This window comes from Heterocephalus glaber, unplaced genomic scaffold (assembly GCF_053883595.1).
Source record: "Heterocephalus glaber isolate CG9 unplaced genomic scaffold, H.glaber_assembly_v1.0 deba00001446, whole genome shotgun sequence".
In the NCBI taxonomy this organism is placed as follows: Eukaryota; Metazoa; Chordata; class Mammalia; order Rodentia; family Bathyergidae; genus Heterocephalus; species Heterocephalus glaber.
The window spans coordinates 5,014,670-5,303,027 of NW_028258298.1; the positions used below are offsets into that span (position 1 = coordinate 5,014,670).

The window sequence follows — 288,358 nt, forward strand, 5'->3', positions numbered from 1 at the left end:
GCAATTGGTTATTTATTAACTGTGTGACTAAATGTCTGTAAGTGTATTCTCCAGAGAACTCCAGTGCATAGAAGCGCTTTCTTGTGACAGGGAGAGTTTACAGTGCATGCTAATCCCTCCTGGAAAGCCTTTTGGTCTCTGAATTATGATCTTTGCCTACATTGTCTCACATTGCCTCTCTTTTATTAAAATTCCTTTCTGCACAATTCATATGAACATAAATCCTTCCTTTAAAGTCTAACCAATAAGACTTCCAGAAAATTAGATTCTCCATTTTAAAAATTGTTATTTAAAAACAATGTGGTTATGTTCAATCACACCTTCTTTTCTCTCTCTTTCTATCTCTCTCTCTCTGAAAATCTCAAGATAGGTAGAGCCAGAGAAACGTATGAAATAACCTTCAGGAGACCATCTCATGGGCACATCTACACTATACTCTTCGCGCCTAATTGGTATTTCCCTGCTGTAGCTTGTCTGCTAGTCACAGGACCCAGAATTATTTCTTAAAATGTGATTTGTATGTGGTATAAATATGGCAAATATTTGTTTTTGTTTTTGTTTTCTTCCCTGGTGGAAATAGGAAAAAAAACAAGGGAAGAAAAGCTACAGGATGTGGAGGCTCAGAGCCAGAACAAAGTGCTCCAGACAAGTTCTCAGGCTATATCGCTCCTCCTCCCTTCACTGGCTCACTCTTTTTCCAAAGCATGTGTGGCTAAGTCCTATCCAGGCAAATTTAGGTCAAGATGGCAAACATCTAAGACCTCTGAAGGTCACACCTACTCACTCACTGCCCTGGGGGAGGATGATGTCAGGTCAAGGGGAGAAACTTGCTTAGCCTTTCACTTGAGGCAGAGTGGGCAGGGCCAACTTCTTAGTGGTTGAAGGTTTGATGTTGAAAAAATAGTGGTTCTCTGAAAAATACCAGTGATTTTGTTACAGTGGAATGGGCTAATGATAGTCCAGGTTCTTGTGTACAACAAGGAAAAATCTGACAAGTTACACTCAGTAGTAAGCAGCAAGCAGCTACATTTATTGAAGATCACAGGAAACTGTACTCAGGGCAAGTCCATGCAAACAAAAGGTATAGCACAAACCAAGAAAGATGCCAGGGTAACAGAAAAGTACTGCCCACAGGTCAAAAACACACGAAAGTATCCACAGCAAAACAAGGGGCAGATAAGCCAGACTTTCAGAATTTAAAGGCCAGACACACCTCTGCTTTAGGTGCCTCCACTGAATCTCTAGGTGTGATGACAGGAATGATTGACAAGGTACTAAGTCATTTTAGGGGCTCTCAGCAAGCATGCCTATCCCAGGATTCATGCTGATCTTAATTATATTTATGGCATGTAGTGCATATTTATGAACCTGTAATGAGGTGGGAATAGGGTAAAGGTGATTGGAAGATCAGGCTAGGAGAACCACACACATGTGCTCTCACCTAGAGTACATCTCCTAAGCTTTTGTTATTTTCCACCTCTCTTAGGACAATGGAAGCAGGAATAACCATAGGGTGATGTTTAAAATTAAGGGGAGAGAAGAGAGTGGCTTGCTCAGCTCCATTGTTTCTAACTGTAATAATTTGAGAACATGATTTTGAATGTTCCACAGAGTTTCTGTTCCATTCCCTCATAGCTGTTACTTCTAAGAAAACATTAAAGACGTTTAAACTAAGATGGTATTTTAGAAGCTGATGTACATGAAATAAGTTTGACATATGTACATGGAGGAGGGAGAGCCATGGTGAGAAGCAACAGTATCTGATCGCCACATAACAGTAAAAATTTTAAAGGACACTCATAATATAGATAGTACAACTGGGGCTATTGTCTCTTCCTTCACTCACTGCTGACTCCCCTCCACTCATCTGAACCTGGGCAAAGCCCCAGGGCCAACCTTCCAACCTTTGTCGGAAGGCTTACTACCTGGAGCCAGAGATAAGGAAAACAAAGACCCCTGAGCCTGCTCTGGAAAATTCCAAAATTCCAAACTGGGTTGTATGCTTGCCAAGTCCTCCAGCATGACCTAAAGTAATTGTTCTTCGCCTGGAGCTCATTGAAGGATCATGCATATGGACAGCATCTCATATATCCAATCACAAGAGTGAATTATGGGAAAGGACACGCACAGCAGACACAGCTGACATGACTCAGCACCTTGTCAATCGTGTCAGACAAAGGCCAATGAGAGGCACCCTAGATGCAGCAACATTTTAAATTCCTAAACCTAATGTCCTAAGCATTCGTGCCACTTTCCTTTCCACCAACAGGAGCCTGCTCGCTCTGAGCATACCTAATTAAACTTTGCTGTTTTTTCCCTACCACTGTGTGCCATATCCAATTCTTTGTTCATCACACACAAGAACCTAGGAACTCATCCAGGACCCCGTCACCCATGGAAACATTCACATCACCAGACTTTGAAAGGCAAGGTGCTCTGTGGCCAGGTTTCCTCTGGGGGCAGCAGGAGGAGGCCTCTCTGAATGTCTGCAGAGCCCTGGAGGACCAAGCACTTGCACACAGGCAGGAGCAGCACAGTGTGAGGAGGGGGAGAATGATGCACTGGTATTTGGGGTGGAACCTGGACTTGATGGATCCCTCCTCTCTGAGCACATGGCAAATTCTCAGTTCCTCAGAGAGAAATTTGATTGGTTTATTTCACCACTTCTGTTGTCCCTGGTGTCGAGCAGAACTTGCTTCTTAATGCAAGTGATCCAGAAAGCAGGTTTGCCCTCACCCAACACCCCTCTCCCCACCCCCTAGCCACTTTCTACAGGAAGAACTGCCTGAGCCACTTTCCTGCAGGATTAGCCAAGAGTGGGCTAAGGTAGGGTCCAGTTTAGGGTTTTACCTCTCAAGCCCCTTGCTGTCAGCCTGAACTGCTGTCACCCTCATACAACAAACACTCTGTGGCTTGGGTCTCAGAGAACAGAGTCCAACTGTTACAGAGGGGACCTGCTTGCCTTTCCCTGGAAGCCTGTCAGCCACTGAGTGGCACAAAGGCTTGGAGGCCTGAGCTGGCCTTTCTGTTGAGGAAAGCTAGTAAATCCATACCGATGTTTTTCTGGAAGCTGTTCTGACCAGGGCTCAGAGATTTAGCCCTGCCTGGTATCACAGAGCATGGGAAGGCAGGGAATGCTCTTTGGGGATCAGGAAATATATTACATGAAGTCACAATATAGGTGTGTTCTTTTTGGATTAGACAATGTTTTCCCCTTCTATTTTTCTTTATATAACCTTATCACTCTGTGGCCTTTATTTCTTTCCCCTCTGCCTTCCTTGGCTCCCAAGGCCTGCTGTGGTTCTTCAGGACAGGCTCAGCTCACCAGGGGCTGTAAGTCATAGGGTTTTTAGCCTCTCCACTCCAATCTCAGCTGATAAGTCTTATTAAAGGGCTTTATGACCTCATTTTCCTATCCAATGCAGAAATTCTACTGAAGCTAGATTTTCAGAACTTAGAAAACTTACAGTCCAATGGGGCCAGCGGGGAGAGATTGTATTAGTCAGAGTTCTCCAGAGAGATACAATTGATACTGTGAATGGGGAGAGAGCTAGAGGGGACTTACTAAGGAATTGGTTCACATGATCATGAAGGCTGAGGAATCCCACAGTATGCCATCTGCAAACTGGCAAACCAGTGAAGTCAGTATCCTGCTTCAGTCCAAGTCTAGAGCCAGGAAATTGATAGAAGTAAAGCTTAGTCCAAAGTCAGAGGCCCAAGAACACAGGAAGCTGCTGGTGCCAAGCCCTGGAGTCTGAAAGCCAGAAAACCTGGGGTTCTAATGTCCAAGGGTAGGAAAAGGAGGGAGTCCCAGCTTGAGAAGAGAGAGAGGAAAAGCAAATTCAGCTTTCCTCTGCCTAAAAATGAACAGAAGTCCTATCCAGGCCTGTAGCCAATTGGCTGGTCCCCCCAACATTGATGAACACAGACCTTCCTTACTCAGCTCACTGATTCCAACACTAGTCTCTTCTGAAGTGGGAGTCCCTTCCCAAATGCACAAAGAAATGGTGCTTCACTTGCTCTCTGAGTGTCCCTTAATTCAGCTAACTTGACAACAAAAATAACCACCACAAATGCATAGGTCATAAGCCATGGAGCACAACTTTCCTTTCTGCCTGACTCCCTGACCCTGTGATGATGGCTAGCACTGGCCTCTCTGTCACTGTGTCCCACCATGCTCAAAGGAACTCTGTCAGGACCAGAGCCTGCCCCATAGATAAGCACAGAAGTATCTTATATGCTTTGAGATGCAGAATAGACTCCTCATCTCTAATATTTTAATAATAGAGATGAAACTTTAAAAGGCAAGTTCCTCTGAGAAAGGGAGACCAAATTAATCTGTACTTAGGTACAAGAGGCTTAAGTGTCTCATGGTCTTTCTCAAGCAGAGATTGTGTGTGTGTGTGTGTGTGTGTGTGTGTGTGTGTCTGTGCATGCATGTGCACATGCACCCATTTGATTCCCATCTCTGAGCTTCTCTTAGGGAAGGAATTAGAAGGGTAGAGAGCAAGTGTAGGAAAACCAAGAAGCACTGGACACCTAGAAAAGAAAGGCAGAGGGAAGCAGAGGGTCTTCTTCACAATTTTGATAGCACCTCTCATGCTTAGCCCTCCTTTCTTGCTGCCTTTACCTGTTCATCTCTGGGTCAGCCTCCCCTGGGCCAGGAGCAACTTGTGGGCAGGTGAATGCAGGCTCTCTGAAGGGACAGAAACTCCTCTCATTCCCACCTCAGATTCATCCCCGTGACTGTCTTCTGAAACTGAGAAATGAGCCTGTGTCCCATAACATGAAGAAGGATTTTACTTCTTCATGGGTCAAGAAATCCTGAAAGAACAAGTTGAAGGAAAAGAAGATAAGGAGGAGACAAGCCCCAGGAAAGAGGAACTGAAAGACACATAATAATCTATTGAAATCCAAAATTAGTTAAACTATGTTAAGTCAGATCATATAACAATACTGTGTATCTGGGGGCCCGTTGTTGGCCTGTCTGCCAGCCCCTCCATTCCTCCTCACCGTGGATGTGCCCTGCCTCACAGTTCTCAAACTCCAGGGGCTGCTGGTTGGCCCAGTCTGGGACACAGGATAGCAGAAAGCGGTAGTGGCATAAGAGGTGAGACCTCTCCTCCCTGTCTGCCTCAGCAGCATCTCTGGTAGAGGTCAGATTCCATCTTGGCTTTAGGTCCACTGTGGTTCCAGATTTGATGTTGCCCTGAGATCTAAGAATGCTACCTCTTCTCTTTGCACTGCTGCCTCAGAGCTGGCAGTGGTTTCTTGCTTCTATTAATCTCTGGGTTACTAGTGTGACCACAATTTAGCTTTTCAGTTCATCCAGTCCCATGCTAGCCCATCCCTGCAATAGATTCCCTATAAATCATGCAGTGACTGCTGCTATCTCACACTCACCTACATTAGAAATTTGTGCATCAGGGCAGAGGATTTAGCTCAGTGGTTCTGGCACCTGCCTAGCAAGCACAATGTCCCGAGTTTGATCCCTGGTATCAAAAAAGGAAAAAAGAAAAAAATTTGTGCATCCTAATTTATTAATATTGGCACACATATACAAAGACTACACCATACAGGGAGTCTTTAGGCTTCTTTGTGACTTGAATGTGTATGTGTTACTAGGGATCAAATCGTCAAACCCAGAAGCACTCTACCATTGAGCTGTCCCCTTTACAGATGATTTCTAAAAATTTCTCCTAATCCTAGTATTTTTAGATTCTAGATAATTAAGTTTCATCTTCATTTAAATTTTTATCTTTCTACAAAGTTGGTTGAATTTAATTTGAAAGACATTTATAGCATTTCTAAAATGAAGAGATGCAATTACCCAACAAATTCAGGAAATGAGCTTGCTAATTTGGATGTTAAAACTGTTTCTGATTACACTTATGGTCTTTCTAAAGTCATGAGTTATTCATTTCTCTACTTTATTTGAGCTCTATACATTTGCTTCCTTCATGGAGACTCAGTTTGAGATCTATCACTATGTTGACTTTGCAGACATATCTGCAAATCATATGACTTACAGGATTGTGTAAGACAAAGGAGTTGGAAGTGATGGTTTCCAGGCATGAGACGAAGGGTCCTCCCTATCTCTGAAGTCTGCTCAGCATGATTTGAACATCTGTGTCCTTCCCTCAAAGTCACGTTGGAAATTAAGCCCCAGTGTGACAGTATTAAGAAATAAGTTCTTTAGAAAGTAATTCTATTGTGATGGCTGTGTTATTAATGATTTTATAAAAGGCCTGAAGCGAAATAGCTGGGCTCCTTTGCCCTTCTGCCTTCTGCCATGTGAAGAGGCAGCAACAAGGCCCCATCTTGGAAACAGAGACTAGGTCCTCACCAGGGTCTGAACCTGCCAGTGCCTTGATATTGAGCTTCACAGCCTCCATAACTGAGCAATAAATTTATGATGTGTATAAATTATCTGGTTTAAGGTCTTTCATTACACCACCCTGAATGGACTGAAACTACAGGTAATTAGATTGGCCTTACCCAGAATCATGGAAGGTGGTTTCACATCTGACTCAAGAACAGCTGACTGGGTCTTTAATTGGGATGTGTTCATGGATGGTCTGTTCTGATCCTGTGGAATTTCTAGCAGGTGCAAAGTGAGGAATGAGCAGCCAAGTGTGAATTAAATATGAAAATTCCCAGAAATGAAACCAACTTTGCTCAAAATTTTTGTTTGGAAGCACCTTCAATTCAGAATAATTAGAAGCTCTGTCTAGGCCATGTCCTGTTGTAGTGGCCTTGGGGTACTTAAGGGGTGATTAAGATTCTGAAAAACTTATTTTTAAGAAAGTCATAGTAAAAAAAATCTTCTAGTCATCTCTAGCTGTGTTTCCTCCAAAAATCCTTCTGAAGTATAAGACCATCTGGCTTTCCAGATACTTAAATCATAACTGTGTCTAAAAGACACTGGGGCAGCTAGGTGAAAAGTGGAAAGCATAGCTCATTCCTTTTCTCTGTGTGATGCCAAATAATGTTGCACTTATGCAAAAGTAGCCTTAGTTTGGGGCATCAGAAGTCTTGACTCTCAGCTCTAGTTCTGCCATTTATAGGCTGTAAAATTTGGGGACTATCAATCACTCCTTTCTCTGGCTTCAGTTTCTGTACCTATAAAATAAGTGTTAGATAAGTTGAAAGTCTTTCAGCCGAAGCGAAGCTATGATTCTAGGAAATACAACATTTGTTTTGTTGTCAAGGAGACAGCCTGAAGCTCAATTAACCTTACTAACTCCCCCGAGGACTGACCTTGAGGCCAAATTCCCCTTGTTCGGAAGTCTTCGATTCAGGTGAGGGAAGCAGCGTGGGAAATGGGAATGCTGCCTGTGGCTCTGGCACCATGGCCTTGGGCTGCTCTTTAGGCTCATTGTGTGAGCCTTTCTGAAAGGAGAGAAGAGAAGTCTGCAAACTTGGAGGATAAATGAACTCTGCTGTCTACTGAATGAGTTAAGTGCTCAGTGACTGAGTTTGCAAATGAGTGTGTTTTTAGATCAGTATTATTTAAACAAAGGTACACAAAAATAGCTTCCAGGGGCTGTTCACACTTTGACAGTTTTGAAGGAGTTAATTTTCAGATTCTCAGCTTACATGTATATTCTTTCTGCCTAAAAATATACCTGCCTCTATAGTTCACATTTCTCAACTCATTTTTTCCCAGCGAACTTTTTTCTTTGTAGAACAAATGCTGGGATGCTGCTAGCCATTCTGAATCTTTATAGGGTGCACACTTCTACTATAACACCCTGGACACCCTATGTAGGGACAGCTCTGGAACACAATTCTCCTAAGGGAGACCCACTGACAAAGACTTAAGGGAAGAGTCCTTGGAAAACACTGGAGTGGAGACAAACCTTTATCTGGGACAAGCACAGACAAGGTCTGTTTCCTCATCTAGAATCTGAATTCAGAAGTGAGACCATTGTTGCAGGGATGCAAGGGCACATTTTTTAGTTCAAAGTGAGGTCAGATATTTTTCTAACGGGAATTGTCTGATGAGGCTGAGGATCTGAGGAAGCTGTGCTATTTGTTCATTGTCTTAGTTATTTTTCTCATTACTGAAACAAAATACCCAACACCCAAAGTTAAAGGAGGAAAGTTTTATTTCAATTCACAGTTTGTAGAGGTTGCAGCCCAGAGTTGGCTGGTTCCAAGGCAGGGCAGCATGGCAGAGGTGCATCACAAAGGAGAAACAGTCCATGGCAGATCAGGCAGGGAACAGCAAACAGCAGCAGCAGTCTGCCTTCCCTCTCTGGATATTCTATCCAGGCTATAAGCCTATTAATTGGTGCCACCCATACCCAGGGTAGAGCTTCCATTTTCCACACCCAGAACTATGTTAAACCCATTTAGTTATCATACACCCTAGATCAAGTCATCTCTGAAAAGCCCCACCTATGAGCACATGGGTCTTGGTGGAGGGCATCTAGATACAAGCCACAGCTATTATGTGATAAATCTTGTCTGTAATGAGCTAAATCTGCAGAAGAAAAATTCTGACAGATATATATTAAACCACATGATAAAAATAATCACCTCAGTTTGCAATTGTGTTGAAATTAGCAATATTTTTTCTTCCCTAATCTTTTCCAGAGTGATTCTGTGTAAAAAAGAGGGCAAAGTTAAAAAAGAGTATGAACACTTATCATTCCAATTAGCCTTCATAAAGACTTTTCTGGTATAGTTCCCCAAATTGAGAAAGTAACTCTATGAGTGGGAAGCAAATCTTTTGTGAAGTCAGTTAGTGTTATGGCTTGTGTCTTGATGTCCTTCAAAATCTCATGCTGTCATAGGTGGGGCTTTTTCAGAGGGGGATAGATCTAGAGTGTGTGATGCTGGAATTGATTCATGGTGCAATGCTAGGATCAGGGGCACTAGGATTAAGGGTGTGAGTGCTTCCCACCCTAAGTAGTCTAGATAAGATACAAGGGATGAAAAGACTTTGGTCATTCCTTGTTGCTTTGGTACCTTCTGCCTGCCATGAACTCTTTCTCCTTTGCAATCCCTGTCTGCCATGCCACCCTGCCTTAGGGCCAGGAAATTATAGACTGAAACCTCTACAAACTGTAAGCCAAATAAACTTTTCTCTCTTTAATTTGAGGTGTCAGTATTTTGTCTCAGCAATGAGAGAAAAGTAAGACAGTTGATTCCCAGGCCTGTCTAACCTTAGACCTGTGTTGACTTCATCAAAATCACAGCAAGGCCTTTTGATTACAGATTACTGTCATTTTTGCACAACATGTCAGATGGACTTCAAAGTACTGAAAAACTCCTCCCATTTTATCTCCTTATTTATATGAACAAGATTTCTCAAAACTTACATTGGAAAAATGAAAAATAACAAAAGAATTGGGGTGACTGACTTCTTTATCAATAAATAGTATTCATATATAATCAAAGTATTTTTTAAACACAGTAATGGGAATATTAGTCACATTAAATGTTACATTTCCATTAACATTTTATGTTAATATATTTAGATTGTTTTGATAAATTAAGTACTGCTCCTACCAACTGTTGTAATAACTGCATAAGAATTGTTTTAAAGATTGAATCTTATAATCTCAGGCAACTTTGAAAGCAAATTTGAATTTATGCATATATTTTTGTTGCAGAAATATATGAAAGTATGATGAATGAAAGAATTTCAGGACAAAAAATATATATGTTAGAATAAAATTATGCATGGAGAGTGTAATGGAAACCCCCATTACAGAACAAAATAGAATGTAGTGAAATTCCCAAATGTTAAAGAAGAGTTTGTTCATGGCCCATGATAAATTCCAAAATGTAGGGAACAAGGAAAGAGGATGTTACCAGAACCCCTGCCGTGAGTCCTGGTCTCCTGTGAGCCATGACAGCACAAGCCAAATTAATAAATAAAGATAAGAAATGGACTTAGAGAAGAAGCTGAGCTTTGGGCCTGATCAGTGCTGCTCTGGGCAGCAAAGATGAAAACACCTCAAGCTTGCTATACCTTTATTCAGTTCATTGAGAGTAACAGATGACTCAGAGGGCAGCAATAATCCTAGGATGTTGAGGAACTTATGCTGATAAAGATCTTAAATTGATGAGGAATTTATGTTGATTAGGAATTTGCCCCTCCCCAGGTGAAACCTTTTTCTTACTACTCAGTTCTCAAGGAACCAGGATGTCTTTGGCTGGTGTAATCCTGCCCTGGAGTGTCACAGCATCATGGGACCGTTGAGGTTTTAGCTGTGATCAGAGGCAAAAATTGAATTATGTCTTGACATGCCATGGCCAGCCTATAGGCAGGAAAATTAGGTCTAATATAATTTAATTGTGAAATGATTTTCCCCAAAATTATGTAGAATTGCTCCTGACATAGCTCCCTTTCTTTTTGTTTTATGTAAGTGAGTTTTTAGGGAAAAGTGAGCACACCCAACAATGGCCTTTCCCTATGGGTTATAAGGACCTGTAATGTATTTAGTTGGATTAGCTGTCTATAATAAGCTCTTTTTAGAGGGCTAGCCCCAATTACAGTTAGGGGAGAAGGAGCACAGGTTTCATCTAACTGCTTTGAACTGAGAAGGGTTGATGCAGGGAAGACCACAGTTAGGGTCTCCTTCTAGGGAACTGGTTTAACAGGCCTTAAACAAAAGTCATGTTATAACTTAGCAATAAAAAAACTCTCTTTATAAAGTATATCTGGTGGTTGTTGGTAAAAAACATGTCTAGCACATTTGTTGTTGATATTATCTGTATGATCACTTGGAGTATGGCAGCCTATAGGCAAGAATAAGCAAAATTTTTAAAGAATTAAAGAATTAAAGCATGTAGAGTCAAGATATAAGCACTAAAAAGAATTAAAGGGGCAGTTTGAGGAAAGAGGCATGTTTTGAAACTGTTTTTAAGAGATTAAAATAGTGAATATAACTTATTGACTCATAGACTTTCCACTAATGAACATTATCTATAAATCAGATGTTTTTCATAATTTCTCTCAATTCTGGCTGTAAAAAGATTAAAAATTTAATAATTATTAAAAACAATTTAGGCTAAAAATTTAAAAATTCTTGTTGAGCTCATATAAGTTTTATCTTTAGTTATACTTTTCTACTGGGTGTTGAAGACGAAGTTACAATGAGACCTATAATAAATAAAATTAGCTTCTGGCTATCTATCAAGGTCAATTAAGTCTTCTCAGACATTATCTTGGAACCATGCAGAGAGCCTCTTAGCTCCTCTGTCAGTGTCAGCCACCAGGATATGTCCCAGCCTTGCTTGACCATGGTGCTTTCTGTGAAAGCATGGGAGATTGTTTCCTCCAGGTAATATGACTTTGGCACACTGTATTATTGAATCTTACTGTTCTGGTGTCCAGAAATCTCCCTGCTTAGGAGGTTGGGTGACTTACCAAAGATGTAGGATCTTGTAGAAAACATTCCCTCATGTCTTGGATGTTTTTGTTGACCTTGGAGGGGCAGGGCAAAAATACTGGCTGTCTTCTTAGCCCAGTTACCTTTCTAGTTCTTGTCTCTAAACTTTAGTTGTTGAATACCCAGAAGAGTAGATCAATAACATTAGCATTGTAATAGGAGTAGTAACTCAACTATTATAATTTTACCTGGATATTAAGCATTTTGAAATAAAAATATAATTAGGAAGCTCTTATTGGCAGTAATGGTTGTTCTAGTGTCTGAATCCCTGTAGAATGTTAACAGAAAAATATTTTAAATCAAGGACTACACATAATATTTTAGCATGACAATTGTGATATTATTTTTGTAATACACTTGAATGTGTACCTTGGTATAGAAAGGCCATTGTTAAATGCACTCACTTCTCAAAAAAATGCATAAAGGCTCTTACCTAAGTAGCTATCTTTTGACAGGATGTCATCTAAGGAAAATATATAAGCCTACAAATGTACCTGTTATCATAAATAGCTGGAGTGTAAGAGAAAGGCAAATATCTAAATCAAAAGGAGGTTATTGCCATAAACAATATGTCGGAAGACCTGTACAGTTAGAAGGCATGAATACATTTTGTACACCAAAAAAGTAGCAATAAGTATCACAATTATATGAAACTTCATGTCCTTCAATGTAGCATGGTACCCAAAAGCATCTTTCTAATAACACCTTTTTGTTTATCCACAGAAATTAATATTTTGAAGATGACCAATGTAAACATATCACAATAACATATTTAGAACTTAATTGATGTAAATATTTTATAATAACATATTTAGAGCTTAACCCTTCAGTGATAATCAGTGTAACCAATTTATAATAGAATATTGAGACAGTGTTTGTTGGGGTGTGTTTCCCATAAAGTTATGAAAATTGTTGGAGGTTCCATTAGTGAACAAAGACCAAAATAATTATTTTTCTGGGCAGCTGATCCTTTATTCACCAAGGGGAGTCCCATTTAACAGTCTCCTCAAACCTAAGGGTCTCTATTTAATTACTTTGACAAACAAAAACTTTTTGGTTTTTGTAACTTGAAAAAACCAGATTGTAACAATTAATACATTATTCTTAGCTAATAAATATCCTTTGAGTTAGTGTATGTAAGTGACAGTACACATTACTTTGGTAAAATAAATCTTGACATCACTTTGATCAGCTAGCAACCTGAGTGGGGGAAGGCATACCTTTAACTAAATAACATTTATTTATAAGCCAATTTAATTATAGGCAAATATCTTTTAAGAAAAAAAATTTCAAAAGGCCAAAAACAAAAAAAAAAAAAAAAAAAAAAATGAGGGAAAAATTGTTGAGCTCAAACAAAATAGATGTGGAAATTGGACAGACAAACAGATAAACAAACATATAAGATAATGAATTTATAAAGCTAGAATGCAGTCAAATGATTTGGCCAAATTGTACATAAGACTGGTTAAAACTTTTTGTAGGCCAATTAACAGAGATTTCTTGTAATTAGAATCAGAAGGAATAGAAGTGCTTTATACCTATAAATGTAAAAACATTTTTAAATTGGCCTCCTCCCTTTTTTTTCCATAAGTCTATTTTTATTGTCCCTCTGGGGGCAACATCTCAGTCCCAGACCTTGCAATGGATTTTTCTAGAACACAGGTGAGGTGAGTTGCTCAGGCTCAGTTGGCTCATCACTGTCAACAGGGTTGCTCTCTCCTGTTCTCCATGATGTTGGCAGTTCCTCCAGTGTGACCCATGGTCCCACATTTGAACAGGGTAGCCACAAGGTTTCATCATTGTCTGTCAGCACACAACCAAAACTTCTCCCCAAGTTATCAAGACAGTGGGGCCACTCCATTTACCCATTTAGACATCTTTCCAAAGGACTTGTGGTTTATGAGTCTTAGCCATGGCATCTGTATGCCAATGGAGCATAGCAGGTGGTTGTGTGAAACCTGATGCAGGATTTAGAAAATTAAGTACAAAAACAGCTAGAAATAAATGGACTTTAAGAGGCAGCCAATTTTCCCCTTTTGATTGTTTAAGCAGCTGATGTTTGAGAGTGGCATGGGCTCTTTCTACTTTGGCATCCTTGCGGATTGTATGGGATACCAGTACTACACTTAATATGCCAAATAAGAAAAAAGTTTTGGATAAATTTATTAACATATGATGGACCATTGTCAGTCTTACTATTTTTGAGCACTCCCATGGCAGCAAAGGTGGAAAAGCAGTGTTGTTGAACATGATGCTCTTTCTCACCAGAGTGGCACTTGGCATGAATCATGTGTGAAAATGTATCTATAGAAAAATGTACAAATTGTGACTTCCCAAAAGAGGGGACATGAGTCACATCCATCTGACAGAGCATATTACTGGCTAGGCCTTGAGGGTTAGTTCCCTCAGGTGAAATGGGCCATGGAATTTGCTAGCAACTATGACAGGCCATAAATATCTGTTGTGCCTGAGTTTGAGATAGTTGAAAATCATATTGTAGTGCCTTGAAGTTCTGATGGAAATAGCTATGTGACTTCTTAGGCTGACCAAAAGTAGTAAGAAGCTGGACTTCCATAGCACTGCTGCCAGTGCAGAGGGGGCTTCTGGGATGCCCTACCACTGCTCCCAGCACAGAGAGGGCTTCCAGGCTACCATACAACTGCTCCCAGTGCAGAGGAGAAGTCTGGACCACTGTACCACTGCTCCAGGCCCAGAGAAGGTTTCAGGGCCACTGAACCATTGCTCCCAGCATAAAGGAGGTGAGCCGTGTGGGGCCCAGCAGCACACACACACCTCCCTCCCCACACCCTCCCCAAACTCCCTTCCCCTCAAAATGAGAAGACAGGCAAACAAGTCCTGAAAACAGACTTGGTTTTGCAAACCCAAAGGGAAACAGGATGAAACACTCTGATACTCAACAACCTGGACTCCCTGAACTGGCAACAAAAGAGGATCTGGAAAAAATGAAATCAGAAATAATTTCTCACATAACAGTAAAGATTGCGCCCAGAGTGCAAGACATGATTAATAATATAGAGAGAAGTGGAGGAACATGATGGAATCTCAACATAGGAAACAAATGGAATCCATAAAACAGATGTAAACAGATTTCCAGGAGATTAAAAATTTCATTAAAAGGCTACACAGCAGAATGAGGCCATGTGAAGACAGAATTTCAGATAAAGAAATTAGTGAACAGCAAAAAAATTGTTTTAAAATTGTAAGAGACCACGAGAAATCAATCCAGCAGCTGCTAGACTGTGCAAAGAAGAATAACATAAGGCTGATCAGAGTCAATGAAGAAACAGGAGAGAGTGCAGATGACATAAAAAAACTATTCACAGAAGTGATGGCAGAAAACTTCCCAAGCAGGGGAAAAAAACTTGACATACAGATAAGTGAAGCATATAGGATTCCAGCCAGACTTGATAAAAAAAATGTACACATAGGCATATAATAGTTAAGATTCCAGAAACGCAACAGAAGAACAAAGTTCTATAAGCAGTTAGAGAAAAGAAACAAATCACGTACACTGGAAAGCCCATCAGAATCACAGCAGACTTCTCAGTACAAACCTTTAAGGCAAGAAGAGCTTGGAGTGAAGTATTGCAAGCCCTAAAGGAAAACAGCCTCCAAGCCAGATTAATGTACCCTGCAAAACTATCTTTCAAAATTGATGGTGAAATAAAATACTTTTATGAGAAAGAGCACCTTAGAACTTCATGAATACCAAACCAGCACTCCAAAACTATTAGATAATATCCTAGGAAAAGACAATGAGGATCACAACCCCAGGAAGCCCAACAGAATGAATCCACCAGGCAAGAAAATAAATTAAAAGCAAAGGGGGAGAATCCAACAAAAACAAAAAGTCATGACAAGGATAAGTCAGTAGGTATCAGTTATAACCATCAATGTTAATGGTCTCAACTCATTAATCAAAAGAAATAGACTGGCTGAATGAGTGAAGAAGCAAGATCCAACAATATGCTACATACAAGAAACACACTTAATTCAAAAAGAAACTCATAGACTGAAAGTTAAAGGGTGGAAAATAATACTCCATGTGAGAGGAACTCCCCAAAAAAGCAGGAGTAGGTATCCTCTTTGAAGATCAAGTGGATTTCAAACCAACACTGATTAAGGGAGACAAACAAGGACACTACATCCTTGTAAAGGGAACAATCCAAGAGGAAGAGGTGACAATCATAAATTTCTATGCACCAAACACTAGTTCACCCACCTATATAAAACAAATACTAATGGACATGAAAAATCATATATGCACTAATACAATAATAGTGGGGGAACTTAATACCCCACTGTCACAAATACATAGATCAACTAGACAAAAAACAAGTAACAAAATACTAGAACTCAATTGAACTTTTGAACAAATGAATTTAACAGATGTTTACAGAGTTTCCAACCCACAAAATCAGAATATACATTCTTTTCAGGTACACATGGGTCGTTCTCCAAAGTAGACCATGTACTCCCTCATAGAACATGATTAAGCAAGTGCAAAGGAATTGATGTTATCCCCTGTATATGATCAGACCATAGTGTGATGAAATTGAAGGTCCATAAGCAAAAGAAACCGCAGAAATTTCATAAACACATGGAAATAGAACCACAAACTCTCAATAACCAATGGGTCACAGAAGAAATTAAAGAAGAAATCAGACAGTTCTTTCAATTAAATGACAATGACAATACAACATTATTGGAATCTATGGGACACAATGAAAACAGTCTTATGAGGGAAATTCATAGCAGTGAATACTCATATTAGGAAAATAGAGCAAGCCCAATTAAACAGCCTGATGCTGAATCTCAAGCTTCTAGAAAAAGAAGAACAGGACAACCCCAAAGCTCATACAAGGGAGGAAATTATAAAGATCACAGCAGAAATCAATGCAATGGAGACTCAGAGAACAATGCAAAACAAAAAAATCAATGAAGCAAAGAGTTGGTTCTTCAAAAGAATAAACAAAATTGACAAACCCTTAGCCAACCTTATCAGAAAAAGGAAAGAAAAGGCCCAAATCCATGCAACTAGGAATGAAAAGGGTGAAATTACAATGGACTCAGGAGAAATCCAGAGGATCATCAATACCTACTTCAAGAACCTATATGCAAATAAGATGGAAAACACAGAAGAAATGGACAGATTCCTAGATATGTATGAATTACCAAAGTTGAACAAAGAAGACCTAAAAATTCTAAACAACCCAACATCAATCAATGAAATTGAAAATGTAAGTAAAAACGTACCCACTAAGAAAAGCCCAGGTCCTGATGGCTTCACTACTGAATTCTCCAAGACATTTAGAGAGGAACTACTACCACTACTGTTTAAACTCTTCAAGGAAATTGAAAGGAAAGCAATACTCCCAACTTCATTCATGGAGGCAAGCATCACCTTGATCCCCAAAGCAGAGAAAGACCCAACCAAAAAAGAGAACTAAAGGCCAATCTCACTAATGAACATAGATGCAAAAGTCCTTAATAAGATACTGGCAAATACAGTGCAGAAGATCATCAAGAAGATCATACACCCTGATCAAGTGGGATTCATCCCAGGGATGCAGGGATGGTTCAACATATGCAAATCAATCAATGTAATACACTATGTCACTAGAGCCAAGGACAAAATCCATAAGATCACCTCAATAGATGCAGAAAAGGCATTTGATAAAATTCAACATGCATTTATGATAAAAACCCTACAAAAATTGGAATAGATGGTCTCTACCTCAATCTGATAAAAGCCATCTATGAAAACCAATAGCCAGTATCATACTAAATGGTCAAAAATTGAAATCCTTCACACTAAAATCAGGAACAAGACAAGGATGTCCACTATCACCACTCCTTTTCAATATAGTTTTGGAAACATTAGCCATGGCAATTAGACAAGAGAAAGAAATAAAAGGAATGAAAATAGGAAATGAAGCAGTCAAATTGTCATTATTTGCAGATGATATGATACTCTATATAGAAGACCCCAAGAATTCCACCAAAAGTCTTCTAGACTTAATAACCAAATTCAGTCAAGTAGCTGGATACAAGGTCAACACACAAAAATCAATAGCTTTCCTCTACACAAACAACAGACTCACTGAGAGACAAATAGGGCAAACAATTCCTTTCACAATAGCATCCAAAAAACTGAAATACCTGGGAATCAACCTAACAAAAGAAATCAAAGACCTCTTCTCTGAAAACTATGGCACTCTGAAAAGGGAGATTGAAGATGATATCAGAAAATGGACAGACATCCACTGCTCCTGGGTAGGAAGGATCAACATAGTGAAAATGGCCATACTTCCAAAACTGCTGTATAGATTCAATGCAATCCCAGTTGAAATCCCAGTAGCATACTTCCTGGACCTTGAGAAAACAATCCAAAAATTCATTTGGAACAAGAAGAGATCCAGAATAGCAAAAGCAATTCTTGGCAAAAGAGACATGGCTGGGGGTATCACAGCCCCCAACTTGAAACCATACTAGAAAGCTACTGTGATAAAAACAGCATGGTACTGGCAAAGAAACAGATCTGAGGACCAGTGGAACAGATTAGAAGATTCAGAAACAACTCCAGACACACTCAGCCACCTCATCTTCGATAAAGGAGCCAAACACCCTCACTGGAGGAAAGATAGCCTCTTTAATAAATGGTGCTGGAAAAAATGGGTTTCAACTTGCCAAAGACTAAAACTACACCTATATCTCTCACTGTGCACTCAACTAAAATCAAAATGGATTAAAGATCTAAATATTAAAACAAAAACACTAAACCAGCTGGAAGAGAGTTTAGGAAGAACTCTTGAAGACATTGGTATAGGAAAAGATTTTATGAAGAAATCCTCAGTTGCCCATGAACTAGCACAAACAATCAACAAGTGGGATCTCTTCTTATTAAAAGGCTTCTGCACAGCAAGAGAAATCACCAACGGTGTGAAGAGACAACCCACAATGTGAGAAAAAATTTTCATCTGCTATTCCTCAGACAAAGGTCTACTATCTAGAATCTATAAAGGACTTAAAAAAAATCAGATCTCCCAAATTTAAAGACCCAATTCAAAATTGGACATCTGAAATAAACAGACATTTCTCACACAAAGAAGTAGAAATGGCAAATAAATATATGAAAAAATGTTTAACATCACTGGTCATTTGAGAGATCCAAATGAAACAATGCTAACATTCCACCTCACTCCTGAAAGAATGGCTGCTATCATGAAATCAACCAATAACAAATGCTGGCAGGGCTGTGGGGAAAGAGGAACCCTGTTCCACTGCTGGTGGGAGTGTAGACTGGTGCAAGCACTGTGGAAATCAGTATGGAGATACCTCAAAGAACTAGGACTGGAAGTCCCATTTGACCCAGCTATTCCCTTGCTGGGTGTCTTCCCCAAAGAATTAAAAGAATCATACCACAGTGATATATGTGCACTCATGTTCATAGCAGCACAATTTGCAATAGCTAAAACTTGGAAGCAGCCCAATTGCCCATCAACTGGAGACTGGATAAAGAAAATGTGTTTTTTTTTTATATAAAATGGAGTACTGCTCAGCCATAAAAAATGAGAAATTAGAGACATTTATAGCTAAATGGATGCACATTGAGGCAATACCCTTAAGTGAAATAAATAAGACACACGTGTAAATACTGAATAGTTTCTCTAGTGTGAGAAACTGAAAGTGTAAATAAGGCTAAAAGGTATAATAGATAATGTGAAATAGGAAGAAAAGGGGCAAAGTGGAAGGGGATGAAGGAGGGGTAGGGGAAAGGAAAGAAGGGAATGGAATTAATATGAGAAAATGTAAAACTAGAAGCAAAGTCTTTGTAAATAGGGAGGGATGGAGGGGTTGAAGGGAGGGCAGGGTACAGGGGAAAAATAAGAACCAAGAGAGATTATGTAAAGGTGCAAAATTCCAATGATGAATGTAATTATATTGTATACCTAAAATGTACCAATAAAATAAATTTTTTTAAAAAGCAGCAAGAAATCCTTTAAGTAGTTATGCTTTTGCATTGCCATAGGCAAGTGGTGCAGGAAGATTGATATGCAATCAAACATGTCCAATATAAAAGCAATTGGTTCCTTGATATATTTATATATAAATATATATTTAAATATATTGATATATTTATATATAAATATATATTTAAATATATTGATATATTTATATATACATTTGTAATCTTAAAAACAAGTTTAATAGCTGGGGATTTAGCTCAGTTGTTCCAGCACCTGCCTTGCAAGCACAAGTCCTGAGTTTGATCCCTGGTACCAAAAAAAAAAAACAAGTTTAATAATTTAGGTTCTAAGGTAGAGCCATCCATAGCCCTTCCAGGCTTTGAGTCAATCAAACTGCAGGAGAGAAATCCCTTAAAATATTAAGAGGTTGGGAAAAGAAGTTTTCAATCAGAAATAAAATGGCTAGCAACTCTGACCTCTGAGCAGAGAGACCAGGTGTAGGCAACACATAGCTAAAGGAAGAGCTCCAAAATGCTGTTTGGCCCTTAGAGGAGCCATCAATGAAATAAGTTGAGCACCTTGCAATGGCTGAAATTGAGTAACCTTGGGAAAAATAAATTCATGTCATGCAAAACCCTGAAACAGAAGATCACTAAGGTAATGATTATCTATCTGTCCAGTGAAATCTGCAAAGGCTACTTGCCAATACAAAGCAGTTTGCAGCAGCATCTGCATTTGAGCCTTATCAACTAGGATAATGATGAAATGAGGATAAGCACCAAATAGTTGTCAGATACAATTACATCCCAAGGAAACTATTTTTGCAATTTGCTCTAGATATAATTGTAGAGATTTCACGTTAACCGGTTAGATAAAAACAACCATTCAATGGGAAAGACCTGTTTCTCATACCACTGTCCTATTAAACCTGTATGTGAATGGGGAGTGTTAAGCACAAACAAATGAACCAGATATTAGAGTTTATATGAAAAACCTGATAGTAACGTATGCTTTGTTCTATGAATTATAACTCCTTTGGGGCCTCAGGAGTTAATTTTTGAGGGGAATTAAGGTAAGAATCTTCCTGTAATATTTCATACAAATTTTGTAATTGAATAGTTACTCTCCTTCTTTTAGGCCTGTGATAGCCAACCTGATTCCATCTTGTGCCTCAATGCCATTTTGTACCTGTGCTTGATCAAAGTGCTTATGCTTGAACAAAGCACCCCAAACCCCACATCCTGCTTGGCAGTAAACTTGCTGCAGTTGCAGCATGTTTTGTAGCTCACCTAGTGTGTGTGAAACTTCCTTGTACACCCCCCGACACATTAACCTGGAATGATTCTGCTTCTGTAAGACTCCACTTGCTCTCCTCTGAGCCCTCCCCAACTAAAAGCATGATTTAAAAGGAGAAATAAAATTGCTTCCCATTCCTGAGGAAACTTTCTGGGCGCTAGACATTCCTCAGCTGACGGCTATAATAAATTTGGCAGAGTATGGTGCATCTCTATTGTTTGAACTTGCTCATCCATAACAGCCCTAATCCAATTAATATCACCTTTGAAAATCATTTAGCATTTTTAATTTGCCTGTCCCAAATTGTATCTTTTGTGGCTTAACAGATCACTCTGCTAACAAGGTACCCAGGTAAGTATAAGGCTCAGATAGTTGAACTTTTTCAGGTGCAATGCACAATCCAAAAAGCACTAAATCCTTCTTTGCAACAGCAAAGGCCTGTAAGAGTAGCTGTTGTGTATTTGTAGAGATTAATATGTCATCCATATAATGAGCTAAATATGCTGTAGGAAACCATTTATGAGTAGCTTGAAAGGCCCGCACTACAAAAAGCTGACACAATGTGGGGAAACACAGTCCACTGAAAGTGCTTCACTGGTTCTTTAAAATTCGAACTAGGTACTGAAAAGGCAACTTGAGGTTGGTCAGTCAGCCACAAAAGAATGTTGAAGAAGCAGTCTTTTAAACCTATAAGTGGTCACTTCTGGGGAATTGCTACTGTATTGGGTAAACCAGGTTGCAGTGCCCCCATTGGAATGAGGTATTAACTGTCCATAAGTCCTGAAGCAAATGTCATTTGCCTGACCTTTCAGGAATAACAAAGATGGATGTGTTCCAAGGGCTCATGGGTGGTTCTAAATGCCCTTTGGTAAGTTGTTCTAATAAAAATTGCTCTAAAGTGGTTAGTTTCTCCTATGTTAGGAGTCATTGATCAACCCAAATGGGATCATTTGATTTCTACTGTAAAGGCAAAGCTGTTTTGAGTGGAGAAACATCTTCAATAGCCCCAACTAAAATTCTTTTTATCATATACAATTCCAAAGCAATTATTTTTCTGTTGCTGTTCTATAGGCTGCATTCTGCCCTGAAGTTGCTTGCCTAGTCCTTTTCCCAGTTCATATCCCATGTTAGACACTATTTGTTGAACTAGTGAGGTTTCAGGGGGCAAAGTAGTCACTATGACTCTCCATTATTCCAATAAATCTCTGCCCCATAAATTTACAGGTATGGGAGCTATGTAAGGACAAATATGTTCCATACTGACCATCAGGCCCTTCATAAGCAGGGGAATGGAGCTTTGCAAAACTTGCTGGGGGGTGCCAAGGCCTACGAGAGATGTTTTAGCTGGTTTTGTTCCCCAAAATGAGGACCAAAACCACGTGGTGATGATGGGCACATCCACACCTGTGTCTATCAGCCCTGTAAAGAATTTGCCATTTAATTTAATTTTGCACATTGGCTGGTTTTTGGAAATCTCTTGGGTGAAATAAACCTCTTCTGAGGAATTTCTGGCTGAGGATCCTCTTGGGAATTTTTAAAGCTAAATTTATTTAATTTTGGTGTAGGCAAGAGCAACAATTGTGAAATATAATCTCATTGGTGAATTACCCGGAGTCCTGTGGAGCTAATAGGAACACACAATTCAGAGTTAAGATCAGAATCAATAGTAGCCAGAATAACACTAATGCCTTTCAAAGTTAGAGAGAATTTCCCAAGTATTAAACCAATTGCTCTAGGTGGTGTGTATCCATAAATTCCTGTGGGGACAGATACAGGATTCTCACTTCCCAGCAGGTAAACTTTCTGAGCAGCAGGAAGATCTAATCCTGAGGTCCTGAGTGTTCCCCTGATGTGGGAAGAAATGTCCCCCCACACACCCAAGTTGTCTGATTTTGTACTTGTGCGTGGGTCTGAACTGGATATAGCTGACTCAGAAAGTGGAGTCCCTTGGCTCTGATCCCCTATTGTTTCCTGGGCCTGGGGAAAGGCCCAATTTCCATTTTCCCAGCAGCAATGTACCATCCTTATCATATTTGGAGTGGCAGGCTTTCGCCCAGTGAATGCCTTTTCGGCAGTGAGAGCAAGGGCCAGACAGTAACTTATTTTCTTTGAATGCCTGACCTAGTGGCTTCAGGTCAGCTTGTAAAGCCATTTTCATTTTACAGTTTTTTTCAGAGATGCTCCATTTTTCCACAATTAAAACATTTTAAGTCATTGTGTCCAAACATAAATGTTGGGAGATGGCTTGAGCCATCAGAGCTGCATTGTATGAAGGAGACCCAATATTTTAATATCCTTTAATATATGCTCCAAGATTGTTAGAGGAACAAATAGGATTTATTGCCTGTTTGCAATCCAGATTAGTATTTTCATAGGCTAGCTGTAAAATCAAGGTGTCTGCTGCCTGGGAATAAGAAATCTGCCTTCTAATTATTTGTTTCAACCTTGCTACAAATTGCATGTAAGATTCTACTGGCCCTTGCATTATTTGAGTAAAAGATTGCATCTGTGTACTGTCAACTTGCACAGAAGCCTAAGCCCTCCATAGGAGGTCTTTCAGCTGGTGAAAAACTAGTGCTGGACAATAGACTTGTACATTTAAATGTGAAAAGTCACCTGGGCCAGATAACATGTCAAGAGTAACTTCTCTCAACTGAGCATCTCCCTAGGCATTCTTATGAGTCTGTTCCCTAATTAAGAAACACAGTTCCACCTTGAAGTGGAGATACTGAGTGGGGAACAAACACTTTTTTCACAAGATGAAAAACATGTGGTGCCAAAGAATAAGTCTGAAGTACATTGTCCAACAAACCCACTGTATAGGTGTAAGGATGTCATTTGTTACCACATTTTGCATGAGGTCCTTCAGGATATTAAAATCAAATGAGGCATGAATATACATGCCTACCTCTGGGTTGTTAGGGTCAGGCAAAACTGAGATAGGAAAGCACAAAGATGCTCCAACCACTTTGCCCAATTTCACAGCCTTTTACAGAGTATGGCAGTACAGAGTGGCCTCAGAAGTGGGCTTTAGAAGAGATGCAATAAGACCTTTGCATGGCACCTGAGGAATTAATGTACTCCTTAGATGGGGCTGAAATAGCCTGCTGCAGTGGTGAATCAGAAGCTGTGGTGAGATGAAAGCAAATGAGGTAAGAAGCTGAACAAGGGGAAGTGTCACCAGAAGGACAAGTAGAGGGAGGGGTAGCCCTGGTACCCTGAACTGACTGAGAGAATTTAAGCATCAAATGAACTAGAGACCAAGTGTTTGAGGCTAAAGATGATCACCTCTTTGCTGGGCCTCATGGAGAATGGTTCCCACATGTTCCCATGCTTGTGTATTAATTGTTCCTGCCTTGGGGAAAGATGGAATGTACATTTCTATATCTTTTAGCAATTTTACCTCAGTGTTTTTTCGATGCCAGATACATAGCTTGCTTTAAGAGTGACTTAAGCAACTTGACAAAGTTGTGCTGATCTGATACAGAGACTGGCCCATATTTTCAACCCAGCAAGAATAGAAGATTGCCCCAGTTGAACACACTTACCACCTGTATCCCTCATCCATGTCCGGAAATCGTTCTGGGAGATCCGTGTGCTGTCTCTTTTACTCCGAGTCTGTCTCACAGGCAAGTTTGCCTATGGATCCAATTCACATCAATGTTGAGCACCAAATGTAGGGAACAGGAAAAGGGATGTTACCAGAAGCCCTGCAGTGAGTCCTGGTCTCCAATGAACCATGACAGCACAAGCCGAATCAATGAATAAAGACAGGAAATGAGACTGAGAGAAGAAGCTGAGCTTTGGGCCTGATCAATGCTATTCTGGGCAGAAAAAATGAAAACACTCAAGCTTGCCATACCTTTATTCAGTTCATTGAGAGTAACAGATGACTCAGAGGGCAGTGATAATCCTAGGCCTATGAGGAACTTATGCTGATAAAGATCTTTGGTTGATGAGGAACTTATGTTGATTAGGAATTGGTCCCTCCCCAGGTGAAACCTTTTTCTTACTACTCAGTTCTCAAGGAACCAGGATGTCTTCAGCTGATGTAATCAGCTGCCCTGGAGTGTCACAGCATCATGGGACCATTGAGATTTTAGCTGTGATCAGAGGCAAAAATGGAGTTATGTCTTGACATGCCATAGCCAGGCTGTAGGCTGGAAAATTAGGCCTAATATAATTTAATTATGAAATGATTTTTCCCAGAAATTATGTAGAATTGCACCTGACACCAAAAGTCACCTTAAAATATATTTTAAAACATTAAATATTTAAGAATTATCTTATGAATACATTAGCAAAGATATTTAAGATGATTTCTCTTGATGCTCTTATTTTATTTAATATTTAATTTTATTTTATTTAATATTTAAGATATGAAAATATGTTTTTCAATCTTTACACTTCAGATGGGTAGCTGAAAGCTAGAGAGTTTACATGCCTGCCTAAGGTCACACAGCAATATATTCATATAGGCAGCCCCTGATTTCAGACCTCAGGGTCTATGCACATGCTTGCTATCTGTGCCTCACCACTTTGTCCAACTCCTCCTATTATCCTTGAGGGTCATTGCTTTAGGCTTTCTCTTACTACCCATCCCATCAGTCCCCAGTTGAGAGTCAAATGCTCTTCTGATGAGTTCCTAACATACGTGCTAAATAGGGCCTTCAAATGCCATTGCTATTGTCTATTGACTTGTGTGCAGCTCCTGAGATGGTAGGACTCTTAAATTGGAAACTGCTCTCTTACTATCCACTGCTGTACTCGTGGACCTCATTCATAGTTGGCCACTTAGGACACATAAAATGATTAAAATGAGTGACCGAACCAATGACTGAATCACTGATGTTAAATGAATCAATCCATAGGTTTTCTTTAAAATTAAAGATCTTATAATGAAAGCCCAACTATGGAGGACAGCTGTCTTGGAACTTGGAAGACTTTCCACAATATCCAGAAATGATAACCACAGCATGTTTAAGATGATGGCATCTAATCCTTCCTTGAATGCCACATGTGCTTAGACATGAAGAAGAGACAGAGAAGAGGCCATGAAAGGGACATGAGGATGTTCAGGTGGCAGATGAACCTGCTCTCAGTCTGTCTATCTCCTCACTCCTCCTTTCTTCACCTCACCTAGCAGCCCAGCCCAGTGTCAGCTTAGACCTCAGTTGGGGATTCTAAGAGCTCTTGGTTCTATTCAGTCTGTTAGTAACATCTCTATCAGCATTCTGAGCTTTGGAGTGGTGATCTACATATGTCAAAAGCAGAGGCCCTGCTAACTCTGATGTGCCTCAGGAAAAGCTCCCAACAGGCTTTCAGCCTACTCCCTAGTCTCCAAAGGAGAATCAGCAAGAATCTTAAAAGGGGCTGACAGTTCTAAAACAATTGAGAAAAATATCGGTGTCCTTCATTATTTACTCTGTTTTCATTTTTATTACATTTTAATTTTATTCAGTTTTTTTCTGCACTGATCTACGTATCAACTTCAACTGACCTGAAGAATTAAAACCAACATTTCTCACACTTTTGCTAAACAATTCTCACACTAAACAATTCTGGAACTAAATATGCTTTCCTGCTTGTTAACAAAAATACTGTGTCTAGACAAAAATATCTTAATGACTAATTCCAGAGGAGAATTGTTCCTGGAAGATAAGATTATGAACCAATAACATAGCTTGTTCATCCAGGTTAAGTTATTAATCATGAAGACCTACTTCAAGCTTTCTCCTCACTGATCTCATCAACCCATAGTTAACATGCATTATCTCTCTCCACACTCAACTCTCCTGCTTTTCCAGATGTTGTCATAAAGTCACTTTGTCCAGGTCCTAACATATGTAGCACTCTACCATGACTCCACCATCTAAGGGGCTACTAGGACTCCTTAACGAGTGTGTCTCCGTTACAGGAGTAAGTTCAATGAGCTTAGCTTTTCCTGGTCAGAAGTCATTATACTTTATATCTAGTTTTCTCCCAAAAGCCTCATGTGATCATACTGGGGCTTTGGAGAGGTAATTGGATCATGAGTGCATGATCTTCATCTGTGAATTGATCCAGTATAAGTTTACAGCTAAATGTGATATTGCAAGACAAAGCCTGGTTGGAGGAGGTGGGACTATGAACTGAAACCTCTACAAACTGAGCCCAAATAAATCTTTCCACCTAGAGTTGTGGGTATTAGGTTTTGTGTCTCAGCAATGAGAAAGTAACTAAGACAGGGGTGTTTCTGGAGGTCCTTTGGAAGAGCAGTGGTCAAGCATGGAAGCCTTAAGTAGACTCTAAAATGATCATTAAATTGCAGGTAAGAGGAAGGGAATGATGGGGCAGAACACAGGAGTAGTTAAAGCAACACTATCAGGCCAAAGCAAATTCTATGATCACAGCAAGTACTCTTGAAAATGTTTTCCACTGTTGAGTCAAGCTAAGCAATGAAAAGTAAATCCATTTGAATCAGGATTTGAAAATGAGAAGTTAACAAAAATGCAAACCCAAATCTAGGTACTTGGAACAATCCTTCCTTGAACACACATCTATAAAACTACCAGTATTGTAAGTTGCTAGGGGTATAATCTGTTAAAGTCACTTTATTTTTATTTTTTAATTTTATTAATACATTTTAGATACACATAATGATAATATTCATAATAGGTAATTTGTACCTGTATATGATATATCTTGCTTCTTCATTCTTTCCCATCCTACTCCCCTCCCCTCAACCCACCTTTCTCTCCTTATTTACAAAAGCTTTGTTTCCATTTTTTCCTTCTATTCTCTTTTTTTGTCCCTGCCTTCCTTCCCCCTCCTCCCTTGTTCCCTTTCTCATTTGAACATTATCTTTCCAATTCCCAATATCTATTATACATTTTGATCCTTATTTACACTTCTGGCTTCTCACACCAGAGAAACAATGCAGAATTTAAACATGTGTGTCTGATTCATTTCACTTTTAGCTAGAAATGTCTCAAGCTTATCCTTCTCTATGTCAGAGTAGTACTCCATCGTATAAAAAAAATACTTATCCATTCATCAGTTGATGGGCATTTGGGCTACTTTCAAGATTTAGCTATTACATGTCTCCTAGATATTAATATTATAATTTTAAAAATGTATAACTGATATTGTGTAACAGGAAGAAAAGGTCTAAAAAAGCAGGGGAATTGGGAGGGGTAGGGGAAGGGAAAAAAGGGAAAGGAAAAAATATGAGAAGAGGAAAAAATGGAAACAAGGTCTTTGCAAATAGGGAAGGGTGGAGGGGGTGAAGGGAGGGCAAGGGAAGGGGAAAAAAAATAAGCACCAAGAGACTCATGTAATGGTACAAGATCCCAATGATTAATGTAACTGTATTTTATACCTAAAATGTACCAATAAAGTTAATGGGGGGAAAAAAAGAAAAATAAAAAAATAAACAAAAAATAAAAAACAAAAAAAAAGATTTAGCTATTACAGTCTGTGCCGCTATAAACATGGGTGTGCATATATTGCTGTGGTATGATGCTTTTAATTCTTTGGGGGAAATATCAAGAAGAGGAATAGCTGGGTCAAATGGAACCTCTAGTTTTAGTTTTTTGAACAATCTCCACACTGATTTCCATAGTTTCACCAGTCCACACTCTCACCAACAGTGGAGAAGAGGTTCTTTTTCTCCCAGAGCCCCTCCAGCATTTGTTATTGGTTGATTTCTTGATAATATCCATTCTTTCTTGAGTGAGATGGAATCTCAGGGTTGTTTTAATTTGCATCTCTTGAATGACCAGTGATGTTGAACATTTTTTCATATATTTATTTGCCATTTCTACTTCTTCATCTGAGAAGTGTCTATTCATTTCAGATGCTCATTTTTGGATTAAGTCTTTAAATTAGGGGCATCTGGGTTTTTTGTGTTCTTTATATATTTTAGATAGTAGTCCTGTGTCTGAGGAACAGCTGGAAAAATTTTTTCCCCACACACTGGGTTGTGTCTTCATTCTGTTGGTGGTTTCTTTTACTGTTAAAAAGCTTTTTAATAAAATGAAATCCCAGATGTTGATTCTTTGCAACACTTCCTGTGTGATCCAGGTTTTGTTCGACCCATGTCTTCAAGAGTTCTACCTACTCTATCTTCCAACATATTTAGTGTTTCTGTTTTAATATTTAGATCTTTGATTCATTTTTATTTAGTTTAGTGCATAGTGAAAGATGTGGGTCTAATGTTCAGCATGTAGAAAGCCAGTTTTTCCAGTACCATTTATTAAAGAAGCCATCTTTCTTCCACGGAAGGTGTTTAGCTTCTTTTTCAAAGATAAGGTGGCTGAGTATGTTTGAAGTTGTTATGGGTCTTCTAATCTGTTCCACTGATCCTTGGGTCTCTTTTTTTTTTTTCTTCAGAGTAGTTTTGCAGTATAATTTCAAGCCAGGGATTGTAAGTTGCCTTTGTTGCCCAGAAATGCTTTTGCTATTCTAGGTCTCTTCTGGTTCCAAATGAATTTTAAGATTTTTTTCTCTAGTGCTGTGAGATATGCTATTGGTATTTTGATCACAATTGTATTAAATCTGTATAACAATTTTGGAAGTATGGCCATTTTCACCATATTGGTTCTTCCTACCCAAGAACAAGGGATATCTTTCCATTTTCTGATATTCTCTTCAATCTCCTTTTTCAGAGTACTGTAGTTTTCAATGTAAAGATCTTTTACTTCCTTCATTAGACTGATTCGTAGGTCTTTCTTTCTTTTTTCTTTCTTTTTTTTTTTTTTGGATGCTATTGAGAAAGGCACTGTTCCCCTAATTTCTCTCTCCGTGAATTTGTTACTTATGTACAGAAATGCTGTTGATTTTTGAATGTTGACTTTGTATCCAGCTACACTACTGAATTTGGTTATTAAATTTAGAAGTTTTTGGTGGAGTTTTGGGAGTCTTCTATGTAGAGTACCATGTCATTCACAAATAATGATAATTTAACTTCTTTCTTTAATATCCTATTTCTTTTATTCTTTCTCTTACCTAATTGCTCTGCCTAATGTTTCTAGAATTATATTGAATAAGAGTGGTAATAGTGGACATCCTTGTCTTCTTCCTGAATTTAGAATGAAAGTTTTCAGTTTTTTGTTCATTTAGTATGATGTTGGCTATTGGTATGTCATAGATGGCTTTTTATCAGATTGAGATAAAATTTTCTGTAGTTTTTATTATGAATGAGTGTTGGACTTTGTTAAGTGCTTTTTCTGCATCTATCAAGATGGTCATATAGTTTTTGTCCTTGGATCTGTTAATATGATATATTACATTTATTGATTTACATATGTTGAACCATCCCTGCATCCCTTAGATAAATCCTACTTGGTCGTGGTGTATAATCTTGATGATTTGCTGCATTCTATTTGCCAGGATCTTATTGAGGATTTTTACATCTATGTTTATTAGGGAGACTGGCCTATAGTTCTCATTTTTGGTTGTATCCTTCTCTGTGTTTGGTATCAGGGTAATGCTTGCTTTCAGGAATGAATTTGAAAGTATCGCTTCTCTTTCAATTTCATTAAAGCGTTTGAGAAGTAGCAGCATTAGGTCTTCTCCAAATTTCTTGTAGAATTCAGCAGTGAATCCATCAGGGCCTGGGCTTTTCTTTGTTGGCAGGTTTTTAACTACACCTTCAATTTCATTGACTGATATTGGTTTATTTAGAATTTTTATACCTTCTTGATTCAGCTTTAATAATTCATATATATCTAGGAATCTGTCCATTTCTTCTATGTTTTTCATCTTATTAGAATACAGGTACTGAAAGTTCATCTTCTGGACTTCTGCAGGATCTGTTGTGATTTCACACTTTTCATTCCTAATTGCATGGATTTGAGTCTTTTCTTTCCTTTTATTGATAAGGTTGGTTAATTGTTTATCAATTTTATTTAATCTTTCAAGGGGCCAACTCTTTGATTCATTGATTCTTTGTATTGTTTTCTTAGTCTTCATTGGATTAATCTCTGCTCTGATCTTTATAATTTCCTCCCTTATACTAGCTTTGGGCTTGCCTTGCTCTTCTTTTTTCTAGAAACTTGAGATTCAACCTTAGGTTGTTTATTTGCTCTGTTTTTCTGATATGGGAATTCACTAGTATAAATTTTCCTCATAGGACTGTTTTCACTGCATCCCATAAGTTCCAGTATGTTGTATTGGCATTATTGTTTAATTGTAGAAGTTATCTAATTTCTTCTTTAATTTCATCTGTGACCTATTGGTTATTCAGGAGGGTGTTATTTAATTTCCATGTATCTATGAAGTTCTTGTGATTTTTTTGCCATTGATTTCCAATTTTATTGCTCTGTGCTCTGAAAATATGCATGGGATAATTTTAATTTCTTTGCGTTTACTTAAGCTTGTTCTATTTTGGAGAATATCTATTGTGCAGCTGAGAAGAATGTGTATTCTGATGTTGTGGGGTGGAACACTCTGTAAACATCTACTAAGTCCATTTTACAAAAGTTTAGTTCAGTTCTGATATTTCTTTGTTGATTTTGTCTAATTGATGTCTATTTGTGACAGTGAGGTATTGAAGTCCCCCATTACAATAGTATTAGTACTTATTTGATTTTTCATGTCTACTAATATTTGTTTATATAGTTGGGTATGCTGGTATTTAATGCACATATATTTATTATTGTTATCTCTCCCTCTTGGATTGTTCCCTTTACAAGGATGTAGTGACCTTTTTCTCTCTTAATCAGTCTTGGCTTGAAATCCACTTTTTCTGCAAATAGAACAGCTACCCCTGCTTTTTTCTGGGTTCCTATCTAAAGTCATTTTACAATTAGTGACTCCTTAGTAGAATATCTTCACCCAAGTCACTTAGTAATTTGGTTAAATATTAAAACCCAACTTCTTAGTGGGTAGGAAAGTGAGTGTCAGAACCCCTAAAAATATGATTACATCTCTTTGGACTACTAAATCTGAGAGAGGCAAAAGCTGCTCCATTGGCCTCCTATAGGATCTTTTCATGTGCTAATTTCTTTCTTGAGTTCTCTACAATCTGTATCTTATTCTGATTAATTCCATCTTGCTGAGAGGATTCAGGCTAAACCCTGTCCTTGCCCTGCAGACCAAATCAGGTACTCAGTTACTTCCTCTCTTGGTGGATTTTGCTCCTTAGGAGGACCTCCCAGAATTGTAACTAGATTAATTTGGTATTTATTTTTAAGGATCTGCTTTCCTTCTTTGGAATAAAAATTCCAGGAAAGGAACTATCAACTACATAGGCTGAACACTGTATTTAAAGCATACTATACCACAGTAGACCCTTAACAAATATTTCTGGAATAAATGCAGGTTTTTTTCCTTTCACCTCCCTTTTACAAATATTTTCAAAATGTGTATGCTCCCTTTAGACCAAAGCTAAATCCCATCTCCTCAGGAAAGCCTGAATGATAATATCCAACCTTTAAACTGACACTTTCTGCTCTATGTTCCCAAAGCATGTTATATTTAAGATGCAATAGCACTTGGTTGTACCACATGAAGTTGTTGGTTCTTGACCGCTAAAGTGGTTGAGTATCTGCAATGCCCTAGTAGTTTATGCTTTCATCACTCTTGTTAATATATGAATTCCTAAGAACCAGAGCTGTTCATTTCCAGTATCCAAAACATCTAGTACAGGGCCTGGTACACAGCAGATGCTTAATAAGTGTTGGTTATAAGAATCTCTGACTGGCTGACTCATACTCCTGTGGCTCATGTTGCTGTCCAAAGTGACCTTTATCCATGGACTCTCCCAAATTTTAGCCACTCCCTAATGACAAAATTCCTTATGGACTAATTCTTTTTTCCTGCTTCCAATTGGACACCTTAACTCACAGTGAAGGAATTTATTCCCAGCTTACAGAAACCACAGGCCATGGAAAGCTGAGCTTATTGCTTACTGGGAGAAATAACACCAAGATGGATGAGATCAGTCTAATAGCTCCAGTTATGCCTGTCAAGGGGACTGTGAAATTCCATGAAACACCCCCACCTTCCTCCACCCACCCAGACAGCCAGACCCCTCTACTGTCCACCTCCCCCTTCTGTGGCCAGCTGCTCAAAAGGGGCTGGGATAATCAAACACACTTAAGGATTTTGCACTGCCTAATTGGTCTTGCCCACCTACATAGGATGACATTGAAGCCCCCACATCTGTTGCTGGCCCAACTTCACAACAAATAGCTTTACATCACAAGAGAGATGACAGGTGTCACTAAACCAGCCCTAGAATTTTAGTTCTTCAAGAAATAAAAACTAATTGTCCAGCAACAAAACTTTCTCTGAGGCACTTAACATACTATCCACTCATTATCTTTCCTAAACCCCAGCAAATTCTTCTAATGAGCCCCAAGTTCAGAAAACATTTGTTCCTGAAATTAAAAACTTGCATAAAATTTTCAGACAGATGAGAAGTCTTCAGAAATAGAGAATTAAATTGTTCAATCTCCTTGTTAGCCATTTAGGCTAAGTAGAGGTGTAGTTCATAACAACTCAATCTAAAGTAAAAAGAAAGGAGTTGTGGTTCACCGTCTAATGCTGTTAGTTACTTTTCTCTCATTGCTGAGACAAAACACCCGACACCCAAAGGTAGAGGGAAAGGGGTTTATTTGGCTTACAGTTCGTAGAGGTTTCAGTCCATAATCAACTGGCTCCAAGGCAGGGATGGCAACCAGGCATCAGAGAGGACAAACAACATGGTGTGCACAAGGTAGCAATGGCAACAAGGGACCTTAACAGTGTCTTTCTGCCCCATTTATCTTATTCAGACTACTTAGGGCAGGTAGCACTCACACCCTTAATCCTAGTGCTCTTGAGCCTAGCCTTGCACAGTGAATCAATTCCAGTTTCACATACTCTAGATCCAGCCTATGATCACATGTGGCTTTGTAGGGACATCTAGACCAAACCATAGCAAACACCTAGAAGGGGCTCAAGGCATTCAAGTTCAATGCCTCATTGTCCACTTGAATAAATTCCAGAAAATGAAGTCTCACCTGAAAACATGCATTTTGTTAGTTAGATGAAACTAGAACACTGATCTTGTCACTTTGTCTCTTCACCTTGATTGGGCCATGATGTTTGGAGATGATTGCATTTGAATTCTCCCCAGAATTAACTGCAATAGTCCTATGTCTTGTGTACTTATAATAAAATGTCACGTGCTGGGTGGCTTTAAAAATAGACATTTATTTTTCATACCCTGTAGGCTAGAAGTCCAAGATCAAGGTGCTGGTAGATTCAGTTTGTGGTGAGGGCCAGCTTTCTGGCTTGCATATGGCTGGTTATCATTGTTTCCTCCCATGATAGAGAGAGTAAGCAAACTCTGGTGCCTCTTCTTATGAATATACCAATCCCATCACCAGGGCCCTTTCCTGATCACCTGTTATCTCCTAAAAGCCTCATATCCAGATACCATCACACTGGAAGTTAAGACTTCAACATAAATTTGAGGGAGACACCACCAACATTCAAGCCATAACATTTTGTCTTAGGTTAATAAATCAGATTACATTTCTTGGTCTTCTTGAGAAAAATATAAATTTATCTTTTGGGAAGTAAAGAATTCCTTTTGGGGCCATAATATCACACTTTCAATAAGTTAAATATATTTGTAATTTGTAGCAATCATAAAATGCTATAATTGAGGTATTCTATTTTGGCCCTACATGACTAATTTCACCCTACATCTCTGGAATTATCCATTGTGGGTAAGCATCCATAATCTGAGTGGTAATTATGCTACAACCACAATATCCACAAAGTTTTCTTCCCAAGGTATTATTCAGCATGTCTAGGGAAATTCCAAGGAACATGAACTGATTTCCCCTCCTATCCTCCCACTCTGCCTATTGCTTCACAGTGTTAGAAGCCATTCCTAACTTAGTGTATATGTTGTTGTATTAGTAATTTGTCTTCCATATAGGTGGATACCACTCCACAGTGGTACCAACAACTTGCCAGTTTACCTACTAGTGAATATGGGTTTAGCACAGTTCTGGGATTGGAAGCCCCTGCCTGGGTGTGGGTGGCACCAACCAATAAGTTTGTAGCCTGGATAGAATACAAAGGGGAAGATGGAAGACAGGCTGCTGCTGGTCACTGTTTATTGCTTGCCCTGCTATGGACTGTTTCTCCTCTGCAATGCCCCTCTGCCATGCTACTGTACCCGAGGCAGCCAACTAGGAACTAAAACCTGTACAAACTGTGAGCTGAACTAAACCTTCCTCCTTTAACTTGTGAGTGTCGGGTATGTTGTCTCAGCAATGAGAAAAGTAACTAAGGCAGACCTCAGATGCAGAGACTCAACCTTATTAAACTTTGCAGTTAATGTCAGGTAACTTTGGCATATGTAAAGGTGTTTTCCTGTTTTAATTTTCCATTGTTTCTTTTGATCCTTAATCCCATTTCTTTCCTCCATTCCAATGGGTTGATTTGTATATTTTTGTTTTAGTTTTATAAATATGCATCATTGAACTATTTGTTACATTTTAAATTAATATAAATGATATAAGGATGTAAGTTAACCCATCCTATCACCAAATAATGCTGTGGTGTGTATCTTTGCACATTTTCCCTTGTAGACCTGTGTGAGAAAATTGCCAGTTTTTCCTGTTGGAATGTAAGTATTCCTGTGTTTTCTTTTCCTACACACAGAGCAAAACTCTTCTCTAATAACTCAGAGTTCCAGACAGTTAATGCACTTTTTTCACAACACAGGTTGTCTAGGTTATGCCTATTCCTCTCTATCAGGTTTTATTGTATCTTCTTGTAATGTACTATTAAAAAGTACACTAAAAGGCAAAGTAACTTCATCCTCATATCTCACATTCAATATGAAATAATAGACTAATATGACTGTTAATTGTTTCAAGGAATTCATTCTCCTTCTGTTCCTTTTAGTAGCAAAATTTTAGATAGGCACATGGCTGCTAAGATACAGACCACATTCTCCAAACTTCCTTGCAGTGAGGTGTGGAGATGATGTGAAGTTTAGGTCAATAAGATGTCTGTAAAAGTGATGTGTGCACAGCCTGTGTTACTCCCTAGAGACAGGATTCTCACCCTGGATTTCCAAGCTAGCAAAATGTTGACAACAACCCAGATGTAGAAAGAGTAGCCACAGTCATGTGTTAAAGGTAGAAGCTCTAATTAGCTTTCATGAGACAATGAGGTGGCCCCTTAGAGTATAAATTCTTGGGAATTTAGCTCAGAGAAAGATAAGCTTCTTTTTTGTCATCATAGTTTAGCTGATATCTTTCCTTATTCAAATATTTATATATATAAATATATATACATTTGAAATATATATATAAAAATATGAAATATATACATCTCCAAGTTTCTAATCATTTCCTAAAAGTAAACAGGTTCAATGCTCTCTTCAGGTTGTAATTTTTACATCTGTCAAAACTTTTTTACTTACTGCCTTTTGTACTCAGCTCATGACTGTCAGTTTCACAGTAACTATGCTGAGGCTATTTGCAAAGAAAATGTGGGTGGGAAAGCATCATCTTTAAACTGACTTTTGCCTCTGGATTATCTCCCCAAGTCTGGCTAGTGGGAATAGTTAATGAAACATTGTTGAGAAAGGCTTTGAGTGGCAACACCATTGCCTGTTGTTTGGAGTTGTAAAACCGAATGGGTTTTCCAACACTTCCAGGTTCTCAATCTTAGTCTCAGTTAGATTTTGCTGCAGCTTTAACTTTCTGATCTGGAAGATGCATTTATGATTTCTGATCACCGCCTATTGTTCTCAACTTAATCATTTGGTCATACCTAGCTTCAAGGTAGCAATGATGCCAGCTAAAATTCATAGTGTTCTATTACTCGGAAGAAGAGCTAATATCTATTGAGCATACTTAGCAGCTTCTGTCACACAGGTGGATTGTAAATAAGAAACAAAATGCGGCTTTTTCAGATACAGTGAATTTCTCGATAAGTTACTACAAACAATGAGTATTTAAGTGGCTGGCTCAAGAATAATAGAAACAACTTACTTATATTTATCTATATTATCAACCAAACTTTAGAAATAAGACTTATAATGGCAAAAAATATTTACTTAGGTGTTAATCTAACTAAACATGTAAGAACTTTGTGGAGAAGCTTGTATAATTTTATTAAAAAATACTAATGTTCAATTTTCATGTAAAGGAAAGCTCAGTACTATAAAGATATCAGTTTTTCTGGAATTGATTTCTAATGCAATTCTAACAAAAACCCCAACAGTGTTTTGAGTGGAACATGACACATGATTGTATAATTTATATGGAAATTAAGCAGGCCAAGAATCACCAAAAGATTAAAAGAAAAAAGTAAAATGGAAGGACTTGCACATACTAAGATTTATCATAAAGTTGTAGTGATTAAAACTATTTGGTATCGGTGCTAGTGTAGACAATTTGTCCAGTGATGTGACACAGAGAACCCAGAAACAGGCTGATGAATATATGTGAGCCAAGAGGCTTTCAGATTAACTGGAGGAAAGAAAGGACTGAATTGATTTTTCTGTACCAGAAAAAAAGACATTAGATTCCTCCTGTACGAAGAGCATAAAAATCAATTCCAGATGGATTAAGGACATAAATGAGAAAGCAAATCTTTAAAATTGTTAGAAGAAAACATAGAAGAATATATTTCAGACCTCAGAGCAAAAAAAAGTCTCTTTAGAAAAGATAAAACTCACTAACCAAAATAGAAAGATTGGTGAATTTTATGATAGTGGAATTTAAAATTTCCATTTATCATTAGTCACCATAAAGAAAATGAAAAGACATATAAATTAGCAGAAGTTATTTTCAACATGTGCAATTAATAATACAATTATCTCTATAAATATAAAAAGCTGTAAACCAATTATAAAAAATCAAAATAACCCATTTCAAAACTGCCAAAATAAATGAATAGGGATTCCATAGTGTAGAAGACATAAGTGATGAATAAGCATTTAAAATTATTTTCAAACTCATTAATAAATTCTAAAATATAAATCAAGACTTCAATAAGTATATCCATTAAATAATCACAAACCAAGAAGTTTGACAATATTTAATATTAGAAAAGATGTGAATTAATAGAAATTTTTTCACAATACTGGGTATATAAAACCTAAAGTACTATAGACAATAAGATGGCACTGTAATATTCAATATTTATGTAATTTATTGCCCAACAGTACCACTCTTCATTATGTATCTTACTTCACTTATGTACTAGGAGACATGGTAAGAGTGTTCATAATGTAACTCTTGTCATTAAAAAAACTGGAAACATTTTAAGTACTCATTCATGGAACTACACCTATATGGAACAACTTGGATAAATCTTAGTTATAAGACATACTTCTCAAAGTTTAATATAAGGCTATGTAAGGTTAGAATGAAGATTCTCATTTTCTGCTTCCAATCTAGTGTGCCAGATTCTGCATATCTAACAAGCTTTCTGGTAACACTTCTCTTCTTGACCATCATCATATTCTGGGTAGCAAAGTCCTAGGATTACATATGGTAGATATATTCTTTATGGGCACAAAATCAAGTTAATCTGGGGAGTATTATTTAGGTACACTGGGAATACATACAAGATAAATTAATAAAAATTGTGGTCATAAAATTTAGGATAGTAATTACTACTCATGGGAACAGGACCAGGAAGGAGGAATGTATTATATCAGGTGTGTGCACAGTATTGATATTGTTATACTTCATAAATCATAGGCTGGACCATGGATTTTTTTTTTGCTAAGTCACTCTGCAATCTTGCCTGTCCTTTTGACACTGATTCATAATAGGTAAAAAGACAGGATTGAATTAGTGGGCATCTTCTGTCCACATTATAAACCCAAATCACCTATAGAGATTTTAAAAAACCCACTGCCTACTTCCAGTCTCCAGATACTCTGATTTAATCAGTTTGGGTTGAAACCTTGGTGCTGATGTTTAATAAAAGGTTGCCATGCTGTGATAATGTGCAACTATATTTGAGAACAACTGTGGCAGGCATTTCTAATGTTCCTCCAAATGCCAAATAGTCTGTGATTTGAGTGTACAAAATTGTTTGTTTCCTTATTAATTGAACTTCTTGGGAAAAGTGACCTGGTTTAGATTAAATATCATGTTCTTTAATAATAGGACCTTTCAAACTGTAATCTTTGTGACCCCCAAGCCTGTCTCATACAACTCACCATTGATTCCCTGGTATCTGCTGCCATGCCCAGCAGAGTTGTCAAAGTACCCAAGAATGGTGGATAATTGAGCTCTGGTTCACTGAGCAGTAACCGGAAGTCTCCAGAAGGCCAAGTTTCATCTCTTTGCTGGACTTCCCAGCAACTTATATTCACTCCATTGAGTTGCTACTGCTTCTCAGTGGAATCATTTGTTGGCAATGTCTCCCTACTATGCTGTGAGCTCCTCACTGCGAGGGTCATCTTGTATTATTCTTAAACTCTCAGAGCTCAGCCCAGTGCCTTAATAACTGTTTAGTGAAGATATAGATAAATGAGTTTTGAAAACTTTCTATCATGTGTTATGACCTTTTGCTGCTTTGGTTCTGGTTATAATTTAATTTCTTAAGGGTCAGGAGCATCTGTCTGAAGAGAGGTTCTTGCTATTTAAATTCTGCAGAGATTTATAGAGTAGGAGACAGACCTAATCTTATTTTAAGTGCAAGATGCATTATAGAAATATTCATGTTTTAAATAGACCTTTAAGGAACATTTCAGTTTCACAGCAAAACTAAGTAGAAAATACAGAGTTTCACTATACCTCCTGCTTTAACACATGTACAACCTCCCCAGTTATTGACATCTCCTACCAGGGTGGTAGATTTTTTACAAACAATTAACCTAAATGAATATATCATCATCAACTATTGCCCATGGTTTACAAAAACATTCACCCTTGGTATTGCACATTCTAGATTTTGACCAAGAAACAGATCCACTGGTAAAATACCATATGGGAGAGTTTCATGGTCCTAAAAATCCTCTGTCCTCCATTTATTTATCCTTTTTCATCCCTCAACACCTAACAACCACTTTTTTTTAACTATCTCCATATTTTTGTCTTCTAGAATGTCATACAGTTGGAATCATACAGTTTGTAGCCTTTTCAGATTGCTTTCTTTCATTTAGTAATACATATTTAAGATTCCTTCATGTCTTTTCATGGCTGGATAACATATTTCTTTTTAGTTCTGAATAATATTTCATTGTCTTAATGTACCACTGTTAATGAAAGAAATCATGGCTCTTTAAGGACAGTAATAAAAGTGTTATGGTTTAGATGTGGAAATTCCCCCCAAAATCTTATGCACTCAGAGGTGTGGCTTTTGGAAGGTGATTAGATCCTGGGGGTGCTCTACTCATCAACAGATTCATTAGTAGTTGAGTGTGCTGATAGGAGGTGGGATCTGCTGACAAGAGGCGAGTCACCTGGAAGGAAATGTCTCTCAGCTCCTCACTGTTCTCTCTCTGCTTCTTAGACTATATGATATGAGCAATTATTTTCCAGCCAGGCCCTTTTACCATGCTGTTTCTGCCTTGGAGCCAGCTGGCTATGGACTAAAACGTCTGAAAACCATAAGCCCAGATAAGCCTCTTCCTGTTTAAACTGCAGGTGTTCCAGTGATAAGGAAAGTGACTAAGAGAGTAAGAGTATGCTTATTTTGGTAAGAAACTGCCAAACTCTTCCAAAGTGACTGTACATTTTGCATTTCTACTAGCAATGAATCAAGAGATTCTATTGCTCTACATCCTCAACAGTATTTGTTGTTGCCAGTGTTTGGATTCTGACCATTCTAATAGGTGCATAGTGGTGTCTCATTGTGCTGATTTGCTTTCCCCCCTTATGAAGTTTGATATAGATTCCTTCCATATGCTTATTGCTGTGTGGATACTACTTTCATTTGAGTTCTTTTTCTATATAATTGGGGAGTTAGTTTTCTTCCTGTTGAATTTTAAGAGTTCCTTGTGTATTTCGGAGAACAGTCCATCAGATTTATGTTTTGCATATATTTTTTTCCCAGACTGTAGCCTCCTTTCTCATTCTCTTGATACAGTTTTTTAAAAGTGGTAGCTATAAATATAAAATCATATTGTCTTTTTATGTTAGAAGTGGATAAAAAGAAAAAATCTAGTTAATTGAGGATTTGGGTCAATTTAGGTCCATTGAAGAGTTGTGTATCTTCGGCATTGGCAGACAGTGAAATGTTCATTAGTTCCCATCCCTTACGTGCAGGTGTGAAAAGACTCATCTTCCCTCAGTTTCCCTAGCTTAGTGCCTGGTTCTACCCTATCCTTTTAGTTGGCCAATTCACCAATGGTCAATACGCTGAGTAATGAGTGACAGGCTACCTCCTCTCTTCCATAGTCCCCTAGCCTTTCATGACACTTGGTAACCACTGAAAAGTGTTGAATACATGTACAGATACAGAATGTAGACTGAATTCACCAAAGAGAAAAGTTGCATTGGATATGCTCCCTTAGCAATCTTGTAACTAATCATCCCACGGATGAAAGACTGTGGATTAGTGGGAGAGGAGGGGTAAGGGGAGAGGGCGGGAGAGAGAGAGAGAAGAAACAAATAAGCCTTGTGAAAGTATTTAAAGTTTGCGGTAGTGAGAGGAGACCTACAGAGGCAAATTGTTTAGGTAGGAGGACAAAAGTCTTTGATAGACAGGCACAAGGAGGCTGTGATCTCAGCTCTGTGTCTGTACTCTGGCTGAGTTTAGGCAAACAGCTCTAAGGAATTTCCTTGTTCTCTGCCTGGGCTTGTAAGAAAGGAGTCTGAAAACCTAGGGCATGTTTTTGAGTACTTTGGGGAGAATATGAAATGACCACACCCATGAAAGGGCCTGGGGAGGCTGGGTTCAGAATGTCAGGGAAAGAAGACTGAATGTTGCCCTCATGAGGATTCTGTTTTAGTTACCTTTCTAGTTGCTGAGACACAGTACCTAACAGCCACAAGTTGAAGAAGGGAAGGTTTATTTTCACAGTTAGAAAAGTCCATAGTCAGCTGTCTCCAAAACAGGGTGACATGGCAGAGGGACATCACAGAGGAGAAACACTTCACGGCAGGGTAGTCCGGAAGCAGCAAGGCAAGGCTTTTTCCTTTAATTCCATCCAGGCTACAAGCTTTTTGGGTGGTGTCACTCATACCCAGGGTGGGCCTTCCCATTATCCACACCCAGAACTATGATAAACCAGGACCACATGCCCTTAATCCCAGTATCACAAACCTTAGATCCAGACACATCTGAAAAGCTCCACCTGTGAGTACAGGGACATCTAGATATAAACCACAACACTGTCCCTTGCTCCTACCTGTCCAATGGTCCCACAAATAAACTATGACTTTTAACTCTTTCTTCTGAAGTCCAAGGCCCAGCACATCTTGTTTCAGTTCTATTTCCACCTACCCATACCTCCTTATATTTCCCTACATGACACCTACCTTGCAGAGATTTCCCTCCTCACTGTCTTCCTATCATACATTATTCCTTCCCTTTCTGGCTCCTTTCTTCTGTCTTGGTCTTTAACCTTCATGACTTCTCATGCTCTCTAGTAATTTCACCACAAGGGAATTAAAGAACAAAAACACACTACCAAAAGAAGGTCACATCTCTTATTCCTTTGCAGTATTTGGAAAAGAGCTTTAAACATGTATAGGTCAAAGATGGAAGAGGTATTGTGAATTAATTGTCTTTTACCTTTAGGCAAAAATTCAATGAAACCAGGAATACCCAGTTCTTAGAAAATGTTCTCTAAGAATTTCAATAATATGTGGTTTTCAAAAAGTATACTTAGTATTTGTTAAGAACAGAGCCTCGGGGACAGATCCCTGACATCTAATTCCAGTGCCAGCATTTGCAAAACTGTATGTCTTCAGATAGGCCAGCTGAACATTCTCTGCCTCAGTTTCCTCATATGAGAATACTGGCAATATTTAATTCTTTTTTTAAAAATTAGTTTTATTGGTACATTTTATTGGTGCAGTTTAGGTATACAATTTGTTTACATTTATCGTTAGGTGTTTGTACCTGTACATGATATATCTTGGTTCTTATTTTTTTCCCCATTACCTGTGCACCCTTCACCCCCTCCACCCTTCCCTATTTACATAGATTTCATTTCCATTTTTTTTTTCTTTTCTCATAGTTTTTCCTTTCCCCTTCTCCTCCCTTCACTCCTTCACCTTTGGACCTTTTTTCCTATTTCAAATTATCAAATATTCATTTTAATCATTTTAACTCTTTTTTACACTATCAGTTTCTGACACTAGTGAAACTATTTGGTAGTTACACATGTATGTCCTATTTATTTCACTTAAGAGTATGGCCTTGATATGCATCCATTTAGCTATAAATGACTCTAGCTTTTCGTTCTTTATGGCTGAGTAGTACTCCATTTAAAAAAAAAACACATTTTCTTTATTCAGTTTCCAGTTGATGGGCACTTGGGCTGCTTCCAAGCTTTAGCTATTACAAACTGTGCCGCTATGAATATGGGTGCACATATATCACTGTGGTATGATTCTTTTAATTCTTTGGGGAAGATGCCCAGCAGGGGAATAGCTGGGTCAAATGGGACCTCTAGTCCTAGTTCTTTGAGGTATCTCCTTACTGACTTCCACAGTGGTTGCACCAGTCTACACCCCCACCAGCAACGGAGAAGGGTTCCTTTCTCCCCACAACCCCACCAGCATTTGTTATTTGTTGATTTCTTGATAGCAGCCATTCTTTGTGGGGTGAGGTGGAATCTCAGTGTTGTTTTCATCTGCATCTCTCAAATGACCAGTGATGTTGAACATTTTTTCATATATTTGTTTGCTGCTTTTACTTCCTTGTCTGAGAAATGTCTGTTCATTTCAGATGCCCATTTTTGAATTGGGTCTTTGAATTTGGGAGGTTTGATTTGTTTCAATTCTTTATATATTCTAGATAGTAGCCCTTTGTCTGAGGTACAGATGCTAAAAATTTTTCCCCATATTGTAGGTTGTCTGTAAGCTCTCTTGGTGGTTTCTTTTGCAGTGCAGAAACTTTTTATAAGATGAGATCCCAGTTGTTGATTCTTTCTGCGAGTTCCCATGATGCTGAAGTTTTGTTCATGAAGTCTTTTCCTATGCCAATGTCATCAAGAGTTCTACCTAACTTATCTTCCAGCAAGTTTAGTGTTACTGTCTTAATATTTATATCTTTAATCCACTTTGATCTTAGTTTAGTGCACGGTGATAGGTATGTGTTTAGTTTCAATCTTTGGCAGGTTGAAATTCAGTTTTTCCAACACCATTTATTAAATAGGCTATCTTTCCTCCAATGATGGTGGTTGGCTCCTTTGTCAAAGATGGGGTGGCTGAGCATGTCTGGAGTTGTTTCTGCATCTTCTAATCTATTCCACTCATCCTCAGGTCTCTTCCTTTGCCAGTACCATGCTGATTTTATCACAGTAGCTTTGTAATATAGTTTCAAGTTGGGGATTGTGATACCCCCAGCCATGTCTCTGTTGCTTAGAATTGCTTTAGCTATTCTAGGTCTCTTCTGGTTCCAAATGAATTTTTGGATTGTTTTCTCTAGTTCTGTGAAGTATATTGTTGGAATTTTAATTGGCATTGCATTGAATCTATATACTAGTTTTGGAATTATGGCCATTTTCACTATATTGGTCCTTCCTACCCAGTAGCAAGGGATGTCTTTCCATTTTCTTGTATCCTCTTCGATCTCTTTTTTCAGAGTGCTGTAGTTTTCAGTGTAGAGGTCTTTTGCTTCCTTTGTTAGATTGATTCCTTTATATTTCATTTTTTTTGGATGCTACTGTAAAAGGAATTGTTTCCCTAATTTCTCTCTCAGTGAGTCTGTTATTCGTGTACAAGAAGGCTATTGTTTTTTGAGTGTTGACCTTGTATCCAGCTACTCTACTGAATCTGTCAATTAAGTCTAGAAGTCTTTTGCCAGAGTTTCTTGGGTCTTCTGTGTAAAGTATCATATTGTCAGCAAATAATGACAGTTTAAATTCTTCCTTTCCTATCTTTATTCCTTTCATTTCTTTCTCTTTTCTAATTGTTGTGGCTAATGTTTCCAGAACTATTTTGAACAGGAGTGGTGATAGTGGGCATCCTTGTCTTGTCCTGATTTAACATGAAAGTTTTCAGTTTTTGACCATTTAGTATGATGTTGGCTGTTGGTTTTTCACAGATAGCCTTAATCAGGTTGAGATAAAGGCCTTCTATTCCATTTTTCTGTAGGGTTTTTATCATGAATGGATGTTGGATTTTGTCGAACGCCTTTTCTGCATCTATTGAGATGATCATATGGTTTTTGTCCTTGATTCTGTTAATGTAGTGTATTACATTTATTGATTTACCAATGTTGAACCATCCTTGTATCCTTCGGATAAATCCAACTTGGTCAGGGTGTATGATCTTCTTGATGACCCTCTGTATTGTTTGCCAGTATCTTGTTGAGAATTTTTGCATCTATGTTCATTAGGGAGATTGGCCTGTTTTGGGGTTGTGTCTTTCTCTGGTTTTGGAATCAAAGTAACACTTGCTTCCAGGAATGAATTTGGAAGTATTGCTTCCCTTTCAATTTTCTTGTTGAGTTTAAAGAGTAATGGCAATAGTTAAATGTCTTTAAATGTCTTGTAGAATTCAGCAGTGAAGCCATCAGGACCTGGGCTTTTCTTTGTTGGTAATTTTTTTATTACATTTTCAATTTCACTCATTGTAATTGGGGTATTTAGAATTTCTATATCTTCTTCATTTAACTTTGGCAATTTGTATGCATCTAGGAATCTGCCCATTTCTTCTGTGTTTTCCATTTTATTGGAATACAGGTTCTCAAAGTAGGTATTGATGATCCTCTGGATTTATGTTGGATCTGTTGTGACCTTCACCTTTTTCATTCTTAATTGCATATATTTGTGCCTTTTCTTTCCTTTTTTTGATAAGGTTGGCTAAAGGTTTATTGATTTTACTTGTTCTTTCAAAAAACCAACTCTTTGATTCATTGATTTTTTTGTATTGTTCTCTTAGTCTCCATTGCATTGATTTCTGCTCTGATCTTTATAATTTCCTCTCTTGTATGAGCTTTGGATTTGTTATACTCTTCTTTTTCCAGCAGCTTGGGGTTCTGCATTAGGTTGTTTATGTGAGTTTTTTCTGTTTTCCTGATATGGGTGTTCACTGCTATGAATTTCCCACATAGAACTGCTTTCATTGTGCCCCACAGATTCCTGTATGTTGTAGTTGCGTTTTCATTTACTTGTAGAAACTGTTTAATTTCTTCTTTAATTTCTTCTGTGACCCATTGGTTGTTCAAGAGGGTGTTATTCAGTTACCATGTGTTTGTAGGGTTTTGCAGTTTCTTATGTTATTGATCTCCAATTTTATAGCACTATGGTCTGATAAAATACAGGGGGTAACTTCAATTCTTTTACATTTACTTAGACATGTCCTATGAGGTAGCATGTGGTCTATTCTGGAGAATGATCCATGTACAGCCGAAAAGAATATGTATTCTGATTTTGTGGGGTGGAACACTCTGTAAACATCTATTAAGTCCATTTGCTCAATAACTTGGTTCAGTTCTAGAATTTCCTTGTTAACTTTTTGTCTAGATGATCTGTCTATTTGTGATAATGGGGTATTGAGTTCCCCCACTACAATTGTGTTAGTGTTTATTTGGTTTTTCATGTCTATTAATATTTGTTTTGTATAATTGGGGCATTTGAATTTGGTGCATATATATTTAGGATTGTCATCTCTTCCTCTTGGATTGTTCCCTTCACAAGGATGTAGTGACCATCTTTGTCTCTCTTAATTAGTTTTGGTTTGAAATCTACTTTGTCTGCAAATAAGATTGCTACCCCTGCTTTTTTCTGGGTTCCTGTGCCATGGAGAACTGTTTTCCATCCTTTTACTTTCAGTCTATGAGTTTCTTTTTGAGTTAGGTGTGTTTCTTGTATACAGCATATTGTTGGATTTTGCTTCTTAATCCATTCTGCCAGTCTATTTCTTTTGATTGGTGAATTGAGGCCATTAACATTGATGGTTATAATTGATAGATATTGATTCATCCTTGTCATGATGTTTTATTTTTGTTGGCTCTTTTATTTCTTTTTTTTTTCCCCCTTTCCCTTTAGTGTCTTACCTTGCCTGGTGGGCCTCATGGAGTTGTGACCTTCATTGTCTTTTTCTAGGATATTGTTTAGAATTGCTTGTAGTGCTGGTTTGGTGTTCATGAAATTTCTCAGGTGTTCTTTGTCATGGAAGTATCTAATTTCCCCATCAACTTTGAAAGATAATTTTGCAGGATACCACAGTCTAGGTTGGAAGTTATTTTCTTTTAGGGCTTGAAATACTTCACTCCAGGCTCTCCTTGACTTGAGGGTTTGTGTTGAGAAGTCTGCCGTGATTCTGATGGGCTTTCCTTTGTAGGTGATTTGTTTCTTTTCTCTAACTGCTTGTAGGATTTTGTTTTTCTGTTGGGTTTCTGGGATCTTGACTATTTTATGTCTAGATGTAGATTTTTTTGATCATGGGTAGTTGGAGTTTTATATGCCTCACCTATCTGTATGTCCGATTCTCTACCTCTGTCTGGAAAGTTTTCCACTATTACTTCTGTGAACAGTTTTTTATGTCAATTTTGCTTTCTCCTGTTTTTTCATGGACTCCTATCAGTCTTATATTATTCTTCTTTGTATCATCTAGCAGCTGTTCAATTGATTTGTCGTGGTCTCTTACTATTTTTAAGAAATTTCTGTTTTCATGGTCTTTAACCACGATCCTGTCTTCTATATCTGATATCCTATCTTCAGATTCCCTTAATCTGCTGTGGATACTTTCAATGGAGTTTTTAATCTCCTGAATATCTGTTTGAATCTGTTTCATGGATTCCATTGCTTTCTTATGTTGAGCAATCATGGTTTCCATTTCTTATGTTGGGTATTCATGGCTTCCAGCATGTTTCTGAGCTCATCTATTTTTTTAATCTGTTTCTGTTCTAGAGTGTCTAATCATGTCTTTCACTCTGCTCACCACCTCTGCAGATATCTGGGAGATTATTTCTGCTTTGAATTTTTCTAGAGCCTCATTCATCTGTTTTGTTACTTCCTGTGCTATCAGTTCAGGGTGTCTAGGTGGTTGGTTACCAGACTTTTCCACCTCATTTCCCCTTGGTGGGATTTACCCTTGGTGGGGTGGAAGTCTGAGTTTGTGCCTTGCTTAAATGTCTTCTCATTTTTGTTTTTGGTACTGTCCTTGGTTTAACTCCTGTGTTGATACTTTGAAATTGCTTATTGTAAGTACTTTTGTTGCTTGTAATTAGAACCCTTATGGAATGATTACTTCACAGAGGTGACTTCCAGATATAGCTGGTCTTTAAGTTTTGAGTCTCTAATGACTCTGAGGCTATCTCATTATCATTATACTAGGAAGGATCACTGACTAGATCAATAACAACACCTTAGCCCAAGTGATACAATCAGCAACACCATTGTATCAATTACATCTTAGAAAATGACATTTTGAGGTAGTTATTAATCTATCACCTTTAACTGTGTGAATTAAATCAAGGTTGAGGACCTACCAAACATATGCTTATGGTGAGTAAACTCTTCAATATAACAACTTTACCCTTTGGGATAGGGAGTTAGAAGGAGTTGGGGAGGGAGGGACAGATAGGTAGAAGGATAGGGGAAGGTTAGCAGTGAGGCCAGAGGACACAGGCAAGAAGGAAAAAGAGAATAATGGAAAAATAAAGAACTCTGAGTGAGGGCCAGAACAGGGGCAAAAAGAGAGATAAACAATATGGGACAGCAAGAGAGTGAGTGTAAAAGAGAGAGTAAGGAAAGAGAAAAGAAAGAAGAAAAAAAGGAGAGAAAAAAATTTGCAAAGAGTAGGAGAAAAAAATTAAAGATAAGAGGAAAAAAAGAAAAGAGGAAAAAGAAACAAACCAATAATACTAATTTTGGAAATAAAAAATAAAAATAAAAATGAAGGGCCTCCTTCGGGGTATGTCTCTGTTGTCACAATAGACAATGTGGGTAGCAGTGTGCAGATATAAATGAATGAGTCTCATCAAGCCAGTCACAGACCCATGAGATTCGGGCAGATTTCTGGCTGCAAGTCCCAAGTTGAGCTCCCTGCCCTCCTGTAGGGTTGAACTCTGCAGGGTTGTACTGCAGGCTCTAGCTGCCCTTCCCCCGAAGATAGTCCCAATTCCGATGGGAGGTGATGATCGCTCCAACTTACCCAGTACAGTGGTCTAGTGGTCCAGTGTCCTCTGTGTCCTTGTAGTGTGGAACCAGATGTCAGTACAGCCAAGAGGCCAGAGGAGCGGTGCAGGGTGGGGGGGATCCCGTGGATCAGCACATTCCGCGTGGGCGGGGACCCTCCAACTGTGTCAGGAGAGGTGCCTGTCTGAAGCGGGCTGGATCGGCGCGTTGGTTGGGACTCTCTGACTGCATCCAGAGAGGTCTTCTCAATATTCTTAACTTAAATACTATTATGTAAAGTTAGCAATACTCAGGTATTATGACCTAAAAGTATATCTTGTGCTACGTGATAAGGAGATGAGAGAAGAAAAATACACACACACATATTCAAAACAAAATACAGAAAAAATACTCATGACAATTACAATCCTCATTTCTGTAACTGGCAATGAGGTCATAGCTTATGCTGTAAGTTCCAGCACCTCAGCTGGCCCCAGTTCTTTATGAGGTAGGGTGACAACACTATCATTTCTGAAGGGGCTGAGTCATTAATAGTCCTTCTTGGATTTGGGTTATTGCAGTTTTCCCTGGACCTTAATCACAGGCATGCTGACATTAAGAGACCCCCGGGCATCTCCTACATTCTAGACATATTCTTCTTTACCTGTCTTGTGGAGCAGTAGTCAGGATTAGTCAGTCAGCCAACACAGTAATTTCTTTCTTTGCCTGTTGATTAAAAAGAATGAGGAGTTCAAAGCGGCCTGGAGGCAGTGTTCTAGTTCAAAGGAGTCATCATTGTGTCTCCTGGTAGAAGCATCCCTCTCTCTGGAATTGAGATGCCTGGGCCAGCAGAGTGCAAAGTCATTGGAATAGAAAATAAACATTCTGCTGGTCAGTGACTAGGGATTAGTGGGAGTGGTGCTGCTCCCACTTCCATCCCTTGATCTCTGGACCTGTGAGTACTTGCAATAGGAGAAGGAGCACTTTATACTGGACACTGACTCAGAAGATACACAGTTTTCTTCTGGCCCCAGGCCTGCCAGATTCGCCACCTGTCACCATAACTGAGTCTCCAAAGGGCCATTCTACTGTTCTACAAATCCAGTATTGCAGGAGGGCCAGGAACACAGCAATAAGAGTTAATGTCATAAGCATAGACCTGTTGCAGCACTTCATTCCTGTGAATTGAGTTTCTTTATCAGAAGCAGTGCAGTGTAGACATGATAGAGTATGAAGCATCCTATAAGACCATGGATGGTAGTTTGGGCAGAAGCATTGTGTTCAGGGAAGGCAAATCCATACTCAGGATAAGTTCCTATTCTAAAATAACAACAAAATGCTCTATCCATGATATAAGTGTAACAAGGACTGAGAGGCTTCTTTTGCTAAAAACACTGGTTCTTCACTTGGACCTGTGAATATTTAATTGAGAAACTAAAAGCAAGATAAAACTCTGGCATCTCTGCTTCCATTCTGCATCTGTCTCCTGTCCCCTGGCTATTACCTTGGGTTCTAAGAACAACAAGTATAACTGATAAACATTTGATGAGTCAAAAGTACCTCCACAGGCAATAGCAACTTTCCTGTCACAGATATGGACAAGGCCCTCCCTGAGCAATCTTGAGATAATAATCTTCAACCAGACCACTGTTTGAGCCAAACTACTTGACCATGCATGCTGCTAGTACCTTCATCTATGTGATCTGGGAGCTCATGTCAGTTCCCCTGAAGACAGGACTTGGGATACTTGTCCCTTGATCTTCCCAGTGCAGCTACACTGATTAAAAGTTCCTTCCTGCCTTTCAACATTACTTTCTGTTTAATTTCTTTGGGATGAGTGGCCAGATCATATCTGTTGGGACCCCCAGAGTCATGCCTCTGTAGGAACCTAGTAACATAAGCAGCCAATGTAATCAACCTGTCGCTGTGAGAATGGTGTCATACAAGGGAATAAGTGTTGCTGGTCTTGGTCAATAGATAGTTACTCAGAAGTGGCTATAGCCAGACTGGCATGAGTGAGTGGAAGTGCACATTGATGAGACCCTGTGTAACTTCCATCCCTGTCACCAGCGCCACTTAGTTCATGAACCCACTGGACAACAGAGATTGGGAAAGGGACTGTTTAGTATTCACAAATAGGTCATCCTATGTCCTTGATTACAGAAACTTTCCTCTGCTGAGGCCACCCTGAACACTGACATCAGACAAAAATATTGTCATGTTTTATGGCCTTTCATTAAAGTCTCAGGAGTTTGAGGTAGGAGGATCATGAGTTCAAGGCCAGCCTGAAATACGTGGTGAGAGCCTGGCTCAGAAAAGAACAAAGGAAGGAAGAAAGGAAGAAAGGAAGAAAGGAAGGAAGGAAGGAAGGAAGGAAAGGAGGGAGGGAGGAAAGAAAGAGTCTATTCACATACCTGCCTCTCTGTCACCAATTTTTTGATACTGGTCCTTCCCTAATCCTGACAATCCAGCCAAACTGTTGGCCACAGTCCTTAAACTGATGTATAATTTCACATCTGACTAATTTCTTCTTCAAAGCAAGATGAACAGCCAGGTACAATGCTCAAGTTTCTGCCCACTGAGAGGACTCTCCTTCCCCATTCAGTAGGCTCTGGTGCTACTGCTATTCACTTCTCAGTGGTGCCTACATACGCAGAAGTACCTGCAAACCAGGATTGAGTTTTCTCTTCTTCTATCTGGTGAGCATAGGGATCTTGCCATGATGCTATTTGAGGGCCTGTTCAGCCCTACTTTCTTTTGATGCTGGCAGGCTTCAGTGTAGGCCTAACGTTATAGCTTGGTGGGTCAGACAATACCCAATTTATGATGGAAAGCTCAGTTCTCAGGATAACATTGGTGCCCATGGTTAAATGTTGGGTCTCTACTAAGGCCAAATATCTTTTTTTTGTTTCTCACAAAAAAACCCAGTAGTGATCTACAGAGGATGACAGACCTTCCACACAAAATCCTCAGGGTTTATGTTGTGACTCATATGTAAGTGCCTGCCAAAGTCTCCAACAGCATTCTTATCTATCACTAGGACCTCAAGTAGATAGATAGCATCTGGACTTGTTGACCCTTATCTTGTTCTGGGCTCTACTCAAAACTAGCAGCTGTTTGAGTCACTGGATAAATAGGATGAAGTAACACATCCAAATGAGAGCTGTATCATTTCCAAAAGACAAAGAAGTACACTAGACATTGTGCCTTTTTGTATATTCAGTTGTCTTTTATCTTAGAAAGTAACAAATGAAACAATTTGCCTGTCACCTTAGAAGGAATATGCCAACATGCCCTATATCACTGAGACCATAGAAAAGTCACTAAAGTATAATGCTCTTAAATTTTTGTCAAATTTGTTTTCTACCCTTTACAAAGAAGAGCAGAGTAGGTCTCATCAGTACAATATCATCATGTCATGGACTAGTGTGATATTTTGTGGAAGGGAGAAGTGATCAAGGTCCCTGTGAGCTAAATTATGACACAGGGCTGGAGACTCAATATACCCTTGAAGCAGGACAGAGAAGGCATTGCAGTTCAAGCCTAAAGTCTAGCCACTGGCAGAATTCCTTTTTGCTCCAAAAAGGAAAGTCAGTCTTTTGTTCTAACCAGACCCACAACTGACTGGATAAGATTCAACCACACTATGGACAGCGGTCATCTTAATTTGAAGTCCACCATTTTAAATGTAATTTAATCCAAAACACTCTTAAAGAAATATCTAGAATAATATTTCTTTAACTATCTTGGCACTGAGGCCCAGCCAAGTCGCCATATAAAATTAACCATCACAGTGACTGCATTCCAAACAGTACTACATTAGTTTCAGTTGTTCCCCATCTTTACCAATGCTTGGAATGGTCAATTGTTTGGCTCTTAGCCATTCTAATAGGCAATTGTATCTCATTACAGTTTTTACATAGCCTTCAGATCTAATGATATTGAGTGTCTTTTATTATGCTTATTTACCATCATTTTTATGAAGCATCTGTTCAAGTTTTCTGTCCATATGCTATCAGCTTCTTATTAATGAGTTGTAAGGAATCTTTAAATGTTCTAGAGCTACATTTGGATGTATGCCTTCCAAATATTGTCTCCCTGCCTGCAACATACTTTTTGTATCGTAACAGTGTATTTTGAAAAATATAAACTAATTCTGATAAAGCCCAACAAATTTATTGATTTCTTAAGTTTATGATTCTTATGTTTTATTACAGAAATCTTTGTTAACTCTAATGCAAGTGATTTCTTCTAAGAGTTTTAGAGTTTTAACTTTAGCATTAAGATCTATGACCCATCTTGAGTTACTTTTTGTGTATAGTGGTATCAATGGTTACTTTTTCATATGTTCACTGTATTAATATTCTATTGCTGCCATGACAAATCACAATAAACTTCAACACTCATTTAATATCTCAAAGTTTCTGTGAGTCAGAGTTTAGTCACTCTTTAGTCTTACCGGGCCAAAATCAAATAGAATCCTCAGGGAGAGGGTCTCTTCCCATGACCATTCACATTGTTTGAAAAATTCTGTCCCATGAGTTGTAGGAGTAGGGTTTCTCTTTCCTTGCTCATTGTTAGAAATTGTCTTAGACCATACAGACTACTATAACAGAATACCATAGACTGTTATAAGCAGGAGAAGTTTATTCCCCACACTTCTGGAAGCTAGAAAGTCCAAGATCAATGTACCTCCAAGCTTCTCTGCTGGAAATCAGCTTGGTGTTGCATAGGTGGTCATCTTTCCACTGTATCCTCATATAAAAGAAGAGGTGAGGGAGGTCTCTGAGGTATTTCCTATAAAAATATTAGCACCATTATAAAATTATAAATTACTTATAAAGCCCAACCTTTTAATACTTTCCCATTTAGGATTGGGATTTCAACATATGAGTTTAAGAGGATAGGGCACAACATTCAGTCTCTAGCAAGGGTTGCCATCAGGTACCAGAAGCCACCTTTATATCCTTAGTCATGGTTTCTTCAAAGCCAGAATCCTCTGTACACTTTGAGTTTTTCTGATCTCCCATTATTGCCTTGGTCTATCATCTCACCTAACTCCAACAAGAGAAATTTCTTTGGTTTTAAGTTCTCAAATCATTAGAATTAGCTTATGTGAATAATCTTAGATAATTTCTCTCCCTTAATGTCTATAACCTTAATTGTATCTAAAAAGTCTACTCTGCAATAGTAACTATATTACTGCTTGATTGAATAACAAGAATATAGAATGTAGGGGAGGCATCTTTAAAATTTTGCCTACCAAAGATGACCATTTTTTCCAGTACTATTTGTCAAGTACATTAACCATTCATCATTAAATTATTTTGGCCCCTTTGTCCAATATCAGTGGACAATATATGTACTGGCCTATTTTTGAATCTTCATGTCTTTTCCCTTCGTTTAGTTTTCTGTTTTTTCACAATTCTACATTATTAATTAGTGTGGTTTTGTAATGTCTTGAAATTCAGCAGTTTATAATGCTTGGATTTTTTCTTTCTTAAAGATGGTCATTCTGTTTCATATACTGTTTATTTTGCCTATATACCATGATAGATTATCCTTTTTTTTAGGAAAGGGATTTAATCTGAATGATTTTGCTTTAATTGCAAAATAAAATATTCTGCCACCAATGCTCACTGATTGGCAATTCATAATAAACCTTCCACAATTATCAACTAGAAAAATTTTTTAAAAAGTAGAAACATACACTAAAAGGTACTAGAGAGCTAAAATATACACAGAAGAGTTACCAGTCAGTGAACAGGAAAGAACCGAAATTAATAAAAGTGTGATCCCCTAATAGGTACCAATGAACATTTCCCATTCCCAAGAAAACAGGTAAGAGTCTTCAATATTCTATTGAAGGTTTCACCAGGCTTGGAGGAAAAGGATCGGTGTGCAGTGGTTGATCCGTGGTGAATCATTGGTGAGCCTCAACTTAGAAGTAATAATTAAGCAGAAGAATAAAGAATGAAGAATTAAACCATCTTAGAATATTGGATTCAAGTAATAAAATAGTGCTAATGACCCTGATCAAGGGACAAAAGCAGAAGTAATTTCACTCTTAAGGAAAATCAACACTATTCTTTCAGTAATAGAAAAAAAAATAAGCAGATAAGAATTGAGCAACATAATTGACCAACTGGATCTAATTGATATTTATAGAACACCCCACCCAATAATAGCAGAATGTTCATTATTTTCAAATTTACATGGACTATTCACAATAATAGATCATATTCTGGATCATAAACCAAAAATAACAAATTTTAAATAATTGAAATCATACAAAGAATGTCCTCACATGATAATGGTATTAACTAAAATCAATAATACCAGGACAACAGGAAAATATTTTAAAATTAAGCAACATACTTCCAAATAATCCATGAGTCAAAAGAGAACATTTTTGAACGATGTTAGTAATATAGCAGATAAAGAGGTTCCATCTCTCCTTCCCCCACAGAAAGAAATGAGTAAGTAACTATCTATTGACTAAAATATTTCTGAGAATGCTCTGCAATACAATGAAAAAGTTTTACCAACAGACTGGAGCACAAAAACTGGGGATGGAAATATTTTACATGTGTCACCCCATCCCAAATTCCAGTACTGCTCAGTACCCAGAGGAATCTTTTCAGACAGGACTGCACCACATGAGGGTAAAGGAGAAGAGAATGAATTAAGCAACTTTTCCCACCAAGGGCTGCAGAAGCCCTTGTCACCACCACAGAGAGCTGTTATGAACAGAGTACTCCCACTGCCTTGGTGATGTAAGCCCACTGTAAGCCTCCACAGCAGTTGCTGTTGCTCTACCCTTTCTCCCAGGGCCAGATTTACTCCTACTGCAACACAAGTACACACACAAACACACACACACACACACACACACACACACACCTGATCGTGGGAGGCAAAAGGGGTAAGCTATGATTTCTTCCATGGCAAATAGAGAATAGGAGCTCCCCAGCATCCCTCAACACCACTGGGAACATCTTCTGTCTTAGCTACCAATGACTCCCAGACTCTTCATTGATACTGACCTCAGGTAACAGAGCCGACTAGAGTCTATGCCACTGCAACCTAAGAGAAGAAGCTGCCACTGTGCCCAGAGACAGAGCTGCCATATCCCACTAGCTATTGCTCTCATACCCACACAAAGAGGAAGATTCTTCTCCACCAAAGCCATTCTATCCATTCTTGGAGAAATGATTGCTTGTTCAAATATGTACACATCTAAATAATGTTGTAAAGAAATTTTAAAAAGAAATGAGGAAATATGACACAACCAAAGGAATATACTTCTAGTAACAAACCATAGAGAAATGGAAATCAACAAATTGCCTAAAAAAAGAATCTAAAATAATTATTTTAAAGAAATTCAGCAAGATAGAAAGGTATGAAAATAGACAACAAAATCAGAAAAAAATACTTGAACAAAATGAAAATTTTAACAAAAAGATATAAATCCTAAAACACAGAAATTATGGAGGTAAAGAATATATTGAGTGAAATAAAAATGCCATGGAGAGCCTCAGTAGCAAACTAAATCAAGTAGATGCAAGAATTTGTGAGTTCAAAGACAGGTCATTTGAAATTATTCAATTAGAGGGGAATAAAAGAAAGAATGAAAAAGAATTGAGAAAGCTTGAGGGATATTTAGAATACCATCAAGCAAGCCAATATCCACATACACTTATAGGAACCTGAGAGGGAGTAAAGAACAAGGTAGTTTATTAAAAGAAATAATGGCAAAAACCTTCCTAAGTCTTGAACAGAATATGAACATCCATATTTATGAATAGTAAAGGTCTTTCAAGAAGATCAACTAAAAGACTATGCCAAAAGACACTAAAACCAAAGTAGCAAAAGTCAAAGACAGAGAATTTTGAAAGCAACAAGAGAAAAGAGACTCATCACATGCAAGGAAACCTCATAACCTTATAGACTAGAACAGAGTGTTATAATATACTCAAACACTAAAAAAAAAAACCCTGCCAACTAAGAATACTCTACCAAGCTGGGAGTACAGCTCATGGATAAATATACACTCAACCTGTACAAAGCCTGGAATCAATTCCCAGCATGAAGAGGGAGAAGGAGGAGAAATAATCCCCAAAATTATCTTTTAAAAAATAAGAGTAAAATATTTCCCAGACAAACAAATACAGAGACAGTTTGTAACTATTAGACCTGTCTTACAAGGAACACTTAAAGGAGTCCTCCAAACTAGAATGAAAAACACCAAACAACAACACAAAAGCATATGAAATCATACATCTCACAAGTAAAGGTATTTAAACAGACAAACATAGATTGATATAACACTGTAATGGTGGTAGATAAGTTATACTAACTTTAATATTAAAATTAAAACATAAAATTGTTAATGGGTACACAATATAAAAAGAAGTGATCTCTAAGTGAAAAAACACAAAGAACAGAAGAGAAAAAGGTAGAAATATTGTATGCAGTTGAAGTTGAGTTGTTAACTTAAAATAGATTGTTATAATAATAAGATATTTATGCAGAAATCATAGATACCTATTATGCATACCCAAAAGGTAAAGGGAAAAGAGTAAAAGTAGATACAAAAATTATGAAATAACAGAAGAAGATGAGAGCAAAAGAGTAACAAAATGGCAGTAGTTGATTTTCACATATAAATAATTACTTTAAATATAAATGGATTGAATTCATCAATCAAAGGCATAGAGAGCCTAATGAATTAAATAAATTAAAGAAGACCAGATAAATGGAAGGGCATCACATGTTCTTGAAAATTTCTCTCTTGCAGATTTCTGCCTATTTTGAGACACATCTGCTCATAGTGGACAATCTCAAGAAAAGTAATACAGCCAAGCTGGTGAAACAATTGATCAAAATTAAGAAGGAAGAGCTTCAGAATTCACTCTCAGTTCTTGACAGTGTTTCGGGGGGTGTTGTCTGCTCCAGAGCAGTACCAAGCTCACTGACAAAGAAAAGAAAATGTCAACAAAAGGAAAAAGGCACATCCCTCATCCTTAATAAATGAAGGCTGGGCTCAGGAGGTAGGTCCCAGATTAAAAAGAAGCCTACTCTCTTTGAACCATAGCATACAGGCATGTCAAGCTCTATTCCACTAGACCAGAGCCAGAAATATCATCTTTGTGGCCTTGGAAGAAAAATTTAGCAAAGTGGTAATTTCTGACAAATATGAGCATCAACCCATTCCCCTCAAGTATTAACACTCCACAGCTGCTTCATGATACACTGCTTCCCTTTGCAAAGAAGGAATACAAGTCACTCAACACAGTGTCCAACACCACCAAAGAGATCACAATGAAAATCACTCCATCATAAACTATGGAAGAGGGCCTGGGATTTCTAGATGCTCCAATACAGCATAAGTGGTGCAGGCACAAATAAAGATTAAGAAAAAGTAGTGTCATTACCAGTCATAACCAGCTAAGTTAAGCCTCATTTGAAGAAAAAGTACATATAGAACCAAACACAACCAAACCTTCTTCTCAAGGACTAGCATCTCCTTTTGAGGGTGTGGACCCAGACCATTCAGGACTATAAAAGCCTTTGTTAAAGTCACGGAATTCATTATATATCCTCCTTGAAGTGAGATGCTCTGGATGCAAAGCAAATGGAGAATCCTGGATACCCTAGAAAGCTGATTGACAAAGGCATGAAGAAGACAGTGGTCATATGTTATAGGGGACAAACTGAGAGAATGCTTATATTTTTAATCAGATGATACTGAACAAGTAGATGTGAACAAGATCAAGTACTTTGAGCAGGAAACTATGAGATGCTGTCATACTGCCACACATCAATAATAGATCAGGGTCTGAGCCCTGCCAACATGGAGAAGAAGGCACCTGAATGGCATCAGCCTCTGGTTCTGCCTTCACCTCTTATCAATCCTACATTCAAGCTGTGGGAAAAGAGATCCTTCAGAAGCTCTTGCTTTACAAAGAAGGCCTCAAGAGCTGATCCCAAGCCTTATAATCCCATACCCAAAGCTCATCCCACTGGATGAGGAGTGTTCCATGGATAAGACCCTATCTGTTAAGATGCTGGAGCCTGAGAGATCAGGCATTTACCTGATAAAGTAGACAGCTGTAGGAGGCCTTTTCTTGAGGATAATCTTATGCAGAGGATGGGTACTAGGAAGAGGGCACAGGGCCCCAGAGAAAGAGGCATCAGTGTTCAGGAGATTCTCATTTCCATCATGGACACCCCAAATAATCATCCCTCAAAAGAAATGATAAAACAATCAGACTATTCAGACAAAATCAAGCAAATGGTTGCCACTTTGACTCCTCATTCCTCATCCAATTATCTATCTTTTCCTACCAGGAGACTCTAGGAACCCCCAGAGAACCCCTGGCAACCTTTGGAAACCTTGGCCCTAAAGGAGCTATGTCAGGTTTCCATGAAGACCCTAGGAGTCCTGGTAAGCAGTTGATCTATAGCACCTACCCTCCCTGCCCTCAAAGAAAGAGTGGTCTAATGTTGGGGGATGAGTAGTCAAGGACGGAGTCCTGAGTTACACATAAAAGTTATGATAGCCAAGGAGGAAATGAATTTCTTCCTGCTAGTCCATTCTGATGACCTGGAAGAAGTTACTCTGGAGCTTTGTCAAGTGTTGGAGAGGATATCCAGCCAATGAAAGTCTCAGCACTGGGAATGCAAAATGACACTCTGAACTAGAGCTTGGAAATTTATTGTAAAATTATACATATACTTATGTGACTCAGCAATTCCACTCCTGGACATTTACCATAGAACATTGATCTCAGCTGAAGGTACCCCTGCTCCCCTTGTCTGGAAGTAGTTTTCCTTATCACATACAGGAGAGGGAATGCTATTGGCATCTAGTGGGTGGAAATGAGAGATGCTGCTAAAACTCCCCAAATACACAGGGTAACCCACTCTCAACAAAGATTATCTGCCCCAAAATATCAGTGGTGCTACAGTTTGGAAACCCTTTCCTAGAAAAATGAAAATCCATGTAACATAAAACCTGGACAATAATGTTTATAGTAGCTCTATTCAGAATTGTCGAAACTGCATTAACCCAATGTCCTTCAACAAATGAATGGAAAAATAAACAGTGCTACATTGATACCATGACATATTATACAGAAATAAGAAGAATCAAATTGTACATGCAATAACCCAAACAAATCTCAAAAACACTATAGCCAATGAAAGAAGCCATTTTTAAAAAATTATCTACTGTATGATTCCTTTTTTTTTGACATTCTAAATGCTTTTATTTTTTGACATTCTAATGCTTTTATGCTTTTCCTCTGGTAGAACAATCCATGGTGACATCACTTACAGTACAAAATTAGGTGAAAAGATTTGCCCCCAGTTCGGGTAACAAGGATGGGAGGGTTTTTATTGGTGAATTTTAGGGTGGGGGTTGTTTTTATTTTTTGCTTTATATCTTTTATGTCTCTTTATATATTGGGCAGCTGGTTCCCTAACATTTTCACAGCAGTCCTGAGTCAGGTACTCCAGCAAGAGGTTGGAAAGTGTCACTCTTATGATGCAAGGACTACCTTGGTGATGCTGGATACCCATTCCACATGCTCCCAGCTGTGACAAGCATCAACAGGAGAAATTTGGCATCAAGAGGCAGAAGCCTGGGTATCACCTCTCCATGCCACCTAGAAAGCTTTGCTCATAGGTAAGGAATGTGGCAGCCTGCCCTCTGAGGGATTGGACCGCCCAAACATCTTCATGCAGATCATTTAGTATATTGCATGGGATTTGCACAGTATGTCTAAGAAAAACATCTACATTTTCCTGGAAGGCATTAAAATTCTCTCATTTGAAAAGTAATCATTTGAGAGTCTTAGGGGACTTTGATGATGTGTCATAAGACAGGCTGCAGCATCCAGGGCACAAAGAACGTAAAAGCCTAGTGTGGACTTTGAGAAGGGTATGACGTGAGAAGACATTCGCTGCACTCTGGTACTGCTGAGACATCCTGACAAGAGTTACAGGGTTCCAAACAGACTTGGATGGTGACATCAGAAGTGGCAACATGTTTCTTCAATGATGGACTTCAATGACTATTAATTGCAGCCTGCCAGTAAGTATTGCTCATAGCTAAAAAAAAAAAAAAAAAAAAAGCTTTAAAATTTAAACCTTAAAAGTTAAAGAAACAAAAAACTGAGTTTTGTGACTCAGCCTTCATATATTCCTCATCTTGTGATACCTGTATGAGATTGGCTGAGTCCACTGAGGAGCTCTGAGAATGGGAAATGCACAGCCCCAGGACACCCCAGGGGTCTGGAATGATTTTAGATGGGCTTCTTTGTCTTGTGTCCTGGATCCAAGAGGCACTGAGTTGCATATGATGGAAAAGCTGAGGGTGGAAGAGCTGCGGAATGCTTTGCAGTTCCACCAATGGTTTTCCTTTGACTGAGGGGTCTGCAAAGAAGATAGCAAGCCTTGGGTTAGATAAAAAAGACTATAAGGGGCACCACTGGTCCACAGGAGAAAGAGTTGGCATTGGGATGTCTATTGCACAGAAGGCACCAACCTAGAGGATCCATAGTCCCAGCCAAGTAAGACCTGAGCATTTCTCTACCTTTTTCCCTTTCAGGAAGCCTGTAGCTGTGGGGTAAAATGAAAGAGAAAGTAGAAAAAAGAACAGAGAAAACTGGGCTTGCTGCCTTGCAGAGCCAGGTTTCTGAGTCAGGTTGGAGCTGGGAGAAATTTGCATCAGAGATTGCATTTTGATTTAAATTTGATGGAGTATAATGGTATGCTTGAAAGTGCCTAGGAAAGCAAAGGGGACTGGTGAGAATTTATACAGACTTGGGGAAGGAAGATTGGATGGAGAAAGTCCAAAGGGCAGCAATATACAAATAAAATTAAGTTACTTCCTAGCCCTAGGCCTGACCAAGGTGTATTAAGGATGTGCTAATAATACTTCATCTCTCTAAGTAACTGCAGGACCTGGAGAAGGCAGACCCCTGTGGGTTAACATATCTGCATCACTTTGGCTACAATACAGTTACAGCTTTCTACATATGCCATGACCTGAACAGTATTGGGAGACTTGCCTGTTATTCTTTCAGCAAACCAGTTACAACTGGAATTTATAAAATGGAATTGGATTGGCTAAGACAATGACATTTCTTATCTATTGCCTCAGAAAAGCAAGTCATCACTTCTCTTGTTTAACTAGGTGTTTCACAAAGCCACAAGGAATATAGTTCTTTAGTTGGAAATGGTATTTTCTCCATCTACAAGATGTGGAAAATAGTATACACATAGTATGTTTGACTCTGTAAAACTGACGTCAGAATTCCAGAAGATCCTTCGTCCTCTAGAGAAATGAGTCAACAAAGGGAATTTGAGGAAGGGGGTAGTGCTGGAAAACTGAAGCAGGAGAGACTTGATAAGTGATTGAGCAAAGGAGCTGTCAATTATTTCTGTTCAGCAAATCAGTTCCCAGCAAATTAGCCCACAACAAATTAGACCACAAGAAACAAGACCCCCAAAGGGTGGTTCTAAAGGAAGCCCAAGGCTTGAAAGGAGGGAATGTAAGGCAAGCAGACCCTAGTGAAAGATGTGGCTGTCGTGGAGGCCAGACCCAACTGCCATGTTAGGCTGATGGATGAGGACCAAAGGCTTTGGAGAAAGGTAGAGTCAGTTTTCATTTCTGGCTGGTTGTCGGTTCCTCAGCCAAACAAAAACTGCAAGAAAGTAAAACAAGCAGAGAGAAAAGGATCAAGACCAGAGGTAGAATTTGGAACCATGCAAAATACCAGGAGAGATGTAAAAGGAGAGGCTTGCCCCAAAGCCCAGAGATAGAAAGTGTCCCTCTCACCTAAAGGACCAGAAGAAGGTGGGCCTGGCAGGCCCAGTCCAGAGGAAATGGACGAGAGCCCCCTTGCTGGTGCAAAGGATGTGGAGAAGGTTCCCGGCAGGATGGAATTCTTACCTGACTTGCAGCTGGACCAACCCAAGCCTGTGGTGGGTTTTAAGCCTTTGCCATTTATCCAGGTCATAACGAGGATAAAAGGTAAGGACCCAGTACTTTCTAATGAGAGGTGACTGTAATCTAAGAAACATGAACTGCTTTTCCCCAACCATTTTTGTGTGTTTGTTTCTTTTGAAAATGTTCTTGGATTCTCTGCTAAACTTAGATTAAAAAATCAAGAAACTTTTTCATGCACTGATCAGCAGAGAAATCTGGGAGTTCATAGCAATTAGGAAAGGAAAAGACATAGTTATGACATACCTGCCCAATCTCTTTCCAAAATATGAGACCAAACTAGAGTTGGACGGACAACTGCTGATTAAAGAGTGTAAAATTGGCCCCAATAATTTGAAATATGAAGATAAGCCAACATTCTTTTTTTTTTTTTGTACTGGGGATCAAACTCGGGTCCTTGAGCTTGCTAGGCAGACGGCGAAACCACTGAGCTAAATCCCCAGCCCGAGCCAACATTCTTAAAGATAAGAACAGACTGGGAGGTCACTAGCAAAAACTTAGTTTCCTCATTTTTCTGTTTAATTTTTAGTTTGGTTATCAAAGGAATGATATCTAGCATTTACTATGTACCAGTCTTCTCAAACTCATTAATAGATTATCTCATTAGATTTTCATTTATCTTTTGTTATCCTAACAGTAGGCACTGTTTGACAGATGAGGAAATTGAGACCTGATACATAATTTGTTCATGGTTGAGAGCCATCTGACTCCAACCTATATTGCTCATCATTACTGGAAAGAGGAAGACCTGGGGTGACTTTCACATAGTGCCAAAGTGGGTCACTCAGTCTCCATTTGGAGAACAGCAAGCATAGACAAATTGTTTTGGAGGAGTCATTTGTGATACATCAACTCATCAACAATGGATATTGCGTTCTACTCTATGGCCTATGGTTTTTTCATCTATGTACAGTTCTTCTCTGAGGAAGGGGAAAAATGGGGTAACGAGGGGAGCATGCTTAAATGGGAACAGGGGTGGGTGGATTTGGCACTAGTGTTGCCAGGAGACTTTTCATTTTGATCTGGAATTATAGTGGCTTATATTTTCAACTAAAATTAATAAAAATAAGAAACCTTGAAAGTATAAATTAAAGGAACTTGGACAATTTTGCAATGGGCCAGTGAGGCTATCACATTGGGACCATTTCCCAAGACGGGATATATTTTATTTTTCTCATAGAAGAATCCTAAAATAAAATGTCTGGTTTGTGTATTCTCCAGGTCAAGGAAGGGTCCAGTGGGATGAAGAATGAGAGGAGGAGGACAGAAAGCAGTCACATACTCCTGGCTGCACTTTCCCTTCCATAAAACAAACTTATATCATCTCCACCTCATAGGGGTAAAATCCTATGACTCTCAAACAAGTTTCTTGCAAAGAACATGTAAAATAAGTATTTTTGTAGGTAGCAATAGTTATAGAAAATTTTTTCATGTTCAACTTTTGCCTAAGTGTAGGCTCTGGCTCCCTTCTCGCTGGCTGCTACAGCCACCTGCAGAAGCCCAGAGCAGGAGCCTACCTTCCTATTAAATGACAAATGGAACTGCTCCTTTTGGCGACCAGCAACCAGGAGATACCAGGGATGGGTGAGTGCATCTACCTAGTTGTTCACCTCTCCTAGCACAAACAGAGGATGTGGGGAAACAGTGGGAGAGTGAACACTTTGACAAGAAAGGGAGCATTTTGGAGGAATATTTACTGGGGAAATTTCTCTCTTTACCTAAGTACAGTGTTCAGGAATCTCTGTGTTGCAAATAGGGACAGCAGCTGAGATTCATGTGCCTCCTGGGTATGTGGCCACCAGTGACCACCTCAGAAGGCCTCAGGTGCCGCCTAGGATCAGCCCTGCCTGTGCAGTCCACAGCCTGTTACTCCAGTTCATGAACCGAACTCATCTTGGCCAGGGCTATCCACCAACTCCTAAGGTTTGAAATGCAATGCTGAGCTTTTTGGGTAAAAACAAGCCCTTTCTTTTTCTCACACGTCATTTGCTTTGGTAGGGCTCCCAGGATTGAATGTTTTGTATCTGCCATTTCTCTGCAGCTCAGCTATTCCCTGCTGTTATCTTTGGCTCTGTTGCTATGGGCGGGAATATTTTTTTGTCCTGGCTTAATAACTCCTTGGCTGCCAGCAGTGCTCATTTCTCATTGTATTGGTGGAGGATTAGTGTAGATGTTTGGGAGATATTTCCTGTATTAAGCAGCAGGGGAGAGCTTGCTGGACCTGGGCCTTCTTTTGACATTGAATCACACTTTTTTTCCCTCACTTTAACTCTTGGAATGTGCTGAGGCCAGTCGTTTGCACTCAGAGCAGCTACTCCTCCCTGGCATTTTGCAGCTCTGCAGCTCTTCTCCAGGTGCCCTTCCATCGATGCTTCTTGGGGAGGCTGCAGTGAGTCTCAAGCAATCACCTTGGCTGGGTTTTTGTCTTTGTCTTTTCTCTTTTTTTACATTTGGGGCTTAATAGTATACTGCATCACCAATTCACTTTCCAGGGTTAATTGACTTTAAGCCCATTTCATACTTCAAATTCTTTGACCATTAACTCACCACCTTTCTCTTGGAGCTACCAGCCTCTCCACAGCTAACTTGAACCAAGTAATCTGTGATGCCTAAGGATCCTGGGATATATGTTTGCACTCTGTTTGCAACTATAAATTAACTGCTTATAGAGTTTTAGTACCCTCGTGTCTGCCTAAAACAATTCTCAAACAATAGAAAGAAGCTATTAATAAAAGTTGCCAAAGGAGAATAAAAATCAATGACATTTTAGTCCATACTGGATTGAGATAAAGAAGAATGAATGCTGAAACTGGCTGGAAATCTTTGTTAGAGTCGGGTGGCATCACAGTGAAAATTACATAGGGTTTGGAGTTTGAGGCCACTGCTTAAAGCTCTGGGAACCTGGGTGAGTCACTTCCCTTCTCTTTTTCATAATTTATTTCTCTGTGCTATGGAGATGATTGACTCATAAAGTTGTGGTAAGGGATATTTATGAGAATACCTCAAAAACTATAAACACCAGAGTATTAACATTAGATAAGAATGTATGTGAAAATATTTGCAAACTGCAAAGAACTACACAAGTGCAAAGAGCTATAGATCACAGCAAAGCTTAATAAAAACTTTAACATACTTCAGAGTGTTGAGACAACCATTTTCTCCTTGCATAACTATTTATCCTTCTTTTACAGTCTGACTTAAATCCCTTTCCTAGGTAGAAGGAATTCATTACCACATAGAGCTCACCTCCTGCCTTCCAGACATCCTGTCCCAGCCCAGAGAACCCAGTGAGGTCACTTTGACCCAGACTCAGCCAACTAGATACAGTACTCCTGTCCCTGTCATGAGGAAGAGACTGCACTACATCCCTCTGGCTGCAAGAGGACAGAGGGACCACTAGGTCTGGTTTCAGGACTCAGCCATGATAGCAGCTACAGAGGCTGTTTCCCCTGCTGCCTATGACTGGTGTGGCCGATACAAGTGCTGGGTAGCAGTCATGCCTTCCATCTACAGACGATGTGGGGTGTTATTCCTGACTATCTTACCTCATAGATTCCCTAAGCTACCCAATATCCCACAGAGAATTTTCTAAGGGAAAATTCAAACATACAGAACACTGAAAGGAATAGCATCAGGAATGTCTAGTGACCTATCCCAACCCACTTGAAAAACTGTCAACATTTGGCCAATCAGTGCACTGTTTTTTGCTCCTACCCTCATACCTTATTTTTATTTTTTTAGTGTTTGCTCATTTGTTTGTTTTAGTTGAAGTATTTTAAAGTACAAGTTATGTTATTTGACCTATAAATATCTTACTGTGCACTTCTAACCAATAAGGACTATTTTTTAATGTAAGTATAATTCTATTTTCCACCCAGTGGATCAACAATAATGCCAAGATCATTTTTGCTCAGATCAGCAAGAAATGTTTTGTGTTTCTTATGAGACCCTGTCTAACACACTTGCTCTCTTTCTCAGTTCCACCATCTTGGTCCATAAAGTGGAAACTGAAACCTGTGAAAGTATTGAGAAAATGGCTGCCATTCCTATCCCTGCCCTTACTTTGTGGAGGAACAACATACCTGATCGGTGAATTGGAAATAAAGAGATTCCTTGTGTGGTACTCCGTCTCTCAGGGGTCTGTCTTCAGACCAGCTGTATTCCACCCAGCCCCAACTTCCATTGCTGAGGCCATGGCCAGGCCCAGGCCCACCTTGCTTTTCTTGGAGAAAGTGATAGTGATTCCAGACAAATATATGTGCTTTACAAATACAAATTGTCCTCACCTGACACATTCCAATATGTGGTATTCGACAAAGTTGCAGAAAACCTGGATTGGTCATTCATTTATACTGTACTCTCTACATTTATCAGCAATGACATGATATTTTTATCTCTTCCCTTGTTTGATTTCAGCATTGGTCTCTATTGTTCAAAATGTAGTAGCAAGGGAAGAAAAGGCAGTATTATTTATAAGCTGCCAACTCTAACATACTCAAATTAATTCAGTAATCATTAGTAAAAACCAAACATACTGCTAAGGAACAATGACGAATACAGCAATGTTCCTGCTCCAGGGAGTCACTGCTGACAGGGGTTGACAGGCCTGAGTAATCATCTAAAGTGGAGGCCGCTCCCTGGGGTTCTCTGAGCACAATCCAAGCAGGGTCCACAGGGGGCACATCTGGACAAGCAGAGCAAGACAGAGAAGAAGTTGAGTATAAAAGCCAAGAGAAAGTTCAGGAACACAAAGGGCCTTGGTGGAGTCCAGGGAGCTGCGAGGCAACGTCAGGTGCTAAAGAGGCACACGTCCGACAAAGAAACCTGGACACCATTTTGAAAGCAAGCGAGGGTTACTTCAGGGTGGTTAGGGTTTTGCTTAGGGTTTATAAACAGTGGTGATTTTTAAAAGATCTGTTTTAGCAGAAATATGCGAGATGAATGTGTTGAGACATGAGTCTGGAAAGAATATTGAAGAGCCTACAACAAGCCACAGAGGTCACAAGAAGACTTGAGAGAAGGGGGAAGAGGACACTCAAGAGTTGTTCTGGAGGTTTCATTTATCTTCTACTTATTCAAAAAACAAGAATTTTAATGTAAATTTATGTAGAATATATCAAATTTTTTAAAAGAAAAAATTAGAAGCAGAAGACGAGGTACAAACAAGGGTAGGATGGGGTCAAAATGAAGGCAAGAATGAGATCACACTAAATAACTGCATGTGCATGTGTGTGTACATGTGAGTGTTTGTGTGCATGCAAGCTTGTGTGTGTGTGTGTGTTTGTGTGTGTGTGTATTCGTAATGACAAGGCAGGAATCACAGATTTGGCTCTCAGCTTTCCAGGAATCAACACCAAGAGAGAACAATCCTTTTCATACATCACAATGCCTAGAAGATAAAAGTAACTCAGTTGTTTGGGAAATCAGTGATTGCTGATTCTAAAGCCAAAACAAACTCCTGAGAGGCCTCACCACTATGACACATATAATGTAAATAATAAAAACCTCCGCCTAGATAGTCAAACTTTAAACAATGTGATTTCAAAGGGGTGTTTCTCTTAGTCATTGTGACTAACCAGCCAAAAAGGTATGAAACTGAAGAGAAAGTCAGGGTGAAGCAGTGGCAGCACTTTGAGGATTGGAAGAAGGTCCATGCACTGCGTTCTCTATTGTCCTCACAGGTTCTCTCTCATCTGAGCAGTGGAGGATGGAGGAAACACACTGCCCAAGTGAGGGCATTTTTAAATAATTGCTTTATTGACATCACATAAAAATCACCTATTTCAGGTGTACAGTTCAATGCTTTCTAACGCATCCACAGAGTTGTGAATTATCACCACCCTGGATTTTAGAACATTTCATCACCTGAACCTCTTACCCATTAGCAGTCACACCCACTTCCCCTCATTCCTCTGCCCCCAGCCTATTTTCTGTCTCTATAAACTTGCTATTCTGGACATTTCATACAAATGGGCACATATCATCTGTGGATTTTAATGACTGGCTTCTTTGACATAGCATGTTTTCAAGGTTTTTTAGGCTATAGCACCAATTCTTCATTCCTTTTATTGTTGTAGTTAGGGATGCCTTGTCTCTTCTGGTTCTAGCAGTCTCCATGGGATAATTCAGACTTTCAGGTAAAGGTGCAGCTTTTCAAGTTTCTTATTCTTTGCTGTCCTTCTCTCTCAGAGATGTCTAGGTGTATGTAATGTCTCTAGCATTACTCGCAGGTCTCTTGTGGGCTCTGGGCTCATTGGGTGCCCGGTAGCCTTCCTTATCTACCAGGTCCCTGGGCACTCAACTACCATTTTCTCTATCCTCTGTTCTGCTCATTTGACTCAAGGAGAGCCTGAGAGTACCCTGTAGGATCAGCCCATGAGTGGCTTCTGCTGATCCCTCTCAGTTGTTCTCACATCATTCATCTTTCTACCCTGCTAACCCTGCATTTCAGCCCATTTTCTGTTGCTATATAGAATACCTGACACCTGGTAATTTATAAAGAAAAGAGGTTTATTTAACTCACAGCTCAGGAGGCAAGGAAGTTCAAGATCTAGTAGCTGCCTCTGACAAGGGCCTCTGGCTGTGGGAGATGGCACCACTAGCAGGAGCACATGTGAGGGTTAAAACAAGGAGGTTGGACTCCCTTGATAGCCAACCCATTCCGATGAGAAAAACACCAATCCATCCTCAAGGATAAATTCTTCATGATCCCCAAGCACCTTCTAAAGGCCCCCCTCACTTCTCAGCATTGTCACATTGGTAACCACACCTCCAGTTGGGTTTTGGTGAGGAAGGACCATATTCACATTGTAGCACCCACATCCCACACAGCAGGGAGGGAGTCTGGATCACTGAATGTTCCACTGAAGCACTACCATTGTTGCTCTGTGCTGCTGGGAGGCCATTCAGTACAGCCACCTCCACCTAGGGCTCTGAATGACGCATAGGCCATGTCCTTTACCCTGCACAGCTCCCTGAGCCCCTAATGTCCATGGACTCTGGGGAGCCAGGTGGGACGAATAAGGACATGTGGGTCCAAGGGGCCCATCCCACCTCACTCCTTGCTGGACCACAGGTTTGGTCCTTTTCTCCTGGGTTAGGTCCTTTTCTTCTGGGTTAGGTCTTCCTCTAGGGCATGAGACCTCTTTGGACTTCAGTTATCATAAACTCAATATTTTTAATATATTATACTTCCTTTAGCCAGTCATTTGTTGGCAGAAATTTAGATTGTTTCTATATCTTGACTACTATAAATAGTGCTGCAGTGAACACGAGGGTGCAAGTGTCTCTTAAAATCTTCATCTGGTTTCCTTTGGGTCTATATCCAGAAGTGGATTTTACTGAGCATTTAAAAGGGAAGTCCTGCCACTTGCAGTATCACTGATGAACCCAAAGAACATTATGCTAAGTGAAATAGGCCAGACATAGAAAAATACTGCATTATCTCATTTACATGTAGGATCGAGAACAGTGACTGCTTAGAAGTGAGGGGAGGAGAAATGAGATGTTTGTCAATGAGTATGAGGTTTTAGCCTTGCATAATAAGACATTCTAGTGACTCAATGCATGGCATGGTGACTACTGTCAATAATACTGATCTGTAAACTTGGAAGTGCTAAGGGAGTAAATCTGAAGTGCTCTAACAGTAACAGAAAAATTAAAGAAAGAAAACTGTGATTGCAATGATTGTGAAATTAACTTGCTTAGTGTGATCATTTCACAATGTATATGTGTATCAAAACATTAATTCGTATTCCTTAAATATACATAATTTTCCCATTATTGCCACAATAAGACAAAAAAATCAATATTTATTCCCAAAAGGACCAGTTCCTGGTATGTTGCTGATATTTTAAGGAACATACAAAGAATTTCTCTCGATAAAGTCCTTACCTGAATAGTAATCTTATTTAGAACCCTGAATTCCTATTTTTGTATCAGCTCATAAAAACTGAGCCCCTTTCCTCCATTTTCCTATTATGATAAAAATTCCCTTTCCATCACCATCCTTTTGGATATAGATGATTATAGCTGGCTGAATTGGGAGAAATCATGTGCATGGAAATGTGAAAAAATAAAAATTATCCTTTTTATTTCTAACTTCCTAGTGGTAAGAAAAGGGGCAATATCTAAAAAATGGGATACTCAAGGCTCTTTGTTCATATGCATAAGGGTGAAAGATGAGTCAAAAAAGATTTTGGTGTCATACCTAAGTGAATAGGCAAATACCCTAAACCAGGATTGGAAAGACAGAAAAAAGGTTGGCATATAGGCTGGGTCTGCATGGCTGGCAGTGACATTTGAGGTGCGTGAAGCACGTCTGGGGAGAGAATTCAGGCAGCACTTGAGATCATGAACTCCAAAGATGCTGGCTGGAGATGAAGATTTAGGAGCCAGAACCCTTCAGGTGCTAACTGAAGTGGGATTAGGTCTCCTCCCCCAGAGGATGGCTGCAGATTACAGCCTAGGAAATGTCAAGGCTTTAGGAATTGTTTTGAGTTTGCTCACACAAAAGCCTTGCAAATTGCTTTGTTCTGGCATTAAGATGGTGGTGTACTAGTGTGGAAATAAACCCCAGCTGACACTGCACTTGTCTACCTTGCACTCCCAATGCATAGAATAGATGTGGCTACTCAGCATTTCCCACTGCTCTGAACTGGCTAAATCCCTGAGTTCAAGGTCCTCCACAATGTGATCTGAAATTATTTTTGTGATCATATCTCTAATACTTCCCAACATGTATTCTATATGCCAATCAAATAATAAGACTTTTCCAGTCCCTGGAAAGACTCATGTCCATGGCTTTGACCTTGTTTAAACAGAGCTGCTCAGATGCCTTCCCCTGGCCACTAAACTTTGTTATCATTGGTCAAGAACATAATATGTGCAAAGCAAAATGCTATGCTTTGGTAAAGACACTGATATAAATGGGACTCAGTTTCCACCCTCAAACATCACAATCCAGAAATTTGTGTAACTTACCAACTCTATTACTAAGGGATTGGCATTTCTCAAAAGTTCACCCACCCATTCCTACATAATTTTGAAAATTCAGATTCAAGGCCACACCTCAAATGCATTGCATAAGAATCTGTAGTGTGAAGAAATGTGCGTTTTTAACAAGTTTCTTGGTGACTTTTACATCACAGGTAGAATTTTTGCCTTCCTTCTTGATAGGATAGTTGTTAAGATGAAGTTAAGATGAATATGCAACAGTGCTTTGAAGGCAGCAGGAAACCATTTCAAAGGATTGTGCTGGGTATTATTTCAATGAAAGCCACTATTCATTTCTGCTCAAAGGCCAATACCTTTTGTCCCTGCCCCATCTTTGAAGAGGCACACATGGTTGTCAGGAGATTCATGTTCTCTGTGGGACAGAGGCACATGGAAGCTTCAGGTACTACTCATCTTTACTGTAAACTTCACCCTGAATCTGAAAGTCTGACGTTACTCCAATTTTGATTCAGAGCCACAAAAAATAAGGAAGCATCTGGAGTTCAAGGTCACAGTTGGCTTTGGGCAAAATGGTGCAATGAGCAGGTTTGGTCTGTAGTGACTCCTGCCTCTCCTTTCTCTGCCTTTGGCTGTTCCTTATCCCCACCCTGAGGGGGCTTCTTTAGCCAGAACATCTTCTCTTGACTGGGGAAGAATTGATGGAGCTTCGTGACTTAACAGCATATTTTCTTGGATTTTATTTAGGAAGGGATACAAGATGAGGCAGTGCTTAAGCCAAAGACTGCATAATCAGTGGTGGGATTGTGGGCGACAATGACAAGCAAGTAAAAGGCAATTTTAGTAGAAACTTTTGTTAAGGAACTTTCTGTAGCACCTACTATGATTGCACATGGTGGTCTCCCAGGTACAGCCATAGGTTTTCCTAAAACCTACTGGGGTGGCTGGGAGCATAGATTATTCACCCTGGTCATCAAGAAGACATCACCTGCTGAACAAGCTGGCAGAGCTATTTAAACTTCAGAAAAGAAAGACCATGATAAGTTACCATGAGCATGTCTCAGGCTGTGGCTAATCCAGGCTTGGGAAACTTTCTGGCCTGGCCTGGCTCCAAGGCCACAGAGCACTGCAGTTAATCCTCTAGGACTCAGATGGTTTCCAGAATCCTCTCCAATATGAGCCAAAGGCCTGTTTCTAGGCATAGCCAGTCTCCACCTATATCCTGATGGACATAATAGGGGAAAGGCCATGTGGAAAGGGGAGAGATTTTAGTCCAATAGAAATAACCCTGAAACAGTATTCAGAAAATCTGGGGTTTAGACCCACTACTGCCACTAATTATTATAGGCAGGTGACTGATCCTGCCAGAAGTGCTGTTTTCTTAGATTTGGTGTCTTACATTTAAGATCCATTCCATTTCTAAAAATTAATTATCCTATGCACCAAAGTTAACAACAGAATTTCACAGATACACCATTGTGAAGAGAAATGTGGTTTTATAGGACCAGAAAGTCAATCTTTCTGCAACATTTTGCATGTTTGTTGCAGTGTAGACTCTGGAGCCAGCAGTATTGGCCCCCTGGGAACTGGTATAGAATCCTAAGCTCCACTTACTGGATCAGAAACCAGCTTCCAACAAGATGCTCAAGTGACTCCATTGCACATCAGAATTCAAGAAGCACTGGTTTCATGTGCACAGCACCTCTATGAACATCATGGCATTTCACAGCTTTCATTGATTTTCATGATCTCAGACTAGGCCTAAACCTTTACAAGCTTTGAGCTTGTAATCAGCTGCTATCAACTCCCTGACTTCCTTGCCAGCTTTACTTCCTAAGGGTTCTCCCTTCAATCTCTCAAATGCAGCCACAAGGACATCTTATGCTGCCTCAAGCAGGTCACATGACCATCAGACAGGAAATTTCATTTACCTGGAATTGTTCTTCACAGAACCATTCTTGCTGGTTCCATTTTTCTTTTAAAAATATTTAGAGAACTGTTTCTATGCCAGGCATCTTTCTGAGAATGGTCCTCAAAGAGCTTATCTCCAAACTCTCCAAATTTCCATTTAAAGCCATCTTCCAAGAATGGTTTTCCTGAGCCTAGAGAAAGATGAATCCCCGTCTTTTGTACTTAAATCTATATGTACATTTCCCTTTGCAGCACATCATGTTTTCTGTAGTTACTGGTTTAATGTCTTCCTGTTCTACTGCAAGGCCACAGGGGTAGAGCCAGAGGTCTCATTTGCCATCTGTTTCCTCCAATGGTGAGCCCCCTGGCTGGCACAGACACATTCACTTGCATAGCCATTGCACAAAGCATGGATCCCCAACCCCTGTTAGGAACCAGGCCACACAGAAGGAGGTGAGCATCAGGCAAGCAAGTGAAGCTTCATCTGTATTTACAGCCACTTCTTGTTGCTTGCATTACTGCCTGACATCCACCTCCTATCAGATAATCAGCAGTATTAGATTCTCATTCATAGGAGCATGAAACCACAGTGGGGATCTGGGGAGGAATATAAGTAGCATGCTCCTTATGAGATTCTAATGTCTGATGATCTGAGGTGAGGCTGAGGTGGTGATGCTAGCACTGGGGAGTGTCTGTGAATACAGATTAACATTAGCAGAGAGGTTTGACTGCACAGAGACCATAATAAATCATTTGTAGACTTGTGTCAAAACCCTATCTCTGAGTGGCAAGTGACAATTAAGCTGAACCTGGTAGCAGGCTTTATAGTGGCAAGTGAGTTGATGTACTTCAATTATATAGCTGCATCTGTGGCAGATTTTGTCAGAATCTGACACTTATTTTAATTCACATAGCCCACCCATTATTTTATTTATCTCTTCTATCCATACCTCTTTCCTGCTCTGTGCACTTGTGTCAGTCAATTTTGGTAAGCCACAAGCTAACTTCAGCCCAAATGAGTAAAAAACATCACTGGAGGGCTTATTTTAAAAGGGGGAAGACTCTAAGACTGCCAAGAAAAATAAAAATATATTTGAAAAAAAACACCAAGTGTCCTACTTAAATTACAGGTTCATTACAACAAGTCATTCATATTCTCCAAGCCCATTTTACATAATATGTGGCAAATGGTTATCTAACAAAGCTATCAAACCTTAAAAACTTCTTCACCACATGAGACTAACACCCTGAATTTAAAGACAAGCTTTGGGAGTTTTCCAAAAGAAAAAAATATAAACATGAAAAAAAGAAACAATTATGTTCCACTTTCAGCTAGCACCATAACCAGATGGACTGGTGAAACAGCAGACGATATGGAGGCACAACTGTTAGAAAGGATTAATGATTCACTGTGGCATGCAATCCAAGTTGATGAATCTACCAATGTTGACAACAGATAACAATGCTTTTTTCTTTGTGATATATTTATCAGGAGGATGTGTGTAAAGCTATGTTATGTGCACTTTTGTTGCCAAACAACACCACAGCTACAGAGCTATTTAAATCTTTGAATGATTACATATGAGGAAAACTGAATTGGTCATTTTGTGCCAGTATATGCATAAAAAGAGTGGCTGTCATGACTGGATGCTTTCTGGTTTCACTTCTCAAGTTAAAGAGGTTGATCCAAATGTGAGTCTGTGGACTGCATTACCAATAGAGAAGTGCTGGATAGCCAAAAAATGTTACCTAAACTTATCAATATTTTCCAGGATGTGATAAAAATAAATCACCAACCACATTAAATACATGCCCTAAAGGCCAGGGTTCTGGTTTTAGCTCAGTGGTTCTGCTGCCTGCCTTGCAAGCACAAGGTCCCAAGTTCAATCCCCAGTACCAAAAAAAAAAAAAAGAAAAACTGAAATACATGCCCTTAACACATATCTTTTCATACAGCTCTATAAGGAGATGGACACAGAGCCTGCATGTCTTCTCTTATACACAGAAGTGAGATGGCTTTTTAAAGGTAGTGTTTGAGTTACAAGAGCCACTTCAGAGATTTATCTGAGAAAAAGTCACCACTGGCCACATATTTCAGTGACATAGAATGGGTTGTAAAATTTGCTTACTCATATGACATATTCAACCTGTTCAATGAACTCAATCTGTTGCTTCAGGGAAAAATAATAGCTATGTTCAAGTCATCAGATAAAGTGGCTGCAATCAAAGCAAACTAGAATTATGCATTATGGTGAATTGTATAATTATTTCCTTATACATTACAATGTAATAGTAGTAGAAATTAAATGCACAATAAATGTACTGTGCTTGAATTATCCCAAAACCACCCCACTCTGCCCTCCCCATCCAGTGAAAAATTGTCTTCCACAAAACTGTCCCGTGATGCCAAAAAGACTGTAGACTGTTGTCATAGAGGGAAAACCATGGAGTCAGGATCCATGGGGTTGAAATATAAAGAAAGAACCAGAAAAGCAACATGGAATTTGTACAGGAGAGAAGAGCTTTTATCTTTGACTCTTATTTCTTTGATCTAAATGTCCAAAAAGATTATCTGCATACACAGTGTCCTCACCCTTTAGAGAAAGGAAATCTCATATTGGCATCCACCATGGAATTTCTGACTGCCCAGATCTGACTGAGATCCTGTGCTCACTTTCCATTCCCAGGAGGAAATTGCTGAAGCTGAGGGGTGGATGCTGGGGGATCCAGCAGTGCAGGGATGGTACTGCCATCCTCACCCCCATGGGAGGCATGGCAGCTTGCTTCTCCATAGGAAGAGGTGGAAGTGGGCCAAGTGGAAGCTTGTATGGGCAAGTTGGTCCCTGCAGGAGGGCAGAAGGCTGAGACAGGAGACTGATGCACAAAGAGAGAAGTTCAGGGATTTGTAAAAATCAGATTTTACTTAGAGACAATGGATCATAAAGATTTATATTAAATTGAGAAATGAGGACATTGATAAAAGAGAGGATATTCCTTTCCTTTCTTTCTTTATAGGTAGCTAACACACAGAGACACGGAAACCTAAGAAAATTCAGGATGAACACCACACCCTACTCTACAGGCCCAGCTTTCAGAACCCTTTGATGTCACTGCTTAAAATCAAACAGTACCACTAAGTGATAGGGCTAGTGTTTCTCAATGCCCTCCTACCCTCGCTCATCTTTCTTCATCAGTCTCAGAGGCAGGAAGGCAATAGCACTGATCTCAGGTTGACCACGGTGAAGATTAAGGCTCTGACTGCTTCCTTGACCTTCAGAAGGTCACATGAACACTCCTGATTCCAGCCTGGTGTGGTTTCCATTAGACGTCCATGCCATGGTATGAAAACTGCAATGAGGTTAGCCAGATTGCTCTGTAACCTGGGACTCTGAGAAAATTGGTTAGGACTGCAGCTGACAAACGGCCTGACACAGCCCAGGAAGAAAGGAAAGGAAGGAATAGGTCACACCAAGTCAGGACAGAGGCCGGGCCTCTACTGTGTTCACAAAAGCTCCAGATGAATCCCTTCTTCCATAACAACTTCTCTCTGTAATCCAACAACAAAACTCCAAGTTTCTGCATAGTTCAATTATTTTGTATTGGTTTTTGTTGGTCTTAGAGAGCCTGTAAGTCAGAAGCAATTTCATGAAATGCTGCTTATGCCACCTGCTAGAACCCAGGTTCTTGCTGTCCAAGAGCCTATACACATATTCTCATACATGCCAATGCTCACATCACAGTGTGGTATTTTCACTATACCCACAAATCTCCACACGAAAACTCAAACACAACAGTCCCCCACTCATCTCTACACTCATTCATAAACTCACATTCATACACATTCTCTCGTACTAATATAAACACACAAACTCCTGCACTCACACAAACATACCCTTACAGGCAAACTGACATCACATGTTCATACACTCACACTCATTCTTCATGGCTACACAGACATTCACATGCACATGGACACACACACATACACTCATGGACTCTAGCCAAGTCTTCCTGACACTAAATAAAAACATGCATGGTGTGCTAGATACAAAAGGTACTCGTATGAGAATTAAAACTGGATTCGGTCCAATGACTCTTTAGATATTTCCAAATATCTGCATGTTTTGCTTTGTGGACATCTGAATATTTGGCTGAGTCAGGCCTTTCTTTGCACCTCCTTCTCTCTCTGGGGATGTATGAATCAGTTATGTCTAATCATCCCTTCCCACCAAAGCAGAGCAGTGGGGAAAGTGAGGTCAATTAACTCTATGTCTGGCACAAAAGGTGTATATTAAAATGCCCCCGGGAGGACCTGTGGCCTGATTTTGCAAAGTGACAACTCCAGCCCCCCTGCCTCAGAAAGAGCCACCTTTTTAGTGGAAGTGAAACTAAGGCCCTCCTTACTTGGCTGCCCTTTCTCCCAGTGTCTCAACAAAGGCGCTGGAAGCCCTGTGTACCTGTTAACCTTTCTGAAGTGACATGGCCCAGTCCCAGATCACACCACACTTTTCCTCAGGGATTCCTAATCCACAGAATCCAGGAGGCGGGGACAACCAACAGCTTCCTGTCCATGAGAACAAAGTTCTCTTTAAAATGTGATGGGATGCACTGCTCTTTTGACTTTTACACTAAGCCAGTGTTTACTCTTATCTCTCTGTTTGTCCAGTGTTTATTTTGTTGTGTTTATATTTCCATCTGCCTCAGTTTTTCATCCCCCTGCTTGTAAACACAAAGGAGAAGGAGACACTATCTGGTTAATGGTGAGTATAAGATTCCCAGAAATTAAGCTCTCAAGTGCTTTTTGGTAACAATAGCAATGATGGAAGATTCTAAATAAAATATTGTAGCAACAAACCTTTATGGTTTATATGATACCTCTTTTCTTTCTATGTACCCAACATTCTGGACCATGAACCTAAGATAGAAATCATTTCCTATTTACCTTTCACTTCCAGAGTTCAGCATTTTGAGGACATTCAATGCACAGTAATTGATGGTGAACCTACTGTAAAAGAATTCAAGTAGAGTAGGACAGGATCAGACCTATGTTTAATAATTCTAACAACATCTATTACAAAACCTTACAGTTCCTCTGGAATACTCTGCCCTTTCTGGGAATAGGGAAGACAGAAAGATTGACCCAAGGTTTCAGGGATTCTAGGAGGATGGTTATTGACTGATTAATAAAGATAATGGGATGTAATGATTAAGAAAATGAGGTCTAGAGCCAAACCACCTGAGTTTGCATCCTGGCTCTACTCTCAATAGTTCTATTATTGTAGAAGGGCTTTGTATTCTTAATGTGTCTCAATTTTCCTATCTGTAAAATGCAGTGATAATCACTGAGAAGAATAAATGAGGTTATACAAAGGGCTTAGACCATTGCTTGGCATACACTAAGTTTACAAGAAATACTGGTTAGTATTCTGTGCAAGTGAAGGAAATGGACATCGGGTACATGGAAGGGAACCAAGACAGATCTAAAGAACATTTTCAGTTAAGCATCCTGAGGCCCCTCTCTTTCCTGGCTTCTTCCTCTCCTGCTCTGACAGGTATTTGGTCTTACTTGCTCTTGACAATGTGTGCCCCACAGAGTTCCCAGGGTCATCCTTCTAAAACTCACTTCTGTCCATGTCTCTGTCTTCCCCAAGGCCTTTCACCCTCTCTCTCTGCAGGGTACACTCTCAGCTCTGGCATGGCACTAAGCACTCTCCCCTGTTTGATCCTGTCTTGAGATGCCAGTCTCACCTCCTGCTTCCACTCCCCTTAATCAGATCCAGGGACACTTGGCTTTTGAGATTCCTTTGCCTTTGGTGCTGCCTTGCTTCTCATAGTTGCTCTGCTTCTACTATGTACAATTAGTCCCTCTTATCCCTATGCCAGTTGCACCTTGCTATGTAAGCAAGTGAGTTCACAGGCAAAGCATCACCTCATTGGCAAAGCTGCCTCTAGGCTGTTAGGGGCTGACTTGCACTCCCCATATTCACAGGTTGAAGCCCTAACTCCCAGTATTCTAGAGTGTGGCTGCACTTAGAAATAGGGCCTTATAAGAGATGATCAAGGTAATATGAGGCCAGCAGGCTGGGTCCTAATCCAATCTGACTGGTGTCCTTATAAGAAGAGGAAACTCCGATTAAAAGGGACACCAGGCATACATGCCCAGAGGAAAGGTCACATGAGGATTCAGCAAAAGGGTGATCTTCTGAAAAGGGAGGAGAGAGGCCTTGGGAAGCTCAACCTGCCAACCTCTGATCTTGGACTACCAGAACATAGGTATCTGTTGTTCAGGCCAGCCAGTCTGTGGAATTTTGTTATGACACCCCCAGAAAACTAACACAGATGCCCACAGAGTCACTTTGTGTTCATCTTTCACCATAACACAAAAGTCATCAATAGCTGTGGCAACTCCTATCAGGAAAGGCTGAGAGACACTCTATCCTCTACCCTAAACACCATGCAGCTACGGCAAATATGTGCTAAAACATGTCATAATCCAGAAATTTTCACTGTTTTCCCCTAAAAGACATGCTAGAGGCACATGGTATCTTTGGTGTCTGAGAGTACTTTCTACTGCAAGATTATATTATTTTACAAATGCGTGTAAATGTTACTTTCTACTCTGTAGAATGTTTTGCTACAAAATTATTCAAATTTTAAATGACCAGTCAAAGTGGTTTCATTTCTATTAGCTAAATCTTGGAGTAAAACTGGATCTCTAAAAGTGTGTGTCATGATATCCTGTGGCTTTTCCTGTGTCCTCTTTGGGGAGATACTTTTGAATGTAAGAGTTTGTGCTTGCACAGTCCCAGGGTCAGGAAGTGTGGAGGGAGGGATATTCCTGGAACTGTTTTATGGAGAACAGAGAGTAGAGGGAGCCTGAGGACACCCAGATACAAAGACTGATACCACATGTTGATGACTGAGAAATTAGGAGACCTCGCATGGTCAGCAGATACTGTGCCTGGAAGTGGTTGCCAGAAAATGCATTGCTTCTTACCAAAGAGAGCAGGAAGGTGTCATGGTAGCCATAGATTTGGGGTGTGCATCAGTAATCTACGACCAGGAAAAAAACAGACATTTTTTGCCTGGAGAAAGTGTGTGACATTCTTAAACTTAAATGGGAAAAATAATATTTATTGAATTATTTTAGAGTTAATTGAAAGTGCCTGTAAAATAATTCAGCACATACAAAATACTAAATAAGTGGAAATTATTGTTATAGTTATCCTTGCCCCATGAATACTTGGTATTAACCCCACAAATACACAGAAGGAAATTGCCCTTGTAGAAATTATGATTTTCATATATAAAGAACATTATTTTTGTTTGAAAAAAAGAACTCAGTAAACCGAGCTCTAAATAACATGAAGATTAATACTTATCATGAGCAGAAATGATTTGAGAAAGAAAGGGAAGAAAAATGGTAAATGGCCATTGTAAAATTTCTAACACTTGCTTTGTCTTGAAATTTTCTAGCATCTATAGTTTCATAGATGGAAAAACTCCATGTAAAAGCTGTTATTGATGGGCACTTGGTATTTGCAAACTTCCTTCATTCAGTCCAACAACCCTGTAAGAACTGTTCAGACCCTATCAGAATAACCGCTATTATCAACCCTAGTAATTCACCCAAGTTCTTCCTGAACAAAGAGAACTGTGAGCCAATCCCAGTAATACAGAGCCTAACCCCATGGCTTTTTCTCCACCCCAATTCAGAGCACCCTTAGGATGGCCAAGTTCTCATCTTCTGTCTATTAATTTCCAGAAGGCAGTTTGCCCAAGGGCACCAGACAGGGTGCTTTTGGTCAACCTTGGCCTAGGGTCAAATGTTAGCTCTGCACCCTCACAGGTACATAACCTGGGACAGGCCGTCCCATCTCTTGAAGCCTCAGTTCCCTTGCAGATACATAAAGATGATACTAATAGTAATTTCCTCATGAGTTTGAGTTTTAAAATGATATCAGACTATATGGTTGACACATAATAAGCATCAATTTTTTAAAAAGAAGGTAGATGCTATGATAGTCTGAGTATCCAGAACTACTTTTTCAGCATCAGATTCCACAGTGAGCTCTCAGACCCAAGGAGGAAGCATTCCAAAATACATCTGGACTGCAAGGACTGTCACCAAAAGGTGAATCAGAATTGACTTCTAGGTGGCTCCACCTAACACCTTAATTATCTTCCAAGTAGCTTCTTCCCAGATTAAAAGAGTTGCCTAAAGTCTTACAGAAAGCCCAGGGCCAGATATTGTGTAGAAGGTTACAGAATGATTGTAAAATCTTGCTCACACTCTCTTTGCCTGTAGCAGTGTTGCAGTTGAAAGTATCCCAACAGGGGAGAAAAGAAGACTTTCAAAGAAGGTGTGAATGTCAGGGTTATATTTCCTGTTTGTTCTAATTTAAGAACTTTAGAGCCACACATCAATCAAGGGCTTTCAGAAATTAAGAAACCCCCTTGGGTGCCCCTGGCACTGGTCTGCAGCCTGCTTCCCCTTGCATCACCTTTGCCATATTATTTCTGGGCGAGTTTGCCTGTTTCTCCAGGTGCCATGCAGACAGCCAGTGCACATGTGTGATGTCGGGAGCAATGTTACATAATTTTAGGGAAAAATCATTTGGTTAGCCTAGTTCTCCTGCCTACAGCCCAGCTATGGAATTCCAAGACATAATTCCATTTTGGCCTCCGGTCACAGCTGAGACCTCAATGATCCGGTGATGCTGTGATTCTCCAGGACAAGATTACACCAGCTGAAGACATCCTGGGAGGAACAAAATCTTCATCTTCTCAGTTCCTCATTGTTCTTGGATTGTTACATCTTGTTTACTTGAATGTACTGAACTCTCTGCAAGTCATTTGAATAAAAGGTTCGGTAAGCTAGGGGCTTTCATCTTTGCCCAGTGCAGCACTGATCAGAACCAAAGCTCATCTTCTTCTCAGTCTCATTTTTCAATTTGCCTTGTGCTGCCGTGGCTTACAGGAGACTAGGACTTACTGCAGAGGTTCTAGTAATGTCTCCTTTCCCTGTTCCCTATAGTGTGACCTGCAGAGGAAAACAGGGCAAACAAGTGAAGAGAGGATGGGTCCAGGGAACAAAGTGGCCCCTGCCAAAGAAGTAAACCAAACAGGGACATATGGAGCTCATCATGGAGGAAGTAAAACTTCCCTGGCCGTGTAAATGTGTGAGAGTGCTGAGGGCACATCTGAAGCAACTGGCTTTCTATGAGTCTTGCAAATTATTTTGTGGTTTCTGTTGAGTTCCTTTTGGGTGATTACTTATAAGCACCACCTAAGCCCATCCCAGCTCAGTCCTCAGAGAGTAATATTTAGAGACATTTCCGCACACTGGAAGAATATCATTTTATAAAAATTTCATCCAAGAAGTGAACACAGGGACAATTCTCATTCAGGTTAATTCCCACACATCCAGAATGGGTCTCCCCACTGCACTGATCAGCTGGAAATTTCAAGGGAAAAAATTCAGTCAAATAATTGATATTGTGTAGACAAAATAGTTAACAGAGTTAATGTTTCTCTTCCATCATGTAAGTGCAGATTCAGTGAATGGCTTTTACTGAGTTATTTGGAGTCACACAATACTGTACTGTGCAGTAGTACCTGCCTTCAAGGAGGAGAAGAAATCACAGCACTGGAGTCAAGCATGCACTCACCACACAGCCAGCAATTACACTCTAATTACAAGCGTGTGTTGAAGGTGACACAGGGGATGGGGTTTTTCTGCCTGTTCTGTGTATAAGAATCAATCAAAAGCAACAAGAGAGGGAGCCAGGTCAGTGAATGCACAAATGCTGAATATTTTCCCTTTGAAGCCAGAACTCCTTTGACCCCAGGCACCACTGATTTGCCGTCAAATCCCAGAGGTGTCACAGAAGGGTCAGCAGGGATGACTCCGGTGGGAATATTTTTTCACACAGTAAATCTATCCAGACAGAGAAACTGAAACAACAGTAGAACTCAATATGGCCTTCTGCATTCCCTTTTCACCTGGTTCCACTTTGAAAGCAAATCTATACCAGATATTAAATAGGTTAGTGAGCTGGGGTAGGAAAATGATGGGTTAGCTTACATTTCATACTTTGGAATAGGTGGCAGGGACACCATAACTACCACTAAAGCAAAGTGGAACTATAAGGGACAGGATATTTGATCAGAGTTTTGGAGCTGACTTGGAGTCCTGTCTGGGCTGCAGGTAAATATGAAACAGTAAAACTTGGCCTGGAGAAAACCCACAGAATGTGGCTATGTGACAGGTGATCAAAAGAATAGCAGAAGAAGCAAGAACACTGGGACTGATGCTACCAGGAGCAGTGTCTGAATGACCACATGTGAAGAGAAGGACATTATGATGAATGAGATCAGGGCTGATGGGCCTGGATGGGGCTCTGATTAACCATTTCCAAATATCAGGTCACAAATTTTTGTGCATAGAAAACGCAAGAAGCCAAAAATAAGTCTAGAATAATCCAGACTAAAATTATACTCTATGTTCCAAGACTACATATTAAACTAAGCCCTATGGATTCCATTCAGTAGATGTAGAATCACATCTCTGATGTGCGCACAAGCCTGTATTACTGTGGGGAACAAGAGAAAAGAAGGCCTTTGACTGACAGATGTTTAAAGCCCTCTCTCCATCCAGACTGTGTAAGGAGACTTTCTAGAATACAAGGTCCTAGTGGAAAACTGCTGATTGAGATTAATCTTCTAGTCTCAAAGCATGAGTAAAATATTTTTATAGCCCTTATGATTTTTTTCCTTAAATTCTTTTATTGGTACATTTTAGGTAAAGAATATGTTTACATTTGTCATTCGGTGCTTGTACCTGTACATGATGTATCTTGATTCTTATTGTTTTACCCATTACCTGTGTGCCCTTCACCTCTTCCACCCTTCCCTATTTACATGGACTTCGTTTCCATTTTTTTCTTTTCTCATAATTTTTCCTTTCCCTCCTTTCCTTTTCCCCTCCCCTCCCACCACCCCTACTCATTTGGACCTTTTCTTCCTATTTAAAATTATCAATTATTCATTTTAATGATTTTAATTCTTATTTACACTTTCAGTTTCTCACACTAAAGAAACTATTCGGTATTTACACATGTGTATCCTATTTATTTCACTTATGAGTATGGCCTCAATATGCATCCATTTATCTATAAATGTCTCTAGTTTCTCATTCTTTATGGCTGAGTAGTACTCCACTTTATATAAAAACCACATCTTCTTTATCCAGTTTCCATTTGATGGGCACTTGGGCTGTTTCCAAGCTTTAGCTATTACAAACTGTGCTGCTATAAACATGGGTGCACATATATCACTGTGGTATGATTCTTTTAATTCTTTGGGGAAGATACCCAGCAGGGGAATAGTTGGGTCAAATGGGACCTCTAGTCCTAGTTCTTTGAGGTATCTCCATACTGACTTCCACAGCGGTTGCACCAGTCTGCACTCCCACCAACAATGGAGCAGGGTTCCTTTCTCCCCACACCCCCGCCAGCATTTGTTATTCATTGATTTCTTGACAGTAGTCATTCTTTTTGGGGTGAGGTGGAATCTCAGTGTTGTTTTCATCTACATTTCTTGAATGACCAATGATGTTGAACATTTTTTCATATATTTATTTGCTGCTTTTAATTCTTTGTCTGAGAAATATCTGTTCATCTCAGATGCCCATTTTTGAATTGGTTTTTGAATTTGGGGGGGGGGTCTTATTTTTTTCAGTTCTTTATATATTCTAGATAGTAGTCCTTTGTCTAAGGTAGAGCTGATGAAAATTTTTTCCCACTTTGTAGGTTGTCTCTTAGCTCTGTTAGTGGGTTCTCTTGCAGTGCAGAGGCTTTTTAATAAGATGAGATCCCAGTTGTTGATTCTTTGTGCTAGTTCCTGTGCTACTGAGGTTTTGTTCATAAAGTCTTTTCCTATGCCAGTGTTCTTCAAGAGTTCTACCTAATTTATCTTCCAGCAAGTTTAGTGTTTCTGTCTTAATATTTAGATCTTTAATCCACTTCAATCTTAGTTTAGTGCATGGTGATAGGTATGGGTCTAGTTTCAATCTTTGGCAGGTTAAAATCCAGTTTTTCCAACACCATTTATTAAATAGGCTATCTTTCCTCCAGTGAGGGTATTTGGCTCCTTTGTCAAAGATGAGGTTGCTGAGTACATCTGAAGTTGTTTCTGCATCTTCTAATCTATTCCACTGATCTTCAGGTCTGTTTCTTTGCCAGTATCATGCTGTTTTTATCACAGTAGCTTTGTAGTGTAGTTTCAAGTTGGAGATTGTGATATCCCCAGCCATGTCTTTGTTGCCTAGAATTGCTTTTATAGCCCTTCAGTTTTTACCACTAATATGAGAAAGTTAATTTTATAAGCAGTAATCCCATGAACCATCTACCCCATCCTTTTTTTTTTTAGTACTGGGGACCAAACTTGGGTCCTTGCACTTGCAAGGCAAGCAGTGGCACCACTGAGCTAAATCCCTGGCCCCTACCCCATCCTTCTTAAGGCTTGCATAACATTAGCTTTGTAGTATTCAAGAGAAGCTGAAAAACTCAGCTCTGAGTGAATGAACCACTTACCCATTTAAATGAACCAAGGTCATGATCCCTGAAAAATAGAAACTGCCCAGCTTGTCATTTGAAAGCATGGCATAATATCTTCCACAAAAGCAACTTTCCTTGAATTGTGCTGCCCAAATATTTTGCAAAATTAACCTTCTATTCTCAAATACATTTGGAAAACTGCAGTGGTTCAAATATATACTATGTCCCCCCGGGGTGCACTGTGATTTAAAGCTTGGTCCCATGGGTGGCACTGGTGGGAGGTGGTGGAACCTTCCAGAGGCACAAGGCTCAGTGAGAGTGTGAGGTCACTGGGATGAGAGGGATTCCTGAAGTGGTCCCTATGGTAGTTCTCCTGAGAAGGTTGTTATAAAAGGAGCAGGCCTGGCTCCAGTAGCCTCCCTTTCTCACCACTAATTCAAAATGTTATCTCTTGCTTGCTCCCACCATTTATGGGCACATAATGTGAAATAGCTGAGCCCTGAGCCAATCTACAGGGGCCATGCCTGTGATTCTAGACAAGCTGGGCCCTCAGCAACCCTATGCTACTATGAAGTTTTCCTTACGATGAAAATGCTCCATGACTAATATTCATCATATTTTCTCCAAACAGTTTTTCGTGCAGTCATGAGACTCACTTTCTACCCATATCTCTTGCTTGGATGTGTTAAGGAAGCAGACTTGTGTCTCTTGGGTTCTGTTCCCAGTTCTGTGTCGGCATGTTACTTGGGGCCACGATCAGCTTATGGCCCACTGGGAATATGTCATCATTTTCCCCAAAAGGAAGTAGTGGGACTTGGGCTGTAGGCTCAGCCCTCAGAAGGGCTTTGCACAGACAAGGGCAGACTTCTGTGTCCCAGACAGCTGAACCCCCAATTCCAAAGAGGGGCCTGGGCTCCAAGAATGCTGGGAAAGGGACCACTGCCGACTATGTATCTCCTGTCACCACCCCTGAAAAAAACAACCCCGAGGATACACTCTAGACAGCAGGTCAGCATCTTCTGTGCAACAGACAGCACATGAGGCTTAGTCAGCTTCTGTCCCAAATCCTCTGGCTGGAGCGACAATAGTGGCAGGAGGGAGCACGCTTCTAGCAGGAAGCTATGGCTCCTGCCCAGTTGGCAGAGACAGCACTTCCATCTTCAGTGAGGGCCTCTCCAATTTCAGAAATGTCCAATCTTGTCCCAAAGACTTGGATGGGTTGACTTCTGGTTTCTATCATGTTCTTGGAGATGTGATGTCTGGAAACCACAGTCCATCTGTTTTTAAGTTTTCTTGTCTAAAACAGCAACTTTTGCAAACATTCACAAGAAAAGACAGCAGTGTGAATGTTCTGTGAGCCAGATATGGGAGGGTAGCACGAACTCAAGTATAGATGTCCACCTGGAGGTCAGAAAGGGCAGTCCTCAGGTAAGATAGGCCATTCCCATAGGGGCTGGGGCAGCTGCACAAACACCCTGAACTTGTCCCAGAGCTCAGAGAGCCTGGAGAAAGGAAATGGATGAAGTCATGCTGGTGAGGCTGTGTCACCCTTGAGCAATTAGGACCCTTGCCCAGCACCTCCCAGGCCGAGCCCAGCACACCCACAGGTGTGTTGTCCTTCTCCAGCTGCCATAACAAGGCCATGCCAGCTCTGAGGCTGAAACAGCCCTGTGTATCCAAGACTAATATGGCCAGGCCATAGAAGCCAAGCCAGGAAGAAGAGGGAAGGGTCTCTTCAGCAAAATGAAAATAAATTGCAAAATGCCATTGTGTGTGGTTGCCCTGGAGAAGAAGGCTCTGGGAGTGGGAGAACTAGGAATTCTTTCAAGGCGCTTCAGTGACGTTTGTTCCTGCAGAGCCAGGTGGTCCCAGGGTGCAGAGAGGGTGTTAATCACCATGGTGCTGGGACAAACAGGACAAAGAACCAACTGGGGCTCTCATCCAGCCCAAAGCCTCCGTAAGTCAAGGGGCATCAGGGAGACACATTCACTAATACTTCTGGAACTTTTTAAACAATTTTCCATTCCTTGTCCTGAGTTAGGTGGGATTATGTATTAACCCCATTTCGTATATGAAAAAACTCAGTCCTGAAAAAATGTGAGTTTCCCATTCACTCCATCAGTACCCAGAGAGCCCCATACCAGCACCTCTCCCACCATATCATTTGTATTTTATTTTCCCTCTGATAGTCTGTGTCACAAAAGCCCTCAAAGAGCAAACTGGGCTCCAAAAATGCTGAAAGAGAGACCACTATTGACTCTGCACCTCTTGTCATCACACCTGGAAAAACAACCCAAGGACATACTCTACCTAGCAGGTCAGCATCTTCTGTCATCTTTTAGAGAGGATAAAGGAGACGGTGAAAGTCTCCCCTCAGCACTCAGAAGGTAGCATTCATTGACTCACTCTGTCCTTATCCCAACCCTCTGCAGCTTAGGCTGCAGGGAGGACAAGCATTGTTTGCTGTGCAGGAAGCCTGAGGGGCAGGTGGGTGGTGAGTGGTAGGGGAGACTGGGGTGGAGGTGATGACTCTATCCTTGCTTTTTCAGATCATCTTCCCTTCATACCCTACCTGGGTGACTTCACAAGTTGGACTTCCTCCCAAACTGCAATTAAGGGTTATGAGTGCACAACAATAGAGCAATGGGCTGAAGCATGGGTCCTATTAAACTATGCACAGAAAAACCTCCACATTCAGATCTTTCTGGATTCCTGCTAATCACTCACATTCTTGGAATATTTTTGGTGTCTTTTTAAAATATGAAAAAAACTGTGTCAAAGGGCAAAATTACAGCAATTTAGTTCAGCCATCTTAATTGGCTTTGTTTTTGATTCTAGAATTGAGCAATGCTTCATTCCAAAAAACAGAAGTGTCCCAATGAGCAGAGCAGAGGAGGTTGTGTTTATAGGCAGAAAAGGGCTAAAGAAAGCAGGAACAGAAAACAAAAAGCAGGTTGATCATTTCAAAGTTACTGGCCTTGTAAGGCAGCGATAATGAAAGAAATAGGAAAATACTGGTTAATATAAGGTTCTTCCAGATTGCTTTTAGTGTAAGGATTCAAGCAGAAAGAAGTTCATATAACACTAATCAAAACTGGCCTGTTTGGGTAATGGGGAAAAAAATAAGAACCAAGCTACATCGTGTACAGGTACAAGCACCCGATAATAAACGTAAAAGTATTGTGTACCTAAAATATACCAATAAAAGAATTAAAACAAAAAACTGGCCTGTTTGGAAAATCTGGCTGTGTTCTCTCTAGGCTTGAGTTTTATACAAGTTGAGATAAATCACTTACTTTTAGCTTGATGACATAGAACTTGAGCATGAGTGACTCCATTTTGATTTGAGGGTCTATTGGGGACTGGGCAGGAACTTCAACTAAAACAATAGCCTCTTGTAATTTTTCTTTAACATTGTGTTTGTATCATAATTTATGCTGTCAGAGATACTTAGCAAATGTGTTTCAAAGTTTACCAATGGTGCAAACAAAACAGACAACTGCAGTTCATGTAATGTTTGCTACACATCTAAGATTCACCGATGCATGGCTCAACGACAACTTTCTGCCCTTTGGCTCATACTTCCATTTTAGTTCTCAGTTGTTGGAGTGCCTCATCTCAAGGAGCAGGGTCAGCTATTTATTGCTCTAATTGTCTTTTTAAAATTTCTATTCTGGAAATTGAACCCAGGGCCTCATTCACACACACCAAGCAAGCATTCTACCACTGAGTTACATTCTCATGCCTTCCCCCATGATGTTTGGCCTTTGCCATAGGCCTAAAAATAGTGCAGCCAGCTGACCATGGACTGAAACCTCTGAAGCTGTGAGCCAAATTAAACTTTCCTCTTTAAAGTTCTTATTCTCAGGTATTTTGTCAAAGTAATGGAAAGCTGACTAACACAGTAGTCTATAAGAACATAAAAATGGCTGAACATAAAAAAATGAGACAAAAGCCTTTAAATAACAAAGGAGTCTTAAACTTCAGCAAAAATAACACACTGACTAGATACTTTAATCTTCCTACTCCCTCCAGTACCTCAAATTTAGTTTTCCTGGCTTAGGCTCCTTGGCGGGGAGATTCTACCAACAAAGGGGCAAGGTTGCCCCATGAGCTGTACACTGGCCCAGTGCCTGCAGACTAAAGGTGTCTGCTCTTCTCACAATACCTGGACAGAACAAGCCCATGTGTGGGAAGCTGGGGCGGGGGGGGGGGGGAGTCCTTTCCATTTGTAAGGCCTTACCCTCCTTCCCTACTGTATAAGCCAGACCTGAGGCAAAGGAAGGACTCTGGCATGGGATCCTGGTTGTCCACCTTGACCGTAACGCAGGCCCTGACTATGAGCCTTGCTCTTTCCTCCCATCTTTTGTTCCCATTCTTGCCTTCCACATGCATTTAACACTGGCTCCATTCCCTCCATCACCACAATGACCTTTTCTCCTTCACATTAGCAATTCTGGTTTTCATGTGTTCTTTAATTACTAGTCTTCACAGGTTCTGTCCTTCCAGGTAATAATCTTTCTTCTCCCCGTAGTGCCTAATGGCTCTTCAAGAGTTTCTCAAACAAAACTAATCAAGGAAATGGAAGTAGGCATGGGCAGCAGGGCATTATGTCTACAGACAGCCCTTTGCACTTCACAGGCCAGGGTAACTGCCCAGAACTCTCAAGCTGGCTTGACATGTGAACTCTGCTGGAAACAGCTTCTGCCTCTGCTGCCCTATAGTCTTTCCTTTCAACCCATACAATCAGGGGTTTCACTCACACAGCCATACAACTCTCTCCTTCCATTTTGGCTCAGCTCTTGAATAACCTGAGAGACCTTTGGGTGTCAGTTGTGTCAAAGAAGGTTGATCAGGGAATGTAGAGAAAGATACTCACAGGTGAGAAAGAGAAAGAACTGAATACTACTACTCAGGGGCAGATAAACCATAGAAATGCAAAGTAGTCCAGCCTTGGGTGTAGCCAAGAATAGCAAGCTGAGGGAGGGAAGAAAGAGCAATGGGGAGGAATGAAGAGAAGGAAGAGATAGCAACCGGGTATGATATCACCCAGTTCCACTTCCTCCTCTTAGGTATCTATTTCAGGAACAGCTACCTTCAAAAAGTGACTATTTTCAAAAGAAATTAAAAAGAAGAATCAGGGGCCCAGGTGGCTGAAGAGAAGAGCTATTCAGAAATCTTCGTTTTAGGTCATCCAGCTCAGGAGAAAGAGAAGAAAGGAGACCCTGTTTCCCAATTAGGATGGTGGCATTGGTGGCAGCTTCTCCTGTGTCTTGTCTAGGGGTAATATAAAACCCCAAATGAAGACCCAAGTGGAAAAATCCCAAAATCTCTACCCAACACAGTCATTAACAGTGGCTAAAGGCCTTCAGGGGCCTAGAAAGAATTTTATTTCTGTAATAAATAAAAACAAATGCATTTTTTAAGGTAAAAGTCTCAAATTAGCCTGACCAATTTGAGACTTGGGTTTTTATTCTAGGTCTCAACTGAATGGACTTTGGCAAAGTACCCTCCTCCTGATTCCAGAGGCAACTTTTAGGCACAAGCTACCTACTAGTGCAGGAAATTCAAGGTTAAATAAAATATTTCTGCTTTGAAGACTGCACATCTTTGGAGTTTCATTTTATCTGTAACATAACTGGAAAGAAGACATACAACATCTTCACAAATTTCATTTTTCCAGCCAAAGAAGACTACCCTGGGAAAACAATATGAAATGTTTTGCTGCAGTCTGTTACTTACCAAAGAAAAAATCAAATCCATGGCTTCAGTTATTTGATACATAATTATCTTTGTCAAATGACAGTTTTTACATTTAAAAAAAAATACATACTACCCATTTGGAAGTTATCAAATACAGTACCTGAGTTTGTGTAAATTGGGGTAAATTAGGGTTGGGGCAAACCAAGCAACCCACTGAGTGGAATGTGTTAAAGCTCATAAAAACCCATGGCTAACAGGTCAAAGGAGATGTTTCCTAAAAAGAGAGGGCATGCACAAAACACAGGACCCACAATGACTTCAGGCTTATGACTCCTGAGAACTGTGCACCAATCAGAAAAGTGTTATTTTCAATCCTTCATTTTAATTTGGCTCTGTTCCTAGGACCAATTAGAAGATGCTATTCTCAATACTTTGTTCACATGTGGTCACAACCAGTCAAAAGACACTGTTTCTGATCCTTCATTTATATCTGGTGAGACCCCAAGAGAATTTTCTGATAGGACAGTTGTGAGGCCAAATGAGTTTTTGATAGGACAAATGTTCTAATGCCTTCTTTGTATGAGGAGGAGGTCAATCCAGGTATGTTAGGTACTAAAGATTCCTTTTGCTTTATCCTTCGGGCTGCTATGAGCCTTTTGATCAGGCTGCTCTCTCCCCTGTAGAGCATACTTCTTTTCCACCTTCAATAAATGTACACCCTCGCTGCCTTTTCTGTGTGTCTTGTCCAATTTTTTGTTCAGGACACCAGGACTTGGAAAGAGTACCCTGAAACCCACCATCAGCCCATAAATCCTTGATTGCATTGTGTTATCCCAAATAACATCATCACAATTTTTCAAGATCCCACATTTGGTGCCTGATTAATATTGCTAGTTACCACTATTTACTCAGTCTTCCTAATCAAATCAGACTAGCAAAACTCTACTGCTTGTCAAACTAAAATGTGAGCCTCTATTTCAGGTAATCCCTTACTGAAGCAGGAGTTCACATCAAAAACAGGCATACTGATTTAGATCCTCTAAAAAGGGATACACCAAAACCTGACCAGAAGGCTTGAAGCCAGAAATACATGACTTAGTACATGTTTTGCAAACAATCTATTTTATACTAATCCAAAGTAATCCAAAGCCACATATGTTGAAGAATGGAAAATTGGCACGGCAAGAACCCACAGGGATTTTAACTATACCAAAGGTTGCAAAATAAGAAGTAGTGATCTCTCGTCTTAGCGTTCATGGCTGAAGAACATGTAAAATGTAGAAGCTTGTAAATTAAGGCAAAACCACTGAGATTGGAAAGGGAGATGGACCAGAAGTTAGGAGCCATGGTTTTGCCTTCTAAGGCTTTTAGGTTTGAAGCCAGTCTGTGGTATATTTGATATTTTAATGTAGGTAAGTTATAAACTTTCTAAATTTTATTTTTCTTAATAATACTTCCCAAAATTGCTTTGAATATTCAATGAGATCACATATATAAAATATTTGCCCCAATAACTCACAAGTGGATAGAACCTCAATGTATGGCGGTACTTATCCAGAAATCTTTTCTATATAAACATTTTCTAATATGTTACGTGTATTTATATACATTCATATATATTATACACATTTATATGTATTTAACATCTTAAAAATCTTTGAGAAAAAGGTACCAACACTAAACCAATAAAGTTGAGGATTTGTTCATACAATAAAACATTTTCCAATTTATTAGCAATGACTTTTCTAAACATAGAATGCAACTTTTAACATACGTGTTTAAAGCTATAACTTTCTCTATAAGCACAACTATAGCTGCATCCCATGCGTTCTTCTTCACTATCTTTCCAATTTCATTAGGGGCAAAATATGTTCTAACTTCCATTGCAATTTCTTCTTTGACCTTAGGTTATTTAGAAACATGTTGTCTCATTTTCAGATATTGTGGGGGGGGGCTAAGATTTGTGTTATTATTTCCAATTTAATTCTGTTGTGATTAAAGGCTATATGCTGAGTATTACATATATGAAAACATGTTTTAAGGCTTATAGCCTGCTATTCTGGAGAATGTTCCATACATACTTTAAAAATATAACTTGCCACTATGGATAAAGTATCTTATAAATGGCAGTTAGAACATGTTGATTAATAGTTTTTGAATTCTTTATTCCTTTACTAATTTTCTGTCTTTTGTTCTACCAATATCACAGCCTTTAAATTTTTCAACTGAGTAGTCTACATTACCTTTCATATCTCTCAGTTTTTGTTTTGTATATTTTATAACCCTGCTGTTAGGTGCAAATACATTTGAAATCACTGTATCTTCTTGATGTATTCACCTTTTTAGAACTATGAAAGATTCCTCTTTCTCCCTAGTAATATTTTCTAAAAGTCTATTTTGTTTGATGTTAATATATCCACTCCAGCTCTCTTATGGATATTGTTTTTATGCCATAACTTTTCCATTCTTTTATGTTCATTCTAGTTTCATCTTTGATTCTAACGTGTCTCTTATAGTAAGCATATCATTGCATCTTTCTTTCATATGTCATCTGGCAATCCTTATGTTTTCCTCAGAGTGTTTAGTCAACTTAATGGACTACTGAATTGATTTTATATGATCAAGTAATGTCTGCTTTTGTGCTGTTTGTTTCAATACGACTCATGGATTTGTGTACCTATTTCTCCTCTACTGCTGCCTTTGGTGTGAACAATTTTTGGGCACATTATTTTTATTATTTTGTTGATTTTTAAGTTATTTTCTTAACATTTGCTCTAGAGATTAAAATGCTTGCTTTAATTTAGCAATATAACTTGTGTTATTTTCAGTAAAATATAGCAGCTATGCTTCTTTGTAGCTTAATTTCCACTCCTTTCCTATGTGTTATTGTCAAATATATTATATCTAATACTATAAACCCAATAACATAATGTTTTAATTATTGTTTATAGTATCTGATTGTTCTTTAAAACATTAAAAGACAATAAAATATATATTTATATAGTCTTTTACATTTACCTATGTAGTTACCATGTCTGGTGCTCTTCATTTCTTCCTGTTGATTTGCCTTAGGTGTCAGTTCTTTTCATTTCCCATAGAATTTCTTGGAAGACAGGTCTATTAGCAACAGTTTGTCTCAGTCTTTGTTGTTCTTGGAATGTCTTTATGTTTCCTAATTTTTAAAGCATAATTTTGGTGGATATAGAATTTTTGCCAGCACTTTGAAAACACCATTTCACTGCCTTCATAGTGTCTCTGTGTTGGATAAGGATTAGCGCATTACCTGTGCTGTTATTCCCCATTTTGGGATAAGTTGTTCCTTTGCTGCTTGTAAGGTTATATATGTGTTTGACCTTTAGAAATTTTACTATAATGTGAATAGGTGGGGATTTATATGTTTACTCTACTTAAGAATTTGTTGAGGGCCGGGGATTTAGCTCAGTGGTTCTGGTGCCTGCCTCGCAAGCACAAGGTCCAGAGCTTGATCCCCAGGTCCAAAAAAAAAAGAATTTGTTGAGCTGTGTGATTTTTGGTCAAGTTTGTGGAGCATTCATCATTATTTCTTCAGTAACACTTTGTTTCACTTTTCTCTCTCTTCTCCTTCTGGAACTCTCATTCTGTGTAAGTTGGTCTACCTGATGTCCTACAGGTCTCCCAGACCTTGTTCATTTTTCTCCCCATTTTTCAGAATAGATAGTTAACCCTGATTGATCTATCTCAAACTCACTCATTTCTTTTTCTGCCTTCCCAAGTCTGTCCATTTTAATTTTTTATTACAGTCAGAATGTTTTTAAATTCCATAATTTCCACTGGTCCCTTTTCATTGTTTTCTGTTGCTCCACAGGAATTATATTTTAGTGTCATTATCATCACAGTTTCCTTTTTTTAAAATACAAGAGCTGCTTTGAATGTGTGATAAATATATTTGTGATAAATACATTTAATTGGTTTTTATGGTCTTTTATTCCCTGTGTACAAATTGCATTTTCCTGTTTCTTAGAGTACTCATTATATTTTACTGGAAATTGGCTATTTTAGACCATAAATTGCAATAAGTCTGAATCATGATATTTTCGATGAGGCATTTATACTGCTTTTAGTAATTTTCTTGGACTTAGTTTACAGAATCTGTCTGCCTGAGATATCCATACAACTACCGATATCTCTGCTCAGGTTTTTAAAATTTTATGTTATTACTTTTGATTTATTTTTTGCCTAGCTTCCTATGTGCTGCCCTTGTCTGCCCATCTCACTGGCAAGTCAGTGGTTGATAAAAAGATTTTGGTAAAGCAGCACTGGGGACTATAAGCTTCACCCTCTGCTGATAAGTCCATGTATGTTAGAGTGGTAGGTGGTGGGATTCAGAGTTCAGGCAGTTTTTTAATCTGCCTCTGCTCTTACTTTGCAACAGTGTCCTGTAAATACAGTTTCATATTCAGCCAGGGAGCATGGACAGCTTGTCTAGCTCTTGTGTGACTCTTATTTTCAGGAACCCCCTCTTAGGTTCATGGCTGGTCTGTTACTTGCTGTGACTGGTACTAAAAACTTTGGTTAGGACAGCTGTGAGAATCCTTATTCATGTCCTACCACATATGGTGTTTTTACTAACCATACTACCAGGAACAAGTTTTGACTCTCCAGTCCAAATCAAGGCAGCCTCCGTTTAGCTATAAAGCTGCTGGATTTCACTGTCAGCCTTGCCTCAATAAGGCTACTGTACTGACCAGGTTTTTGGAGAGGTTATGGGCAAGAGAGCTATGGATCTCTGCGGACCTCACTTTTCTTACTCAAAGTTCTAGCAATTTTTCACGAATAAACATTGTTCAACTTGTTGTTTGTCTCTGGTTGATTTTCAGAGCCCTGAAACTGTCATTGTTAATAACTTTTCCAGTTTTATGCTTGTCTTTTTAGGTAAGATTTGCTGAACTCTGCACTCTGCTATAATAGTACTGCCTATAAATAAACCTTTTAAATCAATTGCTTCAACATGTATCGGCAGTTTTCACTTTCTATTGTTTTTTCTATTTATCCTGTTCAAGACGCCTCAACAACTTGTACACATTTTCTACTGAAAAGCTTTCTTATAACTGCTGGACTTTTTTATGGCTTTTTCGACCTAATGATTAAGAAAACATCTTAGGGCAATCATGAAATCATGTTGTATTTTTTATATCTTCCTGAAACCCCTTTTTTTTCCCTTCCCTTTAGTGCTAGGGATTGGACCCAGGGCCTCATACTTGCTAAGTAAGAGCTCTATCATAGAACTATAGTTCTATCATCTCCTTCCAAAACTTTCTCTTACATGTCTATATTCACGTAAGACACACTAAGATATTTCAATGTTTGAGACTCAAAGACATTAATCAAGTGCTGCCTAACTACTTCTTTTCTCTCAAAAATTATAAAAATAATATATAAATATGTAAATTATATAAAATGTATATAAACAATAATTGCATGCCAAATTTCAACTGTACACTTTGGCATGTGATTTCTCTAGAAGTATAAAATATTCGTTAATTAAAATCCTACATATTGCAAAATATTTCATGTGTTTTACACACACTCAACCTCTTTTTCAGTAATTCTCACCCTTGACTGAACATTAGGATCACCAAAGGATCCTCTAAAAGCTGCTGTTAGTGATTAAGTTCTACCCTAGAACGATCTCAATCAGAATTTTTGAGTATAGTTCCTAGACATATGTTTTTTAAATCTCACCTGGTGATTCTGATCTACACCACGAATTGAGAACTAATGCTTTCTTACTGACAATGCCTAGATTACCTATTCAGATTTGCTCCTTTTCCATTTCAATGGTCCAATTTTAAATCCTTAACAAGACAGGAAATGTGTCGTCCATAAAGGAAACAAAACCAATTAGATTTTTATTAAATTAAAAACTCCCTCTCCTTGACAGATACTGTTAACAAGTGAAAAGGGATGTGACAACCTTTTACAATGCATGCATCTATTATTTATAATACATATATTTAACAAAAGATGTGTCTAGACTATAAAAAGAACACATACAATTCAATAACAAGGGGGCATACAACTCAATTAGAAAATGAGGAACACATTTGAAACAAAACTTCATCCCAAAAGGTATATATACATCAAATAAAAATACAAAAATGTACTTGATAATATTAGGCATCATAAAAAGCAAATTAATAACTCAGTAAGATACCACTACATACCTACTAGAGTGGCAAATCTGTAGAGTGACTGGAACTCTCACATATTGCTGGTAGGAATGTAAAATAATACAGTCATATTTGAAAACAGTTTGGCAGTTTCTTATAAACATACACTTACAATATGACCCAACCCAAGTATTGGTCTAAGAGAAACAATAGCATCCGTCTACATAAAACCTTATATAAGAATGTTCATAGCAGCTTTATTCATAATAGCCCCAAGCTGGAAAAAAATAAATATCCATCACTTGGAGAGTAGAAACAAATTGTAATATAGCTATGCAGGGATGCAACTCAACATCTATAAATGACAAACTACTTGTATACACAATTATATAAATGCATGTGAAAAACATAATGTTGATCAAAAGAAGTTAAACACAAAATATTACATACTGGATGATTCTATTTATTTGAAATTTTAGATCAGGCAAGAAACTATGGCAACAACAAGGCTATCAGGGGTTGCTTGGGTACAGAGGAGGAAGATTATCTTCAAAGAGAATAAAGGAACTTTTGGGGGAACAAGAGCGTGGAAACATTCTGTGTCTTGATTATGGGAGTGGTTACACTGGTCTTTACACTTGTCAAAATTCATTGAACTATGTCTTTAATGTGAGTACTTTTCAGCATGTGGAAATTATTATTATTATTATTATTATTATTATTATTATTGCTGCTCATTCTATTTTGTCTTTGCTGTGTTCTTATTTTGTTTGCATTTATTATGCCTTGAGAAAAAAAGATATGGCAGTCAGTATATATTTGGAGTTTTGGGCTCTATTCTGGCTCTGGAATCTGGGCCCAAACAAGTTAACTCTTTGAGCTTCACTTTTTAAAAAATAAGTTAAATTATGATCCCTAAGATCCTTTCTAATTTAAAATTTTCAATGTTCTATGTCACAGTTATTTATTACCAATAATATCTGTGAAAATAATTCAGTTCCCACATCTTTTTCAGTATATTGTGATTCTGGACTTTCCCTGCTTTTCTTCATTTGTATACAATCAGAATTTTTTTTTATTTAGGTTCCACAAGAGAAGAATCCATTTACTTAAGTGATTGCCTAACAAGTCATTTTAAAACTTGTGACTTGAAACAACATTTTGAGACATTGTCTTACCATGTAGTCCACGCTGTCCTTTAATTTTCTATGCAGATTGGCTTCAAACTTGTAGTCCTTCATCCTCAGCCTTCCTAGTGTTGGTGTTACATACATGCACCACCATGCCTACCAAAAACACCTGTTTTGCACATGAATCTGCAATTGAGGCAGGGCTCAGCAGGCGTAGCTCATCTCTGCTCCACTTGGCAGCATCCGGAATAGCTTGAAGACTAGAACTACCTGAAAGCTTCTCACTCACATGTTTGGTTGCAGACCAGAGAGAGTTGGAATGGCAGAAGCCCTCAAACATTGATATGTCTGTGAGTTTTCTACATGGCCTTTCCAGTATGGACAGCTTCACAGGACCTGAATTTCTTGTCTATTGATTCCATGGCTCGCGAGTGCATAACTAAAAATGAGAGAGAGCTCTCTGGGCAGAAGTTCTGTTGCCTACTTTATCCTAGTTTGAAAAGTCTCACAGTGTCAGTTCTACCTAATTATGTTCATTGGAAAGTGAATCACTATGGCTGGCCTCTAGTCAAAGAAAGAGGAATTAAATTCCCTCTTTCAATGAAATGAGTGTTAAATAGTTTAAAGTATGTTTGAAAATTATGGCCAACTAGTTTGAATCAAGACATCTATAGATGATAAATGGCACAAGAAAAGATTTCCTTCTCATCTCTAACAGAATTGGTGTGTCAAGATCACTACTGTCTTACCTCTGAGGACTGATATCTTAGGCACTGTGATGGCCCATTGTGGAAAGAGCCCCTAAACCACTTTGCAAACTATTAGTAGTCTACCGGTTGGAAATCTGCTGGAAGCAATGGTTTGTGTTAATCTCAGTTATGTCCGTAGCTGAAAGGGAAAGGCAGGCTGCCAACTATGCCTTGCCTTGGTAGAAGATCAGAGAAGCAAATCTTTCACCCAAATTCTTTCAACCAAAAACATACTGAGGAACAATGAACGGTTTTGAGAATTTTCAATCTAAATAAATATAGAAGTTTTGAAGCAAAATAAATATAGTAGATTCCTGGGTAAACAGAGTACATTTACGGCATAGACCCAATGACAATTGCAGACTTATGCAAAGAACAGAATTTCAGACTTTTTGCTCAGTACATTTCTCAGACATTTTTTTCCCTTAAATTCTTTTATTGGTACATTTAGGTATACAATACATTTACATTTCTCATTGGGAACTTGTACCTTTACATGATGCATCTTGGTTCTTATTGTTTCCCCATTTTCTGTCCTCTCTTCACACCCTCCACCCTTCCCTATTTACAAAGACTTTGTTTCCATTTTTTCCTTTTTCATAATTTTTCCTTTCCCTTCCTTCCTTCCTTTCCCCTACCCCTCCCACTTCTCAGACTTTTCTGTAAGAATAGTATAAGACAGAAAGGTTTTATACCACAGCAACTAAGAGAGTTTCCATAAGGTCTCTCCAAAGACAAAGCTCCTTTAATTCTCATTTTAATTTTAAATATCCATGTAATAATTGTATTCTATACCATAAAATGAATGTGATATTAAAATTCTGTAGTTAAAATTGGTATCCTTAGAAAACAAACCATGTTCACTCTGTGATTATTTCCTAGCCCATATTCAGGTACTTCCTGGGCTTGTGAAATCTCTTTGAGAAGAAAGGAACTGTAAACTCCATCTGATAATAGAATTTTAGAGTTTAAGAAAAAATTTTTTTTTATATTTACCTATTTCACACTAACCAAATGAATTGTAAGTCCTTAAGTTTTATTTGCATTCATCAAAATAAAAATTAAATAATATATTAAATATAAGATTAGAATTACAAGTCTTCAAAGATCCAAATGATTCTTTATATCATAGTTATTTAATGTAAAATAATCAATAAATTATTCTAAACCTTATAAAATTTCCTCTGTGAGTACTTTTTTGTTTTCACTTGATATTCAAATTTTACATAGCATTATTTAGGGCTACTTTTGTTTTTCCTTATTTTAAATATTTTATGATATACTTTTTATGTTATACATAGGGGTTGGCGTAAGGTATGTTTCCAACAATGATGGAATTCCTTTTATTAGACTAAAATATTGCCCAAAACTATAATAAGCTATGGACAAAATATGAAAGCAACTGTTCAAAGGCACTGGAGAGCTTTAGAAGCAGGTAGAAATAGGACTGGCACTACTTTGGAAATAAGGGGAAAATAATTACATTGGATCTATACTTAACTGGTTTTCCCCTAAGAGCTTTAAATGTACTTGGTGTATGGGATATAGAAAGCAAAGAAAGAAAATTTCCTAGATCTTAAGGGGAATGAGTTTGTTTTTCACACGAAATGAATGCAAGTCATTCCAATCACACAGTTCAATAATTAGGTAGACAATACCGGAATAAATATGGCTCCATCTCCCAGTAAAACAGCAAAGTCTATGTCATTTCCCCCATGAATCTGGGTGCACTCAGTGCTGCTTTGCAGTGATGGTGAATCTTTTAGAGCTTTCAATAACAAACAGCCCACTGTGACACATATGCCATAGGTTTGCCACCACTTCCCGACAGAGTATAATAGAAATGATGCTAGCCCAGTTCCCATGTCAAGACCTTAAGAGACTTCAGGTTGTATCTGTTGGGAGCAATGCTACATAATTCTAGGGAAAAATCATTTGAGTAGGCCTAGTTCTCCTGCCTACAGACCAGCTACAACATTCCAGAAGTAATTGCATTTTGGCCTCGGGTCAAACTGAGACCTCAGTGATCCCCAGATGCTGTAATGCTCCAGAACAAGACCACACCTGCAGGAGACGCCAGAGAGGAACCAAATCTTCATCTGCATAGTTCCTCATTGTTCTTAGATTTCCACTCCCCGCCAGTCTTTTTACACCTTGGTTATCCCAATGTAAAGTACTGAACTCTGCATTTTTCACTTGTTACATCTGTTTCCCCATGTGCTGAATAAAAAGTGCTGCAAGCTAGGGGACTTTTGTCTTTGCTGCCCAGAGCAGCACTGATCAGACCCAAAGCTCAGCTTCTTCTCATTTGTCTACCTTTCCTGTAATTCATCCTGTGCTGCCGTGGCTCGCAGGAGACTAGGACTTACTGCAGAGGTTCTAGTAACGTCCCCTTCCCCTGTTCCCTACATGTATCCAGTATGGACTAGTATGATAAATGTAGTTAGGAATGTCCCTGTACAAGTTTTTGGTGGACATAATTCTTATTTGTCATGTGTATATATCATGACACTTATTCCTATTCACTTGGAACACAGCTCAGGCATCTATGCTTTGAAAAAGCTCAGGTATCATAATGGACAAATGCACGTGAAGAAGAACCAAGGTCTCTGGTGGACAGTCTCTGCTAAGGCAGCCATGTTGGAGGTAAACACACCAGCTCTCTCTGAGCTGCTCCAACTGATGTCATGTGTAGCAGAAGTCAGCTGTCCCAAAGGATTCCTGCCCAAATAGAAGATGTGCAGACAAAATTAAGAACTATTGTGTAAGCCAACAAATTATGGGGTTATTTGTACTATTCTTCAACATGTAACAGAATAATGGACAAAGAACTTGAACACACTTCACAAAGAAGATACAAATTGGTCAATAAGCACCATAATAATGTTAGAAAAGTCTAACATTATTAGTCAAAGGGAAATAAAAATTAAAACCACAAAAGATATCAGCAGACAACCATTATTAAAGCTAACATTAAGAAGATTAAAGGGATCAAGAGATGGATGAAGGAAAAGGGAAGGAAGGGAAAATGAATGAAAAAAATGAATTAAGATGTGTTAAGTACACGTACCAGTTCGATACAAGGAATGTAAATATTACATATTGCAAACCTGTACCCCCAAAAAAGAAGGAAATTATGATATGCATGGAGAGAGGGGGAAGGGAGGAAAAGGGGATAAAAAGGAATTAAGATGTATTATGCACATGTGCCAATTCTCCACAGGAAATGTAAACTTCATGTACTACAAACATGTACTAATGAAAATGGGGGGGAAAGTATTTGGCAAAAAAAAGAAAATTGACCCATACAAGCATGCTGTGAATGTGGAGAATGGGGACTCATTCTTTGCTGAAAGCAACATTAAATTAAATTAAAAGAGTTGGGCAATTTTTTACAGTAAAACATACCTGTGACACAACAATTTCACTCATAAATACGTACACATAAGAAATAAAAATATATGTCCATGAAAATCTTGTACAAGGACATTCCTAGCTGCATTTATCATACATAATAGCCCAAAATGGATAAAACCTAAGTGCCTACCAACAAGAGGAGACTGCATAACAAAGTGGGGTATATTTTTAACATAGTAAATACAACTAAATACAATAAAAATGAATAAACTATTAATACAACAACAGCTTGATAAATCTCAGATATGATATTGAGGGGAAGAAGTCAAACACATAGGAATATCTATGTATAAGTCCATTTGTATGATGTTCAAGGCTAGACAAAATAAGTCTACTAGGTAGTATAGATGTGATTCTATCCCAAATAATCTGTTTCTAGAGGTGGTGATTTTGAGCATAATGCTAAAATTCACTGGTTATATGAATGGTGAGATTCTGAGGAAGTGGGAATAATCTATTATTAATAAACTATTAAGGAGAGATGAAATAGGATTTTTAATTTTTATTTTCTATTGTATTATTTAAAAAATTTTAAATAGTCATGTACAATATTTTACAATATTATATTGAGTATAATTTACCTACAGTAGAATGTGCCTATCATATGTGCATATTTTGCTGAGTTTTGTAACAAGTACATATGGATGTAATGAACATCCAGATCAAGATTATAGAAGCATTTAATCATAATGAACATTAATGTCACCACTGTCCAGAGCCAGCCACAGTTCTCACTGGATCCCAGAACAAAGCTCAACACTGTTAAAAATAATATAGGACAATCCAACACTCAGCAATATAAAATTTCACAGTGTGTAGCATTAAATAAAAAAATTGTCAGACATGCGATGCATTGTTTGCACTAGAAGGAGGCCATAAATTACAGGAGCAGCACTAGAAATGACAATAATGTTAATAAGGACTTTAAAATAACTTCCATAAATTGTTTAATTTGCTCAAGTAGATGGGAAAACATGATGAAGAGCAGAAAGAGAAATAGAAAGAAAGAGAGACAGAGATGAACTTGGAGAGATAAAAAAAATCACACCATATGAACAGTTTAACAACATATTTGAAACAGCAGAACAGATCAGTGAACTTAACATAGCAATAGAAAATATCCAAAACTAAGAACAGAGGAAAAAAAGACTGGCAAAAAAGTAATGTCTAGTACCAGTGAAACAATATCAAGGACGTCTAATGTATAATTAGAAGGGGAGAGAGGAAATATATGAAGAAATTACAGTTAAAAGTTTATTCAAATTTAATTATTATAAACCTAGGTGTTAAAAAAACCTCAATGAAACCCAAGAATAATAAAATACAAAGAAAACCATGCCAAAATACAACATAATCACAGGGCTCAAAACCAGAGGTTAAAGGAAAATCTTAAAATCAGCCAGAGACAAAAGCTATATTAACTACAAAATAATAAGAATAAGCATGACAACAGACACCTTATGAGAAAATATGTAAACCAAAAGTGAAGTGAACAAATGCTTTTAAATGCTAACAGAAAAAACTGTCATCATACAAATGTTTTCCCAGGAAAAGGACCTTCACAAATGAAGGCAAAATATGGGGAAAAAATCAGAAATAGAGTAAAAACAGTTTACACAAATAAAAGCAGAAAAGATCTATCAACTGCAGATCTGTACTATAAAAAACATTAAAGAAGATTCTCAATATTCTAATGAAAAATCAGGGTGTGAGACTGGATTTTTAAAAAGCAAGATACACTTACATTTTGTCTATAAGAAACTCACATTATATATAAAATACAGAGGAAACTCCAGACATACTCAGCCATCTCATCTTCAACAAAGGATCCAAACACCCTGACTGGAGGAAAGATAGACTCTTTAATAAATGGTGCTGGAAAAATTGGGTTTCAACTTGTCAAAGACTAAAACTAGACCTATATCTCTCACCATGCACTAAACTAAAATCAAAGTGGATTAAAGATCTAAATATTAAAACAGAAACACTGACCCAAGCAGGGGAAAAGAACTTGACATACAGATAAGTGAAGTATATAGGACTCCAGCTAGCCTTGATCAAAAAAATCTGCACATAGGCATATAATAGTTAGGATTCCAGAAACTCAACAGAAGAAAAAAATTCTACAAGCAGTGAGAGAAAAGAAACAAATCGCATACAAAGGAAAGCCCATCAGAATCACAGCAGACTTCTCAATGCAAACCCTCAAGGCAAGAAGAGCTTGGAGTGATGTATTTCAAGCCCTAAAGGAAAACAGCCTCCAACCCAGACTGATGTACCCTGCAAAATTATCTTTCAAAATTGACTGAGAAATAAGATACTTTTATGATAAAGAGCACCTCAGGAACTTCATGAATACCAAACCAGCATTCCAAAAAATTTTAGACAATATCCTAGGAAAAGACAATGAGGATCACAACCCCAGGAAGCCCAGCAGAATGAATCTGTTGGGCGTGACAAATTAAACGCAAAGGGAGAGAATCCAACAAAAAGAAAAAGTCGTGATAAGGATTTTAAAACTTTTAACTTCATCTCCCTAATGAGTGTATAATTCAATCTTGTTATTGTACTGATTAGTATTTTTCTGATTCTAGTGTTGCAAACCTTTCCTTGTGCTGGTACTGGCTATTTATCATCTTGTGTCTACTTTTTAATTTTCTATTAATGAGCTTTAAGTGTTCTTTATATATTCTGGTCATAGGTTATATGCATTGTAAATAGTCTGTTTAAGGACTACTTTTCATTTTAATGATGTCATTTAAAGTTCTAAATTTTGATGGAATCTCATTTATCAATTTTTTTCTTTTATACATCATGTGTTTTATATCCTAGGTAGTTCTTGCCAACCCTAAATTCATAAACATTTTCCCTTATAATCTCTTCCTAAAGTTTTATACTTTTAAGCTTTCATGTTTAGGTTCATATATCCCTTAAAGTTATTTTTATATATGGAAATAAAGGGTTGAGGTTAATTTTTTATATATGGATACCAGGTGTTCTAGTGCCGTTTGCTGAAAACACTATCTCTTCCTCGGCTCTTGAACTGAGTTTATATTCTATAAAATGCTAATGTTAAATAATCTTTCATAACTCAGTGGACCACATATGTGTGGTTCTATTTGTAGATTCTCTGTTTTATTCCAATGATCTATATGTCTTTCCTTACACCAACACTGCCTTGATTACTGTAGCTTTAGAAGAAGTCTTAAAATTAGGTACTAAATGTCTTCCAACACTGTTTTTGTTTTTGTTTTCGTTTTTGTTTTTAACTTTTCTAGGACCTTTGTACGCCTACATAACTTTTAAATTTCAATATCCAGTTCTTCATTTATAGCAAGTATACACAGACCAGAATTTTTATATAGACATTGTGTTTTCTAATCCTGCTAAATTCAAATACAAGTTCTAGGGGCTCATAGAGATTTCTTAGTATTTTCTCTGTAGATGATCATTTCATCTACATCTAAAGATTTTGCTTCTACCTTGCTAATCCTATCCTAATTGTGTCATTTTATTGCCAGACTACTTTGGTTTAGGCCTAGGTTTCAAAGTTTAATGGACAGATGAAGAGTAAGCATATCTGTCCTTGTTCCCCACCTTAAGAAGAAAGCACTGTATCTTCTCCATTCATATAAGGCATTTTTGGTGGAAGTATGGAGTACATGTCTTTAATCTGTTGAGAAGTTTCTCTTCTACTTCTAGTCTCCTGATAGCTTTTACCATGAACAGCTGTGGAATTTAGTCCAATACTTTTTCTCCAACTAGTGACAGGATCATATGGCTTTTTCCTTTCCTCTGTTAAAAAGATGACTTTTGGGGGTGGATCTTCCAATGCTGAACTAACACTGCCATCCTTATAATAAACCACTTTCTACATCCTGCCAGATCTGACTTTTAATAGTTTGTTTTGGTAAACAAATTTCTATCTCTGTTCATACTTTTCTCTTCTATTATCTTTATCCAGTTTTAGGATTAGCACAATGTTGAGTTCCTAAAATGAGGGGAGAAGTGTTCCTTTTTTTCTCTGCTTTAAATGTTTGATATAATTTATCAGTTAAAATGTATATGAGCCTGCTGTTGTCACATAGGTAGGTTTTCAAGCTATGAATATACCTTCTTCAATAGGTGCTATTCAAATTTTATATTTCTTCCAGAGTTAGTTTCATTAATTTGTCTTCCAAGGCACTTCTTAGAAGTTGTCAAATTTATTTCAAAACAGATTTTTGAAATATGCTTTCTATACCCTTTTAAATTCTGTAAAATCTGTGGTAATGTCTCCTATGTCTTGATATATTAATTTAAAAATGTATAATTGATATTGTGTAATAGGAAGTAAAGGTCTAAATGAGCAGGGGAAGTGGGAGGGGTAGGGGAAATGAAAGAAGGGAAAAGAAGAAATATAAGAAAAGGAAAAAAATGAAAACAAAGTCTTTGCAAATAGGGAAGGGTGGAGGGTATGAAGGGAGGGCAGGGGAAGGGGAAAAAAAATAAGAACCAAGATACTTGTGTAATGGTATAAGATTCCAATGATATATGTAAATGTATTTTATACCTAAAATGTACCAATAAACTTAATGGGGAAAAATAATAATAAAAACTTGTCATGCAAAACTAATATAAAGAAATTTGAAATAGCTAGAATTAATATCAAAGTAGACATTTGAACAAGTAATATTATCTGGAATAAAGAGAGACATTTCATAATGATGAAGAGACCAATTCATCATCAGGGCATAATAATCTTAAGTGTACATGCACCTAAAAATACCTAACAATGTCAAAATAAATAAACAAAGAATAACAGGACCAATAGGAGAAATATACAAATCCACAGTCATAGAAATTTCAACATCCTTTTCTCAGTAATTGATACACAAGTGGACAGGTAAGTATAGAACACTTGAACAAAACTATAAACCAGTGAACCTAATTATAAATAACCATCTAAAAAAAGTAGAATACAAACTTCTTCAAATACATATATAAAATTCTTAAAGAAAAATCATATTCTGGATCATAAAACAAGTCTTAATAAATCATGGGGAAAAAATAAGAACTAAGATACATCATGTAAAGGTACAAGTTCCAAATGATGAATATAACTATATTGTATTCCTAAAATATACCAATAAACTTAATGAAAAAGAAATAAACAAGTCTCAATAAATATAAGTGACTTTAGATCATACAAAATATGTTTTTTGATTGTGACAGAATTAAAATAGATACCAATAACAGAAAGATTTCTGAGAAATCCCCAAATGGCAATAATACATAAATCCAAACCAAATCACAAGAGAAATTAGAAAATATTTTGAGCCAAAATGAAAATAAAAATATAACATCAAAATGTGTGGGATCCAGCTATGGCAGTATTTAGAGTAGAATTCATAACTTCAAATTCCATACTTGAAAGAGAATAAAGGTCTCAAGTCAATGATTTGTTTCCACTTTAAGAATAATAGAAAGGATATAGCAAATTAAACACACAGCCTATCTGTAAAATTAATTTAATAAGTCTGATAAAAAGATCTTATTCTTTCTCCATTTTGACTTGACAGTTTGTCTTAAATTATTTTTTGTTGCTTCGTTTTTCTTCATGCCATAAACTTTGTTGTAAAAAATATTCAACATTTGCTATGTTGAAAGGCAAGAAAGAGTCAAATCCAAGTCTTCTGGATCATAAAACAAGTCTGATATTTTCCTGATACCTTCACCTTTGTCAAGGAATGCAGGTAACAACAGACAAGTGCATACACAAGGAATTTCTGAATCGTATGGTACACATTATGGTAATGACTGACAATGTATTTAAGCCCTTAGCATCTGCCACTCATGCACATATGTTATTTTACTTAACATCAAGGCTACAGAGAAACCTTAGGGGATTTTGATGGTTTAATTTATGATCATGAGAAGCTGCTGTTTAAATATTCACCTCCTACAGAATTGTTGGATTTCGTTTATTTTCTCTGTAATGTATGAATATTTATTTTCCTCACACAAGAAACCATCATGAAGAACTCTCTCATAACTTTGGGTTTGTATGAGATCAACTTTCTCTAATGAGTTATGAGATCAAGCTGAATTGGTCTGGAAAGTAGCAAATGCATATTAGAGAAGTAGTAAGATACAGAACAGGGATGGAATGTCTGACAACCTATTTTTCCCCACAAAAACCCAAACTCAGCCACTAGATGATATCGCAAGAGAAAAAAGAGCCGTACCACCACTCCCAGAACAAAGGTAGGGGCCTCTGGGCCACCGTTCCATTGTTGCCAGCCCAGAGGAAGGGGCCTCCTGGCCGCCATTCCACCACTCTCAGCATAGAGGAAGGGGCTTCCAGGCCGCCGTTCCACTGCTCCCAGCACAGAGGTGGGGTCCTCCAGGCCACCATTCCACTGCTTCCAGTGCAGAGAAAGGGGCCTCCCAGCCACCATTCCACCACTCCCAGCACAGAGGAAGGGGCATCCCAGCCGCCATTCCACTGCTCCCAATGCAGAGGTGGGGCCTCCGGGCTGCTGCTCCACCACTCCTAGCCCAAAGGAAGGGGCTTCAGAGCTGCCTTTCCACTGCTCACAGCTCAGACGAAGAGGACTCGTGGACACTGTTCCACCACTCCTAACACAGAGGAGGTGAGCTGTGTGGGTGCCAGCAGCACCCCCCACACATTGAAATGAGAAGACATATAAATAAGTCTCAAAACCAGACTTGTAGATCACCTATAGCAACCCCAAAGGGAAATGAGATGGAACACTTTAATATGCAACCACCTGGAATCCCTGAACTGGCAGCAAAAGAGGATCTGGAGAAAATGAAATCAGAAACAATTTCTCAGATAACAGCAGAAATTGTGCTCAGAGTGCAAGATACGATTGATAAATCCTGAGAGGAGCTGAGAAACATGATGGAATCCCAAAATAGGAAACAAATGGAATCCATAAAACACATGCAAACCTATTTCTAAGAGACTGAAAACTACATTGAAAGTCTATGCAGCAGAATGAGCCAATGTGAGGACAGAATTTCAGATATAGAAGATAAGATTGCAATTAGTGACTGGGAAAAAGAAAAATTGCTAAAAAATTATAAGGGAACACGAGAAATCAATCCAGCACCTGCTAGATGATGCAAAGAAGAATAACATAAGACTGATCAATGTCAATGAAGAAACAGGAGAGAGTGCAGATGACATAAAAAAACTGTTCACAGAAGTGATGGCAGAAAACTTTCCAAGGAGGGGAAAAGAACTTGACAAAAGAAAAAAAGTGAGGCATATAAGACTCCAACTAGCTCAGTGGTTTCACCACCTGCAGTGCAAGTGCAAGGACCCGAGTTCGATCCAAGGTACCAAAAAAGAAAAAAAAAATCTACACATAGGCATATAATTATTAAGATTCCAGAAATCCAACAGAAGAACAAAGTTCTACAAGCAGTTAGAGAAAAGAAACAAATCACATACAAAGGAAAGCCCATCAGAATCACAGCAGACTTCTCAATGCAAACCCTCAAGGCAAGAAGAGCTTGGAGTGATGTATTTCAACTCCCACAGGAAAACAACCTCCAACCCAGATTGATGTACCCTGCTGTTGATGGTCTCTCTAGAGGGAGACCTGGAACCCCGGAAAGCACTGACTTTTAAAGAAAGAAAAGGAGACAGCCTGGGGGATGAACAGCAGTTTAATTCCTCTGGCACTATTTGACAATCACAAAGGAAAGAAGCAAGGCTTTTATACATGTAGTAAAGCAGCTTAGTTATTTTGGCTATCATCTTTCTGATTTTAACCTTTGGTGACAAATGACTTTAAGTGACTCATAAAAGCTACAGGTGAATTTACAAGTCCCCTGTTTTCCTTCACCAATCCCATACATCAAAGAGCACACCCGAGTCCTCTTCTTATCAGATAGTATCAAGAGAGCAGGACGATTTCAGCCAAAATCAAGCCCACTGGCCCACCATAAACATCACAGATGTGCATAGTGAGTCATATCTCTCTTATGGCCTGCCTATAGAGTCATTGGGTCTCAGTCCTCTGATCCCACAAAATGGCAAATAAGAAAACTAGGAAAACCTGCTTTTCTCCCCTGAGAATTTTACAAAGTCTCTTACAATTCTCTGGCATTCTTTTAACAAACAGACTTGTGGAATTTCCCAGAAACGGCTTAATTCTCTTAGTTAACACACTTCTTGTGATCTATTTTTACAACTAGATAGCTGAATTCTACCATTTCCCACACCCTGCAAACCTATCTTTCCAAATTGATGGAGAAATAAGATACTTTCATGACAAAGAGCACCTTAGGAACTTCATGAATACCAAACCAGCACTCCAAAGAATTTTATACAATATCCTAGGAAAAGAAAAGGAGGATCACAACCCCAGGAAGCCCAGCAGAATGAATCCACCAGGCATGACAAGAAATTAAAAGCAAAGGGGGAGAATCCAACGAAAAGAAAAAGTCATAACAATGATAACTCAGTACATATCAGTTATAACCATCAATGTTAATGGTCTCAACTCACCAATCAAAAGAAATACACTGGCAGAATGAGTCGAGAAGCAAGATCTAACAATATGCTGCATACAAGAAACACACTTAATTTAAAAAAAACTCATAGACTGAAAGTTACACGGTGGAAAACAGTACTCCATGTGACGGGAACCCAAAAAAAAGCAGGAGTAGCTATCTGCTTTGCAGACCAAGTGGATTTCAAACCCACACCAATTAAGAGAGCCAAAGAAGGACATTACATCCTTGTGAAAGGAACAATCCAACAGGAAGAGATGACAGTCATAAATACCTATGCACCAAACACTAGTGCACCCAACTATATAAAACAAATACTAAAGGACATGAAAAATCATATAAGCACTAATACAATAGTAGTGGGGGACCTCAATACCCCACTGTCACAAATACATAGATCAACTAGGCAAAAAACAAGCAACGAAATACTAGAACTCAATCAAACTCTTGAACAAATGAACTTAACAGATGTTTACAGAGTGTTCCACTCCACAAAATAAGAATACACATTCTTTTCAGCTGCACATGAGTCATTCTCCAAAATAGGCCACATACTCACTCATAGAACATATTTCAGTAAGTGCAAAGGAATTGAAGTTATCCCCTGTACATTATCAGACCACAGTGTGATGAAATTGGAGATCCATAGCAAAAGAAACTGCAAAAATTTCATAAACACATGGAAATTGAACAGCACACTTCTGAATAACCAATGGGTCACAGAGGAAACTAAAGAAGAAATCAGACAGTTTCTTCAATTAAATGACAATGACAACACAACATATCGGAATCTATGGGATCCAATGAAAGCAGTCTTACGAGGGAAATTCATAGCAGTGAATACAAATATCAGGAATACAGAGCAAGCCCAAATAAAAAACCTGATGTTAAATCTCCAGCTTCAAGAAAAAGAAGAACAGGACAAACTCAAAGCTCATAGAAGGGAGGAAATTATAAAGATCAGAGCAGAAATCAATTCAATGGAGACTAAAGAGAATGAGACAAAAATATTAATGAAGCCAAGAGTTGGTTCTTTGAAAGAATAAACAAAATTGACAAACCTTTAGCCAACTTTATCAGAAAAAGGAAAGAAAAGGCCCAAATCCATGCAATTAGGAATGAAAAGGATGAAATTACAACAGACCCAGCAGAAATCCAGAAGATCATCAATATCTACTTCCAGAACCTATATGCCAATAAGATGGAAAACACAGATGCAATGGACAGATTCCTAGATACATATGAATTACCCAAGTTGAACGAAGAAGACCTAAAAATTCTAAACAACCCAATATCAATCAATGAAATTGAAAACGTCATTAAAAACTTACCAACTAAGAAAACCCCAGGTCCTGATGGCTTCACTGCTGAATTCTACAAGACATTTAGAGAAGAACTACTGCCACTACTGTTTAAACTCTTCAATGAAATTGAAAGGGAGGCAATACTCCCAAATTCATTCCTGGAAGCAAGCATCACCTTGATCCCCAAAGCAGAGAAAGACTCAACTGAAAAAGAGAACTATAGGCCAATCTCACTAATGAACATAAATGCAAAAATCCTTAATAAGATACTGGTAAATAGAATCCAGAAGATCATACACCCTGATCAAGTGGGATTTATCCCAGGGATACAGGGATGCTTCAACATACACAAATCGATCAATGTAATACACTGTATAGATAGAGCCAATGACAAAAATCATATGATCATCTCAGTAGATGCAGAAAAAGCATTTGACAAAATCCAACATGCATTTATGATAAAAACCCTACAAAAAATTGGAATAGACAGTCTCTACCTCAATCTGATAAAAGCCATCTATGAAAAACCAACAGCCAATATCATACTAAATGGTCCAAACCTGAAATCCTTCACACTAAAATCAGGAACAAGACAAGGATGTTCACTATCACCACTACTGTTCAACATAGTTTTGGAAACATTAGCCATGGCAATTTGACAAGAGAAAGAAAAGGAATAAAGATAAGAAATGAAGAAGTCAAATTGTCATTTTTTGCACATGACATGATACTCTACGTAGAAGACTCCAAGAACTCCACCAAAAGTCTTCTAGACTTAATAACCAAATTCAGTAGAATACCTGGATACAAAGTCAACACACAAAAATCAATAACTTTCCTCTACATGAACAATAGACTCACTGAGACAGAAATAGGGCCAATAATTCCTTTCACAATAGCATCCAAAAAACTGAAATACCTAGGAATCAACCTAACAAAAGAAATCCAAAACCTCTTCTTTGAAAATTGTAGCACTCTGAAAAGAGAGATTGATGATATCAGAACATGGAAAGACATCCCCTGCTCCTTGGTAGGAAGGATCAAGATAGTGAAAATCGCCATACTTCCAAAACTGCTATATAGATTCAATGCAATCCCAGTTGAAATCCCAGCAGCATACTTCACAGACCTTGAGAAAACAATACAAAAATTCATTTGGAACAAGAAGAGGCCCAGAATAGCAAAAGCAATTCTAGGTAACAGAGACATGGCAGGGGGTATCAAAACCCCCAACTTGAAACTATACTACAAAGCTACTGTGATAAAAACAACATGGTACTGGCAAAGAAACAGATCTGAGGACCAGTGGAACAGATTAGAAGATTCAGGAACAACTCCAGCCACACTCAGCCATCTCATCTTTGATAAAGGAGCCAAACACCCTCACTGGAGGAAAGATAGCCTCTTTAATAAATGGTGCTGGAGAAATTGGGTTTCAACTTGCCAAAGACCACAACTAGACCTATATCTCTCACCATGCACTGAACTAAAATCAAAATGGATTAAAGACATAAATATTAAAACAGAAATGCTGAACTGGCTGCAACAGAGTTTAGGTAGAACTCTTGAAGACATTGGTGTAGGAAAAGATTTTATGAACAAAACCTCAGTTGCCCATGAACTAGCACAAACAATCAACAAGTGGGATCTCTTCTTATTAAAAAGCTTCTGCACAGCAAGAGAAACCACCAGTAGTGTGAAGAGACAACCCACAATGTGGGAAAATATCTTAACCTGCTGTCCCTCAGACAAAGGTCTACTATCTCAAATCTATAAAGAACTTAAAAAAAAAAATCAAACCTCCCAAATTTAAAGACCCAATCCAAAAATGAGCATCTGAAATGAACAGACATTTCTCAGACAAAGAAGTAAAAGCACCAAGGAAACATATGAAAAAATGTTCAACATCACTGGTTCAAGACATGCAAATGAAAACAACACTGAGATTCTACATCACCCCAGAAAGAATGGCTGCTATCATGAAATCAACGAATAACAAATGCTGATGGGGCTGTGGGGAAAGAGGAAAACTGCTCTACTGCTAGTTTGAGTGTAGACTGGTGCAACCACTGTGGAAATCACTATGGAGATAGCTCAAAGAACTAAGACTGGAAGTCCTATTTGACCCAGCTATTCCCCAGCTGGGTATCTTCCCCAGAGAATTAAAAGAATCATACCACAGTGATATATGTGTACTAATTTTCATAGCAGCACAATTTGTAATAGCTAAAACTTGGAAGCAGCCCAAATGCCCATGAGCTGGAGAGTGGATAAAGAAAATGTGGTTTTTTAATAAAATGGAGTACTACTCAGCCATAAAAAATGAGAAATCAGAGACATTTATAGCTAAATGGAGGCACATTGAGGCAATACTCCTAAGTGAAATTAAATAGGACACACATGTGTAAATACTGAATAGTTTCTCTAGTGTGAGAAACTGAAAGTGTAAGTAAGAACTAAAAGGTATAATAGATAATGTGAAATAGGAAGAAAAGGGGCAAAGGGGAAGGGCAAGTGGGAGGAGTAGGGGAAAGAAAGAAGGAAATGGAATTAATATGAGAAAATGGAAAAATGGAAACAAAGTCTTTGTAAATAGAGAGGGATGGAGGGGTTGAAGGGAGGGCAGGGGAAGGGGGAAAAATAAGAACCAAGAGCAATTACATAAAGGTGCAAATTTCCAATGATGAATGTAATTATATTTTATACCTAAAATATACCAGTAAAATAAAAATTTTTTAAAAACAGGTGAAAAAAGAAATCAAGAGGCATGAAACAAAGCCAAGAGAGTATTGTCCCCAGTGAGCAGGAAGCATCTCTTCCCATCAGCCCCAAAGTAATGCATGTCCCTCCTCACCTGATGCTCCCTTACAGTCACCCGGGGCCAAAACATTGTTACTGGCAAACTCCACACTCCCTTCTCTTGGTTCTGTTGAGGGCACTGCTCACTGGTTTCAACAGCAGCCCCTTAGAGAACAGGTTTTGTGCTCACCCCACGATTAACACATGCCATTAGATTAATGTAGAGGAATTATTTGTCATCTAATGAACTGATCAGAAGATAGTATAGTTGGACCCCTATCCCTACATTAAAATTAGATTTAAGAATGCTTTTTCCACAGGTCTACTCTGAATTATGGGGCTATGTTCCATCTTTGAGAATATGTGTGGGTCATGCTTCACTTCTTGTGGTTTATGACTTCAACTCAAGCCCTCGATGGAATTATAACCCAACAGTCACAGAGACTGCCATTTATCATCTGTTTATTTTACAATGAAGTATCAAGTATATTTTCATTTTATGCTCACAGAGAACACAAGAAGGAAAATGAGATAAAGAAAGAGCAGGAGATGGGATAGTTAAACCAAAGCTGTAAGCAATGTCTACCCTATTCTAAAAACTTCAGATAAAAACCGAACATCAGACAATAGTCCAGGTATGATACATCTATCTCAGCAAACATTTGGAAGCATCTTCTAGTTGTTACCATGGAAACAAAATGCCCAAGTGGTTGTTCTACATCCTTTCTCACATGGGCAGTACTGCAACTGAGTTCCAATTGTAGAATGGAGGCCAGGTCATTGTTTTCGTCCTTTCTTTCTTTTGCCACTGTGTGCCCATAACAAGCTCTCTGGTAGGAGGTTGTAAACAGCTGGATGAGAGATCAGGCAAGGTCACTGCATGCCTGAGTGGGCTACATGGTTTCATGTGATGGTCCCTGCAGTGCACTGGGTGGGACACTCCTTGATCTCTCCACGCTGTCACCAGGCTCTGCAGTACAGTTGGCACTGGGCCTTTGCAAACATTCTAATTGGTTGCATAATTAATATAACAGTGATTCAAAGCATAAAAGCTTCTGGGACTAATTAGTGACCTGATTCTCCATGGTAGCCTGCATTCCATTCTTATCAGTGCCGGGAAAAGCTACAGTCTTAGAAATAATCAGCCTCCTGCTTATTACTGTGACACAGCCAAGAGGCAAAGATCATCTTTCCATCCCATGTGCAAAAATTCCATCCATGTGTAATCACTTCCCATGGGGACTGAATTTCTCCTGGAAGAGTCTCACTGAATTAGTCCCTCATGAACTTTTACATTTCCACATGGGCCTGGGGAGATCTTATTGCAGGTGAAGAAATAAAAATAGTCAGTAAGGGCTCACAAGCATCCACAGAGTGGACAGCATTGTTTGGAGGCTTTGGAGCTGATTTGAAGAAAAATAAAAGCCTCAGCTCTTTTCAAAGACCTTGCAATGTAATAAGGAAACATATAGCAATGAGAATGAATGACTCATCAACTGCCATTTCTGATATAGATTCCCTCTGTGTCTTGGTGGATACACCCTCCAAAATCAGATGAACAGTTCAAATTCCAAAAAAGTGCACCCCAGATGGACTTGCAGTGGGGCTGTCCCACCTGTCTTCACTTCTGACTCCCTGCTGCTCTTCGCCCTCTCAGCAACTATCTCATTTCCAGCTCACTTGCTCAAGCAAACTAGGGCTTGTGGCCCCAGTCTGGCTCCTTACTTAAGATGGTTTCAGACAGATATAGTCCCTGGATACTTTCATACCACAATGGAAAAGTTGGATAGTTGTAGCAAAAAAAAATGGCCCACAAGTTTTTAAATATTAACTAATCAGTCCTTTGCAAAAAGAGTTACGTGGCAGCAAGACAGGATCATCCAAAGCCCTTCAACAGCTTCAGTTTTAGTTTATTAGAATTCTTTGGAAGAGTAGACCACTGGCCCCCATGTGACCAGTCCCTTCAACAGAATGTATCCCTCCCTTTACAAAGTGCTTATTTATCTCTCCATATAGATGCCTTCAAATCTCAAACTTTAATTATTTAAAAAACCCTTACATGGTACTTGCTGCAAGATAGGCAGTACTCTACACACTGTATGTTTAAATGCACCTCAACTTGCAATGGAGTTATGACTCTGTAAATCCATTGTAAATTGAAAATCCCATAAATTAAAAATGTATTCTAGACAGTTCCCAGCACAGAGGAGATTTCTGGGTCAGCATGCCACAGCTCCCAGCACAGAGGAGACTTCCGGGTAGGCATGCCACAAATCCCAGTACAGAGGAGTCTTCCAGGTCAACGTGCCACAGCTACCTGTGCAGTGTAGGAGGCTTCCAGGCCAAGCTACCACCACTACCACCACGGAGGAAGTGAGCCACGCAGGTACCAGCAGCACTTCCCTGCCCCCATTTAAATGAGAAGACACATAAACAAGCCTCAGGATCAGACTTCCAGATCACCTACAGCAACCCCAAAGGGAAACGAGATGGGACACTCTGATACTGAACCACCTGGACTCCCTGAACTAGCAATGAAGGAGGATCTGGAAAAAATGAAATCAGAAATAATTTCTCACATAACAGCAGAGATTGTGCCCATAGTGGAAGACATGATTAATAAATATAGGCAGGACACAGATTAAAAAAAAAATACAGGAGCTAAGGAACATGATGGAATCCCAAAACAGGAAACAAATGGAATCCATAAAATGGATGCAAACAGATTTTCAGGAGATTAAAAACCCCACTGAAAGTCTATGCAGCAGAATGAGCCAATGTGAATAGAGAATTTCAGATATAGAAGATAAGATTGCAATTAGTCACCAGGAAAAGAAAAATTGTTTCAAACTTGTAAGAGACCATGAGAAATCAATCCAGTAGCTGCTAGATGATTCAAAGAAGAATAACATAAGAGTGATCAGAGTCAATGAAGAAACAGGAGAGAGTGCAGATGACATAAAAAAAACTGTTCACAGAAGCGATGGCAGAAAACTTCCCAAGCAGGGGAAAAGAACTTGACAAAAGAAAAAAAGTGAGGCATATAGGACTCCAACTAGCCTTGATCAAAAAAAATCTATGCTAGGCATGTAATTATTAAGATTCCAGAAATCCAACAGAAGAACAAAGTTCTACAAGCAGTTAGAGAAAAGAAACAAATCACATACAAAGGAAAGCCCATCAGAATCACAGCAGACTTCTCAATGCAAACCCTCAAGGCAAAAAGAGCTTGGAGTGATGTATTTCAACCCCTACAGGAAAACAACCTCCAATCCAGATTAATGTACCCTACAAAACTATCTTTCAAAATTGATGGAGAAATAAGATACTTTCATGACAAAGAGCACCTTAGGAACTTCATGAATACCAAACCAACACTCCAAAGAATTTTACACAAAATCCTAGGAAAAAAAATGAGGATCACAACCCCAGGAAGCCCAGCAGAATGAATCCACTAGGCATGACAAGAAATTAAAAGCAAAGGGGGAGAATCCAACAAAAAGAAAAAGTCATAACAATAATAACTCAATACGTATCAGTTATAACCATCAATGTTAATGGTCTCAACTCACCAATCAAAAGAAATAGACTGGCAGAATGGGTCGAGAAGCAAGATCTAACAATATGCTGCATACAAGAAACACACTTAATTCAAAAAAACTCATAGACTGAAAGTTAAAGGGTGGAAAACAATACTCCATGCGACAGGAACCCGAAAAAAAGCAGGAGTAGCTATCCGCTTTGCAGACCAAGTGGATTTCAAACCCACACCAATTAAGAGAGCCAAAGAAGGACATTGCATCCTTGTGAAAGGAACAATCCAACAGGAAGAGATGACAGTCATAAATACCTATGCACCAAACACTAGTGCACCCAACTATATAAAACAAATACTAAAGGACATGAAAAATCATATAAGCACTAATACAATAGTAGTGGGGGACCTCAATACCCCACTGTCACAAATAGATAGACCAACTAGACAAAAAACAAGCAACGAAATACTAGAACTCAATCAAACTCTTGAACAAATGAACTTAACAGATGTTTACAGAGTGTTCCACCCCACAAAATCAGAATACACATTCTTTTCAGCTGCACACAGGTCATTCTCCAAAATAGACCACATACTCGCTCATAGAACATATTTCAGTAAGTGCAAAGGAATTGAAGTTATCCCCTGTATATTATCAGACCATAGTGCGATGAAATTGGAGATCAATAGCAAAAGAAACTGCAAAAATTTCATAAACACATGGAAATTGAACAGCACACTTCTGAATAACCAATGGGTCACAGAGGAAATCAAAGAAGAAATCAGGGGCTCTCCGAAGAGCCGGCTGTGGCCCGGAGTCGCCTGTGGCAGGGCTCTGAGGCGGCGGACTCTCTCCGCCCAAGCCCAGGCCCCAGGGCGGCAACACTGTGACGGGCAGCGCGGAAACCCTCGGCCCCCGTGACAGTGACACCGTCACCCCAGCCCGCGACCTCGCCGTGTGCAGCAGAGCCCGCGACCCGCAGCGCGAGGGCAGAGGTCGTGTCCGGCCCCGGGCGAGCACGGCCTGAGCGCCTCTAGGCAGCTTGGCATTTAGTTTGCAGACTTTATGGAGGTGTAAAGTAGGCATGAAGTCAGCACATGCATGTGCGGCGCACTTAGCCGGGCAGACCACCCCGATCCTCGACCTGGCTCTCCCGCATCCTCCGCTCCTCCCAGCCTGCCTTCAGCTATGACTGTGACCTTTTGCAATTGCCTCCACACACACACTTAATTTTAAGGCTCCTAGATTGGTGAAGTTGAGCAATAGAAATTACTGAGAAAAGTCTCCACTCACATCATGGATTTTAGAGACCAGATTACTGTATTCCGGAGATCATGGTAACAATACAAGAAGTGCTTAATTTCTCATTTCTGCAAGTGATCATGACTATTGAAGAAAAATTGTTTTAGCTACAATAAAATCAATTTTGGTCCCTTTTATGGAAATCCTGATTTTATTTCTAAATCTCAACAGCTTTTTGCTAAAGGTATGAATGCACAAAGAGCTTATCTGGTTAGGCAAATGCACCTTGCTGAGAATGTCTAGAAGAGGCTCCACTGTCCCTACCCGTGCCCACTGGCTGCTGGTGGGTCTCACTCTGCTCTTCAGCTTGGTGTTGTTCCTTACCTTCTGGAATGTGCCCCTCAGACCGATGGAAATGCATCTCTTCCTGGGGCTGTCGGGGAAAGTTATGGTAGAGAGTACTATCAAGTCCTCTTACAGGAGCAGGAGGAACATTATCAAACCAGGGCAGCCAGTCTGAAACGCCAGATTGCCCAGCTAAAGCTAGAATTACAAGAAATGAGTGAGAAGATGAGGTCACTGCAGGAGAGAAGGAAGGTAGGTGCCCATGGCATAGGCTACCACAGTAATGGCGAGCAGGCCCCTGGTGACCCCTTAGAGTTCCTTCACTCCCAGATCCACAAGGCCGATGTCAGCGTAGGAACCAAACTTCCCAGTGAGTACGGCCTCGTCCCTTTCGAGAGCTTTACCTTAATGAAAGGTTTTCAGTTGGAAATGGGTCTCACCCGCCATCCTGAAGAAAAGCCGGTTAGAAAAGACAAACAAGATGAATTGGTAGAAGTTACTGAAGCTGGATTGGAGGTCCTTAATAATCCTGATGAAGAGGATGAACAGGAAGATGAGGAGGGTCCTCTTGGAGAGAATCTGATGTTTAACGAAAATGACTTCATAGAAGGTTACTATCGCACTGAGAGAGATAAGGGGACACAGTATGAGCTCTTTTTCAAGACGGCAAACCTGATGGAGTACAGGCATGTGACTCTCCTCTGCCCTTTTGGGCCTCTCATGAAGGTGAAGTGTCACGTGGTTGACATCAGCAGGGCCATCATCAACATCATCATGCTGCTTGCTCAGAGAACAGAAGCGGTCACACAGTTCATGCAGAACTTCAGGGATGTTTGTATTCATCAGGACAAGAGGATCCATCTTATGGTGGTGTACTTTGGTAAAGAGGGACTGTCTGAAGTCAAATCTATCCTAGAATCTGTCACAAGTGAGTCTAATTTTCACAATTACGCCTTGGTCTCATTGAATGAAGAATTTAATCGTGGACGAGGACTAAATGTGGGTGCCAGAGATTGGGACAAGGGAGAGGTCTTGATGTTTTTCTGTGATGTTGATATATATTTCTCAGCCGAATTCCTTAACAGCTGCCAGTTAAATGCTGAGCCAGGTAGAAAGGAGTTTTACCCTGTGGTGTTCAGCCTTTACAACCCTGCCATCGTTTATGCCAACCAAGACTCCCCACCCCCTGTGGAGCAGCAGCTGGTTCATAAAAAGGATTCTGGTTTTTGGCGAGATTTTGGCTTTGGAATGACTTGTCAATATCAATCAGATTTTCTGACTATTGGTGGGTTTGACATGGAAGTGAAAGGCTGGGGTGGAGAAGACGTTCACCTGTATTGGAAGTACTTACACAGCGACCTGATTATTGTCTGAACCCCGGTTCCTGGTCTTTTCCACCTCTGGCATGAGAAGCATTGTGCAGATGAGCTGACACCAGAGCAGTACCGCATGTGCGTCCAGTCCAAGGCCATGAGCGAGGCCTCACACTCCCACCTGGGCATGATGGCCTTCCAGGAGGAGATCGAGTTGCACAGTCACAAGCAGGCCTACCAGACGAACAGCCAGGCCACCGGGTAGTGCTCAGGGTGTGTCACACTCAGTCTGACCACAAGCCAAGACTGTTGGTTTACCCGTAATTCCTCTTCCAGATCCCATGCCTGTCCTGGAGAAGACATGTTTCTCATATTCTTTTAGATGCTGTCTGTGCAGTTCACTATGTTACAGGAAGAAAAAAATGAGTGTTTCAGTGCAAAGCCTGCTTTGTGATGTACTGTTCTGTGGATCAGTCAACAAAGGAAATTAATGTTTGCCCTAGAAGTAGCTGGGGTCTATTCATACCTAGGACCTGTGTTGTGATCTCAGGATTATGGAGCGAGATTGCACCAGGCAGGGGTGGGGCATGCAGGCTGGCCTATCAGCCAGCAGCTTCCCAAAGGGGGTTGTGGGGTGTGGACCAGGTGCTCCACCTGCAGACCACGTCAGCTTGCTCCCTTTTTAAACCAGAGCTTTGACTGATAGCATGAAGAAGAATCCTTTTCACTGAAGCAGTGGGTAATGAAATGCTGCATCTGAAATCTCACCCGGTCGACAGAAGATAGAAATAAAGCCCCATGACCTACTGCTTTTTAGCCCCCAGAGGTCTGTTCCTAAGCAAATGGGTAAAAGTACAAAATAGGTTAGAATATAAAGTATATGACCATGTTCTTGATTAGTAGTCAGAGTTGCTGTCAGCTACTTTGAATGAATAGAAGTAAATATGGAAATATTTTTAACAGAGCACTTCATATGTTGGTGTGCTGGCTACCAGCTGTGTCTGGAGCAGAAGTTTCTATGAGCTAGATACATGGGGCCTTCCTGAGAAGCCGCACACCAGTCACACAAGCCGGGTTTGGTTTCTGCATTGCCTTTCCTCATTTAGCATGGATTCATTTATATTTATTATCCTTCATTTTCTAATACACTAATATTTACTACATCTGTATTTTCATTATTGAAATACTTTGAGTGGAAAGAGCATTTTACTGAGGGAGAAAAACAAATGAGGTATAAGATCAGTCTGATGTGAGAGAAAAGATAGCAGTCTAACGGAAATGAGAATGGCTAGTGGCTTTAGAGTAATATATCAACTGCAAACAGGATATTGTTTTAATTCAAGTATTACAGCAATGAGACAAGATGAGTAAGAAATTATGTTCAGACAGGGCTCTTAAATTATTTATTGCACATGGGCCTTTTAACATTGGGCCAATTGCTAAATCCAGAAATTGAGAAAAAAGGTGAAGGGCATGCATAAGCTTTTGTAACCTTTACCTTTTAAGAGGGACCTACTATTTGTATATAAACCCCTCAAAATTCACAGGAGAAAAATTATTACTGTTTTTGCTCCATAAATCATATCACCTGAAATGTTACAAATTCCAAATTTCTAGGTGCTACATGAATCCACTTTTACAATAACTAATTATTCTTAAAATTTTAAGTTTGGGGAGTGTTTCTTAAGATATATGACAGTGCTCTCCAAAGTAATCCAGGCCATTATCTCCTTTTGTATGCAGCTATTTATTATGAAGACCAGTGAATTATAGTATTCCAATGAGAGAATTTAATAATTTGCAAAGGTAAGTTGCCACTTGCCTTTACGGGAGAAGCAAATGATTTTTCCTTTACTCCTATTTTTTTAAACTAGCTTATAATCTAAAGATGGAAGCTAGCAGTGGAACTATGTGTTTTTGACATTAAGTGGTACTAATAAAGTATTTTATTACCAAAAGTTAAATGAAAACATGGTAAATTAATTTCTGTTATAAAATATCATAAATACAGAAATTGAGTAATATGCCATTATGTACTTGAAGACTAATAAAGCAAGCACCAGCGTACCACCACCCAGGTGAAGATACAGGCTTCCCAGTGCCGGACCCCTGTGTGCCCTTCTGGACCACATACCTCATCCTCTCCATGGTAGTTGGCTTGTGTGATGTTTCCAGTTGTGTTTCTTCATATTTTTCCCAACTACTTTTGTATCTGTTTAATATACTGTTTAATTTTGCCTGTTTTTGAATTTATATGCATCATTTCATTATATGTTCTCTTTCATTCAGTATTAAGTTTTTGGGGTTCACTCATTGTTAATCTTGAAATTAGTTCCCTTTATTGCTGTTAGTTAAATAGTATTCCATTATGAGTATACTGTGGTACTTTAAAATTCTGTTTTATTGATAAATATCTGTGGTGTTTCCAAAAAAAAAAGAAGAAGAAGATATCAGACAATTCCTTCAATTAAATGACAGTGACAGTACAACATATTGGAATCTATGGGACACAGTGAAAGGAATCTTATGAAAGAAATTCATACCAGTGAATACTCATATTAGGAAAACAGAGCGAGCCCAATTAAACAACCTGGTGCTGAACCTCAAGCTTCTAGAAAAAGAAGAGCAGGACAAACCCAAAGCCCATAGAAAGGAGGAAATTATAAAGATCAGGGCAGAAATCAATGCAATGGAGAGTAAGAGAACAATATAAAAAATCAATGGAGCCAAGATTTGGTTCTTTGAAAGAACAAACAAAATTGACAAACCCTTAAACAACCTTATCAGAAAAAGGAAAGAAAAGGCTCAAATCCATGCAATTAGGAATTGAAAGGGTGAAATTACAACAGACCCAGTAGAAATCCAGAGGATCATCAATACCTACTTCAAGAAGCTATACGCCAATAAAATGGAAAATACAGAAGAAATGGACAGATTCCTAGACAAGTATGAATTACCAAAGTTGAACAAAGAAGACCTAAAAATGTTAAACAACCCAATATCAATCAATGAAATTAAAAATGTAATTAAAAACTTACCAACTAAGAAAAGCCCAGCTCTGGATGTTTTCACTGCTGAATTCTACAAGACATTTAGAGAGGAACTACTGCCACTACTATTTAAATTCTTCAAGGTAGATATTGGCATAGGAAAAGACTTTATGAACAAAACCTCAATAGCACAGGAACTAGCAGAAAGAATCAACAACTGGGATTTCATCTTATTAAAAAGCTTTTGCACTGCGAGAGGAACCACCAACAGAGCTAACAGATAATGTACTATGTGGGGAAAAAAATTTTTAGCAGCTGTAACTCAGACAAAGGGCTACTATCTAGAATATATAAAGAACTTAAAAAAATCAGACTCCCCAAATTCAAAGACCCAATTCAAAAATGGGCATCTGAAATGAACAGATATTTCTCAGACAAAGAAGTAAAAGCACCAAAGAAACATATGAAAAAATGTTCAACATCACTGGTCATTCGATTTGAGAGATGCAGACGAAAACAACACTGAGATTCCACCTCACCCCAGAAAGAGTGGCTGCTATCAAAACATCAACCAATAACAAATGCTGGTGGGGGTGTGGAGAAAGAGGAACCCTGTTCCACTGCTGGTGGGAGTGCAGACTGGTGCAACCACTGTGGAAATCAGTATGGAGATACCTCAAAGAACTAGGGCTAGAGGTCCCATTTGACCCAGCTATTCCCCTGCTGGGTATCTTCCCAAAAGAATTAAAAGAATCATACCACAGCAATATATGTCCACCCATGTTTATAGAAAGTTTGTAATAGCTAAAGCTTGGAAACATCCCAAGTGCCCATCAACTGGAAACTGGATAAAGAAGATGTGATATTTTTATAAAATGGAGTACTACTCAGCCATAAAGAACCAGAAACTACAGTCATTCATAGCTAAATGGATGCATATTGAGGCCATACTCTTAAGTGAAATAAATAGGACACACATGTGTAAATACTGAATTATTTTGCTACTGTGAGAAACTGAGATTGTAAATAAGGATTAAAAGATTTAATAACTAATAATTGATACTTTGAAATAGGAAAAGTTCCAAAGGGGTCAGGGTGGTGGGAGGAGATGGAGAAAGGAATGAATGGAAAGGAAAAATTATGAAAAAAGAAAAAAAAAATAGAAGTGATGTCTATGTAAATAGGGAAGGGTGGAGGGGTGAAGAATGCACAGGTAATGGGAAAAAATAAGAACAAAGATACATCATGTACAGGTATTACCACCCAAGGATAAATGTAAACATATTGTATACCAAAAATGTACCAATAAAAAAATTTAAGAAAAAAAATAAAAATTAATTCTTCAAGGAAATTGAAAAGTGTCCCTTCCCGCGGGTAAGTCAACAGAGACCCTAGAGGGGGAGTGAGAATGACAAAGGACAGGGGACATGAGAGATGGAGACAAGACAGGTTTCTGATCAAGTCTCGTTTATTGCGGAAGCTGCTACAGCATATATACCGTAGGGCTAGAGGGAAGGAGCAAGGGGAGGGTACTGGGGCTACTTCCTTGTTGCCAGGTAGACTTGCAGCAGGCCCAGACATGCCCGTAAAAGGCACTCAAGAGTTCTAGCGGGGGGGGGGGGGGGCAAGGCCCCCCACAGAAAAGGAAGCAATACTTCCAAATTCATTCCTGGAAGCAAGCATCCCTTGATTCCCAAAGCAGAGAAAGACCCAACTGAAAAAGAGAACTATAGGCCAATCTCACTAATGAACATAGATGCAAAAATCCTTAATAAGATACTGATAACTAGAATGCAGAAGATCATCAAGAAGATCATACACCCTGACCAAGTGGGATTCATCACAGGGATCCAGGGATACTTCAAAATACACAAATCAATCAATGCAATACACTCTATCAATAGAGCTAAGGACAAAAATCATATGACCATCTCAATAGATGCAGAAAAAGCATCTGACAAAATCCAACATGCATTTATGATAAAAACCCTACAAAAAATTGGAATAGACAGTCTCTACCTCAATCTGATAAAAGCCATCTATGAAAAACCAACAGCCAATATCATACTAAATGGTCAAAAACTGAAATCCTTCACATTAAAATCAGGAACAAGACAAGGATGTTCACTATCACCACTCCTGTTCAATATGATTTTGGAAACATTAGCCATGGCAATTAGACAAGAGAAAGAAATAAAAGGAATAAAAATAGGAAATGAAGAAGTCAAATTGTCATTTTTTGCACGACATGATACTCTATATAGAAGACCCCAAGAATTCCACCAAAAGTCTTCTAGACTTAATAACCAAATTCAGTAGAGTAACTGGATACAAAGTCAACACACAAAAATCAATAGCTTTCCTCTATACGAACAACAGACTCACTGAGACAGAAATAGGGCAAATAATTCCTTTCACAATAGCATCCAAAAAAACTGGAATACCTAGGAATCAACCTAACAAAAGAAATCAAAGACCTCTTTGAAAACTATAGCACTCTGAAAAGAGAGATTGAAGATGATGTCAGAAAATGGAAAGACATCCCCTGTTCCTGGGTAGAAAGGATCAAGATAGTGAAAATGGCCATACTTCCAAAACTGCTATATAGATTCAATGCATCTCAGTTGAAATCCCAGCAGTATACTTCACGGACCTTGAGAAAACAATACAAAAATTCATTTGGAACAAGAAGAGACCCATAACACCAAAAGCAATTCTAGGTAACAGAGACATGCAGGGAGTATCAAAACCCCCAACTTGAAACTATACTGCAATGATACTGTAATAAAAACAGTATGGTAATGGCAAAGAAACAGACCTGAGGACCAGTGGAACAGATTAAAAGATGCAGAAACAACTCAGGACACACTCAGCCATCTCATCTTTGATAAAGGAGCCAAACACCCTCAACTGGAGGAAAGATAGCCTCTTTAATAAATGGTGCTGGAGAAATTGGGTTTCAACTTGCCAAAGACTACAACTAGACCTATATCTCTCACCATGCACTAAACTAAAATCTAAATGGATTAAAGATCTAAATATTAAAAGGGAAATGCTCAACCGGCTGGAAGAGAGTTTAGGAAGAACTCTTGAAGACATTGGTGTAGGAAAAGATTTTATGAAGAAAACCTCAGTTGCCCATGAACTAGCACAAACAATCAACAAGTGGGATCTCTTTTTACTAAAAAGCTTCTGCACAGCAAGTGAAACCACCAGCAGTGTGAAGAGACAACCCAGAATTGGGGAAAAAATTTTCACCAGCTGTCCCTCAGACAAAGGTCTACTATCTCAAATCTATAAAGAACTTAAAACAAATTAGACCTCCCAAATTTAAAGACCCAATCCAAAAATGGGCATCTGAAATGAACAGACATTTCTCAGACAAAGAAGTAGAAAGGGCAAATAAACATATGAAAAAATGTTCAACATCACTGGTCATTCGAGAGATGCAGATGAAAACAACACTCAGATTCCACCTCACCCCAGAAAGAATGACTGCTGTTAAGAAATCAGCCAATAACAAATGCTGGCGGGGCTGTGTGGAAAGAGGAACCCTGCTCCACTGCTGGTGGGAGTGTAGACTGGTGTAACCACTGGGGAAATCAGTATGGAGATACCTCAAAGAACTAGGACTGAAAGTCTCATTTGACCCAGCTATTCCGCGGCTGGGTATCTTCCCTAAAGAATTAGAAGAATCATACCACAGTGATATATGTACACCCATGTTCATAGCAGCACAGTTCGTATTAGCTAAAACTTGGAAACAGCCCAAATGCCCATCAGCTGGAGACTGGATAAAGAAAATGTGGGTTTTCCTATAAAATGGAGTACTACTCAGCCATAGAAAATGAGAAATTAAAGACATTTATAGCTAAATGAATGCAGATTGAGGCAATACTCTTAAGTGAAATAAATAGGACACACATGTGTAAATACAAAATAGTTTCTCTACTGTGAGAAACCGAAAGTGTAAATAAGAACTAAAAGGTATAATAGATAATGTGAAATAGGAAGAAAAGGGGCAAAGGGGAAGGAAGTGGGAGGGGGAGGGGAAAGGAAAGAAGGGAATGGAATTAATGTAAGAAAATAAAAAAAGGAACCAAAGTCTTTGTAAACAGGGAGGGATGGAGGGGTTGAAGGGAGGGCAGGGGAGGGGGAAAAATAAGAACCATGAGAGACTATGTAAAGGTGCAAATTTCCAATGATTAATGTCATTATATTGTATACCTAAAATGTACCAATAAAAGGATATACAGTTAAAAAAATGTATTTTAATACACCTAACCCAGCAAACCCCATAGATTAGCCACACTTCCCTTAAACATGCACAGAACACTAACATTAGCCTACATTTAGGCAAAATCACCTGAGACAAAGCCTGTTTTATAATAAAATGCTGAGTAAGTTGGTTCAGATCTCAAATGGCCCCTAAAGCCTCATGTGTTGGAGGGTGACTGGATTATAGGATGGTATATCTTGCTTGCTATTGGGAGGTTCGGTCTGGTTTGAGGACGAAGGTCACTGGGCAGGATGGTCTGGGAGGATTCATCTCCTCCCCTGCTCCTCCTCCTCTCTCTAGACATCACAAGCACTACCCTCTGCCATGCCCTCTGCCATGCTGTTCTGCCTTAGTGCCAACAGACTATGGACTGAAACTTCTTCTACTGTGAGCCAGTGTCAGGTATTTTGTTCAAGCAATGAGGGAAGTGACTGGGACAGGTGTTTTGCAAGTCTGATGGGATGTGAAAACACAATAGTAATATCCACAATGCTAACGACACCGCACACTAGGAAGTATGAGTTGCTTCTCATGATCCCAGGGATCATGACAGGGAGCTGTGCTTCACTGCCACTGCCCAGCATTGCCAAGGAGGACTGTGCTGCACATCACTCTCCTGCGGAAAGACTAAAATCCAAAATCAGAGCACAGTTTCTACTGTAAAGCCAAGAATCATAAGACACACTATTTTAATTGGGAAACTTCTATATTAAAATGAATTGTTTGTGTCCTCACAACCACTCCCTGAGGTATCACTATTGTCCTCATTTCACAAATGAGGCGCCAAGAGGTAATTCTAGGGTTACATAACTGGGCAGTGACAGATCCAGGATTTGAACCAAGCGCTATGGCTCTTTTCTAATTATGTCAATACAAACCTTTCTACACTACGTCTGTGCAGAATACAGGGGGGGTGCCTGATCAACTACTGACACCTGAGAAATTCTCTTGGAGCTTCTAATTTAAAGTACAAGTGAATATTACATTCAACTTCAAAAATAAAATTTTGATTAATTTACTGAAAAAATTCCAGATTTCTTATTGTAAATTTTTTTAGAAATAATTTTTATTAGCATATATTTGCCGTACATAATGATAACACTCATCATAGGGAATTTGTACCTGTGCATATGTCTTAATTCTTTTTTTCCCATTCCCCTCCCCTCCATTGAACTTGTCTTCCTCTTCTCATTTGCAAAAACTTTGTTTCCAGTTTTCCCTTCCTTTCTCTTTATTTTGAATCCTTTCCTTCCCCTTCCCTTGCTCCTCTTCCCATTTGAACATGTTCTTCCTACTTCCCAGTATCTATCCTCTGTTTTGCTCCTTATTTATCCTTTAGGTTTCTCACACAAGAGAAACAATGTGATATTTAAACTCGTGTGTCTGATTTATTTCACTTAACACTATAGTCTCAGGGTAAAGATGCACTTTATTTACCCTATATCTTCTAGTTCCAACTAACACACTACTATTTATCCACTAGGGATTGATACTGTTTTTTTGAGAAGAAATGACCTAGTTTACTTTTACAGTAGATCAATCTGTACTACATTCAACTTTACTACTGCAACATTCATTTCCAGTAGAACCTTGACTTAAAAACTCAATTTGTTCCCGAGGGCTGGTTGAAACTCAAGTTGGTCAACTGAAGGCTCAGGCTCCTCTACATATGCTTCAAAGTCCCTCTCCTGTACACAGGCAGATCTCAGTGTACTTAGAGAGACAATGGCCCAGGATTTCTCAATTAATCCCACACAAGAAAGGATGTAATGTTCCTTCCAGAACTCTTTAAGGGTTACATCTGTATCTGAGACCATCTGGAAACACAAGCAGCCAGCATTCAGGTCATAACTTAAGTCTTTGTTCATAAGTTAAAACTAAAATTTCAGTCATAACCCCAGCTGTTTGTATGTCAGTCTAGTCATAACTCGAGAGTCCACTGTATTTTATCAAATCTAAGAATTTGAAATTTTAGAGGGAGGTGTTATATAAATATATATATTTATAATTTTAATCAATAGAACATTTGTATTTTTTAAAAAGTTGTATGCAGAATATATAAAACAGATAAAAGTGATCAAGAGATTTAATGTACACCATTGTGACTGTGGTTAAAAATAATGCATTATACACTTAAAATTTACTAAAAGAGTGAATACTAAGTATTCTCATCACACATACACACAAAGGTAACCGAAATGTTAATTAACTTGATTATAGTAATATTTTACAATATGTGCAGCAAAGCATCATGTTATACACCATATATATGTAATTTATTTGTCAATTATTCCTCAGTAAAGCCAAAAACAGGGAGAAATAGAGATGATCAGCCAAAGAGGCGTCTGTTTCTACACTGGAATATTCAAGGTCTTGAAAGCTCTGTGCTTGCCCTTCTGAAGTAGTCCAGGACCCGCCTGCCCCTTTCCTACATGACAGTTCTTCACATGTGCTAGGACAATGACCACATCTCCTTTCACATCTAGTATCTAGGAGAAACAAAGCCAGTTTTTATGGTAATCCCTCCTGGACTCTTGAGACTATTTACTCTTCAAAATCATTGCCACATTCATTAAATGGTAAGGACCCATTCTCCTTGCCTTAAAACTAGGTCTGCTTGTGCCTCACTTGTAACTGACTAAATGTCATGGAAGGAATCCTATATGATCTTGAAGGCTAGGTCCTGGAAGGGATGCTGCTTCCACCCTATGAGCTAGACACTGCTAGAGTGCTGAACAGAAGGTCTGACTGCCCTGGGGTAGCCAGCCTGTCAGGAAGCACAACCAGCTAGTGCAGGAAGACCATACCAAGGGGCTCTGAGGCTGTATGCAGAGAGAAAGAGGTTCCCAGTCAGCTCTCCACAGCTCCAGCCAATTTTCCTTTGTTCCAGTATCAACCGTCATCTGATTACAGCATATAAGAGACCTCAAGCTAAAATCACACAGCCACTCCCTTCCTAAATCCCAGATCCATAGAAACCATGACAGATAATAAAATGACTATTGTTGTTTTCAACACTAAGTATTGGGATGACCAGTGAGGGAGCAATAGTTAACCTAACAGGTTTTAGCAATGATCTCCAGTCTGAAGGGAACTAGATCTGAGGTCAAATTCTCAGAGAATTCTAGCTCTGTTTATCACTTTTTATGGACTGTAAGCAGTCCATTTCACCTGGTGGCCCCAGGAGAAATTACAGAAGGAGTAAGAGAAAGATTCTGGAGACCAAAGCATAAGACTGAAAATAAAATTAATTTGATACTTGGAAACAGACTTTATGTCTATAAATAGATGAATGGACAAAGAAAATGTAGTCTTTACACACAATGGAGTACTACTCTGCCATAAAGAAGGATAAATGAGCCATTTGTAGGAAAACAGATGTACCTTGACACCCTAATGTTAAGTGAAATAAATCATATGCAAAAACTTAAATATTCCATGGTTTCTCTTACATGAGAAACTCAAAATATAAATAAAGAACAAAATACAGTGGTACCTTGGCTCATGAACTTCTTTCCATGATTCTCATCACAAACCAAATTGAACAAGAACCAAATCAAATTCAATGGTTAGGTTCAATATGGCTATATGGAGACATTAGATTTGGTTCTTATCCAATTCAGCTTGTGATCAGAATTGTGTAAAGAATTAAGTTCATGAATGGAGATACTACTGTAAAAGATAGATACTAGAAAGTAGGGAGACAGGTCCTCCTCAAATAGGAAGGAGATCAAGGGATAGAGGGAAGGGGACAGGGGATAAGAAAGAATAAAGGTGTGTCATGTACGTGTGTACCAACCCCACACAAGGAATGGAAACACTATGAATCATAAACATGCACTAATAAAAAAGTGAAATGTATACTTCTGTATTAGCTTTCTTGTTGCTAGGACAAAATACCTGACACCTACAATTTAAAAGAAAAGAGGTTTATTTTGGCTCATAGCTTTAATGATTTCAGTCCATGGTTGGCTGGCTCCAAGGCAGAAATGGCATGGTGAAGAGCACACTGGAGGAAGAGCTTCTTACCTCATGGCAGCTAGGAAGCAGAGAGAAAAAGGAGGAGCCCCAGGGACAAGAATACACCCTTCCAGGTCATGTCCCCAGTGACCCACCTCCAACCAACCCCCACCTCCTAATAGCCATGGGTAATCCACTCATGAGTATAGCACCCCATTATCTAACCACCTTCTAAAAGCCCCACCTCCAAATACACAGATTTTAAGGGGACATTTTAGATCTAAGCCATAACACTTTCTCTTTTTCCATAAGGTTGAAACACATTGAGAAGTCTGTCATCTGCAAGCCAGCAGAGTCCTCATCAGAAATCAACCAGGCTTGCACTCTGCTCTTGAACTTTAGCTGAACTATAAGAAATAAATTTCTGTTGTTTAAATCACCCAGGATATGATATTTGGTTATGGCGGGCCAAGTTAACATATTTAATTACTTATTTTTGTTAGACATGTCCACATGCACATTATGTAAAATAATGAAAATAGTTTGCAATTTAAATGAATTAATTATAAGCATTCCAAATTTAGTCTTCCAAAATCCTGAAAGACAAAATATTATATCAGTATCTATCATATGGAAAATTTAGTCTTTTCTTATACACTTATAGTAATACTTTGAGGAAAGTAATTTTTTATCATAAAACTAATCCTGCTATAACTAAGTGTATCATAATTAAAATTAATTATAAATATAATTACAGAAGATTAGATAAGACTTTAAAGTTCTTCCAGCTAAACCTACAGATTAAGGCCTCATTTATAAATTTCCCTAAGTTGGTATGGTAATATAACCAGCTGAATCTTCACAGACTGCACCAATTTGAAGTGTTCAATTTATAACTGCCATTTGGTATTGGTAAAGGTGCAATGAAATGAACACCCTGATTTTTTTGTCGGTTTGAAAATTGATACAATTTTTTGGCAGAGGATTTTACAACATTGCTCAAGGATATTAAAAAGGTTTATACTCCCTCATCTATGCTTAAATAATAACCCAATGTACAGATAAAACTTTCTGTGGCTTAAGATGGCTTGTGGCAATAATTTGTTATATGGAAAATTTGGAAACACTAAAAATGTTAATTAATAGGAAGATGGTTAGATAAATTACTCACAAATACTTTTCCAAGGCATCATTCTGTAGATGTGCAAAAAAGAGACTAAAATATATAAATATATGCATTTGTCAAATGAGCTGAATAACAAAGTTCTAAACAATCTATTATTTTGAGGTATCATATTTTTTCAAAGAAATGATCTAAAATCAGCTTGGTCACTGTAGAGTCATGTAGTCATGAAGTCATAAAATCTGGAAGCTTCTAGCAGTTACCCATTTAATTATTACACAGCTCTAATAAGAAAAGAAATGTGGGGATCTCATCTTATTAAAAAGCTTCTGCACTGCAAGAGAAACCACCAACAGAGCTCAGACAACCTACAATGTGGGAAAAAATTTGTAGCAGCTGTACCTTAGACAAAGGACTACTATCTAGAATATATAAAGAACTGAAAAAAATCAGACCCCTCAACTTCAAAAGCCCAATTCAAAAATGGGCATCTGAAATGAACAGACATTACTCAGACAAAGAAGTAGAAGAAGGAAATAAATATATGAAAAAAATGTTCAGCATCACTGGTCATTTGATTAGAGATATGCAGACGAAAACAACACTGAGATTCCACCTCACGCCAGAAAGAGTGGCTGCTGTCAATAAATCAACCAATAACAAATGCTGATAGGGTTGTGGGGAGAGAAAGGAACCCTTCTCCATTGTTTGTGGGAGTGCAGACTGGTGCAACCACTGTGGAAATCAGTATGGAGATACCTCAAAGAACTAGGGCTAGAGGTCCCATTTGACCCAGGTACTCCCCTGCTGGGTATCTTCCCAAAAGAATTAAAGAATCATACCACAGCGATATATGTGCACCCATGTTTATAGACAGTTTGTAGTAGCTAAAGCTTGGAAACAGCCTAAGTGCCCATCAACTGGAAACTGGGTAAAGATCATGTGGTTTTTTTTTTATAAAATGGAGTACTACTCAGCCATTAAGAATGAGAAACTAGAGTCATTTATAGCTAAATGGATGCATATTGAGACCATACTCTTAAGTGAAATAAATAGGACACACATGGGTAAATACCAAATAGTTTCTCTAGTGTGAGAAACTGAAAGTGTAAATAAGAATTAAAAGGATTAAAATGAATAATTGATAATTTGGAATAGGAAGAAAAGGTCCAAATGGGTAGGGGTGGTGGGAGGGGAAGGGGAAAGGAAAGGAGGGAAAAGAAAAATTACGGGAAAAGAAAAAAAATGCAAACGAAGTCTATGTAAATAGGGAAGGGTGGAGGGGGTGAAAGGCGCACAGGTAATGGGGAAAAAATAAGAACCAAGATGCATCATGTATAGGTACAAACACCCAATGATAAATGTAAACATATTGTGTACCTAAAATGTACCAATAAAAGAATTTAAGGAGAAAAAAAAAAGAAATGTGCCTTCTCATAACATCCTTCTATTCTTACCAGGTCTGACAAGTAAAGTGACCAGAACATAAACTTCATAAATGATGATACATGTGTAAAATATTATGAAATTAGCAATTCTTAGTAATAAAAGGCACCATTGGGTCCCAGGTATTGTTAGGGTTAATGTCACAGATATATCAAATTATTTTTGAAAATATTTTCAGTTGTAGCCCTTTAGGTAGAAGATTTTTATTTGCTCTTCTCTAAACTTTCTTTCTTCATCTAGAATATAGTTCTGTGGTTTACAATTTGAAATACTGTCTAGTATTTCTTACTACTTCAATTTAAAATGTCCTTCCTCATAATTGAAGGCAAATGATTGTTTTCTTCCTTTTCATCGTGTTTTCCTGGATTTAATTTTTCACTGTTGACTGATATTTTCCTTGACTTATGACAGGTGCAATCCAAATGCACATATTGTTAAGTGGAATGTGGTCAGAATTGGCCAGGGGTGGGAAGTGGGAAAGCCTTGTTCTTTGAGACAACAACTATGTCATGGAATTATTATTAAAATGATTCACATAGATTTCATGTGGATGCCTGAACTGAAAAGAATCAGAAGGGAAAAATATGAGACTGTTCATTCCTGTTTCTTGGGGACTGTGAGCTTGGTCTGTATTTGGTATCTGTGGTCCTTCTGAGGTGTGACTCAACATGGGGATACACATCAGCCAAGGCAGTTCTCAGACTACCACATCACATCTACTTTCAAAGCTATGTATTAGAAAATTTGTGATCATATATTCTGGTGAGTGTAACAGTACAAAGACACACATGTAAGGTACAATGATCAAATACAATAAAGTAGGCTTAGTTTAGTCATTCATGTCCAAAAAATCTGAAAGTTTTAGTTGGCCAAACTTTAAGAGAAATTTCTGGGGTAATGGCACATTTCTATATCTTGATGTGGGATGGACTACTCAGGTGTATAGATTTGTTAAAACTTATCAAATGTATAAAAGTTTCATTAAGAATGAAATTTAATTTTATGTCAAAAGAAAACACCACAAATAGTAAACTCCTGTTAGGGTTGCTGAAATAGAAAGAATTATGGTTCTATCTTCAATTTACATTGAAATGTATCATAAGATGGAATGAGCCTGAGTAGAAGGCTGGATACACATGCAATCCAACAAGTATAATGAAACACTAGTAGCAAAATCTGTGCTATGATGTGTCTAAGCCTACCCAGATAGGGCCCTAAGAGCTAATTTTGCAGAAATTTTCCTCAATTCATATTAGTAGCTTGAAATTGTCAGTAGTGGGACTATCCACACCAAAGAAACCAGTAAATGATACAAATCAGAACATTTTTAATATGCTTCCCCCAGAAAGCCAGCATGTTAACACACCACTGGGTGTGTGGGCTATTTATTGTAAACTTTTTTCAACTTTCCTATATGTTTGCAAATAATAAAATATTGCCAAAAGAATATGACTCAGTATGCTTTCATTGATGAAAAAAATAGATGAATAGTTTTTACAGTTTTGCTCCCAGCTCGGATTTAGAAGGTAGTAGAGAAGCATTTCACCCAATGCAGCAGCTGGAGGGCAGGGGGGGAAACATGTACCACAACCCATGTTTTTAAAAATAATAAGAATCAGAAAGCAAAGAGGACAAGAAGACCAAAGATTCTGTAGGGGAAGAGCATACACAATGAGATGAAAGGGCAGGCAATTTTCTTCCCAAGGCGCAGATGCTGAGACCTGCCTTAGGTATGGGTCTACTCTATGTAGAAGCAAAGGGAAATCAACAGAGCTTTTCACTGACCTGCGTGCTAATATAAGAATAGAATCTAGAGGGGTACTTGACTCATTGGTGACACTGGGGGACAGATTTTACATTCAGGTTGCACAGGACACCAGAGGGCTAAGCCAACTTGGAAAAGTGACATCTCCTACAGCCCCAGAGTTTCCTAGGAGCCAAAGTCACACTAGAGGAAACAACCACACCCAACAGACTTCCCAGCAGAACAGTATGGGTGATGTAGAGGCTAAAGAGTTCAACTTCCAGGGCAGGGGTGATGAAGATGCAACAGGACCTTAATCCAAAGCCCAGGAAACTTAGCCAGAAAGAGGGCTGGGCTGGGAGAGCAGAGTCGGCCCTGCCCCCGATACACACAGTTTGAACCTTTAAAGGTTGATGTGTTGAAGGCTTAGCCCCCAGCTTGCGGCACCAGTGGGAGGTGGAGGAACCTTTAAGAGGCATGGCCTGGTGGGAGGACGTTAGGTCATCAGGGGCATTCCCTTCAGGGGATATTAGGACCATAACCCCTCTTCTCCTCCCAGCTAGCAAGACGTAAACAGGCCTCTGCTACTATGTGCAGTCACAGGTGCAAAGCAACAGAGCCCAGGGACCATGGACTAAAACCACCAGCCAAAATAAATCTTTCTTCCTTTTAAGCTGATTGTTTCAGTTACTTTGCCAGTGATGGAAAGCTAGCACACCCTTAATCTCCCATTTCTTGAGAGCCAAAGTCCAACTCACACTAGAAAAAGGGCTCTGCAACACAAGCACACCAGGCTTCACCAGGGAGCCAGCTAAAACCACGGTGAGTTGAGTCTAACTACAACCTCAGTGTGGCCTGGTTTCCTAACTTATAGTGCTGTAGTGACTGGTACTTTACACTCTGCTCAGGTGAAGAAGGAGCAAGTTCTTTCGGGGAGAAGGACCATCACCTTTAGTCTCTGTCATTCTTTTATACATATCATCTGGCAAATAACCATAAGTAATGAGACTAATAAGAGGAAGGAAAGTATGACCAATAATAAGAGGGAAAATACACAATAAAGCAGATCTACAAAACACCAAGGAGTTGGAGATAGCAGAGAAAGACTTCAAAAATAACTACCGTAAGGGCCGGGGATTTAGCTCAGTGGTTTTGTCGCCTGCTGCGCAAGTGCAAGGACCCGAGTTCGATCCCCGGTACCAAAAATAAATAAATAAATAACTACCGTAAATATTTAAAGGAAACAAAGAAGATGGGTAAAAAAGATGGATGGAAAGATGAATTTAAACAGAGGATTGAAATCTATTTTTAAAAGAAGGAAATGGACATTATAGAACTGTCACATTAGAAAGTAAGAATTTGGGCCGGGGATTTAGCTCAGTAGTTCTGCTGCCTGCCTTGAAAGCACAAGGTCCCGAGTTCGATCCCCGGTACCAGAAAAAAAAAAAAAAAGAAGAAGAAAGAAAGAATTCAAGGGCTGGGGATTTAGCTCAGTTGTTCCACTGCTTGCCTCGCAAGTGCAAGGTCCCAAGTTCGAGTTCAATCCCTGGTACCCCCCCCAAAAAAAAGTAAGAATTCACTGATAGTTCTAACAGGAGACTGGACACAACAGAAGTCAAGTTACTAAACATGAAGATACGCCAATAGAGAAAAATGTGCATATTGAAAGGTAGACTGAAGAAAAAATGGCAGATTACAAAAGACAGGCAAAATACAAAGGGTCTAAAAATCATGAAATTGGTATCCCAACAGGCAAGGAAATAGAAAATGAGAAAGAAATTATCAAAGTCCTTTCACATACCAGAGAAAGATGTACTACACTTGGAGTAAGACATCCACTTCCTGGTAATACTATTTTCTGATTAAGTAGGACATTGGTCAAATCTCTTATCTCCTCTGATCTCCCTTTTTCCTCACCTAAAATTGTGATGTCAGTTTCTCAGAACATTCATAGACATCTTCTGTACATGAAGAAATTTGTAAAATTATCGTCATTACTCTCATCACTATTTGTTAACCACATGCTGCTTTAGTAAACCATTATGCAATCTCCAACTCTAAGCCCACACAAGGATAAAATTATCAATTGGCAAAAATAAAAAATAACTTTCATTTAGGTTGTATCTTCTCTTCAGTCTAAGATTTTCTACTTTTATTGCATCTGTCCTCCTATTTTTCCCATTTCTACAACAGGCAACATCTATTCTAGAGAAAACTGAAACAGTTGAGTCCAAAGCACAGCAAAGGCTTTCCCTTCTGAGACATTTTCTGGGACTTGAAATGTCAGGGTGGAGGGAGGACATAAGAGGCAGAATGGGAAATGGGCCCCTAAATTGAGTCAGGGAGGTTGGATGCATTCAAATTATTTAATCATGTAGTCTTTAGTCACATAAGAACTGAGTAAAATTCCCGAATTAGATCAGGAAGGGTGGATCTGTAAAACTAAATGACATGTAATTATAAGCATATATGTATATTTATAAGTATATATATTTTAAGAGCTCTAATGGAACACAAGTCTAAAAACATGATTTCTAATGAAAGATTTGTTACCTTGGAAACCAAACCTTTCAGTTTGCAAATCCTGAGCTTCCACTAAAACCCTCAACTGCAGTTCCCATATCAATTTTAACCTTTTAAAATCATTTTTGTTTCTGTTTGTTTTAACGAAGAAAGAAAAGAATGAAAGATGGGATTGAGTAGGTGGGAACAGGGAGAAGAGAAGCATAGTGACCAAGAGAAAGCAGCAAGGTACTAGTCTCCTTGGGTTGCCATAACAAAATATAAGAAAAGAATGGGTGGCTTAAACAACAGAAATTCATTCCTTCACAGTTCTGGAAGCTAGAAGTCTCAGATCCAGGTGCTAGAAGTCTCAGATCCAGGCTCCAACAGGGTTGGTTTCTCTCAATGCTTCTCTTCCAGGCTTACATATGGCCAACTTCTTCCTTTCCTCATATAGCCTTTCTTCCATATACTAGTGTCCCTAATACCTCTTCCTCTTCTAGTAAGGACATCTGTCATATTGGATTAGAGTTTGAGCCTTACGGTCTCATTTAACTTTATTTACAGCTCCTGTCTCCAAATATTGTCACATTGGAAGTTAGAGCTTCAATATATGAGGGGATACAATTCAGTTCACAATAAGCAGAGAGAAAGTAAGAGCCTCATAATGGTAAATGCTTACTTTTAGAGAAATCAAGACTTCTAGTTGTTCCAGGTATGTCTCAAAAATCAACAGACCCAATTTGGGTGACCCAATTATTAGAGAGAGTCACAGGACAGCTACTATGGAACATCAAGTTCCTGCATGGATGGGAGGCTGAGTATCTCTGGTTGGATTCCCTCTACAGAACCAACCTCATCCTTTCCTGCTAAGGCTCCCGCAATAGAACCTTCACCAACATCTATTCAGCAAATATTCACTATGGGAAGCTGTATGTTTGCAGAGAGCTCACAGCCAAGTGAGGAAGACAAACATCTAAACAAGACAGAAAAAAGAATCTTAATAATCCAAGAAGCAATGCTAGTGAGAACTCAAAAGCAAGAGCAACTCATTGGGATTGTGAGACTCCAGGAAAACCTTATAGAGACCTAATGTTTGGAAAGAACACTGAATAATGAAAAGGAATTTGGAGAAAGAATAGAGTGATTGATGGAGAAGAGGGGATGTGAAAGAAACAAGTTATTCCCCTCACAAGAAATTCATGAACAAAGTCATCAGAACATAGACATAATTATAATTTGCAGAACTAAATGAAAAATCTCCCATTACTAGCCCAGGGGTTCTCAAGCTTCAGCTACATGGGGATTACTGGAAAGCTGGTCAGCACACAGGTGCCTGGGACCCATTCCAGAGATCCCTCATTCAGGAGGTCTAGGATGGGATCGGAAAACTGCATTTTTAATAAGCTCTAGGTGGTGCAGATACTGTTGGTCAAAGGACGATGCTTTGAGAATAACTGGGTAAAAACGACAGGGTATGTAGTGGTAAATAGATCTAGAGCAATGGAGGGTGAGGGTCTCATGCACTCAGCAATTTTTAGGAGAAACTGTAAGGCTGAGGGAAAGTTTTACAGCTGCAGATGTGGCCAGGGCAAGTTCTGGGGATGCTCTAGTTGTGCAACTGGTAAGAATGAGGGCTTCTCGTGAACTAGCACAAACAATCAACAAGTGGGATCTCTTCTTATTAAAAGGCTCCTGCACAGCAAGAGAAACCACCAGCAGTGTGAAGAGACAACCCACAATGTGGGAAAAAAATCTTCACCTGCTCTTCCTCAGACAAAGGTCTACTATCTCAAATCTATAAAGAACTTAAAAAGATTAGACCTCCCAAATTTGAAGACCCAATCCAAAAATGGGCAGCTGAAATGAGCAGACATTTCTCAGACAAAGAAGTAGAAATAGCAAATAAATGCATGAAAAAATGTTCAACATCACTTGTCATTCGAGAGATGCAAATGAAAACAACGCTGAGATTCCACTTCACTCCAGAAAGAATGGCTGCTATCATGAAATCAACCAATAACAAATGCTGGTGGGGGTGTGGAGAAAGAGGAACCCTGTTCCACTGCTGGTGGGAGTGCAGACTGGTGCAACCACTGTGGAAATCAGTATGGAGATACCTCAAAGAACTAGGGCTAGAGGTCCCATTTGACCCAGCTATTCCCCTGCTGGGGATCTTCCCCAAAGAATTAAAAGAATCATACCACAGTGATATATGTGGGCCCATGTTCAGAGCAGCACAGTTTGTAATAGCTAAAACTTGGAAACAGCCCAAATGCCCCTCAACTGGAGACTGGATAAAGAAAATGTGGGTTTTTTTATAAAATGGAGTACTGCTCAGCCATAAAAAATGAGAAATTACAGATATTTATAGCTAAGTGGATGCACATTGAGGTGATACTCTTAAGTGAAATAAATAGGACACACATGTGTAAATACCGAATAGTTTCTCTGGTGTGAGAAACTGAAAGTGTAAATAAGGACTAAATGTATAATAGGTAATGTGAAATAGGAAGAAAAGGGGCAAAGGGGAAGGAAGTGGGGGGGCTAGGGGAAATGATAGAAGGGAATGGGATTAATATGAGAAAATGGAAAACTAGGAACAAAATCTTTGTAAATAGGGAGGACTGGAGGAGTTGAAGGGAGGGCTGGGCAAGGGTGAAAAACAAGAACCAAGAGAGACTATGTAAAGGTGCAAATTTCCAATGATGAATGTCCTTATATTGTATACCTAAAATGCACCAATAAAATTAATTTTTTAAAAAAACATGTTGGAGGGAGTCACATGGGGAGACAGAGAAAGCCACAAATGCCATTATAGGGGCCCCACCCTCATGACAAAATCTAATCCTAGATACCTTCCAAAGGTCCCACTTCTAAGCATATGAATTTGGAGATTAAATTTCCAAAATATAAATTTGGGGGGACACATTCAATCATAGAATGCACCAGACTAGATATTGAGGGCAGAACAGTGGTTCAAAGAGAAAAGGGCTCTTTTCCATGTAGCTCTCAAAGTGGCCTGGAACCTGAGGGCTGGACCAGCAAAGCATCTAGGTACAGTGGTGGCAAACCTATGGCATACATGCCACAGCCGAGTTTTTATATCAGTAAAATCTCTAAAAGGCTCGCCATCCCTGAACTAGGATATATGATTCCACTGTGAAGGAAAAGGCTAGGGTTTGTGTGGGGCATTACAGATCTGAAGGTCATGCATGCAAATGGCATCAGTCTTAGGCCTGACAGGTGAGGTAACAAAAGGAGGCTGAGGCAGGGACAGGCACCGGGTGAAAGAAGGCCACTTGAGATAAAGCTGGTGAGGTAGCCAGGGGTCAGAAAAGGCAGTGCCTCTGCTCAAAACCCCAGTGAAATCCCTCCAGCATACCAATTCTGCCGTATCAGTCCACAACTTGCTCGAGACCTTCAGCCTTGATTCTGTACACCAGCTTGTTTGTTAACAAAACTGAAAATATGAAATTCATAATGCACCTCCTTCACCAAAGTTGGCTCTGAATTGCCTTTAGCTTTCTGTAGCATTCCCATCAATCCTCAGAGGACTAAAGCTTGCCATGACCGAGGAGACATGTATACACAATTCTGTGCCTGGGGCTCAGAAAGCAATTTCCAAGGAGAATTCCTAAAGCTGTTTTGAGCATCATGGAGCCTCTTGAGATGATGGATTTGTTCCAAACACATAACAGAACTCCATATATCCTAATGAAAGTTCACAGCAGCAATATGCTTTTTGTTCTCCTCCTACATGCCTAGCACTACTGGGGTCTACAGGGCACATGAGGGGTGTAAGGCCTGGGTGCTTGTTCTCATTAAGCTCACAGTCTCACTACAAAATCAATGCTGCCAGAAGGAAAGCTTGGCAGTCCCTCCATCCTATTATTAAAATCTTTCCACAACTGGATTCACAATCTTACCTGCAGGGGTGAATATAACATAGCAGTGAAGTGCTTGGAAGGGGAAAGTTACCGATTCATTTTTGCCCTTTGCCAGCTGTGTGACCTTGGGCTAATAGCTTAACTGCTCTGGGACTCCTTTCTGTGATGATGATAGTAATAACATCTGCTTCATAAAATTAAAGATTGCCTGAGTTATGTACATAAGACACTTAGCACTTTACCTGGAACAAGGCTTGGGCTTTCCTCACTATCCCAACAGGGCAAACTGAGGCCAACGCGAATACACCAGCTGGGCCACAGGCAATAGGGAATGAGGCTAGGGCCTTCCTGCTCCCTGCTGCCAGCCGGAAGAAGAATATGGCTTTTTCCAAACCATCTGCAGCCTGCCTCTCTACAGGACCCTGCCAGATGCAGGATGACTCCCATCTCCCCAGTGATCTGCTACCCCATGGACTGCAGTTCTCTGCCATTTTATAAGGCAATTATGCAACTGCAGGCTGCCCGAGGCCAGTAAATTGATCCCGTAGAACTAGACTCTTGCTACTTTTCTGACAAGCAGCAGGCTTTTACTGCCTCACCTCAACTTGGCTGTCCCTCAGACCTTTTCACACCCCAGGAGTGTCAAGATTTAAGGTCAGCTCCTGGGGCTTCAAAGAGCCACCTTTGTTTTCCTTCCATTCCACCTGGCAACTTGGCAAGGCCTAGCTAGGTAATATTTCAGGAAACCCCAGAGGAGGGAGCCTGGATGTTCCCATGGATACATTAACAGGGGTAAAAGTAAGTGCCAAGTTGGTTGGGTCACTGCAGCCCAGTCAGAGGTGGAAAGAAGCTATGCACTGCAGTACAAGTGTTTCCATTCATCATGAGTCACCAGCTCATAAGTTGGCAGCCCTGCACCCTGGAACAACTTGGCAAATGGAAAACTAAAGACTGTGCATGCTGTATATTTGCATCTCCACTACACACTTTGAATATCACCTCCCTCCACACACACCCCGGACCCCGGCATGCATTGATCCAAGCCCAGCTGGCCCAGGAATCTGACTGCAGAACAGGATGGGGACCTCAGGGGGCATCCCCAAAGGGAGTGCTTCTCTGCTGCTCTCTGATCTACCCTGAGCCTTAGGGAAAAAGGTACCTGAATGAAGATAGGAGACTGCATCTTTTCAGAAGAAGAGTTGACGCAAAGGCAACACATATCAACTCTTGCCAAAGATTTGTGCAAATAATGAAGTCACAGGTCACTTAACAGAGATATGTTCCAAGAAATGTCTTGCTAAGCAATTGTTATTATGTGAACATCGACGTAGTTATACCAACCTAGGTGGCATAGCCTACCACACACCTAGGCTATGTGGTATATGCTATTGTATATTTCTTCTATCCAAGACCAAACATCATTGTGCACCCTGTGACTGTATGAAGTGAGCCTATGTCACAGATTTCATTTACTATATTAATAAGAGATGCAGTAAGATACTAAAACTGAAATGAATTTTAAAAGTTTGTTTTAATAAGCAATTTAATCAAGAAAAACTAGGGTAAGATCACTAGGTCAAAATCTAAATCAGTTAATGACTTCTGGAGACATAAGCCATAAAATTTGTGGATTTTTTTTTTGCCTAGGAAAGAAATTACACATCTCTACTAAACAAAAGTCTATCAGCTATCCCATCTCTATAGGACTGCAATGTAGCCAAGTCCACAGAAAGCTCATCAAAAGAACTCACCAGGCACTGACTGAGGAACACCCGGACAGCCCCTGCCCTCCTGCCTTTGCCAAATTTGAGTAAGGTTTCTCCAGTGTACTCCAACCTGTCCCTGCTCCAAGTACACACTTTTTCCTTTGCCCAGCCAGAGATCTGCTCCCCTCAGAGCATTCAAGCCCCTTTTTTCTCTTTTTTTGTCTCTTTCTTTCTTTCTTTCTTTTCTTTTCTTTTTTGAGCCATTGAACCCAAAGCCTTAGCACTGAGCTACATCCCCAGCCCTTTTTTACTTTTTACTTTGAGATAAGGTCTTGCAAAGTCATTAAGTTGCCCAGGCTGGGCTCAAATTTGGGATCTTCCTGCCTCAGCTTCCCAACTGAGATTATAGGCACATGCTACAGCACCCAGCTTCTAGGTCCTCCTTAGCCTTTTCTCTTCCATGGACCTTCCATCCAAACTGGGTTAATAGCCCAGGCAGCAACTCCTGGCAGCTCCAGCTCCTTGATCCTGTGCAATGTCTGGTGGCAAAGAAAACACTGGGAATGCCTCAGCATCAGCTTGTAGGTGACAGTGCAGAATCAACAACAGGTGGCAGAAGGTGTCTGCTGCTCCCGCCACAAACTCTTTGCTCAGCTTACTTGGACAGCAGTAGAGTCAAGCCCCACCCACCATGGCCTGAGAAGTCATGGTTCAGTCTGGGACATGGGCAGAGAGGAGAAAGTGCCTCAATCACAAAGCCAGAACCCAATAAAACTGGCCACAGAAATCTACAGTGAAACTCATCCAGCTAAACACTTAAGACACATGTATTTGATTTTATGCTAATTGCTGTGTGTTAATCTCAATTTTTAAAAGTTTATAATCTAGGAAAGAAAATAACCCTGTGGAGAACCATTCCTCTCACTAACACACATACTCACTGTTCACCATGAATCTATTGTGAGCATGCAGTGGTGCACACTATGTGCACAGTTCTGCACTCCTGAAGATTCTACAAAGCAGCTCCAGAAAATGCTAATATTCCTTTGCACATTCCATACTTCTCAAAAGGCTTCCTATAAGGAGCCCTAGGTCCTTAAGTACTATCAGCTGTTTCTCCAAATTCCCTGCTGGTTCAAGGCCATTGCATGAGTTGTTCTTTGTCCCACCTCTCTCAAGAAGATCCTTTTCTCCTTCAAATCTTACATATGACTTCTTCACTCAGTCCCATTGTACCAAAATTTTCTCATAAAGCAGAAACAAGACAATTAAAAAACAGAAACCAAATTTCATAAGCTTCAAATTTGATGAATTTGATGGAAAGCTCTGCGAGAGTAGCTCCCATCTTTCCTGCTAGTGATACATACCAGAGCTAGAGGAGAGCTTGGTACCTAAGGACCAATGACTTACAGAATAAATTTTTACAGAATAAATTATACCACATGCTAGTCAGGGGTTGAAGAGCCCAGAAGTTTCCTGCATGGGCAGGATGGGGATGGGCAAGCAGCCCTCAGTGAGCTGGAAAAGAAGCCTGGAGAAGACAGGGAGTGTCGCATCCTGGTGTACACCCCATTCCCTTTCAGGGGTTCTCAGGAAACTGGAGGTCATTCCTGACCCATCAACTGGGGGCTTGGTGAAAATGGTCTTGTTCCTACCTGATTGCTCTGTGCCCCTTCCCTTATCCCTCACTCTATGACACTTCTTGGATGTAGATTGAAGAATTTATCATTATACCATTTTTGTCTGTTTCTAACCTATAATTCCTCATTTATTAAAAAAATGAGAGCTCTGGAATAGATTTCTAAATTCCCTTCGGAGCCAATATTTGATGGTTTTAAGTGAAAATGTGTTCCACCTGGAGTTAAGGCATGTTTGGGTCAAGCCTTTAAAAGAACGTGAACTCAGCTAGGACATGCAAAAGGGGTGGGGAGGCTTCCTAACAGCAGGCATTCCAAGTAATGAGGATGCCTCATTCACTCATCTGCCCTTACGGGTAGGGAAGATCACAAGGAGATTATGAGGGCCATGTCCCATCCCCTCCAGAGCTCTGCATGTGCCTTCCTGGAATGTCTCCAATCTGAGCAGAGATGCTATTAGAGAAAGTTTTAAACCAAACAATGAGTAACATTTTCTGCATGAGTTTATGCATGAGTTTCCACATCATGAGTCCGGTGGTTCTTGAGCTCAGGGTCACCTGCGTGCCTGTGAAAAGTGTCCTCTCCATCTCTGGCTCATGAGCAGAGTTCTGGCTTTGTGGCTACAGATGGCACCTGAGACTCTGTATTGATAAAGTTCCCAGGTGATTCTGGTGCCAGGATGGTAGTGAAAACTCCACACACCTGATATGGTGGTGCCTATACTCTTCAGGGACATGGGCTGAGTCAGGCTCTAAGCCAGTGATGGCAAACCTATGGCACGCATGCCAGAGGACACTGTTTGTTATCACTGAAAGCCCTAAAAGTTTCTGCCATCACTACCTAAACCTTCCCTTCTTCTGGCTTCTCATGGCTGTGGGAGATACAAGACAATCTGAGTAGGTTCCTCACCAGTCAGCCTCCAGCCCCCGAGGTCAAGGATCCTTTCAGTCCCCTGAAGAATCTGTCTATACCAAGCCAAACAGCTGAACAATTGCAGAACAAGGCACTCCTATCCAGACATACCGGGTCAGTAAATCCAAATTCTAGAACTAGCATTTTCATTGTCTTTAGATCAGTGAACACCAGAATGATTATCGTAATGCTATCAAACTTGGAGACAATGAAAGGTGAGTTTGGGCTGTGCCCTGCTCCCCTCTGGGGTGGACAGAAGGAGCTTAGGAACAGAAAGCTTGATTCTCACAAAAAGGCATCATCCTATGTCCTCTGAGAAGGCTCTGTGACTCAACTTCCTCACAGACTAGAGGGGTTGGCAGGAATTTCAAAGCTCTTTCAATACATCACTTACATCCACACACGTCCCTCTGAAACCAAAACTCATGATGCATTGTCTCCAAAGTTGGAGAATTTGACACAAAAGTAGAGAATCATCAGAGTCACATCATCCAGCAACAGCCTCCGCACCCCTACTGTCCAGGTTACCACCAGCCTGCAGGGAAACATCTGCCCCCAAGGTAGGGGACAGAACTCACACAGCATCCTTACCATGGATCTGAGAAGTTGATCCACCGGCAGCCACAGGTGAGGGGTCCCTCTCAGAACTCCACCCTGAGAACTCACCCACACCCAGCAACCCCCCTGGCCTCACTGACCTCATGAACCCCATCCAGGGAAGATGGGAGCACATGCAGGACATCTGTGAAGTCATGGGTCCACAGGACAGTCTGCAAGGGAAAGAACCAAGGAAGCCTCAGGGCTTCTGTCTGCATGCAGTGCCTACTCCTCTCTGTGTGTGTTCCACCTTCAGTGCACAAAATAAAAAACTAGGAAAACTAGAGGGAGGGGGAAGTGGTGTGTCCTCCCACAGGGTTGCTTCCCACACAGACACCAGGAGTACCTTTGGGACACAGCCAGTAGCATATGTCTAGCCTCATTGTTAAGTCAAAGAGCAAAGTTCTTGGGCGCTAGGCCCAGGCAGCTCTAGAGACTCAGAAAAGCATGAGTTCAACAAAAGAGTAGTGATGTTCATTAATCATCCAGATGTCAGCACTAGGGCAAGAGAAGCACCTACATATCTCAAGGCCAAGGATAGGAACATCTTATACTTCGGAGAGAGAGTAAGGAAGTCATGCTGCTGAGAGTACCAGCAGTCAGTGGTGGACAGTGGGCAGGCTTTCTAGAGCCAGCAGGTTCTGGTCCCCAGAGGTACTGCTGAGAACAATAAAGGTAGCTGCTCTGCTGGATCTCAAAGAAGAAGCTACCAGATTTCTTTAATTTAAGCAGTAGACACATTATTGGCAAGGTGATCCTTGAGTTTACTTGCTAAGTTCCAGAAGCCTTCACTATGCTTTAGTCAGCCAACATATCAGAAGCCTAGCGCCTAAAAGAACCCTGTAAGTGCGCAAACTCCAGGACATGTGCCCACCAGAGAGAGGGCTAGGAGATGGCAGTATAGACCCCAAAGAAAATCACCAGCCTCAGCACTAAGTAATTTTACCATACACAAAATTAGGTTTGCCAGAACCAACGGGTTTTCAATGTAAGCTCCAATTTAGATTTTGTGTGAAATTTCCCAACTTCAAGATGTTGGCAACTAACTCATTGTTATTTAAAGCATTGCATAGGCCAAATGAAAACTCATTAGGGGGAAGGGCAGGAAGAGCTGGGAGTCTCCAGCTCATGGCTTCTGATAAATTAAGAATTGTTTCATAATAAATAATGGCAACAGTTACTATTAACTGGGTGCTTCACATGTTATTATATTTAATCTGCACAGTTGAGGAAATTAGGGTCATAGGACAAGTGACTCCTCCAAGTTAGCATAAGTGTGCAAGCCAGTATTTACATCCAGGTGTGATGTCAAATGCTTTTAGCCATTAATTAGCAATATTGTGATTCTAGAAGCAAACAATTGTTGCCCTTACATTATTCTCTCCATTTTGGAGATGCACAATGACATTGACCACCGGTCTTGGAATTGCTTGGTGTTTGTAGGAGAACAAGGCCAGAAAAGACAGCTTTACAAGAGAGAAGCTACTGCCCTGACAGAACACAATTATAGGGAGGTTGGACAGAATATTCTTCCATTCTTATTATCAGCAGGGCATAGTGTTGCACACCTATAATCCCAGCACTCTTGAAGGCAGAAGCCAAAGGATCACGAGTTTGAGGCTATCCTGGGCAAGTTAATGAAATCCTACCTCCAAAAAATAGTCCCTGGTTCCTCCAAGTATGGTCAATGGATCCGTGGAATTGGCATAGTTCAAGAGCTCATTAGAAAAGCAGACCCTCACCACTCCTGAACTTTCTGGACTGCCCCCCCCCCCGTTCTTATGCCTACCGAAGCTTGAGAAGCCTTGGCATGTCCCCTTCTGACTGCTTCTCCAGTCTGCTGCCACTTTCCATCTCCCTCCACTTCCTAATTAGCTGGACAATTTCCTAAACACTGAGGTTTCACCCTGCTTTTAGCGGGTAAAGTGCTCTTCCTGGGCATAGTATACAGTCAGCTGAGCCCTGTCTACCCAACTCATGAGAAAGAAGAGTTCCTCCCCTAAAACCACACCCATCCACATTAGTCTGGGGTACACAGGCTTGGGGCTGGCCTTTGAATATATAAGAGAAATCAGGACAATATCGTGAGCTCCCTAAGTCTTCTTGTGCTATAGGGATAAAAGCACAGTTGCACCTCAAACATGTGACTATTCCACCAACAGAAAATGATGGTTGTAAGCTTATTGATTCTCAGAGTTGCCTGCTGGCTGATAAGAAAAGATGAAGCAGCATCAGAGGCCTTGGTGCTCCTACTGCTGCTCTGGGAAGAAGCCCTCACAGAATTCTGCTGACATAGATAAGAACCCTGAACCAGGCATGCTGTGTGCATCCCCCCTGCTCTAACTGCTGCTGGACAACCAGATAGCAAGGCACCCAGACTTCTAATGTCTTGCTCTTACACCTTCCTGAGACTCTTTTTACTCCATGGCATGAGAACAAATGGAGCAAACCGCTGTCCTGAATCTTCAGCCATTGCTGCTGAGTTTCACACCATATCTGGGTGCTAGGGCATCATGGGACAAGAGGCACCATGGTGGGCATAGTCAGTGGGTTCACATGCCTGCCACATCAATGTCCCTATATCTGCTCAAGACCAGCATGCCTTGCAGGGAAACTCTCCCTCCCCGAAAGGCAACCCAAATTCTTTAAGCACATATGTCACCTTCAAGTCCCTTCCACCGCCCTCACCTGCCTCTCAGAGACCATAATTGCTCAAGGAAAAATCAAGTTAAAGTTCCCAGCCCACTCCTCCTCTCCACAGGCCCGAGTCCTATACACGTGCAGGCAGAAATCTTTGTCCTGGCTGGAACCCACGACAGCAGCTTTCCATTCCAGTGAAACTGTGATGTTGCCATGGAAACAACCAGTGAGGTGTTTCTCTGGCCCTGTCCCAGGATCAGGACCTGCAATCCCACCACACACATCCCATTGTTGGCTTGCTGGAGCCCCCTGCCACCCCGCACCAGCCCTAGGCAGCCCCTGGGCCTTGCTGGTACTGTTCGTGGCAGGGTGAGTGCAAGTGTATATGTGTGTCAACACACATTTGATTGTTTTCTTTTCTCTTTAGCCCAATCCCTCCCATCACACAAAAGGCACATTCTTGAAAAAAGAAAAAATGTATTTTTTCTGCATTCCAGTTGCCTGAGCTAAGCAGAAGAATGAATGGTTTGGGAAAAATTTCACACAGGAATAAATTTACAAGGGACAGCTGAGCGGATAAATTCAGTCCCCAAAGAGGGGCATTACGAGGCCTTTTGGCAGGAGCTTTGCCCCTTGCGCAAAGCTGTCTAAAAGGAAAAACAGAGCAAGAGAAGGAAGCTTTCAAACCCACCCTAAAATAAACCTTTAAGAGATCCTTTAAACTCCCTCTAGCTGCTAGCCTTCAAACACAGAAGGAAACCCATTAAAAAAAGTAAATAAAATCCTTTCTAGGTACACTGCCTGTGCCCCAGACACTGCCCAAGATGCCTTCATTGCTCTTCCCTTGCTAAGTGGATGGTTCAAGTTTCTCCATCCTTTCTGACTTGGCGTGATGGCCACACACTCCGTGACAACAATGGCATTTGATGAATGCTACTGACTGCTATCTTCTTAGGAGTCTTTCTCAGTTTTGGAGTGGACTCAACAGGACAGGGACTGGCAGCATGAGGCTGGGATGCACTACACACAACAACTGCCCTGGGGAGGAAGCTGTCACCAGTGTTGGAGAATGCTGGCTCTAGACATGCGTTGTTGGTTCCTTTGGGTTTCACTGCAGTTTTCTGCAAAGTCTGCAAGTAGGACCAAGCCAGAATAACATGGACACTTCCTCCCCAAAGTGATGTCGAACATGCTGATTTCTCCTCTCCTACTTCTTCCCCACTTGCCTGACACTACCATTAGTGACTCCTTGTTAGAATTAGGAAAATCCCTTCAGTTCCGTTGAGGTCTGAAAACTCAGTTAACCCATATTCTTTCTTTTCCTGGAAACGAAATCTTAGAACTTTTACAGCTGGAAATGACCTTTCTGGTCCCCATGACAGCTTTTCTCAGGCTCTTTCACCCCCAGAAGAGCCTGAGATTCTGAGCCCAGCCAGGCAGGCTCCTCTGGGAAAGCTGTGCTGCCAATGCCGTGCATGTCACCGAACATGTCCACATCTCAGGCCGTGAGCTGTGCTGAGCTCATTACATTGCTCCTTCTCACTGATGCTCACATCTGAAGTTATCATCAGTCAGTGACTATTAAATGTTTACAATTCAGTCTGGCAATGGAGACAGAGAAAGATAAATATGAGGTGATCAGTCCATGTCTCAACAACCTCAAACCCTGCTGATTAGAAAATAATTACCAGTTACTGAGTACTTGCTATATTCCATCCGTAAGGCTTTTTAAGTATTTCACTGTGATAAGTACTTTATTTGCATTTAATATAGTAATTAAACACATAGGTAGAATCTAATTTGTTAAGTACCTCCTGGTTTACTAATAATCAGCCGTGCACCTTGGACATTAACCTCTCTGAGTCTCAGTTTCTTCATTTGGTAAATAAATAATATCTATATTGCCAAAATTCTTCAAAAATTCAATAAAATAGTGTACATAGAGCTCTTAACTCAAGTGTGGGCACATATTGCCTGCCAGTCATACTAAACTAGGGACTGTCCTGAGAGGCATCTCTCTCTCCATCCCCACCTAGCCAGCAACCCTCAGAAAGTGCAACCACCCTAACCCCACTCAGACAGCAATCCAGGCAAAGGTAAGAGAATACACAGCTCCCAGGCAGCAAAGCCCTGGAGAATCCCCCTGCAGGAGCTGTTTGGCTGTGCTCCTGACATATGTCCTTCCAGGTGGCATTTTATGATCCAGATCTCTCTGCTTCTGTCTTCTACTTAGTTTAAGAAGAAAATAATTATTTTTGGAATCAGAATATTCCATGAGTACTAAGTGTGCCTCTTTTGGAAATTGCCTCTTTTGAGGTTGGGTTCTTAGAGATGCGATTTTTTTCAGCCTCAATTTACTCATCTGTAAAACTTGATAGGATAGTGTCGGTAATGCCAGAGGGTAACATTTTAGAGATAATGTATACAAAACACTATATATATTCAATAAATGGTTAGTATTATCTTTGATTCTGCTGACATAAGAAAATGTTTCATGAATTGGAAAACTTATAAATGCACATGTTATTAGTTACCCTCTAATTTTGTCAGAAAACAACCATTACACAACTGTTACCATGCAAAGGAAACACAGAGTTAGGCCCTGCTTCAACTTGGCCACATGTACAGCCCATGGATAGAATCCACACCATTCTACAGATATCTTAGTTGTCCAGATGCCCAATATTGTAGAGGCCCGGGCTGAGGGATGGAGCTGGGCAGAGTAGGCGTAGGTATGCACCTTTCTGGCAATAAATAGCTACCATAAATCTAATCCTTTGGTACCCTTAGGTAGTAGGTAGAGGACAGTGGAGGTTGAAGCCAGTGCTGATGCTGTCTGACCATATCATGTACCACAAGCTTGTTTTTCATAAGCAGTTATTAGTAAATGGAAAATAATGGCTTTATTAAGCCTAAATGCATATTTGAAAGAGTTAAGTAGTATTGAAGAAGGAATTGATTATATTTCCTAGTTGCATATTATTTCTTTAGAAACATCCAGGCCTCCTTTCTGTCCAGGAAATTTTGGCTTTCAAAAGAACTGACAATTCAAGCAAGAGATCAGTCTAAGAAGAAAATGATGGTCTTTCTCATGGGTGTGGTTAATGGTCACAAGAATGATGATAGCTAGAAATTTCATTTCCAATTGGACCAAAGGAAAAGGATGACATCCTCAGGTAGACTCTGCATCCAAAACTGACAGAGATATCCTTAGCATGGATCGTGAGCTCAGGACTGTGCACAGAGGTACTAGCACTTCACACATATCACCACACTTAACTCCACTGACAATCCTCTTCAGTGCTTATTATTGTTATTTACAGAAGAGAAAAGTTGTGTTCAGAGAGATTAAGCAATTTGCTCAGCAATGCACAGCTAACGGCCGGTGGGACTGGGATCCCAAGCAGATCAGGCTGACTTACGACTTCGCCTTTGAGCAGTGGCGGCAAACCTTTGGCATGAGTACTACAACTGGCTGTTTGTTATCATTGAAAGCTCTAAAAGATTTGCCATCACTGCCTTAAAGTGTCTATTCTTATTTTCAGGGTACAGCAGAAGATGGTGGTTGTTCCAGTACCTATATTCATCTTCTTCCTCAATAATACAATGCATAAAAAAAGTTAGCTGGACCTACAGCCACTCAGAGTAAAGAGACCTCTTCCAGTCTGGCTGCACTTTTGTGTAGTCCTGTGCCCGAGTATTGGTATATAGAATATAAACTGAACAATGAGTTCAAATTCTGGGAAGTTTTCTTAAAGAAGGGTCCTGTACTTTCCCCCTCCCTCTTCTCTTTCTTTCTCCACATGGCTAGAGTGCAGCTATGATGACAAAAATCAGAGCCACAATCAGGGACCACAAGACAGAAATATTGAAGATGGCAGAAATATTGAAGATGATTTGGGTGCTATCATCAAAACTCTGGTCTGCCTCCCTAGAATTTCATGTGAAGAATAAATAAAACTTCCCCTTGCTTAAACCACTGCCACTCCATTGGAGAGAATCCTAACTATTGCACAAGGCACATACACTCTTTGTCTCCATCTCCCCCACTTATAGTACTTTCATGCATTCTCTTCCCTCCCACAAAATTATATCCAAATGGATTCATTTTACACATTATCAGATTACCGACAGATCCCCCTACAGCAGAAGAGGGGCCTGGGACCTCGGGAGAAGGCAACTGTGAGCTATGCTCTTAGAGGCAGTGTTCTTGGGCCTGACCAGCAGAAAGGGAGCAGCTCAACCCCCATATTCCTGCCGAGGGAGCCTTCTGTCCATCTATGAGCAAGGTACAAGTCTTGCCAACAAAATCATCTTTCCAAGAAAATAAATCCAAGTCATCCTGCTTCCCTGGATCCTCTCCTGCCATCATTCTCAAAGTCTGATGTACATGATGTGGCTATCATGGAACATCTGTCTGTAGTCCCACACATAAGAACCAGATCCCAGGAAAGACCAAGACAGACTGGACTTTCCTGTCCTATGTGTGTCAGCTTTACTTATCTTCCAGGACAAATCCAGTTGAGCATGACTACAAAGAGAAGTGATTCTTACCCTCTATGAAAATGCTTTGAAGAGTGTCAGAGTGGATGAAACCTCGTCTGGATTCACTCATTGAATCCTAGAGCTGGAGAAACTATGGTGGTCAGATTGTCCAAGGAAAAAAAGATGATAATGGAAGGAAACAACTTAAATACTTTCTTATTAGAGAAATAGGACCACTAGTAATAATAACAACAGCAGTAACAGGCAGCTTTTTGTGTGTGCCAAATACTAGCTGAGCATTTAACATGAATTGTACCATTCAATCCTCACAACTCACTGAGATGGGCCCAGAGAGATTAAATAACTTCCCTGATTTCACAAGCTAGTAAAGGTGTTAAATCAGCATTTATACTGAAGCTCATTTGTTGCTTAAGCCTGAACTCTGTTCTTTTCACAGCATTGTGCTACCAATTCATTACTTGTCAAAGCAAGAGAATGTCAGAATTCCCTTCCTCACATTTGAGTCAGTCTGCACCGTCCATAATCTCACAAAGTTGTTGCCATCTAGCTTATTCATATAGTACCATCCTCAAAGCCATCCAAAGACCTCCACACAAAGGTCATTCTGCAAGAATCTAAGGACTTCATCCAGAGGAGCATTGGGCTGCACTTCTATCCACAGGTACCAACCTGGACAACCTCTTTCAAGGTCAGGCAAAGCTCAATGTGAAGCTCTTTCTTTCCTTTTATTCTCTCACTGGTTTATTCAGTCATTAGAGAGCTATTTAATGAGTCAATCAAACTATGGCCAGTATTAGGGATAAAGACTTGAACAAAACACGCACGTACCTGACATGAAGGAGAATTTGCATGGGAGAGACCAATCAACAAGTAATTTCAACAGTAAGTATTTGGTAGTAATTGTGTTAAGTGTCACAGAGGAAAATTCGATGATATCCCAGGAGTGTATAAAAGGAGCACAACTGGAGAGGGAATGGGATGTGAGAAGGCTCTAAGATGACAGAAACTTAGTAGATCCAGAAAGACAGAGTGCTAAAGAAATTACTAGAGTCAGATCATTCAGGGAATAATAGGCCATGTTAAAAATATTGGACTTCATCCTAAGATCAGTAATAGAGCACAGAACACCTTTACACCAGTGAGTGACAAAGTGTGATTTTTGTTCACCAGTAATCACTTCAGATGCTGAGTGTACAAGGCATCAGAGTGGAGGCAGAGAGGTCTCTGAGAAGCTGTCATGGTTGTCCAGTAGCAGATAGTGAGTCTAGATAAAGCAGGGGGCTGAGAAGAGAGGGAAGTGGATGGGACAGAAGTAACAAATAGAATGGGCAGGAGCTGCATGTGAGAATACAGAGATCAAGAATGCTCTTTTTGGGGCTGTTTACTATCTTATTTTTAAATATTTATTTATTTTTAATAGCACGTGTTTGCCATACATAATGATCACATTCATCATAGGGAATTTGTACCTGTACATACTATGTCTTAAATCCCATTCCCCTCCCCTCCTTTCAACCCTTCTTCCCCTCCCCATTTACAAACTTTGTTTCCATTTTTTCTTTCTATTCTCTCTTTTTAAAAATTCCTTTTCCCTTCCTTCCTTTCCACTCCCCTTCCCTTGTTCCCCTTCCCATTGGAACATGTTCTTCCTACTTCCCGATATCTAGCCTCTGTTTTGCTTTTTATTTGCTCTTCTTTTACTTGACTAGATTTATCTAAAATTTGATGTGCCTGGATTCATCTAGATACCTCAATTTGCGTGTTGTCACACTGAGATGGTATTTGAAGGCAGGGAAATGGATGAACTTTCCCAGAGAGAAGTAAAGTAAGAAGAAAAGGTGATCTAATATCAAAACCTGAGGATTTGTAAAAATTAAAGGTCAGACAGAAGAGAAAAATCCATGGAAAGAGACTGGGGGGAGAAAAGTAGGAGCACATGGGATCACAAAAAGTAACAGAGAATTTCAAGGAAGAAGGTCCAGTTGGTGGTGTCCAGAAAGGACAAGAAAGATGAAGGAAGAGTGGTATGAGGCTTCCAGACTTCTGGGCACACAGAGGTGTGGGAAGGTGGCATGACAGGAGAGGGGGTGAGAGCGCCCCTCAGCCTCTCACCTTGCTCTCTGCTTCTCTCTCATTTCCCTTGGCTGTGTCTGGCTGTGTCTGGCTGTGTCCCTTGTCACAATACAGCAGGCACTGATCTGGAGATTTCTATTGGACAGAGAAGTTCAAAGGACCTAATCAACACCACTTAGAAATATGTCTATTGCAGAAGTCTTTGAATCTACAAGACAGCATCTCTCCCAAAGTGTTGCGATTAAGAATTACTCAGAGGGGGGCCAGGGATTTAGCTCAGTGGTTTCGCCGCCTGCTGCACAAGGGCAAGGACCTGAGTTTGATCCCCAGTACCAAAAAAAAAAAAAGGATTACTCAGAGGAGAGTTCGATCCCCCGTACAAAAAAAAAAAAGAAAAAGAAAAAGAAATTATTCAGAAGTGACAAGGTTGATTAATTAGACGTGGAAAAAGATATTTTTCTTATACTTCAAAAACAGATCAAAGGTGGTCAATGGGTGTCACCCAGCAAATATATGTCCCAGAGCCAGACACCTAAAGTGGCTGATTTCTAATCAGATGAAGATCACAACAGTGATGAAGATCTCTTATGAACATCCATCCAGTCATTAAGAAACAGAAGATGATATATTTAATGTATCATTTGTTGATAAGATAATATATTTAATAACACAAACATTTTCTTGATTAAGGAAAAATCTCAATGTTGAAGGCTAAGAGTTTACAGTTAAAGTATTGCTGTTAATTGAAGAATTTGAAAGAAAGTTGACAGAGAAGCTATTATATAAGAATTCATAATTTTAATATTATTTCCTTACTAAGGCTCAATTACTTGAGAAACTATCCAGCACATAGATATATATAACAATGGTTCTTCTTATTCTTTTTTTAGTCAGTTAATATTACTTGAGAATACGCTATAAAATTTAGAATGTTATTTTTCTGATATATAGTAGTTTGTGTCTTTCTGAATGAGAGCTTTGCTTAAATGCACTCTTGAATAAGGATTAAAATATATCTATCTACCATTATACATTTATGCTTCATGATCTAAGGCTATGTCAAGTATTTTAATATGCCAGAGTAGGAGGTGCTATTCAATAGGTATTAGATTTCAGTTAGTAGTGTGATTAGTTCTAGAAACTGCTGTATAATGCTGTGCTTATAATATGCTATTGTACACATAAAAATTTGTTGAGAAGGTGAATCTTATGATAAGTGTTGTTACTACCATAAACCTTTTTAATTTAACTTCTTTATAATTTTAGTGGTTTCTAGTAATTCTAGGTTTCCTGAAGATAAAATATTGCATGAAACTGACTGAGCTTACTCTTTATTGCTTTGTATTCTTTTTCTGCTGCATGCATCAGCCACTGAGATTTTGAATTATTATATATAAGATATACCTTCTACTTTGAATAAATATATTTGTATTAAAAGTAAAAGAGAAGACAAGATGAACAGTGTCCATTGGATAGAGCAATAGATTACTGACTTTAGCAAAAGCCACTTCAATAAAATGGGGACTGTGGAAGGCAAATGGAGTAAAATGTATCCCAGTTCCTTTTTTCCATGCTTTATCACTTCGTCCCTCCTCCTCTCTTGATCCCCTTCCCCTTTGAGGAAGATCTGTCTCCCTACTTCCTATTATCTAGCTTTGTTTTGCTCTTTATTTTTACTCTGGGTTTCTCGTCTAAGAGAAACAATACACAAAATGATGCACATGCTGATTTTTTGTATGGATTCATCATATGACATTTAAAAATAAATTACAAATGACATTTTTAAGAACAAAAATGGAGTAAAATGCACAATGCACAGTAAGCTGCAGGTAGGACAGGGAGGTGACCACTTCTATAGACTGTTTTTGTTTCAGACTTATCCTGGTGTAGCTTTAACTCACAGTCCATTCAGGGCCACCCCAAGTCTCACCTCAGTTCTACAGGAGGAAAGTGTCACAGGGTTGGAACCAAAACAAAAAAACCTCTGGCTCAAATTCAATCCCAAGACCAACATAATAAATGAAGAAGTAAAAGCAGTAAGTCTGGGATTATAGTAATTGGACAATAATTTTTAAAAACCTTGCAATGTTAAGCTACACATGTTGTATGTAAGTTTGGTGAAGGCCATTTTCTAACAAGCTGGAGTTAACTACAAGGCCACAAAAATAGATATGATTTGATGCCAAGGGAGCTAGGCCATCAACAAAAGAACCTGCCCAGAAACAGGGAGTGAGGAGCAGAAGTGATACAGTGGAGGATGGAGGCAGAGGAAGAGGAGAGCAGATGACATCTGACCAAATAAAGCCAGTGGCAGTGTCATCCAAGGGTACGAGAAACCAACACCCAATATCAGGCAGAGACAGTGAGAGAAGTCACCATGACTCCAGAGTCTGAGCTCTTAACTGTGTGCCTGCAACCTCAATGTTTTCTATGCTCACTCCATGAAATATAGTAAATCTCATTTTATATAAGATTTTTTTGGATCACAGACAGCCCCAGGCCACCCGACCCAAGGCCCACAATGTTGTTCAGCAATATGCAAGCCCAGTCAACCTCACTCTTTCCTGATGTGTAGATTCTCACTTAGAGTAGAGATCTGACCTCCTCAGGATAGAAGTCATGTGGTGTTCCATTTTCCTGATCATATCTTCTTCCACAGTTGGGTGTGGGCAAAGTAGTCCTTGTAGGATTGCTGAGTCACGCAGTGCTATCCCCACTCCTGATCAGCAGACAATGCTTCAGCATGGCTGCCCTGCTGAAAATTCTCTTTCCATTATTTAAAATCATCCTCTGCAGAAACTAAGCACCTGAAGCATCTCCTGAAGCAGGCCAGGCCCACCAGTGGTTGCAGATAAATATCAATTTCTTAACACCCAAAGGACATGACTGATGGCAGCAGTTTTTCTTTCTGTGTGTTGAACTTTCCCACCTATTAAAAAGTTTGTGCAGTTGAGAAGGAACAGGAAAGAGAACAGGCATTCATCATATTGTTTGCATAACATCTTTGACCGGAGCCACTTTTGCCCTCATTCACTGATCTAAACACTTAGGGATGGTCCATAGGCTCTGACACGCAAACAACTCTGATTCAGTGCAGAGTGGTTGAACAGGAAACTGCTTCAAACTATGTGTGCCCATGCATCTGTGTGAAATTTTTTGTATATCATCTAAGAAAGGGATCATAGATTTCCCTGTGCTGACAGCTCATTCCTGCTTATCTGATCCTGCTAGGTGCATGCTGGTTCTTGAGGCCAGGGGAAGCAGGATGCAAACAAGATAATTCCCTTGAGTGTTAGGCAACAAGAAGCATGATGTTTGGGGACCAATTCAGTTTGTTTGTATTCTCATTTCATCTGAAGCTCTTCCGTTCCCATGTGCCCCAGGGATGAGGTTCTCCAGCCCCCTGTGGGGCCTGCTGAGCTATTTTCACAGTTGCTAAGCAATGTCAATCAGGCTTCACGCCTGGTGAGCTCATGGCTGTGCTGTGGCAATGTCTGTGGGTGATCTGGATTAAGTTTATAACAAGCAGAAGGAGGGGGGAGGTGTGTGTGCTAACAGTACACATGGGAAGTGACAGTGTGATGAAGGGTGACTGATGGGGGACCTAGAGCCAGGAGAAGGAAGGACAACCGGTACCATTTTCAGTACTTTAAGCCAGGTATTATGCCAGGCATCTTGGCACACATGAGTTCATTTAAATGAGGATGACAGAAACCAAGGAGTGACACCCATGTGTGAGCAGTAGCAAGCCATCTTGTTCACTGCCTGGTTCACCTCACATTGTGCCTGGCACATGGTAAGAACTGAGAAATTATCTCTAAAATGCATGAATTACCATGTTTAAGAGCAGGAAAGTGCTATAACTATCATCCAGCCCAATTTTCTCATGCACTACACATAAGAATCACTTGAAGAATTTCTCACAGATAAACACCCTCTGTCTAGCCCCCCTACATACATGTCTATATACATTTTCAAAGCAGCTCACTAGGCCCACACAGAAAGGTGGAAAATACAGAGAAAGGGTGTCCCAATCCCCCCTGTCTACTGCAGAGGACTTAACACTAGTGATGGAGAAGAGAAGGTGGGGATCATGCGAACTATGTAGATTTGCCAGAACCTCTTGTTTCTACCAAACTCCTACCCTGAGACCTCAGCCTTTGTTGCTTCTGCAGGATCCTAGCTGTTCTCCCTCCTGCTTTTCTTCTGTTATCTCTCTCTCAGGCCATTCCTGAGAACATAGCAGCAGTGATCCCTCTGCTTGGAATGTGGCTCTAATCCAGTGGCCCTCACACTTCTTCCCAGCCACTACCTGCCAACCCTGTTTCTCCCAAAGACTCATCATGACTGCTCTGGTGTTTATCCACCCTTGTTCTCCTCAGCCCCAACTCTGCCTGCAAGAGGCAGACCCTACAGGGCCAAGACCCTTTGCAGCCTCCTCAAGCTAAATTAGGCCTAACTGTGAGCCTTTGACACATTCCAGTCTTCTCTTGGCCAATCTGCAGTGTGAAACTTAAGCATACAAATTACCCAGCTAAAATAAAGTCCAGAAGCTGCAGGGAAGATCATTCCCTAAACTGAGCCTCTAGAACATTCCAACAAAATGGTCTGCTATGATTTTTAAGAAAACTATTTTTATCCAGTAGCTGAAGATGAAACTCCCTACCATAGAATTAAGACTATCTATACTCAATAGCTGCTGCCACTCATCAACTAGGGCTGCCAAACATAAATGCCTGCCTATAAGCTTTCTTTCAGAACAGCTTGTGTAGTCCCCCTTCATTCCCCATAAATGCCTCAGCTTTCCTGTGTTCAGTATGTTCTTGTATTGCAATTCTAGTTCTTGTATTACTCCCAAATAAAACCTTTCTCTGCTGGAAGATTATCTCTACCTTAACTTAGCTGTGACAACAGTCCTGACTTCTATGAGAACTCTTCTTCTCCAAGAAAATTCAGTTGTAAGAGAACTTTATATATTATCTATATGTTCTATACTTTAAATAGTCTATGTATTAGTCATTTATATGACATAATTCACTGACATTTTCTCTCATTTTGTGGGATATATATTTTCTGCTGATAGTATCCATTGATGCACAAAAATTTTTTGTTATTGTTTTGTTTGTGGTTTTGTTCAAGTGTTTTATAGTTTTAACTCTTACATTTAGGGTTTTTATATATTTTGAGTTATTTTTGGAATATGGTGTAAGACAAGAGTCCAACTTCATTGTTTTGTACATGGATATCCAGTTTGCTCAGTCTTTATTTGTTAGAAAGACTGTCCTTTCCCCAATGAGTGGTCTTGACATCCTTGTTTCAAATCATTTGACCATATCAACTGGTTTCTTTCTAGGCTCTCTGTATTTCTCTATATGTTTGTATTTATGCCAAAAGCACATAGATTTGATTAATGTAGTTCTGTATTAGGTTTTGAAACCAGGAAGTGTGAGTCCTCCAACTTTATTATTTTTCAAGATTATTTTGGCTATTTAGGATCCCTTAAGACTCCATATGAATTTTAGGATGGCTTTTTCTAGTTCTGCAAAAGGCATCATTGGTCTTTTGATAGAGATTGCATTAAATATGTAGATCATTTGTGGTAGTACCTGGAAACCCTTTTCCTGAGGCTACTTATTTTTTTAACGTATGAATGCCTTCTTTAACCAAATTATAAACTCACAATCATAGGAGTACGTGCTCTGTATTTTTCTCCCTCCTTTAATAATACTGAAGTCACTAAGCCATAAACAAAAGGTTGAACAGTTAGTTTTCTAAGTAGAATTTTTTTTTAATGGGAAAAAGTAGGAACAGTCAACCTCTACCTCAAAATCATATAGCATTGGTTTTTCTATTGCATCACTTAGAACTGACAAAGAAAACAAGAGAGGACACCAATCCTTTTGATATCTGGAAGGCACAGACTCCCTTCCTGCAGCACTATTTAAAGCTGATACCATGACTGCTGGCCACACCAGAGCAGCCAACACCTCTTCCTTCCCTGATACCTCCAGTCAGGCTGCAGTTGACATGACTGGTCACAAGAAATGCAGCAGAGGGTGATTTCTAACCTGAAGTTTAGGCTGATACAGTAACTGGCATATTATGGGAATTGTTGTAATTATTTTTATCCACTATTTATTAAGAGCTTCCTGTATGTCAAGTGGTAAGATTTGGATACATTATATCAATGCTGCGGAACAATCAAGACATCCTAGAAAGGAAATGGGTCTAACGTCCAATTCTGTAGTTAGTAGAAGACTTTACAGAATGCAACTTGGCTGGAAAGAGCCCAGTACATCTCAACACACAGCAAATGTATTCTTGTTACATACAATACCAATATAGTTGTTATACATTAGAAGAGTATTGTCAATTTGCATTTGCTTCCACTTTGGGTTCTCTGGGTAATAGGTCTACAGCATTGGCCTCTAAACAACAATGGAGTCCTTCTTAGCAGAAATCTGCAGGATTGGAAGTACATAGACAGAGGACACCATCTTGGTCTCAGCAAACTCACCCACCAAGGGACCCAGGCTTGGTTCCATGAGTCAGAACCAGAAAGCCTTCCTGCACTGTGGACCACACCCTGAGCTAAGCTCTCCAGGACTGGTGGAAATTTTTGGTGGGGAGTGTTGACAAGTTAATTATAAGCCTACATATTCTGCAGTGACTTCGGGGTTGCCCACAAGAACTGCGTGGTGCCAGATGTTGCTGTTGCACTGAATGACATGCCAGATGTGTCAGACACTAGGTATCTGGTTTGCTGCACAGCAACCAACCACTGAGATTAAATAGTAGTTTTCTTTGAAACTGGTTGACATCACATATACTGAACAATTGGATGGTTGAATCATTTATGTTTTTCCATGAAGTTTTGGCTCCTTACAACCTAGGTGTTGAGATCCTCCTGGAGCTAGGATGCACACTCTGGATCATGCACTATATGGTAGCCTATGAAATCTGAGCCTCTGGAGACTACTATTTGTCTTCTATCAAGTCTCCATTCCATGGGCCACCTGTTCCTCTCTGAGCTCCCATTCCCAGCTAGCATTTCCTGACACATGCAGTCTGCCAGATCTCCACCCTGAGAACACTGTGTGTCCCATTAATTTGGTCTGATGCAAAAGGCTAATAAATCAGATCACTTGGCCCACAGACAAGCTCTTATCTGATTGTAGACTGAACACTTAAATCCAAATAGCCAAGGGGTTGAAGATATGCAAAAAGCACCAGAGTGGATACAGAATGAGTCCACTCAATCCAATTTGCTACTGCAAAGTAACTTACAGTAAATGCACTATAAGAATATGGGTCTCCAGTGTCATTTTCAAAAACTGGAGCAAATATTTACATACTTCAGGTCTTATTTAAACTGCTTATTTGTCTCAATGGTATGTGTCATAATCCTTCAATGGCTTCTTCCTGCCAAGAGTATGAAGTGCAAACTCCTTCCTTTAGCTGTCAAGGGCTTCCAAAGTACTCCCTTCCTGTTCACTCAAGCCCAGCCTGGCTCGTTTCCTCACTGCCCTTTAATACGCCTTAGTATCTTTGCTTATCACACTCTCCCTACCATAAGGACCCCATTCCTAACCACCACCAAGCTCCTGTCAACTACCAACTCCAAGGGGCAGGTCTCACAGTATACAAGAAACGAAGTTTTATTGACCATCCTGAGAAGTAGTGATTCAATCCATGTCCTGTACTTTTTCTAGACTTTTCTTCCCTAGTGGTAACTGGAAGGGGTTTGAGTTATATGTCCCCGAATTCATGTGATATTTCTAACCCCCAATACTTCTATATACTGTATAACATTATTTGGAAATAGGGTTGCTGCAGTTGTAATTAATTATGATAAGTTTATAGGGGGGTTGGCTGGGCCCCTAATGCAATCTAACTTGTATCCTTATAAATAGAGGAAATTGGGACATTCACACACACACAGGGAGAACAGTATGTAAAGATGAAAGCAAAGATCAGGACGATGCATTCAAAGTAAGGAAAATCAAAGACTGCTGACATACCACAAGAAGCTAAGAGATGAGGACAGAGCAGACCTCCTGCACTATGCTCAGAGGGATGTAGTCTGCTAACATCTTGATTCTGAGCTTCTACCCTCCAGAACTGTGAGACAATCGTTTCTATAGTTTAAGCCATCTTGTTTGTTATACTTTGTAATTGCAACCCTAGGAAATGAAGGAGCCTCTTACTATTAAATTTAGAGTCAATGATCATTGGTATAGTTTGGATGTTGACCATCTCTCAAAGGTCCATGTGTTAGAGACTTGATCCTCAGACTGTTGCAATTGGGTGAAGGTGAAGCCTACTGAGAGGTCTTGGGAGACCATGAGGTAAGCAGTTTGTTCTGCCACATGCTCCCTGCCATTGTCACCAAGAATCCCCATCAGAGGCCTTAAAGCAATGAGTCCACCCAACCATGGACTGTAATCTCTAAAACAGTGAGCCAAAATAACTAATTTCCTTTTATAAGTTAATTATCTTGGGTATTTTGTTATAGTTACAGAAAGCTGACTAGTACAACTATGAAGGTGTTAATACATGCCTAAAGTGGACTGAGGTGCTTTACATGTTTTTATTTTTCTATGTCTCATTTAATACTTAAGAGATTATAAGGTAATGGTTGCATTCCTACTTTAAAGACAAGGCAAATGGGGTTAGGTAGCTAGTTAAAATAAATAAATAAATAAATAAATAAATAAATAAATAAGAACCAAGATATATCATGTACAGGCACAAGCACCCAATGATAAATGTAAATGAATTGTATACCTAAAATGTACCAATAAAATGCACCAATAAAATTTTTTTAAAAAGATCACAGGACAATTAAAAAATTTGAAACCAAGCATCCTGATAGTTTTACTGCCTCATGCTCCCTCTCTTCTATGTTGTTCTATTGAACTAGCTTCTCTCCCCAGTTAGTTACAATTTTGTTGGGAGCCAGAGATAACATTGAACACATCTGTGAGCCTTCAAAATGACTAGAATCAGACTTCTTTTAGAGTAAGCACTTGATAAATATTTCTGTGCCAATATGCTTAATGCATTATATAGTTTTTGTAACCACATGCATCCCTCTCTGTATTTATCTTATCTTCTCATTTATTCTAATAGATAGGAGTAGGTGACTAGATAGTCAAGCTGAATTATTGGAGCCCATTGCCACCCTACTGACTCCTCTATGTTCCCCTACCAGCTTGGTATCCTATGTCATGCACCACCTATAATTTGAGACTTTTTCTAGTCTCCATTTCCTTGAATTTGAAGAGTTCAGAGACCAAGAACACTGCTTACCTGAGGTTCCAAAGACCAGCTGTAGCTATGAATTCCAGACCTTCTAATCTTAGGAAGGATCCAACACAGAGCCACTGAGAATTCCCAATCATTTTCATAGCCTGTTTGTGTCCCGAGTACACCTGTCTTCTAAAAAGTGCTGCCTTTCAGAATCTTCTGCCCTTGCCAGCATTCGAAGCTGAACAGACTGGCTCCCTGCACATGTGTCATGGTGTTGTGTCCCATCTCAGGATGGGGTACTAAAGTCAGAGAGACTTTGAGCCAACTCTACACCCTTCACCCAGTTTTGAGCCTAAGAAAAATAGCTATCAACAGATTTTTGTTCCCCTCAAAAGACCTCTTAAAGAGGAGGACAAATAAACAAGATTTCCATGCCATTTACCACCCCTGAGCAGGGTCTAATAATGGCTGGTGAGGCTGGAGAGGTTTTCTCCTCCCACACACTCACCTCCTTGGCCAAAAAGCACCAAAGCTTCTCCAGGTCAACTTTGTCATGCAGGTTGTTCTTTCCAGTCTTGAATGGTAGAATGTTTGGCTTTTAGGACTGGGAGATCCACACCTTTCTCTACCTTCTCAACATCCTGGCTGAGTGATTAGATTACAGCTGTATCCAAGTGGTTACAAACATAGACTCGAGCTGGTTGGCCTGAGTGTGGGTCCTAACTCACCTCTTTTCAGTTTGGCCAGAGTTACTTAGACTGTGTGTCTGATTCTCATCTTGTCATGTGGATTAAATCTACATGAATAAAATTCCTGTCTGTGTCCTTGTTAATTTCTCATGTAGAACTAAGATGTCCAGAAGTTACCAAAAATAAAGAGTATATTGGTAACTAGCTTCTGATATGCAAAAAGTAAATTTGGAGGAAGGGAAGGAGGCCCTTGAGTACGCTTCATAGATTCAACATTCATACTCCAGAATGGCTGAAATAAGGACCCCATGCTGTCCTATGTGACATATTATGAAGACAGGAAACTGGATTCAAACCTGAGTCCCAAAATTTAACTCATGATCCAGAGGCTCTGAGTGTAGATATGATTTGCAGTTGAGCTCCTTCTCACAAGGGCAACTCTAAACGGGGTACTCCAGGGTGGCAATAGCAGGGATTTGTTTGTTTGAATGATTCTTGATTACTTAAGCACACTTAGAATGGGAGTCCCTAAAAATACATGGGAAAGTACTTTGCAAGCTAAAAATTCAAACATAAATATGAGTTATGGCAACTAAACCTGCAGGAAAATGACCTCTTGAGAAATCAAAGCAGAATATTTAATAGAAAATAGAGCTGGCCTGTGATCTTTCCCTTGTGACGTGGATAAGAGCAGTTGCTCTGAGTGCACAGCTTCTGTTCAACTGAAGCAACTAGCTGGACTGAATTCCATGGGCTTCTTTGAGTATGAACTGTCTCACCAGTTACGGATCATGGAAGGAAGAAGCAGTTGCTACAAAAGCAACTGAGTGGCAAAAAGCTAATATTTTAATGAATTCTTAAAAGTTGACCCTGGGTTAGTGTAATAGGGTCTCAGGACACCCTTAGCCACAGAAGATACCACAGGCATTTTTCCATCACCTTCACTGGGTGCTTACAAGAAAGAGCAGGACAAGAAAGAAACCTAGAAAAGCCCTCTTCTATGATGGACAGGCACAGAATCCTGGAACACTCTCATGAGAGGCTAAAGCTGTCCTCCACAGCGAAGGGGGTAGGTACCCTCCTACTCCCAGATCTTATTAATGTAAACTGCTGCTAAGGGAGGCACAGAAGCAAATGGAGAGGCAGGAACCTGCCCTGCCACTCCTGTGAGCCTTGCATTCGATAACAAGCAAGAGAATTCAGCCACAGAAGGAAGTGCAGGAAACATTTCACCTCCAGTCAAAGGCAAAGGTATTCCGCCACTGAGGGAGAAGTTGAAACCAAAACCATCTGTCCCTGGAGGGTTCCAAACTGGACAACAAACTGGAGGTCTGTACCACTGGCAGAGGAATTGGAAACTCGCAATGCCCGAAACTCTTAGAGCTACATGACAGCTTGCCTCATAAGAGGAAGAGAAAAAGTGTTGAGAAAGCACATCCAAACTCAGGTGCATCAGCCTACCCACGACCAGGACCACGCCAGAAAAACTAGAAGAAACCCCCCTTTCCAACACCACAAAGTCACACCCAGGGTCAAACAGTAAGTAGGCTATGGCTAGTGGAGGCAAAGAAGCACAGATGTGCATGACATGGGGGGAAATGCCCAGAAAAACACTCTGGTACCCCAGAGCCCACTCTAAGTCCATGGTAGAAGAAGCTGGTGCTATAAGGCTTTGAAGTTTGTGGTGTACTAAAAGTAAATGCAGAGACAACAGAAATTCAGCTCAGGTTTTGACTAAATTGACTTTGCAACATGAGTGGCCTGACAGAGGTATAACAATGTACACGCACAAAAGAAAAATCTGTTCAGCTTAGACTCTGCTGTTCTTCTAGCATAGTATCATCATTCAATTCAAAAAAGTATAAGACACAAAAGTAAGATAAAGCAATTCATTGCCATGAGATGAAGCAATCAGAAGAAGATGACCCAAAGATATCCAGATATTAGGCACTGATATAACTAGAATTGATATGTTAAAGCTTTAATAGAAAAGTGAATAATATGCATGAACAGATGGAGAATTTCAGAGAGAAATGTGACGTCCTCACAAAGAGTCCATTCAAAATGCTAGAAATTAAAAAAAAGAAAAATAACTCCAAAAATGTATGACACAAAGCAGCACAAATACATTTTATGGCTCAGCTGTTAATATTGGCATATCTATATTCCTGTAAAAACTTAGCATTGGTTGAACCAAAAGTGTGAAATAATTGTGAAATATAGGGAGGAAAGTATGTGTATGATTCCAGGGGCAGATGGTAAGGGAACTAAAACTCTCATCTCCCATGACAAGAGATCAATGGATGATGCCTTAAATTAAAAAGAAAAAGTTATTTGGAAATTTGGAAGTAAATTCCAAAGAAAAAAGCTGAAAGTTAAAACTGATAGCCTCTCAGGGGTAGGACTCAGGGACTTGGAACTGGTTTATTGTTGTAAGCCTCATAATACCATTTGACTCTTTGAATTACACTCATGAATTACTTTGATTAATTTTTAAAATAAGGAACTAGAAAAAGGGAAAACAAATGGCACTGGGAATAAACTGCAGACCCTAGCTTGGCGTGAACACAAGGACAGGGTGGAATTTGGCACCAAGTGAATAATGAACAGAGTGAAGACTACAAAGTTCAAAATACTGATGCTAAAAGGAAAAATTCCTTAGGCCAATTATGTCAAGTAGAATTTATATGAGAGAAAAGAAAAAAACAAAATACGATTCAAGAATCAGGCAGCTCTCAGAGCCAGAGCAGGTTCTGAAAAGTCCAACAAACACAACATGACCTGATAACAGTTAGAGAAAAGCAGAAGAGAGGCATAGAAAACAACTTTATTGCCCATAGCCTAGCATATCAGCCAGCCAAGTGACTACAGCTTGATTGTTAACTGGCCACAGGGCATCCTGCAATCAACCAGAGCTCAGTTACTACAATTAAACTCTATATCCACTTGACTTGCTGGGCCCAGTGCAGGTGCCCTGTCCAAATCCATGGCCTCTTACATATTTCATTTAATAATTCATCACTTTTGATTGGGCTCTCAGTAAGCGTTTGACTGAAACATAGGGCATCAGTGCCATGCTCAGGCACTATCGGCCTAAGTTTCTAGTCTTGATATTTCACCCATCCTCATGATCGCTCATTTTTTCAAGTTCTCATTGGCCTAGCCATGAAGGCAAACCATTGAGCCTTTAGCAAGTGGCTACGTGTAGGGCAGTTAAGACTTTGAGAAAATACTGCATGCCAGGGAACTGCTATTATGACTACAGAAGGATACCATCAAGACTTTGGAATATTCCTATGAAACAAACCAACCAAAATAGAATGATTACAGAATAAGCCAGATAAGGAATATATTTTTACACCAATTTTCTTGTAACTAAGTCTCTATAATACCCAGTGTGTTTGATCATATGCAACAAAAAAGATTAACAACTGCACAAATTCCTCCCTATTCAGCTAGTAAGTAATCTAGTAACACAAAACCAAGCTAAATAACAAGGAATGAGAACAAGTGACTAACAAGGTCTAAAAGTCTGATTACAGTATTATCCAGCTAACCAAAGGAAGTAGGTAGGCATAAGCAAGGAAAAATTAAGAGGGGAAAGAGTCTCATCATGACATCTTGGGCAAAGCTGTTCACATTTAAAATGCTACATATTTCTGGTGCAGTTTTCTCTAGTCAGCTTTACCTTAAATCTTCCAACAGGTATATAGTTCTAGTAGTCCAGAGGTACTCCCTTTAGTTGTAAGACATGGACCCAGGTTCAAGGGCCTAATGCTTTACTGCAGTGTGGTGGTGAGAATACCCTCCAATGGTGGTAGAACAGTCTATGATTTCATTTTCAGAAGGTTTTTTGGTTGCAAAAGGTCTAGCTGTGAACACTGATGCATTGTGAAGAGCTTACTTTACCAAGTGGAAACAAATCTTGCACAACTCATTAAAGCTCCACAGTATTTAATCATATCAGAATTTAGGAAAGTAGAGGATATGCATATGGTTTTGTTGTAAAAGGACCTAGATTTTCCAGCGATTATTTCACTTATTAAAATTAAAGGTAATAGAGAGAAGCTCAGCCAGTCCCAGAACCCCGAAGGAAGCTCCCCCACCACCATCCCAAGCTCCTAGGGTAGAGAAGGTGAGCATCGTGGGTGCCAGAAGCACCCCCCACCCCGTGGAAATGAGAAAACACATAAACAAGCCTCAAAAACAGAGTTCCAGATCACCTACAGCAACCCCAAAGGGAAACGAGATGGAACAATCTGATACTCAACCACCTGGACTCTCTGAACTGGCAACAAAAGAAGATCTGGGAAAAATGAAATCAGAAATAATTACTCAGATAGCAGCAAAGATTTATTTAGCTCATGGTGCAAGACATGATTAATAAATCTAGAGAGGACACAGATAAAAAAATAGAGGATCTGAGGAACATGATGGAATCCCAACATAGGAAACAAATGGAATCCATAAAACAGATGCAAACAGATTTCCAAGAGATTAAAAACTCCATTGAAAGTCTGCAAGCAGAATGAACCAATGTGAGGACAGAATTTCACATATAGAAGATAAGATTGCAATTAGCGACCAGGAAAAGAAAAATTGCTTTAAAATTGCAAGGGAACACGGGAAATCAATCCAGCAGCTGCTAGACGATGCAAAGAAGAATAACATAAGACTGATTGGAGTCAATGAAGAAAGAGGACAGAGTGCAGATGACATAAAAAAAATCTGTTCACAGAAGTGATGGCAGAAAACTCCCCAAGGAGGGGAAAAGAACTTGACATACAGATAAGAGAGGTATATAGGACTCCAGCTAGCCTTAATCCAAAAAAGTCTACACACAGGCATATAATAGTTAGGATTCCAGAAATCGAACAGAAGAACAAAATTCTACAAGCCGTTAGAGAAAAGAAACAAATCACATACAAAGGAAAGCCCATCAGAATCACAGCAGACTTCTCAAGGCAAGAAGAGCTTGGAGTGATGTATTTCAAGCCCTAAAGGAAAACAGCCTCCAACCCAGACTGATGTACCCTGTAAAACTATCTTTCAAAATTGATGGAGAAATAAGATACTTTTATGATAAAGAGCACCTCAGGAACTTCATAAATACCAAACCAGCACTCCAAAAAATTTTAGACAATACCCTAGGAAAAGACAATGAGGATCACAACCCCAGGAAACCCAGCAGAATGAATCCATTGAGCATGAAAAATTAAATGCAAAGGGGGAGAATCCAACAAAAAGAAAAAGTCTTGACAAGGCTTTTAAAACTTTTCACTTCATCTCCCTAATGAGTGTATAATTGAATCTTGTTATTGTACTGATTAGTATTTTTCTGATTCTAGAGTTGCACACCGCTATACTGACTATCATCTTCTATATACATCTATGTCTATATTTTAATTGGGTTGTCTATTAATGACCTCTAAGAATTCTTTATATATTCAGGTCATAGGTTATATGCATGGCAAATATGGTCTGTTTAAGGACTACTTTTCATTTTAATGATGTCATTTAAAGTTCTAAATTTTGATAGAATTTCATTTATCAATTTTTTTCTTTTATACAGCATGTCTTTTGTATCCTAGGTAGTTCTTGCCTACCCTGAATTCATAAATATTTTCCCTTATAATTTCTTCTTAAAATTTTATACTTATAGGCTTTCTTATTTAGATTCATAGATCCCTTCAAGTTGTTTTCATGTATGGAAAAAAAAATGGGTTGAGGTTAATTTTTTGTATACGGATACCAGGTGTTCTAGTGCCATTTGCTGAAAACACTATCTCTTCCTTGCCTCTTGAATTTAGTTTATATTCTATAAAATGCTAATGTTAAATAATCTTTCAAAACTCAGTGGACCACATATGTGTGGTTCTATTTGTAGATTCTCTGTTTTATTCCAATGATCTATATGTCTTTCCTTACACCAACACTGCCTTGATTACTGTAGCTTTAGAAGAAGTCTTAAAATTAGGTACTAAATGTCTTCCAACACTGTTTTTGTTTTTGTTTTCGTTTTTGTTTTTAACTTTTCTAGGACCTTTGTACGCCTACATAACTTTTAAATTTCAATATCCAGTTCTTCATTTATAGCAAGTATACACAGACCAGAATTTTTATATAGACATTGTGTTTTCTAATACTGCTAAATTCAAATACAAGTTCTAGGGGCTCCTCGAGATTTCTTAGTATTTTCTCTGTAGATGATCATTTCATCTACATATAAAGATTTTGCTTCCGCCATGCCAATCCTATCCTAGTTGCATCATTTTATTGCCAGACTATTTTGCTGAGGACTAGGTTTCAAAGTTTAATGGACAAATAAAGAGTAAGCATATCTGCCCTTGTTCCCCACCTTAAGGAGAAAGCATTGCATCTTCTCCATTTATATAAGGCATTCTCGCTGGAAGTATGGAGTACATGTCTTTAATCTGTTGAGAAGTTTCTCTTCTACTTCTAGTCTCCTGATAGCTTTTACCATGAACAGCTGTGGAATTTATCCAATACTTTTTCTCCAACTAGTGACAGGATCATATGGCTTTTGCCTTTCCTCTGGTAAAATGATGACTTTTGGAGGTGGATCTTCCAATGCTGAACCAACACTGCCATCCCTATAACAAAACCACTTTCTACATCCTGACAGATCTGACTTCTAATAGTTTGTTTTGTTCAACAAATTTCTATCTATGTTCATACTTTTTTCTTCTATTATCTTTATCCAGTTTTAGGATTAGCACAATGTTGAGTTCCTAAAATGAGGGGAGAAGTGTTCCTTCTTTTTTCTGCTTTAATTGTTTGATATAATTTATCAGTTCAAATGTTTATGAGCTTGCCGTTATCATATAGGTAAGTTTTCAAGCTAGGAATATACTTTCTTTAATAGGTGCTATTCAAATTTTATGTTTCCTCCAGAGTTAGTTTCATTAATTTGTCTTCCAAGGTACTTCTTAGAAGTTGTCAAATTTATTTCAAAACAGATTTTTGTAATATGCTTTCTATATCCTTTTAAATTCTGTAAAATCTGTGGTAATGTCTCCTAGATCTTAATATAGTAATTTAAAAAATGTATAACTGATATTGTGTAACAGGAAGAAAAGATCTAAAGGAGCAGGGGAAGTGGGAGGGGTAGGGGAAGGGAAAAAAAGGGAAAGGAAAAAATATGAGAAGAAGAAAACAATGGAAACAAGGTCTTTGCAAATAGGGAAGGGTGGAGGGGGTGAAGGGAGGGCAAGGGAAGGGGAAAAAAAATAAGCACCAAGAGACTCATGTAATGGTACAAGATCCCAATGATGAATGTAACTGTATTGTATACCAAAAATGTACCAATAAACTTAATGGGGAAAAAAATTAATGGTAATACTTTTGGTTAAGGCAATCCAATTGGTTTTGCCAATTTTAATTTTAAAATGTCATTTATTCTTTTTATTTCAGTCTTTCTAAAATATTGAGAATAATAGGGGCAATAGCAACACCACTGTGTTTCTAACACCCTGTTTAACTGTTTCATAATTTATCTAATGAAATGCTTTCTCTATAGCTAGTGATCTGACTAGAGATGTCCTATAAGGAAAACACATTTTTCAATAGCATTCTAGTTACTGTTATAATATATACTGTTTCCATTTCCTTGGAAAATTTCCATACAACCAGAGAACACAGAGAACATAGACTATTATAAGAGCATGTTTATATCCCACTGAAGATAGCAATATTTGAATAGTAGCAGATTGTACCTTCAGAGGTTCTGATTGTCTTTCCAGGATTATGAGTTTGGCAGACCAAGCATTGACCTTAAAACCATTGTAAGGGTTATAGAACAGCCATTAAACCAACACTTTCTCATGTTCTTTATCCTTTTGTCCACTTCATGAATTATGAATTTTGAACAGTGGAAGCCAGGAAAGACCAGGGAGCTGTCCAGGGCCTCCAAGAGTCCAAGTCTCACACTGAATTAACTTCCTCTCAAATACTAGTTTTGTTTCTCCAACTCAGATGTACAGCACTGTCAAACAGGCCACTATAGGCCACTAGATTTGGACCAACTTTAAGTAATCCATTTAAACTGCACATCTCAAAAAGGCAAACACGAAAGCCACACAACCATGAGAAAACCCCCAGATCTTCAACAGAGAAAACCCAGCTTTTAACTAATCAAAATTCTTAATGGATCTCTATGCCCTATCAAAACCAAATCAATTATCTGATAAAGCCTTATTTTAACATATGAAACCAAATTCTAAATTTGCTTAGTTTATAGTTTTACTTACTAAAACCATGTTTTATGTACCTTGTATAAGGAGTTGTTTCTGATTTTAATTACCACATATTAATTAGAATATGTGAACCCCTAATAACCTTCAGTTCTAATCACAGATAGAAAAAACCAATTTTGAACAGTATTTTGTAGATAAGCACCATTTCATGATTTTTAGAAATATATCACCTTTTAATACCACCCCTTTTATATCTAACAGACACAAATACATGTAGCTTCTCTGTACAACATACAAACAAGATCTTCCAACAGAAGAACCTATTCATTATGAAACATTAAACCATGAGATCAGCACTATGTTTGGTATTAAATAAGTGCCAACAAAAATAGTTAACATGGAGAGTTCAGTTCTACTGTTCATCTATTTTCAGATAGGTAAAAGTGAGAAGATAATCCTCTTTTGCTTCACTGTACTCAGAACAGTTACCAGTTTTCTGCATCTTTTTACTTGTTCTATGTATATGCATCTGATTCTCCTCTGAAGCTCCATAGAGGAAGGGACTATATCTACCTTCTTTGCCATTATATTCTTGGCCCTAGAAAATGTGTTATACATAGTGGATGGTCAAGTATCTATTACACAAGTGAATTGATTATAACTTGCCATTTCATTACTCAAGGTCAAGACTGCACGTATTTTAATAATGAGAGCAGTGAATAGCTGTTTACTATTCAAAATTACTAGTAGCCTACTCCAATCAATTGCAGTAATCCTAAAATCTCTCACTAGTTAGGCTTCTACTGCCTTCAGGCTTTATTACCTCAACAACATAATGTCAGAATGGTTAAGGGACAAGTTGTGGGCCTTTAACTAAATTTAAAATGACTCATATATTTGTGAAATATCTACTACTTAATTGAACCTAACTTTAAAAGCCTCAAGTTATTCAAAGAAATTCCCAGAACTATGACAATCTCATGTACAAATTTCTGTCCATTTCCATTGAGTTTAGTCACTTCTAACAATTATGCTGAAATTGCTCATTAAATAAAGTTAATCACTGAATAAATTCAGGAAATCCTAAAAGTATACTGCTTTTGTGTATTGATTACTTTATTTTTTTAATTATTATGTTTTTAGATAAATTGTTTTTATTTATTAACAACCACATTTTATTTTTTTTAATTCTTTTATTGGTACATTGTAGGTATACAACACAATTACATTTCTCACTGGGAACCTGTACCTTTACATGATGCATCTTGGTTCTTATTTTTTCCCCATTCCTAGCCCTCCCTTCACCCCCTCCACCCTTCCCTATTTATGAAGACTTTATTTCCATTTTTTCCATTTCTCATCATTTTTCCTTTCCCTTCTTTCCTTTCCCCTGCCCCTCCCACTACCCCTACCCCTTTGGAACTTTTCTTCCTATTTTGCATTATCGATTATTCATTCTAATCATTGGTACATTTTAGGTATACAATATAATGACATTCATCATTGGAAATTTGCACCTTTACATAATCTCTCTTGGTTCTTATTTTTCACCCTTGCCCAGCCCTCCCTTCAACCCCTCCAGTCCTCCCTATTTATAAAGATTTTGTTTCTATTTTTCCATTTTCTCATATTAATCCCATTCCCTTCTATCCTTTCCCCTAGCCCTCCCACTTCCTTCCCCTTTGCCCCTTTTCTTCCTATTTCACATTACCTATTATACATTTAGCCCTTATTTACACTTTCAGTTTCTCACACGAGAGAACCTATTCAGTATTCATACATGTGTGTCCTATTTATTTCACTTAAGAGTATTGCTTCGATGTGCATCCATTTAGCTATAAATGTCTCTAATTTCTCATTTTTTATGGCTGAGTAGTACTCCATTTTATTAAAAAACCACATTTTCTTTATCCATTCTCCAGTTGATGGGCATTTGGGCTGTTTCCAAGTTTTAGCAATCACAAACTATGCTACTATGAACATGGGTGCACATATATCGCTGTGGTATGATTCTTTTAATTCTTTGGGGAAGATCCCCAGCAGTGGAATAGCGGGGTCAAATGGGACTTCCAGTTCTACTTCTTTGAGGTATCTCCATACTGATTTCCACAGTGGTTGCACCAGTCTACACTCCCCCCAGCAGTGGAGCAGTGTTCCTCTTTCCCCACAGCCCTGCCAGCATTTGTCATTGGTTGATTTCATGATAGAAGCCATTCTTCCTGGGGTGATGTGGAATCTCAGCGTTGTTTTCATTTGCATCTCTCCAATGACCAGTGATGTTGAACATTTTTTCATTGTATTTATTTGCTATTTCTACTTCTTTGTCTGAGAAGTGTCTCTTCATTTCAGATGCCCATTTTTGGATTGGGTCTTTAAATTTGGGAGGTCTGATCTTTTTAAGTTCTTTTTAGATTTGAGATAGCAGACCTTTGTCTGAGGAACAGCAGGTGAATATTTTTTTCCCACATTGTGGGTTGTCTCTTCACACTGCTGGTGATTTCTCCTGCTGCGCAGAAACTTTTTAATAAGAAGGGATCCCACTTCTTGATTGTTTGTGCTAGTTCATGGGCAACTGAGGTTTTGTTCATAAAATCTTTTCCTACACCAATGTCTTCAAGAGTTCTACCTAACCTCTGTTCCAGCCGGTTCAGCGTTTCTGTTTTAATACTTATGTCTTTAATACATTTTGATTGTAGTTTAGTGCATGGTGAGAGATATAGGTCTAGTTGTGGTCTTTGGCAAGTTGAAACCCAATTTCTCCAGCACCATTTATTAAAGAGGCTATCTTTCCTCCAGTGAGGGTGTTTGGCTCCTTTGTTGAAGATGAGATGGCTGAGTGTGTCTGGCGTTGTTTCTGCATCTTCTAATCTGTTCCACTGGTCCTTAAGTCTGTTTCTTTGCCAGTACCATGCTGTTTTTATCACAGTAGCTTTGTAGTAGAGTTGCAGGTTGGGGATTGTGATACCCCCTGCCATGTCTCTGTTACCAAGAATTGCTTTTGCTATTCTGGGTCTCTTCTTGTTCCAAATGAATTTTTGGATTGTTTTCTCAAGGCCTATGAAGTATGCTGCTGGGATCTCAATTGGAATTGCATTGAATCTATATAGCAGTTTTGGAAGTATGGCCATTTTCACTATATTAATCCTTCCTACCCAGGAGCAGGGGATGTCTGTCCATTTTCTGATATCATCTTCAATCTCTCTTTTCAGAGTGCCATTGTTTTCAGAGAAGAGGTCTTTGATTTCTTTCGTTAGGATGATTCTGAGGTATTTCAGTTTTTTGGATGCTATTGTGAAAGGAATTATTTGCCCTATTTCTCTCTCAGTGAGTCTGTCATTGGTGTAGAGGAAAGCTATTGATTTTTGTGTGTTGACCTTGTAACCAGCTACTTGACTGAATTTGGTTATTAAGTCTAGAAGACTTTTGGTGGAGTTCTTGGGGTCTTCTATATACAGTATCATGTCATCTGCAAATAATGACAATTTGATTTCTTCATTTCCTACTTTCATTCCTTTTATTTCTTTCTCTTGTCTAATTGCCATGGCTAATGTTTCCAGAACTATATTGAACAAGAGTGGTGATAGTGGATATCCTTGTCTTGTTCCTGATTTTAGTGTGAAGGATTTCATTTTTTGACCATTTAGTATGATATTGGCTGTTGGTTTTTCATAGATGGTTTTTATCAGATTGAGGTAGAAACCATCTATTCCAATTTTTTGTAGGGTTTTTATCATAAATGCATGTTGGATTTTGTCAAATGCTTTTTCTCCATCTACTGAGATGATCATATGACTTTTGTCATTGGCTCTATCTATACAGTGTATTACATTGATTGATTTGTGTATGTTGAAGCATCCCTGCATCCCTGGGATGAATCCCACTTGATCAGGGTGTATGATCTTCTTGATGATCTTCTGCATTCTGTTTGCCATTATGTTATTAAGGATTTTTGCATCTCTGTTCATTAGTGAGATTGGCCTATAGTTCTCTTTTTCAGTTGAGTCTTTCTCTGCTTTGGGGATCAAGGTGATGCTTGCTTCCAGGAATGAATTTGGGAGTATTGCCTCCCTTTCAATTTCCCCAAAGAGGTCAAACAGTAGTGGCAGTAGTTCCTCTCTAAATGTCTTGTAGAATTCAGCAGTGAAGCCATCAGGGCCCAGGATTTTCTTAGGTGATAAGTTTCTAATGACGTTTTCAATTTCATTGGTTGATATTGGGTTGTTTAGAATTTTTAGGTCTTCTTCGTTCAACTTTGGTAATTCATATGTATCTAGGAATCTGTCCATTTCTTCTGTGTTGTCCAACTTATTGGCATATAGGTTCTGGAAGTAGGTATTGATGATCCTCTGGATTTCTGCTGGGTCTGTTGTAATTTCACCCTTTTCATTCCTAACTGCATGGATTTGGGCCATTTCTTTCCTTTTTCTGATAACATTGGCTAAGGGTTTGTCAATTTTGTTGATTCTTTCCAAGAACCAACTCTTGGCTTCATTGATTTTTTGTATTGTTCTCTTAGTTGCCATTGCACTGATTTCTCCTCTGATCTTTATAATTTCCTCCCTTGTATGAGCTTTGGGCTTGTCCTGCTCTTCTTTTTCTAGAAGCTTGATGTTCAGCATGAGGTTGTTTAATTGGGCTTGTTCTGTTTTCCTAATATGCATCTTCACTGCTATGAATTTCCCTCATAAGACTGCTTTCATTTTTCCCCATAGATTCCGATATGTTGTATTGTCATTGTCATTTAATTGAAAGAACTGTCTGATTTCTTCTTTAATTTCCTCTGTGGCCCACTGGTTATTCAGAAGTGTGCTGTTTAATTTCCACATGTTTATGAAAGTTTTTGAGTTTCTTTTGCTATGGATCTCCAATTTCATTGCACTATGGTCTGATAAGTTACAGGGGATAACTTCAAGTCCTTTGCACTTACTTAAACATGTTCTATGTGTGACTATGTGGTCTATTTTGGAGAATGACCCATGTGCAGCTGAGAAGAATGTGTATTCTGATTTTGTGGGGTGGAAGACTCTGTAAACATCTGTTAAGTTCATTTGTTCAAGAGTTTGATTGAGTTCTAGTATTTCATTGCTTATTTTTTGTCTGGTTGATCTATCTATTTGTGACAGTGGGGTGTTGAGGTCCCCCACTACAATTGTATTAGTGCCTATGTGACTTTTCATGTCCATTAGTATTTGTTTTATATAGTTGGGCACACTAGTGTTTGGTGCATAGATATTTATGATTGTCATCTCTTCCTCTTGGATTGTTCCCTTTACAAGGATGTAGTGTCCTTCTTTATCTCTCTTAATCAGTGTTGGTTTGAAATCTACTTGATCTGCCAAGAGGATAGCTACTCCTGCTTCTTTTCAGGTTCCTGTCACATGGAGTATTGTTTTCCACCCTTTAACTTTCAGTCTATGAGTTTCCTTTTGAATTAAGTGTGTTTCTTGTATGCAGCATATTGTTGGATTTTGCTTCTTGACCCATTCTGCCAGTCTATTTCTTTTGATTGGTGAATTGAGACCATTAACATTGAGGGTTATAACTGAAATGTATTGACTTGTCATTGCCATGACTTTTTCTTTTTGTTGGGTTCTCCCCCTTTACATTTAATTTCTTATCATGCCAGATGGGTTCATTCTGCTTTGCTTTCTGGGGTTGTGATCCTCAATGTCTGTTCCTAGGATATTGTGTAAAATTTTTTGGAGTGCTGGTTTGGTATTCACAAAGTTCCTAAGGTGCTCTTTGTCATGTAAGTATCTTATTTCTCCATCCATTTTGAAAGATAGTTTTACAGGGTACATCAATCCGGGTTGGAGGCTGTTTTCTTTTAGGGCTTGGAATATGTCACTCCAAGCTCTTCTTGCCTTGATGGTTTGTGTTGAGAAGTCTGCTGTGATTCTGATGGGCTTTCCTTTGTGATTTGTTTCTTTTCTCTCACTGCTTGTAGAACTTTGTTCTTCTGTTGAGTTTCTGGAATTTTAACAATTATTTGCCTATGTGTAGATTTTTTTTGATCAAGGCTGGTTGGAATCCTATATGGCTCACTTATCTGTAGGTCAAGCTCTTTTTCCCTGCTTGGGAAGTTTTCTGCCATTATTTCTGTGAAGAGATTTTTTATGTCATCTCCACTCTGTCCTGTTTCTTCATTGAGCCCAATCAGTCTTATGTTATTCTTCTTTGCATCATCTAGCAGCTGCTGGATTGATTTCTCATGTTCCCTTGTAATTTTGAAGCAATTTTTCTTTTCCTGGTCACTAATTGCAATCTTATCTTCTATATGTGAAATTCTGTCCTCACATTGGCTCATTCTGCTGTGTAGACTTTCAATGGAGTTTTTCATGTCCTGGAAATCTATTTGCATCTGTTTCATGGATTCCATTTGTTTCCTATGTTGGGATTCCATCATGTTCCTGAGCTCCTCTCTAGATTTATTAATCATGTCTTGCACTAGGGGCACACTTTCTCCTGTTATCTGAGAAGTTATTTCTGATTTCATTTTTTCCAGATCCCCTTTTTTGCCAGTTCAGTGGATCCAGGTGGTTGAGTATCAGAGTGTTCCATCTCATTTCCCTTTGGGGTTGCTGTAGGTGATCTGGAAGTCTGGTTTTGAGACTTATTTAGGTGTTTTCTCTTTTTAACTAGGGGAGCAGGTAGGGTGCTGCTGGTGTCTGCACAGCTCACCTCCTCTGAGCTGGGCCAGGGGCCAGGAGCAGCAGTAAGGATGGTGGCCCAAAAGCCCCTTCCTCTGGGCTGGGAGCAGTGGGACATTTGGCAGCCCAGAAGTCCCTTCCTCTGGACCAGAAGCAGTGGGACAGTGGCTCAGAAGCCTCTACCTCTGGGCAGGAATTCTTTAAATGCTGAGAACTTGATTAGCTCCAGTACAGTGGTCTGGTGGTCCGGTGTCCTCTGCGTCTTTGTAGTGTGGAACCAGGTGTCTGTACAGAGAAGAGCCCAAAGGAGCGTGGGGGGGGGGGGTGCTTCCAGTGGATTGCTGCCAGGGTGCAGGCTGATTCGGTGTTTTCAGCATGACTGGCAACCTCGGGACCCTGTCCGCAGATCTGCCTGTCTGCAGCGGGCTGATTCAGTGTTTTCTGCATGACCCTGTATTGATTACTTTAAAGGAAGGTACTAAAGAACAGCAAAACACAAGGCTTTCTGAGCTTCCCTCCATGTCCTTCAAGGCAGATCCTCCAAAGGTACTTAACTGTTGTCACTTAACCCTTGAAGATTACCTGTTGTCACAGGAGAGGAGATTTCAATGCACCTAGGAAGACTTGTTCCAAAGGGGTCATTCCTCTCTCTCTCAAAAGCTATTCATTCTGATGATATGTTTTTTCATTTCCTGACCATTTTACTCTTTTCAGAAAAGGACTGAGTCAAAAGGCTGATTTTCTTCTTTGCCCTTGCCTAATTATTATTTTAAATCAAATTTTGAGCCTACACCAAATTACCTACCCAAACAAAGAAATGTATAAGTAGGAAGCCTAGTGAGACTTGTTATGCAGACCCACATTTTTGCCCTCTTCATTGTAAAGTTTTCCAGTGGTTTAGTCTTTTCTCTCCTTCAGGTGCACAGAGGGAGATGCATTGGCAACGGAGATTTTTTCCACAAATACAAGTTTCCTTCTTTCACACAGGTCTCAAAATAACTTGGCAGATCCCCAATCCAGCTCGTGTTCCTTTCACTAAAGTGCTGTGTTCAGGGTAGGACCCATTAATGAGGAGGGGAGACAAAGCATTTCCTACGATGGACTAAAATACCTTGCACTATTTTTCTCAGCTTTAAATTTTAACCAAATCATGAAGGCAGTTAAAGAAACAGATCCCATGCATCTAAGGCTCAAATTCTACAAGCAATTTTTTTCCTCCTCCTTTAGTCTGTGAAAGGCCATTGTGTGCTAATTTTTTTAAATGCACCCCATTGGTGCTGTGGATAAAAACAATTTTATTCAAACCATAACTCCGTCAGTGTGGTCACTAACTCCAAATTATTTCTAGTAAGTTTCATTCATTTCTCAAAAAAAGGAACAAATAGGTTCTAGGAATTTGAGGGGCGGGGGGGGGGGGTTGTATCAGGGATTGAACTCAGGACCTTAACACTTATGAGGCAGCCAGCAGGACCACTGAGCTAAATCCCCAGCCCAGTTCTGGGAATTCTTACCCATGTAGTTGGCTGGAATTTCAAGTGGGACCATCCTAGACCTTAGGCCCAAGTCAGTTTTTGTCTGATCCAGTCCACCCCCAAAATCCCAAGAAGGTCAAACACTCTTTCACAGCACAAAATGAGCCTTGGTACCACCCCAAGGTTATGTACTTTCTCTTAACATAAACAAACTCCAGACAGAGTTCAGGTAGTTCCTGACTTCATGGGTAAAAATAAACCTATAGTTTCCTGTTTTCTAATAACCTTACCCACCTATTGAATCAATTTCAGTTTCTGTCTGACTCAGTTTGACACCTGAGACTTCCCTATAGGACCCAGTCCTATTTGTCATATTTCTAAATCCAATCTGGGTCAAAATTTTACTCAAAGTCAAAACACAAATCCATGGAGCCTCAGAAACCTACAGAGAACCTACCCATGATCCTCAGTTGCCACAGGAGATCAGTGAACACAGGGGCTCACCAGGTCCCTATGCCTAGGTACTTGTTAGTCCAGGGGGATTGGGAGGTGGCTGGAGCTCTGCGTTGGATTCTGCCAACTATGCCCACACTTGAAAGCAGAAGTTCCAATTATGTCAAATACAATTTATTTGAGCAAAGAACAAAACGTGATTTGACAATCAGACAGCTTCCAGAACCAGATCTGGTTCTGAGAACTCCAGCTAGCAATGTGATCTGATAAACTTTATAGGGGAAAAAAAGAAAGTGATGAATAGAAAACAACTTAATTGACTACTGCTTAGTCCATTAGCTAGTCACTTGATTGCAACTCAGATAGTTGGCTGCAGTGTATCCTGCAGACAACTGAAATTCAGTCACGGTAACTAAGCTCTATGTTAACTTGGGCCATGGGGCCAGTCCAAACCCATAGCCTCCCATGGATGTTTATTTAACACCAGAAAGGAAGTCTATGAAATAGCTGCCTATAAATGACGTACCACTGAACATAAGTGACTCAAAGCTTTTCCATCTGAAGCATCCAAGTGTTCACATCACAGGGATCAGGCCAGAGGAAGAAAGTCAGTGTAAAATCAGAAAGGCACAGGTCATAATGGTGGTGAACCTATGGCATGTGTACTGCAGTGGGCTGTTTGTGTCATTGAAAGCTCTGTTATTCTGTTTTTCTTTTAATACATGAGTTGTTTTTTCAAAACTAAAACCTCAGTATTCAGGTTTAATTGCAGTATTGGCACTTTGTGAAAAATAAGTGGGTTTGGGCTACAGTTTGGGCACTCAGTCACTAAAAGGTTTGCCATCACTGATATAGGACATTGGGCAAGAGGAGCAAACACAAAGGCTGGTGGATGTGCACATTGCTTCCACATAGCAAACTAAATTTATACTTTCCATTAATTTAAGAGCATGATGGAAATCTTCAAGTTTTACAGCACAGTGATTGCTACTCAGAATAAAGTAGTACTAAATGCCATTCATTGGCCTATCCTTATTTTAGTGACTGGAATTTTTTATAAAGGGCTTTCTTAGGTTTATGGTGACCAAAGTCACCAAAGAAATTTCACCTTAAAATTTAAAATCACTCTCCAGCAAATTCACTCTTAAGGTAGCTTTTCCAAAGTGGAGCCTTATCTATCCCCATGTTGTTCACAACTTCCTGCTGGCTTATATATTTCCTGCTGCCTTGAATACCTTCTTCTCAAGCCTCCACCTTCATCTAACCAACTGGACCTCATTGATGTGATGTCCTGGGCATCACTGTCAGAAGCCTTCCTACACTTCTCCCCATTCTTCTGCTCCACATCCAGTAGGAAGCAGCGGCTTGCCTCTGTGCTCCTAGCAAGCATGTGCACAGTTAAGTGGCTTAAGTTTTACCCACTGAAATATTTATCTGTAGCCCATCTGTGTCCTCTACAGAAGTGTGAGTTTCCAAGGTTAGAAGCCACGTTTTATTACCTTTGTGTCTCCGGCTGTTCATACCAACATCACATGGACTAGTTCATGAAGCAGCGATAGGAGGGGGCAGTCAGATCAGCAGAATTCGTGTTTCTCCCTAAACACAGAGCAAATTAGACAAGGGGGAAATGCCTTGGCATGCAGAGACCTGGCTGGAGTTGAGCTCCAATTTGCCGCACTGTTAGGTGCTCTGGTGCTGAGGGTAAATCCCACAACATTATTTGATGTCTTTGCTCTGGAGTAGTGAGACAGACCTTGGTCAGGTTAAATATTCTCTGTCTCAGCTTTCTCATCAGTAAAGTCTGAACAAAACCATACCTGTATGGTTGTTTGGCTGACTATCAGAAGTAGTGCATGGAAAGTGCTTTGCTAGGTGCCTGGCACAAAGTAAGGGCTCCAGAATCAGTAGAAATTATCTTGTCTATTGTTTACAACAGATACTTCAGAGCTGCTGGAAGCATTTAAGCATGTAATGACATTTTCGCATATGAAAAAGGTTGCTCCAGCAGCAGTTTAGAGAATGAATTAAGTGGAGACAAAGAAAGAATTGGTAGGCTATTTATTACCAAGGGCTAGATGAGAGGTATGAGGTCCCACAGTGGAGCCAAAGCAAGGGCTGAGCAGCAGAAACCTGTTTTCTGTGCATCCTTTGGCTGCTGTCCCCTGCTGTAAACCTGTCTCCCCACAGAGCCTCTCCCCAGGAATCGTCAAGAACCTGTGCAGAGCCCAGATTCAAGGACTAGGGCCAAAGCAATTAAGCATGTAACAGTGCATTAAAATAGAAGGGCAGGCTGGAGGACAGGAAAAACACCATAGCCTTCCCCAGGGGACCCAGAAAGCCCTAACACACATTCATAATGTCCCGGAAATTTCTGCAACCCAAATGTCCAAATGAGGAGGTTGAAATGAGAACAAAAGCCCATACAACATATGTGTGTTTACAGATACGTATGTATATGTTCCTGAGATGGGTGCCAGACTGAGACAGCCCAGCCAGCTGCAAGTGTCTGCCAGAGCCCCAGGACCGGAGCTCTCAGTTGCAGGAACAGGACACAGGGTAGGAGAGGAGTCCTTCGACCACTAGGCCTCTCTCTACATACTGAGCTCACATGCTTATTCTGGATTGGAAACACATGTGCCATCAGGCAAGGCAGGAACCAGAAATCAACAACACATAAAAATATTGCCTTGCACAGCCACTTTACCCCCACAATCTCTCCCTCCTCCAAAGTTCCCTTCACTTCTTTATTGGCAATGGGGAGTGCTGGAGAGGGACAGGCTCTTGTGTCCCATAAATAATAAGACAAGTGAAGACTGTGCATATGGTTTGTGTCTCTATTTCTGAGTCATTCTAAATGCACCTGAAGTTGCAACAGCCAAGGGAGAGATTCCCAATGGCACACAAAGCCCTGCTTAAGAAATGTGGAAGAAGGGCTTCTCTTCCTTCTGGAAGAAGTAGAATATTGCAGTGTTTTGTTTTGTTTTATCTTTCTCTTGGTGCCAAATGGCTATGGCACCACCTCAACACCTGTAGTCATAGCTTGGTAGGATGTTCACCTTCAAAGTCATGTACCTAAACAGAGATTTTCAGAGCAAGCATGTCCTCTGAGCGAGTACTTTCATCCTAGGACCTCAAGGTGGTATCAGGAACTTCCTGAGCATCCTCTAATTGTTGCACTGTGATGGATCTCACCTGTGTGCACAGGTGTATTTTTTTTTTCCAGAAAGAAAGTCTATAAATCATTGTCAAATTCTCAACAAGATCTATTACCAAAAGTTTTTAGAATTACTGACAGCTGCTAAGCAGCTCTTTGACCCCAATTCTCACCTGAAGTTTTAATTCTGTCTTTATTACTTCATTCATGCAAAACCTGATTTATGCTTGAACACCTCCAGTGATAAAAATCTGACAGAATAACCTAATAGTTGAGAACAGGTGCTGCTAACTGCACAACTTTAGGCAAGTACTTTAGCCTGCCTCATCACCTGCTTCATTGTCTCTATCTGGATTATAATACCCCTTAGGTATTTTTGAGGCGATCTATGCAAAACCTTTAGCACTGCATAAGGGATGTAGTGTACAATATAATGATCACTACTATTTTTAATCATCACAATTATTATTAGAGACAACTCATTAGCACTCTGAAAGGAAACATTGTTTCGCAATTCTTCTTCCTTATACCGAACCAAACTCTGCTTCCCTGCAGTTTCCAGTCATTGATCTTCATTGGCACCTGATCATCCAGAACAAGAGCAGAGTTTAAACACAGTCTGTCTCATCACTCATGGCAGCACTCACCAGGAAAACTTGGACCCTAAAACAGATGGGAAGGGGGATGGGAGAGAAAAAGAGTAAAAAGAACTAAGATGTGATGGGTACATGTACCAACTCCCCACAATGAATATACCCATTATGCATTGCAAATATGCACTAATCAAAATTAAAAATTTTTTAAATAAAATAATGCATTATAGTAACAATCATTCAATAGGCAAGGGAAAATTAAAGCTAGAGATCTTGAGACTCAAAATAACAAAAAGGGTTTTTTCATGTGTTTGTGTCATGAAGATATTTTGACAATAAATATGTTCTTTATAGCTTGAAGTCAATATTTTTAAAACTTAAGCACCACTGGGAAAATCCAGTATCTGGATACATTTGCCTTTTACCCAGAAGATTTTTACCCTATAGTCCCTCTTACAACCAGCACTTCTATGAACACGGAGCTGCTTACACATTCTTCCAACCCTTTGTCTCCCACTGTTATGATAAACGACACCGCTGGACAAAGTCAGCATGTTATACACCACAGTTTATGTCCTCCCAGAGCAGAGCTGCGTTCTGATCTCTAAACTCCATGAGAGCAGAAACAATAGCTGTCTTGTTCTCCTTTGAGTTCCCAGCACCTACTACAGGGTCTGGTTCCTATTAGAAACTTTATAGATACTTGTTGAATGAGTGAAAGTGAATAATGAATGAGTGAATTTATAAGCAATAGTAATTTGTCCAAAGTAAACCCTGTTCCTTTATTAATCCATAGTGTTATATACAACTCAAGTTATAAAAATGTGTCCTGTGAGGGCATTTGAGGACAGCTTTTACATCTTCTTACTCCTGAAACCATTTTATTGAATAAACACTCATATCTTCAAGTCATTCTTTTAGTGATCTGTCTATATGTCTATATGTCAACTAGGCTCACTCTTCTGGATATTGAAGAATGGATTTCTTGGGCCATGGAAACTTGTGAGTCCTGAGTTTGGAACCTTTCCCACCTATGCAATGTTTTCCCATCACTCTTCTTCTCTGGGGAAGACAGTGGGGCCTGCATTGGAGGCTCTAGTTGAACCTTTTGGAAGTCAAAACTTTAAAGGGGAAGATAATACAGATGCTCCTTGACTTACAGTTCTGAGAAACCCAGCTAAATCTAAAAGTAAATACTGTACTGTAAGTCAAAAATGCATGGACTACCCCTCACCTACCAGCCTTATACTCAGTTTGGCCTATCTTAAACATAATCAAAACAATCACATTAGCTTACAGTTAGGCAAAAATCATCTAAGAAAATCCTACTTTAGAGCAAAATGCTGAATATCTCATGTGATTTACTGAAGAATGCACCGAAAGTGAAAATGCAGGATGGTTGTATGAGGACAAATTTAAAATTCAAAGTAAAGTTTTTACTGAATATATGTCACTTTCACACCATAATGAAGTTGAAAGACTGAAAACTGAACCACCAAATCCAGACCATCTGTATTGAAGAATCACTGAGCTCAGTTTTTCCTTATATTTAAAGTGTCTTTAAAATTAGGACTATGTAGTAGTAGAAGTGATAATTGTAAATGTGCCTGAGCCACATGATTCAGAAGGAAGATTTTGATTCTCTAATCATGGTAATTAAGATAAGAAGACTGGAGTGATTCTGACTCTGCCAGCTTCATTGTGGCCAGGGAATTGGTTGAGCTCTAGAAACCGATCACCTTTTAAAAATCCTGTTATTAGTTCCTACCATATTTTAGATACTAGACTGGGCCAAATGAGCCTCTGCCAACAAAGAGGTAATGAGAAACAAACACTTTAACATTTGAAAATGATAATTTGAAACAGTTAGAAAATGATATGATTACAAGCAACTAGCAGAAGAAATTTGTGCTGTCAAAAAACTATTTAAAAGGACAGGCTCTCTCATCTTTGACAAAGGAGCCAAACACCCTCACTGGAGGAAAGATACCCTCTTTAATAAATGGTGCTGGAAAAATTGGGCTTCAACTTGCCAAAGATTAAAACTAGACCTGTATCTCTCACCATGCACTAAACTAAAATCAAAATGGATTAAAGATCTAAATATTAAAATAGAAACTCTGAACCAGTTGGAACAGAGGTTAGGTAGAACCCTTGAAGACATCGGTGTAGGAAAAGATTTTATGAACAAAACCCCAGTTGCCCATGAACTAGCACAAACAATCAACAAGTGGGATCCCTTCTTATTAAAAAGCTTCTGCACAGCAAGAGAAACCACCAGCAGTGTGAAGAGACAACCCACAATGTGGGAAAAAATCTTCACCTACTCTTCCTCAGACAAATGTCTACTATCTCAAATCTATAAAGAACTTAAAAAGATCAGACCTCCCAAATTTAAAGACCCAATCCAAAAATGGGCATCTGAAATGAACAGACATTTCTCAGACAAAGAAGTAGAAATAGCAAAGAAATACATGAAAAAATGTTCAACATCACTGGTCATTCGAGAGATGCAAATGAAAACAACACTGAGACTCCACCTCACTCCAGAAAGAATGGCTGCTATCATGAAATCAATCAATAACAAATGCTGGTGGGGCTGTGGGGAAAGAGGAACCCTGCTCCACTGCTGATGGGAGTGTAGACTGGTGCAAGCACTGTGGAAATCAGTATGGAGATACCTCAAAGAACTAGGACTGGAAATCCCATTTGACCCTGCTATTCCACTGCTGGGGATCTTCCCCAAAGAATTAAAAGAATCATACCACAGTGATATATGTGCACCCATGTTCATAGCAGCACAGTTTGTGATAGCTAAAACTTGGAAACAGCCCAAATGCCCATCAACTGGAGACTGGATAAAGAAAATGTGGTTTTTTAATAAAATGGAGTACTACTCAGCCATAAAAAATGAGAAATTAGAGACATTTATAGCTAAGTGGATGCACATTGAAGCAATACTCTTAAGTGAAATAAATAGGACACACATGTATAAATACTGAATAGTTTCTCTGGTGTGAGAAACTGAAAGTGTAAATAAGGGCTAAATGTATAATAGGTAATGTGAAATAGGAAGAAAAGGGGCAAAGGGGAAGGAAGTGGGAGGGCTAAGGGAAAGGATAGAAGGGAGTGGGATTAATATGAGAAAATGGAAAAATAGGAACAAAATCTTTGTAAATAGGGAAGACTGAAGGGGTTGAAGGGAGGGTTGGGCAAGGGTGAAAAATCAGAACCAAGAGAGACTATGTAAAGGTGCAAATTTCCAATGATGAATGCCATTATATTGTATACCTAAATTGTACCAATGATTAGAATGAATAATCGATAACGTAAAATAGGAAGAAAAGGTCCAAAGGGGTAGGGGTAGGGGGAGGGGCAGGGGAAAGGAAAGAAGGGAAAGGAAAAATGATGAGAAATGGAAAAAATGGAAATAAAGTCTTTGTAAATAGGGAAGGATGGAGGGCGTGAAGGGAGGGCTAGGAATGGGGAAAAAATAAGAACCAAGATGCATTATATAAAGGTACAATTCCCAATGAGAAATGTAATTGTGTTGTATACCTATAATGTACCAAAAAAAGAATTTAATACAAAAAAAAAGGTCAAGCTCAATGGCAAGTAAGGATACAAAAACTAAAACTTTAGGGAGGATAATTACAATATGTAAAAATTCAAAAGGAAGACAGGATGTGGCACTGGATGTCACAGGAAAACATCAAGCTTACTTTTTGTGGCTTGCAGAAGGAAAAGCAGAACAGTGAAGCCTTTCCAGGGAGCAATTTGGCAGCCAGTAGCAAAACTTTAATGTGCACACCCTTTGACATAGCACTCCCACTTGTAGTAATGCGTCCTTAGGAATCCATTGGTGACATGCACAAAGATATATGCACAAAAATATTTGTTGCATGCTATCAATAATATAATTCAAAATTAACAGTAGAAAATTTTTAAGTATCTGATGTTAGGGGATTTATTAAAATACAATAGATACATATGATTGTACTCTATGCGTACATGCCATGGAAGTACATGCCATAAATAAATTTTTATCAAAAAATGTTTGTAGTTTATTACTAAGAGCAAAAACTAAAGGAAATAAAGCTTTCAGTATAGAAATTCAGAGATATCCAGCCCTTCTGGTCTAGTTTACTCCTAGCTCCCTTTAGACCTTAACTCATTCATCTTCATCTCCCTAGTAGGCACCTTGCTTTGTTAAAGCTTTCATGTGCCTCTCCTTCCTAGTATTTGTCTATTACATAAATAAAGTTGTTACCTGCAGTTACCTTTATGACTCTAATTAACGTCTGACTCTCTAACTAGACTGTAGCTGAATGAGTATAAGGCCTGGTTTAGCATGTTAAGTACTCACTATATATTGAAATACTGTAAATGATAACACATTATATAAAATCTGTATGTATGTAGGTATGCAATAGAAAGGGACTAGTATTTCCATCAGTATTTTGATAATGGAGTCTCTAGGATATATAGAATTGTGAGTGGTGTTTTTTGTTCCAAGTATTCTGGATTGAGTATGTTTTGGAACTTCAATCCCTTAAAAAGCAATCAGTGTTAAAGGAAACATAAGTTTGCATGGTGAGGGAACTAGTGCATTCCTTGAGCACTTAGGCATACTTGATTCATTTGACAAAGCTGAGCAGGGGTGGAGCTAGGCATTAGGAACTGCATCTCATAGTATCTAGAAGGGAGGAGATTCCAGAATAGAGGATCCAAGCTTTTGTCAGAGTGTCCACTGACCATTGCTGGAGTGAGGGAGCTGAGGCTAGAAGAGGTAGGGAATGAAACGGGAGTAGTCAGTTGTGAAGAGACATGTGGGAAAATTTGGGACCTATAGTCAGAGGAGAAATCACTGGAGCGTGGACTGATGTTTCATTTATAAGAGATCACCCATGGTTTTTGGGGGTATGAACTGCAGAGGGGTAGGTCTGGAGGTAGAAGACTCAACTCTGAGTCTGTTTCTATCATCTGGCCAAAAATAAGTATCTGAAATAAAACTGGCCACCAGAATGGGCACTTAAGAACTTCTACTGGAAATAATAAAAACAATGAAAATTGATAACTGAGTCAGAGGGAAAATGTGTCAAAGACAGCATCAGACTTCTATTTTGGGAGACTCTAAGGATGACTGTAACATCAAAGGAGATGGAAAATTCCATTATATGTTATAGGAGAAAGAGAAGATCTGTATATGACATGTTGAGTTGGAAGCTCAGAAGACAGGTGTGGGCTGGAAATTTGGACTTGAGAGTGAGTACATATAAGTGATGGTGAAAATGTTGTAGATGGATAAAATCACCCAGAGAGAGTGCTAGGAGCAGCAGAGATGCTGGTCAAGGAGGAGAACCTATAAGGGATTGGTATCAGAGGGTAGGTAGAAGAAAAGGAGCTCTGTGAGGGGAAAAAAAGGCATGGGAATAGGAAATTTGAAAAGGAAAAACTGGTGAAGATGAGCATACACATCAGAATTCCAGCTGTGGTAGAGTTCTTTACATTCTTTTATTCCTAATATGCATGCCTTCTATATATGACAGTCCAGTTCTTAAAACATATTCCATCTCCAAAAGACATTTATCAAGTACTTCCAGTTCAGCATCTGACTATGATTGGGAGTTTGCCTAAAAACTTATGACCTTTGGAACAAATTGATTTGTTTTTATTGATTCTGGAAAATGTTTGTCTCATTCATTAATTTGTCAACTTCTTAATTAAAAATGCTAAGATGATCCATTGCAACACTTCACATTCACCTAGACTCCAGTGTTACTTAGCTCCTGACTATTCCGTTTTGTTACCATACATTACCTGTCTCCTTTATTATTTAGGAATAATATCTCAATCATCATATTTTTCTTTCACTTTAATTTATGATGCTCTTATGCTTCCCATCTTTAAATCCAATAGTTGTCATTGTTTCAGAGAGAAGCAGGTACCCATTAAAACAAAGATTATGTTACTTAGCAATTATCCAAAATTAATTAATTATCAAAAACGAAGTTCTTGGGTTCTCTGCCAGATAATGGGCTTTATTAAAAATATCTAAATTGTGAAAGCTCTACATTTGGTCAACTCAGATCATAGACATAGTGTGCAGACCACCAAGGTACCTGAACAGTCTATTTCATGGGCTGGGCTCATTCCCTTAGGAATCCAGTTCCTACTCTAGTCTTGGCCTAAGCTTGGGGCAGGAATATGGCAAGAGAATCCAAGTGCTCGATGAACTCAATGGAAAGCCAAGAGGAAAAGGAGTCTGGGCTCTACTTCCCATTTCAACTCTAGGAGATACAGAGTACTTGCCACAGAGAAGAAATGGCAGCTAATGTGTTTGTTTAGAAAGATGCTCTGAGATTGCCTCTATTCTTCCCCACACCCCAGGGCTCTCCACCTTCGCCTGTTGCTATGAGAGATATTCAGAACCTCCAGTGAGGCTGGAGGAATATGAAACTTAGCTACCCCCACGGCTTCTCTTATCCAGGCCCTTCTCTGAACTCTTCTGCCTGAGCGCTTCTTTACTTGTAATTTTTCTCAGTGCTCAGTCCTACTCCTTTTGACCTTCTGGTTGTTGATTTCAATTATATATCTGATTTCAATTATATAGAGAATTATGTGGATTTCACTGGACATGTATCTAGTCCCATGTACAAGGGATCATTTCCCCTCCTCTAAATACCATACTACTTTTAATCCAAGCACTATACTGCTTATAATGCATTAAGAATTAAAGCTGTACTTTAGTTATTTCATATGAGGGGCTGATTTTAAATGCAGTCAACCAAGTGGCAATCTTTTTCAAATCCGGTATTTACCACTTTGTACTTGCATAAATTGATTTTCTCTTTAAGTCAGACTTGACATTTTGCCCAGTTGAACTTCACCTTATTGATTTTGGCTCATAACTCCAATATTCTGAAATTATTTTGAAATACTACCCAGTTCTGGCCATCTCTTATTCAGCATTTGAATCAGCTTTTAATCAGCCAATTCCATGAAGACATAAGACATGTGTATCAAGTTTGTAGGTAACACAGGAAGTTCTGCATCCCTGGAGGCCTTCCTTTGCTTTGGAATGACTCTAACTCATGAGTCAGCACATAAAAGAACAAGAGCGCTCTTCCCTACTAAAACACAACACAAAACCTGCCAAGCTTTTCAGAGAAAATCTCCAGAAATATGTCTGTCTCAGGGCTAAGGCTGCCCTGACTCTTCTGTTCAGAACACTACAGCAAAGTCAGACAGACAGACCATATCGGGGCTCCAGCTGTAGGAAAGTTACTTTACATTTCTAGCCTCAATTTTCGTATTTGGTAGTGGAAGTCATAAAATTAAGCACCTAATGCTTTTCCTGTGACTACCTGATAGTCATTGGCTGGGTTTAATATTATCTACTGTTTCTTAAAAAATACAAATTAAAATATGTCTACTCATAATATAAAATTCTGTATCTGTATTTCTAGTGGTAGTTAATCTTCTTTTGAAATTCTTTTTTTAACTGTAGTATAGTAAGCATAATATAAAATTTATCTTTTTAAGTGTACAATTAAATGGCATGGAGCACATTAAGTATGTCCAAAAATGTTATGCAATCATCACTACTCCCCATCTCCAGAACTTTTTCATCATTCCATACAGACCCCATGAAACAATAATCCCTATTTTCACTTTTCCCTTGCCCCTGGTAGAGCTCTATTACACTTTCTGCCTTTATGAAATTTGCCTCTTCTTGATACTCATATTAGTGAAATCATATAGTATTTGGTTTATTTGTGTCTGGCTTAGTTCACTTAGCATAATACTTTCAAGATTCATCTTTTTTAAGGCTGAAATATATATATTCACATCATATATATCTTCACATCATATATATATTTATATCTATCACATTTTGTTTATTCATTCCTTCGTTAGTAGACATCATTTGGGGTTTTTTCCCTTTGGACTCTTTGAGTAAAGGTATAATGAATGAAAACTGGCATACAAGAATTTATTTGAGCCCAGCTTTCAGTAACTTTGGGTATAAACCTGCTTGCAGTTTGAATGTTCACTAAAGGTCTGTGTCTTGAAGGCTTGGTCCCCCTCTCTGATGCCACTGAGAAGTGGTGGGGTCCAGTGAGAGGAAGTTAGGCCACTGAGGGCCGTGCATGTGTCAGGGATATTGAGACCCCAGCCCCTCTTCTTCTTCACTATCTGCTTCCTGGTGGCCATGAGGCAGTCAGCTTCCTCCACCACACACTTCCACCATGCCATGCTGCCTCACCAACAGGCACAAAAGTCATGAGCCAACTAACAGTGAACTAAAACCTCCAAAACTGTCAGCTAAAATACATCTTTCTTCTTCTTAAATGGTTTATGTCAGATATTTTGTTACACTAATAGAATACTGACTGATACAATACCTAAGAGTGGAATTGCTGAGTCATATGGATTTTATGTTTAATATTTTATTTACGTTACATTCCCACCAGCTATGCATAATAGTTTCGGTTTCTCCACATTTCCAACAATATTTTTTCTTTTCCATTCTTAAAAAATAATAGTTATCCCAATGGTTAACCATTTTATGAATTAATACTTAATTAATATGAAATTATATTTTTTAATTAATATAAAATGACATCTAATTGTAATTTTGATTTACATTTCCCTAATGGCTAGTGATGCTGAGCATTTCTTCATATGCTTATTAGCCATGTGTCGTCTTTGGAGAAACATCTGTTCAAGTCAAAGAAAATTGCCCATTTCTGAACTGGGTTATTGAGGGAGCTTTTTAAATAGCCCAGATCTTAGTCCTTTATCAGATATATAATTGGCAAATATATTTATCTATTCAATGGGTTGGTCTTTCACTGTATCAAGAGTTTCCCTTGATACACACAAGTTAGGAGCTGGAGGCGTGGCTAAGATTAGTGGCAGAGTGCTTGCCTAGCATGTGCTAAACTCTGGGTTTCATCCCCAGCCCTACAAAAACAAAAACAAAAGAATCATTTATGATGCACAAAAGTTATTCATTTTAATGAAGTATAATTTATCTATTTTCTATTTTATCATCTATATGCCATATCCAAGAAATCATTGCTAAATTTAATTTCATGGAGCTTTCTCTTATGTTTTCTTCCAGGACCTTTATAGTTTCAGTTTTTACATTCAGACTCTTATTCCATTTTGAGTGAATTTTCCCATATGACATTGAGTATGGGCCCAATTCTTTTCTTTTGTATGTAGATATCTAGTTTTCCCAGCACCCTTTGTACCTCTTCTACTAAATGTTCTTAGCACTCTTGTTGAGACCAATTAACCATATACGTGCAGGTTTATTTCTGGGTCTCTGTTCTATTTTATATGTCTGTCCTATTGCCAGTCCCATACTGCTTTGCTTGCTGTGGATTTGTAGTAAGTTGTGAAGTCAGGAAGTGCAAGTCCTCTATTTTTCTTATTTTACAGGAATGATTTGGCTACTCAAAGTCTCTTGAGATTACTTACGAATTTTATGGTTAAGTTTTTCTATTTTCTTGAAACATGTCATTTGGATTTTGACAGGGATTGTATTAAACTGGTAGATCACTTTGGGTATTGTCATTTTAACAATATTAATTCTTCCAGTCTATGAACAAGAAATGTCTCTCTATTTATGTCTTCTTTAATTTCCTTAAGCAATGTTGCATAGTTTTCACTATATAAGTTTTGCCTCCTTCATTAAATTTATTCCTAAATATTTTATTCTTTTTGCTGTTATTGTAAATGGAATTGTTTTTTAAATTTCTTTTTAGATTTTTCATTGCTAGTGCATAAAAGTAGAACTCATTTTTGTGAGTTGATTTGTTTTGTCCTGAAAATTTAAGTTCATTTATTAGCTTTAACTCTGTGTCTGTGTGTGTGCGTGTGTGTGTGTGTGTGTGTGTGTGTGTGCATGTAAAACCTTCAGGGTTTTCTACATATATATACCTGGAAACAGAAATAATGTTACTTTCTCCATTTCAATTTTAATGTTTTTTATTTATTTTTATTGCCTAATTGCTCACCTAGAAATTCCAGTACTGTGTTGAATAGAAGTGACAAAAGTAGGCAACCGTGACTTTTTCCCAATCTTAGAGGAAAATCTTACAGTCTTTCACAACTTAGTATATTACCTGTGTTTTTCATATATTGCCTTTAGCATCATATGGAGAATTTTCCTTTGATTTGTATTTTATTGAGTCTTTGTTATCATGAAAAGGTGTTGGATTTTGTCAAATTCTTTTCTGCATCAATTGAGATAAAGTATGTTTCCCTCCTTCCTTTTGTTAACATGGTGTATTACATTGATTGATGTTCATAACCTAAAGCATCCTAGCATTCCAGTAATAAATCTCAGTTAATTCCTTTTAATGTTCTAGTGAGTTTGTTTTACTGGTATTTGATATTTGCTAGTATTGATTTGGTTTGCTGAAGATTTTTGCATAAATTTTCTTAGACGATATCAATGTTTAGTTTTCTTTTCTTGTAATATCTTTGTCTGGTTTTAATGTCATGGCAATGCTGACTCCATATGATAAGTTAGAAAGTATTTCTACACCTTCAATTTTTGAAAAGAATTTTAAAATAATTGATGGTAAATTTTCTTTTAATGTTTGGTAGAATTCACTAACAAATTAAATACACCAGTAAAGCTGTCTGGTCCTATTCTTTTCTTGCTTAGAGTTTTTTGATTACTTATTTAATCTCCTTAGTAGTAACCATGAATCTATTCAGATTTTCTATTTCTTCCTGAGCTAATTTTGGGAGATTGTGTTTCCAGAAATGTTTCCATTTCATCTAGGTGATCCAATTTGTTGATGCTCAAATGTTAGTAATATTCTCCTACAGTCCTCTTTATTTCTATAAAAGTTCTAGTAAGGTCCCTGCTTTAATTTCTAATTTTAGTAATTTTAGTCTTCTATTCTTCCTGCTCAATCTAGTTAAAGTTTGTCAACTTAATTGATCATCTCAAAGAAACAACTCTTGGTTTCATTGATTTTTCTCTATTGTTTTTCCATTCTCTATTTTATTTATCTCTACTTTAATCTTTATCTTTTTTTCTTCTTCTTCTAACTTTGGGTTTAATTTCATTTTCTTTCTCTAGATTCTCAAGATATAAAATTAGATTACTGAGTTGAGATAGTTCTTTTTAATGCAGGAATTTATAGTTACAAACTTCTGTCTTAGCTTTGCTACAAGTTGTTTGGTATGTTGCATTTTCATTATTGTTTTGAGAAATTTCCTAATTTCCCTTCTGATTTCTTCTTTGATCCATTAATTAAGAGCCTGTTGCTTCATTTCTACATGTGTGGATTTTCCAGTTTTCTGTTGCTATTGTAATCAAAAAGATACTTTGCATGGTTTAAAACTTTTAAAATTTATTAAGACTTTTTTGTCTAATATATGATCTGTCTTGTTAGAAATTCCATGAATATCTGAGAACTATCTTTCCCTTCAATTGTATTAGTGTTTGCTTCAAATATTTTAGACCTTTGATGTTTGGTCCATAAATATTTATAATTGTTATATTTTGATATATTAACCCTTTGTTCATTAATAATGTTCTTCTTTATCATTTGGAACGGTTTGGGATTCAAAGCCTATTTTATCTGGTATTCTCTTTTGGTGACCATCAGTATGGAATATCTTCTTTACATCATTTCACTTTTGACCTATTTATGTTCTAAGATCTAAAATGAACCTTCTATAGAGCATTTGATTGGATTTTTTTATCTATTCTGCTAATCTGTACTATTTAATCTATTTATATTTTTCCATTAAATTAATGATTTAATGTATTTACATTTGAAGTAATTACTGATAAGGAAGGGCTCATGCCGTTTTGGTGTTTGTTTTCTGTCCTTAGTTTCTTCCATTACAGCTTTCTATTGAGTATAGTTGATTTTTCTGTAGTAACATATTTTGATTCCATTTTCATTCCTTTTTGTATATATTATATAAGAATCTTCTTTGTGGTTAACATGGGAGCTACATAAATAATATCCTAAAATTTTAGCAAGTCCTTTGACTTGCTACCAGCTTAACTTCAATCCCATAATAAAATTAATCTTACTCAATGCTGTCCTCCTTCTTTATGCTCATGTCACAGACTACATCTTTTCACATTGCTCAATAACATAAATTTATATTTTTTTTATTTTGGGTGGGTAGGAATTATCATCATCCTACAATTATGTTTACTCATTTCTCTTTTAAATCCTATGGAAAATAAAAAGTGGAATCATAAGCCAAAATTACAATATTAGCTTTTATGTTTCCACATATTTAACTTTACTGAAGATTATTGTTTCTTCATACAGTTTTGAATTCCGATCTACTATTCTTTCATTTCAACCTGAAGAGCTCCCTTTAGCAATTATTTCTATTTTAATTTTATTTTATTGGTACATTTTAGGTATACAATATAATGACATTCATCATTGGAAATGTGCACCTTTACATAATCTCTCTTGGTTCTTATTTTTTCCCCCTTCCCCTGCCCTCCCGTCAACCCCTCCATCCTTCCCTATTTACAAAGAGTTTGTTTTCATTTTCTCATATTAATTCCCTTCCCTTCTTTCCTTTCCCCTACCCCTCCCACTTCTCATTCCTCTTTGCCCCTTTTCTTCCTATTTCACACTATCTATTACACCTTTTAGTCCTTATGTACATTTTCAGTTTCTCACACTAGAGAAACTATTTGGTACTTACACATGTGTGTCCTATTTATTTCACTTAAGAGCATTGCCTCAATGTGGATCCATTTGGCAATAAATGGCTCTAATTTCTCATTTTTGATGGCTGAGTAGTATTCCATTTTATTTTAAAAACCATATTTTCTTTATCCAGTCTCCAGTTGATAGGTATTTGGGCTGTTCCGAGTTTTAGCTATTACAAACTGTGCTGCTATGAACGTGGGTGTGCCCCGTGCACCACAGTATGTGATTGCTAAAACTTGAAGGAGCACAGTTTGTAATAGCTAAAAATTGGAAACAGCCATCAAAAATGAGAAATTAGAGACATTTATTGCTAAATGGATGCACATTGAGGCAATGCTTTTAAGTGAATTAAATAGGACACACATGTGTAAGTACCAAATAGTTTCTCTAGTGTGAGAAACAAAAAGTGTAAACAAGGACTAAAAGGTATAATAGATAATGTGAAACAGGAAGAAAAGGGGCAAAGGGGAAGGGGAAGTAGGAAGGGTAGGGGAAGGGAAAGAAGGGAATGGAATTAATATGAGAAAATGAAAAAAAGGAAGCAAAGTCTTTGTAAATAGAGAGGGATGGAGGGGTTGAAAGGAGGGCAGGGGAAGGAGGAAAAAATAAGAACCAAGAGAGACTATGTAAAGGTGCATATCTCTGATGATGAATGTCATTATATTGTACACTTAAAATATACCAATAAAAGGATATCCAAAAAAATGGGTGTGCATATATCACTGGAGTATGATTCTTCAAATTATTTGGGGAAGATACCCAGCAAGGGAATAGCTGGGTCAAATGGGACTTCCACTCCTAGTTCTTTGAGGTATCTCCATACTGATTTCCACAGTGGTTGCACCAGTCTACACTCCCACCAGCAGTGGAGCAGGGTTCCTCTTTCCCCACAGCCCCGCCAGCATTTATTGGTTGATTTCACGATAGCAGCCATTCTTTCTGGGGTGAGGTGGAATCTCAGCATTGTTTCATTTGCATCTCTCAAATGACCATGATGTTGAACATTTTTCTCATGTTTATTTGCTATTTCTACTTCTTTGTCTGAGAAATGTCTGTTCATTTCAGATGCCCATTTTTGGATTGGGTCTTTAAATTTGGGAAGTCTAATTTTTTTAAGTTCTTTATAGATTTGAGATAGTAGACCTTTGTCCAAGGGACAGCAGGTGAAAATTTTATCCCCAAATCCGGGTTGTCTCTTCACACTGTTGGTTGTTTCTCTTGCTGTGCAGAAGCTTTTTAGTAAAAAGAGATCCCACTTGTTGATTGTGCTAGTTCACAGGCAACTGAAGTTTTGTTCATAAAATCTTTTCCTACACCAATGTCTTCAAGAGTTCTACCTAACCTCTGTTCCAGCCGGTTCAGCATTTCTGTTTTAATACTTATGTCTTTAATACATTTTGATTGTAGTTTAGTGCATGGTGAGAGATATAGGTCTAGTTGTGGTCTTTGGCAAGTTGAAACCCAATTTCTCCAGCACCATTTATTAAAGAGGCTATTTTTCCTCCAGTGAGGGTGTTTGGCTCCTTTATCAAAGATGAGATGGCTGAATGTGGCTGGAGTTCTTTCTGAATCTTCTTATCTGTTCCACTGGTCCTCATGACTGTTTCTTTACCAGTACCATGCTGTTTTTATCACAGTAGCTTTGTAGTATAGTTTCAAGTTGGGGGTTGTGATACTCCCTGCCATGTTTCTGTTACCTAGAATTGCTTTTGCTATTCTGGGTCTCTTCTTGTTCCAAATGAATTTTTGTATTGTTTTCTCAAGGTCCATGAAGTATGCTGCTGGGATTTCAACAGGGATTGCCTTGAATCGATACAGCAGTTTTGGAAATATGGCGATTTTCACTATGCTGATCCTTCCTATGAAGGAACAGGGGATGTCTTTCCATTTTCTGGTATCATCTTCAACCTCTCTTTTCAGAGTGCTATAGTTTTCAGAGAAGAGGTCTTTGATTTCTTTCATTAGGATGATTCCTAGGTATTTCAGTTTTATGGATGCTATTGTGAAAGGAATTGTTTGGCCTATTTCTCTCTCAGAGAGTCTGTCATTCGTGTAGAGGAAAGCTATTGATTTTTGTGTGTTGACCCTGTATCCAGCTACTTGACTGAATTTGGTTATTAAGTCTAGAAGACTTTTGGTGGAGTTCTTGGGGTCTTCTATATAGAGTATCATGTCATCTGCAAATAATGACAATTTGACTTCTTCATTTCCTATTTTTATTCCTTTTATTTCTTTCTCTTGTCTAATTGCAGTGGCTAATGTTGAAACTATGTTGAACAGGAGTGGTGATAGTGGACATCCTTGTCTTGTTTCTGATTTTAGTGTGAAGGATTTTAGTTTTTGACCATTTAGAATGATATTGGCTGTTGGTTTTCCATAGATGGCTTTTATCAGATTGAGGTAGAGACTGTCTATTCAAATTTTTGTAGGCTTTTTGTCATAAATGCATGTTGGATTTTGTCAAATGCTTTTCAGCATCTATTGAGATGATCATATGATTTTTGTCCTTGGCTCTATTGATATAGTTATTACATCGATTGATTTGCATATGTGGAAGCATCCCTGCATCCCTGGGATAAATCCCACTTGGTCAGGGTGTATGATCTTCTTGATGATCTTCTTCATTCTATTTGCCAGTATCTTATTAAGGATTTTTGCATGTATGTTCATTAGTGAGATTGGCCTGTAGTTCTCTTTTTCGGTTGGGTCTTTCTCTGCTTTGGGGATCAAGGTGATGCTTGCTTCCAGGAATGAATTTGGGAGTATTGCCTCCCTTTCAATTTCCCAGAAGAGTTCAAACAGTAGTGGCAGTAGTTCCTCTCTAAATGTCTTGTAGAATTTAGCAGTGAAGCCACCAGGACCTGGGCTTTTCTTAGTTGGTAAGTTTTAAATTTTGTTTTCAATTTCATTGATTGATATTGGGTTGTTTAGAATTTTTAGGTCTTCTTTGTTCAACTTTGGTAGTTTGTATGTCTCTAGAAATCTGTCGATTTCTTCTATGTTTTCCATCTTATTGGCATATAGGTTCTGTAGGTAGGTATTGATGATCCTCTGGATTTCTTCTGGGTCCATTGTAATTTCATCATTTTCATTCCTAATTGCATGGATTTGGGCCATTTCTTTCCTTTTTCTGATAAGGTTGGCTAAGGGTTTGTCAGTTTTCTTTATTCTCTCAAAGAACCAACTCTTGGCTTCATTGATTTTTTGTATCGTTCTCTTAGTCTCCATTGCATTGATTTCTCCTTTGATCTTTATAATTTCCTCCCATGTATGAGCTTTGGGTTTGTCCTTTTCTTCTTTTTCTAGAAGCTTGAGGTTCAGCATCAGGTTGTTTAATTGGAATCCCTCTGTTTTCCTAATATGAGTACTCACTGTTATGAATTTCCCTTTTAAGACTGCTTTCTTTGTGTCCCATAGATTCCAATATGTTGTATTGCGATTGTCATTTAATTGAAGGAACTGTCTGATTTCTTCTTTAATTTCCTCTGGGACCCATTGGTTATTAAGAACTGTGTTGCTCAATTTCCATGTTTTCGTGAAATTTTTGCAGTTTCTTTTGCTATTGGTCTCCAATTTCATCACACTATGGTCTGATAATATACAGGGGATAACTTCAATTCCTTTGCACTTACTGAAATATGTTCCATGAGTGAGTATGTGGTCTATTTTGGAGAACAACCCATGTGCAGGTGAAAAGAATGTATTCTAATTTTTTGGGGTGGAACACTCTGTAAACATCTGTTAAGTTCATTTGTTCAAGAGTTTCATTGAGTTCTAGAATTTTGTTGCTTGTATTTTGTCTAGTTGATCTATCCATTTGTGAGAGTGAGGTATTGAGGTCCCGCACTACTATTGTATTAGTGCTTATATGATTTTTCATGTCCATTAATACTTGTTTTATATAGTTGGGCACACTAGTGTTTAGTGCCTAGATATTTATGATTGTCATCTCTTCCTTTTGGATTGTTCCCTTTATAAGGATGTAGTGTCCTTCTTTTTCTCTCTTAAACAGTGATGGTTTGAAGTCCACTTGATCTGCAAAGAGGATAGCTACTCCTTTTTTTCGGGTTTCTGTCACATGGAGTATTGTTTTCCACCCTTTAACTTTCAGTCTATGAGTTTCTTTTTGAATTAAGTGTGTTTCTTGTATGCAGCATATTGTTGGATTTTGCTTCTTGACCCATTCTGCCAGTCTATTTCTTTTGATTACTGAGTTGAGACCATTAACATTGATGGTTATAAGTGATGCGTATGGAGTTATCATTTTCATGACTTTTTCTTTTTGCTGGATTCTCCCTCTATACATTTAATTTCTTTTCACGCCCAGTGGATTCATTCTGCTTTGCTTCCTGGGGTTGTGATCCTCATTTTCTTTTCCTAGGATATCGTCTAACATTTTTTTGGAGTGCTGGTTTCGTATTCATGAAGTTCCTAAGGTGCTCTTTGTCTTGAAAATATCTTATTTCTCCATGAATTTTGAAAGACAGTTTTGCAGGGTACATCAATCTGGGTTGGAGGCTGTTTTCCTTTAGGGCTTGGAATATATCACTCCAAGCCCTTCTTGCCTTGAGAGTTTGTGTTGAGAAGTCTGCTGTGATTCTGATGGGCTTTCCTTTGTATGTGATTTGTTTCTTTTCTCTAACTGCTTGTAGAGCTTTGTTCTTCTGTTGGATTTCTGGAATCTTAAAATTTATATGCCTATGTGTAGATTTTTTTTTATCAAGGCTGGTTGGAGTCCTATATGCCTCACTTATCTGTATGTCTAGTTCTTTTCCCCTGCTTGGGAAGTTTTCTGCCTTCACTTCTATGAATAGTTTTTTAAATGTCATCTGGACTCTGTCCTGTTTCTTCATTGACTCCAACCAGTCTTGTGTTACTCTTCTTTGCAGCAGCTTCTTTGCAGCTGCTGAATTGCTTTCTCATGGACCCTTACAATTTTAAAGCAATTTTCCTTTTCCTGGTCACTAATTGCAATCTTATCTTCTATATCTGAAATTCTGTCTTCACATTGGCTCATTCTGCTGCATAGACTTTCAATTGAGTTTTTAATGTCCTGAAAATCTGTTTGCATCTGTTTTATGGATTCCATTTGTTTCCTATGTTGGAATTCCATCATGTTCCTCAGCTCCTCTATTTTTTTTATCTGTGTCCTCTCTAGATTTATTAATCATGTCTTGCACTATGGGCACAATCTCTGCTGTTATGTGAGAAATTATTTCTGATCTCATTTTTTCCAGATCCTCTTTCATTGCTAGTTCAGGGAATCCAGGTGGTTAAGTATCAGAGTGTTCCTTCTTGTTTCCCTTTGGGGTTGCTGTAGGGGATCTGGAAGTCTGATTCTGAGGCTTGTTTATGTGTCTTCTCATTTCAACAGGTTGTGGGGGGTGCTGCTGGCACCTGTGTGGCTCACCTCCTCTGTGCTGTGAGCCATGATAGATTGTCCCAGAAGCCTCCTACTCTGCACTGGGATCTGTGGCACGTTGACCCAGATGCCTCCTCTGCCCCTTTAGCATTTCTTTTAGGACAGTTTTACTTATAATGAACTCTTTATGCTTTTTAAAAAATAAAGATTGTCTTAATTGCCCCTTCACTTACAAAGAGTAGTTTTGCTAGATACAGACTATTTAGCGTACACAGTTTTCCTCTTTCAGCACTTTAAATAATGAACCTTATTCTACTACCTTATAGTCTCCAAATGCTGTGATGAGAAATTAGCTAATAGTCCTATTGAGAGTCCCTCATAGCTAATAAGCCACAATATCTTCTTGCTTTTATTATCTCTTTGTCTTGTGCTTTCAACAATTTCAGTATGTTTCCTAGTGTGCTTCTCTTTGACTTTGTCTTATTTGGAAATTTGTTGAGACTTTTATATTTATATATTCATATATTTCTATAAAATGTGGGAAGTTTTTAGCCATTACTTCTTCAAACAATCTTTTTTGCTTTGTCCACTCTCTTCTGCTCCTGGAACCCCCACAATGCATATGTTGGTTTGCTTGATAATGTCCACAGACATTTAGACTTTCTTCACTTTCTTATTTTTTCTGATCTTTCTGCTTCCCAGACATAATAGCAACTGTCCTATCTTCAAGTTCACTGCCCCTTCTGCTTGTTCAAATCTGCTGTTGAATCCCTCTGGTGAATTTTTCATTTCAGTTATGGACTTTTCAACACCAGTTTTTCTTTAGTTTTCTTCTATATAATTTTTAACTCTTTGTTGATACTGTCACTGTTTTTGCATTGTTTTCCTGATTTCCTTTAGTTTTTGTTCCATGTTTTCTTTTAATTCTTTTAGCATATTTGATAGTGAAACTTCTTATCATGGCTGTATTTTTGTCTTTTCAATTTAACTGTGATTTCCTTAAAAAGAGTAAATATGACAACAGTTACTGCAATTCTATGTCCTTAGCAAATTTAATGGAAAGAACACATACCTTGTTGTCAATAAACTTCAGTTCAAGTCCCACTTCTTGCTATATAATCTTGCCCACTTCATGACCTTTCCCTCTGTTTCTCAGCTTCTCAAAATATTGGCCATGTTAGTAATCAAGAGAGTGGATGTGAAAGTATCTACTACAAATAGACACTCAGGAAAATTACATTTACTGTACATAGGCTGTAGTATTGACCAAATTCTCTTAAAAGGTCCTTCTAGTTAATGATTTCCCATGGCCAAGGTTTGGAATTCTTAACTCCAGGCTAACCAAAGCTCTTCCATTTGTTTTTTGGCCCCAGGCTAGCATTGTCTTGGCACTTCCACTAACATCTTAGAGTTTCCCTTGTTCTGTTCCCTTTTTGCCACTCCATCCTGGCTACTGGAAGGAGAGATTAATGAAAACTTGTGTTCTTAGAAAATAGATAGCTTACTTTGGGGCACTCAGATTTTCCCCACCTCCTAAAATTTCAGTCCCCCCCCCCCCCGCCATCGCTTCTCGGCCTTTTGGCTAAGATCAAGTGTAAAATTTCAGTCCCCTAACAGTAGTTTATGGAAAGAAAATGAAACTTTCACATGCATCCTTCCTTGAAGTGCTTGATTTATAGCAGCTTTCTATCCATGTACATTGTATCTTAAATATTTTTGAACCATATCTCATGATAAATTTGGCCAACTCCACTAACAGGAAAGAAAATTGTCGGGGTAGGGGGGTAATAATTAGCTCCTTTTTTCCTAGTCTCTGTTCAGAATTAACTTGGAAAGGAAGATGAAAACAGCAACTTTCTTGCAGATACAGTTGCTGGAAAAGAAGTTTAGATGTGTAGCAACAATAAGCTTCTTAATACTGAACTCTGAAATTTCAATGGACTTAAGCACCCAGCTGTCCTTAGACTAGGTGTGCCTTGTCATCATGGGTTGAAAGGAGTACCCTCTAAAATCTCTGCAGAAGCAGACCTACATGCAAGAAGCTTAGAGAAGGAGACAAACTAAGTGGCGCTTACCCATTTCCTGATCCTTAGTTTGCCAATCAAAATAGTCAGATTTCATTCATGCTTACCTTGATTTACAAATATTTTGGGAACCAAGTTCTTTAGAACAGAGATTGTCTGAGCAAGTACAGGGGCTATCCAGCTAGATGGGCAGAGGCTGCCACTTAGGAAAGCCAAGGCACTGCATCCTAACTTCAAAAAAGAATGGAAAGAGATGCCACTCCTGCTCTGATATAACAGGGAGAAAATTCATAGCCTGGCACATAGCACCAGGCTTTGCATTCCATTGCTGCCCCTAGCAACAGTTTCTAACAACAAAACGTGGATGGAATGTACACTTGTGTTAAATTACTATTCTTGTCTAGGATATGATAAAAAGACATTTCCCCTGAGTGAGTTACTCAGTAGAGAATGGATCATAGACTGTATTGCATGATGACTCAACAATCAGGTTGCTAGGGATGGTTTTCCCTGCTGTGTTCTTGTACCAATTGCATAACCCCTTTGTATCTTGATCTCTTTATCTGCACTAAAGTGATTGTAATCATATCTACCTCACCAGGTAATTTTCAGGCAAAAGTAAGTTAATGTATGAAAAACAACTTAGAAAAGTATCTGAATGCTCATAATTGTTGACTATTATTACCTAATTCTCAATTATCTTCAAATTTCTTTCTCTTTAAAAGAGGGTGATGAAGGAAGGATAGAGTATTCAGATATTGCCTTGTTATACAAAAACAGACTCTCTTAAACTTATATTGCTCATTTTACAACCCTGCTTTCCTTTGATTTGGAGAGTTTGGTGATTGGGGATCCTTAACTATGATATACAGTGGTACCTTGGTTCATGAATGGTTTTGTTTGCAAACAATTTGGTTCCCAAACAGAAGGATTTGGCAAAATTTTGTTTTTGTTTGCAAACTCTTCATCAGGTGACAAACACAATCACAGCCACCTTTTCTACACAAACACAAATTCCATCCTTTCCAAAATTGCAGAACAAATTAAGTTTGTGAAATGAGGTACCACTTTACCAGGAAAAAAAATTCAAAGAACATCATTGAGAATTGACAGTACCAGGAGAGATATGTGATTTCAGCAGTCTGCTGTATGTGTATGGGTCATTACGATTCCCATTCACTCTCCTTCCTGAACAACTGCCTCAATCTACCAATGCAAGGCTTAGCCCATCTTGCCCCATATCTGATGGGAGGGTGGGTAAAACTAACCAGCCCTGGAAGTTAAATGTTTTTTCTCCTATCCATGAGTTCTGTTATTTCAGAAAGGATTGAGTTGATACTATATTCTGTTCTCTAAGGGCTTTTGCTGGAGGCATTTTGCTGGAGGCTTTTGCTGTAGACATTGCATCTTTGGCAGCTCAAGAGAGACCAGCAACAATGACAGGCCTGGCAGGGCAGAGCAAACCTATGATCTCCACATGAAGGACCAGGGAGCCAAATGACAGGCCAGAGACTGAAAGAACTAAAGCAGGGTCTAGTGGCTGCAGTCCAGAACCCAGAAAAGTACAAATGAGCAAGTGGATCACTGGGAAATCCCAGCTATAAGACACAGGAGGCTGGCAGAGGCCCCTAGCTTCAGCATGAACACACTACAGGCCTTTGAGAAAGGTCCTAGCTGAGAAATCAAGGGTAACATCCAGATTGGTGCATAGGATGTTGGGGAAGTTCAGAGCAAGGACCTTACTCAAGAGTTTGAAGGTAAGTTATGGCAGGATGCTGGGCACAAAAACAACTGTCAGAGGCTTCCTAGATAACTGGGTAGAAAACTGAGACAAATCCATGTTACCCAGGCATTGGCCTTCTTTTGGGAGCCTGTGATATTTGGAACACACGGTAATAGTTATAACCGCTGATATTATTTATTAAATGTCTACTTTGAGGGCCAAGGATTTAGCTCAGTGGCACTACACCTGCCTCAAAAGCACAAGGTCCTGAGTTTAATCCCCAGTACCAAAAAAAAAATGTCTACTCTGCCAGAAACTGTGCTAACATTCATGCTTACTATCTTATTAAACTTTCACACATACTAGGATCCATTGAGCCAAGGAACATGGCTTGTCTCATTTCTGACTATGTATCCAGAACCAAAAACACCATATACTAGTACTGAATAGGTATTTAGTGACTATTTGCTGACTATTTATCTCTGTTTCCAAAAGAGGACACCAAACCTTAGAAAGATTAAGTAACTTTCCCAAAGTTACAGAAGTTATAAGTAAAAAGTTATTCCATCTCCTAAGTCAGTGCTCTATTCCCCATTTTTCTATTCAGTTTATAATAAAAAAAAAATGTTGGCCTCAAAGTCAGGATAACCCAGCTTCTCTTTCTGGTTCTACTTCTAACTATGTGACCTTGAGTGACTAGCCTTGCTTTTCTAGAATTCAATTCTCTTCTCTGAAAATTAAAGGAGTCAGAGCAGCTAATGTCCAAGAGTCCTTCCAGCCTTCTGGTATGTGACTTCCATGGCTAAGGGAGTCCTGTGGGCTTGGTCTGAGCTACAGTGGAAGACTTTCAGGAAGTGGAAACACAGAAGGGCCAGCTGATGCATAGCCTGTCCCAAAATCTGGAGAATGTGGTCCAGAAGCTGCTAGAGTAAAAGGAAGGACAATGAAATTCCAGTGCTTTCTCTTGTGAGGAAATTATTTTATTTCCTCACCTGAGTGAACAAGAGGTTGCCGCTGTTCTAACCTAGTGAGATGGACATTCTGCAGCTCTGGAAGGTAAGCAGCTCACTGCTTTCAAGGCTTGTAACCATTCCAGTTAAGTGAAGTGGCTGATGATCTCTCACAATTAGAGCTAATTGACAGCTGGAGGCTATGCTTCTCAATGTAGAATGCCAACTCCAGCCACATTTGCAAAATCCTCTTAAAATTTCTTTCTCTTCTTAGATTTTAAACTCTCTCGCTCTGGGAGGTTCATCTATTTAAAACATAGTGGCCCAGAAGAATGAACTTCAAAACAACCACACAGTTGCTTTGAATTACATGCTATGTTAAAGATGCCTCATATCAGATTTAACAAGGTTTTACTGCCTTGGCTTTAATACCATTATTGAGAATAATTTGTGTGTTTGTGCAAGCTTACTCCCAAAGGATCATATTATTTTATTCCCAGGAACTCCAAAGCAGCTGACAGGCAGTCTTTGACGTCCTTTTCTCATCTTCTGTAGCTGCCTTGGTTTAATGAGGTGAAGAAGGCTTTGTTACTTTACACTGATGATCCTTAGCCTTCTTCAGAGACAGAGCCCCTTTCAGAGTCTGATGAAAGCTGGGTCTTATCCACTTCCACACTTCTTATTCCCAAGTCACACATGAACATACACACAAAGGGTTACATATAACTTCAAGTGGTTCTGGAAGCTCCTAAAATAAATCAATAGAGGTCTCTAATGCTAGGTTAAGGCCTAGGTTATTTTAATACATGGTTCTGGAGTAGTTGAACATCCTAATGCAGGAAGAAAGAGAAAGGGAAGGAGGGAAGGATGGCTGGAGGGAGGGAGGGAGGGAGAGGAGGAGGAGGAAGACAAGAAGAAGAAGTGGAAGAGGACGAAGAAGAAAAAGGGAAGAAAGGAAGGGAGGAATAAAAATTGAATCTTGCTCCTTATCTCATAATATATCTAAACATTAACTCTAAATGGATCATAGGCTGAAATCTAAGTACTACCTTTAGAAGAAAATACAGGGGAAAAATTTTGTGAGTATGGATTAGGGAAAGATTCCTTATATATGATACCCAAAAAATGAAGTACAAAAAGAGAAAAGTGATGGCAGGGGAATGGGGAAAAAATAAGAACCAAGATACACCATGTAAAGGTACAAGATCCCACTGATGAATCTAATTGTATTGTATACCTAAAATGTACTAATAAACTAAATGGAAAAAAAGAGAGAAAAGTGACAAACTAGTTTTAAGGAAGCTAAAGATGTTTACTTTTTGGAAGATGTTGCTGAGCAAATGAAGACAAAGCGCAACTAGGAGAAAATATTTACAAAACATTCATCACAGTCCTCTTCTTAAAAAAAAAAACTGGTCCATAAGTCCTGCCCAATCATTACATTACATTTTATTGTGAATCCATAGCTCTATAGTTACCTGGAAAGTTTCTAGCATGATGCCTTTTTGCTGGACATCACACTACTTGAAATAAAACTGAGTTTTGTGACCCAAACAGAAAAGCAGAATACACACTGAATAAGCAAATAAGGTGCTATTGCACCTACAATACAAAATTGTAGAAGAAAATAAACTCAGTTCAATCAGTGCCCAGGATAAATCCAACAAACTGTAAACCAAAAGAGAATGTGCAGACTATAGATAAAATTTGCTGTGCAAAGACAGACAAGAGACCACCAAGGTGCAGCTGTCTACAAGGCTTTCAAAGCCTGTCACAATTACAGATGAGGAGGAGCTGGTCATGAATTTCATCTTTACTGCAAGGGATTTCAGGAAGCAGGAGGAAGGAGAAAAGGCCTTGTCTCAAGACAGAAAAAGAAAGTTGCATGCTACTTCAAAGACTAGAAATGTACTACAAATAACTACAGCAGGAGAGATATGTTGAAAAGTGGGAGTTTGTGTTGGACTGATCCAGGTTAAAATAAATCCAAAAGTCCAGCTAGACAAAAATCTCTGGACTTGATGAAAACACAGGGTGACTTGATGGACGTTAATTCATTCAGATTCACAACTCTTCCTCTAAACAGGTCTGTGAGCATTACCTGCAGGGAAGACATACTTAGGGGAGAAAGAGCTCTCTTTTGCAGCAATCATGGCCACTGTTACTGACATCATCGTTCTTACTGCAGAGCCAGAGCACAGCTCACATCCGGAAGCTATCAACATGTAGTCATAACTGGCATCTGAATACATCCTATATGGTGCAGCTGATAAACAGATTCTGCCTCTGCCCCACCTCTGCTTCCAGTGTCTCCCCTCAGCCTTCCATCCATCACCATCACCATCCTTTCTGTCCTGTTATGCACATTCTTCAGGTGGAACCCATTTTTTCCGGCACTACTTGATATTCATTTAAACCTGATTTCACCTGAGGGGGAAAATAAATGCAGAAATCAGAATCCAGTGAGATATGGCCATGACCAGGTTCCTCAAAGACAACCTTGGAAAGATTAGTCTATCTCCACAAGGAAAGTGGAGACAGGAAGTTTTATGAAGTCTACCACAATGACCCTAGTGTGAGATGACAGTCAAAAGAGGCATGACAATAGGAAGGGGAAGGCTTGTATCACAAACTCACAAAGGAAAACAGGAGTTTAATAGTCCGATGTGGACATCCCAAATCATCCACTGGTACCATTTCCCCACCTAAAAAGTGGCAAACCATTTTAAGAGTGAGTTTAGGAATATAAGACTCTGCTCATCCTGTAGTGTCTTCAGATTCTCCATAGTTTTGGTTCACCTTGGCAAGCAAAGCAAAATAAAGAGAAGAGTACCATGTTTTTGATTGCGGTAGCTGACTGTGTGAGATTCAGAGTGAAACAGGGTGGTTTCAGAAGCTTTTAAAGACCCGCCCCCTCCAATCCTCCTAGCAAAGCTCCAGAGGAGAGGCTTTGTCTCATGCTTTCTTCATATGCCTGTATCTGTCCCAAGGTTGCCATAGTGATGCTGTGTATGTTTGCCCGGCTGGAAGGATCCAGAGATGGAAAGGGAAGCCAGGGTGGACCAGAGCAGAGAGTCCAGCAAGCATTCCTCTCTGCGTCTCTGCAGGCGATCAGTTAACAGAGCTAACATGCCCTTCTGAGGTTCGTCATTGAGCCTGCTGTTTCCAACAGCTCCACGAAAAAGATCATGAGCCACAACACTGACTCCTGGGGCTGATGATGAAAACTCGTTTTTCCCCAGGCAGTTTTAGTGGGTAAGAATTTCATCATGAGAATTCCTCAGGCCCTCCAGGCCAAAGCGCTGCAATGCAAAGACAGTAAGGCAGCCAGTGGGTCACAGGGCAGGGACAGCAGGTCCGTCAGGAAGTTCTCCGTGATGCCTCACCTGTTCCATGCTGCTACCTGAAACATCTTGACTATGCCACGTGGACTGGGAGACCAAAGCTCTCAACATCTGTAAGAGGCCCTTTTTCTCCATGAGACCCATGCCTCAAGATATTTCTTGCTAGTGGAAGAACAGAGCCCCAGTGGCTGTTCCTGGTAATTTCTCAAGCAAAACAACATTTTAACCATTTCTTTGTCTTCTGAATCACCTCCCACTATTCCCTTAAATTAAGAGAGCCATAACATAGATGGTTTCAAGGATTCTTATATGCTGTACCTCAGTGAGAGGCTAAGGTACATGTGGACTAAGCCTATTATTAGGCAAATCATAGAAACACATGTGTAATGTTTAATCCAGTGCTTGGTGTATATTGCAAGACCGTGTCACAAAATTAAATTTTTTTTTAAAAAAAGGCTGGGATGTAGCTCAGTGAGAAGGCCCTAGATTCAATACCCTGAATTGCTGAGAGAGGGGTTCGGGGAGGGGGGCAGAGACAGACAGAGACAGAGAGAGAGAAAAGAAAGAAAGCTGATGAGTAAAGCTCACCATAGATAGGTAGGATAGTGGCAAGTATATATGGCAGGTAGTTCCCACCTAGAAGTTTTATGTGCATGTTTTCATGGGGTAGAGACTATTGAATAGGATAGAGTGCTAAGCTAACTGTACTTCAAACCCTTCCTTTCTCACTCCACAGCACCTACCCCTCACATAAATTCATTCTCACACAAACTTCAGGAGCATGAAGTTCAGATTTACTTGGCAAAGTATTGGTGAATTTCAATTGGTCAGCAGTGTGTCCTTCCCACTCTGAGGGGGCCTAAGATTTTTGAAGAAGAGATGAAGAGGTGATGCAAAGTATATCAACTATCACTAGCAATCCTCTGTAAACAGTAAAAATAGTTTCCTAGGTTGGCAACATTCCTCAAAATATGCACCAAAGTACATTTTACAGAATGGAGATATTCTCTGAACTTGCACTCAAGTGCTTTCCTAAATTTATATGCTGTTTTATTACTGTTCAGTCCTATATCAATCCAAAAATTAAGGCTATCAATGTTATCTAGAGTAGTGGTTTGCAATGAGGGTAGTTTTGCCCATCCAGGGGATATAGACAGTATCTGAAGGCATTTTTATTGTTATGACTGGGAGGAGGAGATATAATCAGGGAACCAGGCAAGCATGTCAGTAAAGATATTATAATACAAAAAACAGATCCCATCCAAAATAGTCATCCATGCTCAAAAGGTTGAGAGACCTTAGGTAAAGATAGGAAATACAACAGCATATAGAAAGATTCCTCTCCAGGTCCTGAACAGTCAGAGAAAGCTCATGAGATGAGGTAGAACATGCTCTGAGACATGAAGAAGAGTAAGGATGAAACATTACAAGGAAGAGGATCTCAAGCAGAAGAAATTATGTAGGCCAAAACTGAGGAGGAAATTTTAAAACACTGCAAATAGAACAGACATTCTCTTAACCAACCTTCCCTGTGTGTAAACACACAGACATATACCCATGGTACACAGCATGCATGGCTGGTGAGCATGTGTACCTCCACTTCCACCAGGGCCAGGAGTGTTTACTCCCAAAGCTGCTTATGCCAGTCTTAATTTTAGATTAATTATATAATTAGATATTATATAAACTCATGATATATGCTTGCAAGAAGATCATTGTCATTTTTGTTCAAAGTAAAATGCTTTGACAAGATTTGATGAAAATGTCCTAAAAAGAAAATGTTACCAAATTAGATATAGGTTTAAAAAAACGACTTTAATAGTTTTTGGATGAGCAAGGTCTTTTAAATGTAAAGGAATTATGCACTCACATTGCTTCACACGTGTCCTCAAATCCTTGACTTTAAAAAAAAACTGTAATTGGAAATCAAAATAATCCTTTATTGGTGCAGTTTGTGAAAGAAAAGTGACTCCAACACCAATCAACCTACTCTCCAAGAAAAGACCTTGGTCCTATTTCAAAACATTGCTGAATAAATGTATACTTCTGTGTTTTGAGTTGACATAAAATGTATGTCACATGTGTGTGTCATTTCTCACAATTCTCTACTTTGCCCAATATTGCTTTCCCAGGTATGTCAGCTTCTTTTCTGGTATGACAGCTTCCCCACATCAGGTACCACTGGAGCACACAGCCTGCAGAGGATGTGGCAATGGGTGAGGAAGAAGAGGTGAACTGAGGTCAGGACATGAAGGGTTTTTTAAGACATAATGTGTCTGGACATCGGGTAGTAATAGGAGCCATCAAAACTTTTTAAACAAGGGAGTGACTTGACAACATAATGTGCTTTACAAAGATATCATCCTGGCTCTGGTACAAAGCATGGATTGGAAGAAGGCAGTTCCACTGGCCAGAAGTCCAGCTAGGAGGGCTCTGCAGTGATTCTGGGTTCCTCTGTTTCCTGAATAACAGAAGAACACTGGGAATTTATAAGTAGAAATGAATTCTAGGGATATATTGGATTAATATCCAGGGACCTTGATTATTGGCTGGACATAGCAAATAAAATAGTGGCTAGAGTCACAAATCACACTTAGGTCTGGGGCAGGGATGCATGATTTCTTCACGGTGATGTCTCTAAGATGGAAGGCAAAATAGAAGAACTCAGTCAAGGTGAAATGTTGAGATCAATTTTAGATAAATTGAGCCTCATTATCCTGTGAGACATCTGAACAAGTAAAGATATTGAGTGTGTGGTTGAATGCATAAGTGCAATACTCAGAAGAAAGCCTTGACCTGCATACTTAGATTTGTTAGTAATAAGTATATAGAAAGGAATTGAAGTCATAAGAGTAAGTGAAAATGCCTTGCTAGAAAAGTTAACCTAAGAGAAGATCTATGAAACATTTTCATGAATCACTAAGAAAAGTACAAAGAAACATAAGAGCCATAAGAAAAAATACTTCCAAAAGGACACATATAAAACAAACACATGAAAAGATTCTTAATTACATTACTAATCATTTTGAAAATGCAACCATTTTTATATTGATAAAGCAATAATACACAATAGGGCCAGCTCTTGCCTTTACCCCCGGTTTTTTTTTCCATAAAATGTTCTATTCCAGAAATGTAACTGTTTGTGCTCCACAGTGTTCCTGCCCAATGTATCAAAATGTTCATGGCCGGGGATTTAGCTCAGGGGTTCCTCTGCCTGGCAAGCACAAGGTCCCAAGTTTGATCTCCGGTACCAAAAAAAAAAAAAGTTCTGTAATTGTTTGAGCTCCAAGATGTTCCTACCAGATGTTCCAAGAATGTTCTGTTATCTCTGCCTCTCCGATTTTGTGAGCATGCTTGCCCAGCAAGTGGGCCCACCCCCTGCTCCATAGATCTCTATATAAGGCTGCTTCCATTTCTATCTGGCACTCAGAATTTGGAGCAGGCAAGGTCCTCTGAGCCAGGGGACAATAAAGATTTTTCTCCACCTCTTCGAGTAACTTTCAGATTCTCAAGTCATCAAATTGCTGTAGCTGTAGCACTTGAGTGGTAGCACTTGAGCTGTAGCACTTGGCTATAACACTGAGCTGTTCCACTTTGCTGCAACAATGACACGAGATTGGCAAAAACTTAGTGTCTGACTTGTCAAATGTCAAATAAGGACGTGAGGAAATCATACTTTACTAGGGGTTTATACATGAGTACAATTGCTTTGGAAAATATTTTAGCATTGTTTTATGAAGAACACCCAAAAATTCTACTTCCAGGTATATACCTAGAGAATTTCTTGAATATGTGCACAAGAAGCCATATTCAGAAGTTTTTTCAGTACCATTGTTCCTGTAGCACAATATTAGAAACTATCTAAAGGGCAACGACAGAGAATGGATAATTTGCACACACATGCAGCAACATGAAAGGATCTTGAAAACATGATATTTAATGGAAAAGAAAAAAGAACCCAAAGACTTCATTTTGTATATTATTTTTAAACATCCAAAATAAACAAAAGAAATTATAACTTGTGTCTGTATACCTTTGGAATAAAGCAAAAAATCAAAGAGGTGATAAAAAATATTTACGACAGTGATTCTCTCTGGTAGGAGAAGAAAACAGGACAAAGAGAGGGGGCAGGAGCAGATGTTAGGGTGAACACAAGTGGCTGGGAACATACTTGTCCCTGGTTGAGTGGTGGGTTGATGGGCATTTACTGTAATACCATCCATTAAAAATTACACACAGTATGAATATCTTTGTATGAATCAAAAGCATATTAATAGTGATACAAATTAGAAAAAGTGCTCTTAGGTTTTCTTTTTTAAAAAAATTCCAGTGAAGCCAGAGTTCTTAATTCAAGGACTGTATGAATTTATTCCCTTGCTAGAATTGCTTTTACTCAACTGTGCTTTAAGACTAAAACTTTCTCTATCATAGAGGCAAATCTGTAGCCCAAATATAGGACATACACAGATTTGTGACTATATATATATATATATATATATATATATATATATATATTTATCAATTTGACTCAATTTCTTTTCTTTTTTTCCCCATTAGATTTATTGGTACATTTTAGGTATAAAATGCAGTTACATTCATCATTGGGATCTTGTACCTTTACATGATGTATCTTGGTTCTTATTTTTTCCCCATTCCCCTGTCCTCACTTCACACCCTCCACCCTTCCCTATTTTCAAAGACTTTATTTCCATTTTTCCTTCTCTCATATTTTTTCTTTTCCCTTCTTTCCTTTCCCCTACCCCTCCCACTTCCCCTGCTCCTTTAGACCTTTACTTCCTATTACACAATATTAATTATATATTTTTTAAATTACAATACCAAGATCTAGGAGACACTGCCACAGATTTTACAGAATTTAAAAGGATATAGAAAGCATATTATAAAAATCAGTTTTGAAATGAATTTGACAACTTCTCAGTACCTTGGAAGACAAATTAATGAAACTAACTCGAGGAAATATAAAATTTGAATAGCACCTATTAAAGAAAGTATATTCCTAGCTTGAAAACCTACCAATATGACAACAACAGGCTCATATACATTTTAACTGACAAATTATATCAAACAATTAAAGCAGAAAAAGAAAAGGAACACTTCTCCCCTCATTTTAGGAAATCAACATTGTGCTAATCCTAAAACTGGATAAAGATAATAGAAGAAAAAAGTATAAACATAGAAATTTATTAAACAAAACAAACTATTAGAAGTCAGATCTGGCAGTATGTAGAAAGTGGTTTTATTATAGGGATGGCAGTGTTGGTTCAGCATTGGAAAATCCACCCCCAAAAGTCATCTTTTTAACAGAGAAAAGGAAAAAGCCATATGATCCTGTCACTAGTTGGAGAAAAAGTATTGGGCTAAATTCTACAGCTGTTCATGGTAAAAGCTATCAGGAGCCTAGAAGTAGAACAGAACCTTCTCAACAGATTAAAGACATGTACTCTATACTTCCAGCGAGAACACCTTATATGAATGGAGAAGCTACAATGCTTTCTCCCTAAGATGGGGAACAAGGACAGATATGCTTACTCTTCATCTGCCCATTAAACTTTGAAACATAGGCCTAAGCCAAAATAGTCTGGCAATAAAATGACACAATTAGGATAGGATTAGCAAGGTAGAAGCAAAATCTTTAGATGTAGATGAAATGATCATCTACAGAGAAAATACTAAGAAATCTCTAGGAGCCCCTAGAACTTATATTTGAATTTAGCAGGATTAGAAAACACAAAGTATGTATAAAAATTCAGGTCTCTGTATACTTGCTATAAATGAAGAATTGGATATTGAAATTTAAAAGTTATGTAGGAGTACAAAGGACTAGAAAAGTAAAAAGAAAAAGAAAAAAAAACAGTGTTGGAAGACATTTAGTACTTAATTTTAAGACTTCCTCTAAAGCTACAGTGATCAAGGCAGTGTTGGTGTAAGGAAAGACATAGATCTTGGAATAAAAGAGAATCTAGAAATAGAACCACACATAACATGGTCCACTGAGTTTTGAAAGATTATTTAACATTAACATTTTACAGACTATAAACTCAATTCAAGAGCAGAGGGAAAGATAGTGTTTTCAGCAAATGGCACTAGAACACCTGGTATCCGTATATAAAAATTAACCTCAACCCTTTATTTCCATACATAAAAATAACTTGAAAGGATCTATGAACCTAAATATGAAAGATTAAAAGTATAAAGCTTTAAGAAGAAATTATAAGGGAAGATTTTTATGAATTTAGGGTAGGCAAGAACTTCCTAGGATACAAAAGACATGATGTATAAAAGAAAAAAATTGATAAATGAGATTCCATCAAAATTTAGAACTTTAAATGACATCATTAAAATGAAAAGTAGTCCTTAAACAGAACATATTTACAATGCATATAACCTATGACCAGAATATATAAAGAACTCTTACAGCTCATTAATAGAAAATTAAAAAGCAGACACAAGATGATAAATAGCCAGTACAGCACAAGGAAAGGTGTGCAACTCTAGAATCAGAAAAATACTAATCAGTACAATAACAAGATTGAATTATACACTCATTAGGGAGATGAAGTTAAAAGTTTTAAAATCCTTATCATGACTTTTTCTTTTTGTTGGATTCTCTCCCTTTGTGTTTAATTTGTCACGCCCAATGGATTCATTCTTCTGGGATTCCTGGGGTTGTGATCTTCATTGTCTTTTCCTAGGATATTGTCTAAAATTTTTTGGAGTGTTGGTTTGATATTCATAAAATTTTAAGGTTCTCTTTGTCATGAAAGTATCTTATTTCTCCATCAATTTTGAAAGATAGTTTTGCAGGGTACATCAATCTGGGTTAGAGGTTTTTTTCTTTTAGGGCTTGAAATACATCACTCCAAGCTCTTCTTGCCTTGAGGGTTTGTACTGAGAAGTCTGCTGTGATTCTGATGGGCTTTCCAGTGTATGTGATTTGTTTCTTTTCTCTCACTGCTTGTAGAACTTTGTTCTTCTGTTGGGTTTCCAGAATCCTAACTATTATATGCCTGTGTGTAGATTTTTTTTTGATCAAGACTAGTTGGAGTCCTATATGCCTCACTTATCTGTATGTCAAGTTCTTTTCCCCTGCTTGGGAAGTTTTCTGCCTTCACTTCTAAGAATAGTTTTTTTATGTCATCTACACTCTCTCCTGTTTCTTCATTGACTCCAATCAGCCTTTTGTTATTCTTCTTTGCATTGTCTAGCAGCTGCTGGATTGCTTTCTTGTGGTCCCTTACAATTTTAAAGCAATTTTTCTTTTCCTGGTCACTAATTGCAATCTTATCATCTATATCTGAAATTCTGTATTCACATTGGCTCATTCTGCTGCATAGACTTTCAGTGGAGTTTTTAATCTTCTGGAAATCTGTTTGCATCTGTTTCAAGGATTCCATTTATTTCCTATGTTGGGATTCCATCATTTTCCTCAGCTCCTCTATTTTTTTATCTGTGTCCTTTCTAGATTTATTAATCATGTCTTGCACTATGGGCACAATCTTTGCTGTTAGGTGAGAAATTATTTCTGATTTCATTTTTTCCAGATCCTCTTTTGTTGCCAGTTCAGGGAGTCCATGTGGTTGAGTATCAGATTGCTCCATCACGTTTCCCCTTGGGGTTGCTGTAGGTGATTTGGAAGTCTGTTTTTGATGTTTGTTTACATGTCTTCTCATTTCCATGGGGGGTGTGGTGCTGCTGGCGCCTGTGTGGCTCACCTCCTCTGCCCTAGGAGCAGTGGAATCGAATCAATTTATTTTCATTCTTTTGTATCATGTGCATCTATACAAGTCACATCATATTCTTTGTGGAATGAAGCAGGGTGGACATAATCAAAATTAAAATAGTTCAACTCATGGGAGTAGAAAAAAATGTCAAATTCTGTCATATTTGTTACCCATTTATGTCAGGGAATGCAGCAGAGTGAGAGGTTCTTTCCCCCAAGAGGGCAGGCTGCTGCAGAAAGTCTACCAAGGCTCTCCAACAGCCTAGGGGTGACCAGAAAGCCCACTTGTACCCTGTGTCAGAGGAATGACCAGTAGCCCACCGAGTCCTAGAGCTCTGACTTCTCAGCTAGTGTCTCAATCAAAAGAAGACATTGTCTGAGAAGGTTCCTAGAGGCCCTGCACCATGAGCTCTCTGGAGCCCTGAGCTCATCCCCTTGTGTGGTCTCTCAGGCCTCCAAACCAGGGAGACAAGGAATTGCCTGTGGTGAGAAACCTCAGTTATCACCCACTTCTGCCCAGGGAAGCAATGTGCTGCCAGGCTGGGCTGGGTGCCCATTCTGCAGAAGGGTAGAGCATTTCATCCAAGGATGCCATTTTCATGAAGGTGTGGTCCACCTCCCAGGGAGACTTCCTTCCTGCATTGTAACCCATTTGCTTGCCACAGAAAGGATTTTCTACATCCTGGAGGTGATCAAGATAATTGGTTTCTCAAGAAAAAACTCCTTTTACAATAGCATCACAAAAAATGAAATATCTAGGAATTAACCTAACAAAGGAAGCAGAAGGCCTCTACACTGAAAACTACAGCACTCTGAAGGAGATTGAAGAGGATATAAGAAAATGGAAAGACATCCCTTGTTCCTGGGTAGGAATAACCAATATAGTGAAAATGGCCATACTTCCAAAACTACTATATAGATTTAATGCAATGCCAATTAAAATTCCAACAATATACTTCATTGACCTAGAGAAAACAATCCAAAAATTCGTTTGGACCCAGAAGAGACTTAGAATAGCAAAAGCAATTCTAGGCAACAGAGACATGACTGGGGGTATCACAATCCCCAACTTGAAACTATACTACAAAGCTACTGTGATAAAAACAGCATGGTACTGGCAAAGAAACAGGCCCAAGGATCAGTGGAATAGATTAGAAGATGCAAAAACAACTTAAGACATACTCAGCCACCTCATCTTTGACAAAGGAGCTAACCACCCTCATTGGAGGAAAGATAGCCTATTTAATAAATGGTGTTGAAAAACTGGATCTCAATCTGCCAAAGATTAAAGCTACACCCATACCTATCACCATGCACTAAACTAAGGTCAAAGTGGATTAAAAATCTAAATATTAAGACAAATGCTAAACTTGATGGAAGATAAGTTAGGTAGAATTCTTGAAGACATTGGCATAGGAAAAGACTTTATGAACAAAACCTCAGTAGCACAGGAACTAGCACAAAGAATCAAAAACTGGGATCTCATCTTATTAAAAAGCTTCTGCACTGCAAGGGAAAGCACCAACAGAGCTAAGAGACAACCTACAATGTGAGAAAAAAATTTTAGCACATGTACCTCAGAAAAAAGACTACTATCTAGAATATATAAAGAACTGAAAAAAATCAGAACCCCAAATTCAAAGACCCAATTCAAAAATGGGCATTTGAAATGAACAATTTCTCAGACAAAGAAGTAAAAGCAGGAAATAAATATATGAAAAAATGTTCAACATCACTCGTCATTCGAGAGATGCAAATAAAAACAACACTGAGATTCCACCTCACCCCAAAAAGAATGGCTGCTGTCAAGAAATCGACCAATAACAAATGCTGGCAGGGGTGTGGGGAGAAAGGAACCCTTCTCCATGTTGGTGGGAGTGCAGACTGGTGCAACCACTGTGGAAATCAGTATGGAGATACTTCAAAGATCTAGGGCTAGAGGTCCCATTTGACCCCACTATTCCACTGCTGGGTATCTTCGCCAAAGAATTAAAAGAATCATACCACAGCGATATATGTGCACCCATGTTTAGAGCAGCACAGTTTGTAATAGCTAAAGTTTGGAAACAGCCCAAGTGCCCATCAACTGGAAACTGGATAAAGAAGATATTTTTTTTTATAAAATGGAGTACTACTCAGCCAAAAAGTAGGAGAAACTAGAGTCATTTATAGCTAAATGGATGCATATCGAGGCCATACTCTTAAGTGAAATGAATAGGACACAGATGTGTAAATACCAAATAGTTTCTCTAGTGTGAGAAACTGAAAATGTAAATGAGTATTAAAATGGTTAAAACAAATAATTGATTATTTGAAAAAGGAAAAGGTCCAAAGGTGTAGGGGTGGTGGGAGGGGAAGAGGAAAGGAAAGAAGGAAAAGGAAAAATTATGAAAAAAGAAAAAAATGGAAACAAAATCTATGTAAATAGGGAAGGGTGGAGGGAGTGAAGGGCGCACAGGTAATGGGGGAAAAAATAAGATCCAAGATACCTCATGTACAGGTACAAGATCACAATGATAAATATAAATATATTGTACACCTAAAATGTCTCAATAAAAAAATTTGAGGAAGAAAAAAAAATATTAGATCCTCTGCTCTATGAAAAATTATATATAAGTGGTTTCTGACTCTATATTAAGGTAATAAAACTTGAAGAGGTCAGAGTTCAGGTCCTGATCCATCTGTTTGGCTTCTCACCCAGGGGACCCCAGAGAGTAGACAAGACCTTGGAAACTCATAGTTGAGGATGAACCTACTTCAAGCTGTAAGCAAGGGGCTGGAAGAAGCTTCCAATAGCCATTATTCCCCACCTGCTCCTCCCCTTGGACAATCGATGACCCATACATCTTCTTAATAATTCTTACCTACTGCCTCCCATGAGATTTCTCCCACTAGATTGCCTATAAACATACTTTTATATAAAGGAAGGGAAGAGGAAGGGAAGGAAGAAAAGAAGAAGAGAGGGAGGAAGAGAAAAAGGAGAAGAAAGAAGATGAGAAAGAGAGGAGGAATGGTAGAGGAAGGAGAAAGAGAAGGGGAAGAGGTATACCTTTTCATAGGAAGGCTGTGGCTATGAAACAGACCTGCTCTTCAGGATAGATATTTATGCTAATATATCAAAATCACCTTGGAGTGTGGGCTCCTATAGACCCTCCTCCCTCTTGGGTAAGCCTCAGTACTCTTCATAATGAAAAAAAATGGGGTAGGCTTGCCTCCTCTAGATCTATTCAGATCCCCACATGGTCATCACTCTTTCACTCCCTCCTCTTCCTGCGCTTCCTTGAACAAACTCTATTTGAGATAAGTTTATAAAATCTGTGCTCAGAGCCACCTTCAACATCATCTCTTGAAAGAGAATGCATGGAGGAAGGCTTTTAAAGGGGTTCGCCTCATTCTGAACACACAGAGAGGCACTTGGCCTGTGTAAAACCTCAGTTGTTTCCTGGAACTTACTGAATGGCAGCTGGAAGCCCCTGTTCTGAAGGCAGGTGATTGAATCAGATGACGGCCCCTTCTGATACCACAGACATAATCTAATTTGAAGACTTGCTCACCAAACAGAGTATGGCCTCAGGATCAAATCCAAACTCTGTCTATTCAGAAGCCTCAAATCAGAGTTCTTGAGTCTTGGTAGGTCAGTCAGACTAGATATTATGAGATGGGGTATTAGAACCTGTAGTGAAAGAAATGCTGGACTCCTCAACATGCAGTTAAACCATAGAAGGTGCTCTATGGAGACAGGAGAAGCTAAAGAAACTGATACAGCCTCCTCTGCCCAGGAAAGGGGGACTGGGGCAAACACATTCATGTGAGGGCACCTGTAATGGTCTCTCCCCGCCTGTGCCCTTGGCTCTCGTCTCCATAGAGAACTACAGCCCCCACCTTCCTTGATCAAAGGATTTCCTCCAGCCTTCTCCTCCCACCTCTGCTTTTACTAATGTAGAGAACTTGCAATTTCTAAGTCAAATGGTAGAAAGTTAATAGCATACAGGAAAAAGTTTTATTGAAAAAATGTTGTTTTGGACCACTGGCACTTACCCAAGTCCTTCCTCTCTGCCCAGGGCCTTCTCCAAGGCAGCCTGCCTGGCTTTCTTACTTGGCTTCTCCCCATTTCACCCCCACTCAGATTGCACAGAGGGGTTTCCATGCCTCACCCTGGTTACTGGCACCGAACAGCCCAGACCCTTGCTCTTCAAGCTGTTTAATAAAGTTAAGAAATAATACATAAAGGTAAGCATTTTTATCATCATGATTCCAGAGTAGAGAACCTTGCTTAAATTATTCTCTGACATCTGATTGATTTCTGGCCTCAGCTTTAAATTGCATTTGCAGAACATAAGCTTTTCCCTAGGTCAGCATCACTGAAGTATATTTCATGGAACACTGGTTTGACAAAATATACCTCAAAATAGATTTCATGGTTTAAATATACAAATATATGCATACATATGTATATATTCTCTTGCAAAACACACACGCCCCCTAGAAACTCTTGTGATTATTCATATTCTAACTTTTCATAAAGCTAGTCTTACTGGATATCACTTTTTTTTCTATAATACCTATGAGCAGAATCATTCTGGAGAACACATTTTGGACAGTGCTCTTCTAAGCTTACCTTTGAACTAAGATTGTAAAGTAAGAAAATTCAAATCCTCATTTATTTTAGAAAATAATTATGATCCATAAAGGTGCTAATCTGTATACATTTTCTTGATGATTTTTTAAAAGCTGTATTTACTCATTAAGCTTCTATAGAGACAGTAATTGCACAGTTGCAATGTTACTTAGCAGGCAAACATTATGCCCTACCCCATAGAACCAACTTTCAATCTATCCCTAGAGGGCTTTTATAAGCTCTTTCCTCAATTTAGGGGAATAGAGTAGTCAAAGGACTTTTTTATTGGGCATGTATTACTCCCCCTCTTTTTTTTCCCAGTATTGAATTGAATTTTCACTTTATGCACCAATCTAAATTAAGGCTGTATTGAGATATCACTAGACATCTCCAGAAATGGAAAGAAGGAGAGAGAGAGAGAGAGAGAGAGAGAGAGAGAGAGAGAGAGAAGAGGAAACAAGGAAGAAATAGCATCAAATACTAGTGAGAAAGAGGAGAAACAATTATTTATACATTGCTGATGGAAATGTGAAATAGTACAGCTACTCAGGAAAAGTTCAGTAGTTTCTTATAAAACTAAATATTTAACTACCACACAAGTCAGTAATTGCACTCTTGGGTATTTATCCCACAAAAAATGAAAACTTGTGTCACATAAAAACTTGTACACAAATGTTCATAGCAGCTTTATTTGTAATAGTCCGTGCTGCAGTCTGAATGTTTATTTCCCTCCTACTCCAAAATTCATTTGTGGAAATCCTAACCTCCAAGATAATAGTGTTAGGAGATGGGGCCCTTGGGGAGGTATTTAAATCAGGAGGGCAAAACCTTAACAAATGGGATTAGTGCCCCTATAAAAGAGGCCCAAGGGACACCCTTCATGCTTCCCACAGTGTAAGAGCTCAGCAAGAAAATGGCCACATATGCGCCACACAGCAGGTCCTTAGCACCAATCTGCTGGTGTCTTGATTGTGGACCTCCAGCCACCAGAACTGTGAGAAATAAATTTCTGTTGTTTAAAAGTCATCTATTCAGTGGTACTTTTTTATATCAGCCCAAAGGGACCAAGACAGCCCATATCTGGAAACAACCTGGATGCCCTTCCAGTAGTAAATTTTAAACAAACTATGGGACATCCATGCCATAGAATACTACTTAACAATAAAAAATAGAATGAACTATTTCTATATGCAACAACTTGGATGAATCTCAAAGGAATTATGATGAGTGAAAGGAGACAATCCTGAAATATTATGCAAGGTATGATTCCATTTACATAGCATTCTTGAAATAACAAAATTAGAGAGATGTAAACAAGATTAATGGAGTTAAGATGAGGGTGAGAAAGAAGTGGATGTTGTTATAAAAGGGGAGAGCAAAACAACTTGTGGGGATGAGATTATTCCAGAGCTTGTCTGATGAAGGATACAAGAACCTACACAGGTTGTATAGAACTACACACACACACGCACATGCACAGAATGTGCAATTAAAACTGGGGATTATGTACATGTATCAACTCTACACAATGAATATAATTTATCTTCTGCAAACATTTACTAACAAAATTTTTTAAATTAAATAAAAGTGGGGAAATCTAAATAAGATCAGTGGATTTTATCAATGTCAACTTCCTGGTTGTGATATTGTACTACAGCTTTACAAAATCTTACTATTAAGGAAACTGGGCAAGGAATACACAAGCTCTCTGTACTGCTATTTACAACTGCTTGTGAGCCTATAATTATCTCTACCTGAGAGTGACTGTAAAAATCTAAATGTGGCAATGAATTTTTCATGTTTCTGATGTAGACAAAGTTATGATTCATAGCACACTGATCTACTGCACTGTCTCTTTTAGGAAAAATAATTATAATGAAAGGATTCACATTAGATAGAGACATTCCTCTCGATGAGAGCTTTTAGATAATGATGTTAATGACTAAGACCTCTGCAACTGCCCCTGGAGATGGGATATAAATTTATGCAAAGTTTACTATTTTTCTGCAGTGCCTTCCACAAACCACCTGGCCATCCTCTGTGTAAAGCTTGATTCAAGAATCGAATTTGCTAGGTGTGGTGACACATGTCTGTAATCCTAGCTACCTGAAAGCCCAAGGCAGGAGGATCCCAAGTTCGAGGCTAGCTTGGACAACTTAGAGAGACTCTGTCTCAAAATAAATTTTTAAATGGCTGGGGATATAGCCTAGCACTTCTTGGATTCAATCCCAACTATTTCAAAAAATTTATAGCTATATAGATATAAATATAGATATAGATAGATATATGACTTAAGTTTGATCCTAGAATGCAAGTAAATTACTTGAACAAACTTTGATTCTTTCAGGATTTGCTTCAAACTCTCTTATGTGAGACTAGAGCTGCGTTTACCCCATGTGTAATTCTCCCAAATCAATGACTCCAGTTCTGGTTATTTTGTTTCTACTATCTACTAATGGGAGTGAGTCTGAAAATTTGGAGCAAGATGCTTCTCAGCCTTTCAATGGATAAGATTCAATTATGAGATTTTCCACTGTAGCTTTTGGGAAAAGCCATACTCCAGCCACAATACAACATCCAGCTGGTGTTTCTTCTAATCCTCTCAGGTTGATTCTTTTCTCTAGGCTTGATAATTCCCTTATACACATAGTATGGTCAGTACTCACCTGGGTACCTAATTGGGGTTTCCTCTGACGACCTCTGGAAATCTCTGCACAGGTTTCTCATCTCCAGTGATACTCCATGAGAATTCCATCTGCCTTGGCTTCCCTGGTCTCCCAACTCCACCTCCTCAACTCAGGGGAACAACTGGCTGTTGTACTAGTCAGCATCCCATCATTGTACAAAATACCTGAGATAATCACCATAGAGGGTGGAAGGATTTATTTTGGCTCATGATTTTGTAGGTTTCAGTCCTCTGTCACTTAGCCGTGTTGGCTAAGTATCACTTAGCCCTCCCTCCATGGCAGGAGTATATCACCTTGTGACAGCTGGCAAACAAAAAGAGAAAGGCAGGGAAGAACCAGGGTCCCCATATTCCCTCAATGGCACTCCCAGTGACCTAGCTTCCTTCTGCTAGGCCCCAGCTTCTAAAGGTTCCAATGGCACCACAAGTTGGAGACAAAGCCTTCAACAAGTGAGCCTCTGGGGAACAGTCCACATGCAAACCCCAGCAGAAGCCCTTTCTATGAAGGCCTCAGACTTGAGTTTCTACCTTTGTACAGTAAAATAGGAAGCTCAGTCTAATTACATTGTTTCCTTTTAAGTGGACACACTCTCTCTGAGGCTCACCCTAACTTCCACAGGGAACTCTGTACTCCTACCACAGGCCATTGTGACCTCAAGGGGAGAGTGAAGTTCTTCTGCTTTGCTGCCTGAGGTCCAGTGGAGGAATGGTATCAGCTCTTTAGGTTGGCTAGATGCTGGATTATTCAGAGCTTTCAACAACAGAGAGGTTCATAGGCATGTAGACCTCAGAGAAGGCATTTCCAAGGCAAGCTGAGTCCAAATCTTTTCATTGCCTTTAGCTTATGGGAGATGAACTGCTATGACTTCTCTTCCCAAACTCATGCAGGAATTTAATCACGATTGTCATATGTTAATGGTATATGAATGACACTAAGAAGGTGGAAAGTTAATTTGACTATGGATTTTAGAAGTGGGGCCTTTGGGAGGTGATTACAATTAGATAAAATCAACACAGTGGAGGCCCCATGAGTGGATCTGAGTAGATTTACAAGAATGGAGAGACCACATAGGCACACACAGATAATACAACATATCCCTTGTCTCTTGATATGTGATGTCCTGTGCCTTTTCAGACTCTGCTAGCAAAAAGGCCATCAACAGATATATGCCCTCCAAAACTGTGATCCAAATAAACCTCTTTTCTTTCTAAAGTTAGCTTGCTTCAGCTTTTTCATGGTAGTAAAAGAGAACTAGGAGGTCCTGAGTCTCACAGAAGACGCCGAATCACCCCACTGCAGACATGCAGGTCTGCCCATGCCCTACCGAGGTCCTGAATCACACGGAACACGCCGAATCAGCCTGCTGCAGACAGGCAGGTTTGCCCACGCCCTACCGAGGTCCCCAGTCGCGCAGAATACTCCGAATCAGCCCGCTGCACACAGGAAGGTCTGTGCACGCCCTACCGAGGTCCTGAGTCGCCCAGAAGACACCGAATCACCCCGCTGCAGACAGGTAGCCACCTGGTTCCACACTACAACGACGCAGAGGGCACCAGACCACCAGACCAAGGTACTGAGTCCCGCTGTTCCCGGCCCAGAGGTAGGGGCTTGTGAGCCTTCGTCCCACTGCTCCTGGTCCAGAGGAAGGGATTTCCCAGTCACCATCCCTCCCACTGCTCCCAGCCCACAACAAAGGGTTTTTGGGTCACCAACCCTAGCGCTGCTCCCGGCCCCTGTCCCACCTCACCCAGCTCAGAGGAGGTAATCCGGGCAGGCGCTAACAGACCCCAGCCTCAGTCGAAATGAGAAAACACGTAAATAAGTCTCAAAACCAGACTTCCAGATCACCTACAGCAACCCCAAAGGGAAATGAGATAGAACACTCTGATACTCAACCACCTGGACCCACTGAACTGGCAACAAAAGGGGATCTGGAAAAAATGAAATCAGAAATAACTTCTCAGATAACAGGAGAAATTGTGCTCCTAGTGCAAGACATGATTAATAAATCTAGAGAGGAGCTCAAGAATATGATGGAATCCCAACATAAGAAACAAATGGAATCCATAAAACAGATGCAAATAGATTTCCAGGACATGAAAAACTCCATTGAAAGTCTACACAGCAGAATGAGCCAATGTGAGGACAGAATTTCACATATAGAAGATAAGATTGCAATTAGTGACCAGGAAAAGAAAAATTGCTTCAAAATTACAAGGGAACATGAGAAATCAATCCAGCAGCTGCTAGATGATGCAAAGAAGAATAACATAAGACTGATTGGGCTCAATGAAGAAACAGGACAGAGTGGAGATGACATAAAAAATCTCTTCACAGAAATAATGGCAGAAAACTTCCCAAGCAGGGAAAAAGAGCTTGACCTACAGATAAGTGAGCCATATAGGATTCCAACCAGCCTTGATCAAAAAAAATCTACACATAGGCAAATAATTGTTAAAATTCCAGAAACTCAACAGAAGAACAAAGTTCTACAAGCAGTGAGAGAAAAGAAACAAATCACAAAGGAAAGCCCATCAGAATCACAGCAGACTTCTCAACACAAACCATCAAGGCAAGAAGAGCTTGGAGAGACATATTCCAAGCCCTAAAAGAAAACAGCCTCCAACCCAGATTAATGTACCCTGCAAAACTATCTTTCAAAATGGATGGAGAAATAAGATACTGTCATGACAAAGAGCACCTTAGGAACTTCGTGAATACCAAAAAAGCACTCCAAAGAATTTTACACCATATCCTAGGAACAGACATTGAGGATTACAAGCCCAGGACGCAAAGCATAATGAACCCATCTGGCATGACAAGAAATTAAATGGAAAGGGGGAGAACCCAACAAAAAGAAAAAGTCATGGCAATGACAAGTCAATATGTTTCAGTTATAACCCTCAATGTTAATGGTCTCAATTCACCAATCAAAAGAAATAGACTGGCAGAATGGGGCAAGAAGCAAAATCCAACAATATGCTGCATACAAGAAACACACTTAATTCAAAAAGAAACTCATAGACTGAAAGGTAAAAGGTGGAAAACAATACTCCATGTGACAGGAACCCGAAAAAAAGCAGGAGTAGCTATCATCTTTGCAGATCAAGTAGATTTCAAACCAACACTGATTAAGAGAGATAAAGAAGGACACTACATCCTTGTAAAGGGAACAATCCAAGAGGAAGAGATGACAATCATAAATATCTATGCACCAAACACTAGTGCACCCAACTATATAAAACAAATACTAACAGACATGAAAAGTCATACATGCACTAATACAATTGTAGTGGGGGACCTCAACACCCCACTGTCACAAATAGATAGATCAACTAGACTAAAAATAAAAAATGAAATACTAGAACTCAATCAAACTCTTGAACAGATGAACTTAACAAATGTTTACAGAGTCTTCCACCCCACAAAATCAGAATACACATTCTTCTCAGCTGCACATGGGTCATTCTCAAAAGTAGACCACATAGTCACACATAGAACATGTTTAAGTAAGTGCAAAGGAATTGAAGTTATCCCCTGTATATTATCAGACCACAGTGTGATGAAATTGGAGATCCATAGCAAAAGAAACTCAAAAAATTTCATAAACATGTGGAAATTGAACAACACACTTCTGAATAACCAATGGGTCACAGAGGAAATTAAAGAAGAAATCAGACAGTTCCTTCAATTAAATGACAATGACAATACAACATATCAGAATCTATGGGACACTATGAAAGCAGTCTTACGAGGGAAATTCATAGCAGTGAATACGCATATTAGGAAAACAGAAGGAGCCCAATTAAACAACCAGATGCTGAACCTCAAGCTTCTAGAAAAAGAAGAGCAGGACAAGCCCAAAGCTCATACAAGGGAGGAAATTATAAAGATCAGAGGAGAAATCAATGCAATGGAGACTAAGAGAACAATACAAAAAAATCAATGAAGCCAAGAGTTGGTTCTTTGGAAGAATCAACAAAATTGACAAACCTTTATCCAACCTTGTCAGAAAAAGGAAAGAAAAGGCCCAAATCCATGCAATTAGGAAGGAAAAGGGTGAAATTACAACAGACCCAGCAGAAATCCAGAGGATCATCAATACCTACCTACAGAACCTATATGCCAATAAGATGGACAAAAAAGATACAGAAAAAGCACTTGACAAAATCCAACATGCATTTATGATAAAAACCCTACAAAAAATTGGAATACATGGTCTCTACCTCAAACTGATAGAAGCCATCTATGAAAAACCAACAGCCAATATTGTACTAAATGGTCAAAAACTGAAATCTTTCACACTAAAATCAGAAACATGACAAGGATGTCCACTATCACCACTCTTGTTCAATATAGTTCTGGAAACATTAGCCATGGCAATTAGAAAAGAGAAAGAAATAAAAGGAATAAAAATAGGAAATGAAGAAGTCAAATTGTCATTATTTGCAGATGACATGATACTCTATATAGAAGACCCCAAGAACTCCACCAAAAGTCTTCTAGACTTAATAACCAAATTCAGTCAAGTAGCTGGTTACAAGGTCAACACACAAAAATCAATAGCTTTCCTCTACACAAATGACAGACACACTGAGAGAGAAATAGGCCAAACAATTCCTTTCACAATAGCATCCAAAAAACTGAAATACCTAGGAATCATCCTAACAAAAGAAATCAAAGACCTCTTCTCTGAAAACTATAGCACTCTGAAAAGAGAGATTGAAGATGATACCAGAAAATGGAAAGACATCCCCTGCTCCTGAGTAGGAAGGATTAATATAGTGAAAATGGCCATACTTCCAAAACTGCTATATAGATTCAATGCAATTCCAATTGAGATCCCAGCAGCATACTTCATAGACCTCAAGAAAAAAATCCAAAAATTCATTTGGAACAAGAAGAGATCCAGAATAGCAAAAGCAATTCTAGGTAACAGAGACATGGCAGGGGGTATCACAATCCCCAACCTGCAACTCTACTACAAAGCTACTGTGATAGAAACAGCATGGTACTGGCAAAGAAACAGACTTGAGGAACAGTGGAACAGATTAGAAGATGCAGAAACAACGCCAGACACACTCAGCCATCTCATCTTTGATAAAGGAGCCAAACACCCTCACTGGAGGAAAGATAGCCTCTTTAATAAATGGTACTGGATAAATTGGGCTTCAACTTGCCAAAGATTAAAACTAGACCTGTATCTCTCACCATGCACTAAACTAAAATCAAAATGGATTAAAGATCTAAATATTAAAATAGAAACTCTGAACCAGTTGGAACAGAGGTTAGGTAGAACCCTTGAAGACATCGGTGTAGGAAAAGATTTTATGAACAAAACCCCAGTTGCCTGTGAACTAGCACAAACAATCAACAAGTGGGATCCCTTCTTATTAAAAAACTTCTGCACAGCAAGAGAAACCACCAGAAGTGTGAAGAGACAACCCACAATGTGGGAAAAAATCTTCACCTGCTCTTCCTCAGACAAAGGTCTACTATCTCAAATCTATAAAGAATTTAAAAAGATCAGACCTCCCAAATTTAAAGACCCAGTCCGAAAATGGGCATCTGAAATGAACAGACATTTCTCAGACAAAGAAGTAGAAATAGCAAATAAATACATGAAAAAATGTTCAACATCACTGGTCATTCAAGAGATGCAAATGAAAACAACGCTGAGATTCCACTTCACTCCAAAAAGAATGGCTGCTATCATGAAATCAACCAATAACAAATGGTGGCGGGGCTGTGGGGAAAGAGGAACCCTGCTCCACTGCCGGTGGGAGTGTAGACTGGTGCAACCACTGTGAAAATCAGTATGGAGATACCTCAAGGAACTAGGACTGGAACTCCCATTTGACCCTGCTATTCCACTGCTGGGGATCTTCCCCAAAGAATTAAAAGAATCATACCACAGTGATATATGTGCACCCATGTTCATAGCAGCACAGTTTGTGATAGCTAAAACTTGGAAACAGCCCAAATGCCCATCAACTGGAGACTGGATAAAGAAAATGTGGTTTTTTAATAAAATGGAGTACTACTCAGCCATAAAAAATGAGAAATTAGAGACATTTATAGCTAAGTGGATGTACATTGAGGCGATACTCTTAAGTAAAATAAATAAGACACACATGTGTAAATACTGAATAGTTTCTCTGGTGTGAGAAACTGAAAGTGTAAATAAGGACTAAATGTATAATAGGTAATGTGAAATAGGAAGAAAAGGGGCAAAGGGGAAGGAAGTGGGAGGGCTAGGGGAAAGGATAGAAGGGAATGTGATTAATATGAGAAAATGGAAAAATAGGAACAAAATCTTTGTAAATAGGGAGGACTGGAGGGGTTGAAGGGAGGGCTGGGCAAGGGTGAAAAATAAGCACCAAGAGAGACTATGTAAAGGTGCAAATTTCCAATGATGAATGTCAGTATATTGTATACCTAAATTGTACCAATGATTAGAATGAATAATCGATAACGTAAAATAGGAAGAAAAGGTCCAAAGGGGTAGGGGTAGTGGGAGGGGCAGGGGAAAGGAAAGAAGGGAAAGGAAAAATGATGAGAAATGGAAAAAATGAAAATAAAGTCTTTGTAAATAAGGAAGGATGGAGGGCATGAAGGGAGGGCTAGGAATGTGGAAAAAATTAGAACCAAGATGCATCATGTAAAGGTACAATTCCCAATGAGAAATGTAATTGTGTTGTATACCTACAATGTACCAATAAAAGAATTTAATTTAAAAAAAAGAGAACTAATACAAACTAATATAGAACTCATACAGACTAATACAACTACCTTTTGAGGGTAAAAGAAGGGGTTGCATTAACAACTGGACAGCCTTTATTTAATGTTTTCCCCCTACATAGATCCTAGGTTCTGGTAGGGCAAAGTCTCCCTGTCCTATTCACAATGACATGTCACCACCTTCTATTTCAATGTTCAGAATATTAGAGAAACAGGAAATACTGGCTTGATGGACAAATTTCAGCAATGTTCTCATGCCCTCTAACAAAGCTGGACAGTGAACACCACAGAGACAGAATGTGAAACCCAGCTGAGCTTTATGGTTCTAGTCCATTTACCCCTCTTGTTAGTGGAGCCTTAGGAAACAGAACTGGACGATGAAGAGATGACCCTTCACACCACTTCACAGCACAATGCTGCACTTCTCTGCCAAACCTTAGAGTCCCAAGGCTTCTTGTAGCTCAGTAACATCTGTGCATTTCCTTAAATCCATTTCCAGATTTGATAAATATAGAAGGCAAAACAAAGTGGAGCAGCTCAAGGAAGTGAGAGTGGGGATAATGGGTCCCTGTGCCCTAAGAATCTGGCACTGCTGGACTCTTCTAAATTAGCTGCAAAGAAGCCATCTGGTCCATTTAGTTTTAATCCCATCACTCTGTTTTGAAAAACATTTGCTAGTGGGTCAGGAGTAAAAGGAAAATTTTAAAATAGTATAATTAGATGTGATGCCAGAAAGTCTTGTCATGTACTATCCAAGAACAAGGAAGGAAAATAAAGTAGAAATGTCAAATACGATTAAATACACCAAAATAAATAATAACAAACTCAAGCAGGCCTTGGCCTCAGCTCCTGCATTCTTATAGGCGGTTCACTGCCCTCTGTGTGCAGGGCTGCTTGACAGGCTGGGCCTAACTGGGCTGGGTTCAGCAGTGCTCAGGAATGTGAGCAGGAATAGGTGTCCAGCACCACTGCTCTGGCAGGATCTTGCTAAGGGGTTAGAAGGGTTGAAAGTGGGAAGAAGGAGAAGAAGGAGGAGAAGAAGAAGGAGAAGGAGGGGAGGGAGAGAGAGAGGGAGAGGGAGAGGGAGAGGGAGAAGGAGAAGGAGAAGGAGGAGAAGGAGGAGGAGAAGAGGAGGAGGAGAAGAGGAGGAGGAAGAGGAGGAAGAGGAGGAAGGAGGAGGAAGAAGGAGGAAGGAGGAGGGGGGAGGAAGAAAGCCAGGAAACAAAGGCACAGTCATACAGGAGGAAATCTCCGCAGGTTTAGCAATGAGCCTTTTCCCAAGTGGCTAAACCAACATGTGATTATCTACCATATGAGTGTGGGGAGGTGGGGCCATATGCATATCTTTATAGTTCCTATCCAAGGAAAGAGTTACCTTCCACTAATAGTTATCTATTAGTGTATAACAAGCCACCCAATAATTCATTCACTCACAAATCTATACATGACTTAGCCTGGATGAGTAGCTCCTCCCTACTCATTCCTGAAGTCACTTATACAGCTATAGTTAATTAGAACGTCATCCAGATGTTGGTTGGTCAAAGACAGGATCACTCACCCATCTGATGACTATACCAGTGGTTGGCTATGTTACTTGTTTCTGGGATGTTCCATGGTGGAGGAAATTTTCGCAGCAGTAAGAGAAGGCAAGCCCCAATGCACCAGCACTTTCCAAGCCTCATTTCACATCCCATTTACTAAGGTATTTGCTGCAGCAAGTTATCCCATGTTAGTCAAATTTTCTTTACCATAACAAATACTTGAGATAATCAATTTAAAAAGAGAAAGGATTTATTTTGGCTCACAGTTTTGGAGGTTTCGGGATTTATTAGCAGGTGGCAAGGCAACACAGCATAGAGAAAGCCCACAAAAGAGCAAAAACACTCATCTTGCAGCAAGGGAGCAAAGAGAGAGACAGCAAGAGACTTGGGCCCATAATCTCCCACAAGGGCTTTCCCCCACTCAGTGGCCCAAAGACCTCCTCAATAGGCCCTACGTCATAGAGGTTCCACAAATTCCCAACAACACCAAGCTGAGAGCCAAGCTTCTAACACCTAGGCCCTGGAGGACATTCTCGTTCCAAACTCTAGCACGTGGTCAAGCCCAAATTAAAGTGAAGAACAAGCCTTGTGGTTGGGTAAACAGCTAACCTGCCATGCATGGGATATGCATTCAGAGATGGGATAGATCTGTGCTCATATTTCACAATCAATCACATCATCCTAACTTTTAGTTCACAGAGCTTGAAGTCAAGATTGGAGTATATCATGTATCTGCAGTTTGTTAAACTGTGAGGCATCAGAAAAAGGACACTGTATTTGAAGTGAGAAAGAAAAACTTGGTATCAAAGTGTGGATTCACTGCCAACTTACTGGGTGACATTGGATGCACTATTTAATCTCCCACAGCCCTTTTCCTCATGTGCAAAATGGTAACACTGTCACCTACTTGTTACTGTTTAGATCTAAAGTGTCCCTCAAAGGCTTGTGTGTTCATGAGGATGGACTTTGGGGAAAGGTGATTGGATTATTAGGGCTCTGACTTCCTTAGCAGGTTAATCCATTGATGAGATCATAATTTCACAGCATTTTGGGGAGGTGATGGAAACAGAAGGTAGGAGGTAGGTGAAGGAAGTAGGTTATGAGATGTGACTGTATCTGATCCTCAGCCTCTGCCTCTCTGGATCTATCTCTCTTTCTTTGCTTCCTGGCTACCAGGAGATGAGAAGCTCTCCTCCACCACATCTTTCCACTATGATGTTTCTGGTTCACCACAGGCCTAAAAGCAATGATGCCAGCTGATTATGGACTAAAACCTCTGAAACTGTGAGCCAAAATAATCTTTCCTCTCTTAAACTGCTTATATCAAGTATTTATCACAGTGACAGGAAGCTGAGTAATACACTATTACATGGAGAGAAGTATATAGTACAGCATATCTAATGAAAGTCTTTGAGAGACTTAGCTTCAGCCTGCAGAAATCTGCATCTATGCGTGAGCATGTGTCGTATTTAGCAACTACAACTTAGGGAGAGTTCACGGACTTGGCTTTTCTGAACACCAAAATTTAGTGTCTGACAAATAACAATACAATCAGCTCAATATGCAGATTCTCACATCACAACTCCACATGCCACATGGAACTGTTTAAGCTGTGGGGGCCTGAGGGTCTGGGGACCCTCCAGACCTCAGGCTCCCTGAGAGCCTGTGACTCACACAGCCCCAGGAAGGAGAGGAGCATGGTGATTGGACAAGGGGGTATTAACCCTGTCATACCCACAGTCCAGAGTGTGTAGCCAAGAAATTATGCCCAGAAAGGGAGGAGTCTGGCAGCGGAAGAGGCTTGATCTTCTCCAGATTCTGCTAAGGAACTTGAGCATCGACAATCAGATTGGGAACTAATCAAAAAAAGAGGCACTTGGAGGTCTCTTAATAGGCAAAGGTGAATTTGCCAGAAAATTGGAAGTCACTAAGCATCAGCCTTTGGGAAGGCAGAGTTCAGGACCTGTCCTCACACACAGAGTACCAGATACACAGTACTAAACCAGGGTGGGGTCTCTTGTGGCTTGTAGCAGCCAGTGCTAAGAATCCCAAGACTCTTCCACAGCCAGGGTGTAAATGTACTTGCTGGCAGGAAGCATATTCATAATTAAAGTGCTTTGGGGACATTAGGAGAACATGTTTATGTAAGCTCTGAGTGATTTTTGGATGCAACACTAGATCCTTAAAAGGCATGTTTGCAATTAGGGCTATATGTTGCATCAATAACCAAGATCTAGAGGGGGTATGAGGCACTACAGTTTCTTCTTAAGTCCACCAGAGGTGCTCACACCAATGGTCTCAAAAATGTTGATTATCTGAGTGGGAAAAGATCAATAGACCAAATGATTGAAGTGGGGTAAGTTGAACATTTCATTATGGTTTCCCAGTTTTACCATTGGAAACTTCATACACAAGAAACTCCACAGTCCCAAACAAATCAGGATGATTGGTCATCCTAAAGTTAGGATATCATATGGTCACCAACATGGTTATCTATTCTAGGGCAAAAGTAATCCTGGACACTCAGTGAGGTGCAACAAGGATCTTATTGCAAACACAAATGAACGTGATAAAGGGCACCTTCTGCTCCCTCTATATTGGTCCTCACTTGATGTAATGGTCAAGCTCTCAGAGAAACAGAACCATACTCCAAAAACAAGAGCAGAGGCATGGGGGAGAAAATTAACTTGAACAATTGGAATTGGCAAGCCCAAAACCTACAGGGTGGGCCAGCAGTCTGATCACCCAGGTAAAGTCATTGTTATAGTTTTGTGTGTGGAGGCAGAATTTTCTCATCCTAGGGAAATGTCTGTTTTCTGTTATGACTGGCACCTAACAAGATGAGGCCCATTCACACTATAAAGGATAATCCAACCAACCCAAAAATCTAATAGCCTCATCTACCTTCGTACATGAAAATAGCTTCACAGCAACATCCAGACCAGTGCTTGACCAAATATATGGACACTGATCTAGCCAAGTTGATGCGTAAAATTAACCATCACACTTGATCAGATGCTAGCTACTATGATTTAGATCTGGATTGCCCCCCAAAGGCCTATGTAGACTTTGTCCCCAAGATGGCCCTACCAGGAGATGGCAGAACCTTTGGGAGGTGGGCCTGTCAATCAGGTCATTGGGGCTGTATGTTTTAAGGGGATATTCAGGCCCTGCCCTCCCCCTTCCTTTCCTCCTGCCATGAGGTAAACAACCCTCCTCTGCTCCATACTTCACACTATGATGTTTTGTTTTGCAACAGGGCCAAGAGACCACAAACAAAAACTAAAACTGTGAGCCACAATGAACCATTCCTTCTCCTAAGTCAGTGATCTTAGATATTTTGTCACAGTGACAGAAAGCTGACTAACGTACAAGTCAAACCATGATCTACATACAGCACCATATCTAGAAGCAACTTGGATTCTGGTGCAAGAGCCTAGGAAGGATGCTCTCTGAGACCCAGAGGAAACACATAGCCACATGCACACCATCTACTCTTGATGAGAACCCAGAGGGTCCTGATAGGGGTTCTTTAGGAGCAGGATAAGATCAAGGTTGGGGCTAAGATCCTGGCCAGGGCCAGTCTCAGTTTGCTTTATGCTGTTTTGAAGTCACAGCAACACTGGAATGAAAGCACTGATGTCTCATCTCCTCCCTAAACTGTGGGAGGAATTGGAAAGCAGTAACTCTGGCCTCTGCAAGAGTTCTGAGTGTGCTAGAGTTGCCTGGCTCCAGCTCCACCAGTGACAAGAATGAGAGAAAGTAATGCTTGTCAAATTTCAGAGTTTAGACCATGACTGGACCATCTTCCTTCTAGCTAGGCTATAAAGGTATAGCTTGTAGTCACACTTAAAATAGATGAATATAGCACCCTTGATTACACATAATACATGAGTTTGAAATATTACAACCATAATATTCTATAAACCACAGAATCTTAGCATTGGGTGGACTTAAAGTTCATCCAGTCATTGTCTCCAGCTGTAACATTTAATAAAAATGCACTGCAATAACCTAGAGGTAGCATCATTGCTTAATGGGCTCTGATCCTCCTGTTGTATATTAAGAACACCCCACATTAAAGAAATTTTAATTCTTCCAAGGAATTCCATCCATAGTATCTGCCTATCATGTAATTTTTTTTTTTTTTTGGTACCAGGGATCGAACTTGGAACCTTGTGCTTGCAAGGCAGGCGGCAGCACCACTGAGCTAAATCCCCAGCCCATGGCATTTATTTTACTTCATTCTTCTGTTGTGTTCATCCTTATCTATCAGTAATTCATCTAGTTTCCATTGTATAGCATAGACCCAGAGAAAAGGAAGAATTGGGTGAGAAAAGAAAGGCAAGGAAGACAATCAGAAACATGGAAGGCAGAGCCTAAAGACAAGCAGGTGCATGAAACAATGGGAAAAGCAAGGGCAAAAATAAAGTTGGATTGGGTAAATTAAGGTAGAATAAGCTACAAGAAAAGAAGATAGCCCAGACCAACAATAACAAGAGAAGTAAGGCTGAGAAAGAAGGAAGAAAGGGATAGGGAAAAGACCAGTCATTGGGCAGGGTGACAGGTTAGGACTTAAGGTGGAGTAGAACTTGGGCTGGGACAGATTATGCAGAGGAGTCAACTTCCATTTGGTAAATGCACTGGACCCAACCGTGGGTGACCTGGAAAGATGAGAAGGTTGGCGGGTTGACCACAGGCAGAAGCAGAATTAGCTCTGTTCTCCTCACTTAGGATCCAATGGGCCGGCTGAGTTCCTGAAAATTGCTGTGGTTAAACCTCACAGCAGTAAAACAAACTAACTCTTCTTCTCAGACAACAGGGTGAAATTTAACCAGTTTTGATGACCTTTCCATATTCTCTATAAACATATCCCCTGTCTACATCCCTCTCCAGGAGACAGAGTTTCCCTATGTTGAGTTTCCTATACTTAGGATACCCCCTCAGATAAATGAAAACATGCACATATATCTTCCCAAAGCATATTCTGACATTTGTTCATATCAGCAAACAAGTCACAGAAAATCTTCAAAGCTTCTGAAAAACATGCTTACCAGCAGACATAGAACTCACTCAGGCACCAACAGAGAGAGAGGGAGAGAGAGAGAGAGAGAGAGAGAGAGAGAGAGAGAGAGAGACGCTCCTGAACATTGCAAAACTGAGCAGCTGGTCAACCTAAGTGGAGACATAATACTTCAAAGATGCTCCTGACAGCCCACAGGGAAGTTGATGCTGTGGCCTCTGTTGGTGTTGACCAGGTTATATATTGAATGTACAGTATGTCAAAAGGAAAAGTCATTTCCAAGAACAATGATGGAAGTAACCCAAATATGTGCTTGGAGAAAACCAAGTGAATTTAGGTTTTGGTCCAAGTAAAATATCAAAAGGATATATCAGAAAAATATATATGTGGGGTTTTATAAAGTTATTTTTCTTTGTACTGTTAAAATGGCAGGGTTTCAGTTTGAGTTTCAAGTGCACAAGAGATGTGTCAAATGATCCAGTTTGTAGCTTGTGACCAGCCCAGAGGGGAAATGATAAAACATTGTTTTGATTATGGACCCAAGATTGTTTCAATAAACACAGCCTGGAGATCACGTTAATGTTAATTTTTTAGTATCTTTCTCTTTTCACTGAGCTTTGCAAAAGAGCTTTTATTTTGTTTTTGATAGAGTCTTCAAGGTTCCTGCCTGCAGCCTCAGAGGCTTTCACATCTCTAATGTTTTCTGAGGTCTTTTGGTCCTTCTTTGTGCATCTCCTTTTAAATGAGCTGAAGTCTAAAGCTTTTACAATGCTAAGAAATAAATCTCATGCTCGAGTTCAGTCCAAGGCCATGAGACAGTAGATGACAATCTGCAAAACTGACTTCATGTGTCTGTGACTTTGGGGGAATGTCAGCAAAAGAATATGAAATTAAGAAATCCTGGTTTCAATTCCTGGCTGTGCTATTTCTGAGATTTGCCTCCTTCCTTTCATTTTTTGCTCAGCAAAAATTGTTGAGTGTCTCCTGTGTGCCACATCCTGAGGAAAAATAGAGACAAGGTCAAGGTTTTTATGGTTGGGGTAGAGGTGATAATATAAACACATGAGGTATAGTGCAACATGGTATGTGCAGCAAGGTATAAAGATCGCCCAGAGAAAAGAAAAGGTTACATAGGCTTTTGATAGATGATAACACATGGTTGAGCAAAGCATAGAAGCAGGAAAATGCAGTCCCAAGAAAGTGAACCCAGAGTGGTTTTCTGAGGCCACCAGTATCTGCGTGTGAAGCTAGTTCAAGGCAATGCTGGTTGGAACCAGGCAGTGGAGGTTGGGGCTTAGAAATCCAGCCTTAACTCAGGATAGAGAGCCACTGAAGGTTTCTGCACAGGAAGCCAAGGGATCAAAGAACTGTTGTGAGGGACACATCTGGATGCCTGAATGGGGTGAAAAAGTGCATTCAGGCAAGGTGGCCACTGCAGTAGTCCAGGTATAAGTTAATGAGGCTTGAGCTCCAGAGCTGGCAGGTAAAAAGAAAGAAAGGGACACCCCAAGGAACACCATGACGTGAGAATCATCAGAACTCCAGGTCCTGTCAGTGTTCACCCAAAAGGTTCAATGACATCAAGAGAGCCTGTATCATTACCAGCTTAGGGTCCCAGGAAAATTCTTCCCAGACTCCTGGTGTCCTGAACAAAGAATTGGATGTGGCACACAGAAAACACAGTGGAGATGTTCATTTTTTTGAAGGTGAAAAAGAAGTACCCCCTGAGGACTAGAGTAGGCCAGTGAACAGACTCACAGCAGCCACAAGGCTAATGGAAGGGTTCTTTGTATCTAGAATTCCTGGACTGTCTTCCCCACAAGCAAATAAGGAATTGGGACAGTTGTCCTATCAAAAACTCACTTGGCATGGCACCAGATTTACATTACACTATGGTATACTCGCTTGGACTCACACTAGACATGAATGAAGAATAGGAAATAGCACTTTCCTGATTGGTTAACCCCAGAGTTATCCTGGATCCTACTTTCTGTGCATGTGTCCTGGGTCTTGTGATTTGACAGATCCCACTCACTTACTTGACAAGTTTTGCACCAGCCTTAATCTCCTACCTCAGCATTATTAAAAGAAACAGCAAAATCAAGTCAAGAACATGTTTTTCTTTCAATAGCTTTTGATTATTGTATACATTAGTTGTTTGAAGAAAATTCTGAAAACACGGTTAAGGGAAAAGAAAACCAATTGTCCACAGTCTTAACTGGGACTATTCCCTTTGGGAATCAGCTGCCAAGTTTTTTCCATTCCTTATGCTCATATATTTCTGACATTTTAATCCCAAATTGAAATCTTTCTATTTTACACCTGTTCTCAATTACATATAATAAACATCTTTTCATGACAATAATTGTAACTCAGCATAATTTTGCTAATTACATATAATCCTACCTTATGAATTTATCACAATTTATGTGTTCCCTGGGACTAAAGCCTCTACAAACTGTGAGCTGAATAAACCTTTCCTCCTTTAATGTTGGTTGTCAGGTATTTTTGTCTCAGTAATGAGAGAAAAGTAACTAAGACAGAATTTAATACCAGAGAAGTGGGGTTGTTGCTGTGACATTACCTGGCCATGTGGCTCATGAGCCTTTGGAACTGGCTTATGGGAAGGGGAAGAGTTAGGAAAGGTTCAGAGATATGGGATGAAAAAGTAAAACTGGAATCCCTTAGGCTGTACTATATGGGAGATTCTGGTCAGAGCTCAGAAGATCAAAAGCCAGTAGAGAACAGGCTCAGGAGGTTTCTGCTGGGAAGGACTGCATTTGCTGCTGGACTCCAGATGATGTGTATTATGCCTTGTCAGAAAGTTTATCTGCATTTTGCTTATGTCCAGAGATTGTGCCTGACACTAAGACTAAGGGCGGCAGACTAATTAATCTTGAAGAAAAAATTTCAAGGCAGTCTAATGTTGATATCATGGTATGGCTACTGTTGGGAGCTTTTAGCCAGATTTATGTTGAGAATCAAACCAAAGAGCCCAGCAAGATGATTTAAAACATTTTCAGTTTGGCCAGAAAGGAAGCTCCAACAAAGTTACAGGCTACAAAGATAGAACAGAGGAGATCTTGATTGCTGAGAAGGAACAGGAGAATAGAAAAATGGCCTAAAGGCATCACCAGACTCCACCTTTGCAGCCCCAAAATTTCATAAGTGAAAGACTTTGCTTTGAGAAGAAAGTCCCAGAGTACTGTGTTCCAAAATGGTGGACAAGTTGTTTTTGGGGATTTGGTTCATAGGCACTGGACACTTACAACCAAGAGAGAAGGAAACCTAGCTACTGCTCCAGCTGGCAGCAGACCTTGGCGTCATCTGCATGGTGCTGGTTTTAGGTGCATACAGAATACAAGAGTGGTGGCATCAGGAAGTCTTCTACTCAGATTTCAGAAGAAGGCCTGGGAGGTCAGGCAGTGTTCCCCTGAGAGGACAGTATGTAATGCTGTGAGTGTGAAGCTGAAGGTGAAGTGGAGACCCCAGAAGTTTGGAGAAGGCAGGAGCATTAGTTGTCTGAGGAAAGCTGCAAGGAGGGAGAAGAGCCAGCCTCAAAGAGAAGCCATAAAAGCTACAACCACCCACGCTATCATAGGGGTGGAGCCACCCAAGGCCTTTGGAGTTAACAACTTGCCACAGATTTCTGGGGATGCTGGAAGTGGAACTGTGGGATTTAATGTTTGCCCTGATGGACTTGGGACTGGCTTTGGTCCATTCTTTGTGTCCCTCTGTTTGTAACTTTTGGAATGGAAATGTCTGTCTTGTGCCATTGAATGTTGGAAGTGTTCACTTTCTTTTCATTTGTACAGGGGCTTGCAGCTAAGAGTTTGCCTTAAATCTCACAGGAGATTTTGGATTTGGAATTTTCAACAATGCTGATAATGTTAGAACTTCTGCAATACTTAGAAATGGACAAAATGCCTTTTTTATAAAGGGATGTACATGAGTCTTGGGGGGAGGGGTGGAATGTTAGGGTTTGTGTGTAGACGTCCCTCTAAAGCCTCATGCAGTCATAGGGCTTTTTCAGAGGTGCCTTAATCTAGAGTGTGTGATGCTGAGATTAAGTGTGTGTGATTACTAAATCAGACCATTGCCAAACCAATAATCTGGATAAGATAAAAGGGGCAGAAAGACACTGTTAAGGTCCCTTGTTGCTTTGTTACCTTCAGTCCACCATGAACTGTTACCCCTCTGTCATGTGCCACTCTGCTTTGGAGCCAGCTGACTATAGACTCAAGCCTCTACAAACTGTGAGCCAAATGAACCTCTTCCTCCTTTAACCTTGGGTGTTGGGTATTTTGACTCAGCAAAGAGATATAAGTAACTAAGACATGAACTATTCTGAACAATTCCAATTTTAGTTGTATTTAATATCCTTGAACCTGAATATCTCAGTGCATCTTTAGTTATTTCTTTAGAATGAATTCCTAAAAAGACATGTGTATGTTTTTTGTTAAGGGTTTTGAAATATTTTGCCAGACTCTCCTCCAGAGTTAACTACCAGCAGTATAGAGAAATAGAGAGAAGAGTTTTTACCAAAGAGAAAATGTGAACAGTTTCAGATATGCAGATTTTAGTGTCTACAGAACACATCAGTGCCTATGGTAAATAAATATTAGGGAAGGAGGAAGCTAGATTTGAAAAGAAAAATCCTTTTTTCCTTTTCTTGCACCTCTTGTTCTTTCTCATCATGACTATTCTTCCTCCCTTTCCTCCCCCTCTCTGCCCTTCCTTCCTAAAGGCACTGGAGATGAGCGAGGCAGGCTTTCCCCAGTGGGGTGGAGGAACAGCAGCCTAGGCCCATGGGAGAACAAGAGGCTGCTCTGGCCCTCCAAGGGGGCTCTGAGCCTGACTTGAGACCATCTGCACAGACATGTCTCCCAGCACAGGTTGTCAGAGCCTCAGAGAGGGAGGGTGGTCGCCATGCAGGACAGCAGTGAAGGGGAAATTGTTAATATAGGAGAATAAGTCAAGAAGTAAATATATTGAGAATTATGAAAGCCTGGCTTTTCACCAGGTTACTGTTCTAGTCTGTGGTGGTGGGGATTTAGCACAAAGAACTGGCTTACACAGTTATGGAGCTATGGAGGCTAAGAAGTTCCAAGACCTGAACTTGGCAGGATGGATACTCAGGAGAGCCGATGGCACAATTCTAGTCTGAGTCTGAAGGCAGAAGAAAAGGGAGGCCTGACCTCAAAGACCCTCAGGGAGAAAACATGAGTCCCTTTTGTTCTACTCAGCAGATTGGATGAGGCCCCACCACACCTCAGAGGACCACCTGTTTTACTCAGTTCACCAATTCAAATGCTAATCTCACCCAGAAACACCCTCACAGACACACCCAGAATAATAATGTTTAACCCAATATCTGGATACCCCATGGTCCAGTCAGATTGACACATAAAATTAATCATCACAGTGACCAAAATGGAAAGGAAGGAATCTAAGGCAGACCATAGGGATGTGAATTAGACCTATAGGTGTGAACTCATGTTTATCTATCTATCTATCTATCTATCTATCTATATATATATAAAGTGTAAGACTGTGTGTGTGTGTGTGTGTGTGTGTGTGTGTGTGTGTGCTCCCTAACTCAGATCTCTGAGAAGGGGCTGAGTGCTATAATACCCCAATAGCAATAAACTCATCTACCATTCAGATTTTAGGTTCTTAAATGTCATTTTTCACTGAAAAGGACCAGAATTACTAAGCAAAAGAAACGGCTAATTTTAGGGCTCGGTAGGAAAAGTAAAAGATGAGTCTGAAACAATTTGTGCCAAAATATAAGACAGAACTTAAAAAATGATGGAGCCAATCAGTCAGAATGAGACAAAAGCCTACCTGAAAAACTCTCAATGTCAAATCTCAGACAATTTAAGCACCAAAATAAATAACAATAATACATAGCAATAGACTGTAACCTGCTGAATAAAACACAAGTCTAAATAAATAAGCATATGATATTAAAGTTTAAAGATGAACAAGACATTTACAATGTTTCAAAGCAAATTACCACAAAATATTCATTAATTACAGAAAGAGGAGAAATAACTTTAGGGTGGAGAAGCCTGGAGATGCCATCTTCATCCAGTGATTGAAGTCAGTTTCATCATCAGTAATGAGACTCTGATGACTTCTAGGAGGGTAAACAGTGTTACTCCTGGAATATTCCTGCTGAAGATGCATAGTTTAAGTCTAATCATGAAGAAGCATCAGAAAATCAAAGCTGAGGTATCTTTTACACAATAGCTGGACATTTTCATCTTCAAAACTGCCAAGATCATAAACATCAAGGGAAGATGGAGGCAATTAAAGGACACAAAGAGCCATGACTGATTCTAGACTAAATCCTGATACTATGGAAGACTTAATTGGGACAACAAAAGTTCAAAAGGGGTCCAAGAGTTAAATCATAGTACTATGTCATTGTTAATTTTTCTGATTTTGAGGGTTTGATGTTTGATTATATGTAAGAGTTCCTTTTTCATAAAAATACACATTTTAATGTGTTGATATTGCATCATGTCACCAAGTCACTCTAAAACAGTCAGCAGACGAAGAGAATCTTTCTACTGTCCTTACAACTTTTCTGCAAGTTTGAGAAAGAGAGGAAGGGAAAGAATCAGACAAACAGGCAGCAAGCAGGCAGGACCACACCATCTCATGAAGTTGATAGCACTAAAGTTCCTGAGATAAGCCATCCTACTGAAGGCAGGAACTGCCTGGGTTGTCCTCCCTGTCTCTGAACCAATCCTAATTAAGGCTGTGATTGACTCTTTAAACCAATCCATTATTAAGAACCTAAAGACAGTGGGGTCTTTGTTCTCTCCTACCATCCCTACCTCAATGCTTGGCCCAAAGCCTTCCTGGAACACCAGCCTACTTGACTGGAACTTGGACACACTGCCAGCTATAGCCAGTTCCTGGGTCCCCCTGAAGGATCAATACCTTGCTCTCCAAACCTTTCAAGAAGACTCTCATGGTGTTTTTGAGGCTTGAAAAGACCAGTTTTACTTATTGCCCATGCCTAGCTTTGTCATCTGGAGATATAAAAATTCTATTGTGTTAGTCAGCTTTCTGTTGATATAACAAAATACCTAAGATAAAATACTTACAAAGAAGAAATGTTCATTCTGGCTCAGCTTTGGGGTTTGGGGACATGGTCAGTTGGCCTCAGTGCTTTGAAGTCTGTAACTCGCAGCACATCACAGCAGAGAGCACATGAAATAGTAAACTGTTCAGGCCATGGCCAGGATTAGAAAGAGGGAGGAAGGGGATATAGCCCCCCAGTTCCCTTCAAGGACATGCTCCTACTGACCAAAGACTTCCCATGTGGCCCTACTCCTTAAAGTTTCCACTGTCACCATTCCGGGGAACAAGCTTTTAACACATGGGCCTTTGGGGGACACTACAGTTCCAAGCATCTGGTATCCAATATTCCAAACTGTGTAGGTGATCCTGCAAAATCCAGAGATCTCATTGCAGCAGAGAAACAGAACAACAATCGAGAAGTGAACATTGTAAAGTTGAAAAGAAAATAGTCTCTCGAGGAAAGAACAGGTCACTCTGAGTGGCAACCTCCAAATGACCCAAGAGTGTAGAAACAGAGAGGAAACGTCTCATTATCAAACATCCAGATTTCCATTTAGATGAGGCAGAAAAATGTTCCTGGATACGTCTGGGAATTTGTTCACTCTAGAGTCAGGGAATGTTGGACCTTGAGGGGAAGGGACATCACAACATGCTGCTCAGGTATTACTAAGACCTGAAGTTATTCTAGGGCATGGAGATTGACTTTAATCCTTCAGGCTTATTTTTCCAACTCAATTCTCTGGAACCAAAACTTCTCTCCTTCTCCAGTTCCCTCTTCATCTCCAATGCTAAATTCAAGGATTGTCCATCAGCAGGAGGACAGGCAAGAGGAACAAAGCAGTGTAGGCCTGGGGTTCTAGAAATCATGTAGGAAGTGCCCACAGAGAACCACAGTCTATTCACAGTAGATGATGGAAGAAGGGGCCACAACAAGAAGTCACTGAGAAGTCATCCCTCACACTGCCAGAAACATCGAGTCCCACATTTCACCTTTACCCTGAACCCTTCCTTCCACTGCCAAGAACATCCACTCCAGCAGTGAGGGGCAATCTGAGATCATCACACAACTAGAGGCCCTAGGATGTCTTCAGTGAAGACACTAGACTATAAATAAATGATAACACAGGGGAGAAAGGTCAGGCTCCAGGAAAACACTCCTCATAAATTCTCTTGAACCTCACTGATTCATCTAGAAGCAGATTAAGTGTAAAATACTGGCCTTGAATGAGGTCCAGCCAAAATTTATATGGCTCCAGGGCTTTCTAGAAGGTCTGTGCTCTTTCAAAGGAAGTGGGCTAGAAAATGCAGCACTGGTCCTGGAAGGAGGGAAGATACACTAGTTTCATCAATCTAATGGTTCAGATCCATCTGTAAAGGGTATCTCACCTGTTACAATGTAGGTGCTGGTTTTTGTTTTGTTTTTTTGTGGTTTAGTTTGGTTTGTTTGCTTTTTGATTCCGGTGATTGAACTGGAGTCCTTCGTACTGAGCTATATCCCCAGCCCTTTTTTATTTTGAGACAGGGTCTCGCTAAGCTAACAAGTTCCCTGGGCTTCGCTCAAATTTGCAATCCTGCCTCAACCTCCCAGAGTACTAGAATTATAAGAGTGTACCACTGTGCCCAGCTAGGTGCTGATTCTATGGCAGCACTGTAGTAAAATGGTGCAAATGGTATAGTTATGTTGTGGTATCACAGGGCTGTGGCAGTGAGCGAAGTTTTCTCTTAGTGTATTTTTTCTGGGGTAGGAGGGAGAACATTTTCAGATTGCAAAATGCAAGTAGTTTACAGTTTTGGCAGCAGAAATAAATAGGTATGACTTTGGCCATTTTTGTGGCAGTTTCTCTCTGTGAAGTGGAGATAATTATAGGATCTATGCCAAAGTATGTGATAAGGATTAAATGTGATAATGCATGTCAAGTTTTCAGCACAATGCCTGGAACATGTTAATTTCCCCATAATGTTAGTCATTATCACCATGACCATAACCAGCGTTATTACTCATATGGGTGAACAATACTTGATAATTTTCTCAAGGGAGTTAAAGTAGTAACCAGGGTTATGAAAGGGCTTGCTCATTTAGTGATACTTTTAACTGAGAGCCAACAGAGTCACCTAGAAATGATTAAGAAAAGCTCTGTGGTCTGAAAAATGACTTACAAATGAAAGCTGACATCTATCCTCTGACAATGGGACAAGATAACCTGGAAGACCATCTCTTTAATGCTGATCAAGAATGTGGCATCAGGGTCAGGGATTTAGCTCAGTGGTGCCACTGCCTGCCTCACAAGCATAAGGTCCTGAGTTCGATCCCTGGTACCAAAAAAAAAAAGAATGCAGTGTCAGACAAATCAGTCTTTCATTCATCCATTAAGCAACTATTTCTGAGCACCTACTATATGTCAAGTTCTGTGCTTAGCTAGAAGTACAGTGCAAACCCTTGTTCTTATAAGCTAAGAGCTAGGAGAAAAAGAGGCCAGGAAAAGGCCTAAAATGTGCCTGAAAACCAAAGGTATGGCACAGTTATGGAGCTCTCTGCTGTTCCTGTGAATATCCCTTGGGTGCAAAATTTAGGAGCGGGATCAGAAAAAATTAGGTAAAGACTTTGGCACTGGTCAGGCCAGCATTTAAGTCTTGATTTAGGCTTGCTTTGTGCCTAAGACTCCTGAACAACAGCATTCTTGCTTTAAAAAGAGCCAAGTAATAATCTCCTTTGAGAATGCTGCAAGAATTAAAATTGCATATGTCAAGCATTTATTTTTATGACAAATATAATGGTATGCATTCAGTAAAGTAGTGCTACTTTTCTATTTATGTAATTTGCCTTACTGGACATTATTTCTTCATAAATTCAGGTCAGATTTTAGTAAAGTTCCCTTGAAAATATCATATTGTCCTAATGGAGAAAATGAAAGGTATTAGATGTTCACTCAAGAGTTTGGGATGCAGGAAACCATAGGCAATGAGCTTCTGAGAGTTAGCGTGGTGCTGACAATTGGGTGCCAGTTACAAGTCTGGAGGAAAACTCCTGCTTTGGAGTGATTGGCAATTGGTGAGGAAAGCATGCCTTTGGGTTGCAGGGATGATGCTGGGCAACAAGAAAAATCAGTCACAGACCAGAGCCCAGGTAATTAGAAGTACACTAGGATAACCTTCATGGGGGGCTTATATGCAGGTGTCCACTTGCTCCTCAACCTCCTCTTGACAGGTCTATTTGTTCCTCTTTATAGTGTTTGCACTTAAGAACTGGGTGCAAATTATTGCTGCTATTTTTGTTGTTAATGTTTTTTTTAGTACTTGGCTTACTCTGTTTTGTGTTGCTATAACAAAATTCTCGAGGCTGTATGATCTGTACAAAAAGAGGTTATTTGGTTCACAGTTTTAGACACTCAAAATCCAAGATCAGGTGCTGACCTATCTGTTCAGCTTCTGATAAGGACCTTCTGCTGCATCAAAATATAGTAGATGATATCACCTGATGAAAGGGAGAAGGGAGGGGAGAAGGGGAGAGAGGAGGAAACAAGAGGGTGAGCTAGGAATGTCAAGCCTGCTTACTAACAACCTGTTCACACAATAACCAGTCCAGTTCTGAGAGATCTGACCCACTCCCTGAAGATGGGCATTAATCCTTACCAAGGGTATTGCTTCCCATTGACCAAATCACCAGTTCTCATGTCTTAAAGGTTCCACTTCCCTCTCAGTGCTGTCACACTGGGAACTAAGTCTCCAACACATGAACTTTTGGGGAACAAACCCTATACAAACCCTAGCACTGTCCATGTTGACAATTGGTTCTTTTAATTGTGGTATATTACACATAATAAAAATTAGCATTTTAATACTTTTTAAATGTACACTGCAGTGGTATTAAATTCATCCACATTGCTGGACATGCCTCTTTTTAGCCTCAAGTTTACATGACTGATGGAAGTGGACCCCGTGGCAGAACACTCGCTGTCCTGTGCCTTCATTCCCAGCCCCCAGATCGCTCCGAGTTCTGTTCTACAAATTCCAGTGCTTTTCCTTCTGCATAACTGACAGTGGTTTGGGCACAAGGGTGAAGCTCAGGCCTGTTATGCTCCTCACCTTTCATGTGGTATATGGCTTGTGTGAAACTTAACATCTTTCACCTGTTTCTGACACACACTTCTCAGGATGTGACTCAAATGGAGCCCCACTTGGCCGACATCTGCCTTTCTGACCCTGCCTGACTCCACAGGGCAGCTGGGATCTGGCAGAGAGAGTGTCATTGGGTTGCTGTTCCTGGCACAGGAAAGCAGAGTTTGCTGCCTAACATAGCAAGGGAAGAGGCAGGGTTCCTAGTTCTTTTCCCAAGGCCTTTGCTAACACTCTGTAAGGTGCCTGCAGGAAGTCACTCTGCACTTAGCTAGCTGTCAGGAACAAGAATAACAAATCTGTTTCTATATAGTTCCTTGCTGATGAGTCATGTGACTCCAAATTCTTTCAGGTCATCCAGATCCAAAATGCTAACCCTATTTTAGAAAGCTGATCTGATTTTTAATCATAATAGTAGATGCCAGCCACTCTGCTAGGTGATCCAAAGGTGACTAGAGGCAGGACTGATTGGTAAAGATGAGAGAATGGGATATTGCTCATACTCTTGCCAGGCACCATGCCTGCCAAGTTCCTAAAGGTCCAGTTAAACAGGGACACTGTCAGGACAAATGCATTCCTTCATACAACTTAAGACTCCATCCTAGTTAGCTGTACAAGCCCATGTGGCTAGCTTATGAAGCCCCTCACCACTCTTATTCAAGACTGAGGTCTGAAGAAAATCTGGAAGCACCCCTTCCATGCCTTCTTCTCTCAATGTCAAGTCCTATTGTGGGCCATCTCCAAAATCAGGGGGAAGCAATGAGGAAACCAGAGCGAGGCAAGTAGAAAGAAGGAGCCACCAAGAAAAGACAGCACCTTTTCTCCCCTCATTCCAGTGCTTTTCACTCTGGCCACAGGAGCCAACTCAGGTGCACCTGTGGATTGTCTTTTACCCTCACTCATATATGAGTGCCTCTTCCCCTGTGGGTAGGAGGTGCCACACTTCTCTCTTGACTCTGTGACCAACAGAGCTCCTAAACCTCCAGCCATGAGGACACCTAGAAGATTTGGGAAGGAAATGAATGTCTCCCACGTTGGAGGAGACGTCAAGAAGGGGGCCTCAGGGACACAACTATGTCATTATTTGGCCTATAGTTCCTCAGCGGGGTTCTGTCATACCAGCTAAGAATGCTCTGGACATTTCCTCTGATCGCACCATAAATACTTCCAATGAATTTACCAAAGGCTTACACATTGTACACTAAATGCTCATGTGTTCAACAACACAACACACACAAGAGGTGCTGTGTTTGCCTTTTGTCTTGCACTTCAGCAAATGAAAGCATGGCCACCGGGTTCTCCTCATTCTTGACTGTGAATGTTCTTTCTGTGGCTTTCTAATTCTACCCTGACTTTCACACCCAATTCCAGCACTTGGTCTTAGCCTGCTGTATAAGTAATGAAACAACAGCCTCTCCTCTGTTACACCAGTCCCTTGACTTTGGCCAAGAGTCCACTCAGTTTCCTTTACCAAGTAATTCAGTCATCCACATGGCAGCATATGGCTTCAAGTTTTACACACTGAACAAGACAGGTAGTCACAGTTCAGGCAGAGAATGCCTCCCCCTTATAAAGAGAATCCTCATCTCGTTCTACTTAGACTCTTATTATTGGATCACAGCAGAAATATGTCTATATCGCAACACTAGTGAGAAAAACAGATGGATTTAATTTCCTGAAAGATTAACATAAGGATCCAGCTACCAATTGAAAAACTGGTATATTCTTAGGGTAAATTACTGGAACCAAACACAGAGGCAATATCCTCCTTAGTGTGCTTAGGCTGCACCTGGATGGTCCTTGCTTCACTTCCAGGTATTCAAGAGAAGTGTTCATACATAAGGAATCATTAAAACAACAAGACATGTCCCTGCAGTAAAGAAAGGAGATCGTGTCTTGGCTTGGATAATGGGGCAAAAACTAGGAGATGTATTCAAATTCTTAAAGATTTGTCACATGAATAAGAGCAGAAATAGGACTAACAGGTGGATATTGCATCTCTATACTACAAAAAAAACTTTCTAGCAGAATTGGATGAAAGCTGAACTGGCTGTTTTAAGGCACTGGGGGTGTTCAAACCACTAGAAGATTGCTTGACATAAACACCAGAAAGGCCATCCTAATGTTGAGAGGTAGATTTAACTAGATATCAAAGCTCTATACAAATGCATAAATTTCTATTCCTCACCTTATGGGTAAATAAAGAAGTGTCCTGTCTTATCCATAAAGTCATGCCCAAAGTAGGTAGCAAAATTTTCAAAATGGAATATAAAGTTTCTCGGGATCACAAGTTGGGGTAAGGTGGATAGAGAGGGAGAGATATTGAATGGAACTCTTAACAGGAAACAGAAGAAGGTATTTTCATGGGGAGGAAATCACAAGGCATAAATGAAATGCAGCTCTCAAGAGTTTGAGGAGTTTGATGCCCAGGAGAGGGACTTTATAAGGAAACTTTCCCCAGTAAAATGAAAAGACAAACCTCATAGAGGAATTTATTGCTCATAAACCAAAGCCTGGGAACCTAAGCAAGGAAAGCAGGGATCAATCAACCTATGCTCCCCTCAAATCTGCTATCCTAAGTCACTGGACATCTCCTTGCCTTTGAATGACACAGATGAAGTAACCCCCCAAAACACCTTTCAGCTCTATCTCTAACAGGACTTCCTTCTCTTCTTACCTTCTCTTTTTATTTTTTCTATAACCAGCAAGCAAATAAAAACAGAGGAGCAGACTACCATGGAAAACCAAGACTCTAAGATAGCCCCTGTAGCTTGTCAGCAACCAAGAAAGACACAGAGGATTGGGTCTACTATGGTTTAGACCTAAAATGACCCCCAAAATCTCATGGTTAAAAGTGGGGCTTTTGGGAGGTGTCTTAGTTACTTTTCTCATTTCTGAGACAAAATACCTGACACCCAAAGTTAAAGGAGGAAAGGTTTATTTTGGCTCACAGTTTGTAGAGGTTTCAGTTCATAGTTGGCTGGCTCCAAGGAAGGGTGACAGGACAGAGGGGCATTGCAGAGGAAAAGCAGTTCATGATGGGCAGAAGGCAGGAAGGCACCAAAGCAGCAAATGACAAGCAACAGCAACAGTAGCCCTCTTTCTGTCTCTTATATTTCATCCTGGGCAGGTAGTACTCCCATCCTTAATCCTAGCATCGGATCCTTGATCCTAGCATCACACACCCTAGATCCAGCCACTGCCAAAAAGCCCCACCTATGACCACATGAGGCTTTGAGGAGACATCTAGATACAAGCCATAACAGAAGGAATCGGATCATGGAGGTCCTATATTCAGCAGTGGATTAGTCCATTGATGAGTTCAAAGGTGATTGCTGTTCAGGGTTAGGGCTTGGTCAGAAGAGACAGGTCACTAGGGTCAAGGCTTAAAAGGATGTATTCTTGCCCTTTGCTCTCTGCTTCCTGATCACAATGACATGAGTAGCTTTCCTCCACCATGCCCTTTCACCATGCTGTTTCTGCCTTGTAGACATGGACTGAACCCACTAAAACTGAGCCCAAATAAACCCCTCCTCCTTTAAGTTCCAGGTGCTGGGTGCTGTGTCTTAGCAATGGAAAGGTGACTAAGATAGAGTCCAAAGCTTGTGCTCAGGCTTTGCATGACCAGTCTCACTTGCAGTTCCAACTTTAAGCCATCTGACTCACCAAAAGAAATGCTCTTGCAAAACCACAGTATGGTCCAAGAACTGATCCTTTCTCCTTTGACAATAAACCACTTCCTACTCTTACCCTAATTCTACCTCTATAGTTTTTGAAGAGATGCACAAAATAAGATCAAGTTATGAACCTATGCCTTAGAATCATAAAATAAGGGCAGTGTTGCATAGTAGTAAAACCCTAGAACTCCACTAGGTGTGAAACTTGCTTCCATCATTTGCTAATGACCTTAAGCAATTTTCTTAACTTTCCTGTGCCTCAGTTTCTTCAGTTTCTTTCTATAAAAGGAAAATAGTAGTATTACCTCATAAGATTGTTAGGCAAATTAAATTATATAATACCAGTATGATTTTCATACAACTTAGTATAATGACCAATGTATGGGAAATACTAAAAATATGTTAACAACTATCACACTATTTTAGAATTTGAGAAATAAAGGGACCACAGACAAAACTGCACACAGTTGTGTGATTACAGAAGGGGATGGCTTGTGTGGTGGTCTCCGGTTGAATTAAAGTCTTTTGGTCAGTTCCATTTTTTTGGACACCAGACCTGCCCTAGTTTACAGCCGAGTACAATCTGTTGTTATTGCTGTTGCTGTTACCTCCCTGATTTTGCCAGGAAATTGTATGTGTGTTTTATACTGCCTTTATTTGGTAATGATTATGAAAATATTTTAGTTCTAATGTCCTTCTCCCTTATTCCCTCCATCAAAAAGGCATGGAACATAATTTTGGGCTCTTGCACATGACAGAGGTAAGGCCACATGTCATCCAAGGGCCAACATTTAGTGATAAAACAGGATAGAAATTTATCCAGTCCTTCTTACATGATTCCAGTAAATGTATTAAAGTATTCTTAAAGGTCTATAAGGAATTATTTGTTAAATGAATACACATTTCTGTCATACACATGAATGTGTGTCTTTTTTGTACTTTTTCTACTTTCTTTAGTAACACACATCTATGGCGCAGCGCATATACGTGTGTGCAGTGTAATTTTTTACAGAAGTATCAACATTCCCATAAAGCCTGCACAGGTCTCTTCAGTTGTCTCTTTTTTTGTTGTTTTTGTTTTTTTGGTACCAGGGATCAAACTCGGGACCTTGCTCTTGTGAGGTAGGCAGCAGAACCACTGAGCTAAATCCCCGGCCCCTGGTTGACTCTTGACCACACAGCTCAGAGTCAGTTCTGAACCCAAGGACCATCAGATCTGAGCAAGGCTGTTGCTAATTGCAGGACCTGTTGAAAATGACCTTTCCTCCTATGGCCTGGCTTAACTTCATACCACACTGATGGAGAACAAGGAAGTCAGAGGGCCTGAGACACTGAGGCTCAATCTTTCTAATTCAGAAAAGGATCCTGCTTCAAAAGGTGAGTGTGGCTGTCTCACATGAGCTCCGTACATTTTCTCAGGGCTTGTCTTCTGAAATTACCAACGAGCCTCAGTCAAGTTGCTGAGGTTTTAAACACTCCTTTATTACACAAATCTTCACCAAGAGCCTACTAGGTACCAACACACTATGGATGTACTGAGAAGCCAAACCAAACTGGGTCAGAGAAAGGAGACAGTAGAAGTAGAGACAGCCCCAAGTAAAACTGTGAAAAGCAGGAATACTTCAGTCATGTTCTCCAACCCTCTCTGTGTCATCCTTCTTCATATTATAAAAAGTTCCCTCAAGCTTCTCTTTGCTTTCTTCCCTCTTTAAAACCCAATTCCCAGAAAATAACTTGATTATCTATTTATTTACTCAACAAATATATGTTGAACACGTGCTATACAGAATCTATGTACTAGGTAGTGTAATAGATAAAATTTATAACTCCTTTTAAGGGGCATTTGCATTCCAGGGCTATTTTTTCTCATACTTTAAAAAATTGAGTTATATCTCAAATACCACAAAATTCACCTTGAAGGTATACAATTAAGGGTTGTTATTATAGTCACAAAATTGTGCAACCATCACCACTATCTAATTCCCGAATATTTACATCACTACGAAAAGAAACCCTATATCCATTAGCTGTCATTCCCCAATTTCTCCTTCCTCCAGCCCCTGAAAAACACTAACTTTCTGTCTTTATGAATTTGCTTATTCTGGACATTTCATATAAATAGAATCATATGTGACTTTTTGAGTATGATTTCCTTCATTAGCATAATGTTTTCAAGGTTACTCTTGCTATACCATTCATCATTACTTCATTCCATCTCCTGTCTGATGAGATTTCATTATATGGCTATGTTACATTGTGTTTAGTCATCAAATTATGAACATTTGGATTTGTTCCATTTCTTGGCTATTATGTAAAATGCTGCCATGAACATTCATGTACACATTTTTGTGTGGCAAAGTTTTCAATTCTCTTGGGTATATACCAAGGAGTGGAATTTTGGGATAATATGCTAACTATACACTTAACATTTTGAGGGATTGCCAAACTTTTCCAAAGTAGTTGTACCAGTTTACATTCCTACAAGCAAGAAATGAGGATTTCAATTTCTCCATATCCTGGCCAACACTTAGGATTGTCTGACTTTTTAAATTATAGCATTCCTAGTGGGTATAAAGTGATATCTCACTGTGATTTTGACTTGGCTTTCCCTAATAGCTAAAGATGCTGAGCATCTTTTACTGTGCTTTTTTGATCATCTGTATATCTTTTTTGGAAAAATGTCTATTTAAATCTTTTTCCCACTTTTCAATTGTACTACTTGTCTTCTTATTGATGAGTTGTAAGAATATTTTCTGGATATTAAATCTTTATCAGATATATGATTTACAAATATGTCTCCCATTCCATTCCTTGTATTTTCCCTTTCTTGAGTGTGTCTTTTGGAACACAAATTTGCAATTTATTTTTTATCTTTGGGTGTTTGTGGTTTTGATAAAATATCTAAGAAATCATCATTTAATCTAAAGTCATAAAAAATTTTTCTCTAAGAATTAAAAAGTTTTAGTTACTACATTTAGGCCTATGATCCATTTTTAACTATTTTTGTATGTGGTGTGAGGTATGGGTCTAAATTCTTCTTCTTCTTCTTCTTCTTCTTCTTCTTCTTCTTCTTCTTCTTCTTCTTCTTCTTCTTCTTATTCTCCTCCTCCTCCTCCTCCTCCTTCTCCTCCTTCTCCTTCTCCTTCTCCTTCTCCTTCTTCTTCTTCTTTTGCATATGGACACCAAGTTGCATTAGTACCATTTGTTAAAAAAACTATTCATTCCCCAATGAATTGTCTTGGCATCCTTGCTGAAAATCAATTCAATACAACAGTAAAAGTTTCTTTCTGGACCCTGAATTATATTTCTTTGATCTAGCCATCTATTCTTATAGCAATACCACACAGTCTTGATCACTGTAACTTTGTAATATGTCTTGAAATTTAGTGTCAGTCTTCCAGTTTTGCTCTTTTTCCCTTAAATTTCCATGTGAGTCTTTGAAACAGCTTATTAATGCCTGCAAAAGACAAAAGACACATAGGATGTTGATGAGAACCTCACTGAACCTATAAATCAATTTGAGGTGTATTGCTATCTTAATATTAGGTCTTCCAAACCATGAACACAAGATATAGTTCCATTTATTTAAGTATTGTTTAACTTCTTCTAACAATGTTTTATAATTTCTAATGTGCAAGTCTTACATTCTTGTGGTTAATTTTTTACTAAGTAGTTTTATTCTTTTTATCCTCAGTACCTAGACTAGTTCCCTATACATACTAAGTATTCAATAACTATTAATAGTTCATTAATCAAAGAAGGAAGAAGTAGATGGGAAGTATTTAATTCAGGGTTTTCCCCTACACCCTGGAATCATATCAGCAGGATGCAGTTTATTCTACTCACTTACAGTGCCTAGCAAGTGCCTGGCAATTAATTGGCACTCAATAAATATTCACTTAATGGGTGGGTAAATGAGTAAATAAATAGTGTAAGGGTCAACATCTGGGAATGTATGAGTAAGACCATGAGGTCAAATCTGTTATAGGAAACATCATCTGTTGAACAGTTCAGTTTTGTCTCAGTGGTTAATAATCCCATTAATTTCATCTCACTGTATAGAAAATAATGTCTCCCAAGATCACAGTAAAACTCTCTCACTACAATGCCAATAATTCTACAATGATTGTTAAAAACTGTTGCCACAAAAACAAGATCATTATGTAATTCCTCTTATTTTTATCACTTCAGCTGAGGCCGAGCAAGTAGTAACAGGCCACATAAGCTGACCTGGCATGACCTGGTCAGTGGCACTGCCTTTCTTCTGCTTTGACTGCCCCTCGGGAAACACGCTAGGTACATGTACATCTGGAACCACAGTCAAAACACTGCACATGGCTACCATGTGAAAAGTCATCAGAACTCCTGCTCACTCTCCTTTTAAAGGGGCTTCATTGTTCCCCCCTCTCACCCCCACAATCTCAGGTTTTCTATGTGAACACTACAGATTGAAATCCATACTCTCCAAATATGCATTTAATTCTGTTTTACTCAGGCAATTATATAAATAACTGTATTGTTATTAGAAACATATTCAAAAATTTTAATGACCATAAAGGAGATTTATAGCTATTACAGACTTTCTAATCCTCAATAAATATGTTTTTAATTGGGTTAGCATTTTATATACAATAACTGTCCTATTAATTCTGGGGTGGATTTTGTAGGCTAGACAGAAAGCACTACAGTCGATTTGTTTTCCCTGGGGCTCTTTAAGTTACACTTTAAGATTAGAGATGAAAACAGAGGAATTTTGCAGTCTGCAGAAAATGAGATGGAGGACAGCAGTGACAAGAAGGAGCAGGAAGCTTAGGGTAGTTGGGGAGATCCTGGATTAAGAATTGAGAGACCAAAGCCTGCCCCTGCTTCTACTTCTAATTAGATCTGTGGCTCTGGTCAAGACACTCGAGTTTTCTTAGTCACGGGTTTCTCATTTGTCAAATGGGAATAATCATACCTAGGCTGACCTTACACTTTTGTGGTGGGGAGTCTGATCTGGAAGTGTTTGAGAAATGCTGTGAAAATCACACAGTGCTGTGAAAATCACACAGTGGAAGTGGATCCAGTCTCAGCTCTGTACTTACTAGCAGACCCATCATGGACAGAGCACTTAACCCCTCTGACCCTCAGCTTCCTAATTTGTACAATGTAAACACTAATGATAATAATAATACTTAGCTTTTAAGGATTAGACAGTTTAATGAAATGTGTAGGAAACTTCACACAGAACCTAGCACATAATTAGCATAAAAATTATTCTATTTCCACTTTCAATCGATTAGGCATGTACATACTTTCCTAAGATGAAACCCTAGACATTTGGGAAACTGCAGACCAACACCATCCCACTCTCTGACAAAGAAGCAGGCCTGCATTCCACAATCCAGACCCCTCTTTGCACCCTTTCCATTGCAGCAGGATGGAAAGTCATTGACAAAGCTCCAATTAAAATGTTCTGCATAATGGGCTGGTTGAAAGGAATGCCACTGAGCTGAGGAATATGGGAAGTGGCTGCATTTGAGTTGGTTACCATTCTACCAGGAAAAGGGCAATGGCAAGGTGGAGACTTAGATCAGTAGGAAACTCATCATTAACGAGTGTCTTTCCAAGGAAGCTAGTTTTGGAATGACTTCTCATTCCTAAGCATCCAGCTGTTCACTGTCTGCTCTGCATAAAACTCAGGGATGCCCATGGATACTCAAACCCTAGAATCATGTCTCTCTACACACTTCTCCAAGAGTCTTCAAACTTCACAGCAAACCTTGAAGCTTTCACTAAGCTCCCCAGCTGAGCAATAACATGTACACCAAAACACAGATCCACCAGAAAGGCCAGCAAGGTAAGGTATAGACAGCCAGAGCCTAGGCAGACACCTCAAAGCACATTTTTCCTTTAGTTCTTTTGACTCAACAGGACTCTGCCTGCTACCATCCATTCCTGCCCCCTAACACACACACACACACACACACACACACACACACACACACACACACCACATCACACATTCCTCCAGGGACAGTGTGAAGAGAGATTAGCAGCATAAACCAGGCAGGCTTGTAAAACAGCCGGAGAATTAAATACTCAAGAATGTTTTGGCCAAGCCAATGACCCATTTCCCACCCTGCAAAGCCCAGGGAAGGAGGAGGGGCGGAAAGAAAAATAAAGAGCCAGGGGGAAACAAAACCAAATTACCAAGTTCTTTTCATTAAATAAATAAACTCCATCTGACAGGCCCTCTCCTGGAGTTCTGGGATGCCATCAGTCCTGGGAAATGATTTGAGAAATAAAAACAACAAAGATCCCTTGGTTTTGACTACAGTAAGAGTAGCTGCCTCTGTCTTCCTGCAAAAAACTAAGGCTTGGTCAAATGTAGCATCTCCTCCTTTGCCCTCCACTCTTTCCTATTCCCCTTTCTGCATCCTCTTGCCTAATGGCTTCCCTGTCAACCAGCCCATCAAGCTACTGATTCGGTCATCCTCCTCCCTTCCTTCCTTTCCAGCCCCAAAACCAACTGACTGCCAACTCCTGCCCATTCTACTCAGATACACCTTCCAAATCGGCCTGCTTCCTGCAAGTCTGTTACCACCAGATTAATTCAGGACTTCATCAGGATTTAAGTATTCATTCTCTTTTTAGTCTCTCCTATCAGCCTTTTGTAGTCCATGCAATCTGCCACAGTAACATGAATGTTATTGTACTAAGCAGAAAAAATTTAATCAGGTCACTTCCTCATTAAAAACCTCAACCAAGCACTGCTGCACACCTGGTCCTTCAGAGTCTGGCCCCTACCTTCCTCTACAGTATAAAATTATGCCCCATCCTTCCTCACTGAGGACTCTCAAGCCACAGTGTACATTTAACCATCACCAGCCTTCACAGCCCCCTTCTGTGATTGTAATTCTTGGCTTCTTTTGTTCTTCTCCCTGCTCTGAATGTGCTTGTTTCACTTCTGCCTGACTGACCTTTTCCTCATTTTTTAAGGTCTCTGCCCTATGAGGTCTTCCCTGGCTCCCCAAGGCAAAATAAACTCCTTCTTCCCACTTGTTTGTACCACAAATATAGTACTTGTAAATTGTAATTCTTTCTAAGCTTTTCCCACTAGGATATGAGTTCTTCAAGTTTCTCCCTCATTTTAGCCATCTTTACTTCAGCATGTGGCCTTTATGATCATTTCTTAAATGTTTTACTAAATGAATAAACAAAAGGACAAACTACTGAGGAGTAAGTCAGTCAGCAATGTGGACTTGGGCAAATGACTACTCTTTGAGTAATGGTTCCATCATCTGTGTGGTGAAGCCTTGAATGAGAGAGTTTTCAAAATCCCTTCGAAGTTCTGACTTTGTGAGATTTTATGAGTTTTAGCTGAGAGGTGCTGGCCTAGTGGAATTTTCTGTGTGAGAACTGAAGCAGAGTGCTGTAAATATGTAAAGCAGTTGAGGGCCTTCTGTAAACACAGGGGCTTGGGGCACTCCGGAGAAGACAGGTTTATGCAGAGGTAAGCCAGATGTTTTCATTAAGAACTAGCAATGTACAGTATCCAAACATTATATTACAACTTGCAATTTGATATGCCTGCAGAAATCCAGCCCCAATCCTTAAGGAGAGTCAGATTGATGAAAGGGGCCAGGAAGAAATAGAAACTGCTTAAAAGCAGGTGGGAAAGTGAGCAATTGGAGCAAGTGTGGTGAGCAGCTGTGGAGCTGGTCCAACACCAAAGCCTGCTTTCCGCAGTCTTATCTTCTAGGATGCCCCAACACAAACACAGCTCTTCCACTTTAGCCAGACCATTCTCCTCACTCCCCCAGGATCTGTATTACACAATCCAAACCCACACTCCAGTTCACTCTGTTTCTCTTGCCTGGAAAGGCTCTATGGCCCCTCCACACCCTGAGCAAACATTAGATGTTCTTAGCATCCATCCCACAGCCTACCTTCTTAACCAGACTAACCTGAGAGAATCTCTTTTCTCCCCCTCTGAAATCCTGTAACAGTGTGACCTGGTCTGACTTGACCATCCTAGTTACTGCTATGTAATACAACACACGCCTAACAAATGTAAGGGTCTTTCTGGAATAATGGCTAAGTAGATTAAGAGCTAAGTAAAATCTGTGGAGATGAAATCCTTGTGTTCAGGAGAATGAAGGTAAAGTAAAGGGATCAGATGAATGAAGTGATAGCTGTAAGAGAAATAGACACAGGAATATATCAAAGCATATCGTTGTTGGACTTTGGTTTGGGTTTTGTTTTCTATGCACTTAAATACCCTGCAAACTTCTTGTGAGCAGAAACCAAGTGTTTTTCTTTTTCCGTCCATGACACCCACCAAAATGCTTTGCACATAAACATGAAGTACATATTTATTGATTCTCTCTAAATAATGTCAGGGTTACTCAAAAGGGTGGGGGGGAGCAAATCACATAAAACTTGAATGGGAAAAAAATACATCTGAAATAAAAGCTTCTCCTGAGCCAGCACAACTTGGGAGCCGAGTTAAAACTAAACATGTTTAGGCTGCCAGGAAAAGAATGGAAGAAATTGAGAAGGAAGAAGCAAATAAAAGAACATAGCTCCAAAGAGTAAGCAAGAAAGGGAAGTTGGGGGATGATGAATAATAGTTTCAAATAAATGCTGGGGTCTAGTTAAGAATGGAAACAACTAGTATGGATGGTGTCAGTTCACATAATACTAGACACATAACACATTCAGTTTCAGACAGAGTCATTTTTCTCTGTGTGGAAGACTATAATGGAAACAAAAGTGAGTTTTCTCAAAGAATATTCCTTCGGTCATCAGAATAGGGAGAAGTCTATATCCAGAGATATTTGAGGTTTTTACAAATGAGACTAACTGAAACAAGCAATTTAGTTTCATTTTTATTCCAAAAATGCTATAAATGGGTGGTGGGTAGGAAAGATGGAAAGAAGGAAGAAGAGGAGGAAAGCAAGGTGGAGGGGAAGGGCCATTTTCCAGTCTGGCTGTGACACTCAGGGGATATACTCTCCATTTCTCTTAATTCCTCTCGAAAGCTCAGCTCTTCATAAACACGTAGCAAAGACGCTGCCAAATAACCACACTGAAATTTATGAAAATCAAAGTTGTGAGCTATAAACCTGAAGAAAGAATGTGAAAATCCTAAAACTATTGAATTGGTAACCTTTCTTTTATTTCCTTCACTATGGAGAAATAAGATGGATGCTTTAATGTTTAATGAGATTACATTGTCATGCTACTTGACAGGCTTGGCACTAGTGAAACTGTCATATCAGCAGCATGGATTAGTGCTCCCTTCCTGAAAAGCATGAGTTGTTTTTCTTTTGCTGAGGAAGAATACTACTCTATCTTCACCATTTGTCTGGGACATGAGCAAAAAGGGGAGGCAAATAAGAGGGATCAAGGTTTTCTTTCTGCCAAAACTTTTAAATCCAGGAAGGTTGATTAATGTGAACACCAAATACAGACTTGAGAAGTGGGAGGAAGTCAAAAAATACTTCAGAGTCATGTAGGAAAGAAGGGAGTAACCCTAATGCCTTTGCCTCAATAATGGTGGAAACTTTGTGCCTGGCCAGTAGCAGATGCTTATTATTTATCTCTTAGATGAATGCGTGGGTGGGTAGACAGACAGACAGATGGATGGATGGATAGATGGATACTGAGAAATGAATAAGTAGATGAATGGATGATCTGTGGGAAGAGTACTTCTATGACCTAAGTGGATCACCTTCTTCAATCTAATGAGTTATATGGATAAAACGATTTCAAATAACTACTTACTATAGGACATAGGGAAAAGGATAGCACTTAACTTATATTTTAATGGGATCTATTCAACTGCCATAAAAATGTTTATATCCTTTGATCTAATAACTACACTTGAAAACAATCTAATTTTTTTTCTCAAAAGAAGAAAACATGGGCCAGGGATTTAGCTCAGTGGTTCTACCGCCTGCCTTGCAACCTCAGAGACCCGAGTGCGATCCCCGAGTTCGATCCCTAGTACCAAAAAAAAGGGGGGGGAAGAAAATGTTTTTGGCATAAAGATATTTTTGAAGCATAGATAAAATTTAATAATGATTACAGCCTACAAATATTAAATTGTTTCATTTGATGGGCAGGCATAAAATAATAGAAATTATAAAAACAATATGGAACAAGGTTATAGTAAGGGAAAAATTCAACATTATAGGTACATTTCCTATATCTACCAGTAACATATAGAAATTCTATAATTATGAAATGTAAATATATGTTTCATATGTAACTGTAATTACAAGTATGTGTTTGCAGGTCAGGAGGCTAGAAAGATGTTTAGATGTTAAGAATTCTGAATAAATGTTTTAACTTATGAAATTATTTTAAAAGAGTTTTAAATAAGGGTAAAAGCAAAGATAAAATTACATACTGCATTTGGGAAACACAACATGGAGCTATCATGGAAAGTTATGATAGCCTAATACATGATTTATTTTGAGGCATAATTCTTCTATAGCTCCTTTCTCTTATTGCAAAAACATGTTGAAATTTGTCTAATGTTTTTTCTGCACCAAGGGTGATGATTATGTATGCATTAGTTACTTTTTTCTCATTGCTTAGACAAAACATCCAACACTCAAAGTTAGAGGGGGAAGGGTTTACTTGGCTTACAGTTCCTAGAGGTTTCAGTCCATAAACAGCTGGCTCCAAAGCAGGGTAGCCTAGCAAACAGGGCTTCCAGAGGAGAAACAGTTCACCTTGGCCAGAAAGTAACAAAAGCAACAAGGTACCTTAACCGCATCTTTCTGCCTTTTATCTTATTCAGACTACTTAGGGCGGGTAGCACTCACACCCTTAATCCTAGTGCCATTGAGCCTAGCATTGCATCATAAATCAATCACATACTCTAGATTCAGCCACCTCTGAAAAAGCATGAGGCTTTGGGGCGACATCTAAACACAAGGCATAACAATGTGATTTTATAGTTTACTTTCAGAGTTTCATTTTCTGTTAAAAAATATTCTTTCATTGATTTTTATTCTGGTAACATTATACACCTTTTAAAATGTATTAAATTTATATATTTCCTTCATGATTTCTAGAATACAATTCTTCTTTATGTAAGATAACTCATGTTCTCTTTTGGAATATTTATAGTTTCTATGTTAAAAATATTTCATAAATATTTTGTAATATAAATTTCTTTTACAATAAATTTATTTTAATATTAAAATGGACTTGGGGTATTTAATCTCCTTTATGTATATGTAAATAATATTTTCAAAGAAAATAAAAGTAATGAAAAACATTTTTAAATCTTTACCAGCATTAAACCCAGGAAGCCTGAGGTAGCATGGCATCACTTATAGAGTCATTGAGCCATTGCACCTAATTCTCCTCCCTCTGTCTTCTCCTCTCTTGCCTTCTCCATGACCTGTCCCATCAGTCACCCAGACAACAGGGTGCTCATAGCCTCTGCTACCTCTCCATGGTCTCCAACACTTCAGCCTAAAAACTATACTGAACATGTTTCCTCTTGCTGTGTACCCAGTAACCACAGACCTACCAGTATAAAGGAACAATTTTTCTGTCACTTCAGAGATCCAGGGTTCAGGCATCTGCTGTGGTCTCATAGGCAGCAAACAAGGTGTCCTGCAGGTTGCACCCTCATCTACAGGCTCACAGAGGAGAAATTCTCTCCCAAGACCAGCTGGGCTTCAGAGCCCTTTTCCTTGCAGCTGTATGATGAGGGTCTTTATCCATTCCTGTCTGTCAGCCAGAAGCCACCTTCACTCTCTGCCATGTGGCTCTACCCAGAGGGAGCTCACAGCTGTTAGCAGAGTCATGCTGTAGTCTGCTAAGTCTTAGATAAAATAACAAAAGCATGGGGGTGATATCATATCACCTTTGCTGTAGTCTACCAGCTAGAAGCAAGTCCTAGCCACATAAAGGCAATGACACCAGGTGGTGGACATCATGGGCCTTAGAATTCTTCTCCAAAACTGAATTTACCATGCCATAGCTACTGCTTCACTTAGACCTTTACTATATGAAGCCACTCAAAGCTCTATCTTGACTTCATTGACAAACTTCTAAATCTTCCCTCCCCTTCATGAAGCCCCAAGGACCTTCCTTTAGTTCCCTTGGCCAACTCCTTTTGGTATCAGGTCTTCTTCTCTCCTTCCCTCAGCTCCTCTGCCCTTCCTTCACCTGCACAGCTCTGATCTGTCTCATTTCCAATGACATTTCTGTAAGGAAGGCTTTCCTGATCCCCAGACTATGCCATCAGGATGTAATTAAATAATCTTTTGGTAACTATGGGTTTAATGCTTGTTCCCTCTGTTGAAAACAAAAGAGCAGAAAGTTCCTCTATGGTTGAACAAACAGAACTGTGCCCCCTCTGAAAAGAAATCTTATTGGTGGTACACACATTAATCCCAGCTACTTGGGAAACTGAGACAGGAGGACTGCAGCAACAGTCTGGACAACTTATCGAGAACTTGTCTTAAAATAAAAAATTAAAAAGGGATGGAATATTGCTCAATAGTACAGCACTTGCCTAGTATGTGCAAGGCCCTCTGTTCCATCCCTAGTACCACAAAATAAACCCCAAAAAATCTTATTTTGAAAGACCAAGTTTGCCCCAGTGAGGAGCTCCCTTAGAGCCACTCTACTTACATTGGAATGATTCAAGTGTGCCTCTACCAAGGCTCCTTACCTCCAAACTACAAACAGAAAATCCACATGAGGAAAATCTGTGGTTAATAGAAAAGCAAGCTCTCAGACCAAACCACCAGCTGGCTTGTTAAAATTAACAAGCAGCAAAAAGAAGCATGTGGCTTAGGAGTTGGGTTTCTTATTATTATTATTATTATTATTATTATGTACACACACACACACACACACACACACACACACACATGCACTCACCGAGACACAAAGTAGATCTTTCTTGGGATGAACAAGTGGAAAAGGAAGGGCAGGAAGATGGCTGAGATCTGGAAAAGAGTTAGTGGATGTTCTCTAAAACCCAAAAGACTAGGATTGGGTGTAGTATAACCCAACTTTACCAGAGGATTGATTCCAAAGGCTCTCCAGATTAACACAGATGCCTCAACCTGTATTTGCATCATGGGTCTCCCTTCTGGAAAGAACCACTCTGCATCTCCAAGCCCTCTTTTGTTCAAAGGGAGCAAAAGTAGTTGATCCATAAGTTTCTTAGACTTACATGCAATAACACATGTGAAGCAATTTGCATACAGCATACCTAGACTCTCAATTAATATCAGGGGTTTTGTTCTTTCTTTTTAATGTGGGCACTGTGTGCCAGACTTTATGCCGAATACATGTTAATTATTATACAAGAATTACCTATTGAAATTCACTCCAAGTGCTTAAATGGGATGGGAAGGGCCAGCCCTGGCACCAAGTAAGATAGTGTGGGAGAGATGGACAAATAGTATGAACTGGCTGGGGCTGGGGTCCCTGTCTACGCCTGCATTGATTCATGGGTATGTTAGCCTTTGTCACTACAGCAAATACCTGAGATAATAAAATTACAAAGAGAACATTTATTTAGGCTCTGTATTAGCCAAGTTTCTCATTGCTGAGACAAAATCCCCACCACCCACAGTTTTTAAACAGAGAAGTTTAGTTTACGCACTGTTTTAGTCTATGGTCAGCTGCCTCCAAGGCAGCAATATCATGATGGAAAGGTGTGGTAGAGCAAGGCTGCTTAGTTCATGGTGGCTGAAAACCAGAGCAGGGGAACAACACTAGAGGGGAAAGAGTGAGGAACCAGACATAGACCCCAAAGCCAAGGCTCCATGATGCATCCAGACACACCTAGAAGTGCGCTCCATCAGTTCCCTGAACAGACCTCAAAGCCAATCAGTTTAAAACTCCACCCTAACCACAGGCTCACAGGTTCACTAGTCCTGTTCCTTTCTAGGTCTATGGCACTACAGCTCATCATGGCCATCACAGCAGAAGCACCTGGAGGAACAAATCCACTCACCTCAGAAATGGAAAGTGAAGGAAGAATGGCCTGGGCCTCACAGTCCCCTGCAAGAGCATATCCCCAGTGACTTAAATCCTTCCTCTAGGTCCCACTTCTTAAATGTTCCAGTTCCTCCCAACAGAGCCACAGTGGAAACCAAGCCTCTGACACATGGGTCTTTCAAAGACTTTCAAGATCCAAACTATAGGACTGCGGTTATAATTCAGTGATAGAGTGCTTCCCTAGCACATGCAAGGCCCTGGGTTCAGTTCTTTGTACTGTAAAAAATAAAAATTCCAAACTATAACAGAAGATGCCTGGGTTTGTAGTTTACGCCATCTTCCATGATATACACGTTCTTACCACAAAGTTGGGAAGAGATACACTCAAGCAGTACCTCATGAGCTAGTACCTTCAACTCCAGCGTATCACTGGAACCCCCAGAAACTCCAGTCAGCTCAGCCCCAAGCAACCCCTGTCTGTCAAAGCACAGTTGTTCCCAGCAGGAGTTATGGTAAATTCTCATACTACAGGTATACAACTGAAAATGGAGCTGTTCTCACCAGCTTGGGCCTATATATAATTTCCATACTACATTCAGCAACCAAAATTCCATTTCCCCAATGATGTGTACACAGACCCAGATACTACTAACCAAAGTTTCTTTTTATCCTCTTCCTCAGTGTTCTCTATTTTGTTTCTCAGGGATACTCTTTGGTCTTCCATAATACCAATGATGTGCCTTAAATATTTAGCAACTAGCTCTGAGGGTCAGGACAGAGAGAGAGGAAGCCTGGGTTTGTAAAACATGCTATTTTCCACAATGTAAAAGTCCTTACCACAGAATTTGGAAGAAATATGTTCAATCAGATCTCATGAACTATGTGCTCAGCTCCAGTACACCATTGGAACCCCCAGAACTTCCTAAGATAGGACACTCCAGAGGACATATGTTAATTGCTCTTGATCTTTCTACCTCCTTCATTTCTTTCAGACCATTTGAAAATGAATTATCCTTTGATGTTGAGCAATCTAGATCTTTTTCAAAGCTAGGAGTGTTCAGGGCTCCCCTTGAACCCCCTCAGACTGTGCAACACACAATTAGAACAACCACCTTTCACCCGGATCTGTGCAAAATGAGGAGCCTGAGTGTTGTCACTTCAGTGATAAAATCTTCCTGGATTAACAGCAGAACAGAAATGTCAGAGTTTCCCAAAATTATCATCTTCCTTAGCAATTTCTTTAGCTGCTAAAAAGTCTAAACACTGGCTAAGCAAAATCCTTCAACAGGGTGCTGAATGCGTCAGCAGGTTGAACTTATTATTGGTCTTTTCCAAAAAATCAGTTAGAAATTCCTTTTGAGTTCCCTAACTCCCCACCTACTGAATAAGTTAATTCCTTAATTTATCCAACAAATTAGATTAGTGAGAATTTGCTAGTTCTTGGCATTGAGCTAGATCTGAACTAAACTGTACAAAATGAGATTACAGACAAGACGATGACACAGACAAGCAAGCCAGCAATCATTTGTTTCATTTACAGAGATACGTGCACATCCAGAAAGAAGCATAACTACAGGAGATCTACATGTGCTAATGAACACTCACTATGGGCTGGATTTCTGCCAAGCATTTCTTATGCTATGTCATCAATCGTGGTGGCAACTGTATATGGCAGACATTATTAGCTCCCATTTACAAATGAGGACTTAGAGGATTAGGGACATTAAAGAACTGATCTGAAGCTACACAGCTAAGAAGTAAACAGTAGAGTCTGACAGCAAAGCACTTGCTCTATGCCTTTGGGCTACACTAGATCTCTAGATCCTTCAGCAGACGGTGGTGGTAGCTGATCTCCAGGAAGGTAGAAAGGCACATCTTTCTCTGCAACCTCTGTGCTGCTCAGCTGACAGACTAGCCAGGTGGGATCCAGAGAGAAGAACAGTCCAGCTACCCAAGGAACGTGTGGTCCCATACGTGGGACAGAGAAACCACTCAGGCCCCTGCGAGGCACCCTGCCCCCTGGAGCCCAACTCACATGATTCCTTGGAAATTCTGACTTTGATCTAAATTTTGACTTTACTTAAATAGTAACTGGGCACTATTTCTGGAAGCACACATGACAACCAGCAGAGGTTTTGTTTTCTTATTCTTAACAATGCCTGATTTCTAAAATGGAAACCCTAGTGAAGTTAGTGGGCCTTGGAAAAGAGAGAGGATTTAAGTGGGCAATAGAAGAGAAAAGGGAAGGGGAAATTTCTTTCTTTTGTTTTTGTCTTTTTATAGAGGAGGGTACTTTTTGTGGTTCTAGGGATCAAACCTAGGATGTCATGCATGCTAGGCAAGTGTCCTACCACTGAGCTGCCTGGAAGGAGAAATTTCAGTCCTATGAAACTACTCTTGGCTGCCAAGCCAGACTCTCCAAGATGAGACAAAAGGTAGGATCTGGGGACAGAGCGCCCTCAGGATAATCTCAGGGGACTCTGCCTTGCCTGGTTCCTGGGATGATAAACAGCCCTTCACCCTAGCCACCCTTGGGTCCTGCTGGTTCTCGTTCCCATTCTGGCCTGTCAAAGCCCTGCAAGAATCAAGCATGCTCATCTGTGTGGTAAGATATGTAAAGATCTTGTACATGGCAGCCAATTTTATTTCCTGTTGGGTAACAGGAAAGGAATCACAAAACCAGAAAGGAAGACCTCTCCACTTCTCTCTGTGGTCAGAAGACATGGCCCTGTCCACAGCAGGCTTTGGAAAATAACGGCACTAATTTCTCTGTGCTTTGGTTTCCAGAGCCAATCTAAAGAAACCAGGCAAAGGATCCAGAGCCTGAAGTAAACACATGTTCATAAAAATTATTAAAAAGAGAGTTGGCATGTGATAGCAATTGGGAAAATCAGGACCAAAAAAATTGTTTTGTCAACATTATCTGACCATGCAAAGGTAACAAAAAGCTTAGGCTCTCCTCACCCATCACAGAATTCAAGTGTTTTGGAAAGCCTGTCTCACCCCTAAAGACCCGGTGTGCCTAAAAGAGTTTATTTTCTGAGCGCAGAGACAGGAAATAAATGCTAGTGACTAAGAGAAAGTGAACAAGGTCAGGCAGAATTCAAGGTGGACTCTTATACAAGAGAAATTTTTGAAAACTTGCTGCTGGCAATGCCTGTGATTCATCAGTGCACACACAACATCAGATCATGCCTATGGTCTGCAGGCCTCCCTTCCTTGGCTGGAGCCATCCAGGCCCTGAGCCAAAGAACGTGGAAGAGAATTCTTCTGGCAGTAGGTTTGCAGGCTACACAGTGTCTGAGCTCTGCAGTCAAAAGCCATGTGGGGACATGGCACATACAAACCTCCCAGCCCATACCTGGAAGCCACAGCTCACATCTGGGACTCAAGAAAGGCTGCCATTGGCCCCCTGGCCTTCTCCTTTCTCCCTCCAGCCAGATCTGATTTCTGTTTGGGAGGCACTCAACAAAGATCCCTGGTTTGCAGATAAAGAACTTTATTTGGGTCTCAGTCTCTTAAAAGGTCATTCTCTTAGGTCAAATAATACAACAAATGTTTTTTAAGGGAAAGGCAAAAAGCGGACCCTGAGTCACAGCCTGCCCCAGCCCTTCAATTTCTGTCACCTTATGGCCAGTGAGTGCAAAGCCTGGGGCAGCAAAGGGCATCCTGACACACGGTGCCTGTCAAGCTCATGCCAGGGTTGTGCTGGACCATCCCCAGCTGGGACACTGCCCGCTGAGCTACCCTCCTTATGACCCTGCTTGTCTTAATTTCTCCAAAGAGCCGTGGACAAGAGGAAATCATTAGAAATCACTTCTTTTCAGAGCTTAAGAGGCTGGTGACAGCGGGGAAGATAGAAAGGGCTGGGGGGATGATATTTGTGGTCTCTCCCCTTTTCCCCAATTGGTTTCCACATCAAGTTGCGAAAGATGTTCTGAACAAATTTCCCGGTTGTTCTGAGATGCCTCATTCACCAGCCCTGAGCCTGAGCCCAGTCTGGAGGCCCAATATCTGGAGACAGCTCAAATCCAGAGCCTTCTCCTTTTTTAGTGGAGGGAGCCAACCAATGCATGAATCTCTGACCTTCACAAGGGGTTTGTTTGAAGCTCTCAGATGGTTTTCTCACGGGAAGAACATCTTTCTCCTTTTAGAATCCAGAGCCCCTGTCCCAGATCTGCCCTCCCATGTTTCTGTGTGCTCTATCATTTATTTTTAACATCATCTCAATCTTTTTTCCCCATTAACTATGGCCTTATATTCATCTTGAGGTCACCCCTCAAGGGGCCAGAGCTAGAAATCCAGCAGTGCTGGTGGAAGGGTGGGTAAGGTGTCCAAACTAGAACATGGCAGGGAGGTTGTCAGGACAATATGGAGGGACCCAGGACCCTTAGGAGCTTTGGTAGAAAGTCTTCTCCAGCAAAGACAGACAGGGCTATGGATTCCCAGGCCAGAGTGAGTAGCCTTGTGCTGCCATTATTGCTTGTATGACTACTGGAAACTTGCCTCTTGGGACCTTAGTTTCTTCATCTATACAATAAGAGATTGGATTAGTTTATCTTTAACACCTCCTCTAGCTCTGAAATCCAGTGCCTCTAACCCATACTAGGAACCATAGAGACTTTTTATTTATTTATTTGCTTTCACCATAGCTCTCTGTTCAAGACTACGAGTTATCAAGATCACAAACTGTCTTTGTGTCACACTATCCAAATGTGCTCTGCAGTATACGCAAACATATGTTAATACTTGCTTGGAAATGATTTGGCTCTTTGGGCAGTTATTTTTCACCTATTAACAGGGCCCTGTGCTTGGGCATGCAGAGTCTATGTGAGAAAGCAGAGAATTCCTCTTTTGTGAGCTCAATCCTGGGGGACAGAGAGGGCTATCTGTGAGCAATCAACATAAGAGAAGGGTGTTCTCAGGGCTGTAAAGGAGGTACATGGAAGGGTAGATAACAGAGGAGAAGTCTCTTTGAAACATGCAAATGGATTAGGGAAGAAGAGCAGACTATAATTGGGTCCCATCTTACAAACGTGGTTGAGACCCAAGGAAAGGGCAGTAGAGGCACCATGACAAAGGCATCTGAAAGTGCTACTTTACTTATGGAAGAATGAATCTGGGTGGGAGTTGTGGGTGGAACAAGGAGAATGATGTGAGGTGGGAATGAAAGCAGAAAAGATGAATACCAAGGAAGACCTTGTACACAAAACTGGGAGAATGAACTGCTTTCAAAACATAGCGGTGTTGTGATCCACATGACCATGCATTTGCAGGAACTTGTTCACTGCCCTTCCCCTCTATTTCCCACACCTGATGGGATCTCAAGCCTTCCCAGGGAAGATGAGGACATCTCCAGCCTCATGCTCAGTGTAGCCTCAATACCAGAGGGGAGTCAGGTCCAATCAGAGCATCACACAGCCCACACTTGTCTATTCTCGTGACACTTCTAGACAGTGAGAGCCAGAAAAGACAGCACTCCAGAATGCTCTTCCAGGAAGACTATTCATTAGCTTAGTTTACAGAGAAGCTACTGCAGAAGAGTGAAAAGCTAACAAAGCCAGTAGGGAGGGCCACACCACGGTCTGGGTGGTGTACTTGGACACTGCCTCCTGATTCATGTTGGTACACCAGCACTAAGGCTCCATGACACTCCCTACCCACCACCCCCAAATGACAGACTGGCTTCCTGATCACAGAACTGAGGCAGCTGCTTCCCAGACCTGGAGGAAGATGGGCCATGGAGGAGAATGGTCAAAAGCTACTGTACTTCAACCAAGGACCATCCCACATGCCCTGAGAACAATTATCTAAGAGTGATTAGGAAGTAAAACAGCCCCCTTCTCCATTAGCTGCAAACTGTAGGCAGTGAGACACCCCAAATCCCAGAAACCCAGGGCCTGGCAGATAGCTCAATTATGATAAGTGTCTACCCCATCCTCTACCACCTCCACCTTTTCCCTTTGCCTTTTATTGCTCTTGGCAACAGAGTAGGGAGGCCTGAGGCCTAACTTGTTGAAAGTGCAAGAGGGACAAAAATCACTCTCATCTGAATAAATATAGTCAGCTGTTTCCAGAGAGAGAGATTGTCCCACAGTGAGTTCTCCTAGACAAGCCAACACAGTGTTGGGCTGAAATGGGCATTTGAACTTAAGGCAGCATGATCTAGGTGAGTCTGGACAGAGCTAATAAGCAGATGGGGCATGGCCTGACTTGTGACTTTCAAATGGCCCATGAGGACATGAGACAGCAGGATGGAAAGGTATGGTGCAAGGAAGAAGACTTGGACCACAATTGTGTCTGATGTCCAACACACAACAGCCCTCATCCTATGTCAGGGGTGGTGGGGGTGGTAGTGAGCCCTGGCCAGCAAAGAATTCAGTTCACAGATTGTGTCTAACACCTTAGACATAGGGACATGGATGGAGCCTCTTGCTACTGCATCTGCTGCATCTCTGAGAAGAGGTTCACGGTGTAGAGGCTCTCTGACATCCTGAGAATTTGTACCCAGGTTGCTCTGGGAAGATCACCCCATCCTGACCAACAGCCAGCCTGCCCCACAAATGCAAAGAATAGTTCCATCCTGAGAGTCACACCAAATGGGCTGACAAAAGACAAGTGAAAGGAAAAGAATGAAGGGAGGTATGAGGAATAAGTGGGAAGGAGGAAGAGGAGGAGGAGGAGGAGGAAGGAGAGGAAGAAGAAGGAGAAGAATCCATGTGGAACACCAGAAAGAGCTCTAGAACCAAACCCAGAGATGGGATTCTAGACCCTGATCCTATCTAAATGAGCTGAATGACATCAGATAGGCCCAAGTCTCCCAGTGAATATGCAGAAATCCAGGACCAGAACAATATTAAGTAACTGTTTTGTTTAGGGTCCCTGTCCCCATACCTCCATCTCTGACCAAGTCACAAAAAAGAACTTTATGTCAAACATCCCTTTTGTCATCTTCTCCCAGCATGGTCTCCCTTGACCTTCTTGCTACAGGGGTCAAGAGATGATTCTCATTCTCAGCATCTAGAGACACCGCTGCACATGCTTAGTAAGAGAAGCTAAATCATATGGAATAGTTTTTTCTGTTCCAATGGAGAAGCATTCAAAGAAATGAAGATTTGGTCCACAGTGTTTCTATTTCCAAGGGAGAGAGAAAACCAACAGGCCCTTGGTGGTCAGGCTGTTGACAGGTGGCAGGAGAAGTATCCCTTGTACTGAAGTGTTCCCAAGATGAAAAGGGGCTACCTGATAGAGTGCTACTTGATAATATTTTTCCCATCCAACCCGGCTTAATGCCAAAATAACAAATGTTTTTATGTGGTGTTTGACAGTTTACAAGGTGCAGTGTGTAGATGACTTCACTTAATCTCCACAGCCTTCATCTCAGGGAGGTGGCACTGACCTCCCTGTGAAGATGAGAAAACCAAAGCCCAGAGAGTAAGGGATCTTTGTGCTACCACAACAGCATCTGCCATCTCCCAAAAGGATCATCTTTGGGAGTGGGATAAAGGACAGGCAAAAAGAGAGCAGGGAGTGATAAGCCTAATGGACATGGGAAAAGGAAACTTGGGTTCTATTTCAGGGTGCATTTTATATCCCCCTTTGTCAACATCCCAACTCTCTTTCCTCAACTCCTCAAAGTACATCAAAATGTCACTGCTTCCTGGCCAGGATCTACAGCTTCAGGCTAACAAAAAAACTCATAAAAAGATGAGAAGAAGCCTTGAGGATCATCTCATCTACACTGCCATTTCACAGCCTGGAACACTGAGGCCCAGAGGGATGAAATGAGTTCCCTGAAGTCACAGAGCTAGCTGATAGCACAGCCCAGACTAGAACCTGTGATCCCGACCCCCAACTACACAGGGACACGCTTGAATGCTTGTCCCATGGGAGAAGCCAAGAAGGACTAAAAACTTCCCAGCATTGCCAATCCTTCCACACCCTCCTCCCATCCCTCTTGCAGTCACAACATCAAGACCATATGCTCCACATCAAAGTCAGAGCCAGAGCCAGCAAGTGTCCTCTCCTATGGAATCCCTGATATTCACATCTAAGGCACTAATTCCAATGAGAGGCCTCCTGCCAATCCAAACAGAGCAGGCTGGTCACAAAGCTTTTGTTTTTTTCTCATTGTTAATTGAGCTGCACTCTGGAGCCCATGTCCAACTGGCACAACCACAAGGCTGATGCAGGGGCAGCACTTCCTCCTAGGCTTTGAGACAGTCACCTGCCACTACAGAGTTCTATCTTAATTGCACAGACTCTTTCGACTCTCTAGAGTATCCTTCTTTTTTGTTGTTCATTCAATGAACATTATCAGGTCTGTCATTTATCAGACCTTGTGCTAAGAGCAAGATCCACAGCTTAAACAGAGAACCACCTTAAAAGAGTCCTCATTCTATCTGGGAAGCAAATCACATCTACGTCTCTTGGATAAACTCCATGGGTCCAAGGGAATTCACTTCATTACTTGTGAAAATCAAAGTACAGAATTCTAGCCTGGCAGGTCAACTAAACCTAGAGTTGCCAACTCAGTGACCCAAGGCTATAAATTTGTTAAAGTGAGAGAATTGGTCCACTCCTCTTTATAACCTTCTGCCTCCTTTCAGAGCTGTACAGTGTCTTGAAGATAGTAATCACACAAATGTTCATTGAATAAGGGAAAAAAAATAAACGAATGAACATCCTATGTACCCTCCATTCTCAATGTCCTGTTTCCCCTTTGTAAAAGAATCACACATTTTTCTCTCTGAGTCTCTTAGAATTGCAGTTGTTCTTAAGAACTGAAAGAATGGGAGAGACTGGGAAAGAAAGCAGGGGAAGAGAAGAAAGCCAGCCTAGGAGGGACTTGGCTCCGTAAGTCTCCTCATTCACCTCTTTCAACAGCTGGCGCCCCCTAAAGGGAAAGTCGACCAACTCACCCATTTATGACAGTAGGTTATGAGGGAATGTGCTCCTTCTGAGGAAAAAATGGCATTTAGGACAAACACTGCCCTTCAAAGATTATACCTGCCTTCGGTGGCAAATTTGAAATAATCAAAGACCCACAACATATGAAAAAATATCCCGTCAAGAAGTTTACAGGGGGGAAAATTTATGGAAGAGACAGATCCAAACAGATCCTGAAAAAGGAGGATTGAGATAGATCCGAGAGCCTTCTGAGGCAGGAAGTGGGGTACAAACATTAATATCGAGATATTCATTACATATTCAATGCACTATATACATTATCTCATATAATATGTCCCACTTTCTTTTTTTCTTAAATTCTTTTATTGGTACATTTTAGGTATACAACACATTTACATTTCTCATTGGGAATTATACCTTTATGTAATGCATCTTGGTTCTTATTTTTTTCCCATTCCTAGCCCTCCCTTCACCCTCTCCACCCTTTCCTATTTACAAAGACTTTATTTCATTTTTTCCATTTCTCATCCTTTTTCCTTTCCCTTCTTTCCTTTCCCCTGACCCTCCAACTACCCATACCCCATTGGATGTTTTCTTCCTATTTTGCATTATCAATTATTCATTCTAATCATTGGTACATTTTAGGTATACAATATAATGACATTCATCATTGGAAATTTGCACCTTTACATAATCTCTCTTGGTTCTTGTTTTTCACCCTTGCCCAGCCCTCCCTTCAACTCCTCCAGTCCTCCCTATTTACAAAGATTTTGTTCCTATTTTTCCATTTTCTCATATTAATTCCATTCCCTTCTTTCCTTTTGCCCACACCTCCCACTTCCTTCCCCTTTGCCCCTTTTCTTCCTATTTCACATTATCTATTGCACATTTTAGTCCTTATTTACACCTTCAGTTTCTCACACCAGAGAAACTATTTGGTATTTATACATGTGTGTCCTATTTATTTCACTTAAGAGTATTGCCTCAGTGTGCACCCATTTAGCTATAAATGTCTCCAATTTCTCATTTTTAATGACTGAGTAGTACTCCATTTGATTTTTACAAACCCCACATTTTCTCGATCTAGTCTCCAGTTGATGGGCATTTGGGCTGTTTCCAAGTTTTAGCTATCACAAACTGTGCTGCTATGAACATGGGTGCACATATATCACTGTGGTATGATTCTTTTAATTCTTTGGGAAAGATCCCCAGCAGTGGAATAGCGGGGTCAAATGGGACTTCCAGTCCTAGTTCTTTGAGGAGAGACCATCTATTCCAATTTTTTGTAGGGTTTTTTATCATAAATGCATGTTGGATTTTGTCAAATGCTTTTTCTGCATCTATGGAGATAGTCATATGGTTTTTGTCCTTGGCTCTCTTGATATAGTGTATTACATTGATTGATTTTTGTATATTGAACCATCCCTGCATCCCCGGGATGAATCCCACTTGATCAGGGTGTATGATCTTCTTGATGATCTTCTGTATTCTATTTGTCAGTATCTTATTAAGGATTTTTGCATCTATGTTCATTAGTGAGATTGGCCTATTTGGGTCTTTCTCTGCTTTGGGGATCAAGGTGATGCTTGCTTCCAGGAATGACTTTGGGAGTATTGCTTCCCTTTCAATTTCATTGAAGAGTTTAAACAGTAGTGGCAGCAGTTCCTCTCTAAATGTCTTGTAGAATTCAGCAGTGAAGCCATCAGGGCCCGGGTTTTCTTAGTAGATAAGTTTTTAATTACATTTTCAATTTCATTGGTTGATATTGGGTTGTTCAGAATTTTTAGGTCTTCTTCGTTCAACTTGGGTAACTCATATGTATCTAGGAATCTGTCCATTTCTTCTGTGTTTTCCATCTTATTGGAGTATAGGTTCTGGAAGTAGGTATTGATGATCCTCTGGATTTCTGTTGGGTCTGTTGTAATTTCACCCTTTTCATTCCTAATTGCATGGATTTGGGCCTTTTCTTTCCTTTTTCTGACAAGGTTGGCTAAGGGATTGTCAATTTTGTTTATTCTTTCAAAGAACCAACTCTTGGCTTCATTGATTTTTTTGTATCGTTCTCTTAGTCTCCATTGCATTGATTTCTCCTCTGATCTTTATAATTTCCTCCCTTGTATGAGCTTTGGGCTTGTCCTGCTCTTCTTTTTCTAGAAGCTTGAGGTTCAGCATCAGGTTGTTCAATTGGGCTCATTCTGCTTTCCTAATGTGTGTATTCACTACTGTGAATTTCCCTCATAAGACTGCTTTCATTTTGCCCCATAGATTCAGATATGTTGTATAGTCATTGTCATTTAATTGAAGGAACTGTCTGATTTCTTCTTTAATTTCCTCTGTGACCCACTGGTTATTCAGAAGTGTGTTGTTCAATTTCCACATGTTTATGAAATTGTTGTGGTTTCTTTTGCTATGGCTCTCCAATTTCATTGCACTATGGTCTGATAATATACAGGGGATAACTTCAATTCCTTTGCACTTACATAAACATGTTCTATGCACAAGTATGTGGTCTGTTTTGGAGAATGACCCATGTGCAGCTGAGAAGAATGTGTATTCTGATTTTGTGGGGTGGAACACTCTGTAAACATGTGTTAAGTTCATTTGTTCAAGAGTTCGATTGAGTTCTAGTATTTCCTTACTTATTTTTAGTCTAGTTGATCTATCTATTTGTGACAGTGGGGTGTTGAGTTCCCCCGCTACAATTGTATTAATGCATATATGACTTTCATGTCTGTTAGTATTTGTTTTACATAGTTGGGTGCACTAGTGTTTGGTGCATAGATATTTATGATTGTCATCTCTTCCTCTTGGATTCTTCCCTTTACAAAGGTGTAGTGTCCTTCTTTGTCTCTCTTAATCAGTGTTGGTTTGAAATCTACTTGATCTGCAAAGAGGATAGCTACTCTTGCATTTTTTGGGGTTCCCATTGCATGGAGTATTGTTTTCCACCCTTTACCTTTCAGTCTATGAGTTTCCTTTTGAATTAAGTGTGTTTCTTGTATGCAGCATGTTGTTGGATTTTTCTTCTTGACCCATTCTGCCAGTCTGTTTCTTTTGATTGGTGAATTGAGACCATTAATGTTGATGGATATAACTGAAACATATTGACTTGTCATTGCCATGACTTTTTCTTTTTGTTGGGTTCTCCCCCTTTACATTTAATTTCTTGTCATGGCAGATGGGTTCATTCTGCTTTGCTTCCTGGGGTTGTGATCCTCAATGTCTGTTCCTAGGATATTGTGTAAAATTTTTTGGAGTGCTGGTTTGATATTCATGAAGTTCCTAAGGTGCTCTTTGTCATGAAAGTATCTTATTTCTCCAACAATTTTGAAAGATAGTTTTGCAGGGTACATCAATCTGGGTTGGAGGCTGTTTTCTTTTAGGGCTTGGAATATGTCACTCCAAGCTCTTCTTGCCTTGCTGGTTTGTGTTGAGAAGTTGGCTGTGATTCTGATGGGGTTTCCTTTGTATGTGATTTGTTTCTTTTCTCTCACTGCTTGTAGAACTTTATTCTTCTGTTGAGTTTCTGGAATCTTAACAATTATATGCCTATGTGTAGAATGTGTAGATTTTGTTTTTATCAAGGCTATTTGGAGTCCTATATGGCTCACTTATCTGTATGTCAAGCTCTTTTCCCCTGCTTGGGAAGTTTTCTGCCATTACTTCTGCAAAGAGTTTTTTATGTCATCTGTACGCTCTCCTGTTTCTTCATTGAGTCTAATAAGTCTTATGTTCTTCTTCTTTGCATCATCTAGTAGTTGCTGGATTGATTTCTTGTGTTCCCTTATCATTTTGAAGCAATTTTTCTTTTCCTGGTCATTAATTGCAATCTTACCTTCTATATCTGAAATTCTGTCCTCACATTGGCTCATTCTGCTGTGTAGTCTTTCAATGGAGTTTTTCATGTCCTGGAAATCTATTTGCATCTGTTTTATGGATTCCATTTGTTTCCTATGTTGGGATTCCATTATGTTCCTCAGCTCCTCTCTAGATTTATTAATCATGCCTTGCACTAGGAGCACAATCTCTGCTCTTATCTGAGAAATTACTTCTGATTTCATTTTTTCCAGATCCCTGTTTGTTGCAAGTTCAGTGGGTCCAAGTAGTTGAGTATGAGAGTGTTCCATCTCATTTCCCTTTGGGGTTGCTGTAGGTGATCTGGAAGTCTGGTTTTGAGACTTATTTATGTGTCTTCTCATTTCAACAGGGGGTGGGGGAGCAGTGCTCTTGGTGCCCACGTGGCTCACCTCCTCTGAGCTGGGAGAGGTGGGACAGGAGCTGGGAGCGGTGGGATGGATAGTGGCCTGGAAGCCCCTTTCTCCAGATCAGGAGCAGTGGGACGGTGGCTCAGAAGCCCCTAACTCTCAGCCAGGAGTGGCAGGATCGACGGCTGCCCAGAAGCCTCTTCCTCTGGGCTGGGAGCGGCAGGACAGATGCCAGCTCAAAAGCCATTTCTTCTGGGCTGGGGGTGGTGGGCCAGATGGTGGTCATATGCCCCACTTTCATGTGAAGTGCCTATTATTATTCCCATTTTATAAACAAGGAAACTGAGGCACTAAAAGGAGTAAAGTTGTCCATAACTATATGACAATCAAGTTAGGGAATCTACAAAATGTCTTTGCTGTCTAAAATAATCATTGCACACAGTATTGTCAGTGACTACACAATAATGCTTTTCTTATCACCATCATCATTGTTATCATCATTATCATTGTCATCATTCTGATAAGTCTCCAGGTAATGAATAATTACTGTGTGCTAGGTACTGGGCTAAGTTATTCATCCAGTAATGCAATGAGTTTAAGTGGGCCATCACTGTGCCTGTTATTACAGATGAGAAAATTGAAGTACAGAAGGAAAAAATAAAACTCATCTAAATCACACAAGTATGAAGAGCCAGATAAGATGCCAACCCAAGCAGCCTGACTCTAGACCTCCTGGTTTCAGAGAGACATGGTTTATTATTTGAGATTCTCCCTGCAGGAAGTGGGGAGTGACCTTGCAGTTGTCAGAGACAGAAAAAACGTTACATGTACAAGTAGGAGACTGATGGTTTGATGGGGCCATCTAAGGATCTGAGTAATAAGTGGGGAAGAACAGGGTCTTTTGTGCAGACCTCTCTGAGACAGTTTCCAGAAGGAATGAGATTTCAGGAGCCTGTGGATGGAGGGAGGGCAAGGCCTCACAGGCCATGTGCTGTCATGCATGGCTGTCTGCTGATGTCCCAGAGAAAAGACATGCGATCTCAAGGCCCCAATTCTTCCAGATCCAACTCTGGGTCCAACCCACACCTGCTCAGCACCTCAAAGGCAGCTGTAGTCCCCATACTTCCTCAGTCCCCACAAAGTGATGGATGCCAGACACCTTATCCTTCACAGGAGGAAATGTATCTTGGAATATGATCTCTCATTAGAATACATGTTGCTGTTTTTATAGGTTGTGAGTGGGATCCCACAGACTCCTGCCTCCCCCTACCTCATCCATTCCCAGCCTGGTGTTCTTTCATAAATCATCAGTTCCACGGAGACAAGTGCTGCTTCTCCCCTTTAAGTCTGGAGGCATTTATGCTGATAAACTGGATTTAGACAGCTCCGTGAACCTCCCCACTTCAGCCAAGATTATGAAGGTGAGATATTCATTGAGCTCTGTCCTGTCAGGAGAAAGAATGTGCAGCACATCCTCAAACTGGCATGTTTCCCACATGTTACTGCCCAAGGAAGAATCACCTTTGTCATGGACTACAGCTGTGTGTAGGGGTTGGCTGGAGATATAAGTCAGGACAATTACATTGGTTCTTCTCATCCAACTCCCAGAACGGGAAGGCAACACTGGGCCTCTATTTCAGCCGCTGGACTCATCATGACAAAGAAGGCCCTTTGACCAAATCAAGACTGTACACACAATCGCACTCCTCACTCTTTCTGCACACATCATGGGGGTGGCCCAAGGGTCAGAGCCAGCACAGATGCTATGGTATCTGTATGTCTTTCCTTTTCCAAGCTACAGCCAAATCTTACTATGGAGTCACTTCCTTGTGTGAGACACCAGGAAATGGTGCTCATCAGTAGGATGTACAAGATGAAAAAATAAAACTGATATGCCTCTGGGGGAATAGGGTAGGAGAGGGTACACGCCCATTAATCCTTTCCTTTCCCCAAAAGTTGCACACTACCTATAGATACCCAGCAAAGCTCGGGCCTGTCCACCAGCCTGCCCACCCTCCCTGGAGGACACAGTGTGGAAGAGAAGCAGAGGGTATAGGCAAGGCTGTGCTCTGGAAGATTCCACCACTCTCATCGTTCCCATGCCCATGGAGGGCCTCCATGATTGACAGAGGCAGGTGACGGCAGCGAGAGGAGCTGCTGCCTCCTGATAACATGCTTATATACCTCACTATCCACACCACATTTATCTTAGTGGCACAGAAAGACAGGAAAATACCCAGCCCCCAAGCAATATGCACATGGGAAAGTCCTTCAGAAACTAGTCACTGTCAGACAAAATGATTGAGGAAAAGGAAAGACATACAAAATCGGACAAGAACACAGACAGGCATCACAACCAAGCAGGTGTGAAGTCAAATCCCTTCTCTGCCCTTGACCAGCTGCGTGACCTTCAACAAATTACTTACCTCTTTAAGATTCTGCTTTCTCACCTGTGAAGTGGAAACACAACACCTATCTCGTCATGGGGCCATCGGTGAATGCCCACTCTCCTTCCTAACAAGGAGAGCAGAGAGGAGACAGCCCACTTCTCTGTCCGATGGCCATGCTGGTTTGCTAGGCTGGTAAACTTGCTGGCTACCAATGTGTTTGCATTTACTTCTTTGTAATTCTTCAATCACATCAGTGTCCGAAATAGTCAAAAGTCCTCCAAATCTAACCAAGAAACTCCACACCAAGCCTGGCCAGCCCAAGCTTAGCATGGGACCTAGCCAGGCCCTCCTGTGGCCCTCGCATCCCTGACTTTGTGCTCCCTCAGCCTAGCCACACCCCATGCTCTGCCACTGAGCTCTTGGCCCTGCTGTCCATGCAGGAAACAGGAGAGGAAGGAATGTCCTGGACTACCTCA

At 39.6% G+C, this 288,358-nt stretch overlaps 1 pseudogene; it reads left to right on the top strand.

Annotated features, from left to right (window-relative positions):
* Positions 1–121,192: 121,192 nt before the first annotated feature.
* On the top strand, positions 121,193–122,820 carry LOC101714816 (chondroitin sulfate N-acetylgalactosaminyltransferase 2 pseudogene; annotated as a pseudogene).
* The last annotated feature ends 165,538 nt before the right edge of the window (positions 122,821–288,358 follow it).